Source organism: Narcine bancroftii, chromosome 12 (genome assembly GCF_036971445.1).
Source record: "Narcine bancroftii isolate sNarBan1 chromosome 12, sNarBan1.hap1, whole genome shotgun sequence".
Classification (NCBI taxonomy): domain Eukaryota; kingdom Metazoa; phylum Chordata; class Chondrichthyes; order Torpediniformes; family Narcinidae; genus Narcine; species Narcine bancroftii.
Window position 1 is genome coordinate 75,296,658 of NC_091480.1, and position 288,358 is coordinate 75,585,015.

Sequence of the window (288,358 nt, forward strand, 5' to 3'; positions counted from 1 at the left end):
TGAGAGTCCTGAGGTTACTGTTTGGCATCTCTGGAATTGAGTTCAATGGAAGCAGTGTGAGGATGCTGCAGGTTTCCCATCATCATCTGTTTCAATAAACGTAGAACTTTACATGTCTGCCCCAGAGATTTTCTTCTTCACCAACCTACTCTTTTCCTCTCTTCTTACATTATCCAAAACTATCAAATTTCCTTAATAAAGAACATTTAAGGCAGTCTTTATTTATCTACAAAACCTAACAATAAATAGTTATATTGATCCTTTTCCGGTCATTTTAAATTGGTACAAGTCACTTAATAGGCAAATGGCCTAAATCCAGAAATGGTCAGTTGAGAGGGAAAAGTAGATTGTGATTTGGGATTGGACAATTTGCTTGAACTATCATTTTCTTCCAGCTGCTTCCAGGTTAGTTGATTGCGAGATCCTTTCTAACTCCTGGGTATAAAAGCTCAAATTTTCTCATGAAGTTTGAATTTCTTGTCCATGAATAAATTCTAAAGTATTGAAATCAGAGTACGATTCAAAGGGCAGGAGAAGATCAAAGTATTAAAGAAAATATTAATGCCTTTATTGTGTATTAAATATTGATGATCTTCATTCAGGCTGGTGATAATGCTATCTCAAATATTAATGAGATCTCTACAGATAAGCTTGAAACGAGGCCCCGTTTCAGGTAAGATTGAAAATCAATAATACATTTCAAGTTGAAATGTTAACGAATGATGTGTTGATGTATATTTTCCCAGTGCTTTCATCTACTATTTTGTGTGCCTGCTGCCATTAACCTTGACGTTTAAGGATATGTCTTGTATAAAGCTAAATTGGAATGTTAAAGGCTCTTTCTAACTTGTGCTTTGTTTAAATGGTGTAACATTAACTTCACCATCCACGAGGCTAGTGAATTCTTCAGACCCAGTGCATCACGTTGCACAGTATTCTTGGCCGCATTGAATATGGGTAAACATAGGGGATGGGGAAGGACAGGCAAAAGGTTGTGATCAAAGACCCAAATGTGGTCTCTGCCCAGTTAAAGAAGGACATCCTTGAAACCATTCCCAACCATGGCAACAGCAGCCAAAGCCAACGAGTAGAAACCAATTTGGAATTTTATTCTAAAAATTATATGCCCCACTCTCCTGACCAGGAAACCATTTTGAAATGTCCAGTGGATATTTGAGATGATTGGTTGCCTGTGTATATAAACAAAAGTCAAAATGTTAGATTTTTTTTCCAAATTATTTCTGGACCCCTTGGTTTTAAAAAAAACTATTTTTATACCTATTTTGGCATTAAAATCTTGACATTTCTCTGTACATTGACCTTGCAGTGTATGTCGAAAAGAAAATAGTTGACCGTTGTGTTTTGTGAAGTAACCTTTGCTTTTCCATCTGTCCTGCATGTAAATGAATTGTGAATTTCCTCGATTGAGCAAGCTTGATTTGTGCCATACATTTTTTTTGCAAAATGTAAATTTCTTTCTGACATTTTCAAAATAGAGAATGTTTCTTTTCAGAGAAAAATATACCGATGTTGTTGTTCACACTTGGAAATAAACATTTCAGGAAAATTATGTCTGTGTGTGTTAGAATTTCCAATTTTCAGTGACCACCTGTAGATTCTGTGATATTACATGATGTTGGTTTGGTTTATAATTTTGATGGATCCAATTGCACTGGTTTTCCTTTTGGTGTCATTTCTGCACAAACTAGTGAGGATTGAGAACATACTGCCTTTTCTTTTTTTGTTTCAAAGTTCAAGTGCAAACCGCTCCTCAAATTGGTCTTTCACTGTGTTTCTGTAAAGCATATACAGTATAGAATTATGCAGCATTCTACCTGCATCACAAGATCACGATATAGGAGCAGAAGGAGGTCCATTGGCTCTGCCATTCTAATCATGAGCTAATCCATCCTCCCACTTCCTGGTTTTCACCCAAAAGCCCTCGATACCCTGAATACCATATTTTCACGTGTATAGTGTGCATACGCATAGAACATGCACAAAATCATAAATTGTGTAAAATATTTTTTATAAGGTGCACATGCATATAATGCGCAGGTGTAATATTCTAAATTCAGACTGGCAAAATCAATTTGCATTTAAATGGGACATGAGAGAAAGCACATATCTGTCACAGTTAATCTTCCCACAATTAACACCCAATCATCCATTTTGTCCTGCTGCAACACATTAAAAAACAGTTGGTAATAATGGTCAATATGAATGAATCAATTAAATACATTGAAGACAGGCTTCAGAGTTGAGCAGGATTTTAATTCTCATATTGCCTCAAATCAGGGGCACTTGATATGTTAATATCCTCCCTCAGAGACAGATCTGGGCAATTAACATTGCCAGAATGTCCTGTTTATAGGAATGCCATGGCCTTCAGTACAAAGAGATATTCCCAAATTCAAAATTTCCATCGCCAGCTATAAATTGTGCCCATTTTTTCATGGCTGCTAATACATTCTCATACTCGCTATAAAATTGCCCACTCGCTATAAAGTGCCAGCGCATCTTTTCTCTGGCTGCCTCTATTAATTGTGCACAACATGTAAAAATATTCTTGTACATTGCGCATATGCATATAATGCATGGGGAGGGGGGTACCTGGTTTGTAAAATATAATGTGTGCGTGACACGGTAATGAAATACATCTCACTCTCTGCCTTAGATACACCCAACGACCTCTCTTCCACAACAGCCTGTGGCAACAAGTTCCATAGACTCACAACCCTCTGCCTTTTTCCACATCTGTTTTAAATTGACAGCCTTTTATTTTATTCTGAAGTTATGCCCTCGTCTGAGAATCGCTGACAATGGGAAACATCCTTGCCACATCTACTCTATCCAGGCTATTCCGCATTTGAAATGTCTCTACAAGGTCCCCCCTCATCCTTCTGTACTCCAACAAGTAGTCCAAGACCCAACAAATGTTCCTCATATACTAACCCTTTCACTCACTGCTTAACCCTACAAATATTAAATCTGCACTCTGAAGCTTTGGATTCTAAGTCCGTTTGATGTGCTGACCTTTATCTTGCCAGCCAACGTAAATTTCTGGTTGCTGGCATTTCAGGCACTGGGAACATTTTTTTTACTTATTCCATCAAATCTGATTGAGCTTGGGCAATTTCATTACTGCCTGCATTATTTATGTGAGATAACGATTTAGATTTCTTGTGGATAACCATAAAATAAGGGTCCCACTGAGGTTGCAGTAACATGCAGTAGTTAACCCCTGGTCAAATATAACAACTACCCAAGTTTCATCTCGTCAAATCAAGGTGAGACACATAAGCAGTCTGGTCCCCGATGTTCCTGACCATGACTCCAAATACACAGCTAGCCTGCACACTCCTCTCTGGCTCTGCACCAACTATTGATCTTCCACTCCTTGCCAGTCTAAGAAATCAAATGCTTAGATCAAAAAAGAACTATATGAATGCAATGTTTTGATGAAGGATTCTGGCCCAAAAGATGAGCCATTTCTCTCACACTAACGCTGCTTGACCCACTGAGTTTCTCCAGCAAAAACTTTTTTACACCATGTAAATGCAAGTTCTCAGTTGGTTTCATATTTAAATAAATGGATCGTCCTGTAAACAGGATGTTTTTTTTAAATATCCACAGCAAGTAAGATTAAAGGATATTTTTCTCGTGCCTCAAATAACCATGATAGAAAAAAATAGGCCTGAAAAAATAATTCTGGGACTGCAATTGGTTAAGTGATTTGACCAAGTTAGGGCAATTTCAAATTGTGATCATTCCAAAACAAGTGGGCAGAACATTTTAATGTGCATGTCCTGTCCAAAACTCTTATTCAGAATGTTATAAGTGACTTGGTCAAGGAAGTGGAGGAGTGGGCAGTAAGTTGTCAATGGCACCAAGATTGGAGGTGTTAATGGATAGTGTAGAACAGGAGCCACAGCACATTTGGGGGTGGGGGTGGGGGTGGGGGGGGGGGGGAGCCGCAGACTGAAATCCTTCTTTTAATAAGGTCAGTAGGAGAGGAATGCAGGAAAACAAACAAAACAACTAAATTTGACTGCTTCACAGGGAAAGGTCCCATAAACTTTAAGCAGGGTCCTAAGGAGGGCGTAGACAAAAATAGGTTGAGAATGGGTAGTGTAGAAGGTGCGAGGTAGGGAAGGATTAAATTAAGTTGGCACCACATGCTGTACTGTATTCTATGTTAATGTAGTTACAGAACCTTGTACCCATTAGTATAAAGATAGTTAACAGGAATAGACATAAGTAATAAATGTATTGTGTACCTTGCCATGTCCAGAGTTTAGTGTACAATAGCATTTTTGGTAGGATGAAGTGATCCAACTGGAACCAATCCAAGTTCTACAAGTACTGTCGATAAACTAAGTGAGGTCTACATTGGTTGCAGCCACTTGACAACAGTACAACATGAAACAGGCCACTCAGCCCACAGTCCCTGTGCTGACCATGCTGCCAAATTAAACTCCCCCTGTTTGCCTGCACAAGGCCTGCCTACTCATGTGATGGTCTGAATGCTTCTTAAAAGTGGTAATCTTCTCTCCTTTAACCACCTTTTCTAGAAGTGCATTGAACGTTCTGCTTCCCTCTATGTAAAGCCTTTCATGTCGCTAATATATTCTGTTCCAAGCAACATCTGCACCCTCCCCAAAGCCTGCATATATTCTTCTTATAATATGATAACACTGGCCAACCAAGATATTCCTGAACATTTTTGAGTGTGTTTTATGGATTTTGGGCTGCTGATCATGAAAATCGCCTTAACATTTCCCCACCACGTACTGTCTTTTAGATGTCACCTATTTTTGTGATTTCCTGCCACACTTTAAGTCGACTTCAAGAATACAAAACCAGGAAGTGCAACTTGTCACTGAAAACTCATTTTCTGGATTCGCACTTGGACGTCTTCCCTGAGCTGATCTTGGTGCCGTCAGTGACGAACATGATGAAAGGTTTCACTAGGACATTGCGACCATGGAAATGAAGTATCAGTGCGATCAGAATCTATCAAAGCTGGACAACTATTGTTGGATACTGATCTGAGAGGCATCAGATGCTAAGTACAAATGAAAATCAGCGGTAGAACTTATTTAGGTCAGTTGAACTAATGCAATGTGTCAGCGTCATGATGCGATTAAACCTGCTAAATTCAATAAAAATATTCCAACTTCCTATGTGATACAGCAAATCTCACATTACTGTACCTTTGTGTTCAGCTTGAAATTGTGTATCATAATCCCCAAATTGTTTTCAGGAAGCAAAACTTTGGGAGGGGGATTGTTGTCCAGTGTAACCAGAACTGCACACATTACTCCAAATGTAACCAAAGTTTTATGTAGCAGCAGCATGACTTTCTCAGTGCCCACGTTCATGCTCAATGCTCCGACCAATGCAGGGAAGCATGTCCTATGCCTTCGTTGCTCACTTGTCATTTACAAGGAGCTATGGATTTGCACACCAAGATTCCTTTGTACATCTATGCCACCCAGTATGCTCCTGAGAGATGTTGCTTCTTAATTCTTGGTTTTCTCTTGATCAAAGAATATTATCTGGAAAGAGTAGGTTCAGGCTCCATGACCCCCATGAAGCCAGAAAGGCTGCAGAAGAGATTCGCTTGGACATTATTGGAACTGGAATGCTCAGGTGGACTACAGGCATTCCCTGATTTATGATTGTAATTCGGACCAAAAGATCGGTTGTATCTCGGAATGGACATTTGTTGGAATTGCATATATTTGTTTTAAAACTAAGAGATAAAATTTACACTGTTTATGGTGTATTTGACAAACTATAACTGGGATGCCAGGCATGCAAGAGCCAAAATGTGCATACTTACCTTGTTAGTCAGTGTCCCGGCGTCCATAGGCTGGGCGTGGCCATCTGGATTCCTGTGCCCATGCGCGAGTCTTCGGTTGGTACGTGCGCGGTGGGTTCACATCCTGGAGTTCAGTTGGCGCACGTGCGAGAGTTAAGTGCCCTAACGATGTTAAATTTGCACCCTTAACTCTTGCGCGTGTGCCAACCAAACTCCAACGCGCAAGTTGCTTATTGCCAACCAAAGACTCGCACATGCGCACAGGAATCCAGATGGCCGCGCCCAGCCTATGGACTCCGGACTTCCGACTTACAAGGTAAGTACGCAGATTTTGCCTCTTACGTGGTCTGTATCCCTGTTATGGTTTGTCAAATGCCACATAAACAGCATCATTTTATATTCTCTAAACAAATTTTCAGTCATATGTGCAGATGGTTGCAAGTCTCATAGGTTGCAAGTCTGGAGGACCTGTATTTGGTTGGTATTGACCAGTTGGGCTGAAGGGCCTTTATCACACTGTATAACTCTGACTTTAATTTTGGTGTTTATAAAAATTACATTGTAGATACAGTTCATCTTTTCCCCCTGTGAAAATTCTAAACACTGAACCAATCTTATAATTCAGCCCACACTTACCACTCTGAGGAAGGCATTTCATCACCACAGGGTTTGTTGCAGGAACTGAACAGATTTTTTCAATCATTATTTACTGACTTAGAAATAAGATCTTTTTGCCATCTGGAGGAAGACCAGGGAATTGGACGTTTGAAAATGGAACTTCCATAGCCTTGCAGATTAGTGTGGCTACTTGATGTCGGCATATGAGACACTGAATCTTGTGCCATCACAACCACAGGGGATATGAATGGTGCCAGGGAAGATGTAACTGTGGGAGGGGAGACTTACATGGGGTTCAGGCTCCTGGTCATGCCCAAACTCTGCGCCCCAATCCTCCTGGGCCTAGATTTCCAGTGCCTCCTGCAGAGTGTCACCCTTGCCTTCGGGGGGGCCCCAACCTCCACTTACATTACACAGCAGGCCAACCTACCAGCCCCGGCCAACCTGCGGCACCTCCACACTGCATCACCCCACTGGCGCTCTTCCCACATCTTGCACTAAGCTGCAAGCCGATCGCCGCCAGAAGGAGGTGCTATTGCACCACAGAGAGAGACTTCATCAAGGTGGAGGTGCAGCAACTCCTGGTGGAAGGTTTCATCGAGCCCAGTAACAGCCCTTGGAGAGCCCAAGTCCTGGTGGTCAAAGGGGGAAGTAAGCAGAGGATGGTCGTGGATCACAGCCAAACCATTAACCGGTACACCCAGCTGGATGCCTATCCCCTGCCGAGGATCGCCGACATGGTCAACGAGATAGCCTGCTACCGGGTTTTTACAATTGACCTGAAGTCGACGTATCATCAAATCCCCATCCACCCAAAGGACAAGCCCGACACCGCCTTTGAAGCAGACGGGCGCCTGTACCAGTTCCGCTGAGTTCCCTTTGGGGTCATGAACAGGGTCTCCGTTTTCCAGTGGGAGATGGATCGCATGGTAGCCGGCACAAGCTGAAGGCGACATTCCCGTATCTGGATAACGTCACTATCTGCAGCTATGACCAGCAGGACCACGATGCTAACTGTGAAAAATTCCTCCAGACGGCCGCAGAGCTGAACCTCACTTACAACAAGGAGAAGTGCATGTTTAGCATCACCCGCCTCGCCATCCTGGGGTACATCACGGCCCATGGAGTCATCAGCCCAGATCCAGAAAGGATATGCCCATTAATGGAGTTACCCCTCCCCTCCCCACGCTAAAGGCCCTCCGCAGGTGCCTGGGCCTGTTCTCTTATTACTCGCAGTGGGTCCCTCACTTCTCGGACAAGATCCGCCCACTGCCCCAAGCTACAACTTTTCCCCTCCCACCCGAGGCGCAGGCAGCCTTCATCCGCATCAGGCAAGACATCGCGGATGCCATGATGCAGGCTGTGGATGAGGACTCCCCCTCCCAGGTGGAGAGCGATGCCTCCAAGGTGGCCCTCACTGCTACCCTCAACCAAAGGGGTCGCCACGTTGCTCCTTCTCCAGGACCCTCCACGACTCCAAGCTAGGGCACTCTGCCATTGAAAAGGAGGCCCAGGCGATTGTGGAAGCAGTCCGCCACTGGCGCCACTACCTGGCCAGCAGGAGATACACCCTCCTCACGGACCAGCAGGCTGTGGCGTTCACGTTTAACACTACCCACAAGAGCAAGATCAAGATCCTGCGCCGGAGAGTCGAGCTGGCAACCTACAGCTACGACATCCAGTACCGCCTCGATGGTTCTCTGTGAAAAAGAGGAGTTTAAAATTGACTCTCAGCTACTTGTTTTCTTGATACCAAGCTTTTTTAAAAACTGGGTTTTTGTCAGTTACTGTTTTATAGAGAATAATTTTGGAGAACTCTTCTTTTGAAGCACTGACGGTAGGTAACCATGGGAATAGTGGAAATACTCAATCGACAGTAACCTTGGGAATAGTGGAAATACTCAATCAGCGGTAACCTTGGGAATACAGATGGTAACCTTGGGAATACTGGAAATATTCAATCAGCCAGGCAGCAAAAGTTAACTTTTCATTTTGTTCTTTGTTAAATGTCCCGCTCTTATTCCATCTGTGTGGAACATGCGTGCAATCAGTTGAAGTGCACAGGCAATCCCTGTGTTATCAGGGCTGCGGATCAAAAAAATATACTGTATTGCAATTTCCTGTGGCATGAAGCCATATCATCTGCGTATGTGAGTGTATTTATTTACCTTTCTGCAAATTCCATGAAGATGAATTTTATTCCATAATCTCAGATTTTTGGGTAGTATTTTGTGAATTCTGTAAGGGCACATTTCCAGCAGTTTTGCAGAGGTTGACTGTATGATAGTTTGCATGGAGAGGCGATGCTTGTTGATCACAAAATGTGTAGGGGAACATTTTGGGTCCAGTGATCATAATCCCATTAGTTTCAAGTTCATTATGAAGGATAGGTCTGGGCCTAGGGTTGAGATTCTAAATTGAAGAAAGGCCAATTTTGAAATGGGAAAGGATCTAGAAAGCGTGGATTGAGATGTTATTTTCTGGCAAGAAGACCTTCAAAGCTGAAATTTTGAAAGTACAGAGTTTGTCTGCTCCTGTCAGGATTAAAGGTAAAGTTAAGAAGCACAAGGAACCTAGATTTTTGAAGGATATTGAGCAAGTGATGTACTTGAGGAGTATTTAAAAAATGCAAGAAAAAAAACTCTAAAAAAATCAAGAAGGATAAAAGAAGACATGAGGTTGCTTTGGTAAACAATGTGAAGGAATAACCTAAGGGGTTCCACGGGTATATTAAAAACAAAGGGATACTAAAGGACAAAATTGGTCTCCTTGAAGATGGGAGGAGTTGGCTATGTATGGAGCCAGAAGAGATGGGAGAGATCTTAAATGTTTTTTTGCATCAGTATTTGATCAGGAAACTGGCAGAGTCCAAGGAAATAAGGAAAACAAGCAGTGAGTTATGGACCCTATAGAGGCTAAAGAGGAGGAAGTGCTTGTTTCCTTTAAGCAAATAAGAATGGATAAATCCCCAGGGCTTGACAAGATAGTCCCTCAGACCTTGAGGGAGGCGAGTGTAGAAATTGTAGAGGCTCTGGCAGAAATATTTAAAGTGTCCTTAGCCATGGTGCCGGAGGACTGGGGGTAGCTCATTGTTCATAGTTCATTGCTTTGAAAAAGCTCCAATAGTAACCCAGAAAATTATAGGTCAGTGAGCCTGATGACAGTAGTAGGCAAGTTACTGAAAGGTGTTTTAGGGATTGGAGACGCAATTATTTAGGATTGCAAACATGACTTTGTGCATGGTAAGTCATGTTCAACCAATCTTTCGAGGAAGTTACCAGGAAAGTTGATGAAGGAGAGGCTGTGGATATTGTCTACGTGAACTTTAGTAAGGCCTTTGACAAGGTCCCACATGGGAGGTTAGTCAGGAAAGTTGAGATGCGATGGTGAAATAGTGAACTGGATTCAACAATGGATGGCAGAAGCCAGAGCATAGTGGTGGATGATTGCTTCTCAGATTGGACGGAGGCCTGTGACAAGTGATGTGCCTCAGGGATTGGTGCTGGGACTATTGATGTTTCTCATCTGCATCGGACTTGTCAGCTACAAACGAGCCTGCAGCTGACGTGGACATTTACCCCTCCATAAATCTTCGTCTGCGAAGCCAAGCCAAAGAAGAAGATGATAAAGTGGTAAATTGGATCAGCAAGTTTGCAAATGACACAAAGATTGGAGCTTTTGTGGACAGCAAGGAAGGTTTTCAAAGTTTGCAGAGAGATCTGGACCAAATGGAAAAATAGGCTGAAAATGACAGATGGAATTTAATGCAGACTAGTGTGAGGTGTGCCATTTTGGAAGGACAAACCAAAAAAGGAGTATGGTAGAACAGAATGATTTGGGAATACAGATACATAATTCCCTGAAAGTGGTGTCATGGGTAGATAGGGATGTGAAGAGAGCTTTTCACATATTGGCCTTCATAAATCAGTGTTGAGAACAGAAGTTGGGATGTTATGGTAAAGTTGTATAAGACATTGATGAGGCCAAATTTGGAGTATTGTGTGCAGTATTGGTCACCTAACTACAGGAACGATATCAATATGATTAAGTGAGTGAAGAGAAGATTTACTAGGATGTTGCCCAGACTTCAGGAACTGAGTTACAGGGAAAGGTTAAACAGGGTATGGCTTTATTTCCTGGAGCGTGGAAGAATGAGGGGAGATTTGATAGAGATTTAAAATTGAGGTGTAGCAAGACAGTAAATGAAGATAGGCTTTTTCCACTGAAGGTAGGTGAGATATAAACCAGAGGTCATGGGTTAAGAGTGAAAAGGGAAAAGTTTAGTGGCGTTGACAGTGTATATAGAGGTGTTTGGGAGATAAATTGGGAAAGGTTTGTTAGAGTAGGTCACACACAAACACTTTAAAACACAGAATTTTTGCAGGAGCTTTTGCAAGAGTGCTCCTGATGGACTGTCATTTGAAAAAGGCAACAAATGTAACAACAGGCAATAGCAGCTTGTCCGGAAAACAGAACTTAATGTCTGGAAGGTCATGTGATCTTTGCAGGCAGAGAGCAGCGAAAAAAAAGCAGGCTTTGCTCTCAGAGAGGAGGGAGTGAGAGAGAGGGAGAGAGAGAGAGAGGGGGAGAGACAGACATTGGTTCCAGAGGGACAAGCTGGCAAGCTTTGGAAGATGGCCTGGTCAAAGGAGAGGACTAGCTGTCCAGTATTTCCCTTGGAATAGAAGGAACAGAAAGGAATTCTGTGGCTGTCCTGGAACCAGAAAAACTCTCTCTGAAAACCAACAAGAACCTTTGTTAATGTTAACTTGTGTGCACAGTACAAGAATTGCCTGCAACCAGTGAGATTGGGCTGTGAACCAAAGAACTTTGCTGAACTTACACACACATATGCTTAGAATTAGAAGGAGGTTAAGTGAGTCAATAGAGATAAGTTAAAGTTTGATTCTATTTTCATGTTCAAAGATAATTAAAAGCAACTTTTGCTTAAGTAACCCTTTGTCGTGGTGCAGATCTATAGCTGCTGGGTTTTGGGCTCCTTTGGACCCGTAACAGTGGAAACGGGAAACTTGTTCACACAGAGTGGTGAGAGTGTGGAACGAGTTGCCAGCTGAAGTAGTAAATGTGGGCTCAATTTTAACATTTGAGAAGAATTTGATCAGGTGTGCAAATGACAATATGTAATGCAAATAAAAAGAATGCACATTGTTGCTTAATCAAGAACCAAGATTGTGTGCACAAAGACACGTCCAGAGGCTCATGCTATACAATAATGTTTCTCACATGCTGCAATTAAAGCTCAACAATCTCGAGAAAATAATTGCATTTGTATGTTCTTGTACATAATCTTATATATATAAAAAAAAATCATTGTTTCTTAAAGGAATATTTCATCATCACCTTCATCTGATGTTTCCTGTTTCAAGATGAGGTATTGTGGTAAGGGCACCAGAGAGATCTCTGATGTAACTTCTTGAAGGGACTTGTAAGTGCTTCCTGGGCACGTTCTACACACATGCATGCCTCATTGACAGCTAAAAGTGATGAGAAGTTGTAGGAGCCTGTCAACAATAAATGTCTGGTGTTTAAAAAATGGATTCATTCACAGACAGCAGGTGGGAGTAAAATCGATTGATATTTGAAGATGGAAGCTTGCCACAGCCCCAGTGCCATTGCCATTGTGGTGTGGGCCAATGCACCTCAAGGTGAGATTGGGAGTATGTCGGTTATTCGGGTGGAATCCATGAGGTTTTATAGTATGCGGCCAAACCCAGTCACACCTAAAATTGTGTAACATTACACTTTGGAAACAAAACCTCCTGAGCAACTTCGTATGATGTCATCCTCCCTATGGAGCAGGTCCTGCAGTACTTGTATCCTGAACTGTCGGCCACCTCTAGCTGAATCAGGCCACTTGGAAAGAAATAAATCATATGCTGTGGCCTTTCTCACAGTTCTGAGATGACCATGGTGATTTGTAGACAATTGTAAACTTTTTGCTGGTAAGTTTAATATTTGTAAAGCACCAGAAGCTGGCGCGCTGCAAGTTCCCCACATACTCCCTTCTTCATTCCTTGGAGAAGGGCTCCGGTCCGAAATGTCAGCAATATATCTTTCTCAAATTCTATAGATGCTGAAAGACCGGTTGAGTTCCTCCATGTAGGATAGTGAGATGACCTGTTCAGGTGTCCGTTGGGCATTGGAGTCAGAGAATTCAGTGATCCAGAAACTAAACCCATCCTCCTGTACCATCCCTATGGTCACCTGACCAATCCTTTTGTCCCTACATTCGAGGTTGTGGTGCCAAAAGTAATCTAGAGATTCTAATCTATTAATATGAGAGGAGAAGTGAGAATTGATTTGGGCTCTGTGAAAGGAGACAGAGGGAAAAGGGAGACAGAGCTGGGAGAATGGCAACAAGGACAGGGGGATTGGTTTAACAAAAGCCAGAGAAGTCGATGTTAATGCCATCTGGTTGGAAGGCTCTCAGAGGGAAGACGAGGTGTTCCTTCACTTTGCGGGTGGTCTCAGTCTGGCAGTGCATGAGACCATGGACAGACAAGTCAACAAGGGAATGGGACGGGGAATTGAAATGTGTGGCTGACAGAGCCAAGGTGCTCAACAAAGTGATCTCCCAGTCTGCACCCAGTCTCTCCGATGTAGAGGAGACCACAACAGGAGAACCGATGCAGTGGATGACCCCTGCAGGTTCACATGAATTGTGCTTCACTTGGAAGGACTGTTTGGGGGCCCCAAATGTTGGTGAGGGAGGAGGTGTGGGGACAAGTGGAGCATCTCCTATGGTCACAGGGGTAGGGGCCAAGGGGACGATTGGTGGGGACAACGGAGTCACAGAGGGAGCGGTCCCTCCGGAAGGAGGAGAGGGGAATATGTGTCTAGTGGTGGGATCACATAGTTGGTGGTGGAAATGACAGAGGAGGATGTGTTAGACACTGAGGCTGGTGGGGTGGTAGGTTGAGGACAAGGGGAATCCTGTCGTGGGGCCCAGGACAGATGTGCAGGTAATGAAAGGGAGAACCGAGTTGATGGTGGTAAAGGGAAAGCCATTTTGTTTGAAGGAGGACATCTCTGATGATCCAACGTGGAAGTCCTTGTCCTGGGCGCAGATGAGACAGAGAAACTGAGAGAAGGGAATGGAATCCTTACGGGGAGTAGCATGTGAAGAGGTGTAGTCAAGGTAGCTGTAGGAGTTGGTGGGCTTATAGAAGATGCAAGCATCCCAGAGACTGTCAGGGCCTGGATTTGAGTGGGTACTGAGGGCCGGAACATCTCTCACAGGGCCTTCCTGATCGTCCAGGAGGTTTGGATCTGGAGCTTGGGTTGCCAATGAATCGAACAGGAGCTTGTATGACTGAAGAGACTGTGAGAGCACTGGAGCCAAACCCATGGACACTAAAGGGACTTTCTGTTGCTTCTCTTTCTTTCTTATTTTGAAGGGTGCCAGGCGACATTATTGATGACTCGTTGTCTGCCTTACGATAGATGTCCCTGTGGTTGCAAACAGGATTCCCAGATTATAAGGTAACCTCCCTGGAGCCAAAGATGTCTTTAAGTGGCTAATGCTAGGGGTTGTGGGGGAAGGGGAAGAGTGAACAGCCAGCGGGATAGTTAGAAGGGACGAAGCCCAGTGAGTTTTGTTGGTCTGGACTCCTCCTCCAGCCAATCTTCAGTCTCCTTATTCTGATGCCTTCCTGTTCTTTGCATGGAGTAATGCAGATCTGACATGGGGAAACACGAAAATCTACAGACACTGTGATTGTAGTAAAAACAGACGGAAATGCTGGAGGAACTTGATCTGTCTCACAGTGTCCATAGGAGGTAAAGATATATTACTGATGTTTCGGGCCTGAGCCCTTCTTGAGGTTATAAGCAAAGAGCGGAATAAAGAGTGAACCCTCCATGTCTGTGACAAGCTTTTTGCCCATCCATGCCAAACCCATTTGCCCACATTAGGACCGTCTGCCTAAATGCTCTTAAATGTAGTTACTTGATCTGATTCCACCACCTCCTCTGGCATGTTATGGGCGTTTGATGGTCGGCATGGATTGTGAGCTGAAGGGCCTGCTTCCTCTCTGAATGACTATCTACCTAGGATGTCTGGTCTGGGCATGTAACAGTTTGTTGGTTGATACATATTGAACAGATTTGACACTGCAAGAAATGACTTCACTTTGCAATAATTAGAGACATCTGACAAGTCTGTTTAAAACCATTTTAGCATGACTCTTGGAATACCCAAGGCACCTATTTACCCTCCCACTACACCATTTTACATCTGGTCTAATTCAAAAGCTTTGCTTTAATAGATCGTTCATTTTCCTTTTTGTGGCATTATCAATATTTTACAGCAAAATGAATTTTCTTGAAGGGTGGTCAATTCTAATTTTGGAAACATTGAAGCCAATTTTATTTGTTTATTGCAATACATGATATTTTATTGCTATTTATTTATTGTAACCAATAATGTTCCCTGGCACTGGCAAGACTTGCTGGAGCATATTTGATGGCCACCTAAAGAGGCAGACAGGGTCTTAATTTAATGTCACATTGTGTTTAGTTTTGTCAACTATTGCACCATCAATTCACAGATAGGTTAATGCTAATCTTTCCATTTCAAATATCTGAAATGCCTAGAGTTGAAAAAGTTTTAATTGTTTTGTGACTCAATATCTGTTAGAATCAAAGTGAAGTGATTCCTCGAGCCAAGGATTCTTAAAACAGGAGCAGAATTAGGCCTGAAGTCTACTCTGCCATTCAAATTAAGGTTGATGTATTTATCGGCTTAACCCAGGTGTCTCTTCGGACCCCCCCCCCCCCAGGCATGGAATCCCAGCGCTGGACGGGGGAGGGGTATGGCAGGGGGTGGTGTTGGACGGGGAGTGGGCACTACCAAAGGTACAAAGAACACATACATCTTTCTTCTATGCTCAGTCTGTCTTCTTGTTCGCTCTCTATTTATTACAAAATGGTGGCTACCATTTCTTGGAGAGGTTGGCTCCCCCTGCCATAGCCGCTATTTTCCGTTGATCCACCCCTGCTTTCCACTACAAAAGTCCAATCGACACCCCCTCCCCAGGTCACTATCAACTCCTTGGATAGTCCCATTGACTCCCCACCCAACCAGGGGTTGATATTGACTACTTTGGAGATTCCTGTCTTAACCCATTCTCCTACCTTCTCCCCATTACAAGACTGCTCAATATTAATCAAAGGAAATCCTATTTCTTTTTATACCTTGAAGAAAAGTTCAAGCCCAAAATGTTAGTTGTATATCTTTAGCTCCTATGGACCCTGCGAGACCTGCTGGGTTCCTCCAGCATTTGTTTTTAACTACAATCACAGCATCTGCAGACTCTCGTGTTTCACTCCCGAAGTCATATTGATGCCAAGACCAGACCACTGAGTCCATGCTAATCAGGAGTGTCCTTGAATTTTTTTCCCTCTGCTGTGAATTGGGAGTGCTGGTGCATGAATCATATAAGGTTGGTTTGCAGGTGCAGCAGGCAGTCAAGAAGGCAAATGGAATGTTGGCCATCTTTGTGAGAGGGATTGGATTTAGGAGCAGGGAGGTTACGCTGCAACTGTACAAGGTACTGAGGCCGCATCTGGAGTACTGCATGTAGTTCTGGTCTCCTAACTTGAGGGAGGATGTTCTGGCATTGGAGATAGTGCAGAGGAGGTTCACCAGGTTGATTCCAGAGATGAGGGGGTTGGTTTATGAGGAGAGATTGAGTCGTCTGGGGCTGTACTCACTGAAATTTAGAAGAATGAGAGGGGATCTTACAGAAACATAAAATTATGAAAGACACAGAGAAGAAAGAGGCAGGTAAATCGTTCCCATTGACAGGGAGACTAGATCAAGGGGACAAGGCCTCAAGAGTCAGGGGAGTAGATTTAAGATGGGGATGAGGAGAAACTGCTTTTCCTGGAGGGTGGTGAATCTGTGGAATTCTCTGCCCATTGAAGTAGTGGAGGTGACTTTGGTAAATATATTTTAAGGCAATTTTTTTGTGCATAGTAGGGCAATTGAGGGATAGGGAGAAAAGGCAGGTCGGTGGAGATGAAGCGATCATCTGATCAGCAGTGGATTTCATTGAATGGCTGAGCAGACTCAATGGGCTGGATGGCTGACTCCTGCTGCTATTTCTTATGTTCTTATGTGCTGGAAGAGAGAGAGGCTTGGCGTTCATACTCTGTGAAGCTGCAAAACCCACTGAACAACAGATTATCCCTGTTAACCTCATGGTAAGTGTGCAATCTACAATCCATCAGGGAATGAGTGCCAGAGTTATGTGTAGGTTGAGTCAGCTGATCTAGTTCAGCTGGCAATAGGAATGTTGCACTGAACTGGAGGAGCCTTTGGCTAAGGAAGGGCTACGTTGTCTGTCTTACTGCAGCTTGCTATTCTATCACCCTGGGTGCCTGGCAACCTGTCCGTTCTCTTTACAGATCTAATTGGCCTGATCATCTCCAAAAGTTGTCATTTTCCATTGATATTTTTTAATTCCATTTCTGGATCTGGAGGTTTAATGTGCATCGTGAATTGCCTCGGAGATTGTGGTGGTGAGCTGCCTTTTTGAAACACTGTTCACTCTGGAGAACGTGCTCCCACCATACTGGTAGCCTAGGTGTTGCAGGATTTATGCCATTCTTTCAAATTTAATTGGTCTTCCAAATTGTGGAACTTTCCCTAGAAAGATGTTGGAATGCTTCACCCCGAAGGAAAGCAGAATTTAAGAAGATGACAAGAGTTTTCAAGTGGGCAGCACGATGATGTATCCAAGTCAAGATGATGTGCAGTTTGGAGAAGAGCCCAAGACCCTGCAGAGGATAGTGAAGTCAGAGGAAAAGATCACTGGGGGCTCTCTCCCTACCATGAAGGTCACCTACAACACTCGATGAAGGTGAAAGGCATTAAGCATTGTGAAGGACTCCACTCATCCCTCAATAAACTGTTCTCCCTTCTGCCATCTGGTAGAAGGTACCATAGCACTCGAAGCCCTTACGTCGAAATTGGGCAACAGTTTTTTCCCCCCCAAGCCATCAGGCTCCTGAATTCCCAGAACATATGTGTACTGTGGACTTTTACTGTATATGTCTTAATATTTTAACTTATTTATGTAAATCTGCTCTGTGGTCCTGGAGAAGCACCATCTTGTCTTTACTGTGCCAGCATGGTGTGAACGATAAATAAAGGGGACTTGACTCATAGCAGCTATTTGAAGAAAGCTATGTGAAACGACAATGGTGTCGCTTAGGATGAAGAACTAGATGATGATGCTCACCGTTGGGCTGACTCTCTTAAAGTGGATCCTTAACCCTGCTTAATAAGTCGTCCCACTGAGAGGCTTTATCTGTAAACTTGTTGGGGGGTGGGGGTAAATTATCTATTGTTCATCTTTTGGCTGGCTCTGTGGAGGGGGAGGAACCTGCAGATGTAACAATGGTTAAACATTTTTTAAAAAATGTGACTGAAAATAAAATAAAATGCTTTAAGGTTTATTTATTCATGCAAGTGAAGTTTGTTCAGTGAAAGTACAGTATAGAATTTTGTCTTTTAAACTGTTTACTTTTAATACAGGTGTATTAGTTAGGCATTGTAAGAGTGAGTCTCAAGCAAATGGAAAATTCACATGTCCAGCATCTACCAAACCCTAGAGGTACCGGCTACCAGGGGTTTTACTTCACAAAAATCTTCTTCCTAACCGGAGGGTGTGAGACGAATCTTTTAATACTTTGGTTGCTTTTCCCAGGCAGTGGAAGGCGTAGATGGAGTCATTAGAGGGGAGGGGGTTATGTGTTGTGGCCTGAGCCACAATCACAACCCTTTCAAAGAAGCTGGCTACTGGAGATGCAAATTTGCATCCTTCATGTAATAAAGCAAACATGTTGCACTGTGCTCAAACCATGAATTAATAATTTCCATTTTTGTGGTGGATACGGAGATGGTTATAGGGCTGCACAAGTGCGGTATCTCTCCTCTGAGGTCAACAATTGTAAAGCATTTGATTCTATGTTTAAAATAGTACCAAAAGTTTTTCTTTATTTTAAATTTAGATCCTAAAATTTAAAAAAAAGCATGTTTTGAAAGGCGGCACGGTTAGTGTAGCGGTTAGTGTAGCGGTTAGTGTAGCGGTTAGCTCAAGACCTTTTCAGCAGCAGTGATCAGGACTGGGGTTCACATCATGCACTGTCTGTAAGGAGTTTGTATGTTCTGCCTATGTCAGTGTGGATTTTCCCCAGGGTCTCTGGTTTCATCCCTTCCTTCAAAACTTACTGAGGGTGTAGGTTAATGGGGTGAAAATTGATCGGAACGGACACGTGGGTCGAAATGGCCTGTTACTGTGCTGTATGTCTAAATTTAAAATTAGTTCTAGATTTTCGTACATCTAGGTGAGGTGCGCGAGTGGGATATCTTTCCTATAGGACAGGCGTGGCTAAACCTCAGCTTGGGAGCCACTTGCAGCTCATGGAGGTATTTTGGCAGTGTTAGTGGGTTTGCAATCACGTGATTGTCATGAACGTCAGTGTGATCCAGACTGTCCAGCCATCCGAGCTCCCGACACACCGGCTGCTCGCCCATTCGAACTGACAGAGGACTCTCGTCTAGGCCCCGGCCGCCTGCCCACCCATTGGAGCTCCTGATGTCTGGAATGCAGATTTACCACCTGGTCCTGGCCAGCCAGCCATCAGAGCCCCTGACACCTCAAACGACGCAGGTGTTTACCACGGTCAAAATTTGTATGTGAGTAATGGTCGATAACCTAAATTTTACCCTAAAAACCGGTCCACAAAATTTGACTATTACACCAAAATATGTCCTGGACATTTTGATTATTGAAACTAATATAAATTAGCAGTTTAAAAGCTATATACATGAATAAATATTCTTACATTTATGTATTTCTTAATATTTGTAGAAAATGTTTGCAACAAAATGTGCATTTAAGAGTAAAACGTGTAATTTTTTTTCATGTCGGCGGCTCTCAAATATCTTAAGTTTGTAGTGGCAGCTACACTGCTAACTGGAATAACACATAACCAGACAGGTTGAGCTCAGTGAGCAGAAAACTTATACTCCCAGCCCGGACCTGGCTGAGAACTGCGCTGGGGGCGCTGACATCACCAGGGCATCACATGGGTCCCCAAGCGTGGGCTTCTGAGCCCGGTGCCGAGGTCGAAAGGCGCCATTTTGGCCGGCTGCCCCACCGCGTGTTACAAGCGGGGCCGGTTTGCCTGCCTCATGGCGTGCCGCCACAAGTTTATCATATGTGGCTCTTACCTTAACCAAGTTTGGCCACCCCTGCTCGAAGAGGCCAACAATTGTTACTCATTTGATTCGATGTTTAAAATAGTTGCAATGGAAAATGTATTTCTTTATTTTAAATTTGCATCCTAAAAAAAGCATGATACAGAGTATCCCTAAAGAAGTCAAAACTTGTCAATTATTTGATTTTGTTTAAAATAGATGCAAAATGTTTTGATTTAAAAATGTTTTTAGTTCTTTATTTTCATAAATATATTTTTAATTCCAGCATTGATTACTTTTTAAATAGTTTTAAGGATTTTAAATTTGCAAACTCTTATAAAAACTGTTGGCTCTTCCACATTGGGCTCCAACGCCTTTGCTAGGTGGGCGGGTCTTTCCTGGGGGGGTCAACCTGTCAGTCACTGGATGGGCGGGTCTTTAATGGGCGTTAATCTGTCAGTCACTGGATGGACGGGTCTTTGCTGAGGGTTGACCTGTCAGTCACTGGATGGGCGAGTCTTTGCTTGGGGTTAATCTGTCAGTCACTGAATGGGCGGGTCTTTGCTGGTGGTTAGCTAACCTGTCAGTTACTGGATCGGTAGGTCTTGTCGTGGGTGGGGGTGGTGGCTTAACCCGTCAGTTACAACAAACGGGCGAATCCTGACTCGGGACGGGGGTGGGGGGGGAAACGGGTGGTGTCAGTCACGGCCAGTCGCTGGGACACACCCGTCAATCACCGTGTGGGCGGTGCCGCAATGTGAAAGGGATCCCCGCGCCACGCTTTGTTTTTCCCGCAAAAATGACGTTCGCCTCCCTTTGCTGGAGCGGCTCCGTAAGGCGGCCGGTGATTGGGCGGCCTGGTCAGCTGGTGGCCCGAGGCGGAAGCGGGAGTTTGAGATCATTTATTTCACCCCTGGTTCTTGCGGCCGACGGCCACCGAAGCGCAAGGGGCGAAAAGCGGGGCGGCGATGTCGGCATCCTCAGCGGCGTTGGTCGAAACGGAAATGATAAATTAGGCTGCGGTTCGCGGGGCGGAGCGTGCGGTCCAATCAGGTGCGAGGATGCTGGCAGGTGGGTGGAGAGTCCTGTGTGTTTTTGTTTTAATGTTTTTTGTGGAAAAGTTGAAGCCGCGAGAGGGTAAAATTTTAAACGGGAGGAAGCCCCATTGAAGCCGCGGCGAACGGAGCGAGGCAGGGGCGCCGGAGCCGGCGGCAGGATGAATGGAGTCACCAAGAGCAGGTTCGAGGTGAGTGAGGCTGGGAGTTAGGCTTCGGTGCCCCCCGCTAGGCCCCCCCTCCCTCCTCCCCTGGCAACAGCCCCTGAGATGGGAGCTGGGCCCCCACCCTCTCACCCACTCGTACTACAGGCCTCTCCCCACCACGAGCCCATACTCCTCCTGTCTGCACCACTCTCCTCCTTTGTGTGATGAGCAACAGCTGATCAATGTTTGCCAGCCCCAGAGTTACTCTTGCTCTGTTTTCCTTGTTGCTCCTTTCTTTGTTTAAGGTAATAGATTATATGTTTTTAATGCCTCGAGCCCCCTACGAACACGCTAATGCTTTGTATTTGGAGGGAATACACTTGAATTGTGCATTTACATTTGTCCAGACATAAAGTAAAAGAGGAAACTGCAAAATATTAGCGTGATCTATTATGGAAACCTTTTTGGGGGAAAATACTGTTTAATCTCATTTATTGATCTGTGCATAGCAGACTTTTCAAAGTTCTGTACATTTGGGTTCGCAAAAATGTAATGACTCGTTTGACAGATTGGATGAGTTGAAACCTTGACTTGTTGAGCCCGCGAGTAATTCTCCCTGATAATCGGTGATAAGCTCCCTCAGAATGCTGGAGCACTGGGTCCTTGGGGTGTTTACCGATGCAGAATTGTTGCTCTTATTTGGATTGAATGGCAGGATGACTTTGCACTGTGAGGACAGACTGTTGTTGTTGCAGTGGGCTGAAGTGGAAAATTTTAATGTGCAGTAGTGTAGTAGATTGTTACTTTTTCTCCTACAATGGGGTGGTCATTTTGAAAGGGGTATGTTTGGGCCGAAGGGCCTGTACTGTGTTGTAATGTTCTGTACACAGCAGTTTAGGGGATTTAAGGTTTCCTTTTTAAATGCAGGTAACATCACCTTCTGTTATTTTCCCAGTTTACAAATTTCCCTGCGCTCTTGCTGGTCTTCTAATATTTTTTTCTCTGTGACATTGCTTGTGGTTAACCTGTCACTCACTGGATGGGCAGGTCTTTGCTGGGTGTTAATCTGTCACTCACTGGATGGGCAGGTCTTTGCTGGGTGTTAATCTGTCACTCACTGGATGGGCAGGTCTTTGCTGGGTGTTAATCTGTCAATCACTGGATGGGCAGGTCTTTGCTGGGTGTTAATCTGTCAATCACTGGATGGGCAGGTCTTTGCTGGGTGTTAATCTGTCAATCATTGGATGGGCCGGTCTTTGTTGGTTGTTAATCTGTCAATCACTGGATGGGCGGGTCTTTGTCGGGTGTTAATCTGTCAATCACTGGATGGGCGGGTCTTTGTCGGGTGTTAATCTGTCAATCACTGTATGGGCCGGTCTTTGTTGGGTGTTAATCTGTCAATCACTGGATGGGCCGGTCTTTGTTGGGTGTTAATCTGTCAATCTCTGGATGGGCGGCTCTTTGCTGGTGGTTAGTTAAGTAGCGTGTTCAACTAGGAAAAATCATCCTAAACACTGGGAGGGGAAAAGGCAAGATGGTCGAGACTTGACCCAAACATTTGCATACAAGAAAATGTTGAGACTTTGTTTTGCAAGTGAGAATTGGCCATCTTTTGTGTTACAGTAGAGTAGTGGTTATGTTGATAGATTGGGAGTCCTGAGGCCTAGATTGCTGATCTGGACATTGACTTCAAATCCCACAATGGCATCTGAGGAAATTTAAATCGAGTTAATTAATGCAACCCTGTTTCCTTTTTAGGTGCAGAGGCATAATGTCCTCATCCTGTCCAACCTATTTGTGATCCTATCCCCTATAACCGCTTCCTGTTGGCCTTTGCTCCTCTCCCTGCCCCTTCCCTCCTCTTCTTCCCCCCAACCCCCACTTTTTTATTTGGGTGTCTGCCTGCTTTTTTTTCTCATTGATTTACTGCATCCGGTGCTACCTTGTGGCCTTTTCTACATCAGAGAGATTGGGAGATTGCTTCACTAAGCACCTTTGCTCCGTCTGCAACAGTGACCGAGGCACCCCTGTAGCCAACCATTTCATTCTGTGTCACACTCCTGCGCTCACATGCGTGTCTATGGCTTTATGTACTGTCCCACTAAGACCACCCGCAAGTTGGAGGATTAACATCTGATTTTCTGTCTGGGCACTCTCCAATCAGAAGGCATTAACGTTGACTTTTCCAATTTCTGCTAACCTGCTATCCTCCCTTCACTTCTCCTTTCCAGTTCTCTCTCCTTTCACCCAGCCATCCCTTCTCTCCTTGATTGCTGCTGTCCCCTCCCTCCTATGACATCCTGCTGTACTCTTTTGTTCAGACACCTGCTGTCATTTTTCCATGCCTTGATGAAGGGCTCAGGCCTGAAACGCAAATTACCCTTTGCCTTCTATCATTGCTGCATGACCTGTTGAGTTTCTCCAGCACTTTTGTACTGTACAGAGTCTGCAGACTTTCCTGTTTAACAACCTATTTATAACTTTTAACAAATTCACATCAGACTGTTAAAAGGCTTGGCAAACCGTGCAGTTTGAAGCCAAGGGAAATTAAATTTTTTAAATAAGGTTTTCAAAACAGTAATAATTGAGGGAATCTGATCATTTTTATACTTCAGAAAGTGAAGCTACTTTCTGATCCTGTAATGTAGTAGTGCTGATTGCACAGTAAGATTTTGTGGGTTTCTGCATGGTATTGCAATTTGTCTTAAACAGATAAGAAATTTAGATGGGTTTCTAAAGAGAGAAAGGATTGACGCAAAGGGCAAGTTAATGTGTCTGAATCGACTTGTTGGACTGAATGACCTTTGTTCTCAAAACAGGGCATACAGAAGTTGTAGTGATGGTCTGAGTAATTTCTTTCAAGTGACAGACCCAAAAATCTTTCTGGTAATGGCAGAATGTTAAGCTATTTTCATTAATTTTACTTTAAGTGGCTGTCTTTCTGAATTGCTGTAGATTAAATGATGCATTTTGTGCCATGTGTGGTTTTTGGGTGCAAATGCCGGGGAACACGAGCATAAGAAATAGGAGCAGGAGTTGAGCCTGCTCCACCATTCAATAAGATCATGGATGATATGATCATTGACTCAACTCCACTTACCTGCCTTTTCTCCATATCTCTTAATTCCTTTTTTTTGTGTAAAAATGCAAGATTGGAACATGATTCACAACCACAAAAAAAATTTAATTAAACACTGATAATAAGATTGTCAGATTTATTGGTAATTTGTAACATTATAACTTCTGCCAAATTCCTGGTATATACTGTACCAGGAAGCCTCCTTCAGAGAACTTGCCCAGGCAGATTTTGAATGCTTCTTGGGAGTGACATGGTTCAGTTCCATTATTATAAAGGACTTCATATTTCCACAGATTAAATGAATATTTATAACTTTCCCCGAGTTTACTTGAAGAGCCGCAGCCACCGGCGGTCTCCTGTCTGATCTTGGGAGCAGTTGGGATGGAAAGGTGAGGTACAGAAAGTTGACTGGACCGGAAACATGGTGGCCGCAAGAACAAGTCACCATCAAGATATTCTTTGCTGTCGATTTCCCCTCATATTTCCAATGTATTTTTTCCATCTGTGACTCAATTTGTTGTGGAGTATTCACTGCTTGCCTGGATGAGTGTATTGTCAGCAACTGTCAAGTGACTGAACATATCATAGAATACAACTGTATACTACAGGCCCTTCTTCCCCCAATGATGTGCCAACTTGTATATTCCTACCTTTTTTTAAAAAAAAAACCCTTTCCTGCCTCATAACTCTGTATTTTTTCTTTCATCCATGTGCCTGACTTAGTCTCTTAAATGTCCCCAATGTTTCAGTCTCCACCATCATCCCTGGCAAGGTGTTCCAGGCACCCACAACTCTCCGTGTTTTTTTTTAAAAAAAGGGACCCCTGATATATCCAGTAAACCATCCTCCCTCTCTTTGAAGATATGTTCCCTGGTGTTTGCTATTCTTTCCCTGTGAAAAAGGCACTGGCTGTCCACCTTATGTATGCCTCTCAATCTTGTAGACCTATTAAGTCTCCTCTCATCCTTTGCTCCAAAGAGAAAAGTTCCAGCTCTGTTAAGACTTATTTTCCAATCCAGGCATCATCCTGGTAAATCTCCTCTGCATCCTTTCCATAGTTTCCACATCCTTCCTATAACACAAGACTAAGTGTGGTCTCACCAGAGATTTGTAGAGTTGCAACCTGACTTCTTGAACACAATCCCCCAGCATCTCATAGGCTTTTTTACCTATCCTATCAACCTGTGTGGCAACCTTGAGAGATGTATGGATTTGGTCCCCAAAGCCCATCGGTTCCTCCACGCTGCTTAATGTCTGACCATTAACCCTGTCGTCCAGGGCAAAATAGTTTGTTTATTTGTACTATTGATTCGCAACAACCATCAACAAAAGATACTTCAGTTCCTTGCCTGGATCTCTCTCTCAGTGCCTCCTAAGCCTAGCATCTGCCACCTATCCATCACTTTAAACATTAATTCACACATCACCAATGCACAATGGGTGAATTGTATACAATCTAGAATCACTTGGTGAGGCTAACTCAACATCCTTCCCTAAACCTGTAAGAAGTGCACAATCACCAGGCACATGTGGGAACACTGTCAACTGGTTCCTTTCCGAATTGCACACTATCTTAATTTGGGAAGCTGGCAGTAGAATTTCATTGTTGTTGAGTTTTCATCCTGTAAAGCCCTACTCAATATCTTCAACAGAAGGACCTAAGTGATTCAATAATGCAGTTGTCACTACCTTTATGAGGGTTGTTTTTGATAGGCAATAAATACTGACCTTATCAGAAATGGTCAGTTTATAGAAAAGAAAATTTGAGTTTTTCAAAGAAGTTTCATTAGCTATTTTTCATCCTCAGTAAATTTGCTGTGGAAGTTTTGGGATTGCTTGGCTTATTTTGGGCCTCCGGTTTGGAATTTGTGTCTTGTCATCTCATTCCTGTTAAGGACCAAATCTATTCAACTATTTAGGAAAGCAGTGTGTTGAGGAATTTATAAATGGCTTGAAAAATGCGTAGAGCTAATTGTATGGATAGCTCACAAAGATGGGTTGGGTCCCTATTTATCAGTGGCATTACAATGCATGTTTATGAACACAGGCTAATTGACCTTTTAAAAATTCATGCCTGTTTGCATCTCCCTGCTGGCCATAGATTAGACCATGTACACCATATAAAATGCCAGTCCCAGGAGAACGGGCAGGGAAGTGATCTTGTGCAATGGGCTTTACAAATAATAATCCTCTAAGGATGACCATTTTTCACTTTCTCTTTTGCTTGGTGGGGTACAAGGACCTCACATGAATCATGGCAAAAATATAACTGAGTGTAAAGTTGCTTGCGGATCATATAATGAGTGGAGCATTTGGCTAAACCCACTGACAGTGGTGCTGTTTCCTTGGAGCGAGAGCATTCCTTGTCTTTTGTAGCAGGTGTTTTTAACCATCTCCTGGAATCCATATTTATAAATGGGAACAGGTCTTTCAACCAACTGAGAATTACAACCAACAGTTCCCATTGACATTAATCTAATTTTATTTTCCCCATTTTACAGTTAACTCTCAACCCCCCCCCAAAAATAAGATTCTGCTGTCAGCCTACTCAAGGAGCAATTTAAAGTGGATGGTGCTTTCTTGTAGAACTTTAAATTGTTTTGTGATTAACTTCCGCTCCAGAAGTACATGACATCTGCATAGTAATTTGATATCTTTCAGATTAACATCTCCTTCCAGTGATGGTCAAGGATACTACAATGTTCTTTCAGCGATGAACTGGGGTATTCTTTTGACCAATATACTTCAAACAATGTAATGTGATCATTAAACTATGCTCTTTGTAAAATATCCGTTGTGTTGCATCATAACTGTTCATTATGTACCAGGGGTGTAGGGTAATTGGGTTTGTTACCATGCTGAATGTCTTAATATTTTTTTTAAAAATTCTCTGAAAATGGTAAATGCAGGGGTGGTGTTTTTCCTTTCTGTAGTGTCTGGGAAATGGATCAATCTCAAAGAATCCATGGATAGAAAGTGCAAGCACACCAACCCGTTTCTTGTAGTCATGAGGCAAATAAGCAGTACACCAGTTATGATGGTGTCATATATTTGGGCTTGGAGATGACGGACTCTTGAAATGTGCTTTAAACCACCTCTGAACTGACTACCAACCTAGTTTAATCCTTCACCCAGAAAAATGTCAGATTTAATGGTGTAGCACTTTCAACCTTCAATGCTGAGCAGACTAGATTATGTGCTCATTGCCTTGAGAAGGGATTAGGGCAAAATTCTTGATCCGAAACCAAGTGAAACAAATGAAGATCAGGACGAGGGGATGGGGAAATCATGAAGATGTTAAATATTGTGAAACTACAGAGTTATAACTGCTTCTTAGAGATAAAGGTCAGCCTCAAGTACAGATGTTTCAGTTTCTACTGTGGCGGTACATCACCTGCTGGGGTTTCATTGGAAAATTATATTGATTGGCATTGGACTCTCGGATGGATTTGGAAACTCCATGCAACTTTTGGATGACCAAGCCAAATGTTGTTTGCTTATAATCGGTTATCAGACACACGGTGAGGTGGGGAGCACTTGGTGGGTAGGTGTTAACAGTGTTTCCTCATGTCCTCCATTGGTGCTTCCTCTTGCATTATAATTGTTTTTAGTCAGTCATGTAAAACTGAGACAATGGTTACGTTGCCTATTAAGTAGCTATCTATATTAATCTCGTACACTGACTCATAGTACATATTCTACAGGTTGATCCTCTGTAATCCGGTGATATCGGGACCTGGCCATTGCCGGACTACAGAAAATGCTGGAAAGCAGAAATTGTCCTCTAAGGGAACCCCCCCCTATGTAAACATATCAAAGGTAGAACAAATCTTAAAACAGGAAATAATACTGTGGGGTGGCACATGCCTTTAAAACGCCAGTGACTGGGATGCCAGAACAAACTCCCTACAGACAGTGCGGGACTTGAACCCCAGTCCCGATCATTACAGATTCAACCTTTACAGCGGCAGCGATTGCGACTGGGGTTCGAGTCCTGTGGTCTCTAAGGAATTTGTATTAACGGTGGCAGATTCAAAACATGCCAGACCACAGAGCACTAGATAATAGAGGTTCAGCCTGTACTATTTTGTGGCAATTTAAGTGGTCATCCAAATGCTTCTAAAACGTAAGAATACCTGCCTTCACCATTTCTCAGGTAGTGTGCTCCAGATCTCTTTGGGTGAAAACATTCTTCCTTGGATTCCCTGCAAACCTCCTGCTGCTTGCGTCAAACCTATGCCCTCTGTTCTTGAATACGTCAACATGAGAAAAGGTTTTTTTTAATCCACCTTGTTTATTTCCCTCGTAATTTTGTGTGCTTTGTCAGGTTCCCCTTCAGCTGCGTCTGCTCCAAGGGTGGGTGGGGGGAGGGGTGGGGGAAGTCTACCATATCGTTTTAACTCTAGCATTCTCTTCCCAACAGCATCCTAGTGAATCTTTTCTGCACCCTTTCCAGTCCAAATGGATTCTTCTTATAGTATGGTGACCAAAAACTACAAACAATATTCTAGCTGAAGAGGGTTGCCTTGTTATGTCAAGTTTATTCACTTTTCTTTCTGCTAATTCCAACCACCTGTTGATTTCTTTTAACATCCAGATTGAGAGGCAGTAAACCATGACCATATCTCTTTTGGTTATATGCTGTACTGTTACTGGTGGACTTTGTTCTGCAACTGTTTGTTTTAAAGGAGTAAAGTAGATTTTTGTTTGCAGATAATTTGTATTGTTAATGTCTTTGATTAACAGCAAGGTAGGTGATTCATGAGGAATCCAACTGGTGTGAACCCCTACATGTTAATAGTCAACAATAAAGCTGTAAATTCATTGTTAAACAGCACAGAAATGGACCCTTTGACCACTGCATCAATGCTGACCTTTTTGCCCATCTACACTAATCCTATTTGCACATATTAGTCCGTATCCTTTATGCCTTGCCTATTTAAGTGCCAGTCTAAATGTCTCTTCAGCATAGTGGCTGAGTTTAACTGTTGGCCCTGTGTTTTAATTTTTGTCAAATTCCATTTTGGGCTCCTTTTTCTCACCATAAACTTGTGCTCTCTTGTTTTTGATACCTCTGCCATGGTTAATTTTTTTCAGACCACTGTATCTCATTTTGTATATTTTTGTCAGCCTCCTCTGCACTGGAGAAGCAAACTACCCAATTTCTTCCTAGAACTGTAGTCCTTCAATCCAGGCAACATCTTGTTGGATCTGTTCTGTGCACCACATCCTGCTTATTTTATTGTGTGGCAATCAGAACTACACGCAGTACTCTAATTTGGAACTAGACAGTATTTTGTAAGGTTGTAACACGATACCCAACATTTATATTCATATGCCGCCTTCACCCTATTTGCCAATATTGTCACTTTCAGGGAACTATGGACCCAAAGTCCATCTATCCATCAACATTTTTCAATGCCCTACCAGTTGCAATGCATATCTGTTTGACTTCCCAAAAAGTATAATCTTGTACTTGCCAGGTTTAAACTCCATCTGCCAATGCTCGACCCAACTTTCCATCTAATCTGTTATCCTGGTGCAGTCTCAACCAAGATTCTTCACTCGACCCAATACTGCCAACTTTCTTGTGGTCAACAAACTTTTTAATCGTACCTCTTACATTTATATCCAGGTATTAAATAATCACGAATTACCGTACAAGTTAAGTTGTGAAACCAAAAAAAATTATCAAAAAATGGTCAACTTGTACGCCGGATATACTTTTGAGACCTTAAATTCAGCTCAAAATCCAATCCGCGTTGATCCAGCGTATAAGTCGACCCTTGAAAAACCAAAAAAAAAACTGACTGCGACAGATTGTCAGATTTTTATGAAAACAACAACCTTTCAAAATCGCTATCATTGAAAACAACACTACATTTAGACCCCTTCAAAATCACTCAAAGCAAGCACATCCATACTCTCACTGTTTAAGCAGTCATCATATGGACCCCGGTCTATATCTGATGAGGCGGTTTCAGCTTTGTCATCAGTGTCCCACAATAAGTGATCTTCTGTGTCATCAATTGCGCAAGAGATACTGGTCTTTTTAAACCATTTTATGGCATGTTCCATGCCTTGAGTATGAAGTTACACAGCATATGAAGTGATGCTCCACTTTTTGTAAATGACTTTTCTGCACTCAACATGCATGTAGTCCATTCCTCCAATCTCTTACCAACTTTTGCACGTTAAATTTTCTTGCGGCAGCAAGGTTGTTGGTTTTCTTGGCCATTTCTATCACCTTTAATAAAGCTCGCTTCATATTTTTGTTGTGAGCTGCATTGTGTCAATGTACCCTCCATGATAGCAATCACCTCCAGCCAATGCCCAGCAGATCAATCCGAGCGATCTATGGGAGTCGACGAATATGCCGGTCACTGGCCTATCTCAGGCAGCCAGAAAATGGGGGTCGACTTGTATGCTGGATATATCATAAAATCATTAAAATGAAGCTGAAAAAGGGGGCCGAGTTGTACGCCGAAATATAATGCTTTGTTTCTCATTGAGCCAAAAATTCCTATGATCTGGAGCAAGAAACTCTTGCATTACTTCCGAATCAGAATTTATTGTCATGAACATGTCACTAAATTCGTTGTTTTGTGGCAGCGTAACAGTGCAAATATTTTGAGAAACCACATTTCAAAATTAAATAGTGCAAGAAAAAGAAAGGGACAAAGTAAGGAATCTGATGCAGAAGGGAAGAAGCTGTCCTTCTGCAGCTGAGTGCTTGTCTTCAAGCTTCTGTACCTTTTCCCTGATGGTAGCAGAATGAAGAGGGCATGACCTGGGTGGTGATCCTTCAGGATTGAGGCTGCTTTCTTTAGACACCACCTATAGCAAATGTCGTCGATAAAGACTGGTGCCTGTGATGTTGCAGGCTGAATGAACAACTTCTGGAAGGGGAAAAAAATGAGATATTCAATCCAGTGATCATTGGGGGATCATAAATGGAGAGGGTGAGCACATTGGAAGTCACTATCTCGGATGATCTTTCCTGGACCCAGCACACTAATGGCATCGTGAAGAAAGCACGTCAATGCCTCTACTTCCTCAGCAGTTTGCAGAGGTTTGGTATGATGCCAGAAACCATGGCAAATTTCTACAGATGTGTGGTGGAAAGTGTGCATCACATTATGGTACGGGACACCAATGTCCTTGAGGGTAAAGCCCTCTAAAAGGTATTGCACACAGCCCAGGACATTACAGGCAAAACCCTCCCCACCATCAAGAATATCTACACTGCTGTTGGAGAGCAGCAGCAATCATCAAGGATCCACACCACTCAGCACATGTTCTTGCTGCTGTCATCAGGAGAGAGGTAGAGGTGCCACAAAACTCGCACCATCAGGTTCAGGAACAGCTGCTACCCCTCCACCATCAGACTCCTCAATGATAAACTCCATCAGAGACTCATTTAAGGACTCTTACTTGTGCACTTTATTGATTTTTAAAAAAAAAAATTCTCTCTGTATTGCACACAGTTTGTTTACAGTTCTTTATTTGTTTACATGTGTATGTTGTGTAGCGTTTTCTTTGCACTACCTATAAGTGGTAATTCTTCCTCACCCAGAGGAAAAGGAATCTCAGGGCTGTATGTGATGTCATGTATGTACCCCAACAATAAATTTGAACCCTCTGGAGTTTTTCCTGTCCTGATCGTTGGCACCTCCATACCGGACAGTGATACAGCGGTTTTCGAACTGCCCTCCCTAAACTCAGGTTGCAATTCAAGCAATCCCTATGTCATAGGTACTCTGTGATTAGTAAGGGATTGCTTAAGGCGGTATGTGAGTGGGATGCGAAAGTCAAACAGTGTCATTTATGTAGCAAAGGTAAAAATACATAACTGACATTTCGGGCTTGAGCCCTTCATCTGTAGGGAGAACCATTGAAAGCATTGTAGCAATGTACACATTAAAGACCCTGAATAGGGCCATGCAGAAAGGCCTGGAAGTGGAGCTGGAAATCACGTGGAACAAGACGGAGGCGAGGACAAATTGACGGGACGGAGAAATGGCTGTGGCAGTGAGACTACATGAGATCATAATTCGAGCCAGCGAGCTCTCAGACCTTCATCAACCAAGATGATGTGTAGTTGTAGAACGTTGCATTTAAGATCTGAAAGCATGGTTCCTACACAAATTGATAGGGTATCTATTGGTGACCAGGAGTGGAAATGTAGACACTTTTTCTGGCCATGGGGTGTACAGACCAGCATTTGTTATGATATCTCCTGAACATCAGAAATTGATGCCATGCTAAAAGTTTCCATATTCTCAGACTGACCTACCACAAGTAATTCAGCTGGCTCATCAATTAAAAACAAATATAATGCTTTGTACAAAGTTGCGTTATGCATTGTGTAGTCTACCATTTTGTGAAGTTCTTAGCAAAAGTCAAACTCACTAGTGAGTTGTGGGCAATTGTTCAGAGAATAGACACTGTATTGAGTTTGATTTTGTGTCATAGTCCAAATAATAACAAGCAAATGGCTCATTTTACATCTTTTGATTTGGTGTGTTTGGAAATAAACTAAGGAGTGATGGAAGACTGGCAGGAGAATTGAGACCACCTGCTTTGCACTGGCATGGTCAAAATCTCTGCTGCCTGGCAATTTGTTACTATGAAATTAGCCTTTTCAAAATACAAAGTTGGCTGTTGATTCACCTTTGGCCCTATGTGAAATGTTAATGCTTCATTTAAATGTGTAGCATTCATTTATTCTTTACCATATTCAAGATTTTGCTAGTAAATACACATTTGATGATTGGTGTTGGGGTGGGCGATGAACTTGGACAGTGCTGCAGGGCTCAGGCTCTATTTTTCTTGTGACATTGTTCTTGGTCCATTTCAGAAAGCACCTTTAAAGCAGTTGATGGAGGGAATAGCAGTCAAGGCCTAAAATGTGCTAAGATTAGAAGTCCCATGGAGAAATGGGTGTTGACTGAAGCAATGTTGGCTGAAGGGGGAAGTGCATGTTATTTGGCAGTGCAGAATGGACTTGTTTGGAAGAGTGTTGAATGTGCTTGTCATAGTATTGAAACCTACCGAATTTTCCACAGTAAAAGCACTTAAACTGGTTTGTGTCAGTGCATTTGTACAAGGACCCAGAAGGGTTAAAATAACATCTATTCAAACTGTCTGATGTGCATAGCCCGCTTGGCTCTTGCAATCAGATTTTAATGCTATAGTATTTACCTGTCATTTGGAACTTGCTTCTGAATGACAAAGTTGAGAGTTTCAGCAGCGTATTACTGCAGACCTGTGGAGAGTGGGGAGCGAAGATACAGTGCTCCCCTGCGGTGTCCTTCCGCCCAGTCCGACTGCCGTCGGCTCTGTACAGGCTTAAAAATACCTGTTAAATGTGCCAATGGTGGTTTATTTTAAAATCCTGTGACCGTGGGGTCTGAACCCTGGATGGCAGCACCTCTGATTTTCAGTGGCCACGAGGGGCAGATGCTGTGGAAGCAGAGGACTGGCGCAGGGCACCAGAAAACTAAGAGAACAGCCCCTGTTTAAGAAGGAAAAGCAGAGGTGCTGACCCACGGGACAGTGACGGACCAGTGAGGAGGTCTGAGGCTAAAGAACACGCAGGCAGCGGGCTGAGGTGAGGAACCCAAGAAGGTTGCGGCTGCTGGCAAAGGAGTTGCACTCGGCTGCTGGAGAATGGCTGAAAGGATAGCAGGTATCAGAACAGTATTGCGAGTGGGTGACGGAGACTTCCTGATCATGTCAGAGGTTTGGATCTGGAGCTCGAGTTGCTGATGGTTTAGATTGAAGGCTGTGTGTCTGCAGGAGTGCTGGAGGTGAATCCATCAACACTTAGTGACTTTGGGTGGGACTGTCTTTTGCCTCTTTCTCAGGCTGTAATGGGTGCTGGTCATTTTCTGCTGATAGCTAATCTATGCCTTGCAGTAGGCTAAAGGAAATTTCGTGTAGTATCACATTTTCTGTTTCATTATATGCCAATAAATGAAGATATTTGTCCTAGTTTAGTTTGGAGGGAATGCTGCTCCCTCATTTGTGAGCCTTTGGCGTGAAACAGTCAAAATATTTACCCTCTTGGGTGGAGACAGAAGCTCCCTCAACACTTTTGAAGAAGAATGTCCAGAATGATATTTACTATCCACCTATGACCCCTTACTTGCGGTCCTTTGCTCTTCTCCCTGACCCTCCCCCACAATTTTAATCAGGCACCTGTCTGCATTTTCTTTGTACCTTGATGAAGGACTCTGGTCCAAAATGTTGATCATGTTTCTTTGCTACAAAAACAACACTGCATGACTTGCTGAGTTTCTTCAGCATTTTTGTGTAAAAACAAAAATTAATGTCAAAACATCTGGCCATTCTTGCACTGCAATTTGTGAGATTCTGAAAAATTCTTTTCCTATATCACAGTAGGGAATGGACTTTGCTTCATTGCCTGTAAAGCATTTTGTGGTATGAGGTTGTGAAGAACTGTGCAAAGGTTTTGGTTTTCAATGAGAAGATCTGCAAGTTGAAAGCTGGGTTGTAACCTGTGTTAGCACAAAGGTGTAGACTTTCTAAGATGAGTCTGATATTTGGTGATTGAAAATAACTACTGAAGTAGAAATCAAATAATTTAAGGATCAAAGAATTATTGTTTGCAGTAAGGGGCGTTTCATCTGAAATTTCATTTTTCCATGCTACTTTAATCATTTGGTATTGTAAAGTTTTGTTTAAAAACATGAAGAGCAGTCAACAGTCCAGCTTCCACTGCACACAAGTGAACAAGTACTGTGATGGGATCTTCTTGATTATTCAAAGCTGAGTATGCGGGTCCTTTCCCAATTCATTTGCTGACAAACAATGTGGGGTTGGGTTCTGGTACGTTTGGAAAACATGCAATTCTAGGAATGGGGGTGTGGATATGATTCTTCTGCCTTTCAGTAATTGATATTATAGAGTTTGTTGGAAGTTCTTTTGATGGCAACTCTGTGATGCAGTGGGCCCCAATCATTTTGAGAATTCCTTTCTGAATTGGATTTCACTTTTTTCGGCAATTGAGGTCTTACAACCAGTTTGTTTTGGCTTGATAGTGGATACAGGTTTCTGTTGCTTTTAAGGTAATATAATTTGGAAGTGGTCTACACTCAATTAAAGCAGAACCCAATAAAGTCTTCCATCATAATTGAAAAAGCAACAGTTTGGAAGCTAGATGTGCAACTGGTTGCAGTCTCAAATCAAGTAAATCAGAGTTTTAAAAATTATATTGCTTTAATGTTACTGGAAATAAAATTAAATTATTTTTGATTAAATTACTCTTTAAATTAAAAAAAGATTCTGAAGCTGGTAACTGCACATTAATATAACTAAATGGTACGGTGTATCCTACAAAAATATTTGTCATTTTTGCCAGACAAGGATCTCTCAATGGAATTTTAAAAGCGGGTCATGCAGGTTTTGTTACGCTTTTAATGTCCATGGGAGGAGATGATATTGTATTCTGTCTTCTCCGAGCATTTCCTGGGCTTGCCCACTGAACCGAACCCTCTCTGATTCAGCCTAGCCTGCTGGATATGTCTCACTGTCCTGTTTTTGGCAGACAAGGAAGCATTATGTGATTCTAAACACCACATTAATGAATTAGGTCTCACCCTTTCAGACCTATTCCCTGTGTTTTACCTATTCCTGCTTCTCTGCTTCTGAACGCTACCTTTGCTGTCTTCTAGTTTTGAAAAAGGATCTCTGTCCTGAAATATTGGTCATTTCCTCTTCCACAGTGAATGCCTGATGTGGCTGTTTCCAGCATTTTCTGTTTTGATTGCTTCCATACAATTTCTATTAATAGCACCAATAATATGGATTAGTCCATGGAGTGAACCAGCCAACCTAACTGAAGTGTTTAACTGTTTATAAATTGCTTCATTTTTCATTGCTGATCCTCTTTTCTGAGAACTGTTATTGAATGGCATTCAATTGTTTGCCTCACATTTGAAGCTAAGTGCACAGATTCAGTATCCAAGAGCTGTAATGCAAATCAATAACTTGGCATCTGAATGCCAACAATAAAAAAAAAAGTAATCTCCGAAGGTATTGCTCACATTCAGTTATAAGTGAGTTTGAGCCATGTGATTGAAACCTACTATTTTGATAATGTGGAGTTTTCATCTCATTAAGCTGACAGTAATGATTCAGTAAATATGGCAGAGAAACTTTTTCTCAACAATTGAAATGAGGATTGTAAGAGTGGTTTTGTAATTAAGGCTTGGCGTAATACTTGGAGTGGCATATGCACACAAACTAAAAAGAGTTTTTAAATCGTGGAAAATTTGGTGTTTTCCTTTTTTGTGTTATCAGCCATCCCTAACACTGCAGCACCCACAGAATTGTTGCTTGATGCCAAAGGGTAGAAATGAGGGGGAGAACTACAGTATTTCCAGAAATATTCAAAACGTGTATTTGTAAATCAAATAAAATTAATAAATCATCCTTGCTATTACGAGGAGGACACGTAATTAAATGAACATTTCAGCAAGACATAAAAGATGCGTGCATTAATAAGAGCTTAATATTTCATGAGTTAAATTTGTTCTTGAAACCACAGCCTCCAATGCCTTTAATTTAGATACAATTTCTTTTTGCTGTTCAAGGGTATAGATATGTTTGATCAATTGAGGTTCTTGCCACCAGGAATGGTTTTCTCCTTTCTTGAAGGTGGTGATTTGTGGATAGTCTTCACTGGAGTTGGGATAATCAATGCTATTTTTCAAAAGGAACTGATGTTCCACTGAACTGGTGTTTTTGCTCCATCTTTGGACACTAGGCTAAACTGTATTTTCTGTACTGACTGACATGGCTGGATGGGAATTGATCTTGGAGTTTCCTAACTTGGAATGTGATTGGGCATATTCCCACCTCGTAAGGAAGGAGAAAGGAGTTGGAAGAAAGTTATTAAGAATTTAAACTTGGTTAACAATTCATTGTTTGGACTGTAGAAACGTGAGGCTCGTACCACCAGGAATTTGGGGGTGAGGATTAGGTCTTTGTATCACAAGTACCTAATGTTGAAAAGTATGGTTTTTCCAAATGACAAGCTGGACAATAAGCCAAGTTTTCCTTTGCTTTTCAATAATCAACAAGTTTTCAAATGTTTCTTGAATGTAATTTTTAATATATTTTTATCTTATTCTCAAGCATATACTATTCATAGAAATTTACTTTTATTTGGTGCTTTGTTTAGTACCAAGTATTGGGCAGCATGGTTAGTGTGGTGGTCAGTGCAAAGTTTGTACTTTCTCTCCATGCCTGTGTGGATTTTCCCCATTCAAAGCATTCTGGGGAAATGCAGTTTCAACGATTACTCAGGAAACTGGCAGAGTACATAAGGAAGGAAGGAAAGCAAACAGAAAGGTCATGGAACATATGGAGATTAAGGAGGAGGAGGTGCTTGCTGCCTTACAGAGAATACAGGTAGGTAAATTACCCGGGTCGGATATGATATTCTCTCGGGCCTTGAGGGAGACTAGTGTAGAAATTTCAGGGGTCCTAGCTATTATATTCAAAATGTCCTTAGCCACTGGTGAGGTGCCAGAGGATCGGAGGGTAGTTCCATATGTCCATTTGTTCTTTTTTAAAAAAAAAGGCTAAAAAAATAAACCAGCTAATTATTGGCCAGTGAGCCTGACATCAGTAGTAGGTAAATTATTGGAAGGAGTTCTGAGAGGTTATATAGGTATTTGGACAGCCATGCGCTGATTAAGGACAATCAGCATGGCTTTATGCATGGTAGGTCATGTTTAACGAATCTTGTAGAGATTTTTGAGGAGGTTACTAAGAAGGAAAGGCTGTGGATGTTGTCTACATGGACTTTAGTAAAGCCTTTGACAAGGTCCCATGTGGGAAGTTAGTTCAGAAGTTTGACACGAGGTATCCATGGAGAGGTTGTAAACTGGATTCGTAATTGGCTATGTGGGAGAAATCAGAGTAGTGGTAGATGGTTGCTTCTCAGACTGGAGGACTATGACTAGTGGTGTCCCTCAGGGAACTGTGTTGGGACCATTGTTGTTTGTTATATATATCAATGATCTGGATGATAACATGGTAAATGGATCAGCAGGTTTGCTGATGACCAAGATAGTAGGCGTTGTGGACAGCAAGGAAATTTTTCAAAGCTTGCACAGGGATCTGGACTAACTGGGAGAATGGGCCAAAAATAGCAGATTGAGTTTAATATAGACAAGTGTGAGGTGTTGCATTTTGGAAGGGCAAACCAAGGTAGGACATACACAGTAAATGATAGGGCACTGAGGAGTGCGGAGGAGCAGAGAGATCTGGGAATACAGATACATTGTTCCCTGTAGGTGGTGTCTCAGATGGAGTCGCAGATAGACAAGGTTGTAAAGAAAGCTTTTTGGCATCTTGGCCTTTTTTTTTAATATATATATATATATATATATATATAAATCGAAGTATTGAATATAGGAATTGGGATGTTATGTTGAAGTTGTTTAAGACATTGGTGAGGCCAAATTTGGAAAATTGGAGCAGGCCAGTGGGACTCGTGAAATAATGGTCAGCACAGACTAGAAGGGCTAAATGGCCTGTTTGCTGTGTTGTAGCATTCTATGGTTGTAGGTTAATTGGGTGGCATAGACTTGTGGGCCAAAATGGCCTGTTAACTTGCTATATGTCTACATTTAACAAAAATTAAAATTAAAGAAAAATCTGTCACTAAAGATTGAAAAGTGGAGAATCATGAGGAACTTGCAGGATGTGGAGCCATGACAGATGAAACAGGCAATGAGTATAAATATGAAATTTTGTTTAAACAGGTATTTGATGTAAAAACACATTGCTGAAGAAACTCGGCTTGAGCCCTTTATAATGTCAGCAGGCATCTGAATGAAAAGGTAAGTGTGGGGGAGGAGCATGGTTGCAAAGAGTTGGAAAAGCGAGGGAAGGCGCAGCAGTAAGCATGGAGTGGAAGGATGGCTAGGTGAAGAGAGGGAAGGGGTTGGAGAGCTAAGGAGAAGGAGAATGGAGAGGAGGTTAGCTGAAATCTGAGAAGTTGATGTTCATGCCATCCAGCTGGAGAGTGTCCGAATGGAAATTTAGATGGCGTTCATCCAATTTATGGCTGGTCTTGGTGGGATAGTGCAAGGCCATGGACAGACATACGAGTATGGGAGTGGGATGTGGAACTGAAATGGTTGGCCATTGTGAGGTTGCTCAGCAAAGTGATCTTCCCAGTCTCTCCGATATAGATAAGGCCACAAAGGGAGCACCAGATGCAGTAAAGCAGTCCTGCGGATACACAAGTGAAGTGTTGCTTCACTTAAAAGGTCTGTTTTGGCCCCCAGACTGTGGTGAAGGAGGATGTGTGACCGTAAGTGTAGCGCCTTATGTGACCACAGGGGAAGTTGCTGGGGGGTGCGATTGGTGGGGAGGGATGAGTGCATGAGGGAGTCATGGAGGGAGCATTCCCTGCAGAATGCAGAGAAGGGAGGAGTGGGATCCTGTTGTAAGTGCTGGTGGGGTGGTAGGTAAGGACAAGAGTAAGTTTGTTGCATCTTGGGGCAGAGGGTGCCAGGGCTGCTGAGTAGGAAATGAGGGTGAGGGCTGAGTTGATGATGGTGGAGGGAAGCCATGTTTGTGGAAGTTTAGAAGTTCTGGACTGGAAGTTCTCATCTTGAGAATGGATGCAGCGGAGACAGAAATTGTGAGAAAGGAATAGAATCCCTGCAGGGGACAGGGGTTGGGGAAGTGTAGTTAAAGTAGTTGTGGGAGTTGGTGGGTTTGAAAGCTTGTCTCCTAAGATGGAGACAGAGATCCAGAAAGGGGAGAATGTTGGAGATGGACCAGCTGAATTTGAGATTGGGGTGGAATTGACAGCAAAGTAAATGAAGTTGATGAGCTCATTGCGGGTGCATGAGGCAACCCTGATGTAGTCATCACTATAAAGGAGGAAGAGAATCAGAATTTATTGTCATGATCCCATTAACTCATTCTTGTGAATACAAAATAGTTATTTCTGGTCATGTTCCTATGTTTCGAACTTTAAGTTTTCCTGATCTTACTCAAATAAACAGTTCAATGTTACTATTTGATAAGGAATTTTTAAAGTTCTTGGAGGAACAAATTACTCTCTTTTTTTTAAAAAATACTGTGGAAGAGATGTCTAGTCTTATTGTATGGGGTGCTTTTAAGGCTTTTATTTGGGGACAAATCATTTCTTATACTGCAAGCATTAGGAAAAAGACGAATCAAGAGAAAACTGACTTAGCTAACCAACTGAAACAATTAGATCAAAGGTATGCTTTGGCTCCAGATCCTGCTCTATATAAATGGCATATTGAAATTAAAGCTAAATATGACCTTCTTTTAACATATTTAATTGAAAGCCAATTTTTAAAAGCAAAATGTCAATTTTATATCCATGGAGATAAAACAGGTAAACTATTGGCTAATCGATTAAAAGCCTTAGCAGCCAAACATCAAATTAAAGTAATTTATAATTCTAATGGCGATGTGGCAATTGATCATTTAGAAATAAATTATAATTTCAAAGAATTTTATTCTGAACTGTGCAGTTCCAGTTCTCCAAAGGATAATATTGTAACGAATAATTTTTTAGATAAGTTGAACATTCCTGTATTATCTGCTGCCCATCAAAAGCAATTGGATCAACCAATGAAGAAATTGTCAAGGCTATATGTTCACTACACTCTGCGAAGTCAGCAGGTCCTGATGGATTTCCTGGAGAATATTATAAGGCTTTTACTTCATGAATTACACCTTATTTATGTTCGGTTCTTTCTGATTCTTTTAAACTTTGCAAGTTGCCACAGTCTTTTTATGAGGCTTCCATCTCACTAATTCTTAAAAAGAATAAAAATCCAGCCGAATGCTCCTCATGCAGGCCAATTTCTTTACTCAGTGTTGACACTAAAATTCTAACTAAAGTTTTGGCTCATGGACTTGAAAATATTTTACCACATTACATCTGATGATCAAATTTAATTTTGGGGCTGGCTTTATTCAATGGATTAAGGCACTTTTTAAAAATCTCCTTTGGCCTGTGTTCTTACTAATTTTCAGATTTCTAAACTATTGAGACTTCAGCGTGGAACCAAACAAATTGCTATTTGACCAGGCTTTAGAACCCTCAAATTCTCAAAAAACAATAGCTACTGATATTACTGGCATTTTAAGGAAGGGCACAGCCCACAAAGTTTCACTTTAAGCTGATAATTTATTGCTTTTTATTTCTAATCTTCAGACTTCATCAATGCTTTATTTTCTCATTTAAGTCAATTTTCAGGTTATAAATTAAATATTCAAAGAGTAAGTTTTTTCCTTTGAAAAACTTGGCACTGATAAATATTAACCTTCCTTTTAAAATCAATTTACCTATTTGGGTGTAACAATTGTTAAAAGCCATAAAAATTTATTCAGAGAAAATTTTCTCATCTTAAGCATGTGAAAGGAGTGCTATCAAATTTGTCACTCCTTTATCGCAGATTGGTCGAATCAACTCTATTAAAATGAATATATTACCTAAATTTTTTAATCCTTTTCAGCCCTGTTTTAATTCCTGTCACATAACTGTCTGTGCTCAAAATGAATTACATCAGTAAATTCAAGAATCATGAAGTCACTACCTCGACGGCTAAAACCCATTTTTTAAAAAAAAGCATTTACTCTTCATGTCAGCACATTCACTCATTACTGCAGCACATTCTCTCTAGCTTGAAACAAAATCACTAAGAGAAATCCATCATGCACTCATGGTAGATTTCACACCAATCACACTTGACAGCATGTTTAACATTCCCTTGAATGCAAAGTCAAATGAAAGACTTCACTCCAAAATGATAAGGGTCTTACTTTGATCTCCTCCTCCTTCTCTTCATATGCTTCATTCAGTGCACTGTCAAGGACAACAAATTAGAAGCAAGTAAGTAAAAAAAAAAGGTTTCTCGAGGAACTCAGGAGATGCAGCAGCATCTGTGGAGGGAAATGGAGTCATCATTTTGGCGTGAGAGGGGAAGATAATGGAAAAAATGAAAGGGTGAACAAAGGGTGAGAGACACTGGATGGACTGGTGAGAGTGGAAAGGAACACAAGGGGTGAGCAACCTGAATTGTGCAACTTCTATGATCATACCATTGGGTTGAAAGCAACCCAAGTAGAATGCAGAGCATCATGCCAATTTGCATTTGGCCTCACCATGGCAGCAAAGAAAGCAGAGAACAGGACTTCCCTCTGGGTGGCACAATTTGGCTTGGCGGTTAGCCCAATGCCTTTACAGCTCCAGCAATCGGGACCAGACTGGGGCTCGAGTCCTCCATTGTCTGTAAGGAGTTTGTACATTCTCCCTGGTCTGCGTGGGATTTCACTGAAGGTTACAGTTTCTTCCCACCATTCAAAACATATGGGAGGGGATGTAGATTAACGGGTGTAAATTGGGCAGCATGGACCAAAATGGCCTGTTATCATGCTGCGCCTAACTTTTAAAAAAAATTATTTAAATTTAAAATTTGAGATTTTTTTCTTGCATGCAATGGAGAAGAAAATGTAAGCTACTAGGACAAGGGAAATCCATTTTCTAACTGAAACTAGCCTGGATTTCCAGTATCTGAAGCATTTTCACTGCAATGTTGGTAGATGGGTGAGGAATAATGTCACTCCTGATCACCCCCCGTGAAGATATTCCAGGGACTGCTGTGCAAGCAAAGTTTGTTCCAACGATCTGAAAAAATACTTGCATCAAACATTACAAAAATAGCTATGGCAATCAGCCTCCATCATCATTAAAAGGTCAACTCCATAAACACAGCCCAAACAGTAACTGTCTGTGCTCAAAATGAATTACATCAGTAAATTCAAGAATCATGAAGTCATTACCTCGACGGCTAAAACCCATTAAAAAAAAAAAAAAATTAATTCAACCCACAATCTTCCGGGTACTTGTTACTTTCAATTTTCATTTGCACCTGCACAAACAGGCAAAAGCTTGCAGTTATACTGCACATTAAACACGGTGGGGGGGGGGGGGGGAATAGTAAAGTTTTCATTAAAGTTTAAATGAGCAACAGATATTGGTCTGAAGGAGCAAAGGGGGCAAACTCAGAATAGTAAAGGCCATAGATTATAGGATTTTCTGAGGCCAAGGAGAAAAGGATTTAAATAAAAGATTAAATATTTTAACTGCTCAGTGCACCATATGCTTTGTGTTGTGGTTGATGACTTGATCAACAAATATGCTTCCCTCTGTATGCCATATTCCTAAGAATATGTTAATGAAATTCGAAGAGCAGCTCCGAAGAACTTTATTGCATTTCATTGATTTTTTTTTCCCTCTGTATTACAATTTATTTACATTTCTTTATTTGTTTACATGTGTACATTGAGTAGTTTTTTTCGCTAAGCCAATTAGTGGTAATTCTGCCTCGCCCACTGGAAAAAGAATCTCAGGGTTGTATGTGATTACATATTCCATTGAATTTGAGGTGGGTGAAGAGGCCAATGTGGTACCCACAAATTCTGCCCAGGCCAGGGGAGCAGGCAGGTGTGGTTTGGGGGCAAAATAAACAAGAGGATTCAACATTTTCAATGCAAAGCTGAATGGTTCTTCTCCATTTTGCATATTCGTAGACCAAGACTTCTTAGGAGTCCAAGGAAATGTTGCAGGATGTTCCAAGGAGACTGAGTACACCTCAGAGTTTCCTATTAAACCTGGTAACCCCTTGCCATGACAGAGCTCAAATTAGTGTGGCTATTTCAGGAGTCAAACAGGCCTGCCCAATGGAGCCAAACAAATGTAATTAAAGCCTTGACAGTTGGTCCAGGAGAAAATAAGGTTGGTTCACTTAGTTCCAAGATGGATTTGGAAGTTGTTATGGGGTCTGTGGTGGTGCTACATCTACATTGCTTTGAGTTGGTGATTAAAGGTGGCACCTATCTTGGGTATCATAGCTACCTAGTAGATTGATTAAGACTTGAATCCAAGGCATTTGCAAGTACATTTTTCCTCAGCCAAAGACTTCACTGGCACACTAAAGAAAATACTAATTTTCAATGTCTACCTTCACTGTGATGCCTCCCAAGTTGTCCACCAATTCTTGGGTTCTGCTCCTTTATTGTCAGAAAGCAGTGTCACACAGTAGGGGCAAGTTGTGAAAGGTTCTTTGTTTTATTGATGTATAATGCAAGGTTCATTCGCTCATATGTTTGTGTGCAATTGAACAATGAAGTTTGACCTTGAAATGTGCACCAGACACAATCAGCATACTACGGCTGATGCATATTACAGCGAGGTTCAACAATTCCCCATGTGTTCTGTGAATTAGATCCGCTCAGCAGGAAACTTGGAGGCAAAGCACAGCAATGAGCGAGAAAGACAGAGAAATGTTGGGATAATGTCACAGCCCAGCTTGTTGCCAGACTGCAATGAAACTAGATTCGTTAGTTAAGATCACAGCTTGTATACAGTCAAGTAGCAGATGCATGTCAAATGTGAATTTCTGTGGGCAGTCAAAATTGAGAAAGATGCTTCACATTGCTATCTCAATTGATGGAGTCAAAGGCCATCACAAGGCTATGGTGAAAAAGAGACCATATACAATATGAAACTGGGAGGTGAAGACTTTGGCAATATCCTTCCCTGGGGCAGATAGGATGCAGACCCTTCTGTTGTTACCACAATAGGATTCTTATCCTTTCGTGAATCAATCAATAACTCCGTAGTGAAGAGCACCAAGTTCCTTGGAGTTCACGTAACTAGTGACCTATAGTGGACACAATGCTCACTTGTCAGGACTGCACTTCCTGAGAAGACTGAAGCAGGCAAGGCTACCAGCCACCATGTGATCTATCAAAATCTTTGTCAGAAGAGGGTGCGCAAAATCATTGAGGACCCCTTCCACCTGCCCACACCATCTTTAGCTCAGGGGTAGGCAACCTTTTACCATGCATGAGCCAGATGGTGTGTCAATAGTTGAAAAGCAGGCCGCACTGATGCTACCATAAATTAAATAAATATTGAAACAGACATTATGTAATTTAAGTTTTCAATGGTCTCTGCTTGAAGTACATAATGTACAATGTATGAACATGACTGACGATAACTGATCAAATAACAATCCACAGAAAAAGTTCCAGTAACAAGATCAACAGTATTTCTTCCAAAAGAAACTACAGTGATGCACTTCAGGTCAGGGAAGGCATCTTCAAATCTGGAAATGGACCAAAATTCACAAATTAGTCATTAAAATTACAATTTAAAAAAAAAAGTCAAAAAGGAGAAAAATTAGTCTCAATGGAAACAAAACAACTAACCCAAAAACAGATAATAGCCAATCAGTGTGAAACTTGTTTGTTGTTTGAAAACATTTTGATACTGGGTGACATAGTTGTTGATGCCAATAGCATTAGTCATATTTGTTCTCAAGTGGTTCTTGATATACTTCATTTTTAAGAACAGTTGATCACACACGTATGTACTGCCAAACAGAATCTGATTTGACACGAAGTGAATTTGAGGCCACTGATACAACACGAATTTGAATCATCGCGCATGAATTTGACTTTTTTTTTGCACTACTTGCATCGGCAGGCTGGGTGCACATGCTACTTTTGAATTGGGTTGCACTGGATAAATTTGGATCACGGGCTGGATCTGGCCCACGGCCCATAGGTTGCCCAGCCTTGTTTTAGCTGCTCCTGTCGGGAAAGAGATACAGAAGTATCAGAGCCTGCACCACCAGGCTGAGGAACAGGCAGTGAGAATGCTGAATGACCAAATGAACTGCTGACACGAACCATCTGAGGCTCTCATATTCATGAAACGATAATTATTTATTTGTATCTATGAATACTTGTCTTGCATATGTATTGTTTATATGTGTGATGTCTGGTTGTATGTCTGCATGTTTTGCCCCAAGGAGCAGAGAACACTGTTTCGTTGGGTTGTCCGTGCAATCAGATGACAATAAACTTGAATATATTTACAATTTTGGTTTCTCATGACTTCCTCTTTTCAGAGCCGTGAGATGATATTCTGAATGTGACTGAAGAGCTACTTTACCAAATAAGATTTTTGGCATGAATATTGACTGGTCACAAGGCCTTATTTTTCCATTTAATTTATGGTTTGTGACGTATTGTCAGACTAGGGTGTCTGTATAAGATTGTGCAGTTAAAGACCCTCACGCCAAAGGCCGAGTCATTGCTGAAGAATAACAGAGTAATAAGGCACAAAGCATGGAAACAGATACTTTAGCACAACTCATTCATGCCAACCAGATATCTTCCTGACCTAGTCCCATTTGCCTGTGTTTGGCCAATATCCCTCCAAACTAGCGATTCCTAAAGTGGGTCCTGCCGCCCCCCCCCCCCCCCCCCCACCACCCGTAGGTGGTGGAAAAATCCAAGAGGGGCGGTGAGGGAAAAGAGGGTGGTGAGGGGGATGGCGAGGGAAAAATGGGGCATTCTGAACCTTCAGTTTGCTGCAAAGTTTAAGGAAGAAGCCAGTGCAGTAATTTTCTGGCCCAATTTGGGGCAGCAGTGGTGAGCAAAATAAAGGTTGATCTAGGTGGCCGCCATGTTGTAATGGCATCACTATCCCCATTCAGTTCTGCTTCTAACCCCCCCCCCCTGCTCAGCGCCGCCACTAACCCCTCCTTGCTCAGCACCGCCACTAATTCCCCCCCCCTTGCTCAGCACTGCCACTAATCTTTTCCCCCACACCCCCCCCCCCCGCACCCAACACAGTTGTATGAAGGGGGGGAGAGCTAGGGCACTTGGGATGTGGCCTGGAGGCCATGGGGCAGCCCAAAAAAGTTTGGGAACCACTACTCTAAACCTTTCCCATCATTCTTTAAAACACTTTGTTCAGTGAGCACCAACTGCCTCCCTGTCCTCAAATGTGGCTCTATTCTTGACTCTCCGCAGGGAGGGCTCTTGGAATTTGGACAGGAAACTGCCTTGATAATGATGAAGAGTTCCTGCCTTGGTAAAAAAGAAAATTGAGACCCCTAAATCCATCTGAGCATTACAATGATCATCATTTAGGGAGACTGCAGCAAGCACATCAAATACCAAACCAGTATCCAAACTTTTCTCCCCGGTCCAATTCCTCCCCACTTACATCCATGATACCTCACATGCTCTCCATCTCTTCAGTGACTTCAGATTCCTCGAACTGAACCACTCATCTTCACGATGGATGTCCAATCCCGTTATGCCTCCATCCCCCATACTAAAGGTCTTCAAGCACTTTGCTTCTTTCCCGACCAGAGACCCAACCAGTCACCCTCTATCACCACCCTCTTCCACCTAGAAGAACTTGTCCTCATTCTAAACAACATCTCCTTTGATTCCTCTCACTTCCTCCAGATCAGAAAAGTAGCCATGGGTACCCATATAGGACCCAGCTATATCTGTTTGATGACTTGTGAAGCAATCCATGCTGCAAGTCTATACGGGCAAGACTGCTCAACTCGACCATTAAAATGGTGCCTTACAGAGACAACTCTTTGCGAGCAGCTCTCAGGGGAACAATCAAATATTCTCGTTCAGAACTTTTAAGATCAAACAAAAAGCGTGAAACACAAAATCAAACTTGCCCAACAACATGGGTGTCCTAAGATTACTGGCAGACCTTGGAATCGGCAGTCTCTATCAGGCTGCAGAACCTTTAAACAGCTCACACAAGTACAACACCATCACAGGAGTTTTAAACTGCCAGTGATTGGGCAATTTAGACTTTGTGGGAGTCGCATATAGCAGACGCACAACACATTTAAACATTGCGGCGGATTTAAAGGGACAGCGCACGGACCATTTAAACACCACTGGAACTCCCAGCAACGAACCCATGGGCCAGGTAAAGAAGACCCAACCGTGGGCGGGGGGGGGGGGGGGGGGGGCTACAGGTCAAGCTAAGACGTCGGGACCTGAGGCTTCCGCTCCCTAACATCTTCCTGGGCAGCACAGAGTCCTTGGAGAAAAAAAGTGATGAATTCCAAGCCAGACTTCAACATCAGAGAGACATCAAGGAGTGCTGTTGTGATATGCTTTACAGAAACATGGCTAATCATGGACATTCCAGACTGTAGCCCAGGACTATACCCTCCATCGCGCTGACTGAACACCGGCGTCAGAGAAAACCAGGGGAGCTGGCGTGTGTCATCATCAACTTGGCGTGGTGCACAGATGTAGATGTGACGGTCATGTCCCAGTTCTGCTCTCCCGACCTGGAACATCTAGCAATCAAATGTCACCCATTCTACCTGCCGAGGGAGTTCACCGCCATCATCCTGGTTGCAGTGTACATTCCACCCCAGACTAATGTCAGGCTGGCACTGGAGGGACTGAACACTGTGATGGACAGCACCTCCTGATACCTTCAGAGAAGGTGTTGTGGGGGACTTCAATCAGGCCAACCTGAAGAAGTCTCTGAAAAACGACCCCCAACATGTCATGTGGGAGACTAGAGGAACCACCACACTCAACCACTGCTACACTACCATGAAGAACGCATACAGAGCCATACCACGACCGCACTTCGGCAAGTCTAATCATCTGGCTGTACTCTACTCCCGGCGTACAAGCAAAGACTGAAGACCACAGCACGTGGTGAAGACGGTGAAAACATGGTCGAGGAGGTGGAGAAGTGTCTGCAGGACTGCACTGAACCACTGGACTAGAATATATTCAAGAACCCATCCATAGACTTGAAGGAATATGCAACAGGTGTCACCGACTTCATCAAGACCTGCATGGATGAGCCTGCGCCTATACGCAAATACTGGGTGTTCCCCAACCAGAAGCCGTGAATCAATCAGAGAATTCACAACCTGCTGAGGGCGAGAACAAGGGCGATTAAGGTTAGGGATTGGGATCTTTACAAGAAGTCCAGGTGCGAACTGCGGAACACCATCTCTGAAGCAAAGTGAATTCCGGAGGAAGCTAGAGACAGAGACAGATACACGCTAGCTATGGCAGGGATTGCAGGCCATTAAAGAATACAAAGCAAGGCTGAACACCATAGATGGCTGTGATGCTTCATTACCTGATGAGTTGAACACCTTCTATGCCCACTTTGAGAAGAACCAAACCGTGCCTACTACAATCCCTGAAAAGGCTGAGGACTCTGTGATATCTGTCTCTGAGGATGATGTGAGATCATTCAAGAGGGTGAACCCTCGCAAGGCATCAGACTCCAATGGCGTACCTGGCAGGGTACTGAAAATCTGCACCAACCAACTAGCAGAAGTTTTCACGGACATTTTCAACCTCTCATTGCGGCAGTCAGGTTCCCACCTGTTTCAAAAGAGCATCAATCATCTCAGTACGTAAAAAGAATAGTATGGGCTGCCTTTATGACTACTGCCCACACTTCTACTGTGATGAAATGCTCTGAGAGGCTGGTCATGGCCAGAATTAACACTTCTAAGCAAAGATCTGGACTCGCTGCAATTCACCTATCGTCACAATCGCTCCACAGCAGATGCTGACTCTCCACTCAGCTCTGGATCACCTCAAAAGCAGCAATTCATACATATGGCTGTTCTTCCTTGACTATAGCTCAGCTTTCAATACCATTATTCCCTCTAGGCCTCTCTACCCCCCTCTGCAACTGGATCCATGACTTTCTCATCAGAAGACCAGTCAGTACAAATTGGAAACAATGCCTCCTCCTCACTGATTATCAACACAGGTTCATTCCAAGGATGTGTTCTTGGCCTATTGCTTTACTCATTATACACCGATAACTGGCACAACTCCAATGCCATCTACAAGTTTGCTGTTGACACTTCAGTTGTCGGCAGAATCACAAACGGCAATGTTGAAGCGTACAGGAGGGAGATAGATCAGCTCATTGAATGGTATAATTGACAACAACCTTGCACTCGATGTTAGCAAAACTAATAGATGATTGTGGACTTCAGGATTAAGTCAGGGGAACACAACCCAGTCCTCATCAAGAGCTAAGTAGTGGAGAAGGTGAAGAACTTAAATTCCTGGTATCACCATGTCCTGGAGCCATCACATTGATGCAATCACAAAGAAGGCTCGCCAGTGGCTATAATTTGTAACCTGAGGAAATTTGGTATGTCACCGAAGGCTCTCGTAAACTTCTACAAGTGTACTATGGAGAGCATTCTGGCTGCTTGCATCACTAGGCTATTTCAGGTAAACCCTCCACCTTGAAGACGATGACAGGAGTGGATTGAAAACTAAGAACTGCTCCAGCGTCCCATTCATATCCAGAGGCGCCTCGTAGCGCCCTCCGGATCTGATGAAGGGGAGGTGGGGGTGACTGGTGCCACAGCGCCACCCATCATAAATATACTCCATAGTAATGGATGTCTTCCCTACCCATAATCCCCCACGCAGGTGGAACTGCTCTGTTTCCCAAAACAGTTCCAGCTGCGTGGTAAATTATGGATGGGGAAGACCGCCATTGCTATGCCATGTTTTGAGCCGCAGAGAGCGGCCCCGAAGACCAAAGTGCCCAGTGAGGTGCTGGAGCGACCAGCCGAACCGTCCCCACTCTGGTGGCCCCCGCCAACCTCCCCTACCCCAGTGGCCCCTGCTGTCAAGTAGCGGGTTGGGGGAGGCTCTCAGGCAGCTGGGAGTTGGGTCACGGGCTGATGGGAGTCATCAGCCCGCCGCTAAATGTGCAACTGCTCATTCAGGTAAGTAGTTATTTAGCCACGGTGGGGGGGGGGGAGGATCATCTGCGGCTTGATACAGGGGAGGGGTTAGGCCACCTGAAAGGGCCTATTGCCTGGTTTGCAGGCACCAACTCTCAGGACAAGAATAAACTTGAGGGTTGTTAACTCGGCTTGTGACATCACAGGCACCAGACTTCACTCTACATGAGGCGGTGTCTTAAAAAAAGCAGCCTCTGTACTCAAAGACCCCCACCACCCAGGCCATGCCCTCTTCACTCTGCTACCATCGGGGAAAAGGTACAGGAGCCTGAAGATGGGCCCTCAGCGGCACAAGGAGAGCTTCTTCCCCTCTGCCATCAGATTCCTGAATGATCAATGAACCACTATTTTTATTTTTTTTTCTTTCAATAAAAAAAGTCAATCCATGAATATGTACGACGAACAGACAAAAAAATGAATATTCCCTGTCGACTGGATGAAAAAAAAGTGCCAGACATCAATAATACCAAATTTTAATAAAAGATTTAATGAATAGTACAAATTTGTTCAGTGGCTAGTTTATTAGAAGATTGATGTAAAACCGGGCCTAACCAGCAATTCAAGTCTTTGCACCCCCCAATCACTAATGAACGAAGAGTTAAATCGGGTAAGACAGTAAAAAATGTTCAAAAAATCCAGGGTCATCCACATTTGGAGCATATATATTAGAAAACACCACCAATTTATTATATAATTTCCCTGTTACAATAACAAAATAACCAAAATGAGACAACATTTCATTGAACAAAAGGAATTATATGATATATAAAGTTTAGTACCTGTCTGGATATAGCCTGGAATGAAGAGTGATACTGCAAACATCTAAAAAGGCCATGTGTTATCACTTTTGCATACATGCGTTTCTTGTAGAAATATAATTGAAACCTTAAAATTTTTGACATAAAGCAAAAAATCTTATTTCATTTAACAGGGTGATTAAAACCATTAACTTTAAAGCTAATTAAATTAATAGCTTGACATTTTAAATGCTTTTTTTTGAAGTAAAAATACTAGCAAGTTGAAAAAAAACTAATTTCAGTTTGGTTTAACAGAAGTTGAAAATATGCAAACCAAAAACAGATGCATTTCTTCTTTGCCAAAGCAGCTTCCAAGAAAGACAACCCAGACTACATCCTCCCCTCACAGCCAGAAAGCTGACCAAAAGACAAGATGGCATGCTAATAACTAATCTACCCATCCCCCCCACCCCCCCCCCCCAATTCCTACTGGCAAATTCTAACATTATAATGAAATCTAAAATATGTTCCAAACGAGATCAAATATTTTTAACTGTAAATAATGCCAAAATCAGACTTTCACAGAACTGAGACCGCATTTTAAACCATTGATAACAAAATAAAAACTTTAAATTAAAAATATACAAATTAAAATATTTTTAAAAATTATTTAATTGTTTGCATCATTACTGGGAAAAAATGAATAAAACTTTAATCATATATTCATGATACAAAAAAGTATTTTTATATATTTTCTCCCCATCCACCCTCCCGCCCAAAAGTAAAAAAAGGAAAAAAGAAATATTTAAATATACAATAATATTAGCATAGACAATCATTAATTGTTCTTAAAAATTACTAATTAAGAGTGGATAAGGTAGAAGAGGTAGATGGAAAATTATTCATAAAATCCATATATGGTTTCCAAATACTATAAAAACATTTCAACTCTATTCCTTAAACTATATGCAATTTTTTCCAAAGGTCTACAATTTTGCATCTCATTATACCATCTACTTAATAACACTTCTCCATCATCTTTCCATGATATCGCTAGACATTTCTTTGCAGTTGCTATTCCAATACTTTAAAAAAAATTATTGGTATTTATCCATTTTCAATTTTATATCCTTTTCATAAATATCTCCAAGTAAAAATATTCTTGGATCCTTTGGTGTCTTTATCTTCATAAACAAATTAAAATATTGATTTAAATTATTAAATTAAAATCAGTAAGCTAAACCTTATAAACTAATTGATTAAAAGAAACGAGTGTCAAAATTATTACTGAAAAACTCAAATCAAAATATATATGTCAAAATATCCACCTATGATCACTTGCAGGTGGGGCGGTGCTTCTTCTCCTGCCTCATCCCCTCACCATTTTATTCAGATGCCTGTCTGCTTTTAGCTCACATCTTGAGGAAGGGCTCAGAACTGAAACGTTGGTTATGCATCTTTATCACATGAAGAACGCTGCATGACTTGCTGAGTTTCTCTTGCATTTTTGTGTAAACTATAATCACAGCATTTGCAGATTTTCATGTTTAACTTGATCATTTTCAAATATGAAAACTAAGCATCATTAGAGCATTTTGCAAAGTGGAGGATTCATTGAGACCTTATTCTTTAATTAAATATTAGTAAATTTAAGAAGTGACTCATCTACAGAAAATTATAGAAACAATTACTCAGATATAATAGTTGGTAATCCTTCATCCAGAAACATTTGAGCTGCTTTGAGAGAACCAAACGATTTCTTTGATTTGTCCTTCAGTGTAATTTGCAAACTCGCTGGAAAAAAGTGTAGGCTTCACCTTCACCCCTTGATTGTAGAATTCTGACATGTTCTTCCTATGTTTAACATGCTCCTTCATAACCTCAGGTGAGTAATCTTCAGCAATACAGATCTTCTGTCCTTTGTTGTTATCATTCCTTTGTGACAAAATTCACATAACAAAATCTCAGTTTTAAATTCATGAAGACAGACAATAACAGGTCGAGCAATCTGTGTGCTTGATCTATGTAGAGAGAGTTAGCAAAACTCCAGGACCAAACACTTTTAGCAAAAAATTTGCAAAGAATTTAGTGGGTTGACCAGCCTCAGAATTCATTTGTTTCTTCTACTTCTGTCTTCCAAGTTAATAACCTTCTGCTTTAATTCTTCATTAGTCTTTGAAAGATTGCTCTTGCCGATCCTCCATTCTTCTATCGAAAGCACTCAAAATTGCTTCATTTTCTTTAATATGTTTGTCTTAGGTTTCTTGAAAAGAGTCCAATTTAGTCTCCATCTGCTTAAACTCCTTTTTTGAGTTCCCTTATGAATTGTTTAAATTAAGCAGATTTCTTTGTTGTTGAGCTGTTGCATAATAGTATCCAAAGACGCAGGAGGATCTTGTTCTCTTGCAGTTCCTTTAGCACTTCTTGTATCCATATTAAAGACAATTACTGTCATTAATCCAGTTAGCTCAATAAACAATAAAATTTAAAGATAAGAATAAGTACTTGAAGAATTTGGAAACAGTACAGAAACCTGGAGCAATTTCAAAAAGCTGTTGCTCCATCAATAACCAGCAGGAGAGTCCTCAGTACATTTTTAATTCAGAGACATTGACATTTGGCCCCTAGATACCTATGATATTTAGCAAAATGAACAATAGCTTAATTGAGGGACTGACTCCAGCTCCAAGTTTGGATTTTTTTAAAATTTGAGCTGGTTAGCTGATGTTTAGTAACACCAACTTTAGTATTACAGTGAAAACACAACACTGGGGAAACACAGCAGATCAAACAGTGCACTTTATATAGTAAAGATACATAACCAACGTTTTCGGCTTGAGCCCTTCATATGAGCACGCTGTCTGCAAACTTGTTTTAATCCTTAGAATTAAAGTAGTTGGGCATTATTACAGTGGCAGCCGAATCTTTTATTTAAACAACATTCGATAACCTCTTCAAGCTACAATAACTTTCCCCCAAGCCTCTCTGAGCTTCCCCTACCTTTCCACCCCTCAGCCATCAAACCCTCTTCTCCTAATTCTCCTCTGACCCACACCCTGCCCTCCACCTCACCCCCACTGAGCTCCCCTACCTGCCACCTCCACCCTCTCACCCCCTATCCTCCACCTCCTCCCAACTTTCCCACTCCTCCATTTCCCTCCCCTAAGCCCCATCTGCTCCATTCACAGAGCTGTCTCCACCCCCTGTCACTTCTCAGCTATTTTTCTCGTGTGCCCTCACCCCTATCCACCTATGACCACTTGCCTATGGGGCGGTGCTTCTTCCCCTGCCCATCCCCTTACCATTTTATTCAGATGCCTGCCTGCTTTTAGCTCGCATCTTGAGAAATGTTGGTTATGCATCTTTATCACATGAAGAATGCTGCATGACTTGCTGAGTTTCTCTAGTATTTTTGTGTAAACTACAATCACAGCATTTGCAGATTTTCATGTTTAACATGATAATTTTCAAATATGAAAACTAAGTGTCATTAAAGCATTTTGCAAAGTGGAGGATTCAGTAGCATTGGTACCATTCATACAGTGCGTACTCAATGCAAAAAGCTTGCAAGTTAATTCCTTGTTTACATAGAGACCTGCACTTTAAGCTAGCTCAGCAGTCTAATCTATCAGTGCAGATTGAATAGATCTGGCCAGTTTGCCCAGCTAGGCAATTCTGCATTTTTTGTATGCAAAATTATCCAGAACAAGAGACTAAAGTAGAAGAGAAATGCAGTAATTGCAAGGGAAATGTTTTCACACACGATAACAAAACTTGTATCTTTGCTTGTATTGGTGTCAGGTCCATTTTAATGTAAGGTCATAATAAAGTTGACAGCATTTGGAATACATTATTGGCACAAGGATAGCTTCTTCCCCTCTGCCATCAGATTCCTGAATGAATAATGAACCACAGACACAGCCTTAGTTTGACTTTTTATGCACTATTTTTATTTATTTTGTAAGGGGTTTGTATAAATGTTTTCACGGTGATGTTGCCACAAAACAACAAATTTCGTGACATGTTCATGACAATGAATTCTGATAATTAATAGTGATAAATTGGATTTCAGTAAATTTGACTTCAACAGGACGCTATGAACAGCTGAAAGGTTAATACTGGTGGAGATCATAGTCCAAAGATCATGCTAACTGTTAGGTTGGTTGAAATAAAAATTCTTTGCAGTCCCGTCGTTCCCCCCCCCCCCCCCCCCCCCCCCCCACCGCCTGCCCCAATAGATTAATGACACACTTGGCAGTTTGGACTTTATTACCATATTTTTGTTAGCTGTACAATTGATGGGTAGATCTGCACCAATGTATTTTAATTATTGCTTTTTCCTTTGTTTATGAGCATCTCGACCAGTGGTTTTCAACTTTTTTCTTTCCACTCACATCCCACTTTAAATAATCCCTGTACTATAGATGCTCTGTGATTAGAAAAGGATGACATAAAGTGGGATGTGAGTGGGAAGGGAAGGCTGAGAACCACTGCTCTGGACCCAGTTGTTACTGAAATATTTGACTTGAGAAAAATTGTCATTGACCCATTTCCTTTGGAGTTATAATACCGTGCAGATAACAAGTCAATTAGGTACGATTAAAACAGTAATTTTCAACCTTTTTCTTTCCACTCACATACCACCTTAAGCAATCCCTTACTAATCACAGTGCACTTATGGTATATGGATTTTTAAAGTGATATGTGAGTGGAAAGAAAAAGTTTGAAAACCAGATCTAGACAGCTTTGTGTTGCCAAATTGGCAGTGTAGATTATAGAAGCACAACTCTGTTGACGAGCAAAAGTTGTCACACACATTATTAGACACTAATAGCCAACTATATTTACAGTCCCCTACATGATTTTTTTGGGGTACATAATTAATAACATTGCTCAACTTGGGCTTTGCCATCTCCAAGCCTTGGTGCTTTTCAAAGTTTGCGGAGGTTTGCTGTGGCACAAGAAACCCTGGCAAATTTCTAGAGATGTGCTGACAGGCTGCATCATAGTCTGGTATGGGAACACCAATACCCCAGGTGTAAAACCCTCCAAAAGGGAGTGGAGACAGTCCAGGACATCACAGGCAAAACCCTCCCTCCTATTGAGTACATCTACAGGGAACACTGCCGTCAGAGAGCAGCAGCAATCATCAAAGACCCACACCACCCACCACACACTGTTCTTCCTGCTGCCATCAGGAAAGAGGTATCGGTGTCACAAGACTTGTACCACCAGGTTCAGGAACAGCTGCTACCCCTCCATCATCAGACTCCTCAACGATTAAACTCAGACTCATTTAAGGACTCTTACTTGTGCACTTTATTGAATTTTCTTTTGTACTCTGTATCGCACAGTTTGTTTACATTCATTATCTGTTTACAGTTCTTTTGTTTGCATGTTTGCATGTTTACACGGTGTACAGTTTATTATTTGCACAACTTATTCGTGGTAATTCTATAGTGTCTGCAGGAAAAAGGTATCTGTTGTATGTGATGTCATGCATGTACTCTGACAAATCTGAGTTTCTAGTGAGACAATTCTATCTTGCTGCAGTATTGTGAATGTAATCGTGTTGATCAATTTTATCTCTCAAATAAGAACCTCAGTTTCCATTAGGTTAAGTTGACCTAGCTTATCTGTTGGACCAATATCGTGCATTAGATCATGTTCTTGCTGGTTATTGGCTGAGAGCACTGAAAGTACATTCAACTTACGAATGATCAGAAGCACTTTTAAATTAGTGGTTGCACCCTTCCCACCACAGTCTAACCCTGCTGCCAACCCAAAGAATAAAATTGGCAAAACACCCAAACTGCAGATCTTGGATTTTAAATGATGATGCTGGAAGGTGCAATGATATAAATGCATTTAGTTGTTGGCTTTCAAGACATAATTCAATGCATTTCTGGTTTGTGAAAAGGGGTGTTTCCCCCCCCCCCCCCCCCCCCCCCCCCCCCCAGTAGAAGATATTTTTCATCTACCTTTTTCCTGTCAACTCCGATACCCCGTGTTATTTATTTTGGGGTTATCTTCTATTATTAATCTCGTCATTGTGGTGGCATGTTAATAATGGCATTTCCGACCCCTCCTGCTGAGCAGAAGGTACACGAATTTAAAATGCATGCTGTTAAATTTGGTGAAGTTTCTTGTGTGCTCATTATTAGACTTGAACAGACTTCCATGAGTAAAAGATATCAATCTCTCAAACCCTACTTCATTGTGACCCTATTTTAATGATACATTCTTTAATATTGGACTTTTCTCATACTTTTGCACTACCTGTTGTACTTGAATATTGGTTGACTTGCCTGGATATCATGCAAAACAATTTTTTACTGTCTTGTAATGGATTTATGTTAATCTTTAATGTTAAACTATATTTCTTTTATAAAAATTTCTTAGTAAATTATAAAGTTAAATATTGTATCTGTATTCTTAGTAAGTTATCTGTGGGTTGGTAGAGGGTCACGCACAGGTCACAGTACATTGAAAGAGAACTATTGTTTTCAGAAAAGAATGTTCATTCTCAGAGTTGGTGTCTTGGACAGACAGCTAATGGATTTCAAGTGGGTCTTAATTATTCAAGAACTGCTGAGCAAGCCATCCGTTTTTTAACCAAAACTACTTAAGCCTCTTGAACAGAGATGAAGTCAGAGGTTATGAATATGGAATGGTTTTGAAAAAGGAACAAAATTTTGGTAGAAATGAAACTGATGGACATGTGGTTTCCAAGAATTGAGGATGACCTTGTCCATGATGCAACTTTTACATGACTTGGAGAAATATATTACCGAATTCAGACATTTTAAGTTTCGTTTTGGATCAGTTTAGCTTGGAGTTTACAGAAGTCAAAACCCTGTAAAATACAGGGGTTGAAACCTTGTGAAGGATAGGGTTGGGTTAGAGTAACCACAATTGGTGCTGTTTGTGTGTTACTCCTGGAAGAAGGGGGACACAGAATCAGTGACTTTTGAATTAATGAAGACCACTTTTCTGTCTCTTTGGATAAGAGTATAGAATTCTACTGGGTCTATTTTTGTGTTTGGCCACTTCGTTTAACCCTTGTCTAGTTTGTGAATTTATTGTGGAAGAAAATAGCCACATTCTCTGTCTTTGAGAAGAGGGCAGATTCTTTGTGTGGAAAGCATTATTGTGAGTAAAAGAGGCCTGAAGATGTAATGTTTAAAAGCACTTTATAATTATTTCTAAACTGAGAATTTAAGACCTTCAAGCAAGGCTAAAATGATGCAGAGCTTTGAAAGATTTGCCTTGTTCAGAGTGGGTCTTTGAATCCACACACGCACACACACACATGTTAAGTGTAGAGTGAAGTAAGAAATATTATGCTATTAATAGTTTAATAAAAATTATTACTTTGAATTTACCATTTTCTGGTGAATTTTCCATTGCTATTCCTGTGTTAGTGCTAACAAAAACCCTTTAGTCCCAAACATAATTAAAAGGGTTCTTAGTGCGTAACAATTTCAATAAATTGTTTATTAACACGTTCAATTTCACTTGGTTAGGGGTAGCACAGTTAGCTTAGCAGTGAGTGCAACGACGGTGCAGTGCCAGCGATTGGGACCGGTGTTCACATCCCAAGCTGTCTATGAGGAATTTATAAGTTCTCCCCATATCTGTCTGGGTTTACCCCAGGGGTTGTAGGTCATTTGAGTGTGATTGGGTAAAGGGCCTGTTATGTCTTAAAAAGTGTTTAAAAAATCATTGAAAAAATTTAAATCCTCCCTCACTGCATGCACATTATACTCTCCTTTTACACAAATTAGTTGGTTTATTTATACAAAACAGGGTCATCTGGTCTTAGTTCCCATGTATATTTATTTCTGGGTCAGATTTTCAGACCCTTGCCACCATTATTAATTCCCTAAAGCACATGGGATATTGTTCTATTTTACTCACTGTATTGTGTAACGTTCCACTAACTTGGCTCCTCTGGTTTAATGAGGTATGTGAGAATTGTTAATAAGGAACTTAATGATTACTTGTGACATTATTAAATCTATTGTACCTTTTGTGGAACATTGCTTCCTGATGTCCTTTTATTTTTCTGATGTACTTCTGTGTTCCGATTGCCATCATGACCTTGTTTTTGGATGAATGGTATTTAACCTAAAAATGCCTGTTTGGGTTTGTGCATAATTTTCACAATCCCTTTGATTTACTTAGTTCTCTCTTGCATGAAGTTTCCCTCTGGATCAATTGCTTACTATTGGGCTAAATATTTTCCGTAACAGAACTGACCTATACAATATAGAGGATTTCATTTTCGTATGAGTCTTCTCTCGAGTTCGGCCAAAACAGATTATGAGATTACAAGATGATGAGGGGCATCTTTTTCCCAGGGCAGGAATAGCAAACACCAGAGGATATCTGTACAAAGTGAAGTTTGGGGGAGACAACAGGGGTAATTTTTTTTTTTACAGAGTTGTGGGCTTGGAATGCCTTGCCTGGGGTGGTGGTGGTGGAGGCTGGAACATGAGGGGCATTTTGGAGCGTCTTAGGCACATGAATGGAAGAAAAATAGAGGCACAAGGTAGGGAGGTTTATGTTGTATATTCCTCCCACTGTAGAACACACTCACATGAGACATGGTTAAAGCTTTGTGTTCTTTATTTAATCTAAAATGGTTCTACTGTGTGCCACAATACAAAGCTGTTATCTGACAACACACGCATGTGATTTCCATAACACCTTTCTCACCAATTAAAACAAAAGAAAAAAAACTAAAACTAAACTAAGAATACCAATAATATTAAGTCAGTGGCAACAGGTAAATTACTAAGTATGGTATTTCTCAATCAATCATAGGACATAGTCCTTCAAATGTAACGGAAGATGCTTCTCGCGTTTAGATCTCCTTGGCGATGGAAGACTTGGTGGACTTTTTGACTTCTCAGGAGAACCCTTTGGTCTTTCTGGGGAAACTTTGTCTCACACGAAAAAGTACCATTTCCTCACCTGCTGACCCTAGAGATTGGGTAGTTACTGTTGGGATGTCCAGTGGCAGCTCAAAACTCCTGTGTACCCAATGGTGAGGACATTATCTGGAACTGGTAACGGGGTCAGATCCAATGTGTCCTTGTTGGCATAAACCCACACTGGATCTGGTGTGTCAGAGAGATCATGCACCTCGGAAACGGACCTTAGAGTATCTATTGCTCTCAATTGGTCGATGTGTCGTTTCCATATAGTTTCTCCCACCAGTACAGAGTATGAACATGGGGTCAATTTTTTCAGTAATCTCTTACTAATACTTGTTGTCCAACTTCTAGAGTTCTGGTTGGTTACCAAGAGATGCTGATTGCTGGATATGAGACCCCATGTTTGGGTGTACAGCTCTCAAGTTGTGTCTAAACATCACTTCTGCCAGCGTGCGTTTTGTTGTAGAGTGCGGGGTTGTCGTGTATGATAACGGAAAATTTGCAATCCTGTGATGCCAAGTTATGTTCAACAATTTCTGGGCCTTCATGGCTTTTTAAAAAAAAGTCTGTATCAAGTGTTCTGCTTCTCCATTGGTACCCTTTTTTTTGCGAGAATTGGTTGAAAGTATCAGACACAATTATGGTCCATTGTTGGAGACCTGTTCTATTGGCAAACCGTGCATTGCGAAAATACTCCATAGTCTCTCAGTTGTCTTTTTCTGCTGTTGTCCGCATTTGAGACCCCATAGACCTTTTGGAGTGTGCATCCACCACATTCAGAAAGTTTTCACCATAAATAGACCAGCGAAATTTATGTGAATTTGGTGCCGGGGTGTGAAGACCATTTCTAGGCGTTAGCTTCAGCTTGGGGTGCTTTACGCTGCATTTCTTGGCAAACATGCCATCTTCTCACTGTCAGTTCTGTGTCCATTGATGGACACCAGACATGCATGTTCACTAGGGACCTCATTCAGACCATCCCTGGATGATTGTAGTGGAGTTTGGCTAACATGGTTGTTGCCATTTCTTTGGAATGATGGTTCTTGTTCCCCATAATAAACCTCTTCAATTGATTTCTCGTTGTGTCGCATATAAGGTTTTAACTCGGGCCTAATCCTCTCTGCTTTGGGCCATCCACTTAACGCGAAGTACAGGATCTTTTGATAAGGTCGCCTCATTTTGTATCTTTTTATTGATAGTTTTTGCTGTAATTAGCAAATGTCGAAGTTGCTCTTGATTGATGGTTGTGGTCTCTGCTGTCCAGTTGATCAATCCTTCTACTTGTTCCGTCTCTGGTAGAGGTAAGCGCAACAAAGCATCTGCATGACAGTTTTCCTTCCCTGGGCTATGTTTTAAATCGTAATGTAAGCTGTGAGCATTGTCCATCTTTGAATTCTTGTGGCTGCTAGTAGTGGAATGCTTTTCTTCAGGTCCAAATTAACCTCAACAGCTTGTTGTCTGTTACTAAGGTGAGCTTTTTACCGTATAGATATTGATGAAATCCTTTGACACCAAAAATTATGGCCAGTCCTTCCTTTCCATTTGTGCATGATTCTGTTCACAGGGTGCTAAGGAGCAAGAAGCGTAAGCTACAGGTTGATCTTTTGTGACCTGTGACAATACTGCTCCTAAACCTACTGGTGACACATTGCCCACCAGGGTCACTTTTTTGCCTGGTCATAGTGAATGAGAACATCATCTTTAGAGGTCAATGTTTTCTCTCTTTCTGTAGACTTACACCATTGTTGATCCTTCTTTAGTCGTTGGTTAAGAGGATTGCACAACTTGGACATGTTGGGGATGTGTTTTTGATAATGGTTCATCAAACCTAAGAATGACTGTAATTCCTCTTGATTTTGGGGCAAAGTGCCCTGCAGACAGCTTCGGTACCTGCTGTGTTCATCCAGACTACTTCAGTGTCGATTGTAAATCCCATATATGTTACTGAGGGTACCACAAATATGCATTTGTCTTGACATAGTCTGACCTTGGCTTCCTTCAGTTGGGTTAGTATTTTTCCAGGTTTGCCAAGTGCTCAGCGTTGTTACGACATCTAGGTAAAGTAATGTTGTGTTGGTAACATCCCACATTTATGTTGTGCAGCAACTTATCCATAATTGATTGAAATATCGCAGGTACTGCTGATATTCCATGTGGAATTCTGGTAAGTGTGAACAATCCTGTGAGTATTGATTGCCACATATTTTCTCGACTCAGAATCCAATTCACCTTGCTGATAAGCTTGTGATAAATCCAATTTCATGAACTTCTTACCACCATTCAATATTTGAAACAAGTCTTCTGTTCTGGGAATTGGATATTGGGGTAGTTGAAGAGCTTGATTAATGGTAACCTTGTTGTCAGCACAAATTTGAATGTCACCTTTGGGTTTTCTAACAGGAATTATCGGGGTGGCCCAATCACTATATTGGCAGTTTCTCAATGATTCCTTTGTTTTCCAGTCTGTTGCGTTCCGCTTTGATTTCCTCCTTCATCCTTGGTTTGAAGAATTTGGGGCTGGCCTCTGGTTTCAAATATAGTCTAACCTGGACTCCTTGGATTTTCCCCAGGTCTTTTCCAAATACTATCTGTTACTTTTGGAGCACTTGCAACATCCTTGATTTTTGTTCTCATTCATGGATTCATGACATCCAATCTCTTCAAAACAAAGTGGGTCCCTTTATATCCACGATGTGAAGGGGTAATCTTTCAGATGTCTGTCCCTCACATTTGATGTCTACCTTGCATTTTCCTAGTACTTTGATTTTCTTTCCAGTGACTGTTTTCAACACTGTTGTATTGTCCCACCTTGAGATTAGGTAATACTCTTGTTTTTAAGCTCTTTGGCATTAAGGACACTGGCCCCAGTGTTCAGTTCCATCCAAACTGGTTCGTTGTTAATGTTATGAGGATTCAAGATTTCTGAATTGCAGTTTTTCACATTATTAACATACATTATTTCCATCGACTTGTCCTTCAGAGCCTCTTGGGTCATTGCTCGGACTTTTGTCGGAACTTTTCTCTTCCTCCTTGAGGTTCCTCACCTTGCGTGTTTTATTTCTCGACCTGATTTCCCTTCTTGGTGTGATCCACTTTTTGCTTATTGTCCCTTTTCTTTGGGCATCTGGACTTCATATGCTCCTCTTTGTAACATATTTGGCTTTTTTGAAGAGACAGTTATCTGGACTTCTCTACAGTGGAAACATTCTTGGTGTTCCATTTTCTTTATTTGATGTTCCCGCTGCTCTAATACTCTGGTTGCGATTGGTCATTTTGAAACTGTTATTTCATATGCAGCGTCAATGTCTAATTGTCTTTTACTCAGTAATAATGTTGAGTGTTGCTGTCAACCAAATCAATGATCAGCATGTCCTTTAAGGCTTCCTTTCAGAAAATTCCAGACTCACAGGTTTTTGATAACCTACTGTTTTGTCTGGTTTCTAGTCTAAAACTGGTATCTTTCTGCTATCATTATTGGTCTTTGGGACCAATCTGGGCTTGTGGGCACTGTTAGGGATTTTATCAGGCTTATGATTAGAAATGTTGTCTGTTTTCTTAAATTGCCTTCTATCTCTTATTTCCTGGGTGGTACAGAACAAATTGAATCTTTCAACATACAGCTCGCAGATTTGATTCCTTGTACTCTTCAAAATGCCCTTCTGCCATTTTTGGCTTCTCCTTTGTTTCACTATGTGCTTTTAAACTGCCTTGTAAAATGGGGTTAACTTGGCAATTTGCCTGGTTAGCACCCCACCCACAAGGCAGCTTGAAAGGGTTGGACCCGGTCAGCATCATCTAAAGTCAACCGGGTCCCTGCCCTACCTTGGAGGTAGTCAGGGAACCCAGTTAAACTTATCAAGAATGGATCCACCGGCGGCTTGAACAGCAAAATGGCAGACCTGGTTACTCCGGGGGGGGGGGTTGAGGAGAGCAGGGGGGTCGGCTGCCACCTTGGGGGGGGAGAAAGCAGGGGGCCGGGTGCTGCGGGGTTGGGGAGGAGCACAATTGACAGTGGGAGGTAGGCTGACAACTAGTGGGGGATGGGGAGACTAGGCTGCGTGTCACGTCACTTACCGTGTCATCGCCAGGGTTGGCGGGGTCCCCCTTAAATCGCCAGGGTTGGCGGGGTCCCCCTTAAGTCGCCAGGGTTGGCGGGATCCCTCTTAAGTCGCCAGGGTTGGCGGGGTCCCCCTTAAGTCGCCAGGGTTGGCGGGGTCCCCCTTAAGTCGCCAGGGTTGGCAAGATTCCCCTTAAATCACCAGGGTTGGCGGGATCCCCCTAAATCGCCAGGGTTGGCGGGATCCCCCTAAATCGCCAGGGTTGGCGGGATCCCCCTAAATCGCCAGGGTTGGCGGGATCCCCCTTAAATCGCCAGGGTCGTGGGTTTACTGGTGTTATCCCCCCCCTCAGCTTAAAAGGTGCTGGAGGCATCTTTGCCCCACTAATCACACCTGGGTCCCAGGAGGACTACCCGCGTACTGCATCTTAAAAGCACCAACTGTGAATGAGCTTTGGCAGCTTGAGGTCATTATAGTTTCAGTTTAAAATCTTCTGTTCTCCCTCCAACTTTTGGAGTGTACGATAACATTTATTTTTGTCCTTGTTGCCAATTTGTCATCTATTCCTCCCACTATAGAACACATTCACACGAGATGTAATTAATCCTTTGTGTTCTTTATTTAATGTAAAATGGTTGTACTATATCCCACAACACAAAGCTGTTATCTGACATCACACGCATACATGTTCCATAACACTCTAGTACTTTTTTAAAGGAATATATGGTTCGGCACAACATTGAGGCCCGAAGGGCCTGTGCTGTTCTGTAGTGTTCTTTGCCTTCAGATGTTCTTATAACTGTTTGAACAGTGAATGGAAGTGGAGATCCCTGGACTTTGGAGTCATTTTAAAAGCTTATTTATAAAGATTGTTTTTTTTTCCTTTGGTGATGGTGGAGGAATGTCAAGACTATGATATAATTACAGGAAGAATGCAGGTTTGCTGTGGTGGTGATTGTAAGCCTGAAACAAGGACCCTGCCAGTCAAAGTCCTATTCCACTGGGACCTTTTGATGCTGCCTTCAGATGAAAGTGTTTTTACTGGGTGCTTGTAAGAGCTGTCCAGTTGGTCTCCTTTTGTCTCTCCCAGCTTCACTTGCTTTACAAATGTAGTCCCAGTGTCTTTACTGTGAGTAAACTACCCTTTTGGGCAAATCATTTTGAGCCTTAAGTGGCTGCACAAAGTACACTCTTGTTTCACTGGTCATTTTACACAGAAAAGCTGTGTCATTGCCGTACACATGACCCAACTTTGTGAGCCCAATACACTCCATTGCTGAGGCTACCTACCTTGGCGGATCGAAGCTGAGTAAGTTTAGACACCCCCCCCCATCTGTCTTCAACGCTTAAAAGGTAGATGAAGCCGGACTTTCAAGCGCTGTGTAAAAGGAGCTTTAGATCCTGTTTCCAGCAAATGCACCATTTCTTTTTTTATATCATTTTTTGTTTTTCACACTGTGAACTATATCAACCAAAATATATACAAACATTTCTCATTAAATATGCACAGTGGCATTTTCTCCCTTTTTTCCCCCCCTACCCTCCCTCCCCCCTTCCCACCTCCCTCCAAAACCAATAAATATTCAACATATACAATACAATAAAACCATTAAACAATGTCAAATGCACTATTTCTTGATGGCCAATTTCATTCGACACTTTCTCATCCATCTCGCCAGTGGTATCTTTTTGCAGTCAAAAACTTTTGTACTATCAAGCCGAGGTGGTTCTTTGTTTTGTACTACTTGCAAACTTAATATTTCCTATATTGACAAACAGAATGGGGAAAGCACAAATCCCCGGGGAAAGCACAAATCCCCGGAGAAATCAACTGAACAACACAATGAGACATTTGCGGATCTAAATTGCCATTTTCCTTTGGATTTCATCAGGATTTACTTTCTTGATCAATGAGATTTGTTGAAACCATGACTAAAAATTTACATTATGAATGATCTTTAAACCTCCTCCTTTCTACCACAAACATTGCAGATATTTGTCAGACTGTTCCTCAAATCCATGTTAACTGGCCTTGATTAATCTGCATTTCGCTCAACCCCACTGATACTGGGGTTTCTTAAGACTTAGTTTAGAACCTCAAACTCATATTTTTGAAGACTCTTAGTCTTCCTGCTCTTGACACCACACAATACACCAAAAGAAGACTGAAGTCCTACAGATGTTCCTCACCCTCTCTCAACCATACCGTCGCTGTCTTCATCACCGGTGCTGCAGTCCTCAGTCTCTGCTTGTACGCCAGTGCAGAAGTACATCCAAGTGATCAGACTTGCAGAGGTACGGTCGTGGTATAGCTCGGTATGCGTTCTTCATGGTGGTGTTGTGGTGGTTGAGTGTGTTGGTTTCCCTGGTCTGATATGTAACGTGTTGGTTGTAGTTTGTCAGAGACTTCTTCAGGATGGCCTGATTGAAGTCTCCCACAATGATTGGGAAGGCATCAGATGTGCTGTCTCATAGCTCTTAATCACAGTGCTCAGTCCCTCCAGTGCCAGCCTGACGTTAGGCTGGAATGGAATGTACACTTCAACCAGGATGATGGCACTGAACTCACTCGGCAGGCAGAATTGGCAACAACTGATTGCCAGATGTTCCACGTCGGGGGGGGGCAGGACTGGGACATGACCATCACAGCTGTGCACCGTATTGAATTGATGAACAGCCAGAGGATGTAAAGAAAACTGGCAAGAGTCGCACTGACTTGGCTTTTCTTGATTCGGTGTGAACCACCCAAGTTGGCTTTAAACATGGGTCGTTCACACACCAATTAAGTGGGATCTCTGTGTAAAAAGAATATTTGTAACTCTGGAATCTAAGAGGTGATAAAATGTCAGGTTTTGATAAGGTCAAAGGTAATAGCCTATTTCACTTAACTCTGAGGTCATTAGCAGGTTATATTTCCTTGAAAAAGGGGAGGGATTTTTCACCCAGATAATGATGGAGGCAGAAACACTCAAATTAATATTTAATCTGGTATAACATGCAAAACTACCGACTGGATAGGTAGGTATGGACATAATTCTGCTGTAAATTTCTATTTTGGGTATTCGTAAATGACTTTATTTGCCTCGAATGTAAAATGCTAGTGCATTGATTTGGTCCTCGATATATTGGTACTATTTATTTCATGTCCAAATTCATGAACAGATTTCTTTGCAATGTTATGACTCAGCTAATGATGGCTCAGAAGTCATAGTGCAGTCACTTTGTTTTGTGTTTGGGGACAGGCAGCTGGGGAAGGAGGAGCTTACAAACAGCATGTCATATGTTTAATGAATTCCAGACTCCAAAGGAGTTACCACAAAACAAATCTTATTGAATGGACCTAATTTTATCTCGTAATCAATTTCATGAGCAAGAAGAGAACTTTAACCTGGACGTTTTGGAGTTTTTTTCCCTTATACGCCAAGAATATTTTGTTCATGGAAAGTAGATAATTGTGCGAGGACCTCTATATTTAGTGTGAAATATTATTGGTGAGATTTTCAATATTGGAAAATGACTATGGAGCAATTTAAATTTTCTTGAAAGGTAAAAAGTAAATGTGTTGAATAATTGAATGAGTTGTTGCAGTTCTGTAATCACTTTAATATTTTCCAATTAAACTACAAAACAGCATTCAAAAGGCTTTTTCTAATGTCTTACATTTTTAAAAGTGACCTCCTGCTGATTTGTTGACCTCTTTTTTGCATTTCATTGCAGGGATTTCTCCTTGTTCAGTTGTTTTAACATGCTGTTTGAACCAGTTTTGCTTTTGATTCCAATCTAGCAGTCCTAATTCTCTGCCAGGAATGTCAATGGGTAAAGCTGGAGTGATATCAGAGCTATGTATTTTTAGCTAGTTTTCCAATGGTGTGTTCTATAGAAACAACCTGACAGATCAGGCAGACATTCCACAAGTTGGGAAGGGGAGGCCTACTGTGCTTTGACATTCCAGTTGCTTTTATCCTTGGGCTTCTCTTACATTACTCATAGATTTGTGAATATAGGTTTTGAAGCTGGACACTAAATTGGTGCTTCTAAATTTTGGCAAATGACAAATAAGCTCAGATGAGACCTTGAGGGACAGAAAGAGAGGATTATCCCGCAGCCTTGAATTGCTGAACTTTTAAAATTTTTGAACCATGGTCGAATGTGTTTTTTCAATAATTTTCACTTTTTTAAAAAACCTTAAGTTAAATGAAGTAATGATTCAATTTTCCCATTTACATGGTGCCAATATTAAATTGCTGGTTTTGATATGTGTTAATCTCCTTTAAAATCTGAGCCCATCCCCAGTTTTGCATCTACAATGGCTGTGACTGAAGACTGGGCCCTCCACGTTCATTTCTATTCTCATTGTTTGTATAAATTTTGTTTTGTTCCTGACATGTTCTAACACTAACCCTTCTGTTTCCTAGATGTTCTCGAATAACGATGAGGCTGTGATAAACAAGAAACTCCCGAAGGAATTGTTACTCCGGTAAGAACAACACAATTTAAACCCTTTTTGCTACCATGTGGAGATGTTTTATCAAAACACATCAGCATTTTTAAATTGTTGTGTAACTTGTTTCGAATTTCATTATATTTAAACATCAAAAGCTGCTCTTTATCACCTAAAGCATGGAAAGCTTAAGCCACGATTTGAAAATAGATTATTTGCTCCTGTGGACAAACCCCAGCTCATTTAAGCTATGAATATTTAGTCTTTAACTCGACCTTGGCCTTGTGTTCTGTGTTATCCCATTTGCAGAATGTTGTCCATTAAAATTGATCTGGGGTTTTTGACGAATTTCTTCAAAGTACTGAACAAAGATTTTAAGAAGCTTCTGGAAAGTTATTCTTCAAAATTTGAACTTGTAGGTGAAAACTTGAACAAAAGCAGACAATTCTTTTGTGGCTCTCATCTGTAATTTTGTTGTGTGTCATATATTAGATTAAATTTAAATCACTAAATCTAGTAACCTTTGTATTTGAGAATTTTTTTGCACCTTTTGTCAAGTAATTCCCAAGTAATAGATAGTCCTGCTACTTCATTCATATGCCATTTCTGAGCAGACCTTTGAGAATGAAAGGGTAAATGGAGCTGGTTTTATTAAAATCTTCACATGGGTTACAATAGCAAAGCAAAAACTTAATATCCATCTCAGTTGCCCCTTGGAAAGGAACAAAGTTTTTTTTAATGTGTTAATCTCCTTTAAAATTTTCACTTGTATATTCATGAGATGACTGATTATGTGTTTTTCCAAAATTTTGTTTGTAAGTTTGTATGTTAAACTCAATAAAAACAGTTGAAAAAGAAAGAAAGTAACAGGTGGCAGAACTGTTTCTCTTGAGCAACAATAGTCTGTGTGGTGTAGGTTGGGTATAATCTGGGTAAGAATTACAGATCGCAGATTATTGAACCAGTCAGGTTTTTAATTTACATCTGATGATCTCATGGTAGTTATTACAATACTATTAATTTAATTATTATGTTAACTGAGTTTGAATCCTGCATCTGACAAAATGGGATTTGAACTCTTGCCGGATCCTCTGCTTCACGAGTCTAGTTATTTAATTGCAAAATTAAAATTATTTTTGTAATAATTTAGTGTTGGTTCTTGGTGCAAAAGGCCTTCAGTTACCTGGAAATGCTATTGGAGTGCTTCCCATTGAGACATTTGAAATGTCATGGCAAAGATTTTGCATTTAATATCTGCATTGGAATTTGCTGAAATTCACTTAGCATTGATGTGTTTGGGCAAATATGAATGCATCTCACACCCCTTTCACACTTGCCAGTGATCTCATGAATCGAACGCTAATCAGCCTTTAAAGTGGCAAGTATGAAAGCAAAGTTTGCTCATCGCCGGTGTCAGATGACATCATCTCACACCGGCCTCAACTCCTCGTACAATCCCTGGCGTCTACAAACGCCGGCGTTGAGATCAGACAAGTGTGAAATGGGCAATTGCATTACATCTACTTCCTGTTAAAGATAGAACAGACAAACACCGGGGATACACCCTAGCAAGTGTGAAAATATTCAGTGTCCTGGTTAGGAGTGGTCTAGTGTGAAAGGCCAAACCCCCATTCCTATCTCGGGACACTGAATGGCCCATTTACTGGGATGCAAAGGGGTTCGGACCCCAAATTCATTTGTGCTGAAGGTTCTTGTGTCTGGAGGTGGAATCCAGCAGTACTTGTTCTTTTTTCTTTGGCCATGTAAATGCAACATAGTTGAAACAAATTCTAAATATAATCTTGATTTCTGAGCATTTTCCATAACTGTATTAGCAAAGATGATGTTGCTTTAGAAGACCTGGAGATTGTTTAACAAAAATGTTGTGCAAAGTAATGATTTCAAATTAGAAGAATATACTTTGTTTCTTTAATGTCCAAGCCTTGAGCGATTGGTGGTGCTATTGTCTGGGTGGTAGTGCCACAAATTCACTCTTGGAGTTGATGCAACTTAAGCCCCTTTCACACTTGCAAGTGATCCCAGGAATTAACTGCCAATCGGCCTTTAAAGTGTCTAGCGGGAAAGCAAAAATCAGCTCAATGCCGGCATCAGATGACATCATCTCACATTAAGGATTGCCTGTCTCGATCCCTAGTACAATCCCGGCGTCTGCAGATGCTGGCGTTGCAATCAGGCAAGTGTGAAACAGGTAATTGCAATGTGGGATTGAAATGACCCAACTTTTTGCATGAGTGCAGGAACATGAAGGAAGAAAAGATTAAAATGAAGGTATAAACTTTGCCCTGGGCAAATCACAGTGGTAGAGAGAGAGGAAATAAATCGCAATAGTGGACAATTTTTCAAACCACTTGGGAAAGTTGGTATTATAGTGCAAAATTTATAAAGACCATGGGGAAAAAGCAATGGTGGACCTGACTTCCCAGAAGGCCGTGCAGCAGAGAAAACCACTCTATGAATGCTCTGTGCATGCAGTCGTGCATATAGCTCTTTCTCTGCCGCATGGAATCCTGGGAGGCCAGGTCCGCCATCATTTTTCCCCCTCAGTATTAATAAATTGTATGTGATAGTGCTACCAACTTTCCCATGCTGTATAAATTGTCTGCCATTGCTATTTATTACTAGCTCTTTCCCACGGTTCCTTGTAAAGGTTTATATAGGTCAGCATAACAATACTGTGCTGTGCATAAAGTTATGTTCTAATTAGGCAAGATTAATTTTGTTCAAGTATAAGATCATAATACATTGATCAGGATTTAGGGCCGGTCCATCATTGCTCGATGCGTCATGACGTCACCAGTAGAAAGTAGAATGGTCCTAACCTCAGGGATGACTCCTTGCAAGTGTGAAAGCATTCAGTATCCCAGTTAGGAGTGGTCAAGTATCCCAGGATACTGACTGGACAGTTTAGAGAGATGCAAGTGTGAAAGGGGCTTTAGGCTGATGAGTGAGATCATCCTTTAGCGCACAGTTTCCATTTCCATTTCTTTTAAAAAGCATTGTATATTTCAGGGCTAGCTAAAGGTCAAAGGGGAATTCTCACAATATTCTTCTAATTTTTTACCTATACAGATAGACCCCAACATGATATTACGATGGTCAGAATCCGTACTTTCAAATTCGAGTTCTAATGTTTATCTGCACTTGCGATGTCCTGGCCACCCATGCATCTGACCTCTCGATGCCCCGGCCACTCGCGCATCCAAGCTCTCGATGCTCCAGCCGCCCATGCATCCGAGCTCCCAACACCACTGTTTCGACTTGTGATAATTTCAACTTATGATGCAAGTCCCAGAACTGAACCCCATTGTAAGTCGGGGTTTTTAATGTGTGTTTGAATGTGTATATGTATGTAGTTGAAGTAGCTCCTGAATATGTTCAAGTAGTAGTCAAACTAATGATATGGGGGTTGGGGATGGGAATGTTCCTGAGGATGGATGGTGGATTGGATGGATTATATTCAAATACTCATCCTCAGACCTGAATCAATTTGCAATGGCTTTCACTGATTTCATCAAGGCCTGCGTGCATGAGTTGTGCCCATGCGTACATACTGGAACTTCCCCAACCAGAAGCCGTGGCTAAATCAGAAGATTTGCAACCTGCTGAGGGTAAGATAGAGTGTGTTTAAGGCTCACGATCTAGATCTCCACAGAAAGTCAGGATATGACCTGTGAAAGACTATTACAGCAACAAAGAGACCATTCCGAGGGAAACTAGAGACAGTCAGATGCTCGTCAGCTATGGCAAGGATGACAATCCATTACATCCTACAAAGCGAGACCAAACATCATAAATGACTGTGATGCTTTACTAGCTGATGAGCTGAATACCTTTTATGCTCGCTTTGAGAAGGAGAACCCATGCGAATCTTTATAGAAGCTGATGACCTTATGATATTTGTCTCTGAGGCTGATGTCAGAACATCATTCAAGAGGGTGAACCCTCTACACCCATTACTGTGTGGCTAGGCACAATACAAATGCTGTCTATAAATTTGCTGTCAGCAGAATCACAGATGGCAATGAGTAAGCAGACAGGAGGGAGATAATCAACAAGTTGAGTGGTGTCACGACAACAACCTTGCACTCAATGTTAGCAAAACCAAGGAGCTGATTGTGGACATCAGGAGGAAATCAGGAGAACACGACCCAGTCCTCATCGAGGGCTCAGCAGTGGAGAGTCAAGAACTTCAAATTCTTGGGTGTCAACATTTCTGAAGATCTGTCCTAGGGCCTCCATGTCAATCGTGAAGAAGGCTTAGCAGCAGCTATATTTCATGAGGAGTTTGAGGACATTTGGTGGGTCAACAAAGACTCAAATTTCTACAAGTGTACTGTGGAGAGAATTCCGACTGGTTGCATCCCTGTCTGATATGTAGGTGCCAATGCACAGGACAGGAAAAAATTACAGAGTTGTAAACTCGGGTTGCGACATTATGGGCACCAGTCTTCACTCTAAGGAGAACATCTACAGGAGATGGTGTGTTAAGAATGCAGCCTCTATCCTCAAGGACCCCACCACCCAGGACATGGCCTCCTCACACTGTTACCATCAGGAAGGAGGTACAGGAGCCTGGAGATGAGAACCCAGCAGCATGAGGGCAGTTTCTTCCCCTCTGCCGTCAGATTTTTTGAATGGACAATAAACCACAAACTCTACCTCACTTTCTTTTACTTTCTTGCACTATATATTTATTTTTGATATGTAATTTAATGCAATATTTGCACTGCAATGCTCCCTCGAGCCAACGAATTTCAGGACAGTAAATTCTAATTTTTATTCTGTATGGACTGTGGAGAGAGGATGAGGTGAAGAAAAGGAGTGTAGTTTTGAGTGATCTAAGGAGAATAATTATAGAGGTGGTTGTGGTGTGAAGTGATGTGATTGGAGTAGCAATGCATCTGTGAGTAGTGCCTTTGTTTTACATCTAAACAAGAAGCAAGTAATGGTGATATTTATTTATTTGGTATTGATGGTGATTTGAATCTACATATCAAAATTATGGTTTGTTTCCCAGAGCATGGGAATTTAAAGGGACATTATCCAATCAGTGTGTGTAACTTTCTTCCAAAAATATTCTTTGTTCTTCACATTGTCAGTTTCCAAAAATAGCTTGGGGAGAAATCACAATTGAATTGAGCACCAGGTAATTGAAAGACTTTTCATTTTAGGTGGATAAGTACCAGGAAGTATTTTGATAATCATGGGCTATTTTACTTAGAGAAGTGAGGAGTGTATTTTGTGCTGCTGTGAAAGCTTTGATCATTAATGTGCTATAAGAGTTGGGCCATAAAGGTTCAAGCAAGTGGAATTGTCTGTCATTGTGCAGCAAGCTCATGGTCTGCCCAAGCTCACAGCTATGAACTCTGTTAGATTTTGGCAAAGGCTCATCTTCCATCATGGTCACTAGCAGGTAACTTGATTGATGTTATTCCAGATCTTAAAAAAAATAAGATGAATGAGGCGCGAAGAGAAAAGTTTAATGAGGATCCTACACATATGGACTATTTGAGTTCTGTTTGAGACTTGGCCATCATCTTCATGGACTGACATTTCTTCATAACATACTTTCTTTCCTCAAGTAGTGGTCTTTCATAAAAGATACAATATGAATATCAGTAGACTTCTTGCTGCTTTCCTGCCTTTCCTGCTTTGTGGAAAAAGTCATAGAAAGTTTGTGAATTTTTGCATGATTGAAGCAGGCTAATGCATGTTCCAGGACAAAGAGACCTGGTTAAGGATCTATTGAGGTTAGGCAACAGTATCTGGCCTTGATTTCTGCAGTTGAGTTCTTCGATTCATCTTTGGATCAAAGTTACAATGATGCCTGAAGCAGAAAGATCCTGAAAAATAGCTAAACTGGGCTCTGGTGAGCAGGTCATCAGTGAAGAATGTGCAGCTTCACAGCACGGTTGACACCACCTTCCAGCAACTTGCTGATTGGGAACAGTGTAAATTGGTGACAATTGGCCAGATTTGATTTATCCCTTTTTTTTGTGACTTGAACACATTTGGACAATTTTCCACATTGCCTAAGCCATAAATATTTTGTAAAAGCTTGGCTAGAGATGTGGCTTGTTCTGCAGTGTTGCAAAAAATTGCTGATGCTGGACTTTTGATCCAAAATGTTGATGAGCACCTCCCCCCCCCCCGGATGGCTGCTTGACAGAATAATTATTCCAACATTTGGTTTTATAATTTCAGGATTTGTATTCTAATGTCTTCAGTGATGCAACTCTGTTGTCTGGCCCATTGTCTTTGCTGTGTTCACTACTGACAGCCGTTTTTTCAGTATCAGCTGATATTCAATAATTGCATTGGCTGAAGACTAACTTGTTGTTGGGCAGCTCAAGTTAGCTGAAATTGATCATATTCTGCACAGCTGAATAAATATGGTTGGAAATGCTTCAGCCTTGAGCACTCATGTGATAGGTTTTGCCTTCATTGAGGCTGGGATGTTTGGAGAGTGGCCTTTGTTACTTGTTTAATGTGGCAGAAATTTGGAGATTTGAGATCCTTTGATCTTGAAATTGCTTGGATTTCAGGTTTATTGTCAGAGTACATGCATGACATTACATATAATCCCGAGATTCCTTATTCCTGTGGGTGCAGCAGAATCACCACTAATTGGTAGTGCAAAAAATGAACTCTACACAGCATAAACATATAAATAAAGAACTGTAAACAAACTGCAATACAGAGAGAACAAAAAGAAAATCAACAAAGTGCACAAGTAAGGGTTCCTAAATGAGTCCCTGATTGAGTTTGTCATTGAGGAGTCAGATAGTGGAGGGGTAGCAGCTGTTCCTGAACCTGGTGGTGTGAGACTTGTGGCACCAATACCTCTTTTTTGATGGCAGCAACAAGAACAGAGCATGTGCCGGGTGGCGAGTGTCTTTGATATTTCTCCAATGGCAGCGTTCCCTGTAGATGTACTCAATAGTGCGGAGGGTTTTACCTGGGCTGTGCCCACTATCTTTTGGAGGGCTTTACGCTCAAAGGTATTGGTGCTTCCATACCATATTAGCTGCGTATTCTCTATCTTGTTGGTTAGGACTGCTCAGTTGTTAATTTGGAAACGGTTTAAGATTGTTGAAATTGACTTTTACAGATGTTTTGTAGCTAAAGTTGAATTGTTCTTGAATTAAATCGTATGTTAAAATGTATTTTGAGAGCAATTACCTTTTTTGCCTTGGTGGATTTCTTGTCTCTCTATCTCAGAAGCTATTTTGCTTCACGCCAGTCCAAAATTTGAGAATGTATTCTAATATGATGTTGAATGAAAACTATTGATCAATAGTGTCTGTGGAGAAAGGAATAGAGTTAATTTTCAGTTGAAGAGTTTTTGTCAAAACCAATAATCTTAGACCCTTCATTGCACCCCTGGAGGAGTGTGACATTATTGAAAATGGCTCAGTTGACCATTAAAGTTGTTTTGATGATTGCTGAGAAGTTCTTATGATGTCTTCTCTTGCAAGCTTCTGCTTTTTAGTGAGTGTTACTTTGGGGGTTGGTTCAGGGTGCAAAACACTCACAGATCCCATAACAGAATTTTTCCAGACAGCCTGGCACCATTGAATCCAAACCATAAATAGAGTTAATGTTCTCAACTAAGAACCAAAACAATGGATTGTTTACCCAAGGAAAGACATCTGGTGAGAGAGAAGTCGTATGGTTACGAGTCATGTTTTGGGGACATTGAAACGGGATCATCAGCAAGTCATCGAAAGACACTGAAGTGAGGACTTTGTGTGAAATGGACATCTGCTGTTTCTCCTTGGCAGGGGAAATAGTGATCCACCCTGACCATTGTATTGGTCATTTTAGATTGGCCATTTTAGGTAAGGGAAGCTGGAGAATTGCTTCATTTGGATCATGACCATTCTGATGGTCATTTTGTTTGACCCTTGCCTGGGTTTTTGGAAGCATCATGGAAGTCGGATGTTTCATTTCCCTTACACAAGTCAGAGGGGAGTTGCCACGATCACTCCTATGAAAGAACATTTATCTGGAAGCAACTCGACAAGGAATTGGGAGTTCTGAGTAGTCTGATCATACAGTTTCTCTCACCTCCTTCGTAATTACTTTTGAGGATCAGTTTAAAAGTCTTGAGTTTTAGCACAGGATTTCTAAGACTGAACTTTGGGAATTGACACACACAGATAGTTGCACATAGTTGGGGCTAAGTTTAGCTTGAAGTAAGATATTATTAGTGATTATTAATAAACATATTGTTTTAAAAATAACATTGTCTTGGTGAATTTCTATTGCTGCTGGACTATGACATAACAATTCACCTTTTTTTTCCCTATGAGCTATGGTGTTCAGTTATATCATTCTATATTTGTAGAACATTTCTACATGCAAATTGACTGTCACAATTGATTTTCTGGCTGCAGGGACTGAACGTGAAAGTAATCACATGTGAAGTACCTTGGGACATTTCGACAGATGGCCGAAGATGATAAATGAAACTTTATTTTTACTTTCGACTATAAATATCATATCAGTCGTTATATAAAATTGGAATATCCAGTGATATTTAAGTGTTTAAAATTACATAAGAAATAAAAGAAAAATCTGATGCAAGGGATTTGGAGTGAGAAAACAGCGAAAGAATTGCTTTATCATAAAGTCACACTGCACAGAAATGTGCCTTTGACCCCACACATCCACTCTGAACTGTTTGCCTCTCCTCAACACTCGCATTTTCCCACATTCAGACTTTATCCTATGTTATCTGTTTTAACATCACCACTCTGGCAACGTATTTCAGAAATTGATCATTTGATCATTGATCAAAGAGCATTCAACTTTTATACAGCTTCTCAGTTTAAACTTGTGCCTTCCTTTTTTGACATCTCTTCCATGGGAAAAGATTGAGTGAGTACCTACCTCATAATGTTGCATACATCTGTCAGGTCACCCCTCTCCCATCTCCGCTTCAGTGTAGCCATGTCCAGCCTACTCTTCTTCTCCATACCAGCCGTAAAAATAAAAAAAATTCCTCCTGGCGAATCTCCTCTGCACTTGCCTTCGGGGGAACTATGTCCCTTTGTTTATCAGCATTTCTCTATGCCATACCATTTGCTTCAAATGTCCACATGAACATGGAAAAAAAACTGAATCGAAAACTACTTTGGAACCTTCCTAGGAATGGATTTTTTTTAGTTTTGCACTCAATAGATGGTGGGGGGGGGGGGGTGGGGTTGGTGGTGTTTAACAAAAAAACAAATTGATGGAGATCGATCAAGTTTTGAGAGAAGAAAATAGAATTCAGGAGAGAGTTGGAGTGTGAAGGAGCTACCATGTTGAAAATGTAAATTTAAAGTTCATGAATAGGAACGTGATTAGTTGGGAAAATATCTTTGTTTTAGTGTGGCTCTGTGATGGACTTTTGTTAAAATAAAACCTAATGTAATGTGATTGGGGGCAATTGATTAAAAAAAATCTTGGCCTTTTACAGTTTTTTGCCAAGATACTTTTAGATAGTGGTGTAGTGTAACTTTTTGTCAGTCCTTTGTGTTTTCAATTATGTGAGAAGATGCTGTTTGACAGGAAAGGGTCATTGCCTTAGGCTGTAGTCCTATACAGTACCTTGCTTTGGTTTTGTGCAAGCACATCATCCCCAAAACCATTTCCAAATTGACTGATACACCCTTCTCTTTTAAACTTTCAAAAGGAGGACCTGCAAATATGTTGGCATCTTTTCATTGCATCTTTTTCAGACTTCTTAGTGCCTTTTATGGCTAATTAATTACCTTTGCAGTCTGTTTGTAGTGGTATCTGTAGCTAATTTGTGAAAGGTTTTCCCCCTAGTACTGGTGGCCAGGTTAAGGATAAACTCCTCTGCCCTTCAAAATTGTACATGGTATCCCAAATGAGAGGGAGACAAGATCTTGTTTCATGTCTCATCTAAAAGATGCTCCCACCTACAATGTTGCACTCCCTTTTTACTGCACTGAAATGTTAGCCAAGATTTTTATAGCTGAGATTCTGGGGTCGGATCTGAACTTGGAACCTTCTGATTGAAAGAGGGGGCTGCCATCTGATGCAAACATCTTAAATAGTTTCACCCTCTTATGGCAGGTCCAAAACTAGAGGTTGTGGCAATGCACATTCTTGTAGCAACGAACCAGCCCTGCTTGTCACGCGCGGTCGGCAGGGCAGCTGTGGCAAAAATGGTGTCGCGGGACTGTCTCTTCTGGTCCAGGATGGAAGGTCGCGTACGCCCTTGTGTCATCAGGATGCAAGCGTCAGGACATTAGATGCAGAGCCGGGATGGGGCTTAAAGGCTGCGGCGCGAGATTCAAATTGAACTAGCTGTGATACTGGAGCGCTCAGCCTGTTGTCTGTCTCTTTGCTGCGCTCGGTCACAACACGCTACATTGGTGACCCCGACGAGTCTCCACATCCTGAAGACTCAAAACAATGGAACAAGCAACTGTAGGTGTCGTCGCATTGAAGCTGCCGACTTTCTGGATGAACAGGCCTCACGCTTGGTTCAGCCAAGTGGAGGCCCAGTTCCAGATCAAACAGATAACTTCCGATTCGACAAGATACTTCCACGTTGTCAGCTCGCTCGACCAGGAAGCCACCTCACGAGTTGATGACTTCATTCATGTGCCGCCGGAGGAAGGTAAATACATGACTCTGAAAAACCTCCTCATTAGTATGTACTGCCTCTCACAACGCGAGCGAGCAGCCAAGCTCCTGCACTTGGATGGCCTAGGTGATGGGACCCCCTTTGCCCTCGTAGACAAAATGTTCATGCTGGCAGAAGGGCACAAGCCCTGCCTCATGTTTGAGCAAGCATTTCTCAAGCAAATGCCCAGGGACATCAGGATCCTCTTGGCCAATGTGGACTTCAACGACCCACGCAAAGTTGCGGCATGTGCAGATGTTCTCTACTGTCTGAAACGTGAAGCCATAGACTCCGTCAACCGTGTCTTGTGGCCATCACAGAGGACAATGCCCAAGTCTAGTCCACCACGCGAGCAGTCCCCATCCTGTCAGAGGATGGAGAGGCCCGATCCCAAATGGTGTTTCTATCATCAAGGTTGGGGGGGGTGTCTGCCCGCAGATGCCGCCAACTGTGTTCGTTCCCGGGAAACGATGTGGCCAGCTGCCATTAGTGGCTGCAGTGGCTGGTCGACCAAATAGCCTTCTCCACATCTGGGACTGCATCTCAGGCTGCAAGTTCCTGGGGGTCGCGGGGATGGAGATTAGTGTCATACCTCCTACAGCACTCGAGACCCGCACAAGACCCCACGGTCCTTCCCTTTGAGCTGCCAATAACACCACCATCCGAACCTTTGGAAAGAGGTGGATTCCTGTATATTCGCGATAGCGCATTCCAATGGTCCTACATGCTTGCTTCAGTGGACAAACCCCTGTTTGGCATGGATTTCCTCTGGGCCCACTCCCTACTTGTGGACCTCCCGGGCAAACAACTCCATTGTAGTGTGTTGTGAGCGAGCGCAGCGAAGAGACTGAGACAACAGGCTATGAGCTCCAGTATCACAGCTAGTTTAATTTGAATCACGTGCTGCAGCTTTTAAGCCCCATCCTTCTTCCGGTCTGGACTGGAAGAGACGGTCCAGCAATGCCATCCCTGCCGTGGCTGCCTCGCTGACCGTGCGTGACAAGCGGGTCTGGTTTGCCGCTACAAGAATGTGCATCGCCACACAACACCCCCCCCCCCCCCCCCCCACACCCAAGAACTGGCACCGATGCCCTTGGAATACGTCACGGGAGAAGCATGCTGTTTTGGCGGCTAACCTCTATGCACTGGTGGGGGAGAATGCACTGGCTGGGACAAGTCCACATGCGCTGGTAGGTCTCCTTTCTTATTATTCATGACCAGGGTTTCAGTATGTTGCTGATGTAACATGTAAGAAATAAGAGCAGGAGCAAGTCATTCAGCCCATGCAGCCTGATCTGCCAATTTATAAGATCATGGTGAATCCATGAACCTACCTACCTTTTCCCCATGACCCTTCATTTCCCAACTTTGCAGAAACCTATCTGAGTTTCAAATATATTCAATGAGGTTGCTGCACTGCTTCCCTAGGCAGATAATTCCACAGGGAATTTCCACTTTCTGGAAAAGGTAGTTCCTCCTCATTTCTGTCCTGAACCTACTCCCTTGAATCTTGAGGCTGTCTTCCAGTTTAACATTTTTCTACTGTGCTAATGTAGGAAATTGCATCAAAACCCAGCAACTGTTTTGATGGTTGAGGGATTAAGTGCAGGGCTTTCTGCCTCTTTTGGTGGGTATTTCAAGATGTTATTAGAAAAACCACAAGCTTGCTCCCTGTTGTCGAGGCTAATATTTATCCCCCAATTAACACCAGCAAAATTCCCATTTGTTGGAACTTCCTGTCATGAATTGATTGCTACATTTCCTAAATCACCACAGTTACTTGAGATATTTAGTTTGACATTTTGAATTGTGAAAGCTGTTGTTTTGTTTGTAATGAATTGACATGGCACTTTGGGGCAGCTGGGAAAATCTGAATCCTACAATGCTTTTGTGGACATAACTGTTTATTTAATTTAAGTAGTGCTGTTGAGAGAACTGCTTTCTTTATCAGTTTCAGGTGCCCAAGAGCACTTGTAATTAGAGAAAGAATAATAGTAGAGCAGAATGAAACTCCAGAAAGTCCACAGTTGCTGTGATTGTAGTAAAAACACAGCGGACCCCGGTCGTGCAGTCTCCATAGGAGGTAAAGATATATTGCTAATGTTTTTTTTTGGCCTGAGCCCTTTTTTCAAGGAATAAGCAAAAAAAAACAAGAAATAGAGACAGTGCTGGCCGGGGGAGGATTCTAAACCAACAAAAGGATATGATAAGAGGAGAGGTGAAAATTGATTTTAGCCGCGAGAAAGGAGGGACAAAGCTTGGGAAAGATGACAAGGAAAGAAGTGGGGGGGTGGGGGTGTTGGGGAGAGAGGAATTTAACAAATGTCGATAAGAGAAGTCGATGTTAATGCCATCCGGTTAGAGCGTACCCAGATGGAGGATGAGGTGTTGTTCCTCCAATTTGTGGGTGGTCTCAGTAATGCTGTAGTAGAGCAGACCACCCATTCTCCAATGTGACCAAGGAGTGAATAGGAGCAACATTATACTCTTGTTTGTCAGTTACAAATTATTCATTTTAAATGCTGTATCTAGATTGACCACTTGAATGTTCTATTTGTAGTTAGCTTTGTTAAAGTTTACATTAAATTTTATTAGTGTTGCAAATGTAAACCAGCATCTTTCTGGGTTGGATCAGCTTTTAATGTGTTCCACACTTTATCCAGATTGCTCAGAAAGACTAATTTGTCAAATTCTCTGACAGAAAAATTTTGCATTTATTTAAGATATATGGACAGGTTTGCAGCCATCTTCACTCATACGGTCATTCAGTGAAAAGTAGCAATTTCATGCCAGTATCTTAAGACCCCAGATATAGAAGTTAATTTCCTCCCAAGCCTGCTTTGCCATTCAGGAGATTGTAGATAATTCAGTGAATGAAAATATAATAAATTGCAAATGCTGGAATCTGAAATAAAACAGAAAACATTTTGCTGCTCAACCTTGCCAACTCTAGTCAGTGTTTAACATTCCAAGGGTTTAGAAACACAAAAATAGTCTGTTTATTCCTCCTATCAAAGTGCATGACCAGACACTTCCCTATGCTGTATTCCATCTAACATTTCTTTGCTCATTTTCCCAACCTGTTAAGTCCTTCTATAGACTCTATACTTTCTCAACACTAATACTTCCTCAATACTACCTGCCTCTCTACTGTCTTTTTATCATCCGCAAACTTGACCATAAACCATTGATTCATTAACATACAAGGTGACAAGTAGTGCACCCAGCACTGACCCCTGTGGAACACCACTAGTCAACCAACCAGAAAAGGCCCCCTTTATTCCAGTTTGTTTTGCCTTCTGCCAATCAGCCAATCTTCTATCAATGCTAGGAACAGTAAAGGCATTGAATTTTGCCTTGTTTTGCATCTTCTTGTGCAGCACCTTGTCAAATGATTTCTGAAAATCCAAGAAGATTTCCAATTAAGGAAGTGTTGCGTGAATAAAAGTTCTCATGACTGGAAGGAGAACAAACGCTTTTATTAGCTTATAACTATGGGTAGGGTTTCACAGTAGTCTTTGGAAGGGTTCTGGGTTCAGATGGGAAACCAGTGTTATATGTGAGCAGCTGGGAGGCGGGGCCAGCCATCAGCAAAACACACTACCAGTGAATCCCATTTCACTGCATTCACCCCTTCCTGTAGAACTTAGGGTCTGTGAATGAAGACAGAGAACATGGGATCAGAAAAAAAAGTTGTAAAATATACAGTTATTTACATATTTACAGATTTAAGGGGTCCGGGGGTCTGGAGATCCTGGTGGAGGGCCTTGAACTCCTTGGGTCTCCTAGTCCCCTTGTGAAGGAGGAGAGGCGGGCTGGGTCTCCGGCTAAATGGTGGAGGGGGATGCACTTTCCTCCTGAACCAGATTCCCTGAGACCCTGACTGGGGGTGGCAAGAATGAGCTCCCTGGCTTGCAGGGCACTTGAGGCAACGGAGCCTCTGTTCCAGTGGGTGCCAGGCCCCTGATGGAGACGGTGGCCTCTCTGCCATCCGGGTACTCCACTAGGCATATGTGGGATTGGCATGGAGCAGTTTCACCCTTTCCACAAAGGGGTCAGTCTTGCTTCTCCTCATATGCTTCCTGAGAAGGACTGGACCAGAAGTGGTGAGCCAGGTTGGAGTGTAGTTCCTGATGCTGACCTTCTTTCACAAATTAATAGGAGCTCGTGAGGTGTAGCGTCGGTCACGGTATGTAGTAGCGACTGGATGGAATGGAATGCCATAGGAAAGACTTCCTGCCAGCATGTCTGGAAGGCCTTTTGACTTCAGGGCCAGTTTGACAGCTGGTGTTCTTCTTTTCATCCTGCCCGTTCCCCTGGGGGTTGTAGCTAGTAGTCCTGCTGGATGTGATGCCCCTCACCAGCAGGTACTGACGTAGCTCGTCACTCATAAAGGATGAACCCCAGTCACTATGAATATAGCTGGGATACATGAACAGGGACAAAATGGAGTCTCGGGCCTTTATGACTGAGAAAGTGGATGTGTCTGGACATGGAATAAAGAACGGGAAGCGGGAGTACTCGTCAATGATAGAGAGGAAGGTGTTCCCATTCGTGGAGGGGAGAGGTCCCTTAAAATTGACACTGAGCCGTTCGAAGGGCCTGGATGGCTCGATCAGGTGCGTCTTTGCGGGGTAGTTGAAGAGCGACTTGGACTCTGTGCAGACCTGCCAAGACCTGGTCATTTTCCTGACTTCTTTCATGGAGTCGGGCAGATTGTGTGCCATGACAAAATGAGCCATGCGGGTGAACCCTGGATGGCAGAGCTTATTATGCATAGACCGCAGTTGGCCGGTGTGTGCAGAGGCACAGCTTCCTCTGGATAAGGCATCTTGAGGGTCATTAAGGGCTCCTGGCCAATAGATAATGTCATAATTGTAAGGGGAGAGCTCAATCCTCCACCTGGCAATCTTGTCAATTTTGATTTTGATCCTCTCGACATTATTAAACATGAATGCAACAGAGTGCTGGTGAGTGAGGAGTGTAAATTTCCTACCAGCCAGGTAGTGTCTCCAATGCCTCACGGCTTCTACAAAAGCTTGAACCTCCTTTTCCACAGATGGGTTCCAGAGCTCATGGCCTTGTAATGTCCGAGGAAATAAATGTCACAGGCCTGCCCACCTGGTTGAGGGTAGCGACCAGGGCTATGACCAAAGCGTCGCTTTTCACTTGGAAAGGTACATTCTTGTCAACCACATGCATGGTGGCTTTCGCAATGTGGTTTCAGAGGTAGTTAAAAGCTGTTTGGGCTTCAGCAGAGAGGGAGAAATTAGTGACTTTTAAGAGAGGGCAAACCTTATCAGCATATTGAGGGATCCACTGGGCGTAATATGAAGAAAACCCCAGGCATCTCCTCAAAGCCTTTGTGGTCTTGAGAACAGGAAACTCTCACAGGGGGTGCATTCTATCACGATTGGGGACAATGATGCCATTCTCCACCAGGTAGTCAAGGATAGCCAGCCCTTTAGTCCTGAACACGCATTTGTAGAGTTATAAGTGAGGTTCAGGGCTTTTGCCGCGTGGAGAAAACTCTGGAGGTTGGCCTCATGGTCTTCTAAGGTGTGGCCATCGATGGTGACGTTATCGAGGTAGGGAAAGGTAGACTTCAACCCATACTCATCCACCATTCTGTCCATCTGCTCCTGGAAGATAGCAACCCCATTAGTGATGCCGAAAGAGACCCTCCAGAATTGATAGAGACGATCGTTAGCCTCAAATGCTGCATATGGACGCTCCTTGGAACGGATTGGCAGCTGGTGATAAGTAGCTTTCAGGTCAATGGTCGAATAGACCCAATACTACGCAATATCATTCACTATGTCCGACATTCAAGGGAGGGGGTACCGATTAATAGTTTGGCTATCGTCAATTACTAGCCTGGACTTGTTTTCCCCCTTTACCACTACCACTTGCGATCTCCACGGGCTGGTGCTAGGTGCGATGTTACCTTTGTTGAGCAGGCATTGTGTCTCAGACTTTATAAAATCTAGGTCTGTTGTACTGTACCTCCTGCTCTTGGTAGTAATGGATTTGCAGTCTGAGGACAAATTTGGGAAGAAAGGTTGGGGGTCGATATTCAGTGTAGAGAAGCTGCATGTGGGTTCTGATTTTAGGTGCCCTCCGTTCCAAACTGTTACGGGGAGAGGTGACTGTAATACTCCAAGGTCACGCTTTTTAGGAGACACAAGAAGTTCAGACCCAACAATACCTGAGTGCACAATTCATCAAGTATATACAGGCAAAATTAACAGAATTCCCCCCTTCGAATGATAGATGTACGATACAATGTTGTTGAACACGTATAGAATGCGAATGAGACGCAAGGAATATGCGGTAATTGGAAGTAAACATTTTTAGGTTGTATTCTTGCATAGTCTGTAAGTCTGTGAAGCATTCAGTAGAGCCTGTGTCGATCAAGCATTTAGTGGAATGTCCGTTTACCTTCACACTCACTGTGGAGCTGGTGAGGTCTGTCCTGAACTAGGACTACCGAGGCTAGGTCCCCTGAGACTCCATACTCCTCATTCGAATGGCCCCCACCGTCCTGGGTTGCCCTGCGTGGGTAAGATGGCGTTGGCCTCATGGTGTGGCAAGATGGCTACCCTCTCTCCTCCGACGATGATTGTGCCGAGTTTGAATTTGAGTTGTGGCAAGATGGCCACCGAGCCTTTTCGCTCCGTTTCCTCACTGCCATACTCCGTCGGCGTGTAGTGCAGCAAGTGGGATCGGGTGAATTTAGGGCAGACGGCTTGGGACTGGAATCGGATCTGGGAGCGGTGTAGGCCATGGACTTCTCCGGGCTTACCCTCACGTGACAAACCCTCGCCCAATGCCCTTTCCTGCCACAGCTTGAACACAGAGTCTTTAGCCTGGCAACGAGATGAGGGATGCTGGCTCCTGCTGCAGAGAAAGCACTCCCTGACACGGGAAGTGTCAGCTGTTAGGGTTGGGGTAACGGGAGCAGCCGATCCTTGGAAGGGGTCACCTAGGTGAGCGAGCTCGCTGGTGTCGAGGTCGTCATTCTCGAGCTTGACCTGTTGCAACGATTTGGCCAGTTCAACGTGGCTAGCCAGGTCTGTCTTGAGCAATCGCTGCCTCGTACTTTGAGCGGACCCCTGCGACTCAAGTGTCTCGGGTCTGTTCTTCTTCATGAATGCAGCCCGTAGCCACTTCGTATCTATACTTCTTGACAGGCATCCATAGATCCAGCAGGTAGTCATCGATGGTCTTTCCTGGCCATTGGTGACGTAGAGTGAGTCGGTGCCTCGCTAGGTCCTTGTTTTGCGACTTCAGGTACCAAACCTTCAATGCCTCGATGGCAGCATCATATGTAGCGCAGTCCCGGATGACTGCATACCCTTTTGTCCCTACCCTCCAAACGAGTGCAGACCTCCTGAGTTCATCGGTGTGGAAGCTGTCTCTGGCCGCGTTCAGGTAGGCCTGGAAGTAGTCCAGACAGTATGTGAACTCCTCAGCCATGTCGGTGGACAGAGGGTCTATCAGTAGCATACCAAGCTTGAGTACCTCTTCCATCATTTAGGGAATAAGCTAATAAAATTGTAGCATAAATAAAAGCTCTCATGATAGATAGGGTTTCATGGTAGTCTTCAGAAGGGTTCTGGGTTATATGTGAGCAGATGGGGGCGGAGCCAGCCGTCAGCACAACACACTATCAGTGAATCCCAGTTCACTGCATGAAGTACTGTTAATGAAGTTTAAAATTGAAGCAACACTTTAAGCTAAGTGGTGCGGTTTGGTCAGTGTTTGGATGAAAGTCAGTATTTATCTATAGTTTAATGTTGATAAGACATTACATTTATTAATGCTATATCCTTTTCTCAAATTGGAGCACAGACAGTGAAGTGCAGTTCACACAAAAATGCTGGAGAAATTCAGGTTTGTAATGTAGCAAAGTTAAAGATACATAACTAACATTTTGGGCCTGAGCCTTTCATTCAGATATGAGAAAAAAAAGCAGGGAGGCTCAACAAACACCCCATCATTTTATTCCAGTGCCTTAATAAAATGGGGGGGCGTCTGCTGCGCCGCCTGCTTTTTGCTCATAGCTTGATAAAGGGATCTGTCCCGAAATGTTAATGTATTTGAGCTACATTGTGACATGCTGAGTTTCTCCAGCATTTCTGTGTAAACTGCAATCACAGCATCTGCAGCTTTTCTCGTTTAACTTGTATTATTTGAGAGAACAGTTACTTTTACAATTTAAAACTTTTATTTTGGTTTTAATTATTTATTTTATTTATTTTAATTTTTTTATTTATTTTCTTTTTTTTGGCTGATTGCTTGAGGTTACCAGTTGCTTGAATTTCAGATAATGGGGCTTTTACTGTAATCAGTTTGTCCACTTTGCTTGTGGCTCTCTCTTGAGGAATTCAATTTAAATGCGTCGTCTTAATCAGCTTGTGCAGTAACGTTGGAATAAGAAGTATGATTTGATAAATTTAGAGACGACAAGATTAGTGCTGCCGGTGGTGGCGATAGTGGCGGTGGCCTTCAGTTTGTAAGAAAGGCAAAGAATTGGCAGATGGATAACAGGAATTTTTTTATGTTTTTTTTTACAGTGGCATGAGAAAGGAACTGGCCAAAGTAGATTGGAAGGAAGCACTAGTAGGGAAGACAGCAAAGCAACAATGGATGGAATTTCTGCAAGAAATGGGGAAGGTGCAGGATAAATACATAGCAAAAAGAGGAAGTGTGACAAGGGAAGTCAAAGCCAATGTGAAAGCAAAAGAGAGGGCATACAAGGGGGAAAAAATCAGTAGAAATATGATTGGGAAGTTTTTAGTGACTTGGAAGGTAATAAATAAAACTCATAGGAGAGAAAAGATGAAGTATGGAAGTAGGCTAGGAAATAATATCAGAGAAGATATAAAAACCTTCGAGTGTATGAAGAATAAAAGGTGAGAGTAGATATAGGGCCACTCGAAAATAATAGTGAAAAATAAGGAGATGGCAGCAGAACAAAATGAGGATTTTGCGTCAGTCTTCACTGTGGAAGACACTAGCAATGTACCAGATGTCAAAGGGTATTAGGGAAGGGAAGCGAGTTCACTTGTGATTTCAAGGGAGAAGATGCTAAGAAAGCTGAATGGTCTAAGGATGGATAAATCTCCCGAACCAGATGGAGAGATTTGGGTCCTGAAATAAGTAATCATGGAAATTGTGGAGGCTTTCAGGAATCAATAGATTCTGGCATGATCCAACAGGGCTGGAAAATTCCAAATGTCAGCCCATGGTGGTGGGGGAGGGGAGTGGAAAGGAAATTCTAGACCAGTTACCCTGATGTCAGTGGTTGGGAAGATTTGGAGTTGATTGTAAAGGATAAGGCTATGGAGTACTTGAAGGCACATGACAGAATAGGCCAAAGCCTCATTTACCTGACAAGTCTATTGGAATTCTTTGAGAAGATGACAAGCAGGCTGATGACAAGGGAGATGCGGTGGATGTTGTGTATTTGGATTTTCAAAAGGCATTTGTTAGGTGAGGCTACCTAACAGGATGCGAGCCCATGGTATAACAGGAAATGTACTAGCATGGATAGAGCTGATTGGCAGGAAGAAGAGAGTTGGAATACAAAGATCATATTCTGATTGGCTGCCCGTTGCTAGTGGTGTTCCACAGGGTCGTTGTTGCAAACAATTTATGATGTATATTAATGATTTGGATTATGGAATGAATGACTCTGAGGCTAATTTCGCAGATATAGGAAGGTAGGTGCAGGAGCAGGTAGTGTTGAGGAAACAGATTAGGAGAATGGGCAAAGAAGTGGCAAATAAAATACAGTGTCGGAAAGTGCACAGTCGTAAATAAAAATAAACAAGCAGACTTTTTTTTAAATGGGAAGAAAATTGAAAATACCCAGATGCAAAGGGACCTGGGAGCTCTCATGCAGGACAGCCTGAAGGTTGAGATGATGGTGAAGATGGCAAATGCAATGCTGGTGTTCATTTCAAGAGGAGTAGAATATAAGAACAGAGATATGATGTTGAGGCTCGATAAGGCACTGGTGAGACATCACAGAGTATTGTGAGCAGTTTTGAGCTCCTCATTTAAGAAAAGATGTGCTGTCATTGGAGAGGGTTAAAAGGAGGTTCACTTGGATGATTCTGGAAATGAAAGGGTTGTCATACAAGAAGCATTTGACAGCTTTGGCCTGTATTCCTTGGAATTTAGAAGAATGATGAGTGATCTCATTGAAAAATTTTGGATATTGAAAGGTGTTGACAGAGTAGATGTTCCACAGTGGGAGAGTCTAGGACAGTAGGGTACAACTCCAAGATTAAAAGGTGTCTGCTTGGAACAGAGAGATAAGTTTGTAAATATGTGAAATTTGTTGCCACAGGCAGTTGTGGAGGCCAGGTTATTGGATGTATTTAAGGCAGAGATTGATAGGTATTTGTTTAGTCAAGGTATCAAAGATTATGGAGTGAAGGCCAAGTATGGAGCTGAGTGGGAAAATGGATCAGGTAACGATTGAATGGCAGGACAGACTCGATGAGCTGAATAACCTATTTCTGCTCCTATGTCTTGTCATCTTAGGTGAGAAGTACGGAAGCTCCAAAACTTGAGTGCTTCACAGGGAAGGGGCCCTATAAAATTTGAGCAGAGTCTTAAGGGGGCATTACTAAAAAAAAATTGAGAGTGGCCTATTTACAAGGCTAGGCTATGTAAATCAGTGACAGGAAGTACAGAAGAACAGAGTGATCTGGATGTACATGTCCAATGATTGCTGCAGATAGAAAAGATGGTTAAGAGGGTACATAGGATGTTTGCCTTCATTAACAGGACAAAAGGGTCTTGATTTAAAAAAATAAGTAAAATATTTAGTTCTCAGCTGGAGTTCTCCATGTAGCCTGGTCACAACACGAGAGGAAGAATATGATTATGTCATAGGGGCTCGAACCAGAATTTTGTTGTTTTACACCAGCATTATAGAGCAAACATTCATATGAAGCACCTTACCAAAAATAAATACAAATAGTGCCTGAAAAGTCAAAGTAAGGCAGTGTCTGGTTCATTGATCATTCAGGGATCTGATGGCAGCGGGGAAGAAGCTGTCCATGTGTTGCTGAATGCCCTTCTTCAGGCTCCTGTACCTTTTTCAAGATGGTAGCAGAGTGAAGAGGGCATGGCTTGGGTGGTGGGGGTCCTTGTGGATAGAGGCTACTTTCTTAGACACCACCTCATGTAGATGTCCTTGATGGAGTGAAGTCTGGTGCCTGTGATGTTGCAGGCCAAGTTAACAACCCTCTGAAGTTTTTTCTTGTCCTGAATGTTGGCACCTCCATTCCATGCAGTGATGCAACCAGACAGAATGCTCTCCACGCTACACCTGTGGAAGTTTTCAAGAGTCTTCTGTGACAGACAGAATCTCCTCAAACGCCTCATGAAGAATAGCCACTGGCGAGCCTCCTTTATGATTCCATTGACATGGAGACTCCAGGACAGATCCTTGGAGATGTTGATGGAATTTGAAGTTCTTAACCCTCTTCACGATTACTGGTTTGTGTTCTTCAGACTTCCTTCTGAAGTCCACAATCATCTCCTTCATTTTGCAAACATTGAGTGCTAGGTTGTTGGTTTGATTCCACGCAATGAGTTGATTCATCTTCCTCTTATAGGCTTCCTCATCGCTGTTTATGATTCTGTCGACAACTGTGGTGTCATCGACAAATTTGTGGATACCATTGGAATTGTGCCTTGCTGCACAGTCATGGGTGTATAATGAATAAAGCAGTGGGCTAAGCACACATCCTTGAGGTGCACCTGTATTGATGGTGAGGAGAAGAAGTTGTTACTAATTTGTACTGACTGTGATCTTCCAATGAGGAAATCAAAGATCCAGTTGCGGAGAGGATTGCAGAGGCCCAGGGTTTGGAGCTTCTTGACCAGCACTGAGGGAATTATAGTGTAAAAGGCTGAATGAAGGTTGCAGACCATGTTCTCCAGGGTGTTGACTGGGATAGAGCATTTCAGCTATGAACAGGGAATGGTTAGTTGCGTTATCTGTGATGAGGTAGACGAAATTGTGAAGGGCACATTTGGTGAGAATTTTCCTCTTCATAGTGGTACAGTGACTTTAAATGTGGTTACCTGAATTAATGAAGCATCAGGCAGTTCTCAGGAATCTGAGATTGGTGTGTTTAAATTGTTTGAGCTGTCTTTGAGCAATGATCAGTGAACGCAGATCAAGTAAATGATTTATAATTTTGCTGAATATACCTGTGGTACTGCAGCTGTGATGTATTTATTCAGTATGTATTAATTCCCAGTTTTTGTTTTGGATAATGGACCAATGCAATCCACAATAACTTTAGAAAAAGGTTCTCCAAAAGCAGGAGTAAGTTTTAAAGGAACAGTGGACCCTGACAAGTATGACAGGTCCTACAAAATGTCCAAACATCTTTTCTCATTAGGTCAGTAAAATTGTTTCATAACATAAAGTTTTCTTTACCCCAAGATGACCACCTCAAGGTGTACTATGTAGCCAAGTCAAAATTTCATCCATGTATGGTTGATGAACAATTGCCCATTCTTCACTAGCAGGGATCTCAAATGACTTCCATTGTCTCATTAATAACCCTTTCTTAATATAATGTCCAATTGGCACTTTATTAATTTCCTCATCAGCACTTTTTTTCTCACTTCCATAAGACCAGGTCCTATTTCTCGAGAAACTCTTTTCGACATAATGATAAGTGATTTTTAGGGTTTAAAATCAGAATTCAGATTCAATAAATAAAATTTTTAAATGGCTATTCATCATATCCTTCCTGTTGCTGTTCCTCACAGACTGCTGTGAAATCCTTCACTGGCAATCTTTTTTTTGCCATCATTCTCGTTACTGCACAAGCTCGGTTTATATCCAAATCTGTCTCATCAATGATGGGTTTATCTGTGAACTTCACTGCAGGGACAGGTTTCCCCTCTGCCAATCATTTCCTAATAGCAACAAAATACCATCCACTGGTAAACTTGATCTGATCCCTATTTTAACAAGTCCATTAACTAATTCTGATTTCAACATTGTTTTGTGTAAAGGTCTCAATTCTGAATCACTTCCAAAGCCTTTAATCAAATTGATTTCACCTGTGGCAGTCTTATCACTAACTCCAAAACACTGTCTAACTCTCAAGTGACTGAGCTGCCCCAGTATCTCGAAGTACAGTACAACTCCAATTATCCAAAATTGGATGCTCTGAAATCCTCAGTTATCCGAAAATTTTTGGAAAAACGAGGATACTCCAAAATTTTTTTGGAGCTGAACTGACCGGGGACCTCGGGCTCCTGGCACAAGTTGGGCCTCAGTGGGGAGGTGTTGGTGAAAATTAAACATTATTTTAATGCTTAAAAAGCCTTGCCTTGTTGTTTGTTGTTGTTTAAATATCGTAACAAGTGATTTGCTGTTGCAACTGGGCTGTTTTTAAAAATTGACCAGTTCTCTGAAAAAACAGTTTATCCTGACCATTTCGAATAATCGGAGTTGTACTATATTTTCACTGTTACCTGCAGTGATCCTTCTTTTAATGAAACTTTCCCCTCTGACACGAAATATTCAAATTCCTTCCTAATTTTACCAACAGATCCAGACCCCTTTTCTCTTCCTTGTGTTTCATCTCTTTGAATACAGGCCCTCTGGTGCTGCTTCCTATTCCCTCTTTTTCTTCAAGGAAAAACAGTTCACCACCACAGGACCTGGTTTCTTAACAGATAGTTACAAAATGGACCAGAAGTTCTTTTCCTTTTCTTGCTTTCTTTCTACTTTACCTTTATCACTATTTTCTCATTTAGTTTCCACCCTTTGTGGATATTCCATATTACACTTTTGGAAAATTTTATTGAGTATAAATCTAACTTTGTGAGTTACTCATTGGCTGACTTAGCAGCCTCTTGCCAAGTTGTCACTCCCTTTTCATCTAAATATGTTTTTATATCATTAGGAACATACCTTTTAATTTCCTCAACTAACAGCAACTCTTTTAGTCTGTTATACTTATTTACTCTTTGATGTGCACCGTCGGTCAAAGGACACCGCTTTATCATGGGCAAAATCCATACAAGACTGATCCTACAATTTTTTAAAATTCCTCAATTTTTCCAGAACCAATTCATGATCCCTAAGCACAGCTTTCTTCACTGTATCAGCTTCTTGAATTGTCAGGGCAGAATAAGCCTGCTGAGCCATCCCTTTAATTATATTCTGTACCATGAGGGACAATTGGCATTTTTGTCATTTCAGACTCTCAACCACTTTTTCAAAATGCTGAAAATATTTATAAATATCAGCCTCATTAAATAGAGGAACTAACTTCACTTCCCTCGTAGTCATAAAACTCTCATGAAGACCAAGAGATGAAGCTGGTGCTTCTCCCTGCTCTCTTTCAAATCTCCTGTTTTTTTCTGCTTCTTCTGCCGCATATCTCCTTTTCTGTTCAGTCTATTTTTTCTATCTCCCTCTAATCTGTTTTCCTAACTCCAGCTCATGCTGCCTCTTTCTTTCACACTCAATTCTAATTTTTTCTAGCTCCATCTCTCTCAGCTGTAACTGCTGCTCAAGAGATTTACTCTCAGGAAATTATTTTAATACTTCCTCTTCATAAATACTCTGTTTTACATTATAGCCATAATTTTTTGGATCTCAATTATCCTCATTGACACTTTTATCTCCGTAAGTTTCAACTCTTTAACGATAAGCACCAGCTCATCCTTTTTTTTTACCCTCTGCAAATCTGCAGTGCTGTTTATAAACACACACAATAAGTCTTTTTAATTAAGAAATTTAACTAAATAAATCAAATATTAATTGATCAGATATGACCACCTTAAGCTTCAATTTTGGTTAAACCCTGGAGACAAGTCCCAAATTTTGTTACAAGCTAACAAATCTTGTTATGAACTAACAAAGAAACAACAATGGAGAAATTCACCAGACAATGATAAATTCAAAATAAGCTTCTATTAAACTATGACCAACATAACATTTCTTACTTAACTCTAAACTTAACCCCACTAAGTGCAAATGTGTATGTATGCTTGTGTGATTAAATCCCAGTTTAAGCTTGATTATAAAAAAAAGTCATTTTTAAAGTCCATTAGTGAAGTCTTCTATAGGCACTCCCCAAAGCTTTTGCAAAGGCACTTGGATCCAGACTGTAATTTAAATGAGATCTGTTTTGAAGCGTTTGTATGGGACCTCCGCTTTAAAAAAAACCTGCCACTATTTATCTCCTTTAAAATCGATCTATATACAATATAAAATACAACATAATCTGTCACACCAATTAGTCATGGCATAAGCACAATATCTTGCTTTTTGATTCTTCTACCTCCTTCTCCCCTTCATTTGCCACCACCCCACCCCCAACTATCCTAATGGAGTCATACAGCATGGAAACAGGCCCTTCAGCCAAACTTGCCCGTGCCAACCAAAATATCCCACCTGCCTGTGTTTGACCAAATCCCTCTAAAGCTATCCTATCCATGTAGCATCAAATTTTTTCTTAAACATTACAACCACCTCTTCTGCAGCCCGTTCCATACACTTTGTGTAAAAATGAAATCTCTCCCCCTCACCTTTAACCCAGAGTAGGGGAATTTGTAACTCAAGAACAGAGGTTCAAGTCTTTCTGCATTCACTTGATTCACCCCTCTAAGATCACCCTCCTGCGCTTCAAAGAATAAAGGCCGAGCCTGCTTAACCTCTCCCAATAGCTCAGGCCACCAAGTCCTCGCAACATCCATGTAAATCTTCTCTGCACCTTCTTCAGCTTGTTATCTTTTCTGTAGCACAGTAACCAAACTGAACAAGTTACTCCAAATAGGCTTTACCAATGACTTGTCCATCTGCAGCATGACCCCCAACTTCTTTACTCAATACTCTGAAGGCCAATGTACCGAAAGCCTTTATGACCTGTTACAAACTAACAAAGGAACAAGAATGGAGAAAGTCACCAGACAATGATAAATTCAAAATAAGCTTCTATTAAACTATTACTAACATAACATTTCTTACTTAACCCCACTATGTGCAAATGTATATATGTGTGTGATTAAATCCCAAACTACTACAGTTTAAGTGATTTTTTTTTAAAGTCATTTTTAAAGTCCAGTTTCAAACATCTTGTTGAACTTGAGGATCTTTATAAATTATGGTTGAGAAGTAATTACAGAGCAAGAGTGAAGCATCAGACTTTTTAAATTGTTGCTGAAAAGCAATAATAATCAGAAGACTTCTTTAAAAGTCACAAATTCCTTTTGTAGAGTCGTTTATAAAACAACGTTCCTTCATACGAACAAAGTTCTTCAATCCTCCATACGGGTGATTTTTTTTCCACAAACCTCCTCCTATTTTCCTTAGGAGTTGGGGAGTCTATATCTTTCACGATGATGTCAAACTTAATCAAAAATGATCATTCCTGTAGACACAAATGAGGTTGCCTCTCTTCTTAAAAGAGCAGTCGGTGGCTATTTTCTTTGAAAATACCACTTGGTGTTCCTTCTTTTAAGAAGAACATAGATCCTTTTCAAAGGATTTTGAAACTTTACTACTTGACAGAGAAAGCAATCCTGTCTGCATAGGAGGTACGGTTCCTTCCAACTGACTCAAAATGTCTGATTTCTTCAGTAATATCTTTTCTCAAAATCATGTTACATGACATCATCACTGATTCAGTTTCATTTCTTCAGAACATCTTACCTCGTCTTAGTCCAAAACTATTGGTGGGTAACCCTGAATCGTCTGCACAGATCACTCGCATGGTACTTGAGTTTTGAAACAGCTGCCAGCATAATGTTGACTGTACACAAAAATGCTTTTAAGATCCACACATAGTACTTGAGTTTTCAATTAAGACCACTTAAATTCTTCTATAGCTCTGTCTTTCCAAGACACATCGTCTCCGAAAAATACCTCACTTCTGAGTGTATTGAGCATCTGTCCGTGACCCTGTTCCAAACCCACAATAACTTTACCAAAAATATATATAATTCTATAATTTTAAATATTGATATTAACACATCCATTACAGACCACCCTGTCCACCAGTGACACCACTTTCAAGGTACTCTTAAATCCCACTGCTCCACAGATGTTAGTAAATATCCTGTTTTCATCACTAAAACAGACTTTGAGTAGTCATACTTGGCTGATGCACAGTTATGATTAATCAAGCAAGATTGTTCAATATCTATGCTAATTTTATTCATTTTAGTTTATCTACATCCTTTAGTAATTGTTTAGAGATCAGGAGATCAATTGATTCTGCACAAATCCGAGAAGGGGTTCAAGACTTTCTCAACATGAAACACATGTGGTACTTTGAGGCTAGGAATTTACCTGTCCCAATTCTTTCTCAACCTCTTGTATTGCCAAGACTTCAAATAAAAACACTTTCTAGATTTCAGCATTTGCAATAATTTAAAACAAATTCCTGGTAGATTGATATTCTGATCTACAGCAAAGTAATCTGAGAACTGTTATCAACAAAAAAAAATAAATTCTACCTTGGCATCACCATTTTCGATTCCTTTACTTCAGAATGGTGCTTATTCAGAATTGGATGTGATATCTTTACTTCCAAGTAAGCATCAAAATGACGAAAGCAGTTGACCCGGTTCCCCATTACCCTCTGAGCTGACATTTGAACCCTATTACCCTTCCGTTTTGCAATGACTGCTTAGTTTTATCTGTGTACTATTGCCTTATTTAATCTTGACTCGGTTGATCTGTTACTACTTTCATGCATTCATTTGTTGTGACCTTCCAGCCACCATTGGAACATAATTTTATGAAATAGATGCATGCTCTAGTTCCCCCTCAAGTCTGTTCTGCAGCTATCCGTAAGCTATAATTCATGTTTGAGCTCCCTAACTTTTCACTTTCCCCTAAGTATATATCAACCTCTGCCTCAATTCATTTAACTACCAGGATACCGGGAAATAAAACACTCAGTTGTTGACTACGTGGTTGAAACAAAATCCCCAAAAAACCATGGTAATTCTGCATAAATGTATATTTTTTTAAATTTTATTTTTCATTTGTGTCAAAACATGTACTGTATTTATCCATAAAATAAGAATAGTAAAAACTGCAACACAAAAAATACATTTTTTATATTTTCTCCCCCACCCAAAAAAGTCTTTCTTTTCTTTGGCTTGGCTTCGCGGATGAAGATTTATGGAGGGGTATGTCCACGTCTGCTGCAGGCTCGTTGGTGACTGACAAGTCCGATGCGGGACAGGCAGGCACGGTTTCAGCAGTTGCAAGGGAAAATTGGTTGGTTGGGGTTGGGTGTTGGGTTTTTCCTCCTTTGTCTTTTGTCAGTGAGGTGGGCTCTGTGGTCTTCTTCAAAGGAGGTTGCTGCCCGCCGAACTGTGAGGCGCCAAGATGCACAGTTGGAGGCGATATCAGCCCACTGGCGGTGGTCAATGTGGCAGGCACCAAGAGATTTCTTCAAGCAGTCCTTGTACCTCTTCTTTGGTGCACCTCTGTCTCAGTGGCCAGCGGAGAGGTCGCCATATAACACGATCTTGGGAAGGCGATGGTCCTCCATTCTAGAGACGTGACCCACCCAGCGCAGTTGGATCTTCATCAGCATGGATTCGATGCTTGTGGACTCTGCCAGCTCGAGTACTTTGATGTTGGTGATGAAGTCATTCCAGTGAATGTTGAGGATGGAACGGAGACAGCGCTGATGGAAGCATTCTAGGAGACGTAGGTGATGCCGGTAGAGGACCTATGATTCGGAGCCGAACAGAAGCGTGGGTATGACAATGGCTCTGTACACGCTGGTCTTTGTGTGTTTCCTCAGGTGGTTGTTTTTCCAGACTCTTTTGTGTAGTCTTCCAAAGGCGCTATTTGCCTTGGCGAGTCTGTTGTCGATCGTTGCATCAGATGAAATGGTGCAGCCGAGGTAGGTAAACTGATTGACTGCTTTGAGTTCTGTGTGCTCGATGGAGATGTGGGGGGGCTGGTGGTCATGGTGGGGAGCTGGCTGATGGAGGACCTCAGTTTTCTTCAGGCTGACTTCCAGGCCAAACATTTTGGCAGTTTCCGCAAAACAGGACGTCATGCGTTGGAGAGCTGGCTCTGAATGGGCAACTAAAGCGGCATCGTCTACAAAGAGTAGTTCACGGACAAGTTGCTCTTGTGTCTTGGTGGGAGCTTGAAGGCGCCTCAGATTGAAGAGACTGCCATCCGTGCGGTACCGGATGTAAACGTCGTCTTCATTGTTGAGGTCTTTCATGGCTTGTTTCAGCATCATGCTGAAGAAGATAGTAAAGAGGGTTGGTGCGAGGACGCAGCCTTGCTTCACGCCGTTGTCAATGGAGAAGGGTTCGGCGAGCTCATTGCTGTATCTGACCCGACCTTGTTGGTTTTCGTGCAGTTGGATGACCATGTTGAGGAACTTGGGGGGGCATCCGAGGCGCTCTAGTATTTGCCAAAGCCCTTTTCTGCTCACGGTGTCAAAGGCTTTGGTGAGGTCAACAAAGGTGATGTAGAGTCCTTTGTTTTGTTCTCTGCACTTTTCTTGGAGCTGTCTGAGGGCAAAGACCATGTCAGTAGTTCCTACGTTTGCGCGAAAGCCACACTGATTCTGGGAGGACATTTTCGGACCCAAAAAAGTAGGGAAAAAAGAAAAGCCTGTTTAATAAGCTTGTATCTTTTAATTAATTAATTGCAAATTTACATAATAATCTAAAACGATGAACTAATTTGGGCAGGTTGGATGGGGGAGTGGTGGACGCTGTAGGTGAAGTCATAGCAATAAAATTCATGTAGGGTTTACAAATCTTATCAAATTTTTCTGGTAGATTTTGTAAATTGTATGTTATTTTCTCTCATTTACCAATTCCAGTCATATCACCCAATTTCCATGTCACAGCAATAGTTTTCTTTGCTATCGCTACACTTAAAAACTTCTGATAAATATCAAGCTTCAGTTGGGGAATATCTCCTAATAAAAATTTGCGTCTTCAAAACTCATCCCAATAAAATACTTATATCCTTCCAAAACTTACCTACCTTTTCACATTGCCAAACTGCATGCAGGAAAGAACCTCTTCTTTGGCTTGGCTTCGCGGACGAAGATTTATGGAGGGGCTGACAAGTCCGATGCGGGACAGGCAGACACGATTGCAGCGGTTGCAAGGGAAAATTGGTTGGTTGGGGTTGGGTGTTGGGTTTTTCCTCCTTTGCCTTTTGTCAGTGAGGTGGGCTCTGCGGTCTTCTTCAAAGGAGGTTGCTGCCCGCCAAACTGTGAGGCGCCAAGATGCACGGTTTGAGGCGTTATCAGCCCACTGGCGGTGGTCAATGTGGCAGGCACCAAGAGATTTCTTTAGGCAGTCCTTGTACCTTTTCTTTGGTGCACCTCTGTCACGGTGGCCAGTGGAGAGCTCGCCATATAACACGATCTTGGGAAGGCGATGGTCCTCCATTCTGGAGACGTGACCCAGCCAGCGCAGCTGGATCTTCAGCAGCGTGGACTCGATGCTGTCGACCTCTGCCATCTCGAGTACTTCGACGTTAGGGGTGTAAGCGCTCCAATGGATGTTGAGGATGGAGCGGAGACAACGCTGGTGGAAGCGTTCTAGGAGCCGTAGGTGGTGCCGGTAGAGGACCCATGTTTCGGAGCCGAACAGGTGTGTGGGTATGACAACGGCTCTGTATACGCTTATCTTTGTGAGGTTTTTCAGTGGTTGTTTTTCCAGACTCTTTTGTGTAGTCTTCCAAAGGCGCTATTTGCCTTGGTGAGTCTGTTGTCTATCTCATTGTCGATCCTTGCATCTGATGAAATGGTGCAGCCGAGATAGGTAAACTGGTTGACCGTTTTGAGTTTTTTGTGCCCGATGGAGATGTGGGGGGGCTGGTAGTCATGGTGGGGAGCTGGCTGATGGAGGACCTCAGTTTTCTTCAGGCTGACTTCCAGGCCAAACATTTTGGCAGTTTCCGCAAAGCAGGACGTCAAGCGCTGAAGAGCTGGCCCATTCAGGAAAGAACCTACTTCTTTATTAAATCTAAAACATTGATCAGAACAATTTGAATGAAGTGCATGTAATTTGTATGGAGTATAATATAATTGATGTTAAAAATTAAATTGTACCATTTGATATCTAACATTCATTGTATTAGTTACACTTTCATAGCATAATTTTGACCATACTTCTTCTTGAATTTGTATATTTAAATCTTTTCCCATCTGGATTTAGATTTGAATAAATCCTTTTTATGAATGGCCTCTTGTAATTTGAGAGAGATATATATATATATATGAGTGTGTGATATATATATCAAAAAGTGTGTGTGTGTATATAGGTAATGTAGGTAATGCATCTTTCAATAAATATATCAGTTATTAGATACTCAAATGGACTTTGCTCTGGATATTTAAAATTCCTCTAACTTTCTTTTTAAGTATGATTTAAGTTGATAATAAGAAAAAATAGTATTATGTGGTATATTATACTTATCTTTTAATTGGTCAAAAGTCAAAAAAATGGATCCCAAAAAACAATCTCTTATTCTTTTTGTTCCACAATTATACCAAACATCAAAATAACGATTATTAACCGTAAAGGAATTAAAGGATTTTGATTTCACATCATTTTACCCAACTGATAATTCTTCATTCCTCTTTCTATATGTACTCCATTCCATACTTTAAACATATGCCTCAAAAGTAGTGTATCTAGTTTCCCTTTTAATAATTCCGCATGCCATTTATATAAAATATGTTCAAAATTACTTTCTCCTATTTTACTCATTTCAATTTGCACTCATGCAACCTTTTTATCGATCTGATAATAAGAAGACAAAAATCAAAGTTGAGCTGCTTTATAATTTTTTTTAATTCGGCATTCAAAGTCCCCCTCGATCAAATTTCCATATTAATTTTTTCAATGCCATCTGAGATTTTATCCTGCGAAATAAATAATCTTATACTATGATTTAAATCTTGAAAAAATATTATTGGTACAAAAATTGTGAAAGACTGAAAAAGTTATTGTATTCTTGGAAAAATATTCATCTTCACACAATTAATCCTTCCTTGGAAAGAAATTGACAAATCCTTGCATCTTATTCTTTAATTTTTCTCAATAAAGCTATGTAATTTGTTTAATTATTTAAATTCTTATTAACATTAATTCCTAAGTATTTAATTCCATTGTTCTGCCATTTAAATTTTGTCCTTTTCTTGACTTGAACATAATATGCCTCCATCATTGGCATCACTTCACTTTTATCAATATTTACTTTGTAATCTGATACTAACTCGTACTCCACCAATCGATCATTTACTTTTTTTTAATGAGCTTTCAGGGTTTGTAAGATATAGTGTTACATCATCTGCAAAGAGATTAATGTTGTGTTCTTTATATTTTATCTTAAAATCTTTAATCTCATTATCCATTCTAATCACCTCGGCTAAAGGTTCTATTGCTAATGCAAATAAAAAAGGGGATAAATGACAACCTTGTCTAGACGATCTTTCCAACAAAAAAGATTTTAATATTTGTAATCATTTTAGCCTTTGGACAATTATATAATGCTCTTATCCAATTTATAAAATTTGTTGGAATTTCAAAAACTTTCAGTACTTTAAATAAATAATCCCATTATAATCCATCAAACACCTTTTCTGCATCTAAAGCTAAAGCCACAGATGGTAGTTTTCTTTTCTGAGCCATATCTAATAAACTTAAAAAAATTTTTGAACTTTGAATTTAATCCCTACTGAACCTCCTTGGACATTTCTAGAGTGCTCCATATTGATTTGCATGGAGAACAGACAAACACATGCATGCACAAATATATATGTTAGAAGCTTTGGCATTCCTGACCTCTGGGGTAGAGAATTTCAAAGTCTCACAACCCTCTGAATGAAGAAATCCCCTTTTATGTAGTCACCTTTATCCTGAGAACATACTCTCTTTTTCCAACTTACTATGGAAATTGTTGGGTAATCATTTGAAAAACATGCCAATTCCTGTAGCCTTTTACAAATTCCAGATGATTTATTCATTCAGGCAAGAACATTTTGGGTTCTCCAACAAAATGTTTTTTCTGCTATTGAGACCTTGAGTTATTTGGAGAATACATAGTTTACCTTTGATACTGATCATCAGTTCGGGAGTATATTGAGCAGTGGGCTATTCAAGTAAATGTGTAATTTGTGCAAGAGCTTGTGCAAGTTTTGAATCTGATCTAATTTTGCCATTTATGCTTGTTGCATATTCAGGTCCACCAATGACTTTGGTGCTAGATAGCAAATTTTATTCGAATATTAGTCCAATAATACAGGTATTAGCATGTAGTGAGTCAAATGCCAATCCATTAGAATTTCTGAGTTCATGTGGCCCCATTATATTGCGATTGTTGGGGGTCCATAAAATGTCATCACGAAAAGGCAGGGTTCAAGAAAATCATCATTGAAACTGACCCAACGTTGACCTAACATCCTAAAAATTTGCGTTAAATCGGAGTGTGTAAAATCAGGGTTTCACTGAAGTTGGATATTGGTTATCAAAATGTTATGCATAAAGTTATATATTTTGTTTATAATTCCTCACCCCCTTTTATTTAGGAGCTTTTTAACAATGTCAACCTACATGCACATGAAATCACTTGTGTATTTGTGCCAATTTATTTTTAAGCTGTTTCTTTATTTCTTCCCACAGAATATTCTCCTTTCTAGATGTCGTCACCTTGTGTCGCTCTGCTCAAGTTTCCAGGGTAAGACTTCTTTAACTATCTTCTAACATTTTTTTTAAAGCAACAATTCACACCATCCCCTCTGGCTCAGCAAATTGGAGTGAATGAATATCGAATTTTTTGCCCTGATGAAATCAAGGCCTGGAGAATTGACAAGAGTTGCTGACAATTGGAAATATGTGCATTGTAGAAATATTAGGGAGGAGCAACTTTAACAAATGATGGAGAGGCAAAAAGAACATTGATAACAAAAGTAACAGAGGGAAAGTACTGCTTCATTCATTATAAAATAATGCAAACTATGCTGTCGATGAGCTAATGTTACTTGGGCAACCTAGTTGGTATGTTTTACAATGGACTACCTGTCCATTGTACTACCAAATGCTCACTGACAAAAGACAAAGGAGGAAACACCCAACCCCAACCCACCAATCTTCCCTTGCAACTGCTGCAACCGTGCCTGCCTGTCCCGCATCGGACTTGTCAGTCACCAACGAGCCAGCAGCAGACGTGGACGTACCCCTCCATAAATCTTCGTCCGCGAAGCCAAGCCAAAGAAGAAGAAGACCTGTCTTTGTCTTTTACTTTTCCCCATTGAAATGAATTAGGTGTGTTGAGTTTAGATCCATGGATTTTTGTGGCCTCTGAAATGTGTGATCCCAATATTGTGCTCAACTGCTTTATTTGTAGGCTTCTTGCAAAAAAAATGTTGGATATTGGTTAAAATTTAAATCCCAAGTTGCATTTCAGGCCACAGACATTAAACCCAACTGTCAAAATCACATTACTGATTAGTAGATTGACAAAATTTGGTCTATAAACTTCATTGCCTCTCAATGGTTTAGCTGCACACTCTTTGTGCTGGGGCTGTAAAGACCACACACAATGGATTATAACATTATTTAATGGAGTTACATAAAAAGTGTCCAGCAGTAAAGCAGTACTGGGAAATTAAACTGGAAATGTTTTGTATTATGGACATTAAGTTGGAATCTACAATAGATGTGGATCAACTTTACTGTACCTGGTGTTTCTGGCCCCTCTAGTCTATTAATAAATAGATGATCAGATTAAATGAGTGCCAATCTCCAGTTGAATTTGTTTGAAAATTTGGGTTGATTTTAATTATTTTAAAGGAGAGGAATTTCACTTTGAGGATTAGGCAAGTATGAAGAAATTGATGAAAGTAAGAAATCTGCCAAAGTATTTTCAATTTTGCAATTGACACTGTTTTTTGAATGGGGTCTTAATTAAAATATTAGTCTTTCCTTTCAATGTTTTTTTTGTGACATTGAATTTGTGTTGATATCTTGCCGAGGTGAAAAAGAAGAAAGCAAGCTAAAAAGTTTCATGTAATAATTGTGGATGGAAAGGCAAGATTTTCCATATGGTGACATTTTAATCAATTGTAACATTTTCTTTCCTCTCTTACAAATTGACCATACATTTGTCACCTCTGAATAAATTAATTGAGAGTTACCATTCTAATTTTTGTAGCACCACTGTTGCATACTGATTTAGTATGAAGTCCACAAATTTGAAGGCAACAATGAAAGTATAAATATGTGTTTGGCTAACACAATAAGGAAAGTATTGGTGAGTAAAAAGGAAAATATAAATAATCACCAGGTTTGGCAGCATCTGCAGGGGGGCGGGGTGGAAAGTAGAAACATCTAAGGGACTAGTATACACAGTATATTTTGCAATTAATATTCGAACTACTTTTTCATGTCTTTGGGTGAAAATGTCAGTGACGGCTGATGGAACAAATATGGCAAAACGTTGCACAGATTTCTGGAAAATGGGTGAATAAGCACAAGGGCAGTTGAAAGATCAGGCAAAACATGTATGTAGGGACATAATAGGTTGATCTGGTTTCTGTGGCAGATCTAACCATATCCTATAACTCTTATGTTTTGTACAATGTCACCTACTTCTTCCCCTTTCCACTATCAATTTATTTTGAAACACTAAAACCTGGCTTATATTTCCTCATGGTTAATCCTTTTATACTTGAGATCAGGATTGTTGCTTTGTACCTTCTCTGGTTCATTCAGATACTGTTTGTTTTCGATTTTTGATTTTGTTCTGTATTGTCAAAATCTCATGTTTTCTTTGTACTTTACTGTTATGGCTTGCCCAACATCCTGTTAATGAAAAGAGCCATTGCAAATGCAGAGATTGAGATATTTACATAGTCCAGAAAAGGAAGTCGAAGGGTACAAATTGTCACATGCTTGTTACACAAGTTATTTTTAAATGCTGAGTGAAGTTCCCTGAACATTGGCCTTGGGCCACGCTGTGACCTTAGACTAATTCATTAAACATCTTAATAAACTGGTCAAATTTATAAATGATGCCAACATAAGAAAACTGTTGGATCTGATCTGGATTTCAAAAGTGATGAGGGTGAATTTGAAAAGAACTTTGAAGTACGGTCTCCTAAATATGTCCAATCACTGAACAATAATGAACATGATGCATAGGGTTCTGCACACAATTTATCGACTTACTTTGGGGGAGGAGGAGGAGTGGTGGGAGGAAACATCATTAAGATTGTGTAATGTTCTGGTCAGATGCCCAGAGTACTTTGGATGATATTCGTTACAGCACATAAAAGACACTTGACTAATAGACACTAGTGAAGAGCCATGTGTTTGGAGACCCACTAAAGCAAGTCTGAAAAACATTCAAGATGATTACATTTGGAAACATTCTGGATGCTATGATCAAAAGGATAAAATAATACTTGGGATCATTGTTGGTAAATTCTAAAGAAATTAAGTTCTTGATTGAGATATTGAAATTGCAGTGCCTTTCTGGACCGTGAAGATGACCGAACGATTTCTAGTCATTTGCCCTTTGGAAAAACTTGTTGAAAGTTTATTTAAAAACTTCATACAATTTGACTCTTCTGCGAGAGAGCCATTAATATTTAAGAGGATTTTTCGATTACTATGAGAATATTTATAAATAGCAGTATTGTGTGACTGCTGGAAAAATCTTCAAAAAAAAGATCTTGCATCTGCAGATTTCCATTTTCCACATAATGAGCTTTTCCCTTTATAACTTCCTGAGTTCCTCCAACAACTCATTTTTTTTCTCTAAAACTTCCTATGTTCATACTTAAAATGGCAATTGTAACCCTGTAATATTGTAATTACATTCTGTGCATCTGCATATCCCTCGGTCTTGTTTTCAATATTTTTTGGCTCATTAGTCCATTGTCTAAATTTTGCTATTTCACTAGCGATAATAAAAATGATTTCATACAAGGTCAAAAATATAAGAAAAGGCTGGGAGCATAATTAAAACCGAACATTCAATTCTTCTTACTCTGTAAAAGATTAAAAGTGGATGTTTTATGAAAGCTGTCCATCTGGAAATGACACTGGTCTCTGTTAGCCATGGGGCTACGGATCTCTCTGCTTTTCCATTTTGAGCTATGCAAATAAAACTATTGGAAAGACTCCAGAAGTAAAACTTTTTGTTTGACTCCCAGGTTTTTCGATTAATGTTCACAGGGAGTATACAATTGCACGTTGTGTCAGATTTTTACATAAAAAAGGAATTAAGGGATATGGGGAAAAGGCAGGTAGGTGGAGTTGAGTCAATGATCAGATCAGCCATGATCTTATTGAATGCAGAGCAGGCTCGATGGGCCGGATGGCCGACTTCTGCTCCTATTTCTTATGATGCCAGCCTTTTCTAATGTATGTCATTACCTCAAATAAAATTGAGCAATCTTTAAATGTGAAAAGCTAGACTATGAAAGGAGATCAATACACAGAAAATATAAAATTACTTTTAGATACGACAGTTTATTTCAACTGTGTCACGGTTCGCACAATTAGGTAAAAAAGATTAATGTCATGCGGTTACAGTGCCAGCGACCCGGGTTCATATCCCACACTCTGTTAAGTTCTCCCTGTGTCTGTGTGGGTTTCCTCTGGATGGTGCAGCTTCCTCCCACCTTCCAAAAATGTTGGGAGTTGTAGGTGAACTGGATGTCTTTGGGTGGCACGAGCTCAAAGGCCAGCAGGGCCTGTTACTGTGTTGTTTACTTAGATTTTTTAAAATTTGTATAATCTGCAAAGTATGAAATACTTGCTCTAAGTAAATTAAACAGAATTAAGTGGTAGGAAATATTTTTCAAACTCTTATTTAAAAATTTTTTGCACACAATTGAGAATTGAAGAATAATCTTTGATTTTAATTCCAAAGAAAATATAACATTGCTCTGCCTGTAATTATCTTTGATTAGAGGATATTATACATTTTGAAAAAAATTGTTAGATGAATTAAAATAAAATTTTTAATGTTCTGCAGTTTTGCAAGATATTGATTCCAAGCTGTGATGCACCTGGACAAGATACTCTTGAAGGTGCTCTGCAGAACTCTGTAGAAGTTGTTAAAGGATTTAAGTGACATGGATTTAAGGTGTGAGGAAAGGGGGTTTAAAGGGGACTTGAGGGAATATTTTTTGCATGGAATTTGAAACCCTCTGCCAGAAGAGATGGTGGAAATAATGCAATTGCTACATTTTAGAGAAATTTAGACAAATGCTTAAATAGGCATAGAAGAATACAGAGACATGGTCAAATGGGATTAGTGTAGATGGCAAAAAGGTTGGCATGTTCATGGTGGGCTAAAGGGTCCATTTCTTTCCTAAACAACTGTTTCTATCTGTGTGACTATGTTCCTTGTAAAATTGTGTTTCGTGAAAATCAGGATAAACTGCCCTATGGAGAATTTGTACTTAACATGGATGATAAATGCTGAAGAAACTCAGCAGATCAAACAGTGTCCTTTATGTAGCAAAAATAAAGATGAGCCATCATCAAGGTATGAACAAAATGTGGGCAGGTGCCCAAAAAATGGTGGGTTGTAGGGGTAGGGAGAAGGAGGGAGGAGGTAATAGGTGGTTAAGGGGGGGGGGGGGGGGAGCACCAGCAAATGTGGAAGGGGATTGGCTGTGAATGGAGAAGGAAGGGTGTGGAGACCTGGAGGAAAGAAGATAGAGGGATGGGGAAGAGAGGGAGAATGGGGAGTGGGCTAGCAGAAACCGGAGAAGTCTATGTTAATGCCTTCAGGTTGGAGAGGGCCCAGATGGAAAATTAGGTTGCTCCTTTATGAGTGGTCTGGGTTTGACAGTACATGAAGCCATGGACAGACATCAGCACAGGAGTGGAGCACAGGATTGAAATGGGTGGCCACTGGGAGATCCCTATCACTGATGCGGACAGAGTGAAGGTGCTCAGATAAATAAGGGTTGTTGGAAGCCATATATCTTCACCCCAGAAACTCACTGAAGAAGTTCTTCTATATACTGTATCTTGGAACCAAACGTTGCTCCATGAAGCATTTCACATGCACATGTGCAACAAAGATATAAAAGCATTGTCTGGTTTGAAAAGATTCATTGGTGTATGTGTGTTATCTGCCTTATCTGAGATTTGTACTGTTGCCTTTTCATTTGTGATGAGATGGACAAATAACAGAATTAATAATTGTTCCAGTTGATCTTGTAAAGTTTTAAAGTGAAGGCCACCGAGAAAGCTTGCCCAACATTTTTATTTCAGCAGGCTGTTTTGCCATTTCAAGTCAATGTGAGAAAAGTTATTTTCTCCACCTTTGTAATTTTGGCTGTTACATTGCTATGATGCTTCCTGTGATTGTGTTCCCATTGGGCGGATGTCTGAGCTTCCTTAGAGACCTAGATGAAAAGTTATTCTTTTTCAAGTTTAGATTCAGGATTCCATTTATTTTCATGCACACCAAGTACACAAAAATATTTGTATGTGTGCACCTTTGTAACAAAACAGATACAATAGTTTGTTCGGCACTAAACCCCCAGCTATGAACTCATCTGCTTAAGAATATTTCATAGTAAATGAAATATGAATAGATGTATTGATGACTTTAAAAACTGCTCATCAACCCTAGCTCGATGGCATGGTTGGCGTAGTGGGTAGCGCAACATTGTTACAGCACCAGTGATCAGGGCTGGGATTTGAATACTGCGCTGTCTGTAAGGAGTTTGTACATTCTCCTCTTGTCTGTGTGGGTTTTCCCCAGGTGCTACAGTTTCCTCCCACGTACCGGGGTTGTAGGTCATTTGGGTGGCCTGGGTTTGTAGGTATAAAGGTTACCGTGCTGTATGTCTGTCTAAACTAAAATTAAATTAAATGGTAGAACATTTAACAGAGCTCATACAGGCTTTATTGTAACATTATATATCTGGCAGGTCATTGAATGCAGGTTGAAATGTTAATGCATTACTGCAGATGATTATGCATTATGCGTCTGCTCAAAATGGAGAACTAATTTTAAATAGAGTTTTTAAATTTAAGTGGTGTTTTTATCAATTTTTGATGCTCGCTGAGTATGGAAATGACAATGAATTGATGAACCAAAGACAGACAAAATGTTGCTAGTGGTCCAATATCAAATCATTCATTGTGGGAAAGCTTGCCGGTCCCTTGATTTGTGCGATTCTATTTTTGCAAAACAAGCAAAAATTAGGATTTGTTTCCTTGGGAATTAGGGGTTACGGAGAGAAGGCGGGGACGGGGTACTGAACTCTAAGATCAGCCATGATCTCATTGAATGGTGGAGCAGGCTCAAAGGGCCGAATGACCTACTCCTGCTCCTATCTTCTATGTTTCTATTTTGGTTTTTAGATGTTAATTTTATGCCAAAATGATGTGTGAGGAGAATGGGGAAGAAATGTGTATCCTTTGATTTTTCTCCAGCGGCATTCAGATTGAAGGAGCCGAAGTCCTCCCAAATTTTACTAAAAGGGTTTGATATCTCAAGGAGATTTTAATTTATGATCACAACTTTGATGATACAACCATATCAGTCCATTGATCCTGGTTGAAGTGTAAAAGTAGGTTTTGGTGGAAGGTTGTGACCAGAAGCATTGACAATTTTAACCCACTCATGCTGTTGCCCTGTTGGACTCCTCTGATAGATTGTTTTTAGATCCTGGTTGAAGTTTTAGTTGCAACTGGCTTGGGTCAAAAATTATTGCATTAGCTTCTCAGGAGATTGTACACAATCTCAAATAGATATTTAACTCTGTTATTTGCATCCTTCCTTACAAAATTATTTTCTGCACTTCCCTCTGTTTACTTCAACTTTCTCAGATGAATTGAATGATTTTGTTTTCAGTACTGGAATGTCCTGGCATTGGATGGCAGCAACTGGCAACGAATCGATCTGTTTGACTTCCAAAGAGATATAGAGGTACAGTGTCCAAGACATTCTGAGAATTACTGATAGAAAAGCTGAATTTTGCTATTAAATATTATTGAAATAATTGTTTGTTTAATCAACTGTAGTCTCATGGAAAGATATAATTGCTGTGTACTGTACTTTGATCATGAAGATTTGGGTGGGCAACAAGCATAACTTGAGCCACAAAATAAGATTTTGAAAATATTTTGTTAATTGCAAAGCCATTAGTAATGAAAAACTATTTTTAGTTTGACTTGGTTGGTCATAGAACACTACAGCACAGTACAGGCCCTTCGGTCCTTGGTGTTGTGCCAGCCCATATGCTCCTTAGAAATAAAAGTACTAAACCCACCCTACCCCAGAAACTCACTGTGCCTGTCTAAGAGTCTCTTAAATATCCCTACTATTTCAGCCACCACCAACATCCCTGGCAATGCATTCCAGGCACCTACAACTCTCTGTGGAAAAAAAACTTGCCCCCTATGTCTCCCCTAGAGTTCCTTCCCTTCACTTTGAACATATGTCCTCTGGTGTTTGCTATTCCTTCCCTGGGAAACAGGTGCTGGCTGTCCACCCTATCTGTGCCTCTTATAATCTTGTAGACCTCAAGTTTCCTCTTATCCTTCTACATTCCAAAGAGAAAAGTCCCAGTTCTACTAATCTTGCCTCATAAAACTTGTTTTCCAATCCAGGCAACATCCTGGTAAAGCAGAAATGGCCTGTTACTGCGCTGTCTGTCTAAAATTAAATTAAATCTTCTCTGCACCCTCTCCATTAGCTTCCACATCCTTCCTATAATGAGGTGACCAGAAATGAAGACAATAAATGTGGTCTTACCAGAGATTGGTAGAGTTGCAACATGACTCTACTTTCTACTTCGGAGAAACTGGGCGCAGATTAGGAGATTATTTTGCTGAGCACCTTCTCTCCGTTCACACCAGAGGCAGAGTCTTCCCAGAGGCAAACCATTTCAGTTCTGTGTCTCACTCCCACACTCGTATGTTTGTCCATGGCCTTATGTACTGTCCCACCAAGGCTGCCCGCAAATTGGAGGAACAACCCTTGATTTTCCATTTGGGCACTCTCCAGCCAGATGGCATTATGATCGACTTTTCCGGTTTCTGCTAACCTGCTGTCCTCTTCCCCCCTCCTCCCTTCCTTTCCCCTTTCTAGTTCTCTTTCCCTCCCTTCTCCTTCACTTAGCCATCCCTTCTCCCCTTGATCACTGCTGAACCTTCCCTCCATTCTCCACCTATCACCTCCTGCCTTTGCAACCACCCCTCCCCTCACTCTTTTCTTCGGACGCCTACCGACATTTTCCCATACCTTGATGAAGGGCTCAAGCCTGAAATGTTGGGTATGTATTTTTAACCTTTGCTCTAGAAAGGATACTGCTTGACTTGCTGAGTTTCTCCAGCATTGTGTTTTTACTTTGACTGAGGTGTCTGCAGATTTTCCTGTTTTATTTCCCTCTATTCCTGAACCCAGCATCTCATAGGCCTTCTTAACTATCCTATCAACCTTGGGGGATGTATGAAAGTTCATCCACATTCTTAAGTAACCAACCATTAGCCCAGTACTCAGCCTTCTGGTTTGTCCTTCCAAAATTCATCACCTCATACTTATCTGGATTAAACTCCATCTGCCACTTTTCTGCCCAACTTTGCATCATGTCTATATCCTCTTGTAACCTTCAACAACCTTCAGCTCCATCCACAGTTCTACCAACCTTACTGACCCATCCTTCCACCTCATCATCCAGGTCATTTATAAAAATCATGTATAAAAAGAGCAGGTGTCCCAGAACATATCCTTGCGACACTCCACTTGTCACTGACCTCCAGGCAGAATACTTTCCTTCCACTACTACTCTCTGGTTTCTTCTTGGAAGCCAATTTTTTATCCGCGCAGCCAAGGATCCATGGATCCCATGCCTCATGACTTTCTGGATGAGTCTTTCGTGGGCGATCTTGTCAGATGCCTTGCGAAAATCTACGTAGACTACATTACCACCTTGCATTCTCCCTATTACCTTTTTTATACAAGGGAACTACTTTTGCTATTTTCCAATCCTTCGTCACCTCCCCTGCAGCCAAAGAGGATTCAAAGATCATAGCTACTGCCCCAGCTATCTCTTCTCTCACTTCCCACAACAACCTGGGGCATATTGCGTCTGGCCTCGGGGATGTTTTGAAGAAGATTCAACACTTCCTCTTCTTTAATCTCCACATTGTCCAGCACACAGGCCTGTTCTATTTCAACCTCACCCTGATCAATCTCCTTTTCTATTGTGAATACTGAAGCAAAGTATTAATTTAAGTCCTCCCCAACCTCTTCCACCTCCAGGCACATGTTGCCTCCCTTATCCTTTAGCAGTCCCACTTTCATTCTTGTCATCCCTCAGTTCTTCACATAGGCATAGAACACCTTGGGCTTCTCTTTAATTCTACATGCCAAGGCCTTCTCTTGCTCCCTTCAAACTCTCCTAAGTCCTTTCTTAAGCTTCTTCCTGGCTACCATATATTTCCCATGAGCCTTTCCTGTCATGCTCCTTTCATAGTCAGAAGATTGTGAATTAAAGAACCACTCCCAGTCTTGAAGCAGTTTTTTTTAATTGTTGGAGGAGTTGTCATTGAAATGACAATGTTCTAAGACCTAGATGCCCCTTTTCCAATAGCTCATATCAAGCTATTACCACTTGAGGAGCAGAGGGTTCATTTTTTTCCCCCATCTACTTCTATTAACAATCCTCACCATTTATAGAGGTCATTTGCTTGTTTGTTAGATATAGACACTCTTCATTCCCAATGGTAACTTTTACTAATTGCACTTGTGGTCGTGAAAGCTTAGGGACTTGTGAATGTGCAAAGTAACTCCAAAAAGTCCTACTTCACAGGAGCAGAAATATTGGTGAAGGTGTGAGCTTGCTCTGCAGTGCTGAATGGTTGATTTTGTGTTGGTGGTAACAATCAAAATTCTGTTGCAGTGAGTTAGCCAAGGAATTGGAGAACTTCTCAGCTGGGTACCATAATTACTGCTGCTAAAGCAAGCCATTTTATTTTACATTCATTGACGCATTCTTTTTTAGGTTGTATGAAAATAGTGATAAACAATTGACATGACAAAAAGAAATAAGAAAAGGAAGCGAACAGAAAAGGAGCAAAGGGCTCAAATTGAATATTGTTTCACGTTGCTGCTCAGTAACCAAAAAAGAACCAAGCTGTTTTCTTCCCCCACACTCTCATTTTCACCATCCCTATCTTGTTAATAGATTTATTTAGTCAAATCAAATTCAAGTAAAGAAAACATGCTTAACTGAAGCCAGGAAGTAAGTAACTCCATTGGTCAGAATGAATGTCTTGCATTCTGCTTACTTCAGTACGTTGGAATATTTTTCCATGATGCATCCAGGGATAACTGAAATACTCATCTTTGAGTTAATAAAAAGTTTTCAGCCTATTTCTAACATTAGTGTAAAATGATTACGTTGGGCTTTAGTCACAAGGTCTGTTGTTTTTTTTTTTACCTTTTTAACATCTGCGGCGTATGTTCGTGGAAACTGCCCCCCCTAGATTTTGTGGTTTCTTGGTTTCTGTTTAGCATCATCTATCAGAGTGCAGCAATAGAAATGGTGAAATACAGGCTGCATTAGAGAATGAAATAAGTGTTATGTAGGAACATAGAACATTACAACACAGTACAGACCATTCAGCCCTCGATGTTGTGCCAACCTACATATTTCTACCAAAAAAAACCCAAAACCCTCCCTACCTCATAACCCTCTATATTTTTCTTTCATCCATGTGCCTGTCTCAGAGTCTCTTAAATGCCCCTAATGTTTCAGCCTCCATCATCACCCCTGCAAGACATTCCAGGCACCCACAACTCTCTGCGTTAATTATCCTTGATGTCACCCTAAACGTTTATCCCTTCACCTTCTATATATGTCCCCTGGTGTTTGCTATTCCTGCCCTGAGAAAAAGGTGCTGGCTGCCCGCCTTATCTATGCCTCTTAGAATCTTGTACACCTCTATTAAGTCACCTCTCATCCTTCTTCACTCCAAAGATAAAGTCCCAGCTTTCCAATCCAGGGAGTATCCTGGTAAATCTCCACTGCACCCTCCCCATGGCTTCCACATCCTATAATGAGGTGACCAGAACTGAACATAACACTCACCAGAGATTTGTAGAGTTCCAAAATAACCTCTCCACTCTTGAATGCAATCCTCCAATTAATGAAGCCCGGCATTCCATAGGCTCTAACTATTTCATCAACCTGTGTGGCAACCTTGAGAGATTTGGACCCCAAGGTCCTTCTGTTCCTCCACACTGTTAAGTATTTGACCATTAGCCCTGCACTCAGCCTTCTGGTTTGACCTTCCAAAATGCAGCACCTCACACTTAACTAGATTGAACGCCATCTGCCACTTTTCTGCCAACTCTGCATTCTTTCTATATCCTTATGACATCCTTCAGCACCATCCACATCTCCTCCAGCCTTCATATCATCCCCAAACTTACTGACCCATCCTTCTGCTTCTTCATCTAGGTCATTTATAAAAATCAGAGAGCAGGGGTCCCAGAACAGATCTTTGCAGAACTCCACTTGTCACTAACTTCCAGTCAGAATATTTTCTGTCCACTGCTACTACTCTGCAACCCAGTTTTTAAACCACACAGATAAGGATCCATGGATATCATTCCTCCATGACTTTCTGAATGTGTCTCTCATAGGAGACCTTGTCAAATGCCATACTAAAATCCATGGAGACCACATTATCACCTTGCCTTTATCAATTTCTTTTGTTACGTCCTCAAAAAAAATTCATTTAGGCTTGTGAGACATGACCTTCTCCTCAAAGCCATGCTGACGATTCTTGAGAAGACTACTCCTCCAATTGCTCATAGGTGCTGTCTTTTAGAATCCTCTCCAATAGTCTGCACGCCACTGACGCAAGACTCACCTGTTTGTAATTCCCAGGATTCTCCCTATTACTTCTTTTAAACAAGGGAACCAGATTTGCCATTCTCCAATCATACAGAACCCTTTTTGATTATTTTATTTTAAAATGTTGTCCATTCATGGAGTCAGTTACAAAATTGAAAAGATACAAATAGAAAAATTATAAATCTATTATATGCCTCATGATGGATACATCCCCCACTCCCCCAACCCTAGAAACCCCAAAAGAAGAAGAAAAGGAAATAAAAAAAAGACAAGAACATACAAGAGAAAAAGAAGAAAGAAAAGCAAGGAAAATAGAAAGGATTGCCAAGAAAGTGCCACTCAACACATGGATCTCTAATATTCTATATAATTCTTTGGAGAAGGTTAATGCAAGTCCCTAGGATTAGAAAAAAAGTCTACAAATTTATACCTGAAATTTGTCAATATCCTCCGGAACTCTGTTAGTGTGGTAAGATTTGAAGTAAGTTTACTTGGGACTAATGGCCAAAGTTATTTGGGTAATGGGATGTAGTCACTCTGTTTGTCTTTATTTATTATGGCACAGCAATGATTTCAGTCTGTTCACTTCAGAGATTCTTACATTTTTATAGCTTTCATGGTGATGAGCCAGCAAGTGTAAGATTTGTGCCTGCTTTGATTTCTAAATATCATAGGTTTTATGTTGCAGGCAGCCTCCACTACACATAAACAACTCTGCAGTGGAGAGCAATAAGTTCCTTGGAGTTCACTTAACTAGTCACCTAAAGTGAACACATAACATCTCCTTTCTTGTCAGGAAGGGGCAAGAACGACTGCACTTCCTGAGAAGACTGAAGCGGGCAACACTATCAGCCACCATTATGTCGCACTTCTAGAGGGGTTCTGTCGAAAGTCTCTTGGTCGGCTGCATCATTGTATGGTATGGTTGCTGCAGAGAAATGGATTAGAGGTCAATCCACAGGACCATAAGAGTGGCAGAGAGGATGACTGGAGTCTCCATTCCTTTCCCCCCACCCCCAATCATACCAACGTGAACTGAAGAGGACCCCTTCCACCCTGCACCAGCATTTTTCAGCAGTTCCTGTCGAAAAGAGAGACAGGAGTATCAGAGCAGCATCACCAGATTTAGGAGCAGCTTCTTCCCTATGGACAGTGATAATGCTGAACAATCAAAGGAACTTCTCACACTGACCAACTGAGAGTCATATTCACAAAACAATATTTATTTGTATTATATGAATACTTGTCCTGCATATGTATTGTTTGTGTGTTAGGTCCGGTTGTATGTCTACGTGTTTTGCACTGAGGGCTGGATAACACTGTTTTGTCAGGTTATACTTGTACAATCAGATGCTAAATAAACTCGACTAATGGAAAAGTGAAATTGTGTTGTCAGCATCTATAATTGTACTCTGCCACCCTTGTAATCTGGTCATCGACGTGCAATACGTATGCTATGTTGTTAATATGTACACAAATGTCCTATTTAGTGTACAGAGGACATGGAGATCTAATTTTGTGCTGTCAGTGAACTTTTTCCTGTGCTAAACAAAACCTGCTGGAGAAGCTGAATACTTTGGGCCTGAACACTTCATCATTATTTTTATCCCAATGATGCTGCTTGACCTGCTGAGTTCCTCAAGTAGATTGTTTAGATTAGGATTCCAGCATTTGCAGTCTCCTGTGTGTCATTAATTTCCTGTGGCTGAGATGGACTCTAAGTCAGTTCCCTTGATTTTTGATTATCTCCGTTGAATCATTTGTTTTGTTCTTGTTCTGTGAGAGGATTCTGATCATTTAATCTGCACAATCTACGGGCAATTTTTATCTTCTCATAAATGTTGTGCAACTCTATTCTCAATTTTCTTTCCCCCTACAGCAGCCAAGTACACGTGATTCTGAGAGACTGGATCTTATTTTTTCCAATCTTTTTATTAATTATATTATAAGTAAAGAATCCATGAGGAGAATAGGAGTACATAATGAAGAAAGAAAAAAAAATCACTATATAACATCACATGATATAACATATTGCATTACACTACAATTAACAAATATGTTCTCATCTCCTCAAACTGAAATCTTCAAAAAAGAAAAAAAATACATAAAACCCCACCTAATCTAAGAAAAAGAAACTGGGCGGCCTATCCTGAGAATTTATTAATAACATTTGATCGTCTGGTCTTCATCAACAAAAAGAAAAGAAATAAAATTAAATATAGTCTGGAAGGGAAAATAATTATGCTAAGTCATGTGGAAATAATTTATAAAATGTTACCAAGTCTTTTCAAATTTAAAAGAAGTAACAAATGTACGAATCCTAACTTTCTCTAAACATGACATTATTTGAGAGAAACATTGAGTCAAAGTAGGTGGATTAGAATTTTTCCATTTAAATAAAATAGCTCTTTTAGCCAACAGTATAGAAAAGGCTACAACCCGATGTGTGGAAGTGGGAACTCGTCTCACTTCTATAATGGGTTAAGTTGCAAACTGATATCCAGTATAGCTGACAAAGTCTTTAAAATATCACAAATAGGACTAACATTTGTCATATGAGCCCAGTGTACCACTTCAAACTAAATCAAAGAATGATGAGCACATATTAAAGAGGTATTAACCAATCTAAAAATCTTCTCCCATGATTCCTCTGGAAGATGTAACTGAAGTTCCTCTTCCCAAGAAAGAGACTGGATCTTGGCTAATGCCAATCAAGACCTACCTTCAAGGTATGGGGGCTGGACCAAATGTTTGTCCACATTTTGCCTTCTGGGTAGGCTTAGCCAATACTGAGAATCTTCCCCAGACATTTAGTTGATAAAAGACTTAATAAATGGCAAAGAGGATTCATGTAATTTCATCATGCTGCAATGCGATATTGGGTGTACAATGGGTGGAAATAGGTGGAAGAAGGTATATAGATTACACTGTGCACTGAATAATCAGCACCTTTAAGCCTGCTCCTCCAAATAATGATCTATGCTGCCCTCAACTCCTGTTCCATTCTCTTTTTTTCCTCAATCTATCAAATATTTACCTGCTTCTCATGATCAAGCTGTCGCCACTTTCCAGGGCAGAAGATTGCGGAGATTCATTACTATCCACGTGAAGAAATTTCTACATGCTTGTCATTAAACAAATGAAGTCTTTTATCTTCTTGTTATTCCTGTAGTTTGGAATCTGACTAGTGAAAACATCGCAATCCATGGTTAGAAGAATGAGGGATGACCTTGTTCAAACTCCCAAGGAATACAGGCCCCAAATAGTTAATCTGTTTAGGTTGGACAACCCACTCATTCCTGGAATAACCTGGTGAATCTTCTATTGTACTACCTCCAGTCTAATTTCTTTTAGCTAAAGGGACCGGAACTATTACAATGAATGTGTATTGTATGCCAGCATATTTAAGGACATACCATCCCAGTCGCACATACTTTTCTCTCCTCCGATCCAGCAGAAGATACACCAATTTGAAAATATACCTCTGGATTCAAGGACAGATTTTTTTGAACACATCTCTTGAATGCCTCTTTCATTAGTAACGATTGTCTTGTACTACAGGTAGTCCCCGATTTACGACTGTAATTTGGACCGGAGGATTGGTTGTAACTCAGATTGGACACAAGTTGGATTTGCCCCACTGCACATGGCTTAATGAGGTCTTAAAGCCATTTTTTAAAAAGGATTTTCAACAAGTGAACCTTCAATGAAAAATGTCAACATGTGTATAGTACAAAACCTTTAATAAAGATATTCAACATATGAACTTCTTGTAAATAATAAAGAATCTTAATATATACAGTGGAAGCCCGATTTAACATAAATCTGGATATAACGCAATGAATCCATCGAACTTGGGCTTTGGACTGCTGCAAGGAGCAGGAATAGTCGGCTTACTAAAAATTAATTTGTTTTAATTTCAACTGTAACTAGAACCATTTATTGAAACCCCAATTTTGCTCAATCCTGCCTTTATCGTGATGTGATTTTTTTAAAATCAAAACTATCGTGTTATAATGGGATTCCACTGTGTACAGTACTTTTAATACAAAATATGTATTTGTACAGTAGTTGTAATAAACATTTTTTTAAAATCTTGTTCATATGTGCGGGTGGACGTAACTCGTACACTTTGTTTATGTGACACTTTAACCTACATTTTTGTTTTATTGTAACACTATTATATGTACTTTGGTTTTAAATATTCCTATCTGTTGTATAATGACTTGGTTGAATAGCACATGAAATGGTTTCTCAGTACATGTGATAATAGACAATTCAATTCAGTGTGTTAGGTGAGGCCTCATCTACTCACTAAAATTGCAAAAAAGTGAGCTCCAATCATTTGCAAGAAAGGACAAGGGCTGTTTGCTCCCTAACTACCTGTTAGACCTGTCTGCTACTTTATGATTCATGCACTCAAACACCTAGATCCCTCGGTATTTCACCTCCTTGCAATCTATCTCCATTTGGATGATGTGTCTTTTGATCTCTCTTACTTTTACAAATAATTTTGTATTTGCAAAGTGGAGACTATATCAGGAGAATTGAATGTGCCCATTTCAGTTCAGAACTTTTTTGAATTCTAACAAATCTTGATTTTTTTATATAATAACAGCATGAATACATGAACATTGTACATTTTGCCTTTATTTAATAGATTTGAAATTTGTTTTGAACCAAAAATTAATTGTAATGTGGATCCATTATGTACTGCACAAAGCACTTTGTTTAACGATCTGAATGAAATAAAGAATTTGCTCTGTGTGCAATGAGCATTACAAGCAATCGTTGTCTGGATGGTGTGGCTGCCAAAATTGAATTCCTTCATTCTTTAGAACCAGAAGTTAAATAGGTTCTTCCATAATTATTATTTTAAGTTGGAAGGTGGAAAGATGACACCAAATGTCATCAACTTGGTCCCCTTCTGCATATCTCATTTCTTTTGCTGAACCCCTTTATGGGCCTTTTCAGTTTGGTTCTAAAATCTTAAGTTGTCTTTCTGGATGCTGTGGAGTCTTCTGTGGAATGCCAACATTTTTCTTATTTTTGTCTGCTACACGTTTACAATTTTCTTGACAGTTGAGCCACCTGTAATGCTGAAATTGGCATTTGTACAACATACCTGTCATTCCACTGGTTTCGTAATTTCTTGTGACCTGGACAGCTTTTCTTTGTAAAATACTTCTGTTGATAGTCTTGATGCCCCAGAACATTAAAACAAAATTTTGCAAGTTCTAAATCTTGTCTGGTGCAAATTCATTAGGAAAGTTGATGTGGTTTAGTGCAAAAATATGAATGTACAATTGTTGGCTCTGGAATCATATGTTCTGATAGGTCTTTAATGCCAAGTTCATTTGGCAAGAGCCTTTTGAAGGCAAAATATAGAAGTGAGGAGATTTTATTGTGGGTTGGTCTTTCTCTGGACTTCAATTTTAGTTTCCACCTTTTATGTAACAAAGAATGGTTTTTTAAATAATTTTTGAATTCTAATATTAATCCAAGGGTCTGTCCCAAAATATTAATGTGTTTTTAATTTTTAACTTTGTGGAACTCCATAATTTTCTGTTAATTTCTATGAATTTGTATGTTTTCCATCATCTTATTTATTAAGGAATTAACTTTTCAATTAAAATATTGACTATTCGATTTTCAATTGAGAAATTAAATATTTTCAGTTTATAAAACCATTGAATTCATCCTATACATTGTGCAAATGTCTTCTATATTGTGTCAAACTCTTGTATTTGAAAATGTTTATTTTCCTTGACACAGGGCAGAGTAGTAGAGAATATTTCCAAAAGATGTGGTGGGTTTTTACGGAAGCTTAGTCTGCGCGGATGCCTTGGAGTGGGAGACAACTCTTTAAGGTAAATCTGTACTTTAAAACTATCATCAGTATTGATGTATGGCCATCTTTCCTTAACTGTAATGCGGGGAAGTTTTTGAAAGATAGCAAAATAAATAAATAGGCAAAATAGGAATATATACTCATGTAAGAGTCACTACCATGTAAAAGTCAACCCCCCACCCCCTCTTATTTTTGGTCCAGAAATCTGGTGTTTTCCATATACACCATCACCTATAAAAGTCAGCTCTTCAATTTTAGACCCCAGCCACCCTCTCACCCGGAGCTCCCAACACCCCAACCATGGGCTCTTGCCTTGTCCACCCTCTGCCCATCCGATCTCTTATCGCCCCAAACGCAGACTTACCAACCGATTCCAACAAGCTCCCGAAGCCCCAAACAATGCAAGTACTTACCGCAGTCAAAAGAAGTTTGTGTGTAATAGTTAACCCCCTATATTTTACCTAAAAATTTGTCCACAAATTTCAACTATTATACGAGTATATATGGTATATAAAACTGAAGGGCTAATCCTACTTTTTATTTGGGATATGATCAATGCGCTCCAGCTTTGACTTTGAGGGGTCACCTGTGGACCACTCCCAAGACATTTGTTTCATGGGTGAACTGTTATTTGGGTGTGGTATGCTGAGTAAACGTAACTGGGTTTTCTGGAACGTCCATGCATGGAATGATCATTGAGGCTTCCTCGGAAAGTAATATCCAGAAATTTGAACATGGGGACAGGATTAGAATACGTTGAGGGAGCTGACTGCTGCTGCTTCAGTCTTTCAGTGAGTAGATAACTCCGAGGTTGTTTATTCATTTAGATCAAAGTTTAGATTGACCTTGATTGTATTTTATAAGCACCTTTTGACTTGATACTCTACCAAAGAGAAATCTCCCCATTTTAATCTTGAAAGTTGCCCTGACATTTCATGGATTTTTGAGACCAAGATTTCCATTCCCTTTTATGCTCCCAAATTTAGCTTCTAAAATGCTTCTTCTTGGAACAATAACATCTCTTTGTATCCATTTGTCAAATCATCCAGAGTTTAAAATGCTTTGATTAAATTATTTTTTTTCCTGCAGTCCATCGAAGCAGCTCGGGGTTTTGTAACCTGCCCTTTGTCATGTTCCCCAGTTACTGGAATATGCAAAGATTTGATTGCATGGTATGAACCCTGCTGGACGTCATAATACAAGGCTTGGGCATTCCTCTATAAATAATCACATTTCTGAGTACTATTTTAGATTGCCTAACAAAACTGCACACAGGATAGAAAATTGATGTACAGAGGTGTGGTGGAGGGTGGGGGAATGTTGTTTTTGATGACTGAAGGCATTATTTGGTACTGGAAGGAGATGTTCATGGCAAAGTTGAGTCGGTTGAAATTTGTGAACTTGGAAGTTAAAGAACATGATCCTATATTCACAAGACATTTGCCTTAATTTGATTACTCTTTTCTAGAATTTGATTTTAAATTATTGTACCAGACTAGGGAAAGATATTCAAATGCTGAAACTCGCTTTGGAATTCAAGGCTTGGAGGCCTTTCTTCATCTACCCAGATTCTACGCTCTAGAAAAAAAAAAATGCGACTTGCTTCTCAATGTGCATTAATTTGTGTAAGATAAGATTTCCACCAAATGTGAATTTTGGAAGACAATTTTTTTCTTCCAGATGATCTCGTTCCACTATTACACCCTCCCCACTTGCTGATGTAACTGATCTCTTGATAATTTGTTCTCTTACATAGTGTTTCTTTGTAAGAAGCCTAAAGTTAACAATGTACTGTGCCTCCAACTCCATAGATTTGACATACTGCAACTTCACATCTTGATATTAATGTTAACCTTTGAGAATTCAAATTTTAAACATAATTGAGGTAGATAAAATGTAAGGCATCTGCAGCTGTTTGTTCAAGTTTATTATTATTCAGTTGAATAAGTACAGGTAAACAAAACAGTATTAAAACATACAAACACATATATAGATATAGTATGCATATTTACATGCTGAACATATATAAAATAAATAAATATTGTTAAATAAATAGTAGAATCTCAGGGAGATTGTATGAGCAGTTCACCAGTCATTCAGCCGTCTCACTGCCCATGGGAAGAAGCTGTTTCTCAGCCTGGTGATTCTGGCTCTGGTACCCCTGTATCTTTTTCTTGATGGGAGTAGCTCAAAGATGCTGGTGGAAGAGGTCTTTAATGATTTTGCGTGCCCTCTTCAGACAACGATCCCGGTAGATGGTGGGGAGGAAGACCTCAGTGATCCTCTCTGTCGCTCTTATGGTCCTGCGGATTGACCTCCGATACAATGCATTACAGCAACCGTACCACACTGATGCAGCCAGCCAGGACATTCTGAATAGATCTCCTGTAGAAAGTTGACAGAATGGTGAACGGCAGTCTCCCTACCTAGTTTGTGTGATTAATATAGTGCTATAGTCTTTGAGCTTTGTCATCTGTATCTAGGAGTGGTTGGAAAATCTTGCATGAAGGGTTCCTGTTCTTGACAGAAGGATTAATACATCTGCCATTATCAGTCATGATTCAAAAACACAATCCAGCAAACTGGAGTTACAAGCACATACTTGTCTGCCAAAATGAAAAGTAATGGATTGAGAAATTGCTGTGTAATTGTAACAAGAAAGAAGTCCAAGGGTTTTGTTGACTTTGAACATAAATATATTAATGGCTATTTATGGTAAATCGAGGAAAATACTGATTAATCAGGGAAATGAAAGCCAGCGAGCATGCCTAATAATAATCATATTCAACATTTAACTGTAGATTGATCTGACAATTGTTCTCTGACCAAAAATATTTGCCTGCTATCATCAGTGTGAAATACTTTTATAGCATGATTGTGTAGTACGTGGATTTTCCCACCTAATAAAAGACCTTGTCTGCTTCATTATTGCTGCTTAGCAACGCCGTCTGCCATTGGGAAAGAGATACAGGGGTACCAGACCCAGAACCATCAGGCTGAGAAACAGTTTCTTCCCATGGGCAGTGAGACTGCTGAATGACTGACGAACTGCTCATACGAATCTCCCTGAGACTCTACTATTCTTTTTATTCTTATTTTTTTAGGAAGAGATATATGGGTTGGCACAACATTGAGGGCTGAGGGCCTGCACTGTGCTGTCTTGTTCTATGTTCTATTCATATGTCCAAGTGAGATCTCACCTGTAAAATGACTGAGTCGAGTCACAAGATAAATGTATTAGCTTTGCATTTAAATTCTCTTAATCTTACATTTTTAAATAGCAAGGCTTCCAGGTAATTGGGTAACTAGAACTGCTGATTGAAATCTGGCGGCTTACAAATACTATTTATACATGTGTAATAGAACTTTGTGGACCAGCCTTTAGGTTAAAATTTTGGGGGTCAGCTGTTAAAGGCATACTACTTTCGACCGAGGTAAGTGCCTGTGTTGTTCAAGGCGTCGAGAGCTTGGATCAGCGGGCGGTGGCTGAGATCAGGTAGTAAGTCTGCATTCAGGGCATCAGAAGCTTGGATGGGTGGTCGGGGCCTAGGTGGTAGGTCCACTTTCGGGGCATCAGAAGCTTGGATGGAACCGGGAGGTAAGTCTGTGTTAAGGGCGTAGGGTGCTCTGATGGGCGACTGGGGTGAAGAATCCACGTTTGGGATGTTGGGAGCTTGGATGGGTGGATGGCTGAGACTGCGGTAAGAGTCCATGATTGAGGTGTCTGGAGCTCGGATGGGTGGGAGTCGGGCCTAGGTGCAAGTCTACAGTTGAGGTGTTGGGTGCTCGGATGGGCCAAAAATATGGGGATTGACTTTTGCATGTTATCAACTTTTGCACATGTATATAACTTGCACTGGGAAAGTAAATCTCTGGGAAACTATTTACACAATTTAGCATATCCTATATGTGTAGCACCTGCAGGAGGTAGTCTTTAGTGAATATAGAAATTCCACACAGCAAGGTCAATAGTAACAATTAAAAATTGATTGTTAATTGTTTTAACATGGGTGCTGCATAGTAAATTAGTTGGGAGTTGTTGGAAACCCATTGGATCCATGGCAGCCACATTATATAACTTTGAATCAGTGCACATAAGCATGATTCTGAGTCTTGGACACTGCCCTGCATTGGAAAGTTGGAAGTTAGCTGGACACCGTTCCTGCAGGCTCTTTAAGTTAAATATTGTAGAATCAGTCATTGAAGGAGATCAAGAGAGCATGAATGAATGAGATAAATGTGGGGATTCAGATAGCCTCAGCTCTTGCACTGATCCAACAGTCACAAGGTCTTGCAGCCTGCACAAATGAGAATGGAGCATATAGAATTGGTAAGCAAGCTGCCGAGGCTCCGCAGTACAAGGTGGCTTTCAAGTTGGGGAGTGAAAAGTTGTGCAGTGGTACTATGGGACAGTGCATTTTTCGAGAGTTGGTACTGTTCTTTTCAGCTATGAGAATGAATCACAATGCAATGTTGCCTGCTTGGTGCCAAGGTTAAAAATATTTCCATTTGTCATATTCTATATAGACAGCAAAGACATAGAGCAATGAGGGAGTGAAGTTTGCAGACACTGAAAAACACAATGCTGGAGAAACTCGGCTGGTCAAACAGTGTACTTTATATAGCAAAGATAAAGATACATCACCAGCATTTTGGGCCTGAACAAAATGTAGACAGGCTCCCAAACAAAATGGTAATAGGAGGGCAGGGGGAGGAGCACAGTATCACAGGCAAGAGGTAATTGATGGATCACGAACATTGGGTGTTCCTCCTTCAATTTACGGGTGGCCTTGACTTGACAGTACATGAAGCCGTGGACAGACATGTTGGCACAAGAGTTGGGCACAGAATTGAAATGGTTAGCTGCTGGGAGATCCCGGTCACTGATGCAGACAGAATGAAGGTACTCAGCGAAGTGATCTCCCATGATGTGTCCAGTCTCTCTGATGTAGAGAAGGCCACAACGGTAGCACTGATGCAGTAGATGACTCCCTCAGAAGGACTGTTTGAAGCCCCGAATGGTGTTGAGGGAGGAGATGTGGACGCAAGTGTGGCATTTCATGCCGCTGTAGGAAATGGTCCCAAGGGGAGATTAATGGGAAGGTTTGAGTAGGCAAGGGAATCATGGAGGGAGTGGTCACCACAGAAGGCAGAGAGGGGAATATCTGTCTGGTGGTGAAATCATGTTAAGGTGATGGATATTTCAGAGGATAGATAATGTGTTGGATGCGAAGGCTGGTGAGGTGGTAGGTGAGGACAAGGGCAATCCTGTTTTTGTTGCGTCTGAGGGCAGAGGGGGCCAGAGCAGATGAGCAGGAAATGGAAGGGATGCGGGTGAAGGCTGAGTTGATGATGGTGGAGGAGAAGCCACGTTTGTGGACGAAGGAGGATTTCTCAGATGATCTAGACTAGAAGACTTTTTTTTAAAAAAAGAGCAATGAGGGAGATTCTGATGAAGCAATAGCCCCTTTCAAATTGCAGCACCTGGGTAGCCCTCCTGGAACCCGGGTACAATTACTGGGGCAAATTGCAGGGGTATCTACCTGTTAAATCACCAACCCAACGATTTAAGGGGGATACCGCCCCCATGAAGCCGCGGTAAATGAGGCGTCACGCACTCATGGGAACTATCGGCCGTCAGTCTTCACCCCCCCAACCCCACTGGCTGTCGGTTTCCCATCCTATCAATCGTCAACCCTTCGTCTGTCACCCCACCCCCCCCCCCCAAACCACGTGACATGCCTCTGCCATTAACAGGGTGGGGGGGGTGGTTGCTGTCACGACGTGCAGTTCCAGCAATGGCCATATTCCTTACCCATAATTCCCCCACACCACTGCTACCAGAACGATTCCAGCAGTTTGGGGGATTATGGGTAAAGAAAGCAGCCATTGCTCCCACACTCCTGCATTGAGCTCTCGCCACGAACCAGAGTGGCATTTGCAGCAGTGGCACATCATAGCTCCACCCCCTCCCCCCCAGATCTCTGCCCCCCTCTACCCCTGTGGCAGCGACCTCTCTCTCCCCATCATGGCCCCCCCTACGGTAGCGACCTCTCTCTCCCACTCACCACCCCCCACCTCCCCCCCCTCCCATGGCAGTGCACACTCTCTCTCTTCTCTCCCCCCCCCACCACAAAATCATAGCACTTCCCCCCCCCCCCCCCCCCCGATCGTGGCAGCAGCATCTCAGCCGGGGTTTCCCTGTGATGTCAGCACACAAGCCCTGACGTAACCAGGTCAGCCATTTCCCCTTTCAAACCACTGGACCAGATCGCCCGGGTAAGTTTTACTGGGTTCCCTGACCATCTCTGAGGTAGGTCAGGTACCAAGTTGGGTTCTGACAGGGTTGACCCGTTTGGACCCTTTCAAATCACTATGTAACTGGGTCACTAACCATACGAATTGCCTGGTTAGCCCCATTTTACATGCCAGTTTGAAAGGGCTTAATGAGCAGTTACAGTTCTCATTAAGAAAAAAGAGGTGGTAAGGTGTGAATTCTAACCTCAGTTACGTGCAAATTGACAGAATAAATAAGAGAATTGGAAGCTCAAAGATTGGAGTCGGACAAGTGGATTTTTGGACCCCGACGTCAAGACTCGTCCGTGCAAATTGATTAATAAGGGTGGTTTAAAAAAAAGGTTTTAACCTAAATAGTGAGCATTGGAGATGGTGATTTACATTGTTTTTTGGGTGAGACATAATTTAGAAAATAAAAGTGAAAGGACATGTTAAGTAGAGTCAATCAGGGAAGGAAAGTGATGCAAACATGTACACTTGGAATTTATCCAAGTGGGAAAAAGCAGTAAAAAGGCAAAATTAAAAAAAAACCTTTATCTGTATTTCTAACAGTAGGTATTAGTGGAAATGCTTGCAGAGTCAGCTATTAAATTATTTATTTCAGCTCACCTTGAGAAGTGGGAGGCAAAATGGAAAGGAAAACAGAGTTGGCCTGATGTTAAAGAATAGAATAAAGGCAGGATATTGGTTCAAAAAAAAATCAAGAAGCAGTATCTGTTTGGGTGGAGCTTAACAACAATGAGGATTAGCAAACATTGGTAGGGGTATTCATCAGTTCCTGGACAGTAAAAGCAGAAAAAAACCAGAGGAACTTGCCAGGTCTTCAGCATCCATAGGAGGTAAAGATGTTGACCAAATTTCTGGGACTGAGTCCATCCTATGGACGCTGCAAGGGCTGATGAGTTCCTCCAGCATTTTTGTGCTTTTGCCACAAACACAGCATGTGCAGATTTTCATGTTTTGCTTGAATCATTGGGCAGTGGTAATTATTTGCAATAAATCAGAAGAACACAAGAAAACAGCAGGTATGCCTCCAAGCCAGTCCTTGCCTGTATGGTGATGCTGGCACCAACTTCTCTTCTATAATCAGATCTCCATTCTGCTCATTTCCTTACTTTCAAATATTCAAGCATTCAAATGATCTCCTCTTTAAATATATCTAATGATATGGTCTTTCCCACCCTCTGGGGCAGAAAATTCAAGATTCATTAATCTCTGGGACAAGAAAGTTTTATGCTAATTGACCCCTTATTTTGTAGCTATGTTCCCTTGTTCATGACTCTTGATGTCTTAAATCTGCTGTCAAGATCCTCTGGAATTTTACATTTGAATAAAGTCATCCCTTATTCTTTATAAATTCCAAGCTGCCTAGCCTCTCTCGATAGGGCAATAAGGAAATTAGAGATGCGTGTATGGATTTGTGGTGTGTTTTCTTGGTAAGTTGATTAATTGAACTGTTTGTTGTCACATGTACTGAGATACAGTCGAGAATGTATTTTTGCATGCTTTCCAGACAAATCAACCCATACATAAGTGCAATAGTGAAATAATAAAACAAGTGTTACAAAGTGCAGGGTATAGAGAAAAATACAGTTAATCAATGCAGGGACATCTTTTATCAATGAGAGGTTCCTTTAAGATTCTGGTAACAGCAAGAAAGAAGCTATTCTTGAATCTGGAGGTTTGTGGATTGAGGAACCAAGGTGGTGGAGGCTATTTTATTGCATAATAAGAAAGGATGAATTGATCTGGAGTTTTAGGGAATGTTGTTTATTATCTGACAATTTTGTATAAATATATAGTGCTTTTTAAAAAAAAAACAGTCATCCAACACAGTAACAGGCCCTTCAGGACCATGAGCCCATGCCAGCTGAATGCCCTAATTAACCTACAACCCTATACATTTTGAAGGTTAGGATGAAACAGTGACTGTGCTGCCCTCAGTGCTCACTATTCCATCCTCAATTATTGTGTAGCGTGATTGTACTGAATGGTAAAGCAGATGGCCTGCTCTTGCTCCTATTTTTCAGTTTCTAATAAACACGGGCAAGCCAGTGAATGTCATGTATTTGGGCCTGATGTATGAGAGCGTTTGGCATGTCATCTGCATCCCTGAACAACTTCTACAGATGAAAACATTGAAAGCATCCTGTCAGGATGTATCACTCTATGTGTGGGAACTACTCCATCCAAGACTGCAAGAAATTGCAGAATTGTTAATGCTGCTCACGTACCTCCTCCCTTTCATCGACACCATCTATACCCACCGCTGCCTTGGAAAAGTGGTCAACATATTAAAAGACAAATTATCACACCAGCTTCACCACTTCAACCCCATCGGGAAGAGAAGATGATTCCTTTATTATCATGCACTGATACACAAATTCAATAATACATGAAATTTGTCAACTTTTGCCTGTTGTAAAGGCACAGAATGAAGTGATACTAGCACTGCATGACATCCCCAACCACCAGAGAAAGAGAAGTAAAAGAGTCCCTTCAGAGACAGGATTTGTGAATTTACCACCAGTGCTCCCAGAGCCTCTCCAGTTGCACAGACTCTTGTTCGATCCGTTGGTGAATCCAAGCTCCCGCATCCAGATTACCAATACTGCCCAGAAGCTTTTAACATCTGAGGCCCCTTTGAAGCCCTTCTTGCCCTCTGAGCCCCATTCCTGATATCTAGTTCCCACAAGCCAGTCTCCTGCTGCCTAGTTTGAGACCTCTGGCCGCCAGGGTCCTGTAGCCTGTGTGGGCCCTTCAGCCTCTGAGCCACTCGCTGGTTCACTGCATTGTCTCCTTCCCAGGCTTTTCCTTCGTGGGGGCTATTCTCTTGCTTTGGTTCCCTGGCCTGGTCAGCTGATCCCCTGGATTCCATGGCCAAGCATTTTGGGTAAGGCCCACTGTTGTTTCTTGATGTTTAAAATGAAGGTTAATGGGCTGAATCTCCACTGCCAAGCCTCCTGAGACTGCACCAGCAGCATCGCTGCCGTTACAGCAGCTCTGGCAGTGCCACCATTTTCACTCATGATTCGTGAGTATAAAATTACACTCTGATTCTTTCCTACTGTTATCAGATTCTTGAATGAACCTCGCGCTTAAAATAAAAATTAGGTTGTCTTTTCTCTGCACATCTCTATGGTGTCTTGTTTGTAATTTTTATGAGATGTCGAGCTTGGACTGCTTGGAAAATTCATCACTGTATTGTACATTTGACAAGAAACTTGAACCTTTAGGATGCCTTTGTTAATGGGAATGGTGAGATTATTCAACAAGATTAGGAACGTGGGGGAACAAAAGCTTGAATCTTGAGCAAACCAAGAATTAAGGATTGTGTCTGACCTCCTGAGTTCCTCCAGCAATTCCTTCTTAGAACACATGGTTTTGAGAGTCTTTGAGGAATGTTTTGTTTTGGGAAAGTGCACCATAGGGATCAGTTTTGGGTCCCAGCTCACGATCTATAATCATTGATTTGAATATCATTGTGTGCAATATGTGTAATGTTATAGATGGTCCAAAGCCAGGTAACAAAGTGTCCTATGAATAGGATGCAGAGAGACTTCAGAAATATAAACAGATTTAAGTTTGCATTTTTCCACATTGCACTTAATCACCTGTCTTTGGACACTTTTTCTATTTTGATATAAATAAATGAAGGGCAGCATTTTTTTTTAAATGTTCCCAAATCATCTGAAAGTTTACATTCAGAAAGAATAAGCAATTAAGAAGCCAAATTGTATGCTGGCCTTTAGTGAAAGAGAATTTGATCCCAATCATGTAGGTCTGTGGTGACACAACATCTGCAATATTGGCATCTGCCTGCCCCCTCTAAGAATAGCAATATCACGACAAAGGTTCCATCAGCTGCATTTGCGAGATGATGGTTTGCTGTATGATGAAAGATTAAGCATTCTGGTCCTCCACTCAGATTTGGAAAAATGAGGGATATCTCATTGAAATGTGCAAAACTATGTTGGGGTTTGACAAGGCTGTTACATATTTGATATTTGTCTCGGATGTCTAGAATCAAGGATCATTCCTTTAAAATAAAGGCCAATCAGTAAGGACAGATGAAAGCTCCTTTTGCTTACAGGGTGGTGACATTGAAATTCTCTGTAAAAACATGGAGATGCCAGTCTCGCAGCATCTATAGGAGGTAAAGATATGTTACTGACGTTTTGGGCCTGAGCTTGAGAATTTGAAATTCTCAACCTCAGAGGGTTTATTAGTTCAGTCACTGAGCCAAGATTTGGATATTAAAGGGATAAATTTAAATTTAGACATACAACACGAAAACAGACCATTTTGGCCCATGAGTCCGTATCGCCCAATTTACACTCATTACCTACACCCCCGATGCGTTTTAAACGGTGGGAGGAAACTGGAGCCCCCGGAGAAAACCCATGCTGACACGGGAGAATGTACAAACTCCTTACAGACAGCATGGGATTCGAACCCCAGTCTGCTCCCAATTGCTGGCGCTGACAAGGCATTGCACTAACTGCAATACCAACAGTATTGCAGGAAAAGAAAGGATCAGCTATGATCTTGTTTGCCCTATTTTTAGTGAGGGACCAAATGCCTATTTCTGCTCCTGTGTCTTGTATTCCGTGGTTCTGAGAGAATCTAAGTCAGCAGATGTAGTTTTCGGGTCCCATCATTTGCTGAGATGAAAACTGGTCTGGTTTGAGCTTTGTCGTTGTGTTGAATATGGTGGGTTTTAATGCTGCAAGTGAAGCTCCTTGGGACCAGTGGATGTTGTTCCCATGTTAAAGGTTATATAAGAGCATGTCATTGTTGGTCATGGGCAGGGAATTGTAACGATTCACTGCCAGTATAATCCATTTGATGGAAAGTTTCTTCTTTAATTTTGCACTGCACTTCAAAAGTGTGACACTGTTTTATTGTTCTAGGACCTTTGCTCAAAATTGCAGAAATATTGAACAGTTAAATCTGAATGGATGCACAAAAATCACAGATGCGTAAGTAAAATGTTGTAATTTGAAAACTTCTCATAACCTGTTGTCTTTGTTTTCTGACACGAGCTTGGACGAATGGCTAAGGTCACAGTGAAAGCTACGAGAGAGTAGGAGGGACTGTTATTTCTATTGATGCAAAAATGTGCTGTTAAGATTTTGGAAAAAGCAACCTTTGTTTTCCATGTTTAACATTTACTGATGTAAACAAATGAAAGGGTTTGAATTTCTGGCAAGTTCTTACTATAAATCTTCTAATTCATAGCCATGGTGAATTGCAAGCTAGTTTCAAATGTAAAAAATTTATAGGAGCGATACTTCTGATAAAACTGCTGAATTCGCCACCATTACACACTGGAATTGATACAAGCTTCTTACTAGGAATTGAAAAGTTGCTATTTATGTCCTTCCTTGGCTGTTTCACAACTCTGTCCAATGTAATCTCAAGAAATCAGTCGAACAGTAAAAACAGCTATTTACAAATGGTTTCAACCATAAAATATGCTAAGATGTCAGAGTTGAGTATTGAATAGTGTACTGTTTAGCAGCCTTCCCCTAGAAGTGCTGAATTATAGTTCTAGATAACTTCAAATGTGATCAACTAAGTTTTTCAACTTTTTTATTTGATATCCATTTCTTAATCTCCTGCATTTCATAGTGATCTTTGTCCTGCAATCCAATCATCCAAGCATGTACCTTTCCTAACCTATACTTCAACAAAAACATCTGCAGTGGCTGTCTGCCCGCTCTGCCAAGAACATGGTGCAAACCTATGCCCTACTCTGGTATGCCTCTATCATTGAAATGGTGATTGAATTGCTCATGCCTCAATGGATTGCTCCAATGATACGAGGCTGCTTTGATGGGCTGGGGCAAGTGGTGTGGCCACTCACTGCACAGCTAAAAGTCTCTTGGCTGCACTCTGGCCAGCACGATGAATGGGGGAGGGGGGAATTGGTTTGGGACAGACAGAGTGCTTCCCATTTGTTGGTAGACAATAATCTCCTGCTCTGTGATGAATGTGATCTTCCCCTACCCTGTCTTTCTCTTTGTCTACACATCTCGCTTCAGTCCAGCTATCTGCTACCTTTGAGCTTGTGACCAAAGAGAATCCTCTGGGGTGAGGAAGAGTTGTGCAGCGAATCAGAGGAAGGAGCAGAAAAGTTTCCATCGTATTTGACAGGAAGAAATGAGATGGAGACTTGGGTCCTGGCAGTCTGTTTTACACATGGAACAGTTGGCATCTTAAACAATGATCAAACCAGCTAAAATTGCTAAATAACTTTGAATGGACTTCCAGAAGTCATTTGACATTGTTTAAGGAAAAAAAAATGGACAGAACAGGGATAACATTGGTTTAGAGGAATATGGGCCAAATGCAGACAGATGGGGCTAGTGTAGGTGGGACATTTTGATTGGCATGGGAAAATTGGACAGAAGGGCCTGTTTCCACACTATATAACTCTGTTGAAACAACATTTACTGACCTTTTAAATGTCCAAAGATTTATTTTCTGTGCCATCTTCAGAAGTTGGTGTGGGTCTTTGATTAGATCAAAAGCCCACAATACTTTGTAACTTCCAATTCTAATGACTGTTTCGAGTAATACCCAACCTCAAATGCAAGATGTCAGATCTGCAGTTACAAGCCTTTAATTGCTGATTACATCCTTGAATAATGTTGATTTTTTTTTTGTGTTGCTTTTTGCAAATCAGTTATCGAATCCTGTGCTGCCATCACGATTACAGTATTCACCTTACAAACTGCCTAATGTGTTAAAGCTGCTATATTAACTGTAGTTATGGTTATTAATAGCAATGTTATTCCCCTAATGCTTGTCTGCTGCCATAACTTAAAAAAAGGCAAAAAAAATGTTACGGTATTTTTATTTTCCTGCTAATGAACTTGCACATTAACATACTGCATTAATTGATGCTGGCAAGTGAAGTTTTTCATAAAATTAAATCTTGTAGTAAATAATTTTTTTTCTATCTGCTGTTTCTTTTATTTGAGACAAGGGATAAACAGAAATAGGTTGAAATATTCAGCAGGCCATGCACATACAATGAAGTAAACAGAAGCATCTGATCCCCTTGACAGTCTTGTTATTCTTCAAGCAGTTAGGGTGGATTCTTGATCACTTTGTGTTCTTGTTTTACAGAACCTGTACTAGTCTAAGTAAATTTTGCTCCAAGCTAAGAAGTTTAGACCTAGCTTCATGTACGTCTATCACAAACCTTTCTTTGAAATCTCTGAGGTGAGTTTTATTGACAGAGCATTTTATTATCAGATTCTTTTTCTTTCTTTAATCGTATTTTGCAAGTGTTTAGTAGCAATCTGTGACATTAACCCTATGTTTGTACTTGCATTTAGCATTGCCATTCAGTAAGTTAATGCAGTTAGACATTTCTCTTGACTTGTGAACAGATTCCTTTTATTGTAGTGTAATAACACAAAGATGTTATGTATAAAAACATTTCCTTTTTCCTGATGTAGGGCAAACAAAGAATCGCCATTAGCATTGTACAGCTAATTATTACCCTAGGAATAATTATCATTGAATAATCTGACAGCATTTGGTAAATGAAAGTATGAGTCGGAATGAAATGAGAATATTAAAACATCATAAACAGCAGCAGAAGTGGGCCGTTTGGCCCATCGAGCTTGTTCTGCCATATGATAAGATTATGGCTAAGCTGGCCGTGAACTCAGCTACGCTTACCTGCCTGTTCTCTATAACCTTTACTTCGCCTATTCTTGAAGAATGTGTGTACTAAGTGCATTCAGTACATTTAAATGTACTACAAAAATGTACTACGGTAGAATATAAATTTGTGCTGGTGTATATAAACCTACTTAACCATCTGAACCTTCCCTACTTCACACCCATAACACTTTTTTTCTTTGCACCATGTGCTGAAGAGTCTTTTAAATGTCCATATTGTACCAGCCTTCACCACTACCCCGTCAGTGCACTCCAGGCACCCATTACTCTGTAGAAAAAAACTTACCCTGATGTCTCCCCTAACTTTCCTCCCCTCACCTTACTCAGATGCCCTCTGGTATTTGTTACTGTTCCTCTGGGACAAAGGTGCCGGCGGTAGTTACAATAATTTAATGGCTATGTTCTGAGATAATCTGGGTAATAAAATCTTAAATCTCATCTGAACTTTTGAGAATTCAGTTCGAGGAGATAATGAAGCTGCTGGATTATCATTTAAGAAAAATGTTTACACTTGTCAATTAGCCATTGCTTGGTTTAACCATGGTGCAGTTTATCTTAATTTCAATGTGAAGTGGCCCTGCTTCCATTTTGCAAAACATTGCAAGGTAAATGAAAGCAATCGCCTCCCCCCCCCCACCCCCCCCCCATACTTAAAGCAATGAGGGATGGGCAATAAAAGCTGATGCTATCAGCAATACCCAGAGCACCAAGATTTGATATCTTCCATGAACTGTGTAAATAACCTTGAAATTATCCATGTAACTGATCCCTCTGGTTAGATTAAATATGGCACAGGTCACTTCTTCAATCTTGCATATTGATATTTTGCTGAAACTGAAATTTCTCATTGTTCCCATAATGTCTAAATGCCAATTTCTGGTTGTTGGAATAGTCAGCACGATCCCTTTCATTGCGACTGATGAGCAATTGAATAACGTGTGAATTTTAAACAGCATAACTGTAAAAAGCCATCAGACTTGAAAGCATTGTGACCATTTACTTGCATGACTGGGCCACAAGGGAAATTAAACCTTTAGAATCTATGGGTTAAAAGCTGCTGCTAGGTTTAGAGAACTAATTTAAAGAGAAAGACTCTCAGAAACTTGCATGCTGTAGTTCCCCAGATGTAGGCTGAGAAAGTTTTGAAACAATTAACAAAAGCAAGCTGGACAAGGTGATAAAAGCTCCCTGTACTTTCTGGTTCAGTGATTCCTTCAATAACTAATCACAAGGTAAACGGACATTCCGTGCAAAATTTTTCCTGGTTTGTATTGGCGGAGAAGGAAATCAATATGACCTCCTATTTGTTCTGTAATATGTGAAGATAACATTCTTAAGGTTAGTATTAAACAATTTGTGCTTGGTTCTTGTGGCACCATTATCTCCCTATAGCACAACTTAGAATACACTGTGAATATTTTCCCCATGTGCATTTGATTGCAGTTTCTAAAATTGCAAAATCCTGTTTTTAGAGAAGTAATTTTTTCACCCTTGTCTGGTTGCTATTTTGTCAATTCTGGTTTATTCTGATCTTCCAATTTGAGCACGGGCTTCACCAGGTGAAACTCTGATTGGACAACAACTTGATTGTCAACCTGTTGTGTGAATAAATGATGCTTGCTGGAAGTTCATTAACATATAGTTTAAGTTGTGTGTTTTCTTTTCATCACTATTGCATCTCAGCAGTTATTCTTGAAGCATTGTTTGTTTCCAGTGAGGGATGTCCACTTCTAGAGCAACTGAATATATCCTGGTGTGATCAGGTGACAAAGGATGGAATTCAAGCACTGGTGAAAGGCTGCTGTGGACTGAAGGCTCTGTTTCTGAAAGGATGTACTCAGGTCAGCATGGTGATCCATCATGTACATTGAGCATGTTGCATGCCTGCCAGCCAGCGCTGTTGTGAGATATTATTCAAATAGACAATAATTGCACTTCAGCTTTAAAACCACAGAACATTATAGCACAGAAACAGGGGCCTTCTAGTCTGTGCCGAACCATTTTTCTACCTAGTCCCACTGACCCACACTCAGCCCATAGCCCTCCATATCTCTCCCTATACAAATTCTTCTAAATGTTAAAATTAAACCTGCATTCACCACTTTAGCTGGCTGCCCGTTCCACACTTCCACCACTCTCTGTGTGAAGAAATTCCCTCTCGTGTTCTCCCTAAACGTTTCCCCTTTCACCCTTAATCTATGTCCTCTGGTTTGTATCTCACCCTCCCTCAGTGGAAAAAGCCTATCTACATTTACTCTGTTTAACCCCTGCATAATTTTAAATACCTCTATCAAATCTCCCCTCATTCTTCTGTGCTCCAGGGAATAAGGTCCTAAACTGTTTAACCTTTCCCTGTAACTCCGTTCCTGAAGTTTGGGCAACATCCTAATAAATCTTCCCTGCACTCTTTCTATCTTGGTATCTTTCCTGTAGTTAGGTGATCAAAACTGCACACAATACTCCAAATTTGGCCTCACTCTTACCATAACATCCCAACTCCTAAATTCAATACTTTGATTTATGAGGGCCAATCTGACAGATTGTTATATTTTATATTGTCTATAGATATGGTTTAAAGGAGATAAATTGTGGCAGGTTTTTTTTTAGTTCAGGTCACATACAAACACTTCAAAACCGAGCTCATTTAAAATGCCAGAGCTCTACTCAAGCCAGACAGTTCAGGCTCTGAGTGCCTTTGCACAAACTTTGAAGAATGCCTATAAGGACTTCACAAGTTGGTGTTAATTGGACATGCTGTTGGGTAATGGATTATTGTTTAGGAAAGCAACGGATGAACGAACTCGGAAGATTAGGTCCGCAGTCTGTCTGAGTGCAGTTGGCTGTTCTAAGAGAGTCATGTTTTTTTTTCTGAGAGAGAGAGAGAAAAAATTCAGTTCTACAGTTCAGCTGGGACTGGAACAGGACAAGCTAGCAAACTTGTGGAAAAACCCCATTTTGAAGACGGGTTGTGAGTTCTTAGTTCAGCCTGGTCAAGGCCGTTGCGGTCCATACAAGAGGAAATGGCTATCTGTCTAATGTTTTATTTGAAATAAAGGAACTCTGTGGTGACCTGAAAGAAAGAGGTTATCATCTGGAAATCCCTGATGGGGCAAATTTCTTCTGCAGACATTGACGTGGCTGATTGGAAGGAATCTGTTTGTGTCCAGTGAACAACAAATCTTTCTCTGAAAACCAACAAGAACCTTCCTGAGTGGTAACCATTTACCATTGAAGCACCAAAGCCTGGTGAACTTCATAAATGTTAAATTCTGTGTACAGTATAAGAATTGCCTGCAACCAGTGAACTTGGATGAATGAGAAATAAGATTGGACTGTGAATCAAAGAACTTTTCTGAACTTACATACACGTGTGCTTAGAATTAGAAGGCGGTTAAGTTAGGTTAATTACGTTAATAGTGATAAGTTAAAATGTGATCCTGTTTTCATGTTTAAAGATAATTAAAAACAACTTTTGTTTAAGTAACCATTTGTCTTGGTGAATATCTACTGCTGGGTTTTGGGGTCCTCTGGGCTCATAACAAACTGTACTCATTTTGGTAATAACCCCAGCAATACTGCAGTGTTATTTTTAAAAAACTCCTCTGCAAGTGCTTTGAAATGCTCGAATTAAAGGAGATAGCTTGTTGCTGAAATTTGAGACAGCTAATTTGTGTAATTTTGTAATTAACATTACAATCCTCACTCTTACCATTAGAGCCACTTCATCTGTGGTGGTCAAGATTATTGGTACCAAGGCAGAATGGACTGGCTAAGGCTTGAAGGCTTGTTTCTTTTCAAAGTTGTCATTTATACTAAATGTTGAATGATGCACTGACTACATTTGGCATTTGGTGTAGCCTGCTTCTTCATTTAGGTTCATGTAGTTAAAATATTTGCTCAGGCATTTATTTAAAGTTGAGTTACATTTCCTCATTGCCAGAATTGGTGTTAAGTTTGATTTTGCATCATGGCCACCTTGATGCTAGACTGTAGTGAAATATGGCTCCCTTTACCAAAGAACTTCCTCCTCATTCACCTTAAATCAGGTCAAGTTTCCTCTTGTTTCGTAATGTTTTTAGTTTAGTGTTGATGCAGTCCTGACTTGGCTTCAGGCCAGTCTGTCTCTCCATCAATGATCTATCTGCTGGAGTGATACGCCTCGTGATCAATGGAAAACTGTTCAACCCACATTGTCTTCACTTCAGAAACCCCAACCTCGGATTGTCAAATTGCCTGCATGCAGATGAGACTTAAGTCGGCTTGCCTTTGTGGGCTGAGCCTGAGATCATTAGCCTATTAGCATGTGAGAGGATAGGCTTCAAGTTCATCACTTGCCTGACAGGGGCCCCCTTCTGGCTTGCTTCTATTGCACAGTCTTCTACAATAAAGGGCTTCATGGGATGACCTGGAAAATGTGGACCATTGCTCGTATCTTGAAAGGAAACTGAACCATTGTCTCTGTCCTCTTTCATGTCATTGAATTCATTTAACTATGTTGCATAGGCCATGTTGTTTACAGTCCTGACAGCAGACTTCTAAAAGTCCTTCTATTATGAACTTTATAATGGTAAGAAATGACCAGGGAAGAGAAAAAGATTCAAGAATGGTCCCAAAGCCACTTTGGAGGGGGAAGGCAAATGAAACATCCCACTAACTGCTTGGAATCCCTGGCCTTGATTACTCAAGCTGGTGAAGCAGAGTTATAGATGACACTGAGAATCCAAAGTTCATGTAGAGTTTAATGTACAGAAGCCCAGTGTAAATGGCAGAAAGAGCACGTCACCTCCCATACTACCCATTACATCTGTTTAATCAGGCATCTCCTGATTCATCTGTGGTTGTCATATTTGCCTCATGGAATCTCAGCCAACAACGATACAGTTCTGTTACTAGGAATAAACATCTGTAGCAGAAAATATTGGTAATATTTGGGCCTGACTGAACCTATAGTTTTAGTTTAATGACTTCATTGGAACTATTTTACCTGAAAGCTACGATAGAGTCCTAAACCATGGAAATAAGTTCCTTTGGACATTTGAGGCTGCTGACCATCAAACTAATTCTACACTAAATTCGATTTCATTCTCCCCACATTCCCGTCAACTCCTCCCTTCCACCACCCAGTTTCTGCCACTCCCAGGACCATTTACAGTGGCCAACTACCTTGCCACTCTGTACATCTTTGGGATGCAAGAGGAAACCAGAACAACCAGTGGCAGCCCATGTAGTCACAGGAAGAACATGCAACTCCAGACAGCAATGAAGGCCATGTCGCTCGAGCCATTAAGCAGGAGCTTTTCTAGCTGTGCTTTGTACCACCATTGTGCCTATTGTAAACCCTTGAATTCTTCTGAATCTCAGTGCTTTGCTGCTGTCTTTAATGTGGTGGAGTTTTCAAAGAAAGTGGAAAAGCAACAAAATGGTATCTTGCTTTTATTGAATGTTGGATGCAGTACTGACTGAATTTAGTATTTCTACATTAGTAATGAATTATAGTTGAGGCTGATTTCCTTTTGAATTAATAGAGACTTTTACACAGCCACTTCGTTCCAGGATATTTGCGGCTTTTTTATGCTGTGCCTGCTCTGTAAAAAGCACTGAGACGGGGTGGGGTCATTCCAGTTTTTTCTGGCAGCAGAGGTAGTAACAGTGCCGGAATGCAGTAACACTGCCAGAATATAGTCTATGTAGAAGCATTCAGAGACCAACACGGGTGAGGATGTGGATGTGTACCATTTCTTTGAGTGTTTTTATGGGTAAGCATTTAAAACTTGGACAAAATACACAAGTAGGACAACAGAAAAAATCTTGTTAATAATAATACCACTGTCTCTCTCTCCCAGTGGCCCACAATTATACAGCAAAAGTAAAAGCAGAGTCAATCTGGCTGACAGTAAGTAGTTCACTAGGGAAGACTGGACCAGCAAGCACTTGGGGTTTAGCTTATCTCGGGTGTCTATGCATGCTCCCAGAAGTCTGAAATGAGCTGGTGGCGAAATAGTGATGCATCCTCTACTTGACTCACTGTTTCATTATGTTTGTGAAGTACTGGGAGGAGAATGAGAGACAGGACAGATGTGGGGTGGTTGTAGGGCTTTCAAAATAAGGCTTGATCATTCATCAATAAGATAAAAAAATTTGTGTCAAAGGGTACTGAATCTGGAACTCTACAGAAGGAGGGTGTGAATGGTCAGTTACTGAATGTATTCAAGACATTCAGACCTTCAGATATTAAGGGAGAGAATTTTAGTGTTAGGGAGTGGCATTGTGATAAAAGACCATCCCCCACACTGATCACACCGCCCCGTTCTCAGTGAAGCTAGTCTGTGGGTTTGTCCTCAGTTTGAAGCTTCTCTCCCCCCCCCCCCCCCCCCCGCCACACAACAGCATGCCAACAGCCCCCAATGATAGATAGCAGTGACTAGTAAGGGATTACTTAAGGTGGTATGTGAGTGGGGGGAAAAGAATGAAATCCACTACTTGCAGTAGATTTTCCCATGCTCTTTTATAAATTGTGGGCATATGTTTCATTAAATGTGCATGTATTTTCCCATGCCCTTCTATAAATTGTATGCGTATTTTTTTATTAAATTGTGCTCATATTTTCCCATGCTCTTATAAATTGTGCATGTGTGTGTTTTATTCCTGCTATGATTTTCCCATACTCCTCTATTGTGTGTTAATAAAAGTAATGTTTGATTGCAAACCCTTGTGTCCAGACTAGTCTCTCTCGAACCTGACATTTTCTCAACACAACAATGACCAGTGTTGGGACTTATAGCGGTGATGCAAATGAGCCACGCAGCGATGATAATCACTGTCGGCATTACTCACCATTATCACCCTAATTTCAACCAGGGGAATATTTTTGAGTCATTTTTTGTGGAAAAAAAGTGGGTCTAGCATGCTGTCAAATATGGTATGTTATACGTGGCACTAGACGCTGACGCTGTTGAGTTACACGTCCCGGTTCTTTTGCTCCTGGAAGGCCGGCTTACTGTGTAAAAAGACACAATGACCTGGCACTATGCTGTCTTTGATCTATTCAGTGTAAACGACCAAAGTTGGGTTTTCCGTATGGCAACATTGTAGGATTTCTGTGTTTTTAAAAAAAAAAATCTCTAATAACTGTGAGTTTGAAATGAAGTGTTCTTGTTCTCTCCACACAGCTTGAAGACGAAGCTTTGAAACACATTGGTGCTCACTGTCCTGAGCTGGTCACTCTGAACCTACAAACGTGCTCTGTAAGTGCAACTGATGGAAAAGAGAAAAGTACTTGTAAAAACATTTAAAAACAAAATAATGCGAAACATTGCTAAATAACTGTGGTTTCCAAAAGAGCAAAATACATTTTGTGAAAGTAAAAAGAATGTTCATTCAAAGCAGTACATCGCATTTGCTTTGGGGATTAAGAAAGTACATGATGTCTGAAAGATTTATTCTGAGCGCCAGCCAAATTTTACTTCTGGTTTCGACTTTTTTGACTACCTTAATTTTTCAGCCGTGAAAGGGTCTTGTCATCTTATTTGGAAAGACTTTACAACTTTCCTTCTCTTACTCCTTTTTCACCACTGTCGTAGGGGGCATTTGAAATTTTCTGAATTGGGTATGGGAGGGTCCACAGATGTCAATCGCCATTGATTCTTTACTCAACAAGCACTGGCAGTTGAGAATGAGAGCTGGGTTGGCTGAGATATGTGTAGGTTTCGACAAGGACACCTACTTGTTTGGGGAAAATTAGGACTACCACAATTTAAAAATAAATTGTAACTGTCATGTTCTGCGACCACTGTGCATTGCAGCACTCTCCAATTTGTTCTGTGCAATTTTATTTAACTAAATCTCTCCTTCTTCCCCTTGCTAAACCATGAGATAGTTTGTGTAACTGCAATTCTCTGCTTGTTTATTAACTTTGGCTGTTTCTTGTATTTGTTCTGAGAATGTTGGGGAAATTCACCTCTCTGGCACTTCCTCGCAGTGGAAGCACAATTTGAATAATTTAAAATCAACTTCCACTTTTCGTCATGAATCTTCAAGCTCTTAAATTTAGTCTTTGTGATCTTGAAGCTTATTTTTTTTTCAGTTGTTGCAAATGTATAATTACAGTTTACTGTGTGAACAAACCTCCTGCTGTGTAATTTGTGTTATTGAGTTTGTCATTGTATGAATGTCATAATATTTTGGTTCTTATTACCAGCAGGAAGATCAAGATTCTTTGTGGTAATAAAAATCTGTTTCACCCAACACAACTGGCTATAGTTGTTAGTAATTCCTACCTTGTTCAATCTCACCCCTCCTTAGTCCTTTACCTGGAAGATATCTTGAAATTTGATCAAAAAAAGCCACCTGTTTTTTAACCTTTTAAAATGTAGTGGTGGAGATAAGAGTCCATATAAATTTAATCATGCTCTCCCTTGTTTGACCCACTTAATTTAATCTCTTTTCAGCCACTTCCATCATTGTGCACTGTGTCCTGGCAGAGTACGAAAGTGGGTGGGGGTTATCTTTTTTTCTCCTGGATCTGCTGTTGCAATGAATCTAGTCAGGCAGTAAAGGAAAATGGCCTTGTCATACTGCTGCTTTATTTTCTCTGCTACCATCACTGAGAGAAGATCAGGAAGCTGTTGAACAGGATGTCCCAACCACCAGTGGCATAGTGTTGTCTCTTGACTACTTCAAATGTGTCTATAAAATATTTTTTTTGTTGTGATTTTATTTTGCAGCAGATCACAGATGAAGGGCTGATAACGATTTGTAGAGGATGCCATAAACTGCAATCACTTTGTGTATCTGGCTGTAGTAACATCACTGATGCTATTTTGAATGCACTGGGGCAGAATTGCATTCGACTTAGGTAGGCATAAAGCAATGGCCACTTTTGTTTATATGTCTGTTTTGTGATTTTTTAAAAAATATGTTACATTCTTTGCTTCATTTCTCTGGCACTATTTTCACTGGTGTGACTGGAGTTTGTAATCTGTATGTATTGAAAGTTTCTTAAATTATGAAGGTAGTTTTTGGAGAGTCAGATATTTGATTTTCAGTTGAAGTTGCATTGTGTGCTAGATCCATGTTATAAACTGAATGCCAGAAAAAGCTGTGTACAAAATTCTCCCAAGTACACAGTTGACTTGGAAAGGATACATAACTTTTATTAATTTAACTGTTATTTCTTGAACCAATTTGGCTTAACTTAAAGAAAAAATAAAGCAAAATACTTGCACTTATTTAGTAATTTGACAAATGCTATCAGTATAGCCAAAGGAATCATTTTTAGAAATGGAACTCTTGTATTGATTGAGGATATAACAATACAAAATGGCTAACATAAACAGGCACAAAATAGACATAAAATGGTGAGACTGTGGACAAAATTTTGCTCCTTTAATTAATTTTAATTTTGTTTTTCAGAATATTAGAAATTGCTAGATGTTCACAGTTAACAGATGTGGGATTTACCACATTAGCCCGGGTAAGTGCTCCAATAACCTGAGTATAGCCTTGATCATAACCCAAGAAGCTAATTGTCTATCTCATGAGAAATACACAATCTACAGAGAGCATCAAGTCATCCAAGATCAGGTTTGTTCTGAAATATTTATACCAAGCACTGTTGAGGTAATCAAACTTAAAGTATTGTGATTGACAATTTGCGACAAATGTTTTCCAGGATGGAATAGGACAAAGGTGAATCAGTTCAGGCTACTGATCCTATAGCTCATACAAAGCTTTAATGAAGATTAATTTTTTGCTGAAATTCTGCTTTGTTAAAAATAATTCAACATTCAGATGTAAATTCCACAGCAAAAATCTTGCAGTTCTGCACAAAACAAAGTTGCTACTGAAACAGAACAATTATGAAACAGAATAATTTTGATAAATTATGTTTTTATTTGCAGAATTGCCATGAGCTTGAGAAGATGGACCTGGAAGAGTGTGTTCAGGTGATTGTACTCTCAGGAGTATTTTTCTGGGTTTTTTTGTTCTGCATAACAAAGAATGATTTTCAGGTTGAAAGAGAACAAAATGTGAGAAACATCTAGCAAGGTTAGGCATCCACTTTATTTTATGTCAAAGAACCTTCAAATCTGAATCTTCAGGTTACATTAGTTTTGGTGCTGACTGCCCTTTGTTAAGCAAGTAAAGTTTATTGTCATGCACAAGTTCTCCAGTCCTTGGTGCAAACTTGCAGACACACAACCAGACATACACATACAGACAAAAAATACATCATCACCATGTTCCAATGTTATGATTTTTTTTTAAATCTGACCCAAAAATTGTTTACAGGTTAAAAAATTGAGAGTATGAATTCAACAGCAAACTCTCTTCACCCATTAGAATTGGGTAGAATGAGCTGGAATTGGTTCTATCAAGGAACTTTGAACGGATTTAAAGTGAAAGACAAAAATAATGGTTAATGTGAGGAATCCTTTCTCCCACTATATTGATGATCTGGAATTCACTGTCTGCAAGGATGGTAGAAGCAGCAGGGATTCGGGGAGGGACTTTGGAAAGAAATTAACTGAGTTACAGGATGAAGAGTTGAGGGAAAATGGAGATTTTTTTGATGTGCAGACTTTAAGGACTTAGCTGAGTTCCTTTATGATTAATTTGTGGCCACTGGAATCACAGTGGACACGATGAAATAACCATGCAAGGTGTTTTTTGAGTGAATCAAGTGGATCTACTCTTCAGAACCCGCGCAACCTTTTAAAAGCCTGAATTACGTGGCCGACACGCATCACACACTAACGCCACATAGTCAGTTCAATGCCTTCTGGGAGTTGTAGTGCTACCATAGTCCTGCTACAGGCCCACCCCCAAAAAAGAACTGGCAGAAAGGTTTGTTATCTTTTAGGTGGTCGACCTCTGCAATGGACTGTTGGCTGCTGCAGTGGGAAAGACTTGTTCACATAAGCTGGTTTAAGCCTGTCAGTAGTGAACGACTGTGGCTTCCCTCCATTGTCCAAAATCCAGGTCGACCTAGTTTGTCTGAGTATCCTATAAGGTTCTTCGTAAGTCAGTTTGGCCAAGTGTTCCCCTATGGACAAAGACATATTTGCAGTTTTTGAAGTCTTCAGGCACAGAGGAAGAGTGTTCTCCATGAGAAGATGGTGGTTTGGGGTCAATTTTCCTATGGTCTCCCTTAGCCTGGTCAGCAGTTCCTTAGGATCATTGTTGGAGTTGGAATGGTAGGGGACGAACTCCATAGGACCACCAACAATGCGCTGATGGAGATTCTCCTTTGGAGTTGTTCTAATGCCCAGTAATACCCAGGGCAGCTCTTCAACCCAGTTCAGGCCCTCTTAGCCGTCAAGGCTGACTTGAGATGTCGATGAAATCTTTCCACCTTTCCATTGTCCGGGGATGATAGACATTCGTATGATCAATTGTTGTATCGAGCAAGCGAGACAAGGCTGTCCACAGCGAGGAAGTAAATTGTGGTCCTCTATCTGAAGTAACATGCATTAGTAAACCAAAACAAGACACCCAGGAACTGAGGAACACCCGAGCACAAGTGTCTGCAGCAGCATCTACCATAGGCACAGCCTCGGGCCATCAAGTAAACCTGTGTATTACTGTAAAAAGATAATGGTATCCTCTTGAAACAGGAAACAGACCAACAATGTCCACGTGGACATGAGCAAAATGCCGAGTAACTGCCAGGAAGGAATGCAGTGGTGCCTTCGTGCCGCTGAACTTTTGCTTTTTGGCAGGCAATGCAGGACCTCGCCATTTGTGTAACATCTTTTTTAAGACCGTGCCACACGAACCTGTCCGAAACCATACGAATGGTCAAACTAATTGATGGATGTGAGAGACCATGCACAGAGTCGATGTTTCCATGATGCCACTAAACACCGGGTGTGGGTGTTCCGTTGATATATCACAGAGGAGTAATTTGCCATGAACACCAAACTGGACATCTTTCAATTGCAGGTTCGTGATTGCAGTCTAATAAGCATTCATCTCATGGTCATGTTCTTTGGCCGCGGCCAAAGCTGTGTAGTCAATACCTTGATTTACGGACAAAACCTCGAGTGGAGCAGAGTGGGAAAGTGCATCAGCTACTACATTGTCTTTTCCGGAAATATGTAGTATTTTTGTAGAGAATTCGGAAATGAATGATAATTGCTGCTGTTGTCGTGCTGACTAGGGCTTTGCAATCTTGGAAAACGCAAATGTTAAAAAGGCTTGTGGTCGGGGTACATAGTAAAATCTCTGCCCTCCAAAAAAAATAACGGAAGTGTCGAAAGAACAAGTAAATGGCCAAAACCTCCTTATCAAAAGCATTGTATTTCTTCTCTGCTTCATGAAGAATGCTAATGGTTTCCATTGTCTGTTGACTTATTGATGAAGTGCACCTATGGCCATACTGGAAATTTCTGTAGAAAGGGCAGTGGCTGCATTTAAAACTGGGTAGCTGAGCATTGTGGCATGAGTCAGCAAATCTTTCTACTTCAAGAAGGTGTCGTTTCCCTCTTCAGTCCAATAGATAGTTTTGGCATTTCCGGACAGTAAAGCAAAAAGAGGCTTCATGATATGAGCTGCTCCCAGAAGAAACTGACGGTAAAAATTTACCATTCTCAAGAATTCCTGCAGGCTTTTAACTGTAGCAGGTCTTGAGTATTTGGTAATGGCCTTAACTTTGTTTGGCAGCGGAGCCATGGCTTCCTGAGTAATCCCATGCCCAAGAAATCAATAGTTTCTTGTCCAAAAACACATTTATTTGGATTGATAGTCAGTCCAAATTCTTGAAGACAAATAAAAAGTGTACGAAGATGTTCCAAATGTTCTTCCTTAGTCCCACTGGCCACTAAAATGTAATTGAGGTAAATGAAGTCCAAAAGCATCCACCACTCATTGAAATGATTGAGGGGCATTCTTTAATCTGAATGGCATTCGTAAAAATTCGAACAACCCAACAGGGTAATTATTGTTGTTTTTGGAATATCTTCTGGCTCCACTGTCTATTTTGGAGAAGATCTTCGCTCCATGTAAATTAGCCAAGAAATCCTGAATATGAGGTATCGGATAATGATGTGAGATGGTGGTGTCGTTAAGCCGCCTGTAATCTCCACAAGGTTGCCAACCTCCATTGTGTTTTGGGACCATATGTAATGGAGATACCCAGGGACTGTCAGACCTATGAATTATGCCTAGTTCCTCCATCTTGGCAAACTCTTCCTAAGCCAAGCGCAGATTCTCTGGAGGCAAGCGGCGCACTTTAGCATGGATAGGAGGGCCCTTAGTACAAATGCGGTGAGTAACACAGAAATTTGTAGAGTAGTTATCTCAGGGAAATCTTCCAACAGCTTGGAGAATTCATCAACTCGTTTACTTAATGTTTGGAGGTGCAGAGCAGGGGTATAGGCATCTGATAGAGGAATAGTCTGAAAAGTGGTTCTATCTATTAGCCAATGCTCTTTTAAATACGTGGAATGAATGAGCCCAAAGAAAATCTGCACCAAACGAAGGTCGGGACACTGCTGCTATCATGAATGGGGATGTGTAGAGATGATTCTCGAACTTTACATTCATCTTCCTGGTGCCAAAAGACGGAATATTGGAACTGTTAACTGCTTACAGTTGTAGGTCCGGGGTGGGATGGCATGTGTCAAAACTGGTGGGTGGAAATACACTAACTTCTGAACCCATGTCCACCTGAAATTTTCGCTGGGAGAACTGGTCCCATACATACAGTGGGCTTGCAGGTTTCTCACCAACCACCGCAGCCCTTACTGGCAGTTGGCCTGGGCGTTTTCCACAAACAGGCAGGGTGGAAGGCACTTGAGGGCATTTACTTTCCAAGACCTGTGGTGATAACAATCAGACGAGGTGTCCACAGGCTGCTTGCCCATTTTTGGATGTTGTCTGTTGGTAGGGAGTGATGTGCTAAGAGCATGAGAGTGTGACATGGGGTCAATATTGGAGGGGTTGATTACGCAGACTTGTCTCGCTGTGCTTTTTAGCCAGCCATAGGATGTCTGCCTTCACCGCTGCAGCCCTTGGGTCTTCAAATTAACACTTGGATAACAAGAGCCTGATATCATCTGACATTTGCTCCTGCCCCCTCCCCGCCTCTGCTTCTCCTCCTCCCTGCTCTTCTCCACCCCCCCCCCCCCAACTTTTTCGGCCTGCCACCCCCTTGTCCTCCAGGCCACATCTCAAGTCCCCCCCACCATGCAATGTCCTTGGTATTGGGGGCTTGTGGAAGCGCTGAGCGAGGTTGGGGGGTTGTTAGTGGCAGCACTGAGCGGGAGGGGGGGTTTAGTGGCAGTGCTGAGTGAGGTGGGGGGGGTTATTGGCTCCACTGAGCGGGTAGGGGGGTTAGTGGCGGCGCTGAGCAGGTTGTGGGTGCACTTGCGGCACTAAGTGGGTGGGAGTGGCAGCACTGAACGAGTTGGGGGAGGTTAGTGGTGGCACTGAGTGGGTGGGGTGTTTAGTGGTGGCGCTGAGAGGGGAGTGGTGGTGGCAATGGCGGCACTGAGTGGTGTTAGTGATGCCATTACAATATGGCAGCCACCAAGACCAGCTCTTGTGAGTACGCCTTGTCGCCATTTATTTTGCTCACTACTGCCACCCTGAGTGTTACCAGAAAATTATTGCATTGGCTTCTTCGTTAAGCTTTGCAGCAGACTGAATAATAAGTCTGTAGGTTCAGAATGCCCCCTTTTTTCCTCACCGCCCCCTGACTGCACTCTTTTTCCTGACCACCACCATGGATCTTTCCACGAGCCACTTTGGGAATCACTAGTTTAAACATTATCATGGACATTGAGGCACGAATGTAGATTGACCGATGAGTTATGTTTGTAACATTGCAGACAACAAACATAATGTTTCCATCATAAAAATAAAACATGATAGTCTGCAGATACCGTGATTAAAGTAAAAACACCATGCTGGAGAAACTCAACAGGTCAAACAGTGTCCTTTATATGACAAGATAAAGACACAGAACTGACATTTCAGACTTGAGCCCTTCAAGGTATGAGCAAACCTTTTTCATATCTTGATGAAGGGCTCAAGCCCGAAGCATTGGTTTCGTATCTTTGCAGTATAAAGTACACCATTTGACCTGCTGAAATTTCTCCAGCATTGTGTTTTTACTTCCCATTGTAAAATGTGGCTGCTCTCTGTTAGATCAGCTCATGTTTACAAAGCAGATGCAGTTTTAGTTTATTTTGTGTTTTTCCTCTTGACAGATTACAGACAATACTTTAATTCAGCTTTCTATTTACTGTCCACGGCTGCAAGTCTTGGTGAGTAGAAATGTGGAGCAAGTATTCACCTTGTCAAGTCTGATCACTATCCTTCTGGGTCATGGCTCTATTTATCCCCAAGAATTCAATTGCACTTAATATCCTTGCCCAACAGTCAGCTTTGTCTCAGTTTTGAAAGTTTTCATTTGAGACCAGGCTTAGTGATTCTTAGCTGAGATGACAAGCTTGAGATTTTTAACACTGAAAGAAAATGTTTCTGGCACTCTGTCAAGGCCTGATGAGTTAAATTCTTTGTTTTGAACTGATCTCAAATCTTTGATCATTACAGTTTTTTTTTGCAAACTTTTTCGACTGTTGACCCCTTCAAGGACTACGTGGCCCCTCATTGACCCCCAGGCATAGAAACCCGGCACTGGACGGAGGGCTGAATGAGGAGGGAGAGGGGGAGGAGGCTGGATGGTTAGGGTGCTGGATGGGGTGGAGGGGTTGGGTAGGGTGGCCAGACATCTGGTTTTAGGCCAGACAGTCCAGCTTTTGAGCCTTCTGTTCTCTGTCTGACGCCACTTCGAGCCAGTCGTTAATTTGTCCTCCATTTTGGGGTGTAGGCCATACACCTCCAAATGAAGGGGCAGAAAGGGCATTTACTGTTAAATGCAGCATCCCGGGGTCCACAGGCCATGCATGGCCAGCTAGTGCATGCGCAATGAGGGGGAAGCATGATGGTGGCGCAAGAAGATTCATGGCAGGTAAGCCTCCCCCCCCCAAAAAAAATATCCAGGGGACAGCAGCAGGGTGAAGGAGGTGTTATTTTAAATGGGACCCCCCCACCCCCAGCTGTGATTGACCCCTGGGGGTCGATAGCAACTACTCTGGAGACCCCTATATTAGTTCTATTTTCTTCCTTTAGAGATAGAATAGTAACAGGCCCATCTAGCCCATGAGCCTGCGCTGCCAAAATTGCCATGTAACCAATTATCACACTAACCTCTTCTTTGGAACATGGGAAGAGCCTGGACCACCAGATGGAAACCCTCGCAGATACAGGGAGTATGTACAATCTCCTTGCAGACAGCGCCAGATTTGAGACCAGTTAGCTAACCACGACAATTAACCATGCTATCTTTTCTCATCGCTTCTGCTTATATCTTCAAGCTGCCCCACTTCTTTGTCATTACAGGATTCTATTATTTCTGTTAGTTAAGTGCATTTTTGCTGCTGTTTTTGTCATGTCTTTATTATCATTTGCCTGTTGATGCAGTTTATACTGGAATAGCTCTGAGTTTTAGGATCTCCTGTCTGGTTTTTTTTCTCGTTTTCCCATAGACAACAACTGCCGGAAGGCAAATCATTTGGAATTATTTGGAGTATGACTAAACATCCTTTGCAGGAAACCTCCATTTGGTAGAAAAACAAATCTCTGATTTCAACAAAAAAAAATCGTATTTCTACTTTAAAGGAATGTGCTTTGAGAATAAGATTCAGAACCAGATTCAAATCCGTGTCTTGAGCTTCCCTCAAATCCATTTTCTACTAGAATGATCAGTTCCCTGCCAATAGCTTTTTGTGCATCACCCACTCTCTTGCTGGCTTAACACCACTCTCCGAACTTCTTTCCTGATCTCTTCTGCCTCTCCACTCCATTACCCCAGTTCATTTTCTCAACTTCTTTAGAGCAAGTTTACTTTCAATCCCTCCTCTAATCCATTTTCTCATTTCATGAGTTTTCGGGGATTTTTTTCATCTGAAAGCCACTGAATTCAAGTTACTGTTCACAATTCAATTTTCCTCTCGACAGAGTTTGTCTCATTGTGAATTGATCACCGATGACGGCATCCGCCATCTTGGCAATGGAGCCTGTGCCCACGACAGATTGGAAGTGATTGAGTTAGATAATTGCCCACTAATCACAGATGCCTCACTTGAACATCTAAAGAACTGTCATAGCCTGGAGAGGATAGAGCTGTACGATTGTCAACAAATAACACGTGCTGGTATCAAGAGACTGCGAGTAAGTATGCCGTCCTTTCCAGCGCCTTGTACTGATTTTTGCATATTAAGGATATTGTCCAATTAACACTCTAATCCACTTTACAGCTGACAGACTGGAGATCTGAAAAGAGAGAGCCTGCAGATGTTCCTGATGATTTTCTGTTCATAAAGTTTTCCTGTACACCCCAAATAACTGTCTGAGTATAAACAATAGAAATTAAAATGTTAGGTCTAAAATGATGGGTGATCAAGGTAACCCAGTATGAATTTCTTTGCAAATGACCTGATGACAAGTAAATGTTGTTTTTCATTGAGTGACTAAGGCCAGAAGGTGACATTATCTCCAGGGAAGAGGAATTATACTGTTTAACAAAAAAACTTGCATTTGTGTAGTACCTTTTTTAACATTGCAATTGCCCTGGGCATTTTATTAACAAATTTGACTGAGTTTTAAAGAAATTAAGACTGGTCAGAGTAAGATTTATGGAGCTTCTAAAAGGTGATGGAGAAGCATAAAATCAAAGAAAAATAGGTGCGAGTCAGCCCTTTGAGCCTGCTTAGCCATTGTTTGTCATTGTGGCTGATCCCTCTGTCTCAAAGCCATGTTTCTCCCAATAGTCCTTGATGCACTTTCTATATATAGATATATATATACGGCTACTTGTCTTTCACAACTTTCTGTGGTAGAGTTCCCCCGTTTTACCACCATCTGAGTGAAGAAATATTTCCTGAGTTTATTCAGAAATGTCTTTCTTGTGCCCTGAGATTGTCCCTTGGTTCCAATCACTTGAGATATTGGAAACGGTCTTTCTGCACCCAGCCTGTCTGATGTTTGTACATTTCAATGAGACCTTGCAGTTTTCTGAACTCCAGTGAATGTAGGCCTGCTTGACCCATTCTCTCTTATGACAATCCATCAATTCCAAGGATGTTGCACCTCACACAGCAAGCACTGAGGTAAAGCAACATGCACTTCTCCAGATGTGGTCTCACTGCAGACCTATGCAGACTACTGCAGACTAATTGTAGTAAGATGTCCTTGCTCCAATGCTGAAAGCCTTTGCATTGCAGGTTGAGATAGATGGAGAGCTTTAAAGGGTTGCATTAAGGTTTAAAAGTCATAATGACCCAAAAAAGGGGATCCTGTGCAATTAAAATAATTGATGCACAAGATGTCAGAGGAATTATGGACTACAAAGGCACGTACAAGTGGTGAAGCAATAGTGATTTGTAAAAGATGAGCATTTAAAAATAATTGTATTACTGGGAGTCAGTGGAGGATAGGTCTTGAGTGAATTGAGACAAACAAGAGCTTCTGTTGACTGAATTTATTGATGGGGAGGGCAGCTCAAGGTGTCTTGGAATTGGCAAACTTGGAGATCACAGTGATCTGTTTAAGGTTTCACCAGCAGAAGAAACAAAGGAGGAGGTAACAACGAAATAAATAGATGGTCTTGGTGATGATGTGAATGCGGGGTCCAAAGCTGCTTGCTATCAAAACGTGTTACCAACAGGTTTACAAACTGTCTGGTTTAGCTTTGAATATTTTCCAGAATGATGGAGATAGTGGCAGGAGGGATTGAGGGTAGTGGGTTCAGTATTTCCTGTAGAATTTATGAACTTGTTTATTTTTGGGCATTGCTGTGTGAATGTTGATATCAGAAAGTAGGGAAAAATTGAACTTTGGATTTCTACAGCACATTCCTCAATGTTCAGATGCCAAAATTTATTTTTGTCTGACTTTGGCATGGCCAAAAATGGCATCGTAATGAATGACCAACTCTGTGTTGATGATCTTGGGAGAAGGAGGGGGCTTGAGCCCTTCATCAAGGTATGAGTAAAAATGTAGACAAGTGCCTGAACAAAATTGTTGGGAGAGGGGCAGGCCCACAGTCCCACAAGCAGGAGATAAAGTTTGAGACCTCATGTACTGTCAAACCTAAACCACCAATAAATTGGAGGAGCAACTCCTTTTTTTCCATCTGGGCACTCTTCAACTAGATGACATTATCCAACTTCTCCAGTTTCTGCTAGCCAACTCTCTGTTCTCCTTCCCTCCCTCCCCTTTGTCTTTTCTCCAACTCTCTACCCCTTCCCTCTCCATTCACAGAACCACCCTCCTTTCCCCTGCAAGCTTGTGTGTGCCCTCCTGCCCTTATTCGCCTATTACCTCCTGCTTTTGTGGGACTGTGATCCTCCCCCTTTCCCCTCCACCATTTTGTTGAGGCACCTGCCTATATTTTGCTCATACCTTGATGGAATGCTCAAGCCCAAAATGTTGGTTCTATCTTTATCTTTTCTACATAAAATGCACTGTCTGACCAGCTGAGTTTCTCCAGCATTGTTTTTAACTTTTATCTACCTTGCTGTTAATTAACAACAATTGTAACAGTTGCAAATGTCTAAAATGTGCATACAATCTGCGAATGAACTGGTCACATTGAGCCTTAGAGGTTATGTTTGGGGGGAAAAAGCTGTGACTAACCGTATTCTCGTTTGATTTCCAGCACACTTTTGATCTGTCTGTTTCCTTTTAACTTACAGACGCACTTGCCCAACATAAAAGTCCACGCTTACTTTGCTCCAGTGACACCTCCAGCCTCAGTGAGTGGTGGTCGCCAGCGTCTCTGCAAATGCTGCATCGTTCTATGACATCGACTTTTTGTCCAAATCTATTTGAAGAGCATTGCAATGGAGGCGATTGAATCCATCGTCAGCATTGATCCTGGTGCATTGTGTGACTGTACAGTAAGGGCTGTCCAATCACTGTGGCTATGACCAATCACATGGTTACCAGGCAGCACCTTCGATGTCTGTGGGTGCAGATATGTATTAGTTCTGTCACTGTATGATCCAATTCAGATTTTCCCAAGAACATGGATAATTTATTTTTTTTGGATTTAAGAAAAGAAATTAGATTCCATGTATTGCCGTGGGGAAAAGTCTTTACGTACCCATTTCTGAAAGATATAATGGAACCCAGCAGCACACAAGTACTGTGAGACATAACCACATTAAACTGTGCACTAACCCTTTTCCCCCATTAGTCTCTCTACATGGAAAAGAAAGGGAATTGCAACGTAGCATTTGTGACTCCTCTGGCCTATTAAAAGTTTTGCACAAAAGTTTATTGTTGGTCCAAAACAGCAGCATATCTGTCATTCCTTTCATGGAAAAGAGCTGCCAGATGGTATGTTAGGCTCTGTCGCTCACGGTTTTGGCTCCTTTGCACAGTGTGTCCTGTGCTATGGTCTTGAACTCTAGCATGGTTTCTGTAGCAGCCAGGTGATTCATTCTCCTCTTGAAATACTCTGAATATTTTGTTTCTTGTGCAATGTTTGGGTCAATTGTTTCTCCACCTGAACACATGGAGTATGGTTCCTTGAGTTAATGGATGACTTCAGTACCACGCACAATGTCCAGTGTTGATGTGAGTTGTGACCATGTGTTGACATTGCTGTTTGAGCTTGATTTAGGTTTGGGGTGGGTACAGTCCAAGACTGTCCATCTTCATTTATTGCATTTTAATAGAATTAATGGATAGAAGTGTAGACTGGGAGCTCGAGTTGAAATTCACTTCAAAGATTGTTGAGCTTGAAGAGAATTGTACGACCCCTTTAACCTGGCTGATCTTGATAGACGGTACAGATGAGGAAGCATACCTGGTTGATGAACTTACATGAATCATTGGAGAACTGTTGGGGTTTTCTCTTTGCTTGTTTACAAGAATGGGTGGATTTTTAAGCCCTATTAACATATTGTGCAATACAGTCCGTTCATGATACATCTTAACCTTGTGGTTTTGGGGTGTCAGCTCTTCAGAGGTTCAGAGGTGGTTAGTGGTTTGCACAGTTCAAAAAAATTAGGAACAAAATAGTAGCATTTGTCTCATGATCTGCCTGCCTTATTCTACATAGCCCATTGTCAAACAATTCCTATCTTGTTTTGGATAAAACACTACAAATCTACCAAAGTGGACAAGGTGTGTTTTCAGAGATCTAAAGCGTGCCAGATGTTGGAGGGTTGGCCAGAAATGTTGAAAATTAAAATGCGTAAAATGTAAAAGACTGCCTTGGAGGTTTCCAAATTTTTCGTTTTGGATGCTGGAAAGAGTGAGGACTAAAGCAAGTCTCGTCATTGTGTCCATGTTTTCATTCTTTGCATTATAAACTAAGCTTGCAGGAACTTGCTTAGTTCTGAAATTGTGCATTCCTGAATTATTATTTCTGAAAGTTTCTTGAGAATGTTTATCGATGAATGAAATTTAAGCATTAAACACCTTTTTAAAGTGTGACCTCTCACAATTGGATCCATAGCTTGTGGGGATTATTTTTATTTGAGCTGAGATGTAGGCTGCCTTTACTGAAGGCATATCTGTATTTATGGCACAGCAATTTTATCAATGACCGGAACGCCATTTCACTCAAGTTGCTTCTGAACACAAAGGCACAGCCGGTAGAAATTGGTCACATGCTGAATTTGCTGTTTGAAGAGGGTGCATGTTGGTTTCTTCTTCAGGAATTACATTTCATTGAAGTCAATGAAACAAAACATTTTGAAATTGAGTACAATGCAGAGCCACCACTTAAAAATTGCATGTTTAGTGCATGCAACCTGTGGCCATTATCTATTCCATTGTCTGTCTGTCTTAGGGAATGGAATGTGAGCTTTGAACCCAGTCCCTCTTTTTAAAGAAAAAAATCAGAAATCAAATGCACAAGAAGTGTTTGTATCGGAGTCATTAACTTATTTATTATTGTAGATGTATATCCCAACAATTGTATGTACCAGATGGAAGTAATGGTAAATTGAAGATAAAAATGAGTTTCCTCTGTGACGTATGTTATTATCGATGTACGGGTTCTTTTTTTTAAATTATTTCTTTCAAGCTTTCCAATTCAATCATTTTTTTTTTAACAACAAATTCAATTTTAAAGCGCTAATTGTCTTTTGTGCCCTTTCCATTCATTAAAGCTGTTTACTTGAAAGAAAATGCAATGCAAATTTGCTCGAGGTTGTCCCCAATTGGCTGCCTTAACTTTGGCAAGAGACCAAAGCCTGAAATCTTCCACCAAAGGAATGGCAGCTGTTTGAGGGAAGTTGGGTGGGGGGGGGGGGGGGGGCAGAGCTTGACAGAGCAAATGTTTCTAGATTCTTCCTCTGGTTCTGGCTTTTCTCTACCATAGTCTCTTTTGGTGGTGGTTTTGACTTTTTTTGGGTTGCTTACAGCTTCCTTTGCAACCAGAGTTATTTGTCTGCGCAAGCTTTCAGTTCTTCTTTACTAGATATTATCCATCACAAATATCTTACATCTGTCTATCTTTTAAGCAATTGCTATTCATATTGACAGCTGACTTGCAATAACAATGGATTAAATGCCACAGTCGTAACATACCAGCAGAAAATGTTGAAATGTCTGTGATTCTTCTTGCAACAACTTGTTGCCAACTCTGTCTCACCCAGTCATACAGTTTATCAACTTTTCCTTCAGAGGAAAAGTGCAGGAGAAACACCTAATCAAAATAAACATGGCTTTATTTGTTTTCTATATTGTCTTCCTGTCTTGATTCTGGAACTTGACAGAATCAAATAACAAGAGGATGGTGGAAATAAAGGTACTTGGGTTGAGCATCATCCAGAGAGAGACAAAGTGTTTCAAGCTGATCATCAAGTTGGATGAATAAAAGGCAAGATTTGAATTTTTATTTGATCTTTTCAGTGATTTTATTGGAACCTTCTTAGTCAACTCAATGGCCCTACAGATTACTCAGAAAAATGAAGATTTTGCTTCCTGAACACTTTTGGGTGTATTTTATTGATTTTTGGACTGCTGATCATGAGAATCACCTTAAAATGTTCCTAACACATACTGTCTTTTTTAGGTATAACGTATTTTATGATTTCTTGTCATATTTTAAGTCTGCTACTGTAGTATATTGCCCACAAAGCAAGGTGTTTTGGTCAGTCCGAGCATGCCTGGACATCCACTCAGTGTAGGTGCTATGCAAATATTGTCTTAGGCCTGGGCATGCTTAGTCAGGATAGATGCAGATAAGCTATAAAAGCAGCTCACATATATAGATGCTGTGCATTACATTGATTATAGATTGAAAGCATGTTGGTGCACATGTTCTTCAGGCAATAGCATAGTGAGTGTACTTAACAGTACCATTTATTGTCTTCAGGAAGATTCAATACAGCAGAAATGTCTCATCAATGTCGCAACAGCTGTGATTTATTCTGTTATATTTGTAGCAAGAATAAGTTTAAGGTTCAAAAACACAGCATCACTGCACTTATTAAGAAAGCCTATGAGCTCTACTCCAGTTGTAAAATTGGTGACCAAGACAAACCCTGGACTCCTTACATTTGTTGCGCAACAAGAGCTTGGCTTGGAGGTACATTGTGCGATTAAACATGCTAAATTCACGAAAAGTTAATTTAATATTTCGCAACTTTCTACGTGATACGGCAAATCTGAAATGATCTTTGTGTTCAGCTTGAAGTTGTCTATCATAATCTCCATTTATTTTTCAGGAAGCAAATTTTTTGGGGGAAAAAAATGTTCCCCAGTGTTATCTGCATTTTGTCAGTACCTGGGAATGCTTTACTCAAGGAGTTATACAAATGAAGTTTATATGTCACTTGTTATCTCCAGCAGCCATTCACGCCCAGTGGCTCTGTTGTCCATTGATATAAAGCTGTTGACTTGATTGCACCTTCTGAGTAACATCCAGGAGTGAGTATCAGGAAGACCTGTAGATATTGTGAACTTGCATTGGCTGTTGTCACTAACTTTGCTCTCCACCTTTTTCTGTAGCTTCTCGTGAATTGTTTTGTTGTCCAGTTTGCTGTGAGTATTCCCTGTAGCTTTCTTGCTGTGTTCTGTTTTGGCCTCGACCCAATAGCCTAGCTGGATTAAGGGAGACATGCAGATTATTTCTGGGTGATGAGACTAGGATCTGAAAGACTGTACATCGATGAATGTGGCATAGACAGGCATCATTTTGTCGAAGTCCATACCAGCTGAAAAAGAGCCATTGAGACTTAATTCTCTCTCCAACTCTTTCCTCTACTTTGGAGCACATGAAATACTCATCCAAGTTCCTTTGTGATAAGGACTGTGGTTTAAATAATCTTTTAAGCTGCAAGTTCATCACCATTACTCATGACATGAAATATTTTTCTTTTCTTTCCTCTTACCTGTTGCCTTAACCTAAGTCCTCTGGATGTTAACTGAGAGGAGTAGGTCCTACCTATGAACTCTATGCAGACCTCAATTTTATACATTTCAATTAAATCTCTTTCCTCATTATTATTTCAGTTGATAGCAACCTGACATGGAAATAAAACCATAGGTAAATTTAGTGGATGTACATTATTACTATCTTGATATATTTTGGAACTTGGCCATTATATAAAATGAACTGGGCATTGTCCAGCTCGCTTGTAGGGTATGAACATCAGAAAATGCATCTTTTAACCAATATAGCTTGGATTAACCAAAAATGTTCCCATTATGAACCTAATGAAAAGAAAGGAAAATAAGGATACTTGCCCAGGAGTGTATCAGAATGCTGTGCTGTGAAATCAAAAATGTTGATGAATCAGCTGTCCTTTGTGGCCTAGTATGTCAAAGGGTACCTCTAATTAGTCACAGTATGCAAGTCTCATTACTGTATGTCAAAGCATAATCAACACTAGCCAATGCTGAAGTGGTGCTACGTGAGTGGTCCAAAGCAGATCTGCTTTTCCCTTGGGCATCCCTGGGGTACAGTTAAAACAAATGCTGGAGAAACTCAGCAGGTCAAACAGTGTACTTCACAAAGACAAAGGTACATAACCAACCTTTCAGGCCTGAGCCCTTCATCAATCTAGGCAGGTGCCTGGGGTGTAGCCATCCAGACAGATGGTAGGAAAGTGAGCAGCAGAGACCTCACTGACACCAACTACACCGGAATCCTATCTGTACTGAACAATGGGACAGCACCTAAAAGGGACCATAGCAGAGGGAGACTTCTGTCAGTTCATTCAGCAAGCAACATGGCGCAGGGTGGCTTTCAAGTGAAATAAGACTACAATGAAAGATTTGGATATTGGCAATTTGAAGCATAACTTTGGTAGATGGGATAAATTTCCAAAATTCCCATTGTCATATGATTCAATTACACATACTAATGCAAGATCTGGCCAAAATTTGCCTGGCCTATGTACATGTATCTGGATGGTATTTTTCCTGTTGGAGCAGCTCACCATCCCTGGTAGTCTGTAGTGGATCCTATTTTTAATCTGCGCACTTTAAAATGTGCCGTTTCCGGTTGATGTGTCTGTGTAGATGTGGACGTTACTGTCAAGGTCAGAGTTTATTGTCTCCCTAATAGCTTTGAGTGCAGTTGTGAGTTGCTTTTTTGATTTTTGTATTTTCATACAACTGTGACTTGTTTTGGACACTTCAGAAGTAGTTAAGATTCATGTGGTCATGGAATCACAAATAGGCTAGTTTGAGTTTTCTTGCCAGCTGGAATTTGATGACAATCTCGACTGACAGTTTCTACTGAGTTTAAATTCCCTTGCTGTTGTGGTGAGGTAATCCATGCCTGTGGATTACTAGTAACATAACCACTTCGCTGCCATCCTCATGTCTCCACTTTATTTCTCAAGGGAAGTTTCTGTCCTCCAGTGGAAATGTGGATTCAGCATATGCGCCGCTGCTCTTAACAATGAGCAAGGGGTAGAAAGATGAATAATTATCTGGAATTGTTGGAAAATGGTAACCTAAAGTTTTGTACCATTATCACGTTGGCAAAAATAAGCTGCAGAATTGGAGAGTTTGGGATGAAGTGGCCGAGTGGGGGGTGACAGTATTATAGAATGGCTTCCATGTACCCCTCATCTAATAAAGCTTTGCAAAGTTGGGTGAACCTTATGAACTTTGCAAGACTTGCACAATTTAAAAAAAAAACTTTTCAATTTGGTGTTAATTTGATAACTTTTTGAAGATCACTATATCAAAACATGATATATAATGTTGAGATGATACAAGCAGAATGGTCTGCTGATAAGACTGATAAGGTATAGTATCAAGTTAATGTAGCAGGAGTTCAAAATTGTGATTTGCCTGTACTGCACTTTATACAGGATACACATTCGCTCACTCTTGAATTTACACAGATTAATCCAAGCTCCCGAGTTGATTTTAGTTCTGGTCTTCAACCAGTCGAATGTTTGTGTTGAATCTCAATTGTCCAGTATATCTGGCATTCAGCATGGTAATACTCTGGATGATGGCTTGGAATTTGTCAATAGTTGTCACAGCATTTTAAAGTTGATGATTTTTAGATCAGGCCATCTTATTTGGAGGTGCGGGAAGGTTGGCCTGATGTGAGTGCAAACCACTTTACAAAATAGAGGATAATTCACATCCATTTATGAAATAATTAGTATGTTTGGTTTGGATTCTACTTAAAGCCAAAACTAAAGTGTTGTTAATGGATTCCAACTACATGTGGAACATAAAGTGTAAAAATATTTTTAGATATTGTGGTAATGTAAGGATTTACTGTTTTGTTTTAAATCCATCAAATATCAGTTGCTGAGACGGTCAAATTGAGAGAAATTATGATAAAAATGGATCTAATCTTTTCAAAAGTGGAGTAATAATGAGAAGACGTCCATCATGTTGATTGGAGTTATCGCAAGGATAAGCAGTCAGTTGCCCTTTTTCCACTGGCATCCCAGTTAATTGACTGTGCAGTCTCCCGGGATAGCAATCCGAACTGTGCTGTTTCCAGTAGGCCACCTTTAACCAGGACACTGACTGCTTTTCCACTGAACCCAACTCATCTCCAAGGATCAGAAAGTCGACCTTCAAATGGAATGGATGGAAGTTGTCCTTTTTCCACTGGTTTAATCAGCACGCCGGCATCCGCGGGTAGAGGCTGGCGTTTGACGCTGGCGTGCTGTTTGTTTTCCCTTTCCAATTAATTCCCCGTTAATTCCTGGAACAAGTTGCCAGTGGAAAAGGGGGAAGTGTTGCTGCCATGAACACGGCACAATGTGTGATTGATCTCTGCCGGGGTTCTTGGTTGCTTTAAATTTCCATTTCTCATGTTCAATGGAATGAACTTCGGTTTTGTTCTTTTCTCCAACCCTCCTGTGTCCCCACCATAATCAACCACACAAAACAAGACACAAGTGGCCAATTTGACGGGGAACTGTCATCCAACACTGAACCTTTTGGTGGGGCAAGGGAGGAGCCAGGGGTACACTAACAAATGAAAGTCCAATTTAAGAGGTTAAATTTAAGATAGGTTTCTGCCAGAATACATACAGATGTAGACAAACCTCAACACTGATGCACACTTGACTAGAGTGCAGTAACGAGCAAATTTGACAATGCAGAGTGGATGAAAGTGTTAATCTGAACTGAAGAAAAATAATTTTTAAAGCTCCAACATAATCTAAGGAGATTATTGTTGTAATATGTCTAATGAAACAGTACAGTTCATTTTATTTATGCAAGGTAAAAGCGACTTGAAGAAAAAAAATCATTTTAAGAATGTACATATTTTGTAAAAAGGAAGAAAAATTCCCCCAAAAATCTATAGGGTGATGTGCGGCCTTAAATTGTCAATCATCAATATTATTCTGTTTATAAATTATGTGAGAGATTGAAGTCGTTAGTTATTAGGGAGTGATTCCTCACAGGTTTTAGTCCCAGTACCACTGTCTTGAGGAGGGGAAGCTGCACTTCATTGACGTCAGGGGTTGGAGCATATGTTAATGTGTCGAAGTATCTTTCTCCGCGATAGTTTTTAATGATTTTTTTCCTCTGTCAAATGAGAATTAAATGAGCTGCAGATACACCAAGTACAGCACAGGCTTACGCTGAAGTCTGTACAATTCCCAAGCAAAATGATGTTGAAAGATCATTCCCTGTTGCTAAACTGGATGTGAGATAATAAGGTCCGACCTCTTGGTGAGTATGTGTCTGGTAGACTATTCATGGATTGGATGCCAAAGTGAACCTGTGATTTTAAAGTCTGCTCATTTTGACATCACTGATCGTATCCACGTGAAATTTTCTGAACAGCAGGTTTAATTTTTTTTTCTCTTCCTATTTGTCTTTTGTATTTCATCAACTTTCAACCACTAAAGTGAAACATGGGCAGTTAGCTGTCTTTCTTTTCTCAATGCCAAGTGGGATTGAGTCACTGCAGTGGAGTCTATTCAGGCCTTACCAATGAGAAATAATCTGACAATTTGTGTTTCAGCTTTAAAAAACGAAAGTGTTACATTTAAATGTTACATTTGGTCAATAGATTGAAATCTTGTTAAATCCCTATATATAAACCTGTGTTGTATATACTGTATTCCAATTATATTGTAATCTGTGCTAATATTCTCAAACACTGAGTGTTCATAATATAATGCCAATGTATTAAATAGTGAAGTATTTCCTTTACTCTTGTTTCTCTTTTTTTGGGAAAAGGTATGGTTTACAAGCAATCTAATAATTGACTAGTTCTTCAGATTTAGAGAATAAAGGGCGAAAATACTGATTTACCAATCTTGAGATCATTGGTTGTTCGTGGAGATTAAAGGTAAAGCATTTTGGGTGGGTGTTTAAAGCAATACACCTGAACCAGATGCAAGTATTGAAATAGTAAATACCAGAGACTTGAAAAACACAAAATACAATTACTGAATGAAGACTGCATTCAGATTTTGCCAGTCTCACATAGTCCCTTTGTTTTGACTTGATGAAACAACTATGCTCATTGGTGAAAGTGTCTAGAACCAGCTGAGGGTGAGTTCATGAGTGACCTTTTGTGCTGTGACCTTTGTATCTGTGATGGTCTTAACGGTTCTTGATAGGGATGTTGTGTGGACCAAAATAGTTACTTGTGTAGCTAGGGTGCTGTTGGAACTATTGTATGGAATGGGAAAAATTTGGCCCAGGAGCAGATTGTTGTCTGCCTTGACAATGAATAACAAAGCTGGGAAGCGTATTCTTTATCTTTCCATGGGCATTCAGATTTATTGACGAGAGTACATACTTACAACCCTGAAATTATTTTTCCTGCGGACCAGGCAGAATTACCACTTATTGGTAGTGCAATGTACACATGTAAACAAATAATTAAATATAAATAACTGCAATACAGAGCTTGCAGCGGGATCTGGACCAGCTGGTAAAATGGCAGATAGAGTTCAATGTAAGAAAGGACATGCACACTAAATGGTAGGGTGCTGAGGAATGCGGTAGAAGAGTGGAATCTGGGAATACAGATACAGAATTCCCTGAATGGATAGGATTGTAATGAGAGCTTTTGGCATATTGGTCTTCATGTATCAAAGTACCTAATGACAGGAAAGATATCAATAGGATGGAAAGAGTGCAGAGAAGATTTACTAGGATGTTGCCTGGATTCCAGGAACTGAGTTACAGAGAAAGGTTAAGCAGGTTAGGACTTTTTTCCCTGGAGAGTAGAGAATGAGGGGAGATTTGATTGAGGTATTTAAATTATGAGGGGGGTGGACAAAGTAAATGTAGATAGGCTTTTCAACTGAGGGTAGGTGAGGGTGAAAGGGGAAAAGTTTAGGGGGAATTTCTTCACACAGAGAGCGATGGGAGTGTGGAACAAGCTTCCAGTTGAAGTAATAAATGAGGGCTCAATTTTAACATTTAAGAAGTATTTGGACAGGTATATGGATGGGAGAGGTACGGAGAGTGATGGACTGGGTGGAGGTATGGAGAATGATGGACTGGGTGGAGGTCAGTGGGACTAGGGAAAAAAAATTGTTCGGCTCAGACTAAAGAGACAAAAACAAAGTGCAAAAATAAAAGTCCTTAAATGAGTCTCTAATTGAGTTTATTGTTGAGGAGTCCGATGGTGGTGGGGTAGTAGCTGTTCCTGGACATGGTGGTACAAGTTTTGTGGCACCTATAACCTCTTTCTTGATGGCAGCAGAGAGAATAGAGCAAGTGCTGGGTAGTGTGAATCCTCGTTGATTGTGGATGCTGTCTGACGACAAAGTATCCTGCAGATGTTCACAATAGTGGGATAGGGTGTCCTGGACTGTGTCCACTACTGTTTGCAGGGCTTTATGCTCAGGGATCTTGGTGTCCCCATACCAGACCATGATGTAGCACATTATCGCACTTTCCACCATATGTCTGTAGAAATTGACAGCGTCATGCCAAACCTCCCCAAACTCCTAAGGAAGTAGAGAAGTAGAGGGATTGTTGTGCTTTCTTCATGATGCCATTAGTGTGTTGGGTCCAGGAAAGATCCTCCGATAGTGACTCCCAAAAACTTAAATTTGCTCACCTCTTCACTTCTGATCAGCAGTGATCACTGGATTCTTCACTAGAAGAAAGTGAAATATGAAAATCTGCAGATGCTATTTTTTTTTTTAAAGCAGGCAGAAGGCTGGAATGAGGTGTCTAGGAGGAAGAAGAAGGTTTAAAGTGGGAGAAGGCATCTGTTGTGGGGGTGGGTGGAGAATTTTAAAAAGAGCAGGCAGAAGGGCAGAATGAGATGTTCATTTTAGTCATACCTTGAAAAAGTGCTCAAGCCTGAAACATCGGTATATATCTTTACCTCCTATGAATGCTGTGAGACCTAATGAGTTCCTCCAGCAGTTCTGTGCTTTTATTCTTCACCAGAAAAATGACCAGAAACAAAAGGATGAATTTAAGTGATTGCATATTATGCTTGCTGATCGCTGGTGGGACTTCAACCTGTTTTGCTTCGAACCATGCCCTTCTTTCCAAGTTTCTGTGCAATGCCCATTCTTTCTCTATTGATTTGCTTCCTTTCAATAGATTGGTCTCTCTAGTCCTTTTCTGAAATGTCAAATGCCTGCCCCAACTCTGACCAAGCATTTAATCTGTTGAGTTTTAGCAAATACCAAGAGGCATTTTAGGGGCTGGTTGTTTGAAACTAGACATCTGCCAGATGCTGTAAATCTGAAATAACTTGGTCACCCGAACATTTCCACCATTGGACATGAGTACTGTTTAAGGTGGGATCCTCTGTTCGAACTGGGAAAGCGAAATCAAGTTAGATGGATGTGCGTGTAGATGCTGTAAACAACTTGATGACCGAAGAAGGTTGTCTAAGGCTGTAACAGGACATAGATTAGACCGAAGAAGGTTGTCTAAGGCTGTAACAGGACATAGATTAGATGGAAGGTTGGGCGGTGTAAGGGCAGATGGAACTTCATCCTGACAGTTACACGGTTACATGGGGGTAGCTGGTGAAGAAAGCATATGATGTGTTTGCCTCTATTGTTTTGAGCATAGAATATAAAAATTGTTGCAACTTTACAAAACACTAGTCGGGCCACTCTTGGAATGTTGTGTGGAATTTTGAATGCCGCATTAGGAAGCGTATGGTTGCTCTGGAGAGAAAGACACGGTTAGCGCAAACCTGTTACAGCGCCAGTGACCCATAACTAAAATCTTCCAATCCAGGAAACATTAACTTTTTACATTTAAATTTTCTTAAAATTTTAGAAATGTAGACAGACAGCCTGGGAACAATGAATCCCACTACTGTCTTTAAGGAGTCTGTATGTTCTCCCCGTGTCTGCGTGGGTTTGCTCCGGTTTCCTCCCACCTTTCAAATGTTCAGGTGTTGTAGGTTAATTGGGTGTAAATTGGGCGGCACGGGCTTTTGGGCCAAAAGGGCCAGTTACCACGCTGTTGGTCGAAAAAAAAAATTAAAAATTATGAAAACGTCATAATGGTCCCTGGATTGGAGGATTTTAGTACTGGAGTGAGGAGTGCCCTGACAGGGAAGTTTATAAAATTATAAGAGGCATGCTATATGGTGGTATCAAAACAAGAGGGTTAGGTTTAAAGTGAAGGGTTTAAAAGGGAATTTGAGGGGGGAAAATTGTACACAAAAAGTAGTTGCTGTCCGGAACTTGCTGCCAGGGGAGATGCAATCACTATGTTTAGGGGATGTTTAAACAAGCATTTGAATAGGCCAATCATGGAAGACTGTGGACTTAGTGCAAGCAAATGGGATTAATACTGATGAGGAGGTTGATGATGGTCTGTTGAGGGTGGGTGAGGGATGGTTGGGCTGAAAGGCAAGTTCTTTTAAGGGATGACTCCTGGCATGTTGAGGGGATAAGTTGTGAATGGTGATCTGATTGGTTATTGAAGGCAATTAGAAACAAAGCAATATAAAAGAAGCTAAGAAGGTAATTAGAACTACAAAAGAACTGGTCAGTTCTGATACCAACGGAAATTTTAAGTCAGAAGAGGTGCTGTTCCTCAAGTATTTGTTGTACGTTCTAGGCCTTAGACCAATGGTCAGAGTGGGAATGGGCCAGAGAAGAGAAGACCATATGAAAATACAATGTTGTACACTAGATTGGAAGATGTGGAAAGGAGCCACTGCTTCGCCTGGCAGGATTGTTGATAGTGAAACATGGCAAGCATTGCATGTCCTGCACTGACGTGGGAAAGTACGATGAGAAGTGGGATTTGTCAGTGAGAATGAAACAGGGGACCAGGAAGCACCTCTTAAAGTGAGGTAACTCGGAACGGTTCCGATACTCGAGATGTGGCCTAACCAGAGCGTTATGAAGCTCCACTATCACTGTTCAACAGACAACTTTCAATGGGAAGGTAGAGGTAGGTGAGTGAGTGAGGCCGCTAGAAGAAAAACAAACCTGATTAGGCCAGTTACACGTTCCAATACATTGACAACTGGGATTACTGTCAGATTACAATAAAGTCAGACAACCTGCTGTGCAGTATCTTTATTTATATTTAATGTTTTTAAAAAAGCCATTTCAAATTGTATAAAATGTTTACATTTTGCAATAATTAAAAAGGGTAAACCAGTAAGAGACTATATTGAAACATTGATCTTGCATTTGAAACTAGTTCAGCTCCCACATGGTTCCTGAGTAACTGTAGAACTGATGGGAGCACGTTTAATACAGAGCCCAGCATCCATTCAAGGCCTTTGGTGCGAATATTCTTGCTTAATTCACTTTGGTCTTGCATTGTTCATTGTGTTCCCTGCTTTCAGGAAGCTTTGATGAATCATTGTTGAGCCTTAGATCACAAATGTACGCACAGGAGAAAAGGGCAGGTGGGGGCTATTGCCGTCACTGGCATGTGTCATGGAAATGAACAGATGTATCTGGTCCTGAGCACTGATGTGGGTCCATTTCAATATCTATCGGAAGAGCTCCCATTCCCACAGGAATCTCCTCAAAAATAATGAATGCTTGGAAACCAAGACAACACAATGTGTAAGCAGTAGTTTCACATAGTTGATCTAAATGTTTGGTCTTGTGTTCAGTGAAGGATTTGAAAACTCATTTTGGAAGAAGCCAGGGTTTCATTAGGCACAGACTTGTATCTCAAACATTGAGGTGAATCATTCCCTTACTAATCAATGCACTGTTCAGGAGGGAGCATTGGTTTGCGATACTGGATTCTGCAGTGAGTTTCACAGGATTAATCTCTGTTCCAGATGATCATGCCATTGGTTCCATCTTCCTATTTTAATATCATGTAGTATCCACCCAGGCTGTCCACTGTAAGGAAAACAGAGGGCAGGGCACTGAGCATCAAAGTAAGGAAGCCATGTTGCAGCTCAATAAAACTTTGGTTCGGCTGCACTTGGGAGTTTTGTGTCCATTTCTGGTCCTCTCATGACAGGATGGATGTGGACTCTTTGGAAATGGGACAGAAGAGATATATCAGGATATTACCTGAAAAAGTTGGATAAACTTGGATTATATTTTCTGGAGGGTCAGGGACTGAGGGGCGACCTGATAGAAGTTTATAATATGGCAAGGATAGATAGGGTAGATAGTCAGAATCTTTTTTTCCTAGTGTAAAAATCTCAAATACCAGAGGTGAGAGAGGAAAGGTTTAAATTATTCTTTGGAATGATAGGTGCTTGGAACAGGCTGCCAAGACTAGTAGTAAATGCAGATACAATAGCACTGTTCAAAAGGCTTCTTGGGTAGACACATAAGTGGGCAAAGAATAGAGGGATATCTATCATGTGAAAGCAGGAGAGTTTTGGGTTAACATGGGTGTCATGTTTTCTGTAGACATCAGCCAAAGAGCCTGTTCTACTGTTCTATGTTCTAAAGGCACTTATCAAGTCAGAATTCAACTCAAATGAGACCATGCATCCACTGCAGACTGAGTAGTCCTGGGTTGCTTTGGACATGAGAAGGTTGTAAATGACACTGGACAATGAATATTTTGCTTCCTGAAAACTTTTGGGTTTATTTTATAGAATTGGGTCTGCTGATCACAAAAATCACCTTAAAATTTTGGGTGGCATGGTTAGTGAAACAGAATTTCAGCGATCAGGTCTGGGGTTCATATCCTGTGCTGTCTGTAAGGAGTTTGTACATTCTCTGTGTGTCTATGTGGTTTTCTCCAGGGGCTCCGGTTTCCACCCACTCTTCAAAACATACTGGGGGTTGTGGGTTAATTGGGTGTAATTGGGCAGCATGGGTTCCAAGGCCAAAATGGCCTCTTACCATGCTCGATGTCTAATTTTAAAAAAAAAATTAATATCCAACTAACACCTTTTGTCTGTTCGTCTGTACTCCTCCTCCTCTCATTCTTCCCCCTTTCTTCCCCTCTGACCTTTTTTTCACTCATGCCTTGAAGAATTAAAAAAACAATTTAAAATTTCACCTACCATTTTCTTAGGTACAACCTAATTTTGTGATTTTTTTTTTCTATCCTATTTTCAATGATGCTTCAAGGGTAAAAGTGTACATGAAATGCATCAAGTCATTGATAATTCATTTTCTACGTTTCCACTTGGACTTCTTCCCTGCTGATTCTGGTGCAGTCAGCGAAGGACAGGGTGAAAGGTTTCACCAAACATTGCAACCATGAAAAAGCGGTATCAGGGCAACTGGAACCCATCAATGCTGGCTGACTATTGTTGGACTCTGACAAGAAAGGCATCAGATGCTGAGTACAAGCAAAAATCAGCACCAAAATATTTTTAGGTCAGTTTAACTAATGCAATGTGTCAGCGTCATTATGCTATTAAACATGCTAAATTAAATAAAAGTTCATTTAATGTTTCTCCAACTTCCTACGTGATGTGCAAATCTGAAATTATCTTAGTTTTCAGCTTAAAGTTGTTTATTATCATCCACAATTTTCTTTCAGGGAGCAAATCTTTTGAAAAAAATTGTTGTCCAGTGTGATTGGTTTTCCCTCCCTTGCATGTCCCTCTCACCCACCCAGTGGTAACCAAAATAATAATCCATTAATTTAATCATTAGACTATTGTAAACCTTCAGGCAACCCATTGTGGTTATTGTAGCATGGAGCCCTGTTTGGATTCTCTGCCTCTCTCCAACGTGGACCTTGGAACATTTACCTTTCAGTGAGTTAATTATGAAACTGGATTCATCTGGAAGGTTTTGAATCATCTGTAAAACAAGTAAAACATGAGAAAATTACCTGGGTTCTCTCTTTCCCAGGACACTAGAGGTGCTCTGTGGTTAGCACTGGATTACTTAAGGTAGTATGTGAATGGGGGGGGGGGGGGGGAATGGTTGAGATCCACCACCCTAATCACTTTAGACCAACCATTCACACCCCACCACCACCACCACATTTAAGTAGAAGCCTTGTTTTCTTAACACTTACGTAAGTTGGATAAATATGTGGATGGGAGAAGTCTGGAGGGTTATGGAATGAGTGCCAGTCATTGGGACTGGCAGAATGATGTTTTAGCACAGACTAGAAGGGCCAAATGGCTTGTTTTCTGTGCTGCAGTGTTCTTTGGTTCTATGGCTGCTTTAGATAATGTGAACAGGCACAATAGAATGCCGTCACCTGCAGTCTCCCCTTAACGTGAATCTGTGTTCCTTTATCGTGGCAGGGTCTCTATCATTGGTAACCCCCTACTTAAGACCCTGTTCTGCAGAGAAAGCAGTGATTCAAGGTGACATCTTGCGTAATTTAATTATTTTTCATATTATGTATGTATTCGATAGGTGAGAAGTACAGAAACATCCAAAATTTAACTGTTTCACATAAACTTCCAGCAGATTCCCAAGGGTGCCATAGCTAAAATAAAAGGTTGAGAATGGGAGGTTAGCTCAGAAGGTTCAGACACTAGGTATCCATGGAGAGGTTGTAAACTGGATTAGAAATTGGTTGAATGGGAGAGGAGTAGGGGATGATTGCTTCTCAGACTGGAGGCCTGTGATTAGTGATGTCCCTCAGGGATCTGTGTTGGGCCCATTGTTGTTTGTTGTCTATATCAATGATCTGAATGATAAATGTGGTAAATTGAATCAGCAAGTTTGCAGATGACACTAAGACTGGAGGCGTCGTGGACAGCGAGGAAGGCCTTCAAAGGTTCAGAGGGATCTTGTCCAGCTGGAAAAATGGGCCAGAAAATGGCAGATGGAATTTAATGCAGACAAGTGTGAGGTGTTGCATTTTGGAAGGACAAATCAAGGTAGGACATGCATGGTAAATGATAGGGCACTGAGGAATGTGGAGGAACAGAGGGATCTGGGAATATAGATATATAATTCTCTGAAAGTGGCATCACAGGTAGACAGGATTTTAAAGAAAGCTTTTGGCATCTTGGCCTTCATAAATCAAAGTATTGAGTACAGGAGTTGGGATATTATGCTGAAGTTTGTGTAAGACATTGGTGAGGCCAAATTTGGAGTATTGTGTGCATTTCTGGTCACCAAATCACAGGAAGGATATTAGTAAGACTGAAAGAATGCAGAGAAGATTTACTAGGATGTTGTTGGGTCTTCAGGAGCTGAGTTACAGGGAAAGATTAAACCGGTTTGGACTTCATTGGATTGTAGAAGAATGAGGGGAAATTTGATAGAGGTTTACAAAATTATGAGAGGTATTGGCAGTATCAATGCAAGTAGGCTGTTTTCACTGAGATTAGGAGAGATAAATATGAGAGGACATGGCTTTAGGGTGAAGGGAAAGGTTTGGGGGATCTTCACTCAGAGTGGTAGGAGTGTGGAACAAGCTGTCATCTGTCATGGTAACTGTGAGCTCACTTAAGTTTTAAGATAAGAATAAGTTCGATAGGTCTGGAGGGGTATGGAATGGACTAGAGGAATGATGCTTCGACATGGACTGAACGGTGTGTTTTCTGTGGTTGCTTTAGATAAGGAGTAGGCCCCAGAGGATGCAGTCACCAGCTGTCTCCGTTTCTTTATCGTGGCAGGGTCTCTATCATTGGTAACCCCCTACTTAGCACCCTGTTCTGTGGAGAAAGCAGTGGTTCAAGGTGACATCTCATGCCACCTCCAGGGACACTTAAGGGATAACAATAAATGCTGACTGGGCCAATTTGCCCATATCCTGAAATAAATTCAAAACCAGATCTTTGCAAACATAGAGGAATCATTGATCTCCTATGGGATCCACAGCTTTGGTGTGCAGACAGTTTCCAGGTACATGTTGTTCACTGTTCAGCAAGTTCAAGTTTGTTGTCTCATGTACCCAAGATAGAGATTGTTTTGTGAGCAGTCCAGTTGGACATCTCGTACCTAGTAGAGCAAGTAAGACGTGGTCCAAAGGTGCAGAATATCTCACCTGGTCCCCGACCAGGATGTGAATCCCAGCAACTCCTCGCCGATAGATCTGTAGGATCTGGTTTGGTGAGATGCTGAACAGTGCCGCCAGCTTGTTGGTTAGTTCGGCTTTTGTTAAATCCTCCAAGTAGATTTCTTTGTATACTGCCAGGAGGGAGGTTACAGTGAGTGAAAGCATCAGACAAATGTCACCAAGCCAATTGGCATGAATGTCAAAATGGATTAGAGGCAAGTTTCTTCCATTTTAAGAGGAAAGATGACAAGTTTCAGGTTTCTCCTCACAAAAAAAGTTTACAGAGTTTATCAGCAAAGAAACGAACTAGAACTATTTACTTCATTGATGCCTGCCATGATTCTATAAACTTTTTTTTAGGTACTCCCTTCTACCTCCTACTGTCAAAGGAAAGAAGTCCCAGTTTATCCAGCTTCTAGCAATTCAAACCCACCAGTCCCAAAATCTTTTCTGCATCGTTCCCAGCTTAAGGATATCTTTCCTGAAGGTGGGTGACCAGAACTGTGTGAAACACAAGTCTGCAGATGCTGTGATTGTGGTAAAACACACACAGAAATGCTGGTCTCATAGCATCCCAAGGAGGGAAAGATATATCACTGACGTTTTGGGTCTGAGCTATTCTTCAAGGAAACAGAACTGAGCATGGCTCTCTCAGTGTGGTCTTGATGTCCCTGCTTCTGTACTCAATACCTTGACCGACGAAGGAAAGTACACCAAGTGCTTTCTTTACCACCTTGACTACCTGTGTCCCCACTTTCATAGAACTATACCCGTGCCCCCATGCTTCAACGTTCTTCATAACTGACCTAACAGAAATCGTATCCACGTAAATTTGTTGATCTGTAAGTAAATGATGAGAAATTAATTCCTTTATTACTATGAGCCTTTTGGTAATGGTGAACTTCATGGAATTATGGGAATGCTGATGTGTTCCAACTTTTCCATGCTTTTTTTATATATACACATACATATACGCACACACACACACACACACACACCACACTATCCCTCTCAAGCCTCAACAGTGGAACAGGCAGACAAATTGACTGTACTTCAGCCTCATTGGGTATGAAGGCTGCAGCAAATCCATCAGCTTCAATCGTCATTGGAACTAGTTGATTGATTTGAGAAGTATTGTGTGCTTCTTGGAGTGCAACATTAAGTACACATCAAACAAATACATGCACAGGCGTCTTCGCTCGGTGGAAAATGGAACAAAGACCATCATCCTCAACCACGATCCCTCTCAATTTGGGAATGTGATGCAGTCATTTGAGCCAGAACCAGCGTTCAAATAAACTCACGTTAAACACTGCTTCCATTTCCACAGATGCTGCCTGACCTGCCTTGTGTTTCTGGAATGTCCTGTTCTTTATATATCAGGTACATTTTAGCGGTGCAAGGTCACCCATCAGATGCCAAACCCCTCTCTTTGCTTGCATATCCCACACCTTGGCCTCACACTTGGGAGCTCCCTACACACATAGCCCAGATGCCTGTCACTGTGGTGAGGTAGGGGACAGACCAGCAGGTATACATCCAGGGTGTAGCTGGGGCGCCCATTTTTTTGGCTGACATTTGACACCTGGATGCCATTCCTGCTCGTGTTCTTGTTCAACGGGTGCCCCAAATGCCTGTGTTGGATCCCTGTAACAATAGCCAGGAGGAATCAAGATGAAAAGTTAGCCAATTCAGTATTTTTAAATAAAGGTTCCCACAGCCCCCACCCCATGAGGTGTTTTTCTGTTAATGGGAGTTGTGAAACAAAATATATGCAATGTTTCCTACCATGATCTGATCAATGGCGGTCTACTTACAAACTGCAAGTTTGCATCCATAGACTGCGATTATGTGACGAGTGGCGTGCCTCAAGGATCGGTGCTAGGTCCCCTGTTGTTCATAATTTATGTTAATGATTTGGGTGTTGGGCTGGTTAACTGGGTAAATCAATAAGCAGACCATACAAAAGTAGGGGGAGTGGTGGATAGCGAGGAGATTTTCAGGGATTACAGAGGGATTTGGTTTGTCTGGAAAATTGGGCTGAAGGATGGCAGATGGAATTTAATGTAGAAAAGTGTAAGGTGCTTCATTTTGGGGAAAAAAAAATCAAAATAGGAAATATGTAGTAAAGGGGAGGACATTGGGGAATGCACAAGAACAAAGAGATCTTAGAGTTATGGTGCAGCGTTCCTTGAAGGTGGATTCCCATGTTGACAGTGTGGTTAAGAAGACATTTGGTATGTTAGACTTCATAAATCATAACAGAGAATAGGAACTGGGAAGTGATACTGCGACTGTTTAAGGTGTTGGTGAGGCCAAGTTTGGAGTATTGTGTTCAGTTCTGGTCTCCAAATTATAGGAAGGAATTATAGGTGGAGAGGGTGCAGAGAAGATTTACAAGGATGTTGCCTGGCTTTAAAACCTAGAGTACAGAGAAAGATTGAAGAAGTTAGGACTTTATTCATTGGAAAGTAGACGGTTGAGAGGGGATTTGATAGAGGTGTTTAAAATTATGAAGGAAATAGATACACTAGATGGAAGTAGACTTCCCGCTGAGAGTAGGGGAGGTTGAAATGAGAGGACACAAGTTGAGGGTAAGGGGGCAAAATTTTAGGAGAAACATTAGAGGTTGCTTCTCCACTCAGAGAGTGGGGGCTGATTGGAATAATCTTCCGGAGGAAATAGTTGAGGCAGAGTCAATTCTTTCATTTAAGAGGAGGCTGGATATATTCATGGATAAGAGGGGGTTTGGAGGGCTATGGGCAGAGAATAGGCGGGGGGATCTAGCGGAGTTGTTTGAGTGAACTGGCATGGACTTGAAGGGCCGAGATGGCCTGTTTCCATGCCATAAACTGTTATATGGTTAAGAAAGTCTGCAGATGTGGGGTCCAGTGCAGCATGCATAATGTGCTGGAGAAACTCAGCAGGTTGTGCTGCATCTATAGGAAGTAAAGGGTAACCCACATTTCAGGCTTTTGCTTCCTGTGGATGCTACGTGACCTGCTGAGTTTCTCCAGCACATTGGTGTGCTGCACTCTGGCAGATTTTCCAACTTGTTTGTGTAATCCTCCGTCAACTGTTAAGCAAGTTAAAATTTAACTGACCATAAGAAGATAAGAAACAGGAGCAGGAGTCGTCCATCCGGGCCATCGAGCCTGCTCCGCCATTCAATGAGATCACGGCTGATCTGATGATCGGCTTGTCTCCAATGACCTGCCTTTTCCCCACATCCCTTAATTCCCCTCCTATGTAAAAATCTATCCAACCTCGTCTTAAATTTACTGAAGTCACCGCCACTGCTTCAATGGGAAGCAAATTCCACAGATTTGCCATCCTCTGGGAAAAGCAATTCTTCCTCATCTCCATCTTAAATCTACTATCCTGGATCTTGTGGCTATGTCCCCTAGTTCTGGTCTCCCCCCACCAATGGGAACAACTTATTGATGCCTTTCATAATGTATGTTTCTATAAGATTTCCTCTCATCCCAGCGAGTACAGTCCCAGATGACTCAGTCTCTCACAGCTGATCCCTAACCCTTTACCAAACTCAACAGCAACGGGAGGGAGAGCGGTTTCCCACTCCACCCTGTGCAGGGAATGGCTTCCTGAATGGTCAGACTCCAAATTTATTCCAGTTGATTTTCATGGAGGATGAAATGCCTTTTTAACTTCTTTAGGGCCTTAAGTTTTCAGCTCAAAAATGCACAATAAATGCTCCCTGCAAGAATAACTTGGAATATGTTTTCCACTGGTAAAATGTCATGATGATAAATGCCAACCACACAGAATTTACACTGAGCCATTTCGCTTTTGGAATTGTGCACACACACCTGGTCAATAGTGTACGAGAGCTAACTTGGTAAACCGATGATGAGACTTTGAATGTGTGCATATTGTTATTGCCAAGTTTAATTTAGTTGCATGTTATAAGCTGAAATTTAGTGGCCCAAGATACTGGAATTTGTTAAACTGCCCTGAAAACTTTCCCCAAAATAAAAACCGGTAAATTCAAGGCTTTAGTATATTCCACTCCAATATGATGTTCAGGGGAAGCCTAATCTGTGCCTGATTCAACTTTTTTAGCCCTTGTATTATTCAGCTACTGAATCAGGATGTCCTTGCAGTGAGCCCCTGTACCAGCATTAAAAGCAGTGTCCTATACATAGTCTAACCAAGAGCTTTGTGCCATGAGGAAATTCTTTCTCTTTCTATATTCCAGCATCCCTGATACCAAGACTAAAATTCCACTCAATTTCTCCAACCTGTTGAGGACTACAATTTCTTTGGGTCTGGGATCCTTGGTTTAGATTTACAAAAGATTGACAGGGCAATGATTCAGAAAATATTACAGAGCCAAGAACAAGAAATAAAAGCAGGAGCTGAAATTCTGATGAAGGGGCTCAGATCCGAAAGACGAGACTGCAGAAGCTTGAGAATCTGAACTAAAAGCCAACTGCTGGAGGAATTTGACGTCTTTTTAAATTTTAATTTTTTTAAAAAAATGTAGACATACAACACTGTAACAGGCCATTTCAGACCATGAGCCCATGCCGCCCAATTACATCTAATTGTTCTACAACCCCCAGTACATTGCCATCGGTGGGAAGAAACTGGAGCCCCCCCCCCCCACCCCAGGAAAACCCATTCAGACAGTGGGAGAACATACAAATTCCTTAAAGGATTCAAACCCTGATCCCGATCGCCAGCACTGTAAAGGTGTGGCACTAACCTCTCTGCCAAATGTGCCAGGTTGAGCAGCATCTGTTCCCCATCTCCCCTCCCCCCACCTTCCACCCCTTGTTCCTCCATGCAGATGCTACTTGACTTGATTCCCTCCAGGAGATAGTTTTTTTTTGTTGCTCCCTGCAACAGTGGCTGTTTCCCTTTCCAAAAGCTGCTGAAATTGCTCAAGTTCAGAGTTCAATTTTATTTTAAGGGCACATACATAGCGTCACATACAACCCTGGGATCCTTTCTTTCTTTCCCAATTCTGAGATAGTTTTCCTTGCTGCCTCTGTGCTCGAGATGTGGCCACCACGACTTGTCCCTGGTAGATTGTCCCCTCCATCAGTATCAAAAACAACATACTTATTGTTGAGGGGAACAGCCGCAGGTGTTTTCTGCACTGTCTGCCTATTCCCCTTCCCTAACAGTCACACAGATACCTGCCTCCTGACCTTTGTGGGGGGGGGGGGGGGGGGGAGGGTGACTGTCTCCCTGAAGCTCCTCTCTATCTCTACCTCTGTCTCCTGAATCTACTAACTCAGTCTCCCAGGATCTGCAGGTGTAGACATCAAGGACAATTGTGCTGTCCCAAATTTCCCACCTGCTGCACTCAGAGCATTCCACTGCCCAACTGCTGTCTCCATCAACACTTCCTAATTTAGATACAAGCATCTTACCTTGCTGGGAACAAGCTCGCCCTCAGCCTCTTCTCACCAAAGCCTCTGAGTCCCACTCCTACCCTGAGCCACTCACACACTGGCTGTTCCTCTTGACCTACCCCTCTTTTTATTTGTCACTGCCCCTTATGTTTATTACTCCCACCAATCACTTCTGTTTAACCCTTGCCCTCCACTCCCTTTTAAAATGCATACACCTCAAGCTGGTTCCCAACACTCACAGCCCTCCTGAGTCACTCACTCCTCTTCCCGCAACAGTCCTGAGATAACATTTCTTTATTTGCTTACATGTGTACATTGAGTCATTTTTTTGCACTACCAATAAGTGGAAATTCTCCATCGCCCGCAGGAAAAAGGAATCTCAGGGTTATATGTGATGTCATGTACGTTCTCTGACAATAAATCTGAAATCTTGCTGATTTCTCCTGAATTGAGTGTCTTCAATCCCTGGGAATCTGAGGCAAACCTGGAGTGGGAAGCTTGCAATCCTTGCCGCCCCCCCCCCACCCCAACACAGCCTGCCAGCACTCACCGACCATTCAGCTTTGCTCAAAAACCCATAGTAGTGTAACTACCTACCGCACACAGAAGTGTTGGGAGAGTCCTGGGAATTCTCCTGCTCTTTCCCCTGCTGTGGCTCCTGGCACATGTAAACGGTGAGGCGAGGTCGAATGGACCTGTGGGCACAAGCAGCAGGGTTCTGGGATTTATTTTCTGACAACATCGCCGGCAGCTCCCTCAACTATTGAAGGATGTCCCTCGGTCTTTCATTCCAACCTCACTGTCAGAAGTTAAAGACCCAGAGACTGGAGAGCTACCGCTCACAAATAGAACCTTGGCCTGATTCGTCTCTGCAGACAAAGTTGTCTACTTCGATCATCCCATTTGGCCCAAATCCTTCTAAATCTTTCCTATCCATGTCAAAATCAGAATCAGAATTTATTGGCGTGAACATGTCATGAAATTCGTTATTTTGCAGTAGAATTACTGCGCAGATATTGTCCATTAAGAAATCTGATGGCAGAGGGAAGGAGCTGTCCTTGTGTCTCGATGATAGCAGAGTGAAGAGGGCCTGGCCTGGTTGATGAGGATTCTTGAGGATAGAAGCTGCTTTCTTAAAACACAACCTCTTGTAGATGTCCTCGATGAAGATGGCCATGGTGGTGCTGACTGAATTCATAGCTAGTTTTTTTTCTTGTCCTGTCCACTGGCACCTCCATGCCTGACAGTATTGCAACCAGTCAGAGTGCTCTCCACGGTGCACCTGAAAAAAAAAATTGCAAGCGTCTTCGGTGACATACCAAATCACCTCGAACTCCTCATTGACGAGCCTTCTTCCTGATTGTGTCGACATGGAGGCCTCAGGACTGATCCTCAGAGATGTTGACGCCCAGAAACTTGAAGTTCTTGACCCTCTCCACTGCTGGATCCTCGATGAGGACTGGTTCGTGTTCTCCTGAGTTCTCCCTCCTGAAGTCCACTATCAGGTCCTTGCTAACGTCGAGTGCAAGGTTGTTTGTTGTGGCACCACTCTTCCAGCCGATCTATTTTTCTGCTGTACACTTCCTCATTGCCGTCTGCGGTTCTGCTGCCAACTGTGGTGTCATCAGCAAATTTGCAAATGGCATTTGAACAGTGTCTGGCCCTCTGGGTGGAAAAGGTGCCCCTCAGATACCTTTTAAATCTCACCTTAAATCTTTACCTTCGAGTTAAACTCACTGGGAAAACCAAACCTCTGTGAAGTCCCCCTCGGCCATCTGTACTCCAGGGAAAGGGGTTCATAATCTAAGCTAACACTCGTATACATTGGAATTGCTCTGTCAGTTTCCACTTTTTAGAATCCAATATTAAATCAAAATATTTCTTCCCTCAGGATAGGTTTTCTTCCCCGTCGTCTTGATTCATTAAGCCTTTACACAGCAGTACGGCTGGTCGTGAACACAATGCTGTTAAACGCGAAGTCTGCAGATGCTGGTGTAGTACTTCAATGTGCTGGAGAAACTCAGCAGGTCACGCAGCTACAGAAAGTTGAAGGCAGTCAGCATTTCAGGCCTGACCCCTGATGTATCATCAATAATCACAAAAGGCGGATGTGAAACAATCAGGTTTGTATTAACTAACCTCATTGACTCATCGAAGCAAAGAGAATGGGGAACATGCAAGGGGCTATGGGTAAAATCGGTCTTGGGACAACAGTGGTTTACCACGACCCCTTTGTCGGGAATCTGTAAAAATGGGAAGATGACTGGATAAAAAGGTGCAAAGGGGATGTGAGAGGAGGACAGGCTAACAGGTGAAAGGTGGAAACAGGTGTGAGGGTGATGGGGGAAGAAGACAGAGGGCTGTGAAGTGGAGCTCTCTGATAGGAGAAGGAAAGGAAGAGGTGGGAAGCTGAAGGAGACAGAGAGGTGGGGAAATAGAGTGACCAGGGGAGGGGGTATTGTAGAGGACAATGCTGATTGGGATCTTTTGTCCATATTACTGCTGTAAGTCATCCATTAAACTCCAGAGAGTTGTTAACTCCGCCTGCAGCCTCACAGGTACCAGTCTTCACTCCATTGAGGACTCTTACAAGAGGCAGCATCTTCAGAAAGCAGCCTATATCCTCAAAGTCCCCCATCCAGGCCACACCCTCTTTATGCTGCTACCACCTGAACACAAGCACCCAGCGGCACAAGGATAGCTTCTTCCCCTCCGCCACCAGATTCCTGAATGAACAACGAACCATCGACACGACCTCACTGACCTTTTATTTTTCTTGCTCTATCTTGTAAGGTGGTTAATATTAATGTTTGCACTGTGATGCTGTCACAAAAACAGAATTTGATGACTTGTTCTGGTTCAGGAAGACTTGTTCTGGTTCAGGAAGCAGCACACTTAATGCAGAGTTGAAACATTCTGCAGTCTTGCAATCACATTGCTGTTTTATGATTTTGTGCCATCTCCAAGGTTAAATTTCTGCTTGGAATCTACTCGTCATTATGTGACATCTTCATTAAATTAAAGAGCATGTTTTGCCTCTTTCACCCCATTGCCGAAACAGCAGAGTTAACTGTGGGCCAACACAGTGGTGTTGGCCAGCTGAACTGCCCCAGAGACCAGAGTTCATCCCTAATCCACAGCGTGGACTGAGCAGACAGCGCACATCATTCTCCCTAATCACCTCCAACGTCCCAAGGATGCACAGGCTTATAGCTTGAAGAGCCAGTGTAAAATTATCCCTCGTGTAGGTGGGTTACAGAAGTTGGAGAGAATGTGTTCAAGTAAAAAAAAATAGTGGCAAAATGCTCTGTGAGTGGGCGTGCATGTGATGGGACAAATGGTCTGATTTTTTTTTAATGGTTTAAAATGACAGGCAACATGCTCAATTGAACATCAAACCACACCTGGTTTGAGGGTTCAAAATCAGATGGGAAATGGAAACAGGATTCTGTATTTCAATCTAAACAACAATAAAACTAATTGCTTCAAAGCAAATGATCAGCGACTCCGAGTTGGGAAAGGATATGGGGAGATATCAGGGGAGAGGGGCTGAGTGGGAGAATGGATCAGCTCATGATGGAATGGTGGGGCAGACTCGATGGCCTGAATGGCCTAGTACTGCTCCAATCTTACTATGGGGCAAAAGCAGCTGCAGCAATGAATGAGCATTGCCACCAGGTGGCAGCCTATACCCAAATTCTCAACCATTCGCTCACTTGAGCATTGGAAATGAATAACCATTATTCCTTTTGTATCTGGATAATATCTGATAACCGCGCAAGCCTGCTTTAGCTCTTCAAGTGTTTAAGGAACTCGCTGTAAATATCAAGACATTCAGAAACCTGGAATAGTCAGTGAACACTTTCTGCAAAGTGTCTCTCCCAGGTAACCAAGGTCGATTTTTTTTTTTTGTAAAACAATAAACAGACTGCATTCTTTTCTTCCTCCTGTTTGTGGGATCTCACTGTGCACACTTTAACGGAATTTGCCACAGCAGTGTCTATATTTCAAAGGGATGAACTGCTTTCACTCTAAGGGCCGTATCCAACCCCCTGTGGAATGTAACTGACAAACTGGCCTCAACAACTTTCTGCGGTGGCGAGATCCACAATTCTAAATAAAGAAGCTTCTCCTCATCTCAGTCCAACAGGATTTCCCCCTTATCCCTTGACGGTGCCCTCTAGTTCTGGACGTGGTTGGCACAGTTAGCGCAACAGTGTTGCAGCGCAGCAAACCAGGTTCGAATCTGGTGCTGTCTGTAAGGAGTTTATACATTTTCCCCATTTCCACATGGGTTTCCTCCGGGTGCTCTGGTTTTCTCCCACCCTTCAAAACGTACAAAGGTTGTAGGTTTATTGGATGTAATTCAGTTGCATGGGCTCGTCAACCGGAAGGGCCTGTTAGCATGCTGCACATAATATATATAATTTTTCCTGCCGGCCCTTCCAGAATTTTGTGTCTCAATGAGATCCCTTCTCATCCAGTCTTCTGACGTCAGTGTTGCCATCTCAGAGCTCTGTCTGGTGAAGAGAGTCCAGATGTGAGCTGCCCCACCCATATCTGGGACACCTTGTGGACTCTGCACCATTTTGACAATATCCCTGTCCCCCACCACCTCACCTTTAAAGCATCTGCGGTCTCTCCTGTTCATCCAGATTCCCCTAGAATGCATTGCAGTGAAGTGATCCCCACTGCCCTCACGCGTTTCAGGTTGTCACCACGGTCTGCGAATACTTGATGTCATACTGGATTGGATTATTTACCTATCTAATATTTACTGTCCCTAATGCTTGTCTCCACCGCCTGGGAAACACCTCTGCATCCATGCTCAGGGACTAGTTTGGAAGGCGTAGAACAGGTGGTATGGTGGAGCGGGGTGTTGATTTGTCGAACTGTGGAGGGGTTGGGGTTTCAGTGGCTGTCTGTGTTTTATCAACTCAATAGTTGCTGCTTTACCTCAGTCTCAACGCATTGTAGAGCCTGATCCCATCGGCTGGGCCGCAGATCTGAATGATGTCATCTCTTGAGAGCTTCAGCAGATCAGCACCTGTGGGTTCAATGTCAAAGACAAAGTTTCAATCCTGACCTTGGGCACTCTGCGTGGAGTTTGCATGTTCCACCCTGCTCCTGACTTCCTCCCACAACTCAAAGATGTGCGGGCTAGGAGGTTGATTGACAGCTCTAGGTTGCCTCTGACTGGTCAATTCTGGGGGGATGGGAAGGGTGTCATGGAAGTGTGTGGGATTACAGACTTTGAGATAGATACATACAGGGAATACAGGAATGTGGATCAAGTAGCAGAGTTTAATTTGGGACTGCATTCAGCACAGACACAGGACCTGTTCCTGATCCGGACTACAGTATGATCTTTGAGATAAAAATGGAATTAATATAGGGTAAGATCATCGATGGATTCAAAGGGCTATTTTGGTGATTACTCTCTCATTCACCCTTCATCTTCAATTGGACACAGGCTTTTCCTCCTGAGATCAAGATTCTCGAGAACCGTCCCCCACCCCTTGTTGAAACTGTTGTCTTTGAGACGTGACATTAGATTATCTCTTCTTCAGTTGGCTCCCAAGGCACGAGTTACCCCTGAGTCCTCCAGTCAATGAATAATACTGTGTGTTGTGAAGTTTCAGTCAGATGCTTGAGAATAAATTCATTCATTCAGGTGCCTTGCCGTTTGGCGTGAGCGATCTTGTCTCTCCAACAGTCACGATCTCTGACCCTCCGAATTGTAGTTGTTTCCTCCCCTCTTCACCTTCGATGAAGGCTCCGTCTTTGAGCTGAGACCATAGTCGATATTGAGTTCACGATTGTACAAGGGAAAAATACTGACGAGGTTTCCTGTTGCCTCCTTCAGTTGCAGTGTCCGTACTGGACGGATAACCCTGCCTATTGATCCACAGATTCATCTGCCCAGCATTTCTTAGTTTTACAACCATAAATTCTAATTTGTAGAACCTGCTTGTAAAAACCATCCACCAACTGCAATCCATGGCTCCACATGACCCTGATTGGGAGGCTAAACAGGACTACACCTCGCCCAAGGGTGACCTGTAGGCTATTGGACAGAAGGAGCACCTTACACCTCCTTTAGCTGAGCGGCCCGCCCCAAAACCCAACCCCTGTCTTCTCCTCCAAAAAGGTCTGACAGCTCCACTGTGGAGAGTAGGAAGGGTGCACTCATCTTCCTGCTGACAACATTTGTCTCTCCGACAGCCAGAATGAACTGCCTGGCTTTATTTCATCCCTGAACCTGAATCTCTCTCCGGAGGTCAGAAGTTTTCCGCGTCTTCAAAGCGAGTTCTGTGAGATCCTCTCTCACTGCCTCCCCCTTCTCTCCCTGTTGCTCTCAGGGAGAGCCTCTGTTAGCCTCTGCTTCTCCCCTGCCCCTTCCCTCCTCCCCTCCCCTCCCCCACCATTTTTTAAAATCTGGCACCTGCCTGTTTTTACTTAGTCCTGGCGAAGGGGCCCAGGCTGGAAACTTCCTGTGACCCGTTGAGTTTCCCCAGCACGTTTGTGTACTGCACTGGGCTCCAGTGCCTGCAGACTGTTTAACTCTTCCTGCTGGATCTATTCAGCGGAAACCAGGACATTTAGAACTAAAAAAAAGGAAGTCTGAAAAAAGACCCAGGTTCTTCCCAAAGTTGGCGTCTGTGTTGACTGGAAGATTAATGTTTAATTTCCCTTTGTCATGGCATTGTGAAACTTTCTCTTGTTATTTTCAACACCTCATTCTCATTATCCGTCCTTTTTTTTTCTTACAGTGCGCAGCAGGGAAGTTGGGATTTTCTGCAAACGTGGTTTGTTTTATTTTCACTGACATTTCAACGCCTGCCATTACCCTCCTTACCCTCATTACCTGTTCCTTACCCTCGTATGGTAGGTGTGGGTGCAACGTTTGAAATGACCCACTCTCTCAATTCTCAGCTCCTCTACCCTCCCACCTACATCCACCCGTGACCTGCTGGCCTGTAGTCCTGCTCCTCCCTCCTCTCCTCTCTCCTCCGCACCTGCCTGCTTTTTCCTCATACCCTGATGAAGGGCCCAGGCCCGAAACCTTGGTCACCCATTGCTTCCTGCAGATGCTGCATGACCTGCTGAGTTTCTCTAGCGCTTCTCTGCGTTGCTTTTGAAATTCTAAGATGCCTTTCAGACAAAAGCAAGTTGGGTGGGCAGGGAGATGAGGGAAAGGGTCAGAGGTTGGAGGCACCCAGTGACCTACTCCTATTCTCTTGACTTCCTGTCGGGGAGACCTCAGGCAGTCCAGATTGGTAACACCATCTTCAAGACCATCACACTGAGCACAGGGGCCCCCAGAGCTATGAGCTTAGTCCACTGCTGTTCATTCTGCTGACCCACAACTGTGTAGCTAAAGACAGCTTGAACCACATCATCCAGTTCACTGACAACACGACCGTGGTGGGCCTGATCAGTAAGAATGAGGAGGCAGTGTACAGAGATGAGGTGCAGTCGCTAACGGACTGGTGCAGAGCAAACAACCTGTAACTGAAAGTCAAAAAAAAAAGAGATTGGTGTTAACTTCAAGAGGGTCTGGGGGGAACCACATTCCGCTGGCCATTGACAGCTCCACCGTTGAGGTCATCAAGAGTATCAAGTTCTTCGGAGTGCACCTGGCAGAGAATGTCACCTGGTTCCTTAACACCAGCTCCATAGCCAAGAAAGTCCAGCAGCGCCTCTACTTCCTGCGAAGGCTGAGGAAAATTCATTCCCACCCCCTCCATCCTCACTACATGCTACAGAGGATGTATCGAGAGCCAGCGCCTGTTTCCCTCAGGGTAGGATCAGCAAACACCAGAGGACATGTGTACAAATTGAAGGGAGGGAAGTTTAGGGGAGACGTCAGGGATAAGTTTTTCACATGGAGAGTTGTGGGTGCCTGGAATGCCTTGCCAGGGAAGGTGGTGGAGACTGAAACATTGGGAGCATTTAAGAGATTCTTAGATACATGGATGGAAGGAAAATAGAGGGTTACGAGGGAGGGAGGGTTTAGTACTTTTTACTTTTTTTGGCAGCAATATTTGGTCGCCACAACTTTGAGGGCCAAAGTGCTTGTATTGTGCTGTAGTGTTCAATGTTACACCAGGTGAAAAGAAAACAAGGCCTTTACTTAAATTTGATGTGGCCCCCGTCGAGATTGGCTGGCTTAGAGAATCAAGGGCTTGGCAGGATTTGAGGACCTGAAGGAAGTAAAAAACGGCCAACAGACGGAATGAGGCATGTTGGGGAACTTGACAGCTGATGGCTCCCAATAACCTGCTGATCAACATCACCGAGTTCTCAAGGTGTTGCTGCAGAGACAGTGAACCGTCACGTTGTCATCTTCCAGAGTTCTTTCCATTCTGGGATCGTTCCTCTCGATTAGAGGTAATGAATATGAGCCTGCCGTTTAAGAAAGACGGAGGGTGAAGGCAGAGGTTGATCAGTATGGATGGTTAAGGCTGTGGGTTAAAGGCAGGAGAATGAGGTTGAGGAGAAACACATCAGCCATGATTTGAACAGCAGAGCAGACTTGATGGGCTGAATGGCCTGATTTTACTCCTATGTCTTCCAGTCTTACAATGAAACCTCTCTGAGGTTTGAACATCTGGACCCCTGTCTCACCCCAGAATAGGAGGAGACTTGTTTGTCTGTCCTGGGAGTCTTTCTGCCTGCAGATCCTGCGGTTGCCATTCAGAGAGGAAGCCACTATGTGGTGCCTGCCAACGGTAGCATTGGTGATCTCATTGGAGTGGATCGAAAGGTTTAGTGTGATACCTTGGGTGATCCTCACGAGCAGTTCTGCAGCACTCTTCACTCTCACCTGACCTGTGCCCCACGATTTTGTTTTGAATCTTGGAATTTCTGTTGAGAAAAGTTCCCCTTTCTCCTGCTGCCTCAGCACCTTCCAACTCAGTCCATCCAGCCCCTGTAGCTTCCAATGCCCACCTGTCTCATTCCTTCATTTCCTGTTTGTTTTGCTTTGCATCTCCTCTGGTGGCTCTTGGTTCTCATTATCCCCGCCTGACTGGTTGCCTCTCTGTCAGCCGGTGCTGCATTGCGGGAGAGGTGGAACATTCTGACCCTGCTTTGTTTGATTTGCAGTGATAGAGTGACGTTCTGATATCCGCTGCCTTCAGCTGCCTGCCGCAAATTTTTGCAAAGCCCATCCACCTTTATCAGTGAGCCAGATGCGAGCTCATCACATTGTCCTCCTGTCAATTAAACCTGAGCCGCAAGCAACAATAATATCACCTTGGGCACCAGTGAGACTCCAGTCATTCTGATGTGGTAACGTCACCCAGTTTTGTAGGTTTGTTTAATCTCCTATACTTTAGCAATGCATTGGGTGGGTACAGTACAAGTAAGGGGCATTGCAGCTTGGGGTTATGGAGCGGTAAACTCGTACAGAAAGAATGCTGGATCTTCAGCCTAATGCGTTTGCTTTGATCCTTGAGCATTATCCAGGTCACTCTCCCTGCATCCTCCTCAACTCTCCCTTGGATTCCACTGCCTGCCTTCACACTTGGCCTAGTTTACAGTGAACTGGCCAGCCTACAGCACCTAGCGTTCCAAGGTGGTCTCCCCTCCAAGTACTGACCAGGCCTGTGCCTGCTTAGCTTCTGAGATCAGACAATCCCAGGCATATTTCAGGCTATTAGGTGCTGGAAAATAAAGAGTCACCATGAGCATTGCCTGGCACTCCTAACCATAGGAGAAAGAGAAGGAAAGTTCCTTCAGAGAGTCAATGCTTCTCATCTTCTTGTGCACCTCTATCAGGTCACCCCTCATCCTCTGTCGCTCCAAGGAGAAAAGGCCAGATTCACGCGACCTATCCTCATGAGGCCTGCTCTCCAATCCAGTCAACATCCTTGTAAATCTCCTCTGCACCCTCTCTACAGCATCCACACGAGGTGACTAGAACTGAACTCAATATTCCAAGCGGGGTCTCACCAGGGTCTTGTATAGCTACAGACATATATATTAGTGTAATTAAAATCTCCCAAAGAACTTCAGCATTATGAACTCAGAAAATGAATAATGATCAGAAGATGAATCAACAGTACGATCTAATGTTGAGGCATCCCACATTTACTGGTTGGATTAATGTTATGAACTCCCTGGTGGAACTCGAAGTTCTTGGAACCTCGGTCACTTTCTTTCTGGATCTTAATCCCAATTGTATCTGACCACCTCGCTCTCACGCCCGAACGCACCTTGAACCCTTTGGTGAAAACCATTTAGGAATTTACCTGAGAAATTGGCAAACAGTTTACAGAAGGTGGTGAATCGGTGGAAATGAAGCCACTGTTGTGTTTCCTGGATTGTTAATGTTGGAGAAAGGTGCTGCAGAGAAATAACAGAAGTTACCACCATGGGGATTTTAAATGCATTCTACTCTTGGTTAGGGTTATTGGAAGAAATATATCATCTGACCTGGCCACGTATTCACTGGTCCCTCCATGTCATTTGATCTAAATACCCAGACTCCAACGGCACTGCGGGAACCAGATGGACTCCAACGAATCAAGAAGATGGGTCACCACCATCATCTCAAGAGAGTTATGGATTTCTACCACATGTAAACAGGCCCTTCAGCCCAACTTATCCATGCTGACCAAGCTAGTCCCATTTGCCCCAATCCATGTACCTAAGTGTCTTTTAACATTACTACTTTTCCTGTTTCTGCTACTTCCTCTAGCAGTTCGATCCACATACCCTCCACCCTATGTGTGAAGAGGGTTCCCCTCAGCTCCCTTTAAACTCAATCCCTTCTCACCTTAAACCTGTGCCCTCTATTCTGGATCTCCTACTCCGGGAAGAAGGTTATGCTTATTTGCCTTCTCTATGCTGCCCCTTATGATTTTATAAACTTCTGTAAGGTCTCCCTTCAGCTTCCTGTGCTCCAGGGAGAGAAGTCGCACCCTATTCATCCCACCAATCCCACCATCGGTTAGGGCGGCACAGTTAGCACAATGGTATTACAGCACGAGCAACATGGGTTTGAATCTGGTGCTGTCTGTAAGGAGTTTACACGTTCTCTCCATGTCTTCATGGGTTTCCTCTGGGTGCTTCAGGTTCCTCCCACCCTCCAAAACCTACAGAATATTAGGTTAATTGGGCAGCTTGGGTTTAAATGGGCAGAATTGGCTTCTCAATCGAAAAATAATAACATTTTTTAAAAAAACATTGATTTTTTTCTGCACCCTTTCCAGCTGAAGATATCCTTGCTATAGCTGGGTGACTAAACCTACACACAATATATTGGTCTCACCAATGTCTTGTGGAGGTGATATGATGTTCCTGATCCTGTACTGCTGTGCCCTGATGCCAAATGACGCCTTCACCACCCTGTCAGCTCTTTCATGGAATTATGTGCCCATACCTCGTTTCTTTGTTCTACCACACTCCCCAGGGCCCGACTAATCACTGTGCCAGACCTGTCCTGGATTAAACCATCAAAGTGCAATATCTTGCTCTTTTCCAAGTTTCAGTCCATCTGTCATTCCTTGGGCCACTTTCTCATTTCATCTAGATCCTTTTGTAATCTCTGGTAACCTTTCTCGCTGCCTGCTCTATCGCCAGTCTTTGTGTTATCTACAAGGCATCTGTTTCTCAATTGGTCACAGGCAATAAATGCAATGTCCAAGAATTAATCAAAAAATAAAGCCTCCTGGAATGACTCATTCTATTTAGGTATTATTTGATGGATGCATCAATTCACATTTGCTATGGCTGGATTCATTGCAGCGAAGTGACTGCACTGGTCGCTGGAATGAAATCCCACCAAGGCCAGTTGCATTCCACACTAAATTCCACAAATCTGTGAGTTTACAGCAGTTAAGTGACCATGAACGTCGATGTTTGGCCACTGAAAGTTCAGCATCTTTGCTACGGACCACCTGCTGGTGAATGGGATTCGTATAAATGGCTACTTGATGATCAGCATGAACTCGATGGGCCAAAAGGCCTGATACTGTGGTGTATTGCTCTGCAGACCCACAGAAAAGGAACTGCAGTTCCTTATAAGACCCAGCCTGTTGGTGACTCCTGCTTATTATGCTTGTTCTTTCAAGAAAAACGACTTTACGTAGGTTTAGCACTTTATTTTTCCTTGACCTGCTTCAACTGACTTCCAACAACAACCCCCCATCATATGTCACTTCCGGATTCTGCCTCACTGTGCGCACTGCATGCTGGGAAATGTAGTTCTTATTTACACACATAATAGCGCATCTTTCCTCTTTAAAATAAAACAGAAACACAAACACAGAACTATGCTGACATAGCAAAAGTATCTACATTCCGTGGCCAGTCTCTTTCCACCAGTTGCATCAGATGACATCTGGCTTCACAAAGTCATTCAAGTTCATTCAGGGCATTCGCAAAATTCAGATGAAATTCAGAAACCCAGGTTTATCCTGGTCGTCTTTTTCCTGTTTATCAGCAAGTTCACAAACAGCCACCAGTAGCTGTTGATTTTACTGTTGCAGTTCCCCAACATTACGATAGGTCACCAGATGCTGAGATAGCTCTTCCGAGGAACGGCTTATGTCAGCAGAACTAACTTCATCCTCATGTAAAGTAGATTTTCTTGCTCATCTTCTAGTTCCATCAAAAGTTTCCTATTCTTCTGACACTTTCATTTTGTATCTCTGATTCTCCCTGTTGAGTAATTAAGCTTACTCGTCTCATCCTCAGTGCATTTTTGTCAACAGCAAATTTTCTTCATGGCGTCTTCGAATTTAGCTGAGAGATTTGCCACCGAGTTTTGCACACGTTCATGTTCTTCACACTGGCACTTCAGGATCAGCTTTCATCTCCACTTCTTCCACAAGTTCATCCAAATATTTATTCAATCTCCTATTTTCCTGTTTAGCCAAATAGTAATTGATCTTGGGCTTCAAAATATCCATTTACAGAACTCTGTGAGCTTCATTCCAGGCTTCACAATCTTGGCCACAGATACAGCAGTGGATGACATAGCTGCCAATTCCATTTCTGATAGTGTGACGGCTCCTTTAAGCTGTGTAGTTGAAAGAAGATGGTTTGCATTTTCCAATTCTTTATCATGAAGAGACTCTTCAAGTTGTTTTCTTAAGAGTTCAGATTCTTTTCCTGGCCACTGCTAAAACGAGCTTAATGAATTTTAATTGATATTTTGGCAGCCTCATTTTAGGCCTCACATCTTCTAAATCTCCTAATAAAAATAATTCAGGTGACTGAGGGTATCGAATTCCAGTAATTTGTTTTACAGAAGATGACCCAAATCTTCCCAGAAAGGCCTCACTTTAGGGCATGACCAGGTTGATGCAAGGAAATACCTATTTCTTGACCACATCGAAAGCATTAATCTGATAGTTACGATTTCAATTTATGCAACCTTTGTGGAGTTGTTTTGCACCAGCTGATCCCTTACATTAATCATGTTAATCATGTTGTCCTGACATAAGTCGAACCAGCAAAATGGATCCATTTCTATACCCAAATTTGATTCCCACCTTTGTCTTAATTTATCAAGCCCTTGTTTAGGGGTTCCCACCTGAAGTAAGTAAAGAAGGAATATATTTTTTAAATAAATGGTTTTGTCTTCCCCTTATGAACCAGAGTCTCTATTTTTCTACACTGCAGTAAGGCTAGCGCTGGACCTAATTTGTCACTTAACTAAGATCTTAACGAAGATAGCAGGAAAAAGATATGTTTAAAACATATTTATTCCTAATTTTATCAAATGTCATAAATTGTCCCTGCTCATAACCATCCTCAATGCACTTGACCCCTCCCTGGGACCAAGTGTTCAGGATTTTATTATCAATTGTTAATGGAATTAACATAATTTGAGCCAGGGCTGTTCTAGGTAAAAGACCCCCCCCCCCCCCACCATCCACAATTTGACCATTAATTTTATTCCATATTGTAATTATATGCTTTATTTGGGGGGGGGGGGCAGATTATTTAGAATTCCATTTATATATAAGGAAATGTATAGCAGTTACTTGGAAATCTGATTCCCAATTAGGTTTAGCCCACTGGAAGAGAGAAATGCATCATTGTATTCTGCTGGAGAAGATCACCTAGAACCTCAGAAACAGGTAGGATGCATTTTCAAGAACACAGAATTCATACCAAAGGTACATTGGGGTAAATCTTCAATGATATCTCCCCCCCCCCCCCCCCCCCCACTGCAGTATTTGCAACGCCGAGGACCCTAAATCAGTCAGGTTATTTGTCCCTTGATGAGAGCTTGGTCTATCCAAGGTGAAGCCAATCTCTTTTTTTCTTATTCTTTCCCTTTTCTTACTTTTTTTCTTGTTTTCTGGCGGGGAAGGTGGGGGGGTGGTGGTGATGGGACAGTTCCTCTTATTTTGTTCTTCTTTCTCTCTCTATTCTCTTGTTCTCCCTTTGGTTCAACACAGACATTGAATTTTTGTAGTATTATTGTAATTTTTCTTTATAATCATTAAATCCCATGTTGACTCTCCTTTCTTTAATATCGACATGAGGATCGATATTTATATTAATGTTATTGATATTGATTTTTTTGGATTATTCTTTGTTTTGACTGCATGTTGATTGAAAATTCTCAAAATAAAATATTCCAAAAAAAGTTCACATTCTTGTATCAATATATTCTTATCCTCTAATGCAGCTATTCTTCTTTTCAGATGCAGCTGAAGTTGCTCATTAGAGTCAAGCTGAGTCTCTAATTGTGTCAAACGTTCTTCTGCGTTGCCAGGCCCCTCTTCAGCCTTTGTCAGAGCTGCAGTTCGCTGGGTGAGTTCAGCTTCTATTTCTGGTAACATTTCTGCTCCTTCATTGTTTGCTGCAGCTTCTGTTCCGCAAGTTCCAGACGTTCCTGTAACTGTCTATTTTTGTCTTTCTAGTCGGCGTAAGAAGCCATCCTCATTTGCCAACTCGTTTTCCAGCTTGTCATTCATGTCATGTAATGAGGTTGATTCTCTCTGTACATTAAGGTATCGCTTCTCCAATGTCATTTGTTATCCTTTCTTCCATGAGAGTTGAGTGCTTATCCTTGGTCTGTGAAGCCATTACGAGAACTCTTTCACCAGGTCGAGCTCTTCACATGCACACAGACCTAATACTGGTTCTACTCTCCTTTCTACAATCAGTAGTTGTGCCTTTAGATGCTGCCCTTTGTGTTTGAAGACCACCAGACAGCCCCCTTTTTACTGGAACATTCTCTCCAGTGTAGCCTGTCACATAATTTCACAGGATAAATCTTGCTCTTTACGGTGAGGGTCTTGTAATTGTCCACAGATTCACTTGGGGTGTAGTGTCGAGCTTAAATGGAATTACTGTCTCATTCACAGTCACTGAAACAATCCATTCAGTTTTACAGTTTGTAGTGAATCCACAAAGAATTCCTCCATTTCTCCATTCCTGTGTACACCTTTCTTTTGCTATCCCCTGCTTTGCAGCACTTTGCAAAATTCTTCTTCTTCCTATATTTACACCAGGACTTTCCATAGACAGGACACATCTTTGGAATATGCCTACCTCCATATCTGCTGCATTTGTTGTTTGAGGTTACCACTTTACTTTGTTGTTGTTGCTTTGGGAAACTCCTGGTGCTCTCTCCTCTGTTTTCATCACATGCACTGTTGTGTCTATTCTGCACAGCTCCTTAACTTGTGCTCATGTGCTTTCCGCTGTCCTAAACATATTCACAGCCTTTTCCAGAGCCAAATCTTTTTCAGGCAACAGTCTTCTCGAAGTCCATTATCTAGGATTCTGACAACTCTCTGTCTTTAATGAGTGAAGTTTCCAAATCTCCAAATTCACAGGACTTACTCAGTGTGTGAAGCTCACCTCATTATTGGTCAAAGCTTGTACCTTGTTTCTGATCACAGGAGAAAAACTTGAATTTCTCAAACATTATTTTTTTTTACTTCAAACAAAATACTCCTCAAATTTTTTCATAGAATATTCAACGCGAAAGCTGTCTCGACAATTTGAAAACTGTTATAGATGTCACGTGCAGAAACGTAGGACACTTTCCATTTTCCATCCATCTCTCCCATTCCACCAGCTTCTAAATAAATGTTGAATCGCTGTTTGAAGTGTTTCCAATTATCAGCTAGATTGCCAGTAAACTGCATCGGTGTGGGAGGACTTAATTTATCCATGCTTATGAACTTTTGTCTTCTCTTACTCACTCAGACACTTCTGACACCATGTTATACTTGTTCTTTCAAGAAGAACGACTTTACATGGGTTTAACACTTAACTGATTTTATTTTCCTTGAGCTGCTTCAACCGACAACCCCCAGTTTCTCCGGGGGTTTCAGGCAACAGAGTGCATTGCTTGCTGGGAAATGTGGTTCTTATTTATACACACAATTGCACACTGTTGACTTGATACCTTCTGAGGTAGGCTAACCATAGTTCTGATGTCTGAAAGAACGTTTAGGATAAGGAAAGAGAATACTGACCTCCACCATGTTTGGTCCTGTCCTGTCTCCCTGATGATTGGGAGATGAACAGCCACTGCAATAAAAGAAACATCCATTAAACTCAACTCAAACCTCTGAAGATGCTGGACAAATGTGAGTAAAATATACATGCAGGAAAATAATCTCGGCTCTAGTTAATTCTGTGATAATTATATTATCACAAATATTGGGAAAGAGAGCTGAGTATTGCCATCTTTACCCACCCATCCTTGTCAAGGACTGTTTACTGCAAGGTTAATGCAAAGCTTGAACTCTAAGATGCCCTGGTACCATTCACTTTGGATGAGACTTCACTGCAATTGAGTGCCTGAAATAAGTTTTAAGTACATATTTCATATATTAATATCTTCTGACCATTACAGTTTTTACGGTGAATTTTCCCTGCTTTTATTGGTAGAAGTTGTCACACTTTCTTTCTGAATTCTGTTTCCGTTCCTGCACAGTAGATATTCACTGTGAGTCCAGGCTTGCATCCACCTTGAAGAAGGGCTCAGGTCCGAAATGTTGGTGATAAATCTTTACCTCCTGTGGACGCTGTGAGACCTGCTGAGCTCCTCCAGCATCTCTGTGTTTTGACTACAATCACAGCGACTGCAGACTTTCATGTTTCACCCCAGACATACGCCCCATCCTGTCTTCAACTCATTAGCTGATGCACTGTTCTTAAAATCTCCTTTATAAGAAGTTGCCTTTGCCAACAACACCAACCCAACTTTCAAAGACAGGTCAAGGCACCTTTGAAGGGAAGGGGTTTGATGGGCTGATCACCGTATTTGACGCAATGTTCCTGCATGCCTTTACTCTGACAGACCAGGGCTGCTGATTGTTGAGCATGAGTGACAGGGTCCAACTCACCCCTCGGAGCCGTTGAATGGGATTGGAGAGGCTGAGCTATAGCCTGGACTTCTGCTTGGGCTTGTGTTCAAGCAAGTCAAGGTGTCAGGCCAAGGGGAACACTGAGAGAAACAACAAAAGGACAGTGAGCAAAATATCCCGAGTACTTGCGGAAATGTGCAGGTACCCCCAGCTAACACCTTACCTCACTCAGGACCGTGGCCTCGTACGCTGGCTGATACTTGGACCTCTCATGCGGGGAACGCTTCTCTATTTTCTCTTTATCAGTCTTCAGTTTCCTGTCTGCACCTTTGGGCTACAATTTGGCAAATGATCAGTTCATTATTATTATTTTGCAGTTATCAGGCTCTTGATGCATACAAATTTCCAGCTGGGCTTCCTAATGTAGAGAAAACACAGAAACGCTGGAGGAACTCGGCCGGTTTCAAAGCGTCCATGGGAGGTAAAGATATTTACCGATGTTTCAGTCTAGAGCCCTTCTTCAAGGCGTGAGTGAAAAAACATGGTCGGAATGAAAGACTGGGGAAAGAAAGGGGGAAGAATGGAAAGGGGGAGGGGAAAGTACAGACCAACAGATGAAAGGTGTTAATTGGATATTACATTTTAAAATTTAAATTTAAAAAAATCATTGTAAAAAGGCCATTTTGGCCCATGATTCCATGCCACCCAATTACACACAATTGATCTACAACCCCCGGTGCGTTTGAACGGTGGAAGGAAACTGGAGTGCCCAGAGAAAATCTACGCAATCACAGGGAGAGCTTATGAACCCCTTACAGACAGCATGGGATTTGAACCCCTGTCCCAATTGCTGGTGCTGTAAAAGCGTTGCGCTAATCGCTACGCCAACTGTGCCATTCTTTCTTTGTGCTTACTCTTTCTCTCTCTTTCCCCTTTTCCCTCTGTCTCCTTTCACAGAGCCAAAATAATTTCACACCTCTCCTCCTATCATATACAATTAACACCTTTTGTCTGTTGGCCTGGACTCCTCCCCCTCCTATTCTACCCCTTTTCTCGCCCCAGTCTTTAATTCTGCCTGTATGCTTTCACTCATACCATGAGGCAGGGATCAGGCCTGAAACATCAGTAATATATCATTACCTTCTATGGGCACTGTGAGACCGACTGCGTTCCTCCAGCGTGTCTATGTTTTGGCTACATTTGCACACTTTCATATTTCACTTCCTCATGTAGAATCTATTTGTCAAAAGAAAGTCATTTAGTGGGTTTGGGACCAACTAAAGTTGTGAAGATGCTTTGGAAATACCTTTATTTTTAAAACTGAATGTGGGTTTTCATTCAAATTCTATGAAAGTAACATTTATTTGTCCAGAACCTGCTTGTTCATGTTTTTGCTTTGACATCGCAGGTAATTTTATCATGGAGGCTCTGGACTAACTCTTCATTTAAATTTAAATTTAGACATGCAGCTCGATAACAGGTCCTCTCACCCCATGAGTCCGTGCTGCCCAATTACATCCAATTAGCCTACAATCCCTGGTACGTTTTGAATGGTGGGAGGAAACCGGAGCCCCCGGGGAAAACCCTTGCAGACACAGGGAGAATGCACGAACTCCTTACCAACAGCGCAGGATTCAAACCTCAGTCCAGATCACTGGCGCTGTAACAGCGTTGCGCTAATGGCTACGCTACCCATGCCACCCATCTTGAAGCTGACACAGTGTCAGTATCATGGTTCCCCAGCCTGGTGCCCACTCTTTATCAGTATAACTGGTAGACCACTGGGGAAACCCAGTTAATTGCTCAATATGCATCCACAAGCGACAGGCACCACTGAATAAGAAGGAACTTTGTCTGACATGCTTGCTGCTTTCCTGGTTGTGGTAACTGAAGCTTCTATAAAACCTGAGACCAGCTCATGAAAATCCATAGGGTGGAAATCTAAAATAAGGAAAGATGCTGGAAACATTTAGTGGGCCAAACTGCTTCAACCTGAAGTTTTATCTCTCATTGTTCTTTCTCTCCAGACACTGCTTCACCTACTGTGTATTCTCAGTATCTTTTATAACTGAGATTCATTTACTTCACAATTGTCTTTTTAGGGCTTCTATAATGTGATTGTAGAGTGTATAAGGTGCAAAAAATTATTGAGACCCCCTTCCACCCCGCACATGGCATCTTTCAGCTGCTCCCGCCAGGGAAGAGATCCAGGAGTATCAGAGCCAGCGCCACCAGGCTGAGGAACAGTTTCTTCCCACAGGCAGTGAGAATGGTGAATGAGCAAAGGAACTGCTCACACTGACCACCAGTGACTTTCTGAAACAATATTTATTTATTTAAGTATATGAATACTTCCTGCATATGTATTGTTCGCCTCTGTGTGTGTGTGTTATGTCTAGTGATGTGTCTGCATGTTTTGCACCGAGGACCAGGGAACGCTCTTTTGTTGGGTTGTAATTGTCCAATTAGATGACAATAAACTTGACTTGACAATTATCTGAGGCTATTTGGCGCCTTCAATGGAATCAACAGTTCATATCTTGATGTGGCCTTCATGTCAGTGGGAAATTGCATCCAGATCCCATTCCAAAGCATAAACCCATTCAGAGAATTGAGAGGGAGACTTTAATCTGAGATCTGGACCTTACAGATTTACTAGATCTGACGCTGCCTGTAAGGAGTTTGTACGCTCTCCCCTTGTCTGCGTGGGTTTCCTCCAGGTGCTCCAGTTTCCTCCCACCCTTCAAAACGGTTAATCAGGGTTAATCGGGCAGAACATGGCTCTAAATTTAAAAAATAATTCTAAAAAGATGGGCAGCAGTGAAACCTTTCATACCTTGATGAAGGGTTCAGGCCCGAAACATTGGTTATATATCTTTATTTTTGCTTTATAAAGTACACTGTTTGACCTGTGGAGTTTCTCCAACATGGTGTGTTTATTTCTTTTCTAAAGAGGATGGGTAGCATTTACCCAGTCACCCAGGGACAGGACATTTGTCATTAAGCTGGGTAGGGTGCAGAAAAGATTCACAAGGACGCTACTAGGACTGAACGAGAGTCTGGATAGGCTGAGGCCTTGAGCAATCGAGCAGGCGGAAGTGAGGACAAGGTCTGAGCTGCGAGGTTCCCACTGACTAGCTCGAGAGACCGATTTCTAAAGTTCTGATCCCTCGAGCAGTATCAGTGAAAACAGAAAATCTCTGATCTTTCTGTCATGGCTGATTTTGGAAGCCTGCTGTGTCCAGATTGGCAGCTCTGTTCACTTCATTTTCGCAGTGGTGGCATTTCAAGAATATTTAATTGGCTGTAAACTCTGAAATTCCCTGGAGCCTTTCTTGTTCAAATTGTTGATTGACTCTCATTGTCCAAATTCTCCAACAAAGGAGAATCATTAGTAAATCACAAAATTCTGTAGACGCCATGGTTGGAGTAAAAACACAAAATGCTGGAGAAGCTCAGCAGGACAATTAAGAGAGAAGCTGGTGTGTGTGGATGGTTCAATGTCTCCTGACTAGGCCAACACTTTGATAAATGGAAACAATATCAAGCTGATTCAGGTAATAGGCCCTTTTGGCCCACGAGTCCATGCTGTCAATTACACTTGATTGACCTACAGCCCCCATATGTTTTGAATGATGGGAGGAAACTGGAGTGCCTACAGGAAACCCACACAGACACGGGGAGACCCCCTTACAGACAGTGCCGGATCGAAACCCCAGCTGCTGGCGCTGTAGCAACGTTGCGTTTACTGCTACGCTAACCGTGCCGTAATGAAGTGTAAACTGTTGGTTGGCACCTGTACAAACAGACAAACTGGTCTGTTTGATGGCAGTGAGATCCTGTTCTAAACACAGCAAAAATGTTTGGTACCTTGAATACTTTGACCTGACAACTTGCAGAGTGCAGGTGCTCCGTGTAGTCTCCACTCTCGCTCATCTTGAAGGTGTCGACCTGGATTCTGAAGGGGACCCCCTTCTCCCCACCGTTTTTCCTGGGAGTGAATTCTGTGCTGATGCAGTGAACCTGAAGGACAGAGATGGAAAAGGTGTCATCATCAAGGTTGGTCTGCATGATGCTGCCGAACGTGCTTTGCGCTATGTAGTCGGGGAACTAGTTGCAATCTCAATGGAAGAGGTGGCAGGTACAGATATTGTTGCTCTGGACAAATTCGACGACTTCTTTAGCTGGCTGCTTGTCCACAGTGGAGGGGTTCCCTGCTACATTTACCCGACTCATGACTGAAGATGGAGAATGCATCACACTTAGTAGAGTAGTCGATTAAAAAGTTCTGCTGGTATCAAAACCATTCTTCAACTTTCCTTTTAAGAGTGTAAGACTCATCATATCGACCATCTGATCACCTCATTATAGGAAGGATGTGGAGGCTGTAAAGAGAGTGCAGAGGAGATTCACCAGGATGTTTCATGGACTGGAAATTATGAGGCAAGGTTAGTTGAGCCAGGTCTTTTCTCTTTGGAGTGTAGAAGGATGAGAGGTGACTTAATAGAGGTCTACAAGATAATACAAGGCATTGGACAGCAAGCACCTTTTTTCCATGGCAAGAATATCTGTACAAGGTGAGGGGAGGAAAGTTGAGGGGAGATGTTTTTTTACACAGACAGTAGTAGGTGCCATGGTGGTGGAGGCTGGTACAATAGGGACATATAAATTTGACAAGCACCTGGGTGCAAGAAAAATAGAGGGTTATGGATGTGTGATAGGGAAGGTTTAGTTTGTTGAGTAGGTTCAGACAGGTCCGCACAACATTGTGGGCTGAGGGGCCTGTACTGTGCTGTAATATTCAATGAGATTTTATATTAAAGCTCATCAACTGACTCCAGTTTGAATGAAACTCAACTACCTGTCCAGCGGCGAATCGCTGGCCTCTTGTTCTGCCCAAGGGACAGGAAGGCAAACTGAAACAGAGTAGGGTATAACTGATTGTGTGGCAGGAGGCTAGAGAAATGAATGAAGAGGGAAAAGGCACAGGGGATATGGGTAAGAGAAGAAGAAAGGAATGCGATACCTGAAGAGGGTCAGTAAGGGGAGAAATGGAGTGAAATAAAGGAAGGAAGAAGGAAAAGACACAAACCTGAATGGAGACAGAAGTTTGTTTCTTTGGGTCCCAGAGAAACTCCGCAGCATTCAGCAAGGTGGGGTTTACTTGAGGATCGACAATTCCAACTGACAGGGGAATATCTGATGTAACCAAATCATTTAAGAAAGAAAGAAAGTATGTCACAGTGTGAAAGTAAGCTGCAGTAAATGATGGATCAGCTCAATGACATATAAATACTTCTGACCATAGAACCATTTCCTGATCAAAGCAAGATGGGTGACGTACTCCAGAGCTCTACCCTCTACATTGGACGACATGGGGTACGGAATCATATTCTCCAAGTAGATCCCTGCCCTGCTCTGAAAGACATTGTCAACTCACAACATGAGGAGTTGTGGTTACTACCCAACAGCTCACAATTGCCTGGTGTAGCAGGTTAATGCACCAATGCATTACGCTGATACCCACTACTGTTCCCACTTCTTTCAATGCCTTATTGGCATCAGATGGATACAAAGTAATCCCTGAGTAATCAAAAGTTATAATTTCTCTGCCACACTGAGTAGGTGTTGCCCACTCTGGAAATCCTGATAAATTGCCGTTCTGTGGAATGCAGAAGGTATCCATGGCAACTCCTGCCAACTGTGAGCCAGGAAGTGGGAAGAACACTTACAATACACAATGCAAAAGCAACAATCGGTCATTTCAAACGTGTGCATTGGGATAACCACTTCCTACTCGCAGAAAGTCATCAACCAATAGTAGCCCTTCACACTGGCACTTTATCCCAGTAATTAACTGCCAATATACCGGTTAAGGTGCCAGCGTGAACACTCGCGAATCAGCAGGCAAGTGTCCGATCACCGCGGGGATGGACCCCCTAGGTAGGGTGTATAGGGCGATCTGACACCTGCGTGCCGGTTAGCCCAGTGTGAAGAAGACAGGGGGTATCCTGGGATCAATTAGTAAAGATGGGTGCCCCTCGCCCCTAGGATGCCTGGTGGTGAGTGTGAAAGGACACAGAGATCCAGTTAACAGTGGTCCAGTGTGAACAGCAAAAACGACTTCTTGAACCAGATCACTGAATGGCCAATCTACTGGTTCGCCAGTGCAAAAAGACATCGTGATAATATTTCTTGTTAATCCGAAGCTAAACATCATGATAAATACAACAGTGACTAAATGACTGTGGATACAGAAGATGGTCATATACTGAGGATGGGGCAGATTTGAATGGGCTGAATATCTATTTCAGCTCCTATATATTGTGGCCCTCTCTTTCAAAGAGGTTTGTGCCAGATGAAGAAAACAACACATTCTAGTGTATGGTTATTGTTATGTGTGCTGAGGTAGAGTGAAAAGGTTTATTTTGTGTGCTGTCCAATCCATAGATCAATTCAGTGGAATGAAACATTGGAGCAAAACATGGAAGTCTGCAGACTCTGTGATTGTAGTAAAAACACAGCGCTGGAGAAACTCAGCAGGTTGAACCGTGTACTTTTATGTAGCAAAGATAAAGATACATAACCAGCGGGCTTGAGCCCTTCATCAAGGTGTAAACAAAATGTCAGCAGGCACCCGAACAAAACAGAGGGGGGAAGGGGCAGGGGGAGGTGCACGGTCCCACAGGTAGGAGGTAATAGGTGGATAAAGGAGGAAGGGCACATCAGCAAACAGGGGGAGGGGGATGGCTCTGTGAATGGAGAGGGAAGGGGGAGTGGAGAGCTGGAGGAAAGAAGACAGAGGGAAGGGGGAGGAGAGGGAGAACGGGGAGTGGGCTAGCAGAAACCAGAGAAGTCGATGTTAATGCCTTCCAATTGGAGAGGGCCCAGATGGAAAATTAGGTGTTGATCCTCCTACTCCCAGGTGGTCTTGGTTTGGCAGACTGAAACACAGCACAAAGAGTTGGGGTGCACAGAGAGATCCATTTGAATGGAGTATGGGGAATGTTATTTTATGAGCATGGGGGTCATTCTGAAAGAACTGCCCTTGAATCTAGTGAGGAGGTCTACTGGGAGCAGCACACAAATGTAACCTTGCTCTGAGACTATTTTAAATTGAGGCTTTTACAATAGTAACTTGTTGCTTTTTAGATGTGAAGAAAAGAATGTTTGAAGAGTAAGAGCTCAAAACCAGCACTGAGCTCGAGGTCTACTCAGCAGAGGTGGAACCTGTCTTCCTGTATGATTCAGAGACAAGGATCCCCGACAGCATGAACCTCAGTACCCTGAAGAAGACCACTGGGTGAAAAGAGGAAACTACTGCCCAACAACAACATCACCAGCATCGAGGGTCTGTTTACACTCATCTCCAGTGGCAGACGGAAGGCAAGTGTAATATTTGCATTTATTTTGGGGCGGCATGGTTGGTGTAGTGCTTAGTGCAATGCCTTGACAGCGTCAGTGACCAGGACCAGGGTTCAAATCTCGCACTGTCTGTAAGGAGTTTGTATGTCCTCCCTGTATCTGCGTGGGTTTTCCCTTGGGAGCTCTGGTTTCCTCCCACCATTTGAAATGTACGGGGGGGGTGGGGGGGGGTGGAGGTTAATTGGGCATAAATTGGGCACCATGGACTCATGGGCCAAAATGGCCGGTTACTGTGCTGTATGTCTAAATTTTAAAAATAATAAAAAATGAATCCATATATAAAAGCAAAGATGTAATGACAAGATTTTAAAAGGCATTGGTCAGATCACATATAGAGTATTTTTGGAGTAGTTTTGGCCCCATATCTATGGAAGGATGTGCTGGCATTGGAGAGGGTCCAGAGGACTTTTATAGGAATGATCTCAGGGATGGGAGGGTTTGCCATATGAGGAGCATTTGTTGGGTCTGGGCCTATGCCTGCTGGTGTTTAGAACGATAAGAGGGGATTGCATCGAAATATACTGGTGCAATTGGGCAGCCAGAGTTTGTAGACCAGAAAGGCCTGTTACTGTACAGTATGTCGAAAGTGGTCATGAAAAGGATGTTTCCTGTAGTGGGAGAGTCTAGGACCAGAGGGCATAGTCTCAACATAAAATGACACCCTTTTAGAACAGAGATGAGGAGAAGTTTCAGGGTGGTGAATCTGTGGTTTTTGTCTGAGGAGGCCAGGTCATTGGGATTTGTAAGGGCATCAAAGGTTATGAGGAGAAGGCAGAAGAATAGGGTTGAGAGGAAAAATACATCAGAGAAATTAGAGACAGCATTGGGTCCAAAGAGAGAGCATATCAATTGGCCAAAAAAAGTACCGCAACCGAAGACTGGCAACAGTTCAAGATGCAGCAAAGGAGGACAAAGGGATTAATCAAGAGGGCAAAAATAATTTTTTTTAATTTAAGCTTGTGGCAAATATAAAAACCGACTGCAAAAGATTTTATAAATATGTCAAGAGGAAAAAATTGGTGAAATCCAGAGTAGGTCCTTTGCAGACGGAATCAGGGGAATATATAATGGGGAATAAGGAAATGGCAGACCAATTAAATTCTTACTTTAGTTCTGTTTTTACAAGAGAGGATACAAATAACCTCCCAAGGATGTTGGGAAACATAGAGACTAATGCAAGAGAGGAACTGAAAGAAATCAGTATCTCTAAGGACATGGTCTTGGGGAAATTGATGGGATTGAAGGCAGATAAATCCCAAGGGCCTGATAATCTACATCCTAGGGTACTCAAGGAAGTGGCCATTCAGATAGCAGATGCTTTAAGAATTATTTTCCAGAACTCGATAGACTCAGGATCAGTACCCATGGATTGGAGGGTAGCTAATGTTACCCCACTATTTAAAAAGGGGGGTAGAGAAAAAGCGGGGAATTATCGGCCTGTGAGCCTTACATCAGTAGTGGGCAAAATGATGGAATCCATTATTAAGGATGTAATAGCGGAGCATATGACTAGCAGAGAAGGGATCGGACGGAGTTAACATGGATTTACAAAAGGTAAATCGTGCTTGACAAATCTATTGGAATTCTTTGAGATGGTGACAGGTAAAATAGATGGGGGAGAGCCAGTGGATGTGGTGTACCTGGACTTCCAAAAGGCCTTCGATAAGGTCCCGCATAAATGACTGGCTTCCAAAATCAAGGCTTATGGGATTGGGGGCAAAGTATTGATGTGGATTGAGAACTGGCTGGCAGGTAGAAGACAGAGAGTTGGGATAAATGGCTCGTTTTCTGAGTGGCAGGCGGTGACCAATGGGGTGCCACAGGGATCTGTACTGGGACCCCAGCTGTTCACAATTTACATTAATGATCTGGATGAGGGGATTGGATGTAATATCTCCAAATTTGCAGATGACACTAAGCTAGGAGGGGTTGTGTGCACGGAAGAGGGGGTCAGGAAGCTCCAGTGTGATTTGGATAAATTGAGGGACTGGGCAGATACATGGCAAATGCACTACAATGTGGATAAATTTGAGGTTATTCACTTTGGTAATACAAACCGGAGGGCAGATTACTATTTGAATGGCAATAGATTAAGAGATGGGGAAGTGCAGAGAGACCTAGGGGTACTTGTACATCAGTCTCTGAAGGCGAGCATGCAGGTACAGCAGGCGGTTAAAAAGGCAAATGGTATGTTGGCCTTCATATCAAGAGGGTTTGAGTATAGGAATAAAGATACCTTACTGCAGCTGTACAGGGCCTTGGTGAGACCCCACCTGGAGTATTGTGTGCAGTTTTGGTCACCTTATCTAAGGAAGGATGTTCTTGCAATGGAGGGAGTGCAGAGGCGATTCACCAGGCTGATACCTGGAATGGCAGGAATGACTTATGAGGAAAGATTGCGCAAATTGGGATTGTACTCGCTGGAGTTTAGAAGATTGAGAGGGGATCTCATAGAGACATATAAAATTCTGGCAGGACTGGACAGAATGGATGCAGGTGGGATGTTTCCAATGATGGGAAAATCCAGAACCCGGGGCCATGGTTTGAGGATAATAGACAAACCATTTAAGACCGAGATGAGGAGGAATTTCTTTATCCAGAGGGTGGTGAATCTGTGGAATTCATTGCCAAAGAGGGCACTAGAGGCAGGTTCATTAAATATATTTAAGAGGGAATTAGATATATTTCTTCAGTATAAGAGTATTAAAGGTTACAGAGAGAAGGCGGGGACGGGGTACTGAACTTTAAGATCAGCCATGATCTCGTTGAATGGCGGAGCAGGCTCGAAGGGTCGAATGACCTACTCCTGCTCCTATCTTCTATGCTTCTATGTTTCTATGATTTGAATGGTGGAGCAGACACGATGGGCTGAATGGCATCATTCTGCTCCTATGTCTTGTGGTCTGACAACATTCTCCTGATGCTAGATTGCTGAAACAGGAACTCTCTGCCAAATTCTGTTATGGCAAGAGATTCTCATTTGGAGAAGAAAGCTGTTCCAAGGATATCCTCAAAGCCTCCTTGGAAGCCCTTAGCCCAAGACCATTCGGACTGATTGAGAAGTATCCTGAAAGGTGCCACCTCCTTGAAACTCTCTGATAGGAGCAAGTGGAAGCCAATTGTAAGTAGTGGGAAGAAGAAAATCCAAATATCCCACCCAATCAAATCAAGTTCCATCTGCTCCACCTGTGATAGAGTTTGTGGTCCCCACAATAGTCACCTAGGTGTCTACAGGGCTGGTGTGGAACCAAGGATCTCCCTGGGACATAAAAGAAGGTATTCCAGTATCCAGTTATGAGAATGAGAATACACGAGGGAGTGGGATGAGGAGAAGTAAATGATCCACTCAGCTGTCTGCCGGCATTCTCCAAGAACACACATGGTGCCTTGAAAGTTATGAGGTGAACTGGCACGTGTCATTGTAGCATGAATAAAAGCTCTCATGACTGGGGGGGGGAGAACAAATGCTTTTATTAGCTTATAACTAAGGTTAGGGTCTCACAGTAGTCTTCAAAGGGAAACCAGGGTTATATGTGAGCAGATGGGGCAGAGCGGGAGACGGGGCCAGCCATCAGCACAACCCCCTACCAGTGAATCCCAGTTCCCTGCATTCACCCCTTCCTGTAGAATTTGGGGTCTGTGAATAAAGACAGAGAACATTGGTTCAGAAACAAATGGTTAAAAAATATACAGTTATTTACAAATTTACAGATTTAAGCAGTCCGGGGATCTGGAGATCCTGGTGGAGCGCTTTAGCACTGGGGGGCCTTGGATTCCTTGGATCTCTTGGTACCCTTGTGAGGGAGGAGAGGTGGGCTGGGTCTCCAGCTCGAAGGTGGAGGGGGTGCACTTTCCTCCTGAACCAGATCCTCCGAGGGCCTGACTGGGGGTAGTGAGAATGAGCTCCGTGGTTTGCAGGGCACCTTAGGCAACGAACCCTCTGTTCCAGCGGGTGGCAGGTTCCTGATGGAGACGGTGTCTTCCCTGCCATCTGGGTTCTCCACAAAGGTGTACGTGGGATTGACGTGGAGCAGTTTCACCCTTTCCACCAGGGGGTCGGTCTTGCTTCTCCTCGTGTATTTCCTGAGAAGGAGTGGACCAGGAATGGTAAGCCAGGTTGGGAGTGCAGCTCCCAATGCCGACCTTCTTTCAAAAGTGAATAGGAGCTCATGAGGCGCAGCATTGGTGGCGGTACGTAGTATCGACCGGATGGAATGGAGCGCCATGGGGAGGACTTCCTGCCAGCATGAGTCTGGAAGGCCTCTTAACTTCAGTTTGACAGCCTTTCAGACCATGGAGTTCTCCTTTTCAACCTGCCCATTCCCCCAGGGGTTGTAGCTAGTAGTCTTGCTGGACGCAATGCCGCTCACCAGCAGGTACTGATGTAGCTCATCACTCATAAAGGATGAGCCCGGTCGCAATGAATATAGCATGGATACATAAACAGGGCAAAAATGACTGAGGAAGTGGACCTGTCTGGACATGGAATGACGAACAGGAAGCTGGAGTACTCGTCAATGATAGAGAGGATGAAAATGTTCCCATTCGTGGAAGGGAGAAGTCTCTTAAAATCGACGTTGAGGCATTTGAAAGGCCTTGATGACTTTGCAGGGCGGTAGAAGAGCGGCTTGCATTCCACGCAGACCTGGCAAGATTTGGTTATTTCCCTGACATCATCCATGGAGTAGGGCAGAATGCGCACCTTGACAAAATGAGGCATGCAGGTAACCCCTGGATGGCAGAGCTCATTATGCAGAGAGCGCAGTTGGCCGGTGTGTGAGGAGGCACAGCTTCCTCTGGATCATTAAGGCCTCCTGGCCAATAGGCAATGTCATAATTGTTGGTGGAGAGCTTGATCCTCCACCTAGCAATCTTGTCTTTCTTGATTTTGCCCCTCTAGATATTATTAAACATGAATGCGACCGAGCATTGGTCAGTGAGGAGTGTAAATTTTCTACCAGTCAGGTAGTGTCTCCAGTGCCTTATGGCTTCTACAGTGGCAGTGATCCTCCTTTTCCACCAATGGGTTCCAGAGCTCATGGCCTTGTAATGCACATGGAAAAAAATGCAACCAGCCTGCCTGCCTGGTTGAGGGTAACGGCCAAGGCTACGTCCAAAGCGTCGCTTTCCACTTAGAAATGTACATTCTCTTCCAATGTGTGAATGGCACAATATGGTTCCGGAGGTAGTTAAAAGCCATTTGGGCTTTAGCCAAGAGGGGGAAATTAGTGGCTTTTAAGAGAGGGTGAACCTTATCAGTGTATTGAGGGATCCACTGGGCTTAATATGAGGAAAAACCCCAGTCATCTCCTCAAAGCCTTTGTGGTCCTGGGGATGGGGAGCTCTAACAGGGGGCGCATCCTATCGGGATCGGAGCCAATGATGTCATTCTCCACCACGTAGCCAAGGATGGCCAGATGTTTAGTCCTGAACACGCACTTGTCAGAGTTATAAGTGAGGAGAAAATTCTGGAGGTTGGCATCATGGTCTTCCAAGATGGCTACAGATGGTGACATTATCGAGGTAGGGGAAGGTAGCCTTCAACCCATACTCGTCCACTATTTTGTCCATCTGCCTCTGGAAGATAGAAACCCCGTTAGTGATACTGAAAGAGACCCTCCAGAATTGATAGAGATGACCGTTAGCCTCAAATGCCGTATATAGACGGTCCTCGGACTGGATTGGCAGCTGGTGACAAGCAGCTTTCAGGTCGATGGTCGAATAGACCCGATACTGCGCAGTATCATTCGCCATGTCCGAAATTCGAGGGAGGGGGTATGCATCTAAGAGTGTGTACCAATTAATAGTTTGGCAATAGTCAATTACCAGCCTGGACTTGTTTTCCCCCTTTACCACTACCACTTGCGATCTTCACGGGCTGGTGCTAGTTCGAAGATACCTTCGTCAAGCAGACATTGTGACTCAGACTTTATAAAATCTCGGTCTGCTGTACTCTACCTCCTGCTCTTGGTAGCAATGGGTTTGCAGTCTGAGGACAGATTCGGGAAGAGAGGAGGGGGTGGTTGATATTCAGTGTGGGGAGGCTGCATGTGGGTTCTGATTTTAGGGGCCCTCCGTTCTAAACCGTTAAGGTGGGAGGGGACCAGAATACTCCAAGGTCACACTTTTAAGGTGGCACAGGAAGTCCAGACCCAACAACACCGGAGCACAGAGTTCATCAAGTATATACAAGTGAAATTTACAGAATTGCCCCCTCAAACGACAGATGTACTATACAATGTTGTTGAATACGGGTAGAATGCGAATGAGACGTGAGAAATATGCGGTGATTAGGATACATCTTCAGGTTGTATTTTTGTACAGTTCGTGAGTCTATGAAGCTTTCAGTAGAGCCCGTGTTGATCAGGCATTTAGTGGAATGTCTGTTTACCTTCACAGTCACTATGGAGTTGCTGAGCTGGTGAGGTCTGTCCTGATCTAGGACCATCGAGGCTAGGTCCCCAGAGACTCAATACTCCTCACTCAAGTGCACCCCACCGTCCTGGGTTGCCCTGCGTGGGTAAGATAACGTCGATCTCGTGGCACGGCAAAATAGCCGCTCTCCTTCCTCCTTTGACGATGATGGTGTTGAGTTTGAATTTGGGTTGTGGCAAGATGGCTGCCGAGCCTGTTCGCACCATTTCCTCACTGCCACCCTCAGTCAGCGTGTCGCGCAGCAAGTGGGCTTGGGTGAATTCATGGCAGTCGGCTAGGGGCTGGAATCGGATCTGGGAGCAGTGCAGGTCGTGGACTTCCCTGGGATTCCCCTCGCACTGCAAACCCTTGCTCAGTGCCTTTTCTTGCCACAGCTGGAGTCTTTAGCCGGGTAATGAGATCGGGAATGCTGGCTCTTGCCGCAGAAAAAGCATTCCCTAGCATGGGAAATGGCAACCGTTAGGACAGGGGTAGCGGGAGTAGCTGGTCCTTGGAAGGAGTTGCCTGGGTGGGCGAGCTCGCTGGCTTCGAGGTCACCATTCTTGAGCTTGGCCTGTTCCAGTGATTTGGCCAGCTTGACGTGACTAACCAGGTCCTCCTTTCCCAACTGGAGCAGTCGCTGACTCGTACCTCGAACGGACCCCTGCAACTAGAATGTCCCTGATCTGTTCTTCCTCATGAATGTGGCCCGTAGGCGCTTCGTACTTGCACTTCTTGGCAAGCCTCCACAGATCCAGCAAGTAGTCATCGATGGTCTCTCCTGGTTGTTGGTGCCTCACTAGGACTTCGTTCTGTGACTTCAGGTACTTAACTTTCAATGTCTTGATAGCAGCGTCATATGTAGAGCAGTCCCAGATGACTGCATACCCTTTCGTTCCTACCCTCAAAATGAGTGCAGACCTCCTGAGTTCATCAGTGTGGAAGACGTCTCTGGTCACATTCAGGTAGGCCTGGAAGCAGTCTGGCCAGTATGTGAATTGATCAGCCACGTCGGGGATAGAGGGTCTATCAGTAGCATACCCAGCTTGAGTAGCGCTTCCATTGTTAGGGAATAAGCTAATAAAATTGTTGTGTAAATAAAAGCTCTCATAACTGGAGGGAGACCAAATGATTTTATTAACTTATAACTCTGGGTAGGGTCTCACAGTATTCTTCAGAAGGGCTCTGGGTTTAGGCAGGAAACCAGGGTTATATGTGAGCAGATGGGGGTGGGACTGGGGTCAGCCATCAGCACCACGCACTACTAGTGAATCCCAGTTCACTGCAGTCATGGAGTTAGTATGTTATAGAACACAGAAGCTGGCCCTTCTTCCCTCCGTGCCCATACACTGTTCCCATTTACCAACATGTGGTCCAAGCTTTCTCTGCTTCGGTGATTCAAGTGCTGGTTTCGATGCTTCTTCCCCACCCCTCCACAACCCAACCACCCTGTGCTTGTTCAGATCACCTTTAAATCTCTTACTCCTCACCACAGTCCTTCAATAGACCTTATCTACCCTTTATATGGGGAAATTACATGTTTAAATAATTTCACTCTACACCATCATTTGACATTTATGCCTCTGTTACACAGATCCCTGATTGGACTAAGGTCATGAGATGGAGCTTAACAGCACAGGGTAGATTCAACAAGTTATATTGATCCATGATTCTTCATAGCTTTTCTCGCTACTGTTGTAACATATGGCATTCGAGAATATCAATTTAATTTTCATGATTCTTTATATGTTAACATTTTAATTGGACCAATTTCATGTCAGAGAGAACATTTATTTGCTAATTTATTGTGGCTTCATTCCACAGATAATGTGGTAGAATTCTTAATTAGGAAGGCAAATGGTGTGTTGACATTTATTACAAATGGAAATGAGTAAAAGACTGAAGATATCTTTTCAGAATTATAACAGGCTCTGGTGGTGAGATCATACTGAGTACAGGTTTGGTCTCCCTACCTATCTTTGGAGTATGGAAAGCACTAATGAAGTTCACCAGATTACCTTCACCGTGCTGTCTCAGAAGGGACTCTCTGCTGCCTCTCTCCCTCCCTCCTGTTGTTCGGGGGTCCAGGTTATACTCACGACAACTCTTTGTTTGCCTTATGGCAGGCATGAGTTGAACAGTAGAAGTGTACAGTACAGTAGAAGTCATGTACAGTAGAAGTCAGAAAATCCAGACTACTTGGGGACTGGGTTGGTCTGGATTCTGGACATTACTTTAAAAATTCAAATGTAATGAAGAATAAGGAAGAGATGAATAGGTATATTTTGGTAGCTTATTCATTAGCAAATACATTTATTAAAACGAGCAGTTTGAAAAAAATAAAAATGCCACTGTGCATCTTTGGTGCTTATGCACGCACACAAAAGCCCACTAAATGTTTGAAGTCTGAGAGGTTTTTTTTAATTTTATTCATAAATTTTAAAACCACAAAAGAAATAACTATTATTATGTAATATTACAAATCCATTACAAATATATATGTAAAGAAAAAAGAAGAGAAAAGTAAAAAGAAAAGGTACTATTATCCCCCTCCCCCTAACCTCCTACAAAAAAAAGAAAAATATATTTCAAGGGAACAAGAGTCCTCCAACAGAAGTGCTCCATACTACAAAACTTCTTATAATGTGCAGAGTCCTATTATGAGAAAGGGAATGTCAGAGTTTCATTTAAATATTTATACCAGTACTTTGTAAATATGGGCTCCATATTTTACAAATCATATGGTATTTATCACTTAAATTATGTAATTTTTGTGGTATACAACTTCAAACTTCTGCCAGCCATCTCTCCAGTCCGAAATCTATATCTGACTTCCAAGTTATTGCCATGCATTTTCTAGCTATTGCTGAAGCAAATTTTACAAATTTCACGAACATGTTTTAATATTAATTTAGGTTTAACCCCCCCTTAATATCACCCAGTAAAAACATTGGGTCCTGTTACCAAATTTCCAACCAAAAATCTTAGGACACTGCCAAGTAGAATGCAAAAAAGTACCAAATTCCTGTCTACATCTAAAACATAAATCAGAAAAAGCATGATTCAATTTATTAAACATCTGTGGTGTCAAATATAACTGATGAATAAAATTATATTGTATGAACATACACCTCACATTTATTGTACTTTTCATATTTTCTCGACATAATTCCATCCACTCACGTTCATTTATTTGTTCATTCGAATCCTTTTCCCATTTTTGTCTTGATTTATATACCCCTATTTATTATTAATGAAAGAAATGTTTTTGTATCTCCATTACCCAATAATAACCCCACCTCTGTCTCTACTGGCAATATCAGATCATGACCAAAATTTTCATGCAAAAAGTTCATAGCCTGGTCATAACAGAACCTTGCATTTTCAGATACCTGAAACTTTTCTTTCATTCTGTCAAAAGTAATAAATTTCCCTGCTTCAAAACAATCTTCAATCGTCTTAATAACCTGATATTTCTAAATCTTAAAAAATTTGGTTTCCCATGGAAAATGGAATAGATCTATTTTGGAATAAAAGGTGTTCTTCTAGACATTAAACCTCCTCCTCCAATTTGTTTATTAACCTTATTCCAAAGATCAATTCAATGTTTCAATATCGAAGTTTCTCTATTTGCTTTTAACAATCGTGAATTCCATTTATAAATAGTCTTGTGGGTTTTCTGCTCCTATTTTATCAAGTTCTATATTCACCCAAGCTGGAATCTTGTCTAAGTCATACATTACACTAATAAATCACAACTGGGCTGCTTTATAATAGTTCATAAAATTAGGGGGCTGCAAACCCCCTAGTTCAGGGGTTCCCGACCTGGGGTACATGTACCCCTAGTGGTGCATTTGCACTTTTCAGGGGGTACATTGGGTCTGAGAGAATAACCACTACTGTACAATACATGGTGTTGTAATCTGCAGTCAGATGGCACAATGTCGTGTTTTTTTTTTAATCCTTCATTTTTAGGGGTACACGGGGACCTATAAAAATGCCCAAGGGGTACAGAGGAACAAAATGGTTGGGAACCCCTCCCCTAGTTCATAATTTCACATTAATTTTTTTCAAAGAAACCTTTTCCAAAAAAATTTCCTAACAGAAGTATTTAATTCTTTCAAAATGTTTGGGGAATCGAAATTGGAATCGATTGAAAAAGATATTGTATTCACCTTAACACAATTTACTCTACCTATTAAAGAAATAGGTAACGTATTCCATCTTTCCAAATCAGCTCTTATTTTCTTTAATAGTGGTAAATAATTTATTATTTTTTTTTAACTGTGGTTCCACACGGATACTTAAATATTTTATTCCAGCATCCAGCCATCTAAGTTCAATTACTCTCTTACATTGTGCATAATCTCCATTTTCTAAAGGCATAACTTCACTTTTATCCCAATTCATTTTATAACCTGATACTTCCCCATACTCTTTTAATCTAACTTAAAGCTGATACAAAGAATTTAAAGGATCTGTTAAGTAAACCAAAACATCACCTGGAAACAATATATTTTATATTCATCTTGATTCACCCTAATACCATGAATCCTTGAGTCTTGTCTTATTAATTGAACTAAAGGTTCAATTGCTAAAATAAATAAAGCTGGTGACAATGAGAACCTTGTCTGCTTGTTTTAGTTAGCTGAAAAGGTACTGAAACCTGACCATTGATCACTACCTTTGCACTAGGATAAAGTTTGAGAGTTTTGAAAAAGTCTGGATTCTCAGGTGGTCTGGATTTGTGGCATCAGTATTTTTGGACTTCTACTTTATATTACATTTTTTTATGTAGTATAATGTGACAATAAAGGAGTATTGAACATTGAAGAGTGATTCCTGGGTTGGGGAGTATCCTGTGAGAAGAGATAAGAGAGCCTGAACACAGGCTCTGTACAGCTTTGAAGAAGATGAGGTGTTCTTGATGAAATATTCAAAGCTCGACTCATTTGGCAGGATAGATGCAGAGATGATGTTCCTTCTGACTGAGGTTGAGAACAAATTGTCACAACCTCCACATAAGGGTAAAGATATATTACCGATGTTTCATATAAGCAAAGAAGGCGTCAGAATAAAGACTGAAGACTGGGAGGGGGAGGGGTCCAGACCAACAAAAGGTGTAAATTGGATATGTTAAGAGGAGAGGTGAGAATGGATTTTGGCTCTGTAAAAGGAGACAGAGGGAAAAGGGAAGAGAGAGAGAGAGAGAGAGAGCGCTGGGGGAAAAGGTGATGGGAAGAAGAAAGGGGGGGGTTAGGGGAAACCGAAGAAGTCGATGTTAATGCCGCCTGGTTGGAGGGTGCCCAGATGGAAGATGAAGTGTTTTCCTTTAATTTGCGGGTGGTGTCAGTCTGGCAGTGCATGAGACTATGGACAGACGTGTTGGTAAAGGAATGGGATGGGGAATTGAAAAGGGTGGCCACTGAGAGAACCATGTTATTGCGGCAGACAGAACTGAAGTGCTCAACAAAGTGATTTCCCAGTCTGCGCCCAGTCTCTCTGATTAGAGGAGACCAGAACAGTAGATGACCTCTGCAGGTTCACAAGTGAAATGTTGCTTCACTTGGAAAGACTGTTTGGGGTCCCAAATGGTGGTGAGGGAGGAGGTGTGGGTGCAAGTGGAGCATCTCCTGTGGTCACAGGGGTTGGTGCCAAGGGGACGATTAGTGGGAAGGGAGGAGTGGGTAAGGGAGTCACAGGGACCACTCCTTCCGTGACTCCCTTTGCTTATACCTTGAAGAAGGACTGAAACGTCAGTAATATATCTTTAGCTCCTGTGGACGCTGTGAGACTGGCTGAGTTCCTCCAGCGTTTAGTCAGTGTTTCTACCACAGTTACAGCATCTGCTGACTTTCATGTTTCACATTGAGGAGAATGGAGTTGGTGCAGGAACATGGTGTAGAGGGAAATGATTTTCAAGCTGTGGTCTGTAGACCACTGGTGGTCCGTGGGTTTGTAAAATGTGGTCCATGGCAATGCAGAGCAGACAAGTATTAATGATTAATATTTGATAACAACCAAACAATGTGGCTGCATATTTGAAAAAAACACACAAAAAAATCCCCCACAATTTTCCAGCAAAACAAAACAAAAATCTTGTCTGTGGCCTGGGTAGGGGTTCAAGCTCACAATCCCACACACCCCCTCACTACTGGTGGTCTGTTGATTTGTTATTGGTCTGTGGAAAGTAAAGGAATTTTTAAGGCGTGTTGGGGGTGGGGGGTGGGGGGGGAAATGGTTGAGAATCACTGATCTAACTGAAGGCATCAAGGCAAATGGTTTATTCCTGCTCTTATATAGCAAACCCATATGTCCTTGCCTATTGTCTACAAAATATTCACCCCTCACTTTTAATTATTATTTTTTTTTAAAGTACATTTATTCCTAATGGTCCTGATTATAACTGAACTGTGTGATATTGCCCAGAAGAAGGGGTGACATGGTTGGCGCAATGCCTTCACAGCACCAGCAAACGGGACTGGGGTTCAAATCCCACGCTGACTCTAAAGAGTTTGTACATTCTCCCCGTGTCTGCGTGGGTTTCCTCCCACCCTTAGAAACGTACCTGGGTTGTAGGTCAATTGGGTATAATTGGGTGGCACGGGCTTGTGGCCTGAAATGGCCTGTTACCGTGATGTATGTCTGAATTTAAATTTAACATTTAAAATTTAGATTTAAGCCAACCCTCTTTAATGCAAGTAAAAACACAAAGCTGGAGAAACTCAGCTGGTCAAACAGTGGACTTTATGTAGCAAAGATAAAGATACATCATCGCTTTGGGCTCGAGCCCTTCATCAAAGGATGACAAAATGTTGGCAGGTATCCGTTCAAACCTTGATGAAGGGCTCAAGCCCAAAACGTTGATTTTAAATCTTTTCCTTTGCTACATAAAGTCCACTGTTTGACCAGCTGAGTTTCTCCAACTTTGCTTTTTTAACTTCAACCATGGTGTCCACAGACTTCCGCCTTTTACTCTTCAATGCACAATGTTCAGATGATGTGAGCCAAAATTGCCTATCACAGTTGCCGGAAACAAAAGTGGCTTGGTCTGATGCAGTTCTCATGACTTTTTCATTGTGTGGCCTTGTCATTAGTAGAGATTAAAGTAAACACACGATATTCTGATCTTATCAGGTGTTGACAAAACCATTCTGAATCCGTACAGTGGAAACAAGGCAGGAAGTGTGGCTACATGATCTTTCTGAGTCCTGTATACCTGGATCGTGAATCAGCCCCTGACAGTGATGTGGGTAAACAGTGTGTCTGCGGGCTTTGAACGTGCCTCTCTTGAGTCAGTTCTGGGAATTTGCTGTTTGGATCATCAGAATTATTGCAACAACAAAGTCAGCCAGGAATGGTTCAGAGGAATGTGGACCAAATGCAGGCAAATGGGGATAGTTGTGAGGTAAAGGATAATTCTAATCACTGTTACACAGACAGTTTAAGGGATGGGAAACAGGAAATTTAGAGTATTGTATGCAGTTCTGGTAACTGAATTGTAGGAAGGATATCAGAGTGCAGAGAGGATTTACAAAAATGTTACCTGGGTTTCAGAATCTAGATTACAAAGAAAGATTGAGCAGATTAGATCTTTATTCCTTGGAGCGTAGAAGGTTGGGGGGGTGGGATTTGATAGAGGTATTTAAGATTATGAGGGGGATAGTTGGAGCTGATGTGGAGAGGCTTTTTCCCTTAAGGGTAGGAGATATGGAAACTAGAGGTCATGAGTTGAGAGTGAAGGGGCAAAAGTTTAGAAGTAACATGAGGGGGAACTTCTTCACTCAGGGAGTGGTGACTGTATGAAATGAGCTTCTGGGAGAAGTAGTGGCGGCAGGGTCCATTTTGTCATTTAAGGAAAAATTGGATAGGTATATGGATGGGAGGAGAATGGAGGGTTATGGGCAGGGTGCAGGTAGGTGGGACTCGAGGAGAGTACTTGGTTCAGAACGGACTAGAAGGGCCAGGATGGCCTGTTTCTGTGCTGTAATTGTTATATGGATATATATAGGAACAGCTCTTTTAAAATCAAGGAAGTTGAACACAGTAAATGGAAAAAAGTTTCATCTAAGAGAAGGGCATTTTTGATTTCAGTTTTTACCAACGGAGCTACCCCACCCCCTCTGCCCACCTGCCTGTCTTTGCGACAGCGTGTATCTTTGAACTTTTAGCTCCAAGCAGTGATTCTCATTCAGCCACGTCTCCATTATGCCCACAGCCTCGTTCCTGTCAATTGCTTTAAGCTTATTGACCTTGTTTCGAACACTGCATGTATTTAAATACAACACCTTCAGTCCTATGTTCACCACCCTTCTCACATTTGTCTCTGTGTTGCCTGAATTTAAATTTCGATCCTTTCCTATCTTTTATTCAGTAACCTCTCTTGCACTCTCAAGATTCAAATTCAATTTAATGTCATGTATGTCATAATACATGAAATTGCTTTTGCCTGCTGTAAGGCAGACAGATTCGCCATTGGCAGAAATTGTCTGAAGCGCCTCTTACAGTCAGAGAAAGAGAAGCAAAAAAGAGTTCCCCCCTTCTCCACTCCCCCCCTGAGTCACCGAGTGTCCATGATTTGTCTCCAGCACTCCCGCATCCTCCGCAGTCACACCATCGGCTGCAAGAGTGAGGTCCAGTCCAAACCATCGGCAACCTGAGCTCCAGGTTTGAATCTCCGATATCATTAGGAACCACTCAATGCCCTCGGCACTCTCTCGCATCACAGTTCTGATTCTTGGTACCCCTTCAGCTAGTTTCGAGCCAGTCTCCAGCAACCCGCAGCCCCTCTGCTTCTCCTTCTCAGATGGGGGGGGGGGGTGTTCTCTCCATTTTCTGGTGCCCTGAGCCAGTCCTCTGCATCCCTGGAGTCTGCAACCCCTGGTGGCTGCTGCGGATCAGAGGCGCCTACGGACGCCACGGTTGCAGGATTTTAAATAAAACTACCACTGACTCCTTTTACAGGTTGTTCAAAGCCTGTACGGAGCTGACAGCAGTCGGACTGGGTGCTTGGACCCCGTGGGAGCGCTGTGTCTCTGTGGGTCCACACCGGCGGCAGCGCTGCCGTTACAGTAGCTTGGCTAGCACTGCCATTTTTTTCCTTCCCTGTAACTTTACCTATACTTTTCCATTCTGTTGAATCCATCTCCCTTTATATTTCAAAGTACCATATGTTACAGCATATAAGACACACTTTTTTTCCCAAAATATGGCTCCAAAACATCCCCCGGGTCTTATATGCGAAGTTGAAATTAGGGTGATAATGGTGAGTTAGGCTGACAGTGATCATCGTCAGTGTGTGGCTCCCTAACATCTCCACCATCTATCGTTGGGGGCTGGTGGTAGGCTGTCGGGGGGTGGGGGGAGGGGGAAGTAGGGCTGTGGGATTCAGTGTGGGGGCTGGTGGTGGACTGTTGGGTTACTCTCCCGGTGGTCCACTGTCTCCCATTGCCCTGCTCCCCCCGACAGCCCCCACACCGATCCCACCACGCCGCTTCACCACCTCCCCCCACCGTGAGAGAGCAGGGCAGTGGGCAGTGGGACCAGCGTAGGGTATTGCTGGGAAGGGAGGTATTGCTGAAAACACTTGGCGCAAATGTGGCAATGCCTACAGTGGGCAGGACCTACCAATGTCGAGTAGACGATCTCCTGGTCTGTTCCACTTCCACCCTTGGAACTGTTGGTGTTCACTGTACTGGAGCCGTCGGTCATGGAACACCACCCTTACTGTGCTCTGTAAGAGGAGAGAGGTGGTTGTGGAAGAAAGGAAGAGAAAGCAGATGTTCTCCATCTCCATGATCACCCAGCCAACAGTACTCTCCCATCTCCCTTGCATGTTGCCCGTCCTGGACTTTGTTTCACTTCGCTGTCGCCAACTGTTCTCCCAGCTGTTTGAGCCTCTGTTCTGGAATCCTCATCCTAAACCTCTTGCGTCAAGATCTGATTGTTCGTGATTTTCCTCTCAAGATTGATGCAGAAGCTCTGAATGGAAGGTCCCCTCGAGATGAGATCCTTCCTGCACCACTCAAGATCTGGAAGATGTGAAAACCTGTCCCTGTAGGTGTCTTGCCTGGGTCTGCTGAAGGTTAATAGATCTAGATTGTCTGGCATAACTTATCCTGTTCCACTAGTGTGGTATATTTTGACTTTCTTGATGGCAAAGGTTAATTATTGGGTCAGAAGCCATTCGAGGCCAATCAATTCCTATCTCCCTATGTGTTGTGTGGAGTAGCATTTGTTGGGGACTTGAATCATTGTACAGATATGTGAAACTTCTGCAGGGTCAGTGTCATGGGGGGTTGTCATTCGTGGGTCATCCCCTCCTTGCAAATGAGATATTGGGCTTCCCACCCACCCTCAGCACCAGCGTCACTGGGGGGGGATTGTGGACCACACCGGGTGATGCCATCATCGGGGGTGTCACCAAAATGGTTTAGTCTCCATGCGCTATAAGCATGTGCCTGAAACGCCGGGGGGGGGGGGGGGGGAGGAGGAAGTATGATGGTGCGGCGGATGGAGGAGGTCCACGACAGGTATGTCACCTGCCCTCCCCCCACTCCCACTGAGTGAGTTCTTGAACAGGAGTTTGTGCCCCCACCCGCGGTTACCCTAATGTCCCCCAATTAGATTTCTTCTGATGCCGACCCTGAACGTCTGTGGTCGGGAACTAACTATAGGTTAGTAATGCAGGAAGTCGCAGGATCTATTTTCCACACTGAGAGTTTGTTTCTCACACCTTTCAGGAGATTGCAAAGCCATAAATGCTCATTTAAAAGGGTCGAAAACCTGGACATAGGCCCTTTGGCCCACCAAATCCAAACCTGACTCTGACCTCATTTTAATCCTGGTCTCATTTCCTTGCCCGCCACCAACACCCCCCTCCCCTCAGCTCTGTGGAGGACTCACCTTCAGTAGCTTTCCATTTGACTCCCACAGACCCCTTATATTCTGATTACATAACATCCGGATCTCATATGATTGATCTGAAAAGAAAACAGAGATGTGGAAAGCACTTTTAAAGTTCTCTGCGCCCCTCCATTAAGTCTCTGCAAAGTCATTGTTTGGTTAAGGCAGCAGGTCTAATAATGGAGAGAGAAAGAGAAGATTGACCAAACTGGTGCCGGGAATGGTGAGTGTGCTGTCTTGCAGAGATTGAGGAGACTTGGGCTCTGTTCTTTAGAATTGAGAAGTATGAGAGGTATTAAAATGAATGACATTCTTGGAGGGCTCAACAGAGAAGAGATTGCATGCTACTCTGGTGGGGTAGGGGGTGACACTACATTGGGGGTGGGGAGCGTCAAAAATAATTGGTAGATTGTTTAGAATTGAAATGGAGGAAAAAAGGTTCTTCACTCAGGGGGATGGGGAGATTTTGGAATTCTCGATCCTGGATGGCTGAGGAGAATCATTCATTCAAAACAGAGATGAGTTGATTTTGCGATATTGCAAAAAAAAGTCATGGAATCTCGAGGTGCACCACAACGCAGCAGGTAGTACAGCTTGTATTGTCTGTGTGGAATTCGCACATTTCCTCTGTGACCCTGTGGGTTTTTCCTGAATGCTCTTTTCACAACCGAAGATGTACTAGTTAGTAGGTTAACTGGCCACGTGTGATAAATGAGCCCTGGTGTAGGCGTGCAGGAGAAAAATCAAAGGGCATGTGTGAGGAGGTAGTTCGCAGGGAAATACATTGGGAAATGGAATGATTCAGAGAGGGAGTATGGACTCAGTGGGCCTAACAACCTTCTTTTTATTGCATGAAATAAATATGAAAAATGATATGTGACAGGTTGGGAAATTGGAGATTGTGGCCGCCTCTCAGCCTTGATCATGTTGTATGACAGAGGAGGCTCAAGGAACTTGTCCCTGTTTCTATTTTTTACCAATCCTTAGCTCGTACCTTATATTGGGGATGGTAATTGCCCTCAGTTCAAAAGGGATGTTAACACGGAAAGCAAGTGGTATGTCATTCTTTCTGATGAGAAGATTTAAATGTCATTTTGTTTAAAAAAAAATGCGGCAGGGTTGGCAAAGTGGTTAGCGAAATGCCTTTACAGCGCCAGCGATAAGGACTGAAGTTCGAATCACGCGCTGTCTGTCAGCAGTTTGTACGTTCTTCCCGTGTCTGTGTGGGTTTTCCCCGGGGACTCCTGTTTCCTCCCACCATTTGAAATGCACTGGGGGGTGTAGGTTAATTGGGTGTAAGTTGGACGGCACGGACTCATGGGCCAAAATGACCTTTTACCGTGCTGTATGTCTAAATTTAAATTAAACTGGAGTAAGGTCTTAGTGCAGTTGTGCTGAGTTTCTATAATGGTTTCTATAAGTACATTAAAAGTAAAAGATTAGTGAGGGATAAAATTGGACCCCTTGTAGATAGCGAGGGTAGGCTGAGTGAGAAGTCAGAGGAAATGGGGGAAATTTTGAATGATTTCTTTGCCTCAGTATTCACTAGGGTAAAAAATATTGAATCAGTTGAGGTAAAGAAAAATAGTGGGGAGGTAATGAAGCATATAAGGATAACCGAGGAGGTAGTGATGGCTGTGTTGAAAAAGATAAAGGTGGATAAATCTCCGGGGCCAGACAAAATATTCCCAAGGACACTCAGGGAGGCTAGTGGACAGATAGTGGGGCCATTAACAGAGATATTTAGGATGTCACTGGCCACGGGGGTAGTGCCAAAGGATTGGAGGGTGGCGCATGTGGTTCCGCTGTTTAAGAAAGGGTCTAAATGTAAACCTGGGAATTATAGGCCTGATGTCTGTGGTGGGCAAGTTGATGGAAAGTGTTCTGAGGGATGGTATTTACAATTATTTGGAGGTACAGGGATTGCTAGGGAGTAATCAGCATGGTTTTGTCAGGGGTAGATCATGCTTGACAAACCTGATTGAGTTTTTCGAGGGGGTTACAAAAAAGGTTGATGAAGGGAAAGCTGTGGATGTTGTCTATTTAGACTTTAGTAAAGCTTTTGACAAAGTTCCCCACAGGAGGTTAGGAAAAAAGGTGGAGGCATTAGGTATAAATGAGGAGGTAGTGAAATGGATTCAGCAATGGTTGGATGGGAGGTGTCAGAGAGTAGTGGTAGAGAATTGTTTGTCCATTTGGAGGCCATTGACTAGTGGAGTTCCTCAGGGATCGGTCCTCGGTCCACTATTGTTTGTTATATATATTAACGATCTGGAAGTAGGGGTGGAGAATTGGATAAGCAAGTTTGCGGATGATACAAAGATTGGTGGTGTTGTGGACAGTGAGGAAGATTACCGTAGATTAAAAGGTGATTTAGGAAGGCTGGTGGTGTGGGCTGAGAAATAGTTGATGGAATTTAATACAGATAAGTGTGAGGTGTTACATTTTGGAAAGGCAAATCTAAATAGGTCATATGCATTAAATGGTAGGCTATTGAGATGTGCAGAGCAACAAAGGGATTTAGGAGCTGTGGTAAATAGTACCCTCAAGGCTGATACTCAGGTAGATGGTGTGGTGAAAAAGGCATTTGGAATGTTGGCCTTCATAAATCGGAGTATTGAATTCAAGAGTAGGGAGGTTATGATGAAATTGTACAAGGCATTGGTGAGGCCAAATTTGGAGTACTGTGTACAGTTTTGGTCACCAAATTATAGGAAAGATATAAACAAAATAGAGAGAGTGCAGAGAAGGTTCACGAGAATGTGGACAGGATTTCAAGGTTTGAGTTACAGGGAAAGGTTGTGCAGACTGGAGCTTTTTTCTCTGGAGCATAGAAGATTGAGAGGGGACTTGATAGAGGTGTTTAAGATTTTAAAAGGGACAGACAGAGTAAACGTGGATAGGCTTTTTCAATTAAGAGTGGGGGAGATTCAAACTAGAGGGCATGGTTTAAGATTGAAGGGGGAAAATTATAAGGGGAACATGAGGGGAAATTTCTTTACGCAAAGGGGGTGGGGATGTGGAATGAGCTTCCGACAGATGTGGTCTAGGTGGGATCATTGGTTACATTTAAGGAAAGACTAGATAGTTACATGGATAGGAGGGGACTAGAGGGGTATGGACCGGGTGCTGGTCAGTGGGACTAGGAGGGTGGGGATTTGTAACGGCATGGACTAGTAGGGCCGAACTGGCCTGTTCTGTGCTGTAAGTGGTTATATGGTTTGATGACATCACAAGCTGGATTTTTTTTAGACAAACATTTGGTTTCCATACCTTAGAAGAATGTACTTGCCAAAGAGCTGGTGCAGTGAGGATTTACTGCAGCGGTTACAGGGTTGGCAGGTTGGCTGTTAGAGGAGAGTGAATTCTCCAGACCTGACTCTCTCGGAGGATAGGAGGAAATCTCATTGCAACTTGCAGGATGTAACAGGCCAACGTGGGGAGAATGTTTCTCCTGGCCATGGGACACAGTCTCAAAACAAGGGCTGTTTATAACAGAGAAGAAAGAATGGAGAACGATGTAGTTTGGAACTCATTACCTGAAAGGGTGGTGGACAAAACCGTCTATCGTGTTTAAATTTAATAAAAGTATATATTTGCAGCACGGTAGAAGCTGGTTCTGGCCATTTAAACCTATGCCACCCAAATTGACCTCGAACTCCATATATTTTGGAGGGAGGGAAGAAACCTACACAGACACGGGGAGAACGAAGAAACTCCTTACAGACAGCGCATGAATCGAACACTGGTTGCAGGCGTTATAATCCTGTTGAGCTGACCTTGCCACTCCTTGAACTGCCTGGACTGGAGGGCCAGAGGACCAGTGCTAAAGTGTGACATTAGGTTGGCTATTCTTGAATGGCACGGATGTGATGAATAAAATGGTCTCCTTCTCTGCTGCCTTCATTGATCCTATGAAATCTTATGAAACACAGAAGTGTGCATGCACGGTGGACGTCGTTAAAACACACACAGAAATGCTGGAGGAACTTAACTGGTCTCTCAGCGTCCATGGGAAGTAATGATATATTACAGATGTTTCAGGCCCAAGCCCTTCTTCAGGGTAAAAACAAAAGGCAGACAAGTATCTTAATGAAGGAGTGCAGATTAAGGGGGAGGCATGGAAGGGGGAGGAGTCCAGACCCAACAGTCAAAAGGTGTTTAAGTAGATATAATAAGAGGACATTTTACTTGTGAATCTGCGGGGGTCATTTACTGAATCCGGTGCTCCCTCTACATCAGAGCGACTGGGAGATCACTTCATTGAGCACCTCAGCTCTGTCCTCTGCAATAGCATGCATCTCCCCGTGGCCACCTATTCCCTGGATGACTTCTGGTCGTGCACGGCCAGACTGAGACCACCTGCAAATTGGAGGAGCAACACCTCATCTTCTGTCTGGGCACCCTCCAATCAGATGGTATTAACATTGACTTCTCCGATTGCTATTATAACCCACCATCCCCCTTCTTCTACCCTCTGTCTCCTTCCCCCCCACCTCTGTCTGCCTGTTTGTCTCTCTCTCTTTCCCTCTGTCTCCTTTCACAGAGACAAAGTCAATTCTCACCTTTCCTCATCACATCCAATGAACACCTTCTGGATGTTGATCTGGACTCCTCCCTGGCTATCCTTCAATCTTTATTCAGATGCCTGGCTGCTTTTTGCTTATATCTTGAAGAAGGGCTCAGGCCTGAAACAGATCTATCTTTACCTCCTATGAATGCTGCAAGACCAGCTGAGATCCTGCAGCATTTTTATATGTTTTTACTATGAAATCTTGTGGTGATCTTCTGAAGTCACGGACAAGTCGGTGAGTAATGAACATCTGGGTAAGCAGGTGAAGAACTTGCATGGCTAAGTTAGTGGTGTAGCCATAGACCAGGGGCACGAGATGAAATAAAAGGCTCAACTCATTAAAATGGTAAGCACAAAACCAGTGGATTGTTAAAAACAAAACCTTGTTTAGCAGTGTTGTTTGGGGAGGAACTTGGCCATCTTAACCTGGTCTGCCATCTCGACCCACAAGGGGAAGGACTCCTCAGTTAAGGGCAATCAGGGTTGGACAACAGATGCTCACATTGCCCAGGTCCCATTTTAAAGAATAGAAAGACAACACCTTTGTTAAAGGGCGGCAGTGCAAAGTTTCATTTGGATACTTCTGCTCGGAGGTGATTGCCATCCACGCCCGCCATCCCTCTTCCTTCCCGCTGTACCTTGGTTGAGGTAGGTGAGTGTCTCCTCATGCAGCTTAACAGCAGGTGAGGTGGCGGCATTCAGAATGTACTGGAAGGTGACAGCACCGGCCTCATGGTTTGAAGGGAGAGCGGGCTCTTCGTGCTTGAAAAGTGGTAGGGGCAGCATGTCCCTGAAAGAAGAGAATCCACACTGAGGCAACAGGGTAGAGGAAAACCTTCACCATCATCAGCTGAACATGGATCCGATTTCGCAGCCTGGATCTTGGTCTAACGGCATCTTAAACATTCCATGGGATTGAAGAGGGAACACACTTTGTCAGCAAGTGTGCGGATCACTGCATGTAAAGAAAACTTTCTGTGTCTTTCCCAATCGGAAACCATGGATGACTCGGGGAGCGTCTGTGTTGTTGTGGAAGAGCATGTGCTGATTTCACAGCACAATGAATGCAAAGGAAAATCTGTTGAATTTCATGAATAAATCATATTTTTTGAAGTTAAAAGAATGTGCCGTTTTGCTGTCTCCACTGACCTTGTGCTGCAAAGCCAGCTGCTCCTGTTGGGAAAGAGATACAGAAGTGTAAGAGCCAGGCTGAGGAACAGCTTCTTCCCATGGGCAATGGCTGAAACAGCTCCCCATGACTGGAGGGAGAACAACACTTTTATTAGCTTATAACTATGGGTCTCACAGTAGATTTCAGAATGGTTCTGGTTTTAGGCGGGAAACCAGTGTTATATATGGGCAGATTGGTGGGGGAGGGGGGGGGGGGGGGTTGGGGCTGGGTCCAGCTATCAGCGCAACACCCTAACAGTGAATCCCAGTTCACTGCACCTTGACTCTTCTATTTATGAATTATATTTATTTTTAATACATTTATAGCAGTCTGTATGTGTACTTGCACTCTGTTTTTGCAGTGTGGCCTGGAGAATGCTGTTTTGTTGGGTTGCCCACCTCACTGACAAAAGTCAAAGGAGGAAAAACCCAACACACCAATTTTCCCCTGCAACCGTGTCTGCCTGTCCCGCATCGGACTTGTCAGCCACAAACGAGCCTGCAGCTGACGTGGACATTTACCCCTCCATAAGTATTCGTCCGCGAAGCCAAGCCAAAGAAGAAGAAGACTATTGTAATCGACTTGAAAGTAAATAAACTTGAACTCTCTTTGAAGATTGAAATTCCATTCATATAACACCCCAATATCTCAAGGTGTCTCAAAAACCTTTGACCAATGAGAAGCCTTTTTGCATGGAAGGTGCACTCAATCTGCATTTAACGAACTCCCACAGCCAGCTTTGTGATAACAACCAGATCATCTGCTTGAATTACATTTGTTGGGAGATTAATATCAGCTAGGGCACTGGCAAGGTATTCCTGATATCTCTTTGCAGTGATACCAGCTGAATCTTTTACATCAACTGGAGAGGTTTAACAGTTCAGCACCTTCATGGTAATTTGTCTCATCTGCCTGGATGGAAACACTTTCTAGTTCTGCAAAGTACCAACATGAAGCTGCTGTCACAGAGACATCGGGGCTTTTATCTTCACTGACATGACTGAAGAAGCAGGCACCTCAACGGAATTAGACAAAGGCATAATAAGAACACAAGTTGTCAGGAAGATCTGCTTAACGGCAACAGTTGGATTGCTCTCTCTCACACAGGCAAGATGGGCTGAATGGCCTCCCTCTGGTGTTGAGTCATTTAAAAGAAAATTAGACATACAGCATGGTAACAGGCCCTTTCGGCCCATGCCGCCCAATTTACACCCAATTAACCTTCACCCTGGTACATTTCGAATGCTGAGAGGAAACCGGAGCCCCCGGGGAAAACCCATGTAGACACAGGGAGAACGTTCAAACTCCTTACAGACAGCGTGGGATTCAAACCCTGGTCCCGATCACTGGCGCTGCCACAGCATCGCACTAACCACTACACCAACCATGCTGTTAACTGTGATAGGTAATCCCAGATAGGATTGGAGCTTAACTTCTCCATACCGGTTGAAAGCAACAGCACCCAGCCTTGTCGCCTGAAGCAAAGAGGGTAAGGGATGGCACAGGTGCCACCACCAGTCATTTCCCAGCAACCCCGGTCTATGAAGCAAATCACATCGAGTTCCCCGATAATGCTGACACCATCAAAAGGCCAACCGTACTCAAAATTTCAGATTGCACCTGGTGATCACTTTAGAGTAGGTTGTGAGGGGCATGATAGAGAACAACACCATACAGATCAAAAATGCACAGCTTCAAGAGAATACAGGAAAAAATTGACAGTGCAAAGCAGAACAAAAAGTAGCTTGGCAGTTCCCTTTCACTCACTAGGGCCTCAGGAAATGTGACATTTCATCACTTAATTCTCAGTAATTAACTTCTGAGAGCTTGCTAATTCCTTGAGGGAAATATCTCTTGCAACTAACGTAGACTGCCGGTATTTTCATTTACAATTATTAAAATCTTCATGAGTGTTTCCAGTTTAGACGAACCCTGAAGTAAAACAAATTCTTCATGGAACAGAGTATTAATGTCCACAAAATAGTAATTATCATGTTCATGATAAAATTCTTGAGATATTTTGAGCTTGGTAAGAACAGTAAACAGTATTGACAACAATTGCTAAGCGCCTGTTATTGATGTGTTGAAATTATATTTACATTTTTCAAAATTTAGACCTATGAGACTGCAACAGGACAATTCAGCCCAACTAGTCCGTCCCGTCCCAATTTATACCCCGGTACGTTTTGAAGGGTGGGAGGAAGCTGGAGCCCCAGGAGAAAACCCACGCAGACACGGGGAGAACTTAGAAATTCCTTACCAGCAGTGCGGGATTTGAACCCAGGTCCGGTCCCAATCGCTGGCGCTGCCATGGTGTTGTGCTAACCACTACGCCAACCGTGGCGCCCACACGTGTCTTCAAATGCTGAAGCACATATTGAGACTAACAGGGAAACATAAAGACTGCAGATGCTGGAATCTTGAGCAAACACTAAGCTGCTGGAGGAACTCAGCGGGTCAGGCAGCATTCGTGGAGAGAAATGGTCTGTAATGTTTCAGGTCGGTATCTTTCATCAATATTAAGGTAGGAGGGGGGTGATATCAAGTACCTGAAGGAGGGGGAAAGAAGGTGGAGGGTATTGAAGAGAAGATGGGAGACGTAGTGGGATTCACTGGGTTGTGTGTTGTGCGGATGGCTGGCCCTGCCCCCCCGCTCTGCCTCCATCTGCTCGCATATAACCCTGGTTTCCTGCCTAAAGCCAGAATCCTTCTGAAGACTACTGTGAGACCCTACCCTTAGTTATAAGCTAATAAAAGCATTTGTTCTCCCTCCAGTCGCGAGAGCTTTTATTTGCGCTACACGTAAAGAGACTGGTGGAAAGACACTTCCCCCACTGCATCCACCAGGCTTCCACTCTTCACCTCCAAGTGCACAGTCTGTGTCCAGCAATGTTGCTTCAGCAATTGCACAAGGCAAGCCCCGTTTGCCCCCAACAACTGCCCATGTTTTGAAACCAATTTCCAAAGCCATGGAATCTTTGTGCTATATTTTTCATTGACCCAAGTTGACTGATGATCAATGTTGCCTTAATATTAAAAAATAAATAAATTTGGACATACAGGATGGTTTCAGGCCCTTCTGGCCCGTGCTGCTCAAAATACCCCAATTGATCTCCAAGCTCTGCACATTTTGAAGGGTGAGGGGAAACCGGAGCACCCAAAGGAAACCCACACAGACACAGGGAGAACGGACGATCTCTTTACAGACAGCGCTGGATTTGAACCCCGGTTGCTGGTGGATGGTGCAAACCACTACACTAACTGTGCCTCTAACGCACACATGTCAAACTCTGGCCCGCGGGCCAAATTTGGCCCGCGATATAATTATCTTTGGCCCGCAAGATCATATCAAAAATGTATTAGAGGTGGCCCGCTGGCCGCCGCGCCAGTATACCGCATGCACAGTAACCGCTGTGTCCCAGGGTGAGAGAGAGAGAAAAATCCTGGTCCTTGAAAAGTAGTGGTGGGTGGTTTTATAAACACGCTGTCGTGTCCCCCCGCCCACCCCTCCACCGCACACCGCAGCGCGGCCTGGCTGGTGTCAGGGGAATCCAAGGCCGCTTCCCAGCGCCCGGAACCCCAGTGGCACAGCGTTTCTTGGAGCTGCAGATGAAGTCGGGACGCCAGAGGGAAGATTGGGGCTCCCCGCCGGGCGATGGGGGCGCCGGCCGCCCTGCGCCTTCCCACCAGACCAGCGGTGGGTGCCCGGAGTACACGTGGAGAGCGAGGCTGGTCGGGCAGGTAGGGTGGAACCCCCCGCCAATCTCGGGAGTGGCGTGGGCTGGATCGGGATTAGCCGCGCTCACCTGCTCCTCCACCGCTTACCGGGATCCCAGTGCGGTCCTGAGCGCGGAGACTGCCCTGGAAAGGTCCTGGGACACCGGCACATAAAGAAAAGGGGGTCCGGGAGAAACTCAGCAGGTCAAGGGGGGGTCCGGGAGAAACTCAGCAGGTCAAAGGGGGGTCCGAGAGAAACTCAGCAGGTCAAGGGGGAGGGGTCCAGGAGAAACTCAGAAGGTCAAGGGGAGGGGGTCCGGGAGAATCTCAGCAGGTCAAGGGGGGTCCGGGAGAAACTCAGCAGGTCAAGGGAGGTCCGGGAGAAACTCAGCAGGTCAAGGGGGGTCCGGGAGAAACTCAGCAGGTCAAGGGAGGTCCGGGAGAAACTCAGCAGGTCAAGGGGGGTCCGGCAGAAACTCAGCAGGTCAAGGGGGGTCCGGCAGAAACTCAGGGGGGGCCTGACCTCGCCAGGACCGTTGCCCACTCCCCCTCCCTGCCGCAGGCCGACCCGCGACTCACGGTGACGGGGCCGCTGATCCGCCGAGATGCCACCCTGCAGCGAGAGCCGATGCCCCCGCACTGTCGTTGTCCAACCCGATCGCCCGCAAACCCCGCCCTCCCGCACACAGGCCCGAGTAAGTATTATGAACTTTAATCTCAGGATAAAACGATCTTCCAATAGTTTCATGTCACAGTGATAAATATATTCCTGGTTAAAAATGGTCCTGCACCTGGATACAAGCTCATTAGGCATAAAACTTGAAAAGTGTGTAAATCAAAGGATATCTGTACCAATGGAAAAAGGGCATGGCAAATAACCCTGCTAGAGTTCATGCCCACAATCAGTCACCCATTTGATTGTTTCAGGAATCATGTTATTCTCCCACATTCTCAATAGCCCTCAGATTTTACTATTCGACAGCACACTAGCAACATTTGACAAATCCTCTATAGAGAAATATTATTTATTGAATATTTTATTTCTCATTTGTTAATGCTTCTGGAAAGAGTTTATCCAAAACTATTATTAAACATTTATTTTAATAAGAAAAAGTTTAACATTACATATGTTGAAAGAAGAGAAAACATGCAGATGTTGTTGAAAATTTTCAATAAATATTTAGTTCGGCCCTCGACTTAGTCCAAGTTTTTAATTTTGGCCCTCCGTGAATTTGAGTTTGACACCCCTGCTCTAATGCAACAGTAAATGGCACATCTGTCATTTCAGAAACCCTCTGTAACTCTCTGTGAATAAGAGAGAGAGAGAGAGAGAGAGAGAGAGAGAGAGAGAGAGGCAGAGGGGGAGAGAGAGAGAGAGAGAGAGGCAGAGGGGGAGAGAGAGAGAGGGAGAGAGAGAGAGAGAGAGAGAGAGAGGCAGAGGGAGACCACTGGGAAGAGAGAAAGGTTAGAGAAAAAAGTAAGAATCAGATGCGAGAAAGATGAGCTGGAAAGAGTGGAACCAGTTACAGGTAGGGGACACCCACATGCCATTGGGTTTAAGGGTTACAGAGGGCTGCTGCAATGTCAGACATGCCATCTTCTGACACACGTTAGCGGCACGGTTAGCACAGCGGTTAGTGCCACGCTATTGCAGTGCCAGCGACCTGTCTGTAAGGAGTTTGTATGTTCTCCCCGTGTCTCCGTGGGTTTCTTCTGGGTGCTTCGGTTTCCTCCCACGCTTCAAAACGTATGGGGTTTGTAGGGCAACTAGGTGTATTTGGGCAGCTCGAGCTCAGGGGCCGAAAGGCCCTCTTACCATGCTATATGTCAAAATGTAAATTTAAACATGGGCAAATGTGGCTTCTCCTGTGCAATTGATGAAGCAACATTGCCTGACACAGACTGTGTACTGGGAGGGTAAATGAGGGTGAGTGCAGGTTGGGGGGAGGGGGGGTGGAGTTGTCTCATCGTCAGTCTCAATGAGGGATTTTGGCCCGAAACGTTGATCATTCTTTTTCTCCCATGGATCCTGCTCGACCCACTGAGTTACTCCAGAAGATTGTGTTCAGCTTCAGATTCCAACATCTACAATTGTCTGTGGATCTTCCAGATGGGTGGAAGTTTCATTGTCACCAACAGATGATTTCAGACTTATTGAAGCCCCTCAGTAGGAATTGAACTCATGTTATCAGTTTAGTTGGTCAGTAGTATGCACTAAATCTATTGTACCCACTCAGTGAATCAGGCATTCTGAGAGGGTATATGAATGTAGTAAGGGAAAGGACTGTGAGATGGAACACTGGACAAACCCAGAAAAACAGATGTTAATGAGAATGACCTCCATTTCCGTTGCACATTTCAAGTCTGAACCACTTTCAAGAACATCCCAGAACTTTTCAGGCAATTAAATAGTTTTGAAAAATGACCATTGTTGTGAGGAAGTATCGCAATCAAATTGTGCCCTTAAAATGGCAACGAGAAAATAACCAGGTGCAATTAATATAAAGCAACATTGAACAGAAAAAATAAGTAAATGTATTATTAAAATTGGAAGGGACAATTAAATTTGGAATGGAGAGAGAGTTTAAAGATGAGTGATTCCTTAATCTCAGACCATAATTGAGAGAGGAAGGGGATTTTAGAAGTTGTCTCTGTTTCTGAGATACAAACCTTAGGTCCCTAACTGACAACGCTTGCACACAGCGATAGAGTTATTGAGTCAGATTTCCGATTGATTGTCAGAGTATATGCATGACAACACATACAACCCTGAGATTCTTTCTCCTGCAAGCCAGGCAGAATTTTGACTTACCGGTAGTCCAAAAAATTGTACTCAGGCAAATATTTGAAAAGAGGTAAATATAAACCAAGTAAGAAATGTAAACAAACAAACTATGCAATACAGAAAAAAAGATTCAGTAATAAATAATAGGCAAAGTAAGATTCTTTAAATGAGTGCGATTGTTGAGGAGTCTAATGATGGAGGGGTAGCAGCTGCTCTTGAACCTGGTAGGTGCGAGTCTTGTAGCACCTGTACCTCTTTCCTGATGGTAGCAGCGAGAACAGAGCATGTCCTAGGTGTGTGTCACAAAGAATTGTACTGTAACACAGGAAAAGGCCCATCGAGTCCACACTAAACCTACATTAATCCCATTTTCCATTCCATATTTTCTCTTCAGCTCCCCCCACCACCCTCGATTCCACCACACACTTACACAGTGGAGGCAATTTACACTGGCCAAGGAATCTAACGACTCATACTTCTTTGGGATGTAACTCAGACGGTTACAGGGAGAACACAGGTGGCCCTGGAGGGCAGGGTTGAACCTGGGTCATGAGGCAGCAGCTCTAGTATCTGCACCTCTGTGCTGCCACAGTGCCAGGGATCCCGAGTGTAAGCGGAGTACAACCGAGCAGGAATCTTTGTACCAGCAGCTGAAAACGAAATGACCCCTACAACCTTGACCATTTTGCCTTGGCGTTAGCCATGGTTTCCAAAAAGTTAACGTCGCCCTTAACTCCTGGTGTTGCTCCTCTGCTCCTGTTCAGCTAGTGACAGTGCCCCTTTCACTGAAACCAGTGGCCACCCATTTCAATTCCCCACCCCATTCCTTGCTGAAATGTCCATCCATGGTCTCATGCACTGCCAGACTGAGACCATCCATAAATTGGAGGAACAACACCTCATCTTCTGACTGGGCACCTTCCAACTGGATGGCATTAACATAGACTTCTCCAATTTCTGTTAAAACCCCTCCCCCACCTTCTTCTTCCATCTGTCTCCTTTCCCCAGACCCCCCCCCCTCTCTCTCTCTCTCTCTCTCTCTCTCTCTCCCCCCCCCCCTCCCTCCCCCCTTTTCACCTTTCATAGAGCCAAAATCAATTCTCACCTTCTCTTTTATATCCTTCTGTTGGTCTGGACTCCTCCCCCTCCTATTCTGCCCCCTTTCTCTCCCCAGTTTTTATTAAGGCACTTGCCTGATTTTACCTTAAGGAAGGGCTCAGGCCCGAAACATTGGTAATATATCCTCACCTCATATAGACGCTCTGAGACCGGCTGAGTTTCTCCAGTATTTACGCTGAGGCCAGGATCAGTACTCTTCATCTGATTCCAGGCAGTATAAAGCTCCCTTGGAATTTCACTGGACGGCCATTGTAAATTCTTTTGCTCAAATCAGATCATTTAAACTTCTTTTAACTGCCATTCCTAACTAACGATTTTTTTAAAAAACACCTGCCTAGTTTGACTTTGAAAAGTTCCCCCTATCCCTGCCCCCCAACCCAACACCAGAGCGCAGACCTCCCCCCTGATCATTAGGTCTGTGGGATCTTGCTGAGTGTGAAATTGCCTGCTGCATTTCCTATATTGCAATGTCTTGCAGGTGGAGAGTGACCTTCTGAAAGGCACTTTGAGACCTCTCACTTTATGCTGACATTTTCAGAAACTGCAAACATTCATGCAACACAACGCTACCAGCAGTTAAACAAGAAAGTCTGTGGGAACTGAGGACAAACGTGTTGGAGAAACTCAGCAGGTCAAACAGGGTACTTTAGAGAGCAAAGATGAAGATACATAACCAATGTTCTGGGCTTGAGCCCTTCATCAATGTCTGGACAAAATGTGGGCAGGCGCCCGAACAAGATGTTTGGAACATGTTCTTACTCACCGGCCTCCAGTGCTGCTGACATACTGGTGGTAGTGTTCAGTTTGAGCCGGCCAGTAATGGTCGTTCTGGTTGTGCCAGTATAACATGGTGCTTCGATGTGCTTCCAGAGCGGATAAAATCCCAAGGGCCAGTTGAGGTTGGTGCTGGAGACGAGCAGGAGCTGGAACCTGAGCACCTACAAGCCAGCCCTTATATCCTGTGAGCCAGTGCCTCTCAGCAGGTGCTGTGGGAGGGAACGGATGGAAAGTTCTGTGCAGCAATTTACATGCAAGTTACACAAGCCCCTCAGGCACTGCACGAAAGCACCACTTCAGGTGAATGATCCATCCACGCCCAGGGAAATCCTGGCCAATGGCCCAAAACAGGCTTGCAACAGTTTAAATCAAACTTGAAGCAAGAGAGTTTTGGCACAAGGTGTTGCTTCTTCTTAAAGATTCACTGAATCTTTTGATTTATCTCCATTTTATCACTGGCAAAGCAGCAAAATTACCATTAATTCATTCATTTGGTGCGTAGAGTCATTTTGACGGGGAAAGTGAGATGTTTAAAATCAACCGGGTAATGCTCCATTGGAGGGAAGAATGTCAAAAATGTTTTAAACATTTTTAGTCTGGAGATTGGGTCCTTGCAGAGCCTGCTGTCCCACAGACCTTCCTCTAAAGGGTGCTATATAAATGAAGTTGTTGGTATTGTTATACTTCTGTCACGGGTGTCACCTTTGGGCCAAAGTGCCTCTGTCTGACTGTGTCCTGGCTAACGCTCATACATCAGTTGAATTGTTTGTTGTCATGTGTACTGAGATAACTTTGTGTGCTATCCAGACATGCTTAATTACAACCAGTTGTGCATATTAAAATAGCAATGCAGAGTATAACATTACAGGGAGAAGGCTGAGTTAAAACAATTAAAATAAAGAGATTTTCTGGTATTCTGGTTCACAATAGTTGTTCTTCACCTATATATCCATTCTCAACACTACCAGTTCTTGACGCAGTTCTTGTGAGAGGGCGGCATGGCAGCATAGCAGTTAGCACGATGCTCTTACGACACCAGCGACCCGGGTTCGAATCTAGCACTGTCTGGAAGGCGTTTGTACGTTCACCCTGTGCCTGTGTGGGTTTTCCATGGGGGCTCCCACCATTCAAAACGTATGGGGTTGTTGGTTAATAGGGTGTAATTGAACAGTTTGGTTTAAATGGCTGGAATCGGCTTCTACCATGGGTAAATAATTTTTATAAATGGAAAAAATCTTTTAAAAGGCAAAGGAGTATAAACATTTATCCATTCCTCTGCATCATCAAGGATCAGTTTCCTACTGGATGACAATAAGACTTGATTCATTGGTTAACGTTTCCCCCTTTCCCTTAGATGGTGTTAATTGAGCGGGTGACTAGAAGGTTGCCCGATTTTCAGAAGACTGCTGCTCCATCTACAGAATTGAATTCTGCTGTACCTCCTGCTTTGAATGAGTAACAGAAGCCCCTAAAACAAGTTTATCTTGTACTGATATTGACACAATGTGGTAAACCACTGTTGACTGCAGCTGGCTGCACATGCCTCCCGAGGCCCCCCAATCCTACCCCCCATAACCCTTTTCATGCTCCCCATTCCACTCTGCCTTGATCAGTCAATGAGGCTGACGGCTGTTCCAGGCTATAGTTAATAAAAGCCTATCAGTCTTTTGTGATTATTGATGGTACATCACACAATAATTTCTGCGCATTTTTCTGTCTCTGCTCGATCAGAGAAATTACCCTTGCAATCAGTTGTTAAGCCAAAGATCTGCCTGCCTTCTCTCGTTAAAGTAAAGGTCTCCTGTAACTGGGCAAGCAAGGTTAAAGGAGAGATACCACTGGTGTGTGGTTAACCCTAACCCTGAACACCTCACTATAAATATCCATGTGTTTACTGTTGCATTAAGACGGATGGCAGTCTCTTCAATCTGAGGCGCCTGCAAGCTCACACCAAGACACAAGAGAAACTTGTCCGTGAACTACTCTTTGCAGACGATGCCGCTTTAGTTGCCCATTCAGAGCCAGCTCTTCAGCGCTTGACGTCCTGTTTTGCGGAAACTGCCAAAATGTTTGGCCTGGAAGTCAGCCTGAAGAAAACTGAGGTCCTCCATCAGCCAGCTCCCCACCATGACTACCAGCCCCCCCACATCTCCATCGGGCACACAAAACTCAAAACGGTCAACCAGTTTACCTATCTCGGCTGCACCATTTCATCAGATGCAAGGATCGACAATGAGATAGACAACAGACTCGCCAAGGCAAATAGCGCCTTTGGAAGACTACACAAAAGAGTCTGGAAAAACAACCAACTGAAAAACCTCACAAAGATAAGCGTATACAGAGCCGTTGTCATACCCACACTCCTGTTCGGCTCCGAATCATGGGTCCTCTACTGGCATCACCTACGGCTCCTAGAACGCTTCCACCAGCGTTGTCTCCTCTCCATCCTCAACATTCATTGGAGCGCTTTCATCCCTAACGTGGAAGTACTCGAGATGGCAGAGGTCGACAGCATCGAGTCCACGCTGCTGAAGATCCAGCTGCGCTGGGTGGGTCACGTCTCCAGAATGGAGGACCATCGCCTTCCCAAGATCGTGTTATATGGCGAGCTCTCCACTGGCCACCGTGACAGAGGTGCACCAAAGAAAAGGTACAAGGACTGCCTAAAGAAATCTCTTGGTGCCTGCCACATTGACCACCGCCAGTGGGCTGATATCGCCTCAAACCATGCATCTTGGCGCCTCACAGTTTGGCGGGCAGCAACCTCCTTTGAAGAAGACCGCAGAGCCCACCTCACTGACAAAAGGCAAAGGAGGAAAAACCCAACACCCAACCCCAACCAACTAATTTTCCCCTGCAACCGTGTCTGCCTGTCCCGCATCGGACTTGTCAGCCACAAACGAGCCTGCAGCTGACGTGGACATTTACCCCCTCCTTAAATCTTCGTCCGCGAAGCCAAGCCAAAGAAGAAGAAGAAGACTTGGGGAGAAACTGTCTGAACAAATTGACCCCTGTATCCCAAACATAAAAGTAGTATTATAAAATACAAGGTTCCCTTCCTCTGATTTTACAATTCACACTTTAGCAATTCACGTGTAATGTTTTGGGGAGTAAATGCTTAGTTCACCTTTCCTCAGGGTGCTCTCGTTCTTTATTGTCTGCATGAGAAAATGTGTATAATTCTAGTCACCGGCGTTGGTGTTACTGTAATGAGGAACACCGCCCAGGAGACCTTTGGTGACCTCTGTCATCGATGTTGTTGACTCATCTCAAGAACCTGGCTGCAATCAATTTGTATCCCTGCTCCAGGTCAGCGTGCAGTGATCACACACTGCAATGTTCACATTGGGGGTGCCTTCAGAGCTGTCAGTCACCAAAAGCCTCGACAGCAGGGGAGGGATACCTCAAGTTGATGTTTGTTTTACATCCAATTATACAAGTACGACTTATTGTCACAACCGCTCCACAGCTGATGTAATATCGCTGGCTCTCCATTCAGCTCTGGATCACCTCGAAAACAACAACTCGTACGGCTGATATTCATAGCTCAGTCTTCAACACCATTATTCCCTCAGTGCTGGTCAAGAAGCTCCAAACCCTGGGCCTCTGCACCCCCCTCTGCAACGGGACCCTTGACTTACTCCTTGGAAGGCCACAGTCTGTGCAAATTGGAAACAGCGTCTCCTCCTCACTGATCATCAACACAGGTGCACCCTAGGAATGAGTGTTTAGCCCACTAGACACCCATGACAAGAGTACGGGAGTGAATAGGAGCAGTTCTTGAGTGAGAATGTGGACAGAAGAAGAGCGACAAAAAAATGTGGAGGTTGCAGGGAGACTAACCAGGCAGGTTAGTGTTCTCAGAGCGAAAAGGACCAAAAAGTTCTCCCCCTCCCCCACCCACCTCCTTTGCATGAAATATGGAAACACTAACCTCCAGATTCAAGGACAGTTGTTTTCCTGCTGTTGTCAACCCCCTAGCTGGACCTCTCACTGGTAAAGGATGGCGCCCCGGCTCTTTATCCAAGCAGCATTATACTCTGCAAATGATTATTATTACCCTGTCTGTATACTCAGTGGTGTATCTAAGGTATGGCACATGAAGTGGGGGGTGGGGGGGGGGGGCATTGAGGAGTTTCTAATAAAGTCAGACAAGCCATCCTCAGATAGTGAAAAAAGAAACTTCTTCAGCCATGCCCCCGGCGGTCTCCTTCACCGCCTCGGTCCCCGCACCTTCCCCGATGACTCAAAGTGGCGCATGGAAGGAGGCACGATTAGCATAGACAGAGTCTGATTATCCCCCCTCTCGCCAGCACCACTACCCACCCCAGCCTGCACCACCCACGGCCAGCGCCACACCCCCCGACATACAAAGAACACACACCTCTTTCTTCTCCGCTCTGTCCACTCTTCCTTATCCTCCAGTTCACTCTCAACTTATAAGCCAAATACAACATGGTGACCACCAAGACCAGTTCTCATGACACCTCCTTGTCATTGTTTATTTTGACACATGGAATGTAAAAGGATGGCCACCCCTGCCATAGGCGCTATTTTCCATAGATACATATACTTAAAAGTGGAGGTTGACTTTCCTGGATAGCCCGCAGAACAAGGTTTATAATTATATCCTGGTACATGAGACAATAAACAATTTAACCAATCAATATGGTGCTGGAACAGATTGAGATATCAAATTCCCTGAAATTCAGCATTGAACCTGGCAAGGGATAGAACAGCTTTCAGAATTGGTCTTTCCCCAAACCATGAATTGCCAGGTGTTTAAAGATTAACATGCAATGTAACATGCAATGGCCAAGTTCCATGAGCTGGAGGGTGAAGTATTGTGAGATTGTACTTACAATTTCACCTCCTTGTTACAAGCACTTCGTTTGAAGGTTTAGCCCCCTTATGTCAATGCACCCTAAGGTTCCAATCAGTCAATGGTCACCTATTGGGGTCTCCCTCCCCCTTCCCGTAACAGGATCTACCGGGAATGTTGTCTAAAGAAGGCGTACAAAATCATTGAGGACCCCTTCCACCCTGCACACGGCATCTTCCAGCTACTCCCACTGGGAAAGAGATACAGGAGTATCAGAGCCAGAACCACCAGGCTGAGGAACAGCTTCTTCCCACGGGCAGCGAGAATGCGGAACTGCTCGTATAAACACTCTGTGACTCAACTATTTCTTTGACAATAATATTTATTTATTTGATATTTGTTTATAAGTACTGTGCCAATGTATCGTTTGCCTGTATGTGTGCATATATGTTTGTAGTATTTTGCACCAAGGACTGGAGAACTCTGTTTCATTACAATCAGATTCAGAATTTATTGTCATGAACAAGTCACAAAATTCATTGTTTTGTGGCAGTGTCACAGGGAAAACATTCATATAAACAACCTTACAACAATAAATAAAAATAGTGCACAAAAAGTCAAAGTGAGGCAGAGTCTGTGGTTCATTGTCCATTCAGGAATCTGATGGCAGCGGGGAAGAACCTGTCCTTGAGCCACTGAATGCTCAGCTTTAGTCTCCTGTACTTTTTCCTGATGGTAGCAGAGTAAAGAGGGCATGGCCTGGGTGGTGGGAGTTCTGCTTTCTTAAGACATGGCCTCGATGGAGTGAAGACTGGTGCCCATATTGTCGCAGGCCGAGTTAACAACCCTCTGGAGTTTTTTTCTTGTCCTGAGCATTGGTACCTCTGTACCAGACAGTGATGCAACCAGTCAGTATACTCTCCACCTGTAGAAGTTTTCAAGAGTCTTGGTGACATACCGAATCTTCTCAAACACCTCACCAGGTATAGCCGCTGGTGAGGCTTCTTCGTGATTGCATTGACATAGACGCTTCAGGACAGATCCTCGGAGATGTTGACACCCAGGAATTTGAAGTTCTTGAGCCCTCGAGGACTGGGCTGCGTTCCCTTGATTTCCTCCTGAAGTCCACAATCATCTCCTTGATTTTTCTGAGGTTGAACGCAGGGCAGTTGGCTTGACACCACTCAACGAGCTGACCTATCTCCCTCCTGTAGCCTTCCTCGTTGCCGTTTGTGATTCTGCCAACAACCGTGCTATCATCGCCAAGCTTGTAGATCATTTGTATTGGAATTGAGCCTGATGCAATAAGCTTATTTCAAGCTTATCCTGATGATCAAACTACCTTACCCACTTCCCTCCTCCACTTTCCTTGCAGCTTAACAACCTGTTATTTTCTCCCTTTCAGTTCTGACGAAGGGCCTGCCTGAAATGTTGACTATTTCTCTCCCCACAAATGCAACCTGACCTGCCGAGCATTTCCAGCACTTTCTGGTTTCATATTTCCAGCATCTGCAGTTTTAAAAAAAAATCTAAGTTATGTTCAAGAGCCACAAGCATTTGTTTCTTCACCCTTGGAGACTTCATGTGAACGTCCCTGTTCCACAGAATTGATCTACTGTGCAGTGTGTCCCAAGATGAGCCATTTTTCTCATTGACAAGAGAGTTGCATCTCTCGGAATTAACCCTTTACTGTTCATTACTAAATAAAAAATGTTTTTGCTGAGAGAAGGCTTCACACATGATGAATGATTCCACACCTTGATAAAAGGATCAAGCCCAAAATGATGGTGATGTATCTTTACCTTTGCTAAATAAAGTACACTGTTTGACCTGCTGAGTTTCTCCAGCGTTGTGTTTATACTTCAAAATTAATGTTCTCTGTGGATTCAGATGGGGAATGCCTTTCTGATCACAGCGAGCATTACAGCCCAGCCACACACTTTTCCCTGACCGACCCCCCCCCCCCCCACCCCATCCTCTTGGCTGATGTCATTCCACAAGCAGTAGCTAAGTCCCACAGGGAACAGTGAGTGGGGACCCTCAGCGGTGTGAAAGCATGCTGCTGGAGGGTAGGACAACTGCTGACACAGGAACAAAAAGCAATCTGGTAGAGGAACTCGGTGAGTCAAGCAGCATCTGTGACGAGGGGGAGGGAAGGTATTGTCACAGTTTCGGATCTGCTGCTCCAATGAGCTGCAGTTTGAGTATTGATATCTATAGGATGAGCAGCAGAGGTGAAGGGGCAGGGAGCATGAGGAATGCATTCAATAGGCGGCACTGAATAAGAATATGAGCAGGATTCGGCCATCCGGCCCGGCTGATCTGATGATCGGCTCATCTCCACCGACTTCCCTTTTCTCCATATCCCTTAATTCCCCTACTATGTAAAAAAATTCTCTCCAACCTTGTCTTAAATATATTTACTGAGGTCACCTCCACTGCTTCAATGGGCAGTGAATTCCATAGATTCACCACCCTCTGGGAAAAACAGTTCCTCCTCATCTCCATCCTAAATCTACTACAATGAGTCCTGAGGTTATGTCCCCTGGCTTTGGTCTCCCCCACCAATGGAAACAACTTACCTACCTTTATCTAATATATGCCTTTCATAATTTTATGTGTTTCTATAGGATCCCCTCTCATTCTTCTAAATTTCAGTGCATATGGTCCCAGATGACTCTTTGTAAGCCATTCCTTGTTGAAGGCTTTGGGGAGTGTGCAGAGGATTTATTCCAATCACTACTGTCTTAAGTTCATTAGGTAGAAAGGCTTGTACAGTGGTGCAAGAGATACAACCTGAGTCTTAGTGTGTACAAGACAGAAGAGATGATTGTGGAGTTCAGGATGAAGGACCACTCCCCACTACATATCAATGGCTCCATAGTAGAGAGAGTGGGGAGCACAAAGTTCCTTGGCATCCATTTAAAAGATGACCTATCTTGGACCTTCTCATTAGTCAGGAAGGGGCAGCAGTGCCCACACTTCCTAAGGAGGCAGAGGAGGGCAAGGCTACCGGCCCCCATCCTAACAACATTCTACAGGAGCACAATAGAGAGTGTCTGGCTGGCTGCATCATAGTGTGGCATGGTAGCTGCAAAGCATCAGTTGAGAAGGTCACTGTGGTCTCTCTTCCCTCTATCGACGGCCTCTACTGGAAACGTTGCTTAAAGAGGGCTCAGAGAATACAGCCTGAATATCTTTAGGCCTTTTTATGGTGAATGTAAAGGCAAATGTTCTCCAGGTTTATATTGCTTCACTTACCTTGTTGAAAGCTCCAAGGGCAGATTCAGGAGGCAAACTGTGATCTGCTTCGGGGGTGTGGCGGGGGGTGGGGGGGGATAGAGCCAGAGGGGGAGCGACTCTCTCCACCTCCCTGAAGGCAATGCTGCTGAAAGTGGCTGCCGAGGGGCAGGCTGATGATGTCACGATGATGTCGCCAGCCCACGACCCAGGAGCGGGATTTTTAAAATCCCGTGTGCCGTAATACAGCTAATTACATGGCACAAGAGATCCTTGAACAAATCTCCACCAGCGCTCTTACTTGCTCTTCGGTCGGCATTTCAGGTATAGGCTGCTTTCCCTTCTCGACGCGTATGGATGATGTCACAGCGATGGGCGGAGCTACTGCAACTCTCGCCCCGCCTCCCTCAGCTCCGGAAGACGGCTCCAGATGCGACACAGCGACAAAGCAACACTGGATCTGCCTTGTAGGCCTTCTCCGTAAAAAGATAATTTCAACTTCTTTTCTTTGCAGTGAGCTGCCTTCAGAGTGGCATTGCCTTTTGAGACACTCTGTTCAAGGAAAAGGTACAGGAGCATAAAATCCAGGTCTGCCAGGTTGGGAAACAGCTTCTTCCTGCAGGTGGGAGACTGTCGAACAATCCTAGAAGCCTGCAAATTATTTTATATATACATATATCTATTTGGATCAGCATGGTATACATTTGTGTGTAAGGTGGAATGTGTGTCCAGAGATACGCTGCTTTATTGAGTTGTATATGTGCAATCAGATGACAATAGACCTGAACTTGATGCACCCTGCATGAAGTTTGCATGATCTCTTTGTAAAAAAGTGTGTTTCTGCTGATGTTCCAGTTTCATTTTACATATACTTGGGTAGTTATATGTCCTTTGTAAACTGTTACTAATTAATTGGCTAGTGGGAGAGTTGATGGAAATGTAGGGAAATTAGATTCAAGATTCCTTTATTGTCTTGAAATAGAACATAAACAAAATTGCATTCTGCCTGCTATAAAGTAGACAAAGAGTCATTGCCCGGTGCCCTTTATAGTCACTGAGTGTCTGTGGATTTGCCTCTAGCATTTCTGCAACCTCTTCGGCTACACAGACTCCTGTTAAATCCATTGACAATCCGAACCCAGGCCCAAATGCAGATCCAAATCTTACGTTTAAACCTCTGACACGATCCGGGAGCCTTCAGCACCTTTTCAAATCCCGGCTCCGACACCTGGTTCCCATGAGCCAGTCACCAGCTGCCCACAGCTACCCGCAAACCTAGGTCGGTCCCTCAGCCACTGAGCTCCTTGCTGGCCCGCCACGTTCCCGATAAATGGGATCAGTGTAAATGTGTGCTTGGTGGTCTGTGCAGACTTAACAGACTGATGGGCTGAATTCCTGCTGTATAATTCCAGGAGCTGGAACAAAGCTCTTTGATTGTGCAGAGAGGTTCTGGAGTTATGCTTTGAAGTATTATTGAAAAGGAATGTTCAACACTATGAGGGTTTTGACATATTGGATGAAGAGACACTTTGGATCGATGATAAGGTTAAAAACCAAAGAAAATGGATTTAATTGTAAAAAAACCAGGAGAGACGAAGAAAAGGATTGCGTGTGATGAGCTGTTGTGAACCGAACCATTGGTGGAGGCAGATTCATTGGTGACTTTCAGAAGGTAATTGGGCAGGTTCTTGAAAAGGTTGCGGGGCCTTGGGGAAAGAGCAAGGGAGCGGCACTAATTGGAAAGATCTTTCAAAGCACTGTTCACAGTCAACCTGCATCCTTCTGTGCTACCTCCACAAAATGTGGACCTAGGCAGAAGATGATTTAAAGCGTGGCATTTAGAGAGAGCGATGAAACAAAAGTAACGCTCGTGCGGCTAATAAATTCAAGTAATGCCGGTGGTGCTTTTGCTTCTTAGTTCATAATTCTTCCGTGTTTAATTTGCAGAATGCATGACAAGGATTGCTGGACCGTCTACTGCGACTTAAACTCTAGCCTCTAATGCTGGGATGGAGAATCTGGTTCTGCAGGTGCGCCTCATATTTTATCCTGCACCAGCCTGCAGTGCAAGATAGATGGGGCAGGAACACCTGTGGCGCCACCCTCACTGCCCTGGGGAGGAGTGGGATGCTTCATTTTGAAGTCCCTTCATATATTTCTGCATCTGCTCTCTGGCGTCCCTCAAACTCGTCCATTCCGGCTTCTCCCAGCAAAAAGACTCTGACCTGCTCAGCTGGAAAGCAGACTTGTTTCTTTGCGACACCTTATCACAGTGCGGGAGACACAATCCTTCCCGTCAGTGGATGGTTGAGATCTTTCAGTGCTCCTGGTGTTGTCATTTCCCATGAGCTCTGATAAGAGCCGGAGCTTACAGTAGCGGCCCCCTGCCTCACCCCCCTGTGTTCTTCAATCCCCTGTCTCCGAATCTGTTTTGGAAACACAGTGGCTTGAGACCAGGTTTACACCACAAATAGTGGCAAATACAGCAGGATGGTGATCAAGGTGGAGCTCTGCCTGAGTGGGGTGGAGAAATAAAATGTCAACCAGTCACAGCCAGAACTCTGAAATTCAGGCACTCAGCGCTCAGCGTGATGGTCTGATCCTGGGCATCGTAGTTTGCACAGAAGTCACAGGAGAACAGCTCATTTGGAAGCTCAGGTCTCGACCCTGAGACATGAACCCAATAGTCTGGAGTGGCTATTTTCAACAGAAGCCGTATGGTCCCCCTGGGGGGGACCACAGCACATTCAAAGGAGGGACCAGACCGAAATCATATAATAATTTTGTCTTTTCTAGAGCCAGTAGGAGAGAACAATGGAAGAAACCAACTAAACTCAATGCTTCAAAGGGCAGGGGGCACATAAACTTTGAGCAGAGTCCTAAGGGGGACATAGGCAAGAAAGGTTGAGAACGGCTAAGTGTCACACCATTAGAAGGACCATTATCAGGACGAGACTTGACATTCAAGTCAAGTTTATTTTCATTGATTGCACAAGTACAACCCGACGAAACAGCGTTCTCTGGTCCTCGGTGCAAACCACGCTGACAAACAACCAGACATAACTCACATACAGACAAATAATACAGATGCTGGACAAGTGTTCATCTACAAATAAATAATTAAGTATTGCTTCTTGAATACCAGAGTCTCGGATGGTTAGTGTGAGCAGTTCCTTTGGTCGTTCACCAGTCTCACTGCCTGTGGGAAGAAGCTGTTTGTTAGCCTGGTGGTGCTGGCTCTGATCCTCCTGGATCTTTTCCCCGACAGGAACAGCTGAAAGGTGCTGTGTGCGGGGTGGAAGGGGTTCTCATTGATTTTGTGCGTCTTCTTCAGATCCTGCTAGATCACGTTGATGGGGAGGAGGGAGACTCCAGTGACCCTCTCTGCCACTCTTATGGTCCTGTGGATTGACTTCCAACCCATTTCTCTGCAGTAAGTCATACCACTCTCGACAGAGCTCCTGTAGAAGGTTGACAGGATGGTGGCCGGTAACCTTGCCCGCTTCAGTCTTCTCAGGAAGTGCAGTCACTGTTGTGCCTTCCTAAAGAGAGAGGAGATGTTGTGAGTCCACAATAGGTCACGAGATTTTATTTTTAATTTTTAAATTTTTATTTAGACATACAACACGGTACCAGACCATTTCGGCCCACGAGTCTGCGTGGCCCTATTTACCCCTAATTATCCTACACCCCTGGTACATTTTTGAACAGGAGGAAACTGGAGCCCCTGGAGAAAACCCACACAGTCATGGGTAGAACGTACAAATTCCTTACAGCCAGCGCAGGATTCGAACTCCGTACTGCCAAGGAGCACCAAGTTCCATTCTCTTCAATACAGTGTTGTTGATGTATAGCGGAGGGTGGTCGTTCCTGGTCCTTCTGGAGTCCACAATCATCTCCTTTGTCTTGTCCACACTGAGACTCAGGTTATTATTCTCGCTCCATTTCATGAAATTTTCCACCTCTTCTCTGTTGTGCGACTCATCTCATTGTTCATCATTTTGATGACTCTTCCACCCGGAGCAGAGCTCATCATGGCAAGGAGGACACGGCCACCATCTTTGCCTGGGGCCACTGTTCGGTCGCCAAGGAAATCATGGACCAGGTCCTCAACTCCTCAACTGCGTCCGGAAGGAGGTGGGTGCATTTGCGAAGGACCGTCGTGTCCCATCTCATCCCAGGTTGGTGGGACCCCTCCCCCCCACCCCCCCCCCCCCCCACTTTTCCTGTGTCCCCTCCTCCTTCTCTTTCTCTTTCCTCACTTAGAAAGAGCAGATCAGCACGTTGTCACACGGGTGTTGGATGGGGAGCCCTGGATGATCATCTTCAATCTCCTAATCGTAGTGAGAGAAGGGGCCTCTGTTACTTGCTCCAAATGGAGTTCAGCTTGCTAAAGGAATAAAGAAGCAAAGCTGGAACTAGTCAAGTTTTAAAATAGTTCTGCTTTGCACTTGTCTGGACTTAAGGCCACGCTTTCTATCTTTAAAACCAATTGAAGGTCAGATATTTTAATTGTAAATTTTAGGATAAAGTCAAAATCGTTTAGCATTGCCATGGTTACAGCAAGTGCCCCGGCGTCTTTTTACTGGAAGAGATTCACACCAACACAGAGAGCTAACTGCAGACCTAGTTCTCACACTTAGTAACTGGGCTTAATTAACCAGATCCAAAGACGGAACTCGCTCTAGGTACTTCCTATGCCAGCCAATTCCTGTCAATAGGATTGAATAAACGCACGCGTAATGATGAATTATAATTCTCATTTTCTTTGTGAATTCCGCTGGGATCTGTGCTCATTCTCCAACCAGTGAAACACACACAAATAAAGCTATTTATATGCAGCTCCCATCAATGAGAAGAAATAGCTTCAGGTCATTGACTTTAAACCTTTAGGGAGAATGGTAACTCTACAGCACAGTTCTAATTAATTCCCACCTGAGTTCAGGTTCTTTCCTCTCTTTTAATTTTATTACAATTATATGGAATATTAGTTTTTTTGTTCAAATTGTTTTTTAAATTGTCCCCACTCATCAAATTCATTTTCTCCTTTGTGGAAATATATTGCGGCACGGTTGACGTAGCGGTTACCGCAACGCCTTTACGCCTTTACAGCACCAGCGATCGGGACCGGACCTGCTTTCAGTGTAGATTAATGGGGTGTAAAATGGCCAGCACAAATTGGCCTGTTGAAGTCCTTCCACCTCCTCTCCTGAAGGGGACGACTTTGATCATTGGGGAATTATCCTTCCACCCCCCCCAACCCCCCCCCCACCCCCGGCTCTCCCTTCCAACTCCCCCCAGCTCTCCCTTGCACACACCCCCTGCCCCCCATGTCCCCCTTCCACAAACCCCCCCACCCCCCAACTCTCCCTTCCAACTTCCTATGGCTCTCCCTTCCACAACTCCCCCCCCGCCCCCCCGGTTCTCCATTCCAACTCCCTTCGGCTCTCCCTTCCACAACACCCCCCCTGCCCCCTAGTTCTCCATTCCAACTCCCTCTGGCCCTCCCTTCCACAACACCCTCCCCTGCCCCCCAGCTCCCCCTTCAAATGCCTCCCGGCACACACTGCTGCCCTCTGGCTCTCCCTTCCACCACCACCCCCAGCACTCCCTTCAACAACCACCTCCCCTCCAGCTCTCCCCTCAACCATCCCCAGCTCTCCCTTCCACAACCCACCAACCCCCTCAGCTCTCCCTTCCACCACACCCCAGCACTCCCTTCAACCACCCCCCAGCTCTTCCTTCTACCACCCCCCCCCCCACAGCTCTCCCTTCCACCACTTCCCCTGGCTCTCCCTTTCACCCCCCACCCTGTGTCTCCCTTCCACCCTCTGACCCAACCCACCTTCCATCCCATCCATCTCCCCTCCTTGTTTCGCTTCCATCCCACCCCAGCTTCCCACTTCCATCCCCTTCCGTTGGCTCCCTCTTCTATCGCTGCCCCACCGCCCCCAATCCACCTCCATTTCCAGGCTCACCGCATTCACTTTGACTGAATAGATGTGGTGACGAAGCCCAGACATTTCTTCTGTTCTGTGCAGACAAGCAAACTGACATACGGAGATGGGTTGTGTGTACAGCAATAACGCGGGTTTTTAGTGTAAAAAGGGGAAAGGACTCATTTAAGGACTCTTACTTTTGTGCTTTATTGAATTTGTTTCCTCTCCTGCACAGTCAGTTTATTTACATTTCTTTATTTGTTTACATCTGTATGTATCTTCTTGAGTACAGTTTTGTGCACCACCACTCAGTGGTAATTCTGCCTCTCCTGCAGGAAAAAGAACCTCAGGGTTGTATGTGATGTCATGTGTGTAATCCGACGATAAATCTGAACTTTGAACTTTTTGAATATTAAACCTCTCCTCTCCTGAAGGGGGCGACTCTAGTCATTGGGGAAATATTCTTCCTCCTTCTCTCCTGAAGGGGGCAACTCTTGTAATTGGGGAATTATTCTTCCACCTCATCTCCTGAATGGGGTAACTCTGGTCATTGGGGAATTATTCTTCCATCTTCTCTCCTGAAGGGGGAAACTCTGGTCATTGGGATACCTTTCTACCTCCTGTCCTAAAAGTCTGAAGGCTACAAACGCTGCTCATGGGGCCAAGAATGAGCATCCAGAAGGGTCTGTTGCCTCTTTGGTGCTCGTGTCAAATAGGTCTCTATCCAGATTCAGAATATCCTGAAGAGGGAATGGGAACAGACAGTTGTACGCATTGGTAGAAAGAAGGATGAGCTCCTGTAAAGTGAATTCAGGGAGTTGGGCAGGAACTTAAGAAGTTGGACCTCTTGCGTCATGGTGTTTGGATTACCTTCTATGCCACATGCCAGTGATGGGTAGACATAGAGAAATAGAGCAGATGAACCTGTGGCTCAACAAGAGAGAGGACTCAGATACCTTAATCATGGGGGTCATTATCTGGAGTAGGTGGGCCCAGTACTAGAAGGATGAGTTGTTTCTAAACTGGAGGGACTAACATTCTAGCAGAGAGATTTGCTAATTAGACAGTGGCAGTTCAGCAGTTGGGTTTACTGATCGGCTGATAGCTGGTTCATTGCCAAATTAGGTTTGGCTGCATTCATGTGATGCCCCTCAAGACGTTTCAGTGTGTTAAAGGCATTACATCAAAGATATCAATGTTGCTGTTACCGAATCCTCATTGATCAATTATGAGCTAGCATGGCTTCAATCAGGGAAGTAACGCATTCAAGTATAACGCTGCATTTAGCACAAGGAACAGCACCTCACCTGACTGGGCGCAGCGTAGTCTTCTGGACTCAGCACTGAATTCTACAATTCGAATAACCAAGTCAACTTTCTTGTCATCTGAATACACAAGTACAACCCGATGAAATAGCATTCTCCGGCCCTCGGTGCAAAACACACAGATCCACAATCAGACATAACACACATACAGGCAAACAACACATATGCAGGACAAGTCTTCACATATACAACTAAATAAATATTGTTTCATAAATATGAGACTCTCAGATGGTTAATGTGAGCAGTTCCTTTGGTCATTCAGCATTCTCACTGCCCATGGTTCACAACCTGGTGGTGCTGGCTCTGAGACTCCTGGATCTCTTTCCTGACAGGGGCAGCTGAAAAACACTGTGTGCAGGGTGGAAGGGGTCCTCAATGTTTTTGCGTGCCCTCTTCAGACAATGATCCCTCCAGATCACATCAATTGGGGAAGGGAGACCCAGTGATCCTCTCTGCCACTCTTATAGTCCTGTGGATTGACCTCTGATCCAGTCCTCTGCAGCAGTCATGCCACACAATGATGCAGCTAGCCAGGACACTCTCTACAGAGCTTCTCCTTATTAGCATTCATATTCTACACATCCAGCTCTCTTTTAAAATTTCGTTAATAACATTTAGATAAACCTGCTGCCTTCCACTGCATCACAGACCTTTCTTTTGATCTCGTTCTCCTACCTCTGCTTCTTCAAATGTGTTTTGCTCTAACACTTTCCAGGTCTGATGAAAGGTTTCTCACCTAAAATGTGCCGCTTGTCTTTTTCTCCATGAATAAAATGTTTTTTTTTTGTTTTCTATCAATAAGCAAGGAGATAACATCACATACAATTACAAAATGCACAGATATCGCCCAGCAATCTACACACATGTAGTGTTTCTCCCCCTCCTCCCCTTTTTAAAAAAAGGGAAAGAAAAGAAAGAAAGAGGCTGGGTGTGGTGTTGGCGCTTTGGGCGAGTGACCGCGGAGGCTGTGGAGCCACCCCCTGATGTAATTTCTTTTGTTAATCCATCTATTGGTAATTTTTGTCAGGAGGTGGCTACAGTCGTGCTCCCTTGTCCGGCAGCTACACCTGCTCCTGATAGAACACGCACAACCAGACGGGTTGAGCTCAGTGAGCAGACTAGTTTATTGCAGGCTGGAGGGCTGCACTTATACTCCCAGCCCGGACCTGGCTGAGAACCGCGCTGGAGAGCACTGACATCACCCAGGCATCACGTGGCCCCCCCAGCGCGGGCTTCTGAGCCCTGTGCTGGGAGGAAGGGAACATCCCCGACGGTGCCATTTTGGCCAGCTGCCCCGCCATGTGGCTTACAAGCAGAGCCGGTTCGCCTGCCTAGTGTGAGCCGCCACACAGGGTCGGTTTCTAAGGCTATACATGATATTTTCCATGGGAATACAGCTCTGTAACTCTGTAGTCCACTGACTGATAAGAAGAGGGGACTCAGACTTCCAGCTCATCACCATACTTTTTCTTTGCAATGGGCAGAGCAATAAATACGAATTGATTTTGGAATTTGGTTAATTTCTAGCTTATGTCCATGAGGTTCCCCAGTAGTTACAACATTGGGTCAGCGGAAAGGCTACTTTTGTTATCCTGGTTAGTACATCGGCCAAATCTTGCCAAAATGCGGCCCACTCTTGCACAGGACCATATTGTGAGAACTAATATTCCCAGCTCCATTCCACACGAGAAACATGCCATCATCACCTCAGATTTTGTGGTGTGAGGCAGAGCTGGTGCAGAAAGTTGTTTTGAACCAGTCTGTGTCTAGAATTAATCACTGTTTTCACTGCAGTGAACAGGGATTCACTGGTAGGGTGTTTTGCTGATGGTTGGCCCCACCTCCCCATCTGTTCACATATAACCCTGGTTTCCTGCCTAAACCCTGAACCCTTCCGAGGACCACTGTGAGACCCTACCCTCAGTTATAAGCTAATAAAAGCGTTTGTTCTCCATCCAGTTGTGAGAACTTTTATTCATGCTACAGTCACACTGTCCCTACACCAGTGCGACCAGCATCTCTCATCAATTGTGATGCTGAGGTCTGACTCCCATCTCTCTCTTGATCTGTGTGGCCCCTGCTTGGGGCCTTCACTTTGGAGTGCAGAGTGCATTCTTGAAATAAATTTGGGTGCGTTTCCCAGTCGAAGCATTCCTTGATAGGTGTAGGCGGGGTCATTGTAGGGTCCCACCCATCCCGTAGAAACGATCTTAACTGGAGGAATCAATGAAAGGTCCCATAAGACAAGTCGTATTTACCTTTTAAACTGCTCGAAGGACATGAGCTGCCTCCCTTTGTAGTAGTCCTCAAGATATCGGATCCCCTGCTGATGCCAAATCGCTAGGATTTTATTGCCCATATTGAAGGGCATCAATTTGTTGTGAGTCAGTGGCACCTTTGGTGTTATCTCCACTTTCTCTTCATTGATTTCGTGCCAGATTTTAATCAGATGTTTCAGTGTGGGGTTATCCATTGTTTTCCTCAATTAATTTGCCATTCCCTCTCCCATTGCATGCATTCCCATTTGCACCCAAGCAGGCAGTTCCCCCTCCGCAAAGAAGGATGTGAGGAACCTTAACTGAGGCATTCCTTAAAATCAGGTTTCTCCGTGCATAAGGCTTGACCTGCTGTGAACTTCCTTCCTTTGGTGCCCCCATTCCAGACTTGCAGTATCTGCAGTTTCGATCGGCTGTAGAATTCAGTCCGTGCTCTCTGATCTTGGTCAGCTGTGCAATGATGCATTCCTAGTGCTGACAAGACTTCATGAAGAGCTTTTTTGCCTCCTGAATGGCAACACATCAGGAAAGGAAAAGGTGCGTGGGATAACAGGGGGAACTAAATGCCTGTCACGCACAACCTTCCCAATATTGAGATGTCAATAGACCAATTAGCTATTTATTGTTCTGCTAATTTCTATCTTAATCCTTGCTTGTAGCAACCCATAAGACCATAAGTCATGGGAACAGAAATAAGCAATTCAGCCCATTGAGTCTGCCCCACCATTTAATCACAAGCTGATCCATTTTCCCACTCAGGTCCACTGGCTGACCTTCTCCCTGGTTCCTCAGAGACTTATCAATCTCTGCCTTAAATGCACCCAATGATCTAACCACCACAACTGCCTATGGCAACAAGTCCCACACCCTCTGGCTGAAGAAATTCCTACGCATCTAAGCGATGTCCGTCCATCCTGAAGTTGTGCCCACTTGTCCTAAACTCTCCCGCCATAGGAAGTAACCTTTATCCATCTACTCTATCCATGCCTTTCAACATCTAAAATGTTTCAATGACATCCCCCTTCATTCTCCTAAATTTCAGTGAATACAGGCCAAAAGCTGTCAAATGCTCCTCAGATGATAACCTTTCAGTCCAAGATTAACAAATAACTATTTCTGCTAATATAAATATTCCACTGACATTAAAGGAAGAGTTCTAGATGCTCAAAACCTTCTAAGGAGAAAATAATATTTTATTAAATTTAGACATACGGCCTGGTAACAGACCCTTCCGGTATGTGTCTGCGCCACCCCAATACCTCAATTTATCTACAACTCACAGACATTTTGTACGGTGGGAGGAAACTGGAGTGCCCGAAGGAAACCCACGCAGACATGGGGAGAACGTACAAACTCCTTACAGACAGTGTCGGATTCGAACCTGGGTCACTGGCACTGTAACAGCGTTGCACTAACCACTACGCTAACTGCACAGCCCAAAAGAGGGGGAACCTTGATTTGATCAAGGGGCCACTTGAGTTGCCGTCAAAAGCTCGACCACTGAGCTATACCCCACACATACCTCATCACTATTTTAATTTGATGACCCTTTTAATCTGAATATAATCTGCTAGTTCCAGACTCTCTGTAGAGTAAGCATCCTCTTTCATGTTCCATATCTGTACTTTGACATTTAAATATCTCTTCCTCTTGCTCAGTGGAAAACTTCATTATTTTATGAAGAAAATAGCAGATACCTGTCTTATTTCAGACACTATTCACCAACATTGAGTCCTGAAGTGGCCTCACTTTTAATGTTCCCATCCAAGTTTTGGCATGCCTCATCCCCAATCCTGTTTCTCTAGGGAAGATCTCTGCAGGTTTCCAGTTCAAACTTCTCAAAGGTTTTTCACCTTTGGATATTACTGCCTTAATATTACTACAGACCGAGTATTAAAAATCTGTGCTGATCTACTTGCCAATATATTCATGGATATCCTGAGGGACTCATACAGGAGGGAGTCTGAAAACTTGGCTGAATGGTGCCCCAACAATAACCCCACACTCAATGTCACCAAAACCAAGGAGCTGATTGTTGACTTCAGGGAGGAAAAACTGGAAGTGTACGATCTAGTGATCATTGGGGGATCAGAGGATTCAATTTAATTTTAATTTAATTCTTGGGAGTCACTATCTTAGAGGATCTTTCCTGGACCTGACACACTAATAGCATCATGAAGAAAGCACGTCAGTGCCTATACTTCCTCAGGAGTTTGTGGAGGTTTGGTATGACACAAGAAACCTTGGCTCATTTCTACAGAGTTGTGGTGGAAAGTGTGCTGACCAGTTACATCACGGTCTGGTATGGGGTCACCAACACCCCTGAGCATAAAGCCCTGCAAAAGGTATTGAACACAGTCCAGGACATCACAGGCAAAACCCTCCCCTCCATTGAGAACATCTACAGGGAACGCAGACGTTGGAGAGCAGCAACAAACATCAAAGACCCTCACCACCCAGTACACGCTCTGTTCTTGCTGATACCACCAGGAAAGAGGAAGAGATGCCACAAGACTCGCACCATCAGGTTCAGGAACAGCTGCTCCCCCTCCACCATCACACTCCTCAATGACAAACTCGACCAGGACTCTTACTTTTTGCACTTCATTGATTTTTTTTTTCTCGGTATTGCACATTTGTTTACCTTTCTTTATTCTTTACATGTGCATATCGTGTGCAATTTGTTTTTGCACTACTTTTAAGTAGTCATTTTATCTCGGCCGCAGGAAAAGGAATCGTAGGGTTGCATGTGATTGTCATGTATGTACTCTGACAATAAACCTGAAATTTAAAATCTAATATTTGGAATTTTGGACTAATTGAAGATTTTAGTGTGCAGCTGTGAATATTTTTCCATTCTTTTATATTTATTATCTTTGTTTTATTGTGGTAATTTAATTTATACTTATTGCTTGTTGATTTTGTGTAGCTGAATGGCTGCAGCAAGCAAGAATTTCTGTGCATGACAATAACTTCTCAAAATGTCATCACCATCAATTCCCTCAAAATCTCTCTCTTGCCTCATTTCTCTCCTTTCAGGCAGTCTTAAGCAAGGTCTTTTGCTCTTTGACCAAATATTAGGTCAACTTTCTGAGCATCTGACTGTACAGCTTGGTGTTGAATATTGATTGGAGAAGGTCCTGCGGAAGAGACCATGGATTTCTGACTTGCCAAGAGCTGCAGGCACCTGGAGCTCCACTCCTCTGCTCGTGAAACTGCTGATGTGATGTGCGTGTCCCTCAGGGGTGCTTCTGTTGGTTCACTAAGACTTTCAGGACTGAGCCTGTGGTGATGATAGATAGTACCAGGGGTTACCTTTTTATCAATCCTTTGTCACAACTCTGCGCTCTCTGTTTAGGAAACATGATGACTTGAACCCATGTTTACACTGCAAATAGTCCATGTACAGCAGAACAATGGTCAAGGGTGTGGTGTAGGCATAAGCTATCCATATGATCTTAGCTAGTTACATCTGGACCTCAGTTTTATTTTCCTCCTGTTATCCATTTTAAGATCCTCCTTTGGTAGATGGAGTCAAATGCCCTCTTATCAAACATTGCAAAAAAATACTCAGGGTTATTGGCTTAAATCTATTGAAAGTCTTCCAACCTATGGCATTATTTCTGATGCAGATGAATGTCAATTAAGTTAGATATTGTTATATACTGAGGAAACCTGGGACTATTTTATGCTGGAGCATGAACACCGACACTGTAAGAGCCACATCACACTTGAGAGTGGTGCACGCGCGGTGAAACACATTGTATCTACACATGACCCAGTAGCTGGATGTAAGTAAAGAAATGAGCTGTTAAACCTACAAGCCTTTCTAGTGTTTATTAGGACCTCCAATGGTATAACCTGGACACACATGGTGGCAGCGCTGGGATCGATCGAAACCCACACAATATAGAGGAAAAAATTTTGAAATAAACATGGAGAGAAGGAAACAAAGAAAAAGCCCCATGATCTGATCCCCAGGGCTGGAGAAGAAATGGCCACAGCAGCCACAGCAGAATCACACCCAGTCATGGTCGGGGAAGCCGACGACATCTTAGAGGCTTTCAAGAAGTTCAAGCAGAAGTGCAACCTGACATTCAAATGTTTCCTCAAGGGAATCACACCAGAGGAAAAGGTTAGTTACATCCTCCTTTGGACAGGGGAGCGTGGACTAGACCTGTTTAATAGCTGGGAGTTGGCTGAAGGGGAAGAAAATAACCCAGAAAGGATATTTGAAAACCTTTCCTCTCATCTGGAACTGAAATCCAACCATAGAATAAAGCGAAACGAGTTCCAGGGATTAAAACAAGAGCCTGACGGTCGGTAGATAATTTCCTCACAAGGCTAAGGAATATTGGTGCGAAATGCAAGTTCAAAGAGATAGAGGAGAGAAGAGTCGACCAACTAATCTGGGGAAGGGCTCATCCTGAAGGGCAGAAAACTCTCATAGGAAAAGATAGTTTGAAACTAGCAGATGCAGCTCAGGCCTTTGAGGCCACTAGAAGGCAAATGCAATCCCTCTCCGTGCAGGCCAACATGCAGCCCAGAGATAGAAGGGGCGATGCCATAAAGCGCACACAGAGATAGCCGCAGACAGCTGAGAACTGTAGGAGGGGCGGCAGACGACATCCCTTCGATGACCGCAAGAAATGTCCCGTGTATGGTTTGAAGTGCAGGTCCTGTGGGAAGGTCAATCACTGGGAAAAGATGTCAAGGTCTGGCACGAAAAGAGAGAGAGAAACCGAGAAACCAAGAATACAGAAGGAAAGTGCACCACGTCGAGGGAAGCAACAATAGTGACTCCGACACACTGATGCTCGACATTGAAACAATACTCCTCCATGAACCGTCCAAGAGAGGGAAGGGAGGAAAAAGTGAAATGCACACCACAATACAAGTGAAGAGGAAGATCGGAAACAAACCGACAACATTCAACTTGAAAATAAAGTTTGACACTGGATCACAAAGCAACGTCCTCCCACTCAGACTGTACCGTCAGATGTTCCCCGAGTACATAAAGAATGGGTACCCGGAGGAAGGCACACTAGAAGCTGCAAATGTCACACTCACAGCCTCTGGTGGCCCCATGATTAGACAACTAGGAAAAGTCCAAATTCAAGGCAGCCATAAAGGAAAGAGCATCATATGCATATTCTTCGTGGTTGAGGCCGACGGACCAGTGATCCTAGGCCTGAACAGTTGTCGGAAATGACAGCTAATCCCTGTAAACAATGAGATCAGGGAGAAAAATGTGTTCAAGAGAAACAATAGCGACATCCCACTTGAGCAATGCCCTCTGATCACAAACAAGGCCGGGCTCATGGGCATGTATCCTGAATGCTTTGATGACACAGTCGGGTGCTTTGGAAATTTTGAATACCACATAAGCATAGACCCAGAATGCAAACCAATAATCCATGCTCCACGGAAGGTGCCAATCGAGCTGAAACAAAGGCTAGAGCAGGAGCTGGAAGAAATAATGAAAACGAGTGATGGCGAAAGTGGTCGAGCCAACCTACTGGGTGAACTCCATTGTAATAAAGGAAAAACCGAATGGCCACCTAAAGATATGTTTGAACCCCAAAGTCTTAAACCAAGCAATCAAAAGAGGTCACTATCCAACACCAACGCTAGAAGATATCACTACTGAATTAGTGGGATCCATAATCTTTAGCAAACTAGATGCAAAGAATGGACATTGGAACGTGAAGCTGGATGAAGAATCGACACTGCTCACAACGTTCACTACTCCATTCAGCCGGTACAAGTTCCCGCAACTGCCTTTTGGCCTAAAGGTGAGCCAAGACATCTTCCAGCAAAAGATAGATGAGACCTACAGGGGATGCAAGGGCACTGTCGGCATCGCAGACGACATCCAGGTCTTTGGTGGAGATGGGAAAATCCACGACCTTCACCTACACAAAGCCATGGAGAGATCAAGAGGGGCTGGCATCAAACTCAATGCAGACAAAGGCATCATTAAGGTGGAGGAGTGCCAATTCTTCGGAATGGTGTATCCACCTCATGGGGTCAGGCCAAGCCCAGAGAAGGTAACACCCAAAGGACATAAAGCAACTAAGAAACTTCCTTGGCCTGGTCCAGTACATGAGTACCTTCACTCACACATGGCAGACCACACAGCCAACCTCAGAGAGTTGCTGAAAGAGGATGTGGAGTTTCAGTGGTCACCATCGCATCAATGAAATTTCAACAAGCTTAAGGAAGTGGTCTGTAGAGAAATAGAACTGAGCTACTCTGACAGAAAAAAAGCTGTCACATTATAAGTAGATGGTTCCATCAGAGGCCTCGGGGCAGCACTGATGCAGGAAGGAAAACCGATATCCTTTGCCTCAAAAGCCCTGACAACAGCAGAGACCCGATATGCCAATATCGAAAGGGAGCTGTTGGCAGTTGTATATTGATGCGAAAAATTCCACAAATTCCTCTTTAGGAGACAGTTTGTGGTAGAGAGTGATTATCGCCCGCTGTAACACATCCAGAAGAAAAACCTCAGCAAGGCACCAGCCAGACTACAGAGGCTACTCCTTTGGCTCCAATGTTATGACTTCACCTTGAAGTACAGGCCAGGGAAAGAAATGGTGCTCGCTGATACCTTGTCACGTCTTTCCCCCAAATGAAAAATACAAAATGAAAGGTATGGAGATCAAGGTACATCACCTCATCAGTGTGACCAGTAAAAAACTAAACTTAATTAAAGAAGAAAATGCAAAGGACGAAGTGCTGCAGCTTCTCTCACAACAGGGGATACAGGGATGGCCAGAAAGGATAAAACAGGTACAGCCTATAATACGTCAGTATTGGTCTGTCAGGGACGACATAACCGTGCTGCTGGCAGGGTCTCGGCTGATAATACCAGAGACAGTGCAAAAAGAAATTCTCCAGAAAATACACCAAGGCCACATGGGAATGGAGAAATGCAAAGTCAGCAGTTTACTGGATAGGCATGTATAAGGGCATTGAAAAAATGATGGCTACATGTCTGGCATGCCAGAAATACACGACAAAAGGAAGAGATGATTCCTACTGAAATACCCGCCAGGCCATGGCTCACTGTGGGAGCAGACCTATTCACAGAAAACCAAGAGTGGGATCTCATTGTGTCCTGCTACTACTCCAAATTCCCCCTCATCAGGAAGGACCTGAGAGCACCAACCATCACTGCTGCAGTGTGAGCGCACTTCACGGAACAGGGGAGACCCGAACAAGTGATATGTGACAATGGGACCCAATTCAGAAAAATAGCTGCAGAATATGGGTTCACCATCAGTACATCATCACCATATTACCCCAAGGGTGATGGATTCATTGAGAGGCAAGTTCAGATAATTAAACCCACTCTCACTAAGTGTCGAGAGACAAAGGAAGACCCTTACCTTGCTCTCTGTCACTGCGAGCCCTTGAGGGCCGACCTGAAGACCCCGGCAGAGCTTCTGAATGGCAGAAAGTACAAGACAACCCTACCAAGCAAAATCTATCTACCTGACAACCAAGAGGAAATAAGAAGAAAGTTGACTAACATACAAGAGGGAAGTTGTCAACATTACAATAAACATGCACAAACATTACCAGACTCTTCACAGGGCAGCATGTGCATGTTCAAGAGCCAGTGATAAAAACCAGGAGTCAAGCAAAGATTGTTAGAAAAGCCAAGGTCATACATCATTGAGGCAGAATCTGGCAGGCAGCTGAGACGAAACAGGACCCACATTCGCCCAACACCAGATCTGACACAAAAAGCACCAGAAGTATCAGCAACTTCTGTAATTCCAACAACTTGTGAGGGAACGCAAGGTGAATGCCCGACCAGCAACACCGCGACGACTGCACAGCGAGCAGCAGGAGAATCACAGAACCAAACAGTCGCTACAAGGTCTACAAGGTGGAGGAGCAACAACCTACCCCCGGTGCGATTCCGCTGAAAAGAATAGAGAACTGGAAATGTATAAATAGAATAGTTAATTCTTAATTGCAATTGCAGATAAAGAAGCAGTAACGATTTATTTTTAAGAAACCTTAAGTTGTAATAAATTTTTTAAATGTTAATTTTTTTTGAAGAAGGAGGGATGTTATATGCTGAGGAAACCTGGGACTATTTTATGCTAGAGCATGAACACTAACACTAAGAGCCACATCACACTTGAGAAGGGTGCATGCGCGGTGAGAGATATTGTATCTGTATGTGATCCAGTAGCCTGATGTGAGTAAAGAAATGTGCTGTAAACTTGCCAGCCTTTCTAGTGTTTATTAAGACTTCAGATGGTACAACCCGGACACTAAAGATATATTCGCTCATTTCCTGGCTGTATGTTGGTAGTTTCCTTGTATCCAAGGGTGTCTCATTAGTTGCACTGGTTTCCAATAAGTCTGGTGTCTCAGTGAATGTGTCAGTAGTCGGTACCAAATGAATATATTAGATGTTGCATTTAAGGTAAGATGGGAAATTTAACTTTTAAAATTTAATTTTAAAAAAATTTGGACATACAGCACAGTGACAGGCCCTTTCAGCCCACTCAATTACACCCAATTGGCCTACACCCCCAGTACTTTTTGAAGGGTGGGAGGAAACCAGAGAACCTGGAAGAAATCCGCACAGACACGAAGAGAACGTACAAACTCCTTACAGACAGAGCTGGATTCGAACCCTGATTGCTGGCGCTGTAACAAAATGGCAGAAACCACTATGCTATCCGTGCTGACCAAGTTTAAAGGAGATGTGCAGGGCATGTTTTATTCCCACAGGGAGTGGGCGGGTGACTGGAACATGCTGTCAGGGGTAGTGCAGACAGGATGGAACGTTTAAAGAGGGTTTCAGATGGTCACAGGAATATGCGGGGAATGGAGGGGAATGAATCGTGCACAGGCAGAGGAGATTTAGTTTAACTTGACAATGTGCTTGCTGCAGACAATGTGAGGAGAAGGGCTGTACTGTTGCATGTTCTCTACAAGAATTACATTCAGGAATAATTCCCACTTTTCTGTTCTTGGTTACTTCAGCCCCATAGAATTTGCATCACCGAAGGCAACCAGTTATTTAACTATAAAAAGAAAACTGTTGCAACTGATTGCAAACATTTATGCACACAGATTTTCCATGGAGTGATTACTCCCCCAGTGCCCTGAGGTGCAATCCTGGATTGAACTTAAGCCGTAGAGTTTGTCAAAAACCAAACAGGCATGATGGGGCTTGGTTCGGCAGCCATGATCACCATTGTATTCTGACTGCCCATGTCTTTACTGCAGGGTCGATAAACATTAATCCTGTTTCTCATCCCACTGATGCTGCTCCACCTTCTGTGTATCTTTGGACATTACTCTGCTCTGAGAATTCCTATACATCAATGCAGCCTAGTTTAAAAAATACAAACTGATTGGTTGAGCTGCTCCCCCTGTCCCCACCACCCACAGCCTCATCATCATCAATCCCACCCTCATCAATCCCACCCTCATCAATCCCACCCTCATCAATCCCACCCTCATCAATTCCACCCTCATCAATCCCACCCTTATCATTTCCACCCTCATCAATCCCACCCTCATCAATCCCACCCTCATCAATCCCATCCTCATCAATGACGTCCTCAACAATCCCACCCTCATCAATCCCACCCTCATCAATCCCACCCTCAACAATCCCACCCTCATCAATCCCACCCTCATCAATCCCATCCTCAACAATCCCACCCTCATCAATCCCACCCTCATCAATCCCACTCTCATCGATCCCACCCTCATCAATCCCACCCTCATCACTCCCACCCTCATCAATCCCACCCTCATCAATCCCATCCTCATCAATAACATCCTCAACAATCCCACCCTCATCAATCCCACTCTCATCAATCCCACTCTCATCAATCCCATCCTCAACAATCCCACCCTCATCAATCCCACCCTCATCAATCTAAACCTCATCAATCCCACTCTCATCAATCCCACTCTCATCAATCCCACCCTCATCAATCCCACCCTCATCAATCTAAACCTCATAAATCCCACCCTCATCAATCCCACTCTCATCAATCCCACCCTCATCAATCTAAACGTCATCAATCCCACCCTCATCAATCCCATCCTCATCAATGCCATCCTCAACAATCCCACCCTTATCATTTCCACCCTCATCAATCCCACCCTCATCAATCCCATCCTCATCAATAACATCCTCAACAATCCTACCCTCATCAATCCCACTCTCATCAATCCCACTCTCATCAATCCCATCCTCAACAATCCCACCCTCATCAATCCCACCCTCATCAATCTAAACCTCATCAATCCCACTCTCATCAATCCCACTCTCATCATCCCACTCTCATCAATCCCACCCTCATCAATCTAAATGTCATCAATCCCACCCTCATCAATCCCATCCTCATCAATGCCATCCTCAACAATCCCACCCTTATCATTTCCACCCTCATCAATCCCACCCTCATCAATCCCACCCTTATCATTTCCACCCTCATCAATCCCACCCTCATCAATCCCACCCTCATCAATCCCACCCTCATTAATTCCACCATCATCAATCCCACCCTTATCATTTCAAACCTCATCAATCCCACCCTCATCAATCCCACTCTCATCAATCTAAACCTCATCAATCCCACCCTCATCAATCCCATCCTCATCAATGACGTCCTCAACAATCCCACCCTCATCAATCCCACCCTCATCAATCCCACCCTCATCATTCCCACCCTCATCAATCCCACCCTCATCAATCCCACCCTCATCAATCCCACCCTCATCAATCCCACCCTCATTAATTCAACTCTCATCAATCCCACCCTCATCAATCCCACCCTTATCATTTCCACCCTCATCAATCCCACCCTCATCAATCCCACCCTCATCAATCCCACCCTCATCAATCTAAACCTCATCAATCCCACCCTCATCAATCCCACCCTCATCAATCCCATCCTCAACAATCCCACCCTCATCAATCCCACCCTCATAAATCCCACCCTCATCAATCCCACTCTCATCAATCCCACCCTCATCAATCTAAACCTCATCAATCCCACCCTCATCAATCCCATCCTCATCAATGCCATCCTCAACAATCCCACCCTTATCATTTCCACCCTCATCAATCCCACCCTCATCAATCCCACCCTCATCAATCCCACCCTCATTAATTCCACCCTCATCAATCCCACACTTATCATTTCCACCCTCATCAATCCCACCCTCATCAATCCCACTCTCATCAATCTAAACCTCATCAATCCCATCCTCATCAATGACGTCCTCAACAATCCCACCCTCATCAATCCCACCCTCATCAATCCCACCCTCATCATTCCCACCCTCATCAATCCCACCCTCATCAATCCCACCCTCATCAATCTAAACCTCATAAATCCCACCCTCATCAATCCCACTCTCATCAATCCCACCCTCATCAATCCCACTCTCATCAATCCCACCCTCATCAATCCCACCCTCATCAATCTAAACCTCATCAATCCCACCCTCATCAATCCCAACCTCATCAATCCCACCCTCATCAATCCCATCCTCAACAATCCCACCCTCATCAATCCCACCCTCATCAATCCCACCCTCATCAATCCCACCCTCATCAATCCCACTCTCATCAATCCCATCCTCAACAATCCCACCCTCATCAATCCCACCCTCATCAATCTAAACCTCATAAATCCCACCCTCATCAATCCCACTCTCATCAATCCCACCCTCATCAATCCCACTCTCATCAATCCCACCCTCATCAATCTAAACCTCATCAATCCCACTCTCATCAATCCCACCCTCATCAATCCCATCCTCAACAATCCCATCCTCAACAATCCCATCCTCAACAATCCCACCCTCATTAATTCCACCCTCATCAATCCCACCCTTATCATTTCCACCCTCATCAATCCCACCCTTATCATTTCCACCCTCATCAATCCAACCCTCATCAGTCCCACTCTCATCAATCTAAACCTCATCAATCCCATCCTCATCAATGACGTCCTCAACAATCCCACCCTCATCAATCCCACCCTCATCAATCCCACCCTCATCATTCCCACCCTCATCAATCCCACCCTCATCAATCCCACCCTCATCAATTCAACTCTCATCAATCCCACCCTCATCAATCCCACCCTTATCATTTTCACCCTCATCAATCCCACCCTCATCAATCCCACCCTCATCAATCCCACCCTCATCAATCCCACCCTCATCAATCTAAACCTCATCAATCCCACCCTCATCAATCCCACCCTCATCAATCCCACCCTCATCAATCCCATCCTCAACAATCCCACCCTCATCAATCCCACCCTCATCAATCCCACCCTCATCAATCCCACTCTCATCAATCCCATCCTCAACAATCCCACCCTCATCAATCCCACCCTCATCAATCTAAACCTTATAAATCCCACCCTCATCAATCCCACTCTCATCAATCCCACCCTCATCAATCCCACTCTCATCAATCCCACCCTCATCAATCTAAACCTCATCAATCCCACTCTCATCAATCCCACCCTCATCAATCCCATCCTCAACAATCCCATCCTCAACAATCCCATCCTCAACAATCCCACCCTCATTAATTCCACCCTCATCAATCCCACCCTTATCATTTCCACCCTCATCAATCCCACCCTCAACAATCCCACCCTCATCAATCTAAACCTCATCAATCTAAACTTCATCAATCCCACTCTCAACAATCCCACCCTCATCAATCCCACCCTCATCAATCTAAACCTCATCAATCTAAACTTCATCAATCCCACCCTCAACAATCCCACCCTCATCAATCCCACCCTCATCAATCCCATCCTCAACAATCCCACCCTCATCAATCCCACCCTCATCAATCTAAACCTCATCAATCTAAACTTCATCAATCCCACCCTCAACAATCCCACCCTCATCAATCCCACCCTCATCAATCCCATCCTCAACAATCCCACCCTCATCAATCCCACCCTCATCAATCCCACTCTCATCGATCCCACCCTCATCAATCCCACCCTCATCAATCCCACTCTCATCAATCTAAACCTCATCAATCTAAACCTCATCAATCCCACCCTCATCAATCCCATCCTCATCAATGACGTCCTCATCAATCCCACCCTCATCAATCCCACCCTCATCATTCCCACCCTCATCAATCCCACCCTCATCAATCCCACCCTCATCAATCCCACTCTTATCAATTCAACTCTCATCAATCCCACCCTCATCAATCCCACCCTTATCATTTCCACCCTCATCAATCCCACCCTCATCAATCCCACCCTCATCAATCTAAACCTCATCAATCTAAACCTCATCAATCCCACCCTCATCAATCCCACCCTCATCAATCCCACCCTCATCAATCCCATCCTCAACAATCCCACCCTCATCAATCCCACCCTCATCAATCCCACTCTCATCAATCCCACCCTCATCAATCCCACCCTCATCAATCCCACCCTCATCAATGACATCCTCATCAATCCCATCCTCAACAATCCCACCCTCATCAATCCCACCCTCATCAATCCCACCCTCATCAATCCCATCTTCATCAATGACGTCCTCATCAATCCCACTCTCATCAATCCCACCCTCATCAATCCCACCCTCATCAATCCCACCCTCATCAATGACATCCTCATCAATCCCATCCTCAACAATCCCACCCTCATCAATCCCACCCTCATCAATCCCACTCTCATCAATTCCACCCTTATCATTTCCACCCTCATCAATCCCACCCTCATCAATCCCACCCTCATCAATCTAAACCTCATCAATCTAAACCTCATCAATCCCACCCTCATCAATCCCACCCTCATCAATCCCACCCTCATCAATCCCACCCTCATCAATCCCATCCTCAAAAATCCCACCCTCATCAATCCCACCCTCATCAATCCCACTCTCATCAATCCCACCCTCATCAATCCCACCCTCATCAATCCCACCCTCATCAATCCCATCCTCATCAATGACATCCTCAACAATCCCACCCTCATCAATCCCACTCTCATCAATCCCACTCTCATCAATCCCATCAACAATCCCACCCTCATCTATCTAAACCTCATAAATCCCACCCTCATCAATCCCACTCTCATCAATCCCACCCTCATCAATCCCATCCTCATCAATGCCATCCTCATCAATCCCACCCTCATCAATCCCACCCTTATCATTTCCACCCTCATCAATCCCACCCTCATCAATCCCATCCTCAACAATCCCACCCTCATCAATCCCACTTTCATCAATCCCACCCTCATTAATCCCACTATCATAAAGATTTCAAGATTATTTTATTGTCATGGATACTCCTTGTGTTTAACTACTTTTTTCTTTATATTACAAATTTGTTTTTATTCATTTTTACTATATATTGGGTTGACTTACCTGGATAGCATACAAAACAAGGTTTTTCACTTCAACTTGCTACATTTAACAAACAGTTCGATATGATGGAAGTCAATTCAGTTCAAATCTGGAGAGAAATGAAATGGTCTTCATCCTTGGGGTTGGAAACTGCAGCAAATATTTCTTCTTAGGTGATCCCCTGAGGTTGAGTATGACTTGCTACAATCTCCAAAAGCCCTTAAGGTAGCATGGCTGGTGAAGCAGTCAGTGCAACGCCTTTACAGTGCCAACGATCAGAACAGGGGTTTGAATCCCGCGCTGTCAGTAAGGAGTTTGTACGTTCTCCCCGTGTCTGCGTGGGTTTTCTCCAGGGGGCTCGGTTTTCTCCCACCATCTGAAATATACTGGGGTTGTAGATTAATTGGGTGTAAATTGGGTGGCACAGGCTTGTGGGCTGATAGAGCCCACCGTGTTATGTCTAAGTTTAAATTCAAAAATTTAAACTCACTGACAACCGAGACAAAAGCATCCAATTGGTTGACATATGAGCATTAAAAAATAAAGATAAACTGTGGTGTTCCAAACCTGAAACAAAAACTATGAAATGTTGAAAAATCTCAGCAGGTCAGGCGAGAACTGTGGAAAGAGCAGCAGTCATCGTTTCAGGTTGAAGTTTCTCCACATTTCTGTTCTAAGTGGACATACTAATTGCAACAGTGAATATTTATTTATCCATCCCTTGATATTACTGGACAACAAATTTTTCTCAAAATGTTTGCTGAACACAAAGATAATTCCAGATTTTCTGTATCACGTAGGACATTGGAGAAACATTAAATTTTATTGAATTTAGCATGTTTAATCATATATGGGGTTTACCCCTGACCTCCAGTGCTGTCTGTGTGGAGTTTGCACGTTCAGCACTTATCTGCATGAGTTTGCCTGAGGCACTCTGGATTTCCCACATCCCAAGCCATTACAGGTGAAGGCCTCAAAGCCCTTCATTTCTTTCTTAAACCCATCCAGTCCCTTTCCACCACTACCCTCCTCTGGCTGGCAGAACTTGTCCTTCTTTGACTCATTTTCCAAATCAAAGGGGTAGCCATGGGTACCCGAATGGGCCCCAACTATGCCTGCCTTTTTGTTGGTGATGTGGAGTAATCCATACTACAGGCCTACACACACAAGGCCTCTCAAATCTTCCTCCACTAACTACATCGATGACTACTTTGATGCTGCCTCATGTACCCATGATGAGCTCGTCAACTTCATTCACTTTGCTGCCAACTTCCACCCCGACCTCAAATTTACTTTGCTTGTCTCTCGCAGCACTCCTTTTTCCCAATCTCTCTGTCTCCATCTTGGAAGTCAAACTCTCGACAGACATCTTCTACAAACCCACCATCTCCCACAGCTACCTTGATGAGATCTCTTCCCACCCTATCCCGTGCAAGGATTCCATTTCTTTCTGCTCATGCCAGAGTTTTTTGATCTGGACTCGGCTTGCTGAAGGCTGTGTGGCTGCAAGGCAGTGGGAGGGGAATCCGTGGGCACTCAGTGACCCTGGGGGGGGCTCGCTTTTCCTTCTCTTTGTCTGTGAGGGGCGCCCAGCAATTTCTGCTGAGGGCGAATCTTTTATGTTTTTGAGGTCGACTTTGCATGAGTTTACCGGTCTGAAGAATGTCTGACATCTTGGCATTGGTCGTTCACACACAAGTGACCAAAACTCTAAATCTCTGATTTTTTATGCGAGTTTAGACAGCAAACTGAAAATGTGGTAAGTAAAGAGGCGGGAGTTGCAACATCACTGTGGCAATGTCCTGTTCATTAGCTCGTTGGCCACGGAATGCCTGCAGTTCACATTAGACTGCAGGTGTGCGGGAAATTGACAAGGGGTCGAGGGGGTAAAAGGTTGGAATGGAAATGACACCCTTATTCCCGTTCCAAGCTTTTTACACAGCAAGCGTGCCTTCCGGGAAAATGGGAATAATTTACTGGAACACAACGGCCATGTAAAAAACATATTTGTCTGTCTTTTGGTTAGATGAAAGGAAATTTTGTGCAATATTACTTTTTCTATTTGACAATTAAAGAATCTTGAATCCTGGCTCCGATACTTTCAACAAAACAAAGCCCGTCACTTCTCCTGCCCAGGTCAATAAGGGCAGCCACCATTTGGGAAGAGCACCACTGGTGGATGCTGCGTAGCGGAAATACATGGCCATTCCCTCGATTTGGCTAGGATCTGGAATTCTCTGCGCAACTGTTCTGTTGCTTCATCCAGCACAGAAGACAGCTCCTCACCACCTTCTCAAGGCCCAATCAATAAAGGGCCCTTAACGCTTGCCTTGAAATGCCAAATGCTCCTACTGCTTCAACGCTGCTAAATGGGCAGAGCGAAAACGAAGGCGAGAAGTTGGTTTCTGGCAACGGTCTGACAGAGGGCAGGGGGAGAGCTCTGATCCTCTGCTTTTTGCCATTTTTCACTCCTCTGGGCTGGATGGGCTGACTTCTGAATGCTTGTGCAACGAGAATTTCCGGTTTCTCATCCAAATACCTGACAGTGGACTTGTCGGCAAGGCCATCCCATAGCTGGGGAATGATCTGTAACTTAGAGAGAAAACACAGCTGTGTGTCACTTCACAACATCAACCTGTTTGCAAACACAATTGTTTATATAATACACAAGTGGGTAATGTTAGTATAAATCAGTGTCTGCGGTGTGAACATGGAATTAAAAACCTCCTTTAATTAGATGTTCCATCATGCAGTCTGTCACTCTTTTCATTGGCATAGAGTCGGAGATGGATGTGTTGACAGACCAGGAATACTGTGTGGGCATGATTGGAGTCAAAGATGGATGGGTTAAAAATTAGGTGTAACTAATCATGTGACAAACTCGGAAATTTCCTTGTTAAAACCTTTGCTCTTAAGAATACAAAATTACGAAGGGTAATTTAATTTTTTTTTAAATTAAGTAATTGAATGGTGTAACGACAGCAACCTTGTGCTCAACATCAGCAAAACCAAGGAGATGACTGTGGACTTCAGGAGGGAGACAGAAGTACATGACCCAGTCCTCATTGAGGGCTCAGTAGTGGAGAGGATCAAGAACTTCAAATTCCTTGGTGTCAATATCTCCGAAGCTCTGTCCTTGAGCCTCCATGTTGATGCAATCACAAAGAAGGCCCACCAGCGGCTATCATTTGTGAGGTGTCCGAGGAGATTCATTATGCTCTCGTAAACTTCTACAGATGTACTGTGGAGAGGATTCTGGCTGGTTGCATCACTGCCTGGTATGGAGGAGACAAATCTCAGGACAAGAATAAACTCCAGAGGGTTGTTAACTCAGCCTGTGACATCACAGGCACCAGTCTTCACTCCGTCGAGGACGTCTACAAGAGGTGGTGTCTTAAAAAAGCAGCCTCTATCCTCAAAGACTCCCACCACCCTCTTCATGCTGCAAATATAGGAACCTGAAGACAAGCACTCAGTGGCACAAGGACAGCTTCTTCCTTGTTGCCATCACGTTCCTGAATAATCAATGAACCACAGACACTGTCTTATTTTTTGTGCTCTATTTAGTGTTATTATTTTATTTTTTATATTAATGCTGTAAGATGGTTATAATCTGAATGTTGGCTCTATGAGGCTGCCACAAAATAGCACATTTCATGACTTAAATCCTGATTCTGATTAATTTAGACTTACAGCACGGTAACAGGCCCTTTTAGCCCACAAGCCCGTGCCACCCAACTACACCCAATTGACCTACAACCCCTGGTGCGTTTTGAACGGTGGGGGGAAATCCCATGCAGACACGGGGAGAATGTACAAACTCCTTAAAGATAGCATGGGATTTGATCCCTGTTTCCAATCACTAGTGCTAACGGCTACGCTTACCATGCTGCCCTAAGATAAATAGAGTAAGTGCAAGCAGACTTTTTCCACTGAGGTTGGGTGAGACAATAACTAGAGAACATGAGTTCAGATTGAAAGGTGAAATGTTTTAAGGAAACCTTAAGGGAAATATCTTTATGCAGAGAGTGGTGGAGTGTGGAATGAGCTGCCAGTTCAAGTGGTGAATGCAGGCTCCATTCTGGTATTTAAGAAAAATTTAGATAGGTACATGGAAGGCAGGGTTACGGTCCAGGTGCAGCTCAATGGGGCTAGGGAGAATAATAGTTTGCCATTGACTAGATGGGCCAAACAGCCTGTTTCTGTGCTGTAGTCTTTCAAATCTTCTTTGGAGCCCAGAACAGGAGATGATGTAACTTTAAAGAAAGGTAATTAGAATAATTTTGCCAAAGAAAAATCTGCTGATGTCTGGTTCGTGTAGAATCTGTACTATCACAGAGCCTCAATCACTGGAGGTATGTAAAGTCGAATGTTTGAAAGATCAGGGAATTGAAGGCTTATGTGGAACTAGCATTGAAGAAGAGAGGAGACCTGAGGTTAATCGACCACAAGCATATTGAAAGGTGGAGGAAAGGTTAGGAGAGACCTCAGAAGTTGTACACAGAGAATGGTGGTGCCACTGATGGATTGCCGGGAATGGTGGTTGAGGGTGGTACAATGGGAGCATTCAAAAGACTCTTAGATAGGCACATAGGCAAGAAAACTAAAGGGTAATGGGTGTGAGGTAAGGAAAAATTAGTCTGTTGTGGAGTAGGTTTACATAGGTCAGCACAACATCATGGGGTGAATGTCCTGTACTGTGCTCTAATGTTCTTTGTTCTATGTTTCAGATAGTACAGCCAATTTAAATGTACATCTGTCTCTGTACGTGATTTATATCCCTCCGGTCACACGAGTACTGAAGTACCCATTGCTTTATTTGGTGAATGCTTTCAGGTACAGTAAAAGCTCTGATATCCGGCACCTATGGGGATTGGTAGATGCTGGACAAGTGTAATTTCCAGTTGCTTGAGATTGCATGTTGCGTGATTGGGAAACTAATAGCAAGGCGTGTGTATTTTTTACCTATTTATTTTCCCTGATTTTTCTTTTGACGGTTGCTTGAGGCCGCCAGTTGCTTGAATTCTGGAAAACAGGGGCTTTTACTGTATATGTAAATAACTCCAAATTTAAGAAAAGTAGGCGAGTATATTTCCCACATTACAATAATTGAACAGGGCAAATTGTGGGCAAATTGAATTCTTACATTACTATAATGATTGGACTTCAAAAGGGATGTCATGAGCCCCCTAGTTCTCTGAAATGACATGTGGTAACTGAGGGGAACTTTATAAACACATCCTTCTTTCTAGATCTCAGATCCAGTAGAGGGCACCAATGGTTCTTTCAGTCAGAGCTCAGAGTTTTGTGGTTGAAGTAATAATGAAAACTCTGACATGTTCTGGAGCTTTCTTTATTAACCTGCGTTGGACAGTGCAGGCCTGTTAGTTTAATACCTGCAGATCAAAGACTCCCAGATCCTGTTATGAAGGATTCTTTTCCAGCGCGCTGAACAATAAAGTCTGCACAGCATCCATGAATAGAGGTCGTGCTGCACCAATTTATTAAAATCCTTCAAAACTGCTGCTCGGTGAAAGGACCAATAGACTAAATCTACTGACTGAAGACACTTGACAACAGGCAATTTTATTGTATCATCTACAAATATTTTCATCATTTCCTTATATTTAAATCTAAATCACTGATAATATATTCCAAAAACAAGAGCCTGAATAGCTGCAAATGTACCCATCAAACATTACCCTCGACTGAACCAATTTTGAATCCAGTTTGCCACTCTCCCTTCCATCCTATGGGATTTACTGTACTTGATGGCATGTAAGACCCATGAGCAAATAATACTCCCCCTCCCCATTTTAATGGGAGATCTTAGGAAAAATTTGTTTTAGGGTATTTACAGGTAAAACTTGGACAAAACATTCATCTAGGACCATGGTAAAAATCCTTTTAATAATAATACTGCTGTAATTAACATTATAAAACATTTTAAAAGAGGAACAAAAACACAATAAAAAGTTTGGGAAACATCAGTGTTAACAAAAACTTTAATAATCTTCACTGCCTGAACGTCCATCGCTGTCAGAGCTCAAAAAACTCACCATCACTACTACTGGCATTCAGATAATGTGTCATCTTCAGTGCCATCAAGGGCATTACTAATCCCACCTTGCGAATGGTTGAACAAATGGCTCTGTGATTAATGAGCATGGTGATATTCTTAAGCCTCCTTCTCTTGCTTAAATGCCCACCATTTTTTCATGAGGACATGAGAAGGGGGCAGGAGGAGGCCATTCCATAAGATAGCATATAGCAGCAGTTGAGTCCACCCCACCATTCCATCATGAGCTGATCCATTCTTACACAGCCCCACTCCCCTGCCTTCTCCACATAACCTTTGATACCCTGACTATTCTGATACCTATCAATCTCAATCTCTGCCTTAAATACACCCAATGAGCTGGCCTCCACAGCCACTCATGGCATCAAATTACAGAAGTTCACTACTCTCTGGCTGAAGAAATTAGCTCTGTGCAATACAACAAAAGTTGGAAAAACCCAACAGACCTCGCAGCATCCACAGGAACTAAAATATAACCAATGTTTCGGGCCTGAGCCCTTTGTCAGGAATAAGGAAAAACAGGTAGACAAATTCCTTACTACTGATGAAGGCCTCAGGCCTGAATCATCGCTTACCTTTTGGTGCCAATGGAATCTGGGTGACCTGTATATTCTTTAGCATATTTGTGTATTGCACTTGACCCCAGCATCTGCAGAGTTTTTTGGTTTAACTTCTCTTGCTGGTGTGTTTTGGGACAGACATGAAACCAACACTCAGATGGCTCACTCAGGTGAGCACAAGGGTTTCCGTGGGCGGTACTTTGAAACAAAGCAGGGAGTTATTCCTAGTGTCCTGATAATTATGGATTTCTCAACCAACTTCATTGGAAACCATGAACAGACCATCGACACCATGCTGAATGACTCCTGTTTCCAACATTGCAACGAGGGGAATCAGAATAGTCAACTTGCCAACAGTGGTTTTGGTGCTCTGGGATATTCGGCAAGGGACGTGAGATGGAATACATCCCATTAAGCTCTCAAATCTTCCTCCCAACTATTCAGATATGCTGAGGGCTAGGCTCCCGTTTCCCTAGGTGTTGATTCCCCTGCTTCCATCCACATCCCTGGTCCCTGCCTCCTTTTCACTCACTGGGTCCCCATTTCCCCGTCTCCCATTCCAGTTGAAATTAATTCGAGGACTGCTTCCCATACTCCTTATAAGCTCAATGGAGCCCCAGCTCCTGTGCTGACCAGGTCCCGTTTCCCATGCTCCTTGTACGATCCTGGGAGGGTATCCACTTAGAGCAGAAATGCGGAGGAATTCCTTTAGCCAGAGAGTGATGAATCTGAGGAATCAGGTGGCTGTGGAGACCAGGTCATTGGGTGTATTTAAAGCAGAGATTAATATGATCTTGATTAGCCAGGGGAATCAAAGGTTATAGGGAGGAGGCCAGGGTGTGGGTCTGATTGGCAAAATGGGTCAGCTCATGATTGAATGGCGGGGCAGGCTTGATGGGCTGAATAGCCTATTTCTGCTCCTATGTTTCATGATCTCATGGTCTTTTTTAATCGGCCGAAGCCGATTCCGGCCACCTAAACCCATGCCACCCAATTACACCCAAATTAACCTACAACTCCATACGTTTTGGAGGGTGAGAGGGAATTGGAGCACCTGGGGACAACCACACAGATCACAGGGAGAACGTACAAACTCCTTACAGACAGCACTGGATTCAAAACAGGGTTGTTGGCAATGTAACAGGGTCACGCTAACCGTGCCGTCCCTACTCAGACTCATGGTACTGGAAAATGTATTGTGAAAAATATTTGCAAAAATGAAAATGAATTAAAAGTGTGTTGGAGTATTACGACGAACAGCATCCAAAAGTCCAAAAGAAGCTGCTGGTCCAACAATCCCAAACTCCTGAGCCTGTAAGATTAATAGAGTTTCATGTATTTAAATGTATGATATTTTTAAAACAATAAGCATCTTCTGCAGTCCAGCTCACAGGAACAGGAGCTTCATTTGTGTGTGCCAGTAATTGCCTTTCCATACTCATTTGGTGCATGGGTAGCCTGCAGGAAAGGAAACAATGAGCGAGAATAAAGGATGGACATTAAATGCAAATATTATCCGTGATGAATAAACAAACGTTACTGGAGCACGGTGTGCCTTGGACAGGAATAGTGAGGTTTGAGGTGACAGATGGTGGTGGTTCTATCACCTCATAGATGTTCAGGTTCAAGATGGCATGTGTAAGGTTATAGAATTATACACCACAGAGACAGGCCATTCAGCTTACGTGTCCATCCTGACCTTCTACTCATTTACCAACACTTGGTTGAAAGCCTTCTGCGCCTTGGCAAGGCAAGTGCTCGTCCAGATAATTCTTGTAAGAGTACCTACCTCCAGCATCCAATCAGGCAATGGGTTCTAGATTCCATTCACCTTTCTGATTAAAAGAAATTCCTTCTGGGCACCCCTCTGTTCTGAGCTCTGTCACTTAGCAAGTGCCATTTCCAGAGCACACAATGGCGAGTGTCCTTGGAGAGAGGATGGAGCTTTGTTTCCATAATGCCTGTGCGATAGTCTCTCCTGTAATAGGCTGCCACAGCTGCAGGAGGTGGAGTAGGTGGGATTGATGTCTTGGTTTTTCTTTCCTAGCTTAGGTTCCACACCCTCTGCCACAGACCCATTCTGGCTACAGTGCCCTGAGTGATTCACCCAGCTTGGTCAGAGGTGCTGTTATCATTACCCTTGGTGATGGGCAATGAGGCCTTCGCACAAAGTGCACTTTGCTCCTTATAGGTATTGTGTGGCGTAGAAGGGCATGGATTTAACAGCTGAGAGGAAGCAGTAGGTCAGAGTCTCCATAGAACATAAAACTGTAAGCACAATATAGGATGTTGTGCTCACCCATATATTCCTTGAAAAAAGTATTAAACCCTCCCTACCCTGTAACCCTCTACTCTTCTTCCATCCATGTGCCTGCTTGAGTCTCTTAAATGCCCCTAATGTTTCAGCCTCCACCCCAATCCCCAGCGAGGCATTCCAGGCACCCATCACTCTCTGTGTGAAAAACTTACCCCTGATGTCTCCCCTAAACTTTCCTCCCTTCACTTTGAACATATGTCCTCTGGTGTTTGCTACTCCTGACCTGGGAAAGAGGCGCTGGCTGTCCACCCTATCTATGCCTCTCATAATCTTGTGGAGCTCTATTAAGTCTCCTCTCATCCTTCTACAAACCAAAGAGAAAAGTCCCAGCTCTGCTAACCTTGCCTCATAAGACATATTTTTCAATCCAGGAAACATCCTGGTAAATCTCATCTGCACCCCCTCCATAGCTTCCACATCCTTCCTGTAATAAGGTGACCAGAACTGAACACAGTACTCACCAGGGTGAGAATACTCTGGCCTAACCAGAGATTTATAGAGTTACAACATGGTCTCTCAACTCTTGAACTCACTCCCCCTATTAATGAAGCCCAACAGCCAATTGGCCTTCTTAATTATCCTATCAACCTGCCCGGTGACCTTAAGGGATGTATGGATTTGGGCCTCAAGATCCACACTCTTAAGTAACCAACCATTAACCCTGTACTCAGCCTTCTTGTTTTTCTTTCCAAAATGCATCACCTCACACTTTTCCGGATTGAAATCTATCTGCCACTTTTAGAATCAGAATCAGGATTCATTGTCATGAACAAGTCATGAAAATCATTGTTTTGGGCAGCGTCACAGAGCAAACATTCATATAAACCACTTTACAAAAATAAATAAAACAGTGCATGAAAGTCAAAGAAAAGCAGTGTCATTGATCATTCAGGAATCTGAATCTGATGGCAGCAGGGAAGAAGCTGTCCTTGTGCCGCTGAGTGCTCACGTTCAGGCTCTTATACCTTTATCCCAATGGTAGTAGGGTGAAGAGGGCATGACCTGGGTGCTGGGGGTCTTTGAGGACACCAAAGATGGTAGTGATCAGCCATGATCTGTAAAATGGCGGTGCTGGCTCGACAGGCCGAAGGGCCTAATCCAGCTCCTATTGTCTATTGTCTATTGTCTATTGTCTACCACCTCATGTCCTCGATGGAGGGAAGTCTGGTGCCTGTGATGTCACAGGCCGAGTTAACAACCCTCTCAAGCTTTTTCTTGTCCTGAGAGTTGGCATCTCCATACCAAGCAGTGATGCAACCAGCCAGAATGGTCTCAACAGTACACCTGTAGAAGTTTTCGAGAGTCTTCGGTTTCATACCGAATCTCCTCAAACACCTCACAAAATATAGCCACTGGCGAGCCTTCTTCGTGATTGCATCAACATGGAGGCTCCAGGATAGATCCTCGGAGATGTTGCCACCCAGGACTTTGAAGTTCTTGACCTCAGCTGGAAACTCCCAATCCGGACGTTTGTTCAGTCTTCAAAGAATCAAGAGTGCCCCCAAGAGGCTACTCAGCCCATTGAGAATTTACTGACCCTTTCAAAGAGTTAAAATAGATTGGATTTTATGGACAAAAAGGTTGGTTCTGGACATGTAGTTGTCTATTGATTAAAAAAAAGAATCATAATGTCTTTGTAGTCAAGCTTCCAAACTCCATGACCTTTATTTTCAGAGGAGTGTGTGATGCCTTTGACCCCAGATTATGACACAAAAGGGATCTGGGGGACACTTCCCTCTGATACTATTTAATTGTGAACATTCTTACCAGTGCATTATCAAACAATTGGCACAGCTTTATGATGTACATTAAATCTCCTTGCAATGTGCATGCTACTTTGCGGGAGGGAAGGCACCCCATTGAGCTGGATGATAAACAATATAATGGCGTTGGCACTCTCCTCAACAAATTAATATTCCTGATTTCCTGAAGCTTGTTCATAATTGTGTCTTCCTGCATCACTGTTCTTTAGAGCTCATTACTTGCAGATAAATATATCATATAAAATCTGTCGAAGTGCTTGTATGAACTCATTACTTTGAAAGGCTAAAGTCCTTATTAATATAGCAGACAAAGAGGGACCTTATGAACGTGCTCAGTCTTATCCAAGAGCACATGGAGCAATATTGCATTTCCATCGGGAAATGGCCCAATTGTCATGGGTTCGGGGCTAATTGCCATTTTATGGGTTTTAGATTTCAGATTTATTGTCAGAGTACATACATGACATCGCACATAAACCTGAGATAATTTTTATCTCTGCAGGCCAGGCAGAATTACCACTTATTGGCAGTGCCAAAAAAAAACTGTACTCAACGTACACATGTAAACAAATAAATAGTTAAAAACTGGGCAAACAGTAAGAAATTAAATCATGAAATGCAAAAGTAAGAGTCCTTAAATGAGTCCTTGTTGAGGAGTCTGATGGTGGAGGGGGAGCAGCTGTTCCTGAACCTGGTGGTGTGAGTCTTGTGGCACCTCTGCCTCTTTCCTGACGGCAGCAGTGAGAGCAGAGCTGGGTGGTGTGGATCTTTGATGATTGCTGCTGCTCTCCGGCGGTAGTGTTCCCCGTAGAAGTTCTTGATGGTGGGGAGGGTTTTTCCTGGGCTGTGTCCACTACCTTATGCAGGGCGTTATGCTCAGGAGTATTGGTGTCCTCATACCAGACTGTGATGCAGCTGGTCAGCACACTTTGCACCACACATCTGTAGAAAGTTGCCTTTTCTTGGCTTTCTGGGTTTATGGCTCAAGTTCAATGTCATTGATGGATCCCTGATAAGAAGATGTTGGGTCTGCATTCTCTGAGCTGAGAAGTGTACAATATGATCTGACCCTGTGAAACTGTGATTCCAGTGAGATTAATAGTGGATCGATAGGTTCATTGATCAATTACATAAGGTTTCATCTGAAAATATTCCCTTCCAGCGAAGTGTGGAAGGTTGTTCAGTTTGTCAGCTCTTTGGAAGAGTTCGCTAATTAATCCCACTCTTCATCCTTTCTGTCTGCCCTGCAGGAGGATGATTTTGAAGGTTACTTTTGGATCATCTTGCAATCATAACACCACAATGTCCACCCCCACAAAATCTTCTCACTTACATACCAGTGCTTTTTCCAATTAGCTTAGAGTGAAACACGAAAGTCTGCAGATGCTGTGCTTGTAGTAAAAGCACACTTTATATGCTGGACGAACTCAGGCCCGAAACGTCGATAATATATCTTTACCTCCAATGGATGCTGTGAGACCGGCTGAGTTCATCCAGCATTTCTGTGTGCCAATTAACTTAAACGTCCCTTTTCTCTGACTTGGGGATGGCAGCATGTTGACTGTGCTACTGGGCTAAAAATCCAGCATCCTGGATCTGACAATCCCACCACAACCATTAAGGGATTTAGATTTAGCTAATTAAATAATGAGAAGTCATTATCTGTAATGGTGCCCATGGACATAGAAGGTTCCATAAAGATCCCTTCGATTCACTGACGTTCATTGGCAATTAAATCTATTGTCCTTAACTGGTCTGGATGTATCTGAGTGAAACACTAAAGTGGGCAGATGCTGAGATTGTAGTTAAACCACACAGAAATGCTGGAGAAACTCACCCGATCTCGCAGCATCCATAGGAGGTAAAGATATATTACTGATGTTTCGATCCAGACCAACAGCCAAAAGGTGAATCTGACTCCAGTACCATGATAAAGTGCCTTCTGAACTGTTCTGGCCAGTCACTTTGCACCAAGCCATTTCAGGGTCAAAATAAATGCCAGCCCTTCTAGCAATACCTCTAGCAATACCTCTAGCCCTTCTAGCAATACCTCCATCCTTGTTGCCTATAAAATAAACTTTCTCCTTATCTACACATCTAGTACACCCCACTAATCCATGCCTAACCATTGCAATATATGAAGTGTTGCAATATCAGGTGTATTCCACCTTAAGAATTGAGACATGTGCCCAATTGCTAAATTGTGTCTCTCTACATTATTGAAGTCTCTGTGTCCTGTCAGAATGCCAGTACATCTCCCCTATACTTTCTTGAAAGCCTTGATTGGCTTAGATGTTTAATTTACATCAAAATAAGCTCATGAAATTCTGGAATCATTCTGGTGCTGTCTCTGTGGAGTTTACATGCTCTCCCTGTGACCTGGTGGGTTTCCTCTGAGTGCTCCAGTGTCTTCCAATATTCCAAAGACATGATGTCGGTGAGTTCATTGGCTGTTGTACATTGACCCTGGTGTGTAAGGGAGTTGTGGGACCTGGATGTGTTGGTGTGAGTGTGTGGAGAACAAAATGGGGTCAGTGTAGGATGTGTAAATTTTAATTTTTTAACAAATGTAGACATACAGCCAAGGTAACAGGCCATTTTGGTCCACAAGTCTGTGCCACCCAATATATGCCCCATTAACCTACATCCCTGGTACGCTTTGAATGATGGGAGGAAACCAGAGCCCCTGGAGAAAGACATTATGATTCTTTCTTTTAATCAATAGACACAGGGAAAACGTACAAACTCCTTACAGACAGCGCGGGATTCGAACCCTGATCGCTGGTGCTGTAAAGGCATTGCGCTAACCACTACACCAATTGTGCGTTAATGCTTGAATATTAACAAAGAATTGTACGCCTCTGTGATTGTATTCACATAACAATGACCACTAGGTTACGACAGTAGAGCAAAGTCTACAGAATCGCATCAGAAATATGTTCAAGGCTAGGTCATATGGCTCATCACATCTGCTCTGACATTCAATTATGTTATGATTGGTTGGACCTTTAGTCTCAGGTCACCTTTAATGCCTGTTCTAAATATCCAGGGTTCTTCCATAATGCAAAATCTTTGAATATATTAAATGACAGCTTCCATAGTTCTCCGCAATTCCAAAACTACATGATTTTCTGAGAGAAAAAAATCTCCACACATTTAATTTCTGTCCTCTTCTCAAACTATGCTCCCAATTCTACATGAACTCACATCCTCCTTGCATCCATCCTCACAATCATCCTGAGAATATTGTAAGTTTAATTCGGATCACCTTTCATTGAATCAAGACCCAGCCTGCTCAGAGGTGAACAAGAGAGACCGGAGATGCAGGAAAACTGGAGAAACACACAAAGCAGTGGAGGAACTCAATGGGCCGACCATCTATTGCCTTCCTTGGATGCTGCCCGGCCCACTGATATTTTCTAGCATTTTGTGTGCTTCTCCAATCTGTCTGTTCATTTCTTTTAATGAATAACGTGTGCTTTCTGTCATATACACAATGCACAGATTCATTGAAATTCTTACATGCTGCATAAGATACACCAATTATAACAGTATCCATTAAATTATAGTAATATGCCAAGATAGAAAAAATAAATTATGCATATCAAAGGTTATAGAAATAAGAATGCACAGTTGCAATAAGTGCAAGAAAAAAAGAGCAACATTACATCGTACAAACAGATCCTTGTCAAGTCAGGTTTATTGCCATCTGATTGTACATGTACAACCCAACAAAACAGCGTTCTCCAGTGCTTGGTGCAAAACACGCAGACACACAACCAAACATAACACACATGCAGACCAACAATACATATACAAATAAATGTTTCATGAATATGAGAGTCTCGAATGGTTTGTGAACAGTTCCTTTGGTCGTTCAGTAATCTTACTGCCCGTGGGAAGAAACTGTTCCTCAGTCTGGTGGTGCTGGCTCTGATCCTCCTGTATCTCTTCCCGGACAGAGGAGCAGCTGAAAGATGCTGTGTGCGGGGTGGAAGGGGTCCTCGATGATTTTGCATGCCTCCTGCAGACAATGATCCCGGTAGATCACGTCGATGGGGGGAGGGAGACTCCAATGATCCTCTCTGCCACTCTTATAGTCCTGTGGATTGACCTCAGATTAATTTCTCTGTACCACCCTGTGATGCAGCCAGTCAGAATACTCTTTGATAGAAGGTTGACATAATGGTGGCCAGTAGCCTTGCCCGGTTCAGTCTTCTCAGGCAATGCAGTCACTGTTGTGCCTTCCTGACAAGTGAGGAGATGTTGTCACTAGTTAAGTGAACTTGGTGGTCCCAGATGAGTTTATGGTTAGGGTTAGGATAGCGTCTCACATAGATGTCTTCAATAGATGGGAGGTCAACTGACTCCTTCTTCATCGGGCATGAAATAAAACACTGCAAATGTTGGGAATCTGAAAGAAAGGCAGAAAATGCTGGAAATACTCAGCAGGTCAGATAGCATTTGTGAAAGAAAAAGATAATTTTTACATGTTAAATTTTAAAATAAAAAACTTTCTATTTTTAATTCTTTTGTTGCAGTTAACAGTGACAAAAAGACTCTCATCCTGAAATATTAACTCGATTTCTCTTTCCACAGATGCTTCTTGAATATTTCCAACATTTTCTGTTTTTATTTCCACTCAGGGATGGCCAAATTTTTAATTTTTAGTTTAGACAGACAGCACGGTAACAGGCCATTTCGGTCCACAAGTCCATACCGGGGGTGTAGATTAATTGGGTGGCACGGACTTGTGGGCCGAAATGGCCTGTTACCGTGCTGTATGTCCAAATTAAAAATTATAAAAGGTTGGCCACCCTAACCTATGTAAACACGCTGATCCTTCACTGAATTACCTCAAATCCAAATAATACTCTCCTGTGGCGTGTCTTGCGATTAAAGCTCAGAAATAAGACACACACAACAAGGAGTGCAGTTGACACTGGTTTAATGAACTGGCTGCTCTCTTTTATATGGTCAGGCTGACCCTGGCTGCCATGTGACCGATGGGCATGACCCATGTTCCTTCAGGCTCTGATTGGTGTCCTCACAATCTGCTGTGGGTGATTGGCTGGATTGGCCGGATTTGCTGCAGCGTCATCAACGGGTGTGGTTTGTGCTGCCCTGGGCGCCATATTGGTCCTTTTGTGATCTGTCACCGGCGATTGACTTGCAGAGCCTGTTTTACAGCAGCCTATGGGAACAAGCCGTTGACGCCTCGTGCAGTCCACTCGATTGCCGTGTTTGAAGGTCGTCTTCTGTTTCGGCCTGCGGCGACGGCTACAGGTCGCTACACCACTAAATAAAGACACAGAGACTGTATACATTGTATACAGTGTGGTCTCACCAACATCTTTACTTTGGTACTCCAAAGTAATGGGGGAGAGACCCAATGTACTGAGACCACATCCTCAGTGAAATTCATGGCACAAAAGCAACTTACTGCTTCTAGTTTTAAATTTATTGTCAGCATAAAAGAAGGCATCAGAATTCTTAAGGGAAGTAAGATTTCCAAAAGGAACAGAACAATGGATGGGAGATCCAACACATAGAATATTTTAACGAGGTTAATGAAGCATGCATTAAAAGATGGAGCTCTCTGAGATGCTACAATTGATGCTGATCAGTTCCACACCACTGACTCGCACACACTGCCGAGCTAGAAGATTTTATTTTCTTACTCTGTTTCAGTTACCAAAAATGAGTTCATCAAAAGTGCCTTATCCCATTTGTTGACTCTGAGAGTCACAGCATCTGAAATAATGAGTTATATGTTACAGAGAAACAGAGACAATGAGCTTTGTATTCTACTGATACTTCCTGTTATTAAAAAATAATTAACAATGTAATTTATCTGAACTGCACACTGGTCTCACATTTTCTTCAACAGGGACTTTGCTGTGTCAAAATTTAACCCTTTTAAGAGTTAAGTAGTCTTTCTAAAGTGGAAAAGCATGAATTGAAGATTCATTGATTTATGGTCCTTGTACATTAATGACCATACTCTCTCATATTTAACAGAATTAAAAAGAACAACATCCCCCAATAAACTAAGATTAAACTGCTCCACATTTCCTATTGCACGTGGATGAAACTGGTTCACAAATGTTACTGTCCGAGACTCAAACAGCAACAAATTCAGTAAAGCTTTGACATCATATCTTCAAGTATTCATATTTTAACTTGGCCAACCTTGAGGAAGAGAGTTAAATAAATTAATAAAACTCTCTCTGAAACCTGAAACATTTGTTCTGTTTCTCTTTCCACTGACAGTGCCCGACCCACTGAGAATTGCCAACATTTCTTTATCTTAGAAATGAATGAATATTCCTTAAAAGGATCCACTTGTCCAGAAAAATTGAGATAAAATGGATTTACACTCCCCAAAGGGTCTGGATTTAGACCCATATTCATTCACTTATCAAATTTACACTATTTTTAAAATATTCAGATATAAACGTTCTGCTGTAATATAAAGCACGTTACTTCCCTGACTGCAGAGATCAAAATTAGGGTGGCACGGTTGCCATAGCGGTTAGCACAACACTGTTATCCCGCCAGCAATCAGGATCGTGATACGAATCCAGCGCTATGTGTACATTCTCCCAGTGTCTGCGTGGGTTTTCGCTGGGGGGGCTCCAGTTTCCTCCCATCCTTCACCTGGGGTTGTAAGTTAATTGGTGTAATTGGGCGGCACGGGCTCGTGGGCCGAAAAGGTCTGTTACCATGCTGTATGTCTAAATTTAAATTAAAAAATAAAATAAAATTAATCAATGTGTAATGCCATTGCTTCTTGATGCTTTGTGGTACGTATATAAAAGAAACCTATTCCAAGACAATGAAAAAGCAAGGAATGTGTAAGGAAATTCCCTTGAGACTAGCAGGAAGCTTTGCTCCAGAATTAGGCATCTGTACTGTGCAGGTATCTCAGTGAGTCTCAGCCTACATTTCACTCAGGCTGACTTTACCTCATAGTGTCATTAAATGGCACTAGGTGCAGATAAAAATAGAAACACCCTTCAGACCCCAATGCCTGAGACTCTCATGTTCAAGTGGAATGGGTTTCACCTCTCACCCACGATAAAAATACTTGCAATCTAAAGTTAACATGAACCCTGTGCTTAAGTGGGTCATTATAAAGCAAGGCTGAGATGTACCATTTTTACTGTTCCCTTGGGCTCCATCTAATGAAATTCATCTGTACATCCTGTCAATAGCTGGGGCAAAGCTTTTTTATCCTCAAAGCTTTTTACCTGCATGAGGCCCTTTGAGATCTTCAAGAATGTGCACTTCCCACCATATAAGGCAGTCAGATATTTCACCGCCTGACTGATATGATCTTCAAATGGAGGGAACAGTGCGAGAAAAAAAGAAATCTTGACAGGCTCTGCCTAAATCTCCTGGTGAAATAGCTCTACAACCATGGAGCAAGGGCGAGTCAACCTGCCTCAGGGAGATCTCAAACCCTGAATGACATTTAATGTTCTGAGCCTGAGGAATATTTGTGTTACTGAATAAAACTGAAAGAATAGAGGGCTACCTAAATTGTCCAAATTTAAAGATGACAGCCCACCAGCTCATGTATCTCTCGAAGCCATTATTGGCTTATTGAAGAATTGTATTTCTTCACTCCGATAAAAGCTGGAGGCAGGTGACCTGAGAGAATATGATAATGATTTCAATATGACTGAACAGACCATTCTAATCTAGGAAGATTAGATCGGCCATCTTCTGTGTCATAACAATGTTAAATTTCCATGAAATCCCTGTTCAGGGTGTTCCATTCCGTGTAACATCTGGAAAGACTTACTGATGGGCCATTAAGTGACTCCAAGAGGCAGTAGATCGGAGTCAAAAGGCTTTTATTAGCTTAGATGTTAGCTGGGGCTCAGAGACCATCTGGCCTGGATCTGAGCAGGAAGTGATCTGGGGTCAAGGTCTTGGGTCGGGACCTTTATTAGGGAATCTCCTGGGAGGAGTCAGAGAGAAGGAAGGGGCGGTCCAGGCCAGTGCATACAGTTATTACAATGGTGTAATACCTACAAGGGAGGAAAGTTAAGGGGAGACATCAGGAGACAGAGAACTTTGGGTGCCTGGAATTCCTTGCCAGGGGTAGTGCTGGAGGCTGAAACATTAGGGGAATTTAAGAGACTCTTTGACAGGGACATGGATGAGAGAAAAATAGAGTTTCAGTTTTTTTTTGGTAGGAATATATAGGTCGGCACAACATCGAGGGCCAAAAGACCTTTTTCTGTGTTCTATGTTCTAAGCTTCTCTCTTATTCTCAGTTCTTATTGTGTAAGGTACATATTCTTGGTTCTGGCTGTGGGCTCAAGTTCCACAATCTATCTGAGCTGATAGTAACCAGACAAGCATCAAAAGGCCTCTTCTGTGCTGTAATGTTCTATGTTCTTTGACAACATTGAGGGAGTGGTGCATGGCTGGGGGAATCTGTCATTTGTAGGAGTGGTTAACCCAGCTCCCTTCAGCACATCACTTACATTAGGCAAACATCAAAGAAGTATTCTCTGGTATTCCGTTCAAAATTGATCTCTGAACCAATGCCTGAAAGCAGGTGGTTTCATCCTCATGTTGCCGTTTATGGGAGCTTCCTGTGCACACATTGGCATCAATGGCTTTTTTGAAATTATGAACCTATTTCTTTGGGACATCAAGGGATTTGTCCTTCCTTTGGGAAACAACAAAATGTATTTTGGTGCAGAGTAGAAATAGCCAGATTGGTGTGGGAAGGGCCAGGCGGAGATAAATTTGGGAAAGGTACAGATTATATGTGTGGTTATTTATGGTCCTTGTACATTAATGATGTGGAGAGACCAAATGGTCTCCACTGATAAACACCGTGTATGGTACAGAAGTAAGTCAGAAGACCCATGAAACCTTGGCGATGTGGATTCAGAATTGGCTTGCCTATAGAAAAGAGAGGGCGCTAGTGGAAGGATTGTATTCTACCTGGAGGTCAGTGACTACTGGAGTTCCGCAGCTCACTGTCCTGGGACTCTTGCTCTTTGCAATTTTCATAAATGACCTGAATGAAGAAGTAGAGGGATAGGTCAGTACGTCTGCAGACGACACAAAGGCTGGAGGTGCTTTGGCGAGTGTAGAAGGTTGTCATGGGTTACAATGAGACATGGACAGGATGCAGAGATGGGCAGAAAAATGGCAGATGGCGCTCAATCCAGATAAGTGTGAAGTGATGCATCTTGGAAGGTCAAATGAAGGCAGAGTACATGGTTGATGGCAGGATTCTTAACAGGGTGGAAGAACAGAGGTGCTTTGGGGTCCAAATCCACAGATCTCTCAGGGTAGTTGTGCTGGATGATAGGGTAGTTCAGAAGGCTTATTGTTTGCTGAGGTTCATTAGTCAGGAGATTGAGTTCAAAAGTAGCAAGGTAATGTTGCAGCTCTATAAAACTTGGAAGATTGTGTTCAGTTCTGATCGCATCATTGCAGGAAGGATGTAGAAGCTATGGAGAGGGGCAGAGGAGATTTACCAGGATGTTGCCTGGATTGGGAAAAAAGTCTTATGAGGCAAGGTTTGCAGAGCCAGGGCTTTTCTCTTTGGAGCAGAGAAGGATGAGAGGTGACTTCATAGGGGTCTGCAAGACTATGAGAGACATAGATAAGGTAGACAGCCAGTTCCTTTTTTTACCGGGATGAAAGTAGCAAACACCAGAGAACATCTGCAGAGGTTTAGCGAAGACATCAGGGGTAAGTTTTTTACATAGAAAGTTGTCAGTGCCTGGAATGCTTTGCCAGGGGTAGTGGTGGGGGTTGGAAAAATAGGGACATTTAAAACTCTTAGACAGGCACAGAAATTAAAGTAAAATAAAGGGTTACGAGGTAGGGGACGATTAATTTTTTGAGTAGGTTTAAATAAGTCGACGCAGCATGGACCAAAGAGCCTGTACTGTACAGTAATATTCTATATTCTATACAAAATTCCATCCACTAATGTCAGCAGGAGGGTTATGAAAAGGCGACTCGATTGACCACAGAGCTCTTGAGCTGAGATTGCCGGATCCACCAGCATAATGTGAGTGCCCAGACAGCAGGATAATGGAGGGGGAATCAGAATGGGGGCTATTATCCTACACCCTCTCTCCTCCCAACATCTGAGCAGCCCACTAGTATGTGTGGTGTTTACCCATCGAGAACCGCTGAATTGCCCCAGTATTGAGCTCAAGTTAGAGCATTGACCAAGTGTGAAAGAGAGGAAACATCACGTGTTGTGTATTGTCTGGCTGATGGGGGAAGGGAACGTGTGAATAACGGCTGTGAATCTGTTCCTAGAACTTTCCAAATGAGATGAATAGGATGACATTTCACTTATCATGGTACAGAATTGCTGTAAAAACGTAAAGGGAATGGCAATGTGATCATGTAAGCATTCTCCATGCCTGAATATTATCATTTTCCTTCCAAAGGTATCGTCAACAGTTAGCTGGTGTTTGAGGGACCTTTCATGCTGGATTCTTTCTGCTACTGAACCTGCACTTGATTGGTTGCTTCTTCTTTCATCTGCAAACTGCCCAAGACCACTTCCTGCTCCCTGGAGAATTTATTTTACAGCATCCACATGGGCTGATAAATGATGGCAGTCTATTACATTCCAACATCTCGCAATTCGTCCATGTCAAAAAGACTGTTTAAGCATTTCTCCCGAGGCCATTTCTCTTTTTTTTTGACAGGGCTGTCGCCAAATCTCCAAATAATTGGCTGATTGGGGACGGTGAAGTGAGTCAGTTTTGATGTTTGCAGCATTGGGAGGCGACAGAGAGTGCGCAAATGCTCGAAGTGTAAATGTCATCCTATTAAAGATCTGAAGCAAAGATAGAGCTGGATACAGCATTCAATGCTACAGTTGGTCTATCCATTAAGGGCCCGCCAGTAACACCACTGCATCTGGCTACCTCTGCTCATCAAAGGGAAGAGAGAGACATGTTTGGAAAT

At 42.7% G+C, this 288,358-nt stretch overlaps 2 protein-coding genes across 11 annotated transcripts; one reads left to right on the forward strand and one right to left on the reverse strand.

The window, feature by feature from the left end:
* Positions 1 to 20,519: 20,519 nt before the first annotated feature.
* LOC138747566 (F-box/LRR-repeat protein 20) lies at positions 20,520 to 157,570 on the forward strand. Of its 7 annotated transcripts, none has more exons than XM_069906895.1 (15): positions 20,520 to 20,747; positions 68,802 to 68,863; positions 103,188 to 103,242; positions 110,398 to 110,472; positions 121,187 to 121,281; positions 132,473 to 132,541; positions 134,697 to 134,792; positions 136,975 to 137,101; positions 142,430 to 142,504; positions 143,984 to 144,114; positions 144,672 to 144,732; positions 145,160 to 145,204; positions 150,473 to 150,529; positions 152,286 to 152,498; positions 155,024 to 157,570. In XM_069906895.1, the coding sequence occupies exons 2-15, from the start codon at positions 68,802 to 68,804 to the stop codon at positions 155,129 to 155,131; spliced, it is 1,269 nt and encodes a 422-aa protein (XP_069762996.1). In that variant the 5' UTR covers positions 20,520 to 20,747; the 3' UTR covers positions 155,132 to 157,570. The 7 variants fall into 7 exon arrangements, with proteins under 7 accessions (XP_069762996.1, XP_069762995.1, XP_069762993.1 ...); XM_069906894.1 differs by lacking the exon at positions 20,520 to 20,747 and adding an exon at positions 20,754 to 20,922; XM_069906892.1 differs by lacking the exon at positions 20,520 to 20,747 and adding an exon at positions 21,104 to 21,182.
* Positions 157,571 to 168,252: 10,682 nt separating this feature from the next.
* On the reverse strand, positions 168,253 to 234,901 carry LOC138747568 (transcription factor CP2-like). 4 transcript variants are annotated; one of them, XM_069906901.1, is made up of 16 exons: positions 234,653 to 234,901; positions 226,247 to 226,270; positions 225,736 to 225,887; positions 220,525 to 220,601; positions 219,247 to 219,352; positions 200,873 to 200,979; positions 199,651 to 199,803; positions 196,004 to 196,114; positions 195,820 to 195,920; positions 194,944 to 194,998; positions 188,743 to 188,836; positions 183,440 to 183,530; positions 179,081 to 179,178; positions 173,088 to 173,230; positions 170,881 to 170,932; positions 168,253 to 169,051 (listed from the first exon to the last, which is right to left on the reverse strand). In XM_069906901.1, exons 1-16 carry the CDS (start codon positions 234,736 to 234,738, stop codon positions 169,014 to 169,016), a joined length of 1,488 nt encoding a protein of 495 aa, XP_069763002.1. In that variant the 5' UTR covers positions 234,739 to 234,901; the 3' UTR covers positions 168,253 to 169,013. The 4 variants fall into 4 exon arrangements, with proteins under 4 accessions (XP_069763002.1, XP_069763003.1, XP_069763004.1 ...); XM_069906902.1 differs by lacking the exon at positions 226,247 to 226,270 and having other exon boundaries at positions 234,653 to 234,883; XM_069906903.1 differs by lacking the exons at positions 226,247 to 226,270; positions 234,653 to 234,901 and adding an exon at positions 228,529 to 228,570.
* Positions 234,902 to 288,358: the final 53,457 nt, after the last annotated feature.

What these genes read in the sequence shown, in the direction of transcription:
- LOC138747566 (XM_069906892.1), top strand. Translation starts at nt 21,120, where the DNA reads ATGTTTGCCAGCCCCAGAGTTACTCTTGCTCTGTTTTCCTTGTTGCTC. An exon ending in CCGAAGGAATTGTTACTCCG is followed by an intron (nt 68,864 to 103,187) that starts GTAAGAACAACA and finishes TTCTTCCCACAG; the next exon opens with AATATTCTCCTTTCTAGATG. An exon ending in TGAACCTACAAACGTGCTCT is followed by an intron (nt 142,505 to 143,983) that starts GTAAGTGCAACT and finishes TTTATTTTGCAG; the next exon opens with CAGATCACAGATGAAGGGCT.
- LOC138747568 (XM_069906901.1), bottom strand. Translation starts at nt 234,738, where the DNA reads ATGTTATACTGGCACAACCAGAACGACCATTACTGGCCGGCTCAAACT. An exon ending in ACTCACCTACCTCAACCAAG is followed by an intron (nt 220,602 to 225,735) that starts GTACAGCGGGAA and finishes TTTTCTTTTCAG; the next exon opens with ATCAATCATATGAGATCCGG. An exon ending in CAAATGGAAAGCTACTGAAG is followed by an intron (nt 219,353 to 220,524) that starts GTGAGTCCTCCA and finishes CTCCTCTTACAG; the next exon opens with AGCACAGTAAGGGTGGTGTT.